The 209,987-nt window shown below is 40.4% G+C and overlaps 5 protein-coding genes across 16 annotated transcripts; 4 read left to right on the forward strand and 1 right to left on the reverse strand.

Annotated features, from left to right (window-relative positions):
* Positions 1–3,016: 3,016 nt before the first annotated feature.
* On the reverse strand, positions 3,017–7,898 carry LOC101157992 (toll-like receptor 5). The gene is made up of 2 exons (XM_023953238.1): positions 7,703–7,898; positions 3,017–5,699 (listed from the first exon to the last, which is right to left on the reverse strand). The coding sequence occupies exons 1-2, from the start codon at positions 7,742–7,744 to the stop codon at positions 3,828–3,830; spliced, it is 1,914 nt and encodes a 637-aa protein (XP_023809006.1). The 5' UTR covers positions 7,745–7,898; the 3' UTR covers positions 3,017–3,827.
* Positions 7,899–15,373: 7,475 nt separating this feature from the next.
* On the forward strand, positions 15,374–62,970 carry LOC101158250 (dystrobrevin beta). 7 transcript variants are annotated; one of them, XM_011491982.3, is made up of 22 exons: positions 15,374–15,597; positions 25,494–25,544; positions 35,390–35,481; positions 37,178–37,258; positions 37,358–37,571; positions 37,646–37,731; positions 39,543–39,697; positions 39,899–39,998; positions 40,624–40,790; positions 43,562–43,686; positions 47,067–47,138; positions 50,199–50,276; positions 50,615–50,702; positions 50,808–50,887; positions 51,602–51,715; positions 53,859–53,955; positions 54,144–54,164; positions 54,276–54,429; positions 59,013–59,102; positions 59,252–59,299; positions 59,398–59,469; positions 62,224–62,970. In XM_011491982.3, the coding sequence occupies exons 3-21, from the start codon at positions 35,391–35,393 to the stop codon at positions 59,445–59,447; spliced, it is 1,911 nt and encodes a 636-aa protein (XP_011490284.1). In that variant the 5' UTR covers positions 15,374–15,597; positions 25,494–25,544; position 35,390; the 3' UTR covers positions 59,448–59,469; positions 62,224–62,970. The 7 variants fall into 7 exon arrangements, with proteins under 7 accessions (XP_011490284.1, XP_023808712.1, XP_011490286.1 ...); XM_011491983.3 differs by lacking the exon at positions 15,374–15,597 and adding an exon at positions 20,210–20,356; XM_020714425.2 differs by lacking the exon at positions 15,374–15,597 and adding an exon at positions 20,220–20,290.
* An 11,884-nt stretch (positions 62,971–74,854) lies between these two features.
* dnmt3a (DNA methyltransferase 3 alpha) lies at positions 74,855–151,274 on the forward strand. Of its 5 annotated transcripts, none has more exons than XM_011491990.3 (23): positions 74,855–74,983; positions 79,763–79,962; positions 95,411–95,518; positions 111,123–111,246; positions 111,430–111,467; positions 111,547–111,663; positions 131,096–131,299; positions 131,900–132,058; positions 133,168–133,275; positions 133,627–133,774; positions 135,181–135,324; positions 135,408–135,452; positions 137,209–137,288; positions 138,293–138,405; positions 138,864–139,047; positions 140,182–140,266; positions 140,343–140,488; positions 140,572–140,662; positions 140,736–140,884; positions 141,228–141,313; positions 141,410–141,479; positions 141,774–141,892; positions 145,161–151,274. In XM_011491990.3, the coding sequence occupies exons 2-23, from the start codon at positions 79,894–79,896 to the stop codon at positions 145,300–145,302; spliced, it is 2,529 nt and encodes an 842-aa protein (XP_011490292.1). In that variant the 5' UTR covers positions 74,855–74,983; positions 79,763–79,893; the 3' UTR covers positions 145,303–151,274. The 5 variants fall into 5 exon arrangements, with proteins under 5 accessions (XP_011490292.1, XP_023808488.1, XP_020570187.1 ...); XM_023952720.1 differs by having other exon boundaries at positions 141,822–141,892; XM_020714527.2 differs by lacking the exons at positions 74,855–74,983; positions 79,763–79,962; positions 95,411–95,518 and adding an exon at positions 109,358–110,101.
* A 2,716-nt stretch (positions 151,275–153,990) lies between these two features.
* On the forward strand, positions 153,991–191,897 carry dpysl5 (dihydropyrimidinase like 5). Its single transcript, XM_004083787.3, has 14 exons — positions 153,991–154,094; positions 170,842–170,956; positions 174,341–174,490; positions 177,696–177,854; positions 180,655–180,834; positions 182,787–182,855; positions 182,946–182,990; positions 183,078–183,153; positions 183,232–183,388; positions 183,459–183,600; positions 187,851–187,993; positions 188,071–188,278; positions 188,824–189,001; positions 189,091–191,897. Exons 2-14 carry the CDS (start codon positions 170,846–170,848, stop codon positions 189,174–189,176), a joined length of 1,704 nt encoding a protein of 567 aa, XP_004083835.1. The 5' UTR covers positions 153,991–154,094; positions 170,842–170,845; the 3' UTR covers positions 189,177–191,897.
* A 3,407-nt stretch (positions 191,898–195,304) lies between these two features.
* LOC101174390 (microtubule-associated protein RP/EB family member 3) lies at positions 195,305–209,387 on the forward strand. Of its 2 annotated transcripts, none has more exons than XM_023952764.1 (8): positions 195,305–195,416; positions 198,188–198,256; positions 198,833–198,993; positions 199,158–199,303; positions 202,594–202,756; positions 204,634–204,767; positions 204,894–205,040; positions 208,339–209,387. In XM_023952764.1, the coding sequence occupies exons 3-8, from the start codon at positions 198,873–198,875 to the stop codon at positions 208,405–208,407; spliced, it is 780 nt and encodes a 259-aa protein (XP_023808532.1). In that variant the 5' UTR covers positions 195,305–195,416; positions 198,188–198,256; positions 198,833–198,872; the 3' UTR covers positions 208,408–209,387. The 2 variants fall into 2 exon arrangements, with proteins under 2 accessions (XP_023808532.1, XP_023808531.1); XM_023952763.1 differs by having other exon boundaries at positions 198,869–198,993.
* The last annotated feature ends 600 nt before the right edge of the window (positions 209,388–209,987 follow it).

A 209,987-nucleotide genomic window follows, 5' to 3' on the forward strand; every position in this document is an offset into this window, starting at 1 on the left:
GTCTTTAATAATTTCTTTGTCGTTTTTTAACATAAATCAAAGACACCTGTGTGGTTTTCTAGGATATAGTTTCTGCAGAGCAGCAGGAGTTCAATAAAAATTCACCTCTGAGCAGTGGGCTGGACTGTTGGCGTTGAGCAACCCTGCCCCCATTTTCTTCCAAAACTGAGAGCTCTCTGTTTACACTCTCTCCTGCTAGCTTACAGTCCCAGAAAACCCTCAACCCAACATTATCAGTGCAACAAAAAAGGTGAGCAATATCAGAGCTATCTGTCTGAACAGTTTGGATCCAGATTCCAGCTCAGACCAGCAGAAGGCTTTTGTAAGCTTACCGCAATTGTAATTTTCTTTATATATTTAACCCTTGTGCTATCTAATGGGGTCCAGATGACCCCACCCTTACATTGAGGTGTTCTCCCTACCATGACAAAGGTGGATAAAGGTGGAAAGATTTCATGTAATCCATGGACACCAGTGAAGATCACAAATCATTGAAGAAAAAAGGTTCAGCGCACTGTCTAGTGGGTCTAGATGACCCAACTCCCAATGTTAAAATGCCTAGGATAGCACAAGGGATACATATATGTGTCCTCCATCATGAGAAAAACACCACAAGAACATGTTAAAAGCACCAAAAACACCATTTTCATTGGAGTGGGTCTTTAAAAAATGTAACATTTTTGTTCCTGGAACAGACAAAGACGAGTAAAAACCTTTTCCAACCTTAGAGGTCAGTCAACTGATGATATTCACGTGTTGTGAACAAAAACTTTTCCAAGTAGAATGTACTTTGTGGTAGACATTCAAAAGTCCCCGGACACATTTCTCAGCACCGGACGTTAAAAAAATTGTATGGTTGCCATTATTTTTGTTGTTGTTGTTGGGGGGGTGGAGGTGGTGGAGGTGGTGGTGGTGTGTGTGTGTGGGGGGGGGGTTGTAAAAGCAGGGGTGACTAAGGGCAACATTGAAGGGTGGGTCATTCTATCTGTGTCAGTCCATGTGAGTCAATATCTGCACTTCAGGAGATGGAAAAGGTCACATCCTGCTGAAGAAATATGGACATCTCTGAGAAACGGTTTGCTCGGGTTTCTTCTCTTCACGTCATTCAATTTTGCTCTACGGACAAGCAATTGCAGTTTTCAGCAACAGGAACCGCTTCGTTTGTAAAATGTTCATTTGTGTGGAGGTCCTGCATACGTGAATGGGTGAGGATGGTGGGGGCAGGGATGCTGATGGGAGAAGAAGGGAGGGGGTTTTGACAGATGCTGGGAATCCAGAGGCATTCGGGGAAGAACTGCAGACAAGGCAGAAATGGAGGCTGTTTCCATGGTAACCTTTCAGTGAGGCAGAACACAGACAGGGTTAATAGAGGTTTGTGTGTCAGTATGTTAATTTGTGTCTGACTGAGCAGTTGCCTGATTAAAAGAAAAAAAATCAAATCATCAAATGAAGACGTTGTAATGGCCGCCTGATGATGGATCTCACTTTATTCTCTTTGTCCAATAAATGAGGTGATGGTATAACATTGTGTGTATTTGTGGTCTTTGTCGAGAGTTTTAAGGTTGTGATAGCGTTGATGGCAGCGGAGGACATTTGCCTCATTGACCTGCTGACGCAGAGGATGATGAAGCTCCGATGAGTTCAGAATCACACGGATGATTACGGACCGAGAAACATCCCATATTCATAAATGTTATGTCTGATCGCTGGAAAAGAAAATAGTTTTTTTGTTGGACCTTTTTCTTTGACAGATTTCATTTTCACTCAGGACAATAGGAACTTCCTGTTGGACATCCTTTTTCATTTATTTTGACATCCCACATAGACTGTACCCACTCCGTTGAAAATCACGATTTTGGTGATTTTACTTTGTTTTATTAGCATTTTTTTCATGATAGAGGACATATAGAAAGAAAATTCAGTGCAGTATTTATTTATTCAGATGTAAATCAGGAACAGACGAAAACAAACAGTTTGGAAACGATTGTATTTGTGACATGGAAAATATGTTGGGTGGGTCACAAGCTCCATGCTCCACTCCATTCTGATGCATCCACTTGCAAACGTATATAAACGTATATATATATATATATATATATATATATATATATATATATATATATATATATATATATATATATATATATATCCATTCCATACCATTTTATTACAACTATTTTGTGAAAGAAAAAAAAAGGTAATTGAAGCGGGACTTTAAATGTGACAAGTGTGAGGATTTAAATCCAAAAAAGTTAAAGGAATGTGGGTTTAGCACCATACTTTTGGTCATGTTCCAATATTTCACTTTGTTCAACAAATGAGGACTTTTGTAAATTAAAATTTCTTTCCTTAATTTGTCATTAAGTAAAATTGTTTTATAGAATTTTTTGCTTTAATATTGAAAATGTTGGACTGGTCATGCAGAAATATCCATTAGAGTATGTTTACATTCACATTGGAAAAACAGAAACAGGTTTTTCATTGTTTTTCCAGGAGATTCAGATATTTATAGTAAATTATAACATTTTGAATAAATTTAACTTTTTAACCCTTGTGCTTTCTTAGATGACCCCCCCCCCCCCTTGCATTGACGTGTTCTCCCTACCATGACAAAGGTGGATAAAGGTGGAAAGATTTCATGTAATCCATGGACACCAGTGAAGATCACAAATCATTGAAGAAAAGAGGTTCAGTGCACTGTTTAGTGGGTCTAGATGACCCAACTCCCAATGTTAAAGTGCCTAGGATAGCACAAGGGTTACGGAAAATGCATAGGCGCACTCTCAGATTTATTTGTCTTTTTTAAACATAGCCATTTCAAAATAGCACATTTTCCTAATAATGCCATTAATAGCTAAGAAAATTGTTCATATTTTCACCAAGAGAAAAAAAACAACAGTGGAAGAAATCAGTGACCTACCAATATTAATAAATAAATAAAAACATTCATGCAACCTTTTTTTTTATCCATATCTTTTTAATAGTTCTTTTTATTTGAGTCAGTTGTTTGGTCAAACTGAAAAACACAAAGAAATGAAATATGTACAAACAACAAATTATGCATACACAAAAAAACTAAATAAAAAAACAGAAGGATGAATAAACAACACATGGCATTGCATGTAATAATTTAAAGCAAAATAAATAAATCCAGACTAAATTAAGTTACAGTTGTATTGAAGAAAATAAACCAAAATTAAATTATGTAAAATACATGCTTTAAAAAAAAAACAATAAAAAGCCATAATGAATAAATTCAAACCCTCATGATTTACGCTTCATTAGGATCCTTCACTCAGGATGAGTCAGAGGATCGCTGCTCGGGTCTGCAGGATTTAATATTTGATGAAACAGGAGTTGCTGTTATGAAAGCAGGAGCTTTTTTCTTTGTTTTCATCACAACTGATGTCAAAATGAAGAAACCCGGACATGAACCTCCCTCTGCCATGCTTAAAGGTGCTGTTCAACAGTAGCGGTGATGTTGTTGCATATGTAACCTCCTTATTTAGGCTTAACATTGACAATAACTGTCATTTAATCATTTTTGTGATCAGACCTGCAGCTTTAAGGGTGAGCTCAGAGCGCCCCCTGCTGTAAAATAAGAGCAAAACAGCTGTCTGTCAAGTTATTGACTGTTTCTGAATTTTTCTTAAAGTTTGGTTCTGTGTATCATCTTTCCCTCCTGAAATCTTTCTAATTAAAGTCCTGCATCCAATGGTTGCCAAGCAACAAACGAGCCTAATGGATAAGCTTGGAGTGTCCCTGCTGGTTGCATGACAATTAAAAGGCCTTTAAGAAACAAAAACACACTCGAGGTAACAATGAGCTCACTGCTGCATCAGATGAGCAGAATAATCCAAGAGCGGCACACTGTGGAGGTCAGAAGGAAATTCACACCTGAGCTCCTGAACGGGACCCAAGAACGTCACGTTGGTCTGGTTTAACCAGGTCAGGAAGCTCCTCAGCTCTGGACTGCAGAGGAATCTGTTCATGGAGAGACCGACGACGCTGAGGGAGCGGAAAACTGCAGGATCCGGAGAGGCCAGGAAGTTACCCGAGAGATCCAGAGACCGCAGGGTTTTGGGAAGCGCTCCAGGCTCCAGGTACGTCAGAGCGTTGGAGGACAGGTCCACACTCTCCACAGAGGTGAGGCCGAAGAAGGCGTTTTGAGGTAGAGCCCTCAGCTGGTTGGTGCTCAGATCCAAACTGACCACATTTCCAAAGTGGTCAAACAGATTCCAGCATTTCCCCTGATCCCAAACAAACTGAAGGGAGCTGTCGTGAAGGTCCAGATGTTTGACAGTGTTTGGGGCAGCTTGTGGACCCAGCGTGCACCACTTGACGGCATTCCCCCCAAAGAGAAGCGAGCTGAGGCGCTCCAGCTGGTTAGCGAGGGCATAGATGTCTCCAACGTTGGCGATCCTGTTGTCCTGGATGCTTAGATGTGAGACGTTTCTTGCAAAGCGAGTGAGACCGTTCACTGAAGTAATCTTATTATCATCCAGGATTAGATAATCCAGATGTGGCAAAGAGGCAGGAGAACCCAGGTCTCGAAGAGAGTTTCCCTGAAGATCCAGAACCTTCAGGTTGGGAAGGCCGCTGAAGGAGCGGTAACCCACAGCACCGATGTGATTGTGGGACAAATCCAGGACCTGGAGGACTTCCAGGGAAGCAAAAGTGTGGCGGTAGACTTCTCCGAGCAGGTTGTGGGACAGATTGAGCACCTTCAGGTTGGTCTGAAGGCCCTGGAAGGCGTTCCTGCGGATCTGGTTGAGGCGGTTGTGGGAAAGGTCAATGGCTCTGACCTCTCGGAGGGCGTGGAAAACCCCCGGCTGCAAAGCAAATATTCTGTTTTTGGAGAGACTCAGCGAGAGGACAGAACTGTTGCACAGACCTTCAAAGGTGCTGCGGTCAGGGTCAGGGAGGTTCTCGAAGGAGAACCCTCGCCCCATGTGTCCTGACAGCTTCAGGTGGGAGATCTTGGTTCCCTCCATGGCCCGAAACAGCAGCTTTAGGTTTTGTACGCCCAGCATGCTGTGGGATAGGTCCAGATCCTGGATGGACATTCCTCTGAAAGGATTCCCACATTTCCTCCAGTCAAAGTGGAGACTCGACATCTGAGTGAGCGACACCGAGTTCAGGCTGAAGAACCTGAAGTGTTTTCCCCTGAAAGCAGCCAGGTCCGGCTCACAGATCTGACCGACGCTGTTCATCTTGAGGTTCACGGCGGTCAGGTTGGTCATGTTTGTGAAGAACAGAGACGGCTGAAGCTTCTTGATGCGGTTCCCAAACAGATCCAGAGTCTCCAGAGATCTGAGGGGCTGCAGGTAAGCGTCAGATAGAACCGACCCGTTCAGCCCACAGCTGCTCAGGTCCAGCTTGTGCAGCGCCGACAAGCCGGAGAAGGCCAGCGGCTCCAGCCGGATGCCGGGGTTGAAGCCGAGCACCAGCCTCCGCAGGCGTCTCTGCCTGCTGAAGGCGTTGTCCCTGATCAGCAGAGGGACCCTCTGTGAGCCCAGATCCAGCTCCTGCAGCTCCTCCAGGCCGGACAGGGAGGTGGCGTTGATCTCCCCGATGCGGTTCATCTCCAGGTACAGGTGGGTGGTGTTGGGGGGCAAAAGAGGGACCCACCTGAGGTTCTGGAAGGCGCAGTAGACCACTGAACCCCTTGTGAGGCATGATGTGATGCATTCTGGTTTCTGCAGCGGGAAATACATCACATTTAAATAAAGTTTATAACATTGTAACATGTTTTTATTTTATTTTTAAAAGCCCATGTCTTTGTTTCATCACGTTTTTGGTGTTTTTAACATGTTCTTGTGGTATTTTTCTGAGGATGGAGGAGAAAAAATAAAAAGGAATCTGGATCTAAACTTGATATATCGCTTGATAGCTGTAATACTGCTCGCAATTTTTGTTGCACAGGTATTGTTAAATTGGGGTGGGAGGGGCTGTAAGGTAGTGGGAGAGAGTGTAAACAGAGAGCTCTTTGTAACCGGAAGGGGAATAGGGGTGGGGTCGCTCCACGCCAACAGTCCCGCCCAAAACTCAGGGGTGAATTTCTGATGAACGCCTGCCGCTCTGCAGAAACTATGCAGGTCTTTTGATTTTGGCTTAAAATGGCATATAATTAAAAGACCATTGGGAACACTGAAAAAACTCCAAAATTGACAAACGAACTAAAACATGAACCGTTTTTTTATTTTGATCTTGTCGAGTTTGACCTCCACTGCCCTAATTAAGTAGACATGACATGGAGATAGTTTTTATTTTTTTAAATGGGTAGAAAATGACAGGTTTCCTCTTTAATAATAATTACATCTCAGAGTTAATGCAGCTTTGACCCAAATGATGGTGACGCTTTGAAAATGTTTGTTATTTATCTAAAGACTGAGTGATAGAAGAATAAAGAAGGCATTTTTCTTTTGGCCTTTCATGTTCACATTTGTGCTTTTATTTTAAAGCAAACATTCATTTTTATCAAAAGTCATAACTCAAACATTTTAGAGCAGTTAATGACCTTTTTCCCAAAAGTAAATCAAAATGGTTGTATTCAAGAAAACAATCAAAACGGATTAAAAATCTGCTAAAATGTTGTAGTTAAAAGAAAAATCCTTATTTATCGGAAATTATTTTATCATAGTGACATATTTTCTCTGATTTGCTGAAAAAAAGTTTGATAATCATTGTCCAGATTAATAGCAATAGCTTGTTTCTTGAACAGACTAGTGCCTCAGAGGTCTGTGGAGGATTATCGGCATCTATCCAACAACCCACACAGATCTGTGACAGATTACAGATGACTAGACATTGTTATTCTAAAGTAATCCCTTATCTTATAATTTTAACCCCTTCACATTGTAATGTGTTCAATGACCTTCGAGTTGCTAAAGCAGTAGAACATTAAGCGTAACCCTCGTGCTATCCTAGGCACTTTAACATTGGGAGTTGGGTCATCTAGACCCACTAGACAGTGCGTCTAGTGGGTCTAGATGACGACAGTAAGATAGCACAAGGGTTAAGGTGACAAATGAACCACAAAGTATTTTCATGTCTACAAGGGCTGTTCGGTCCAATCATGACTATTATCAGTTTTGTTTGGTTTTGGTAAACTGGAGGCACTTTTGGAGAAACAATCACTGACTTTATGAGAATAGCCATACAACAGCTTGAAATACACCCTATTGCAGACAGAGTATTCAGAATGTACAGTCATTCAAATATTACTCTGACTAAATTAGTAATGCCTAATTGTTACAACTTAAAATTAACATGAGATACTCCCATCTCACAGTGAACAGTTCTGTATGGATTTGTTGTATCGTTACTTTGAGGCTTTTTTTTTTACCAAACTAAACCTAAATATGATCTAATTACTTTTTTTTTACATAATTTTACTCATTAAAAAAAAGAGAAACCATCTGTTGAGAAATTTAACCTGCTTACTATTTAAAAAATCCCTTTTTCATTATTATTATGATAGGTGGAATCTGTCCATCTACCCGAAAGAATCTATAAAAATCAACGACCCACCATAGAAAACTAGTAAGTTCTTTTGTTAAATGTAACTTATTTAAAAACTCAAAAATAATTGTTTTTGAAGTGCTGATATAAAAAAGACAAATAATTTAAAAAATGTCAAATAAGTTCAATGTAATCATCCCTAAACTGAAAGTAGAAATGCCCATGAAAGCCTGCATACCTGAAGGAAAAGGTAGATGGATATCAGATGAAGTCTCCACATCTTCTCCTTTCATTCAGTCCATTCAGTCTCGCCACGGCGGCAGTGATTTCAGAGTCCTCTTCAGAGCCCTTTTATCTGTCGACATCCAGTCCTGCCTCTTGTTTGCTTGAGTTTGTAACTCTGAGGTCAGACCAGCCCAGCTTTGCTTCACCGTCTGTTTTCCTGCAACATCCTGTTTCCAGGTTTGTGTTGCAACAGGGAAATTTCCCCAGAGTGTCCTGCAACTGATTTTTTGATTGATTATTTAAAATGTAACAAATCTCCAGAGTTGAGAAAACTTGAGATTTTGATTCACTTAAAATAAAATAAAAATCTATTTGAAAGCTTTCTAAAGACCTTTACGTTTCTTTCAAACTCGTAGCCTGTTAGATTTTGATGAATAAATCTGAAGATTTCAGTTCATGAGGTCTCAGGTGTTCACATCACAATAGAAAAGTATGGAGGATTTTTATGATTTCAGAGAAAGTTTTACAAATTTCAGTTAAATCCTTTAGAAATCACAAATGTACAAAATTAAGGCAAAATGTAAGTGCAAGAAACAAAACCATTTACTCTTTTTATTTTGTGCTGCTTTATTTAGAAAGGATCCTAACATTACACACTACAAAAACTTCAGTAGATTTACTTGAAAGCCTTGTGTCAAGTGGTTGCACGCAATCACATTGTGTAATTGTTGTAAAGCATGCTTATATAGGATGAGCTACGGAATCCCACAAGGATAAATATTCTAACACCCTACTCAAATATGTGGCGTAAACCCTTAATAAAATCGTTGAGTAATGCAAAATATTAAATGTATTGAGTAATTGCACAAGAAAATATGCCATAGTTCATTTTTTGAGTGTGGAAATAGTTAATGTGTTACATTTTCAAATTACAAAAAAGTGAGGCTGATGTCTTTTACTTTACAATCCCTCAGAATGCATGAAAACTAGATTCTGATGGGTTCTCGTGTAAATGTGAGCATGTACAGTTTGAGTAATTTAGTGACAGAGGAATGGTGAATTTCACAACCTCTGAAGAGTAAAGGTTTGTCAAACAAAGCAAAGAGGAAGTGGAGTGCGTAGCCTCTGCTGGGAAAAAAACTGAGCCAAGAAAAAAAGCAGGGGAAACAGTTTTTACAAATAAAAAGGCAGAAATGTACACAGGTAGTATTTCAGTCACTCTAAGAGCAGGTTTGCTGTTTCGAACACTTGCTGTGTTTCTGAAGTGCAAAACTAAGCTTTTAATTTTTTTTTAATTGGCTCAAGCATCAGAACAAAAGCCAAAGTTAAGAATTATTTGCATTTTAGAATCATAAATGATGTAAAAGCCCAATAAGGTGTTCAAACCATTCACTGTACAAGAAGAGGTCTGAGTGGCCCCGCCCCCGGGTGCTCCAAACGGGAAGTACCCTCTGGCTCCAAGAATGCATGTCATTGTATTGGTCAGAAAAACCTTTATTGCTCTGATAGCTTTTTTTTTCATGATATTTCTTCTGTATTTGTAGACTAATCAGTCAGACGCTTCAAAAAAATGTCAAAACATTCAAGTGGTAGGGGTGTGGACTTCTAACAAACTCACTCCTGATTCGCAAGAGTGATTGCCATAGGAACGATGGCTGACTTCGACTGCTTACAGGCGATCTCTGGCTCCAACATGGCGGCACGCATACTGAGAAAAATGGCGAATGAACCAGAAATAAATTATTTTCTGCGGTCATTGGATCAAACTCGAATGTTTTTTTTTAAAGCTAAAGGACAAAGAGGATGTGGAATATTTTGCTCTCCCCAACATTTTTTTAACTGATTGTAATGTATTTTCATAATAATTCGTGTTGTGCATTTGACTTTGTGCCTTTTTTCTGCCTTTGACTTCATTTTGCTTTCTAAAGAAATGATTATCAAATGTATGCAATTTGTTTAATAATTCTACATCTTTGTAAATTAGTTAATTAACAGGACTGTGTCCTATCAATTGTATCATTATTGTCATTGTATCACGAGTTCTTTTATTATATACATCACATTTTTTGTTGAGTAGTTTACTACATTTTGAATTTCTTTTTGTCTTGTTATATATGTTATTCCTAATTTTTGCCCAAGGATTGTTATAGTATTCAAATAATCAATATTTGGTTTGTTCTGACAAACTTTTTTATTATTAACTTCCAAATGTTGATAAAATCTTTTTAATTTGTGTGTGTGTGTGTTTGTGTGTGTTTACAAGCACATATATAAGAAAGGATATTTTTTATCACAGAAAAATTGATTAATAGTGTAACCGAGCGATGGGGGAGGTTCAATAATCATTCACTCTGTGGTCATAAACGACACGGGACAACAGGTCCGCCATTTAGTGGATCCGCTCACCACTTCTTTATTCTTCTTCTTCTTCTCCCCAAATTTACAAAACTCTCTGAACTTGCCACGCCCCCTGGTCTCTAGGGTAACCCGGGAGGGACACACCTCTCCCAAAATAAAAGATCCAGGAAGTTGGTTACATACGTCCAACCCTTTCAAAAGAAATGTCCTCATTTCTACAATTTCTACAGGAAATGCAACAGGCCGGGGAGTGCAAAAAAATAAATAAAATAAATGAATTAAGAAATAAACATTCGAGACCCAATATGGTGTCAACAAAAGTCATCCAAACAGGAACAACATGAGTTTACAGAACCCACCGGCAAATTTCCCACCACAGGAGGGAGAGGGAAAAAAAAAAGTCTGAATAATAATACAACATTGCCTGCCAACCAACAGCATATTATTCAACAGAATCTTTCAAGGAAGGAAAACACAACAACATATGACAGTCTTCTCACAACACCAACAAAAATTTCACTGTGACATAACCCTGTATTGTTACATCCTAATAAAGTCCTGAAAACGTGTTGGAGCACGCACCATTCTGCCACTGCGGGAGTGTGCAGGGGCTGTCCCAAACGCATCCCTCTGACCCTGTTGGGGTGGATCACCATTATCTGGGGGTCCAATGAAGTACCCGCCGAAGGAGAGGATGATGGCGGGGTGGACATACTGTCGTTTGGGGAACTAGCAGGCAGGGGAAGAGTGTAACGTTTTAACCTGTCATGATGAACAACCTGGGCCCGCTCAGACATATCCAGGGGGTTGACAATGCGATATGTCAAAGTGGCCTCTGCACCTGAAGCCAGAACCCGATCCACACGATAGGGACCTTTCCAGTGAGGTGCTAGTTTTGTGCGGCCCTCTGTTGGGTTATTAAGCCAGACTAGAGCACCCTCTGTAAAGCCCTTGTGGTGAGAGTTCTCATCATGGTACAGTTTCTGTTTCTCCTGCGCCTCTGCTGCATTAACCCTCGCTGCACTGAAAGCAATCTCCAGCTGCTCCACAAGAGACGACGCGTATAAAGGCAGCGTGGCTGCACTCCCAATGCCACCAACCCCACTAGGAATGAGAACCTCTGCCGGGATCCGGGCTTCGCGCCCGTGCATAAGATAAAAGGGAGTAAACCGTGTGCTGGTGTGCTTGGAGGTGTTGTAAGCAAAAGCAACAGATTTCAAATGGTCATCCCATTCCCCCCCATGGGACAACAACATCTTGGCCAGCTGGTCAATTAGGGTCCGGTTATGTCGCTCTACCATGCCATCTGATTTCGGGTTGTAGGCCGCAGTACGCGTCTTAGCAATGCCCAGCAACCGGCAGAGGTTCTGAATCACCTCTGCTTCAAACTGCCGACCCTGGTCGCTGTGCAGCACCTCAGGGACCCCGTGCACCAGCACATAGTCCTCAAAAAGACAGCGGGCAACTGTCTCTGCAGTCTGGTTGGGCAGAGCATACACATTCACAAATTTTGTGAAGTAATCCTCTACAACCAAAACATACCGGTGGCCCCGAGACGTTAGAGGCAGCTCCAGGATATGTGCTGCCACCCGCTGTAATGGACGACAGACTGGAGACCCTCCCATGGGCGCCTTGGCTTTTGGAACCGGGGATCTGCGTGTCTGGCAGGCCCTACACTGCTCACACCACTGTCTGATGTCTTTAAGCATGCCAGGCCAGTAATAACTCTGTCTGGCCGGTTCCCAGACCCTCTCAGCAGAGAAGTGAGCTGCAACCGGGCCCCCATGGAGTTGACCCAAAATGTCAGGCACCAGCGCTGAAGGAACCACCACCTGCACCTGCTTGGAACCCGAGGGAAAAGATGTTACAGTCCGACACAGCAATCCGTCCACCACTGATAGGCGGTTAAACTCAGCCCACAATTTTCGTAGGCTGAGAGAGGAGCCCCTCATAACTCGGCGAGGTGGTCTGGATTTTCCCCGCTCCAGCCAGGCTAGAACAGCGCAAATGTCTGCATCCTCTTTTTGATGTGACTGCATCTCAGCGTTACTATGACATAGTGAATAAGTGGACTGCTGCAAACAGGCAGCGAACACTCCTGTAGGAGCCGGTGCATGGATGACAGGATCCACAGTCACTGGTCGACGGGACAATGCGTCTGCATTCCTGTGACTGAGACCATCTTTGTGAACCGTGGTCCAGTTGAAGGGATCTAGTTCCAAAACCCATCTGCCTCTTTTACCTGAAGGGTCATGATCCAGTGCCATTTTCCTGAGGCCCAGTAGGGGGCGGTGGTCCGTGACGATAGTAAATTCTGAGAGACCAACATAATGTTTGAACTCTCGGACTGCCCACACCAGAGCCCAGAGCTCCCTATCAAAGGTGGACCACCTTTTCTGGGCAGCTGTGAGGGCCTGGCTGGCATAGGCTACCACTCGTTCAAGTCCATCCACTACCTGTGCCAGCACCGAACCCACGGAGTTCTTAGATGCATCCGTGTAGATTTTGAATGGCAATGTAAAGTTGGGTAATGTAACTACAGGTGCAGATGTAAGCACCTGTTTCAAATACGTGAAAGCAGCCTCACACTCAGGCGTCCAGTCAAATGCAACATTCTTGCCAGCCAATCTATTCAGTGGAGCCGCATACTCAGAAAAGTTTCGGACAAACCGCCTGTAATAAGAACACAAACCGACAAAAGCTCTCACCTCTGAGGGAGTGCGAGGCGTCGGCCAGTTCTTTACCTTGTCTGTGTTGCGAGGATCCGGCTGGAGGCCATTTTGAGAGACAAGATGACCCAGGAAAACCACGTGGTTTCTGGCAGAGTGACATTTCTTGGGGTTCAGTCTCAGACCTGCCCCCTGTTTTCTAGATAGAACCTCGTTCAGGTGTTGCAGGTGGTCTTCAAACGTACGGCTGTAAATCAATATGTCATCTAGATATACCATGCAGATGTGCCAGGGCAGACCCCACAGCACCAGTTCCATCATGCGCTGAAAGGTGGCCGGTGAATTGGTCAGGCCCATGGGCATGGCTCTCCACTGATAGAGGCCCCTGCCTGTCGTGAAGGCCGTCTTTTCCCTGTCCTCCTCGGCCACCTCAACCTGCCAGTAGCCGTTTGAAAAGTCCAGTGTAGTAAACCAGGACGAACCAGCCAGAGCGTCAAGGCTATCCTCAACTCGAGGTAGAGGGTGCGAGTCTTTGATTGTCACCGAATTGAGGCGGCGATAATCAACACAAAATCTCCACTGCCCTCCTTTTTTTCTAACGAGTACCACTGGAGATGCCCATGGACTGCAACTCTCCTCCACCAGCCCATCTGCCAGCAACCCAGCCACCTGACGTTCTATCTCCAGCTGTTTACCTGGAGAAGCCCTGTATGCTCGTTGTTTAACAGGGGGGTGGTTGCCTGTCTGGATGCGATGTTTAACCAGTGTGCACCTGCCTGCAGGTTTATCAGGTGCGCTGAAAACAGTACAAAACCTCTCTAGTAGCGCAGATAATTCTCTTTTCTGCTGCTCACTAATAGGGGACTCCTCTAGGGTGACAGGCAGGGCTGGGGGTCGGACCTGGATAGTGTTCACATCAGGGGAGGAGAGAGATGGTGTAACGTCAACTACATCTAGTGGGTATAGCTCACCCAAATGTAGTCCCTGTTTCAGTTCCATTGCTGTCCCCTTAGGATTAAGGACCCGGGCCACAGTGACTCTGTCTCTAACTGTTGTTACCGCATGAGCCACCACCAGTCCGGTTGTGTCAGGCACATTAGGCTCAAGATAGCCCTCAAAATCCCGATTCAACAGGTCTGCACCTGCCACCAAAGACACAGTCACAGGAACCAAAGCCTCACTCAGAGGTGGAATTGACCTGCTTTCTGCCACTGACACATTGCAACATATAGCAGCTAATTCTCCCCCTCGCAGCAGGGGAACGCTGACATCCCATAATTGGAGCACCCCACGGCCCAGATCTAGCAATGGATGGTTTTTAGTCAAGAAATTCAGACCCAGCAACACGGCCTGTGTGGACTCGCGCAGTACAAAGAAGGTGTGCTGCCAACAGGTGGGGCCTAAGCGAAAACTCACTGTGATGGTGCCTAAGGTGTCCAGCATCTGTCCATTTACTGCGCGTGATTCAACATAGTTCTTCCTAAGGGGTCGGCTCCGTAGGGCAGGAACAGACATTCGAAAGTCGGCGCTAATCAATGACACAGAGGCACCTGAGTCAACTAAAATAGAGACCTCTGTATTCTCAACCACCCCTCTAATGTAAGAGGTGGGGTGATCCTCATTTGACTCAGAGTCAAGCCCATGTGTGTTAAAGTCCTGATCGGAGGGGCCCCTGACAGATGGAGCTGGCGTCTGGGCCTCAACACCAGCTACTGGTAGTTTCCCTGCTGGGTGCTGTCAGCTCCTCCGCCTGGTGGTAGAAAACGCACACTGCGGTTCCTGTGCTCCCCTTCCCGTGGAGCACGCCATCCGGGGCTGGGGCTTCGATCTCCAGACTGCCTGCGGCTGAACGCCGCCCTTGAATCGGTGCATGCTGGGCTTGAAGGGATCCTCGTCTCCACGCCACATGTTACTGGCGGGAACTTTTCGAGCTGCACTAGCTAGGTTAGCAGGAGATGGGAGCTGAATGAATGAATGACGCCACCAGCGGAGTTCAGAAAACTTTAAGTAACTTGCCAACACCACTGCCACCAGTGTAACCGAGCGATGGGGGAGGTTCAATAATCATTCACTCTGTGGTCATAAACGACACGGGACAACAGGTCCGCCATTTAGTGGATCCGGTCACCACTTCTTTATTCTTCTTCTTCTTCTCCCCAAATTTACAAAACTCTCTGAACTTGCCACGCCCCCTGGTCTCTAGGGTAACCCGGGAGGGACACACCTCTCCCAAAATAAAAGATCCAGGAAGTTGGTTACAATAGTTTCTTTAAAAAAAAATTCTATTCAATATTGACAGTTCTAGGACTCCGTACCTTTGACCCCACGCACTAAAATTCGTCTAAGTTGTATTCAGCATTTTAATTAATAGAGTTAGCATGTTGTTTTCTTTTCTTTTTAATAGTTTTTAATGCAGAAAAACGCATTTTATGTTTCTCCATATTGACGTTTGTGTTTTTAATGAATATTTTACTCCTGTTTCTGATTTTTTTTCCTTATGTTATGCTTGTAATTGATGGAATTGTGTAAGAACTGTGTCCGTTTTGACTTCATAAAAGTTTACTGTAATAAAATAGGGTTGATTTTTTTTTAAAGGGGAAAGGGGGCAGGACGGACCCTAGAGGAGTGACTTTTCAAAAAAAGAGAAGAAAAAAAAAGAACTTCATCTTCGCAGAAAGAACCGGCGCTGAGCCGCGGTGGGCGGATGTGAAACATGTCTCCTCACGGAAATAAATAACGGGACCGGAGGACGATAAATACATGAGTGGAAGAGAAGAGAACAAAACCCGGGGAGGAAAGAGAGGAGGTTCGGCTGAAGTCAAAACCACACGTCTCAGTTTGATGTCTTTCTGGTAACAGATACCTGCTGAAAATAGTCCCGGTAAGTAAAAGTCGTCTCACGTTTATGCTTGATAGAAGAAAATACGAGACAAAACGACCAGTTTATGGCTTTGTTTCCTCAGAAATGAAATATTAAGACTAAAAAGTTCCAGAAGTGTTAGAGTTTGAGGTCTGTGGACGGCATTCATTCGGGGGAACAAGGTAAAGAGGGAGTTAAACTTTCAGCAACATGGCTGCTCAGATGTCACCGACCGAGTCTCCCTGAAGTTGGCAAAACTGCAACCGTTTTGGAGGGAAATACTTTTATTTTTAACTTCTGCAGGGAAAAAGTGGAATCTGAAAAAAGTAAACAAACAAACAAAAACAAACTTTGTTTAAACAAAGGTTTTGAAAACGCCGTCTTTCCGTGTCTTGATTGTGGTAAGGTATGGAACTACTGAAATGCCATTATTACTGCATCCTCAAATAAAAATAAAGCGGGAGGAAAATAACCAATGCAAGTTTAGCATATGTGGTAAATAAATGACCACATTTGTAATTATAAAAATACTATTTTAATTTATTATTTTAAATTTCTGCAACAGCTTGAAATTCTTTTAGCAATTAGTTAAACATTTTTTTCAATAAAAGGAAGTTTTTTTTAAAATGTGGAAACATTTTTTTTTTTTAAATCTTCCATTATAATCCTCATAACTAGTAGGTCAAAGGTATTTCATACTGGACAGACTCATTGAACAAATTATGGAGTGCAATGAGATTTACAAACAATAAATATTGATAGAAATATCAACAAATGTTTATTTAATCTAGGTAGGATTTTTAACCCTTTCAGAGTTGTGTCCTAAATGTGTTTTGATTTTTACATGTTTGTTAAAACTAAATGCTAATCAAAATCAATCCAAGAACGTTTATTAAAACTACTATAATACATTTAGGAAAATGTTGTTAATTACACAAGAGTCCATGTACAGTACATGATGTTAGCTTTTTTACTTTTTTCTTAAATTACTTTTTTTCTTTTTAACCTTTTTCTGTTCTTAAATTGTATTGTTTTTAAATACTTTGAGCTTGACTGTTCTTCCATAGACCTGGACCACATCATGGCTAGTATTTGAATCAAAACTGCAATTAGCGTTAGTGTGGTCATTGTTGGAGGAGCTGTAGTCCATATAAGGAAACGTCAGTTCCGCAGTAGCACATTTTTATATTATGGACAGTTTTATAAAGTGGAAAAAAACTACAGCTAGTGCTTCTGCAACTATAGATATTTTCAATAATTATATCTGGTAATGTGGACAAAAGCAAATGGTGCACTATAGCTCCCTTAGATATTATTTAAATGAATGCACTTTAATAATTTTTATGTAGTCATTATTTTAACTATTTTTTTAAAATTCCTAAATACAACATTCGTTTGATTATTCGACTTTCTAAAGGTTTATTTAAAACTTAAATATCCAGATAATAATTACGGTACATAAATATTGAGAACATTATGGACTGCAAGCAAATGAAGGAAGGCCACTCGACATCCCAACTTGACTTTAAAATGTTGATTATTTTTCTCTTCCTTAAATTGAAAGCAAAATATCAGAAAATGTAAAATACTTGAAATAAAAATGAAAACAGTTCTTTACTGCACAGCAGTAAACTTTTGGACAGAAGTGTTTGTGGGGATTTCTGCCCAAACAATCATAGAATCTTCATTCCTAAACATTGTTCAACAAAAATGTGTTGTTTGTCGTGACTTTATCAGGATGAGATGCCGCCTTTGCAGTGAGGCACAGATGACTGCTTTGGAGCACAGGTGATAACACAGCTCCTTTGGTTGCAGAACCCGAATTTACTGTTGGAGCAAAAACTGCGGTGGGAGTTTCATGGAAGGTAGCCTCACCATAATGAACGAAAGTGACAGATTGGGCTGAATTCTGTGGTGTAGAGTCACAGTTGGTATTTCCTTCAGACACTGGATTATCAGCACTAACAACTGGGTTTGTTGGAACGTAAACACATTAAAATAAAATAAAAAACACAAATGTGCACCATTGAATTAACTTAAAGAAAAATAAACTGATTATTAAAACTTTGAGTCTAGATGCAGAAGATAAACAAGCTCAAATTTCACAGAAAGATTTTGAAGAACTGAAGATGTCATTTTTCAAACTAAAACCAGAATCCTCTGACAGAACTTACAAATTTCAACAATTGTCTGTTAAAAAGAAATACAGAGTGTAAAAGGATAAGTTGGGTCAACTGCTTTTCGTCTGGATCCAGATTATGTATTTAGTCTTTGGGCGACGTATTTACACTTCAAACAGGGCGCAATGAAAGGGGAAACACGACTTAGTCGACCGGCTTTTCCCAGAAGGTAATAAGCAGGTTTACCTGCAGGGACTCCTTTGTAGCGCCTGGTCCTCTGCTTGTGTCAAATGTCTCGTTCCAGTGTGTGCATATGGAAGGACTTAAGATGATTTACGGCGGGGCTGAACAGTGTTGCTATCTTCACTGTGGGTGGGGAGATAATAGCTAAACGCATGAAGCCTGTGATTAGCCTGGTTTATATCATTTCCCAGCCATTCAATTATGGTCTCTTCATGTAAGAACAGTTTGATTGCTTCGACTTAGTCCTCTTGAATCAGTGGAATAGGCATTTTGTTCCATAAATATGTACAGCTGCTTGTTTGGAATTGCTGTAAAGGTACGTCTGAGGTCAGTGTGTCTGTATACTGATCAGCTTCTTGATCGTCTGTCCACCTTGTTGACTGAATGTACTGAAATTCTTCTCCTAAAACAAGAGATGATGCACCAAATCCTGAACTTTTAGGTTTGTCTCCAGCTCTTTAAGACAAACTCTGTGTAAAATTGTTGAGCTTTCTTAACTAAACATGAACATTCATGCAACCTTCACTTGTTTTTTTTTTCTATTGCGCACTCATCCTGTTGGTTTCACCGTCTTGGTTTCTCACACTTCCTTCCGGCAGCTTTAAAGCAACACTCAACACAAACACAAAAATTCTGCTTTTCCAAATGTTCTTCAGCTTTGTGGCGCTGCAGGAATGAAACATAAAAAGCGTCTTCAGTCCTGGAGGTCTGTAGCTACGTTGTATGGGCATGTTGCTTGAAATGCAGGGTAGACGATAACGTTTAATCTTTTGTTAATTTGAAAACATCTAACGCAGCCCAACAGATAAAAGCAGCTTCAGACCATTAGTGAACCCAGGACAATCGCAGAAACGTCTCTTAAACTTTGGCTCCAAAGATATAGACATTTTAAAAATGATTCATAATTTTTATACGTGAGGTTTTTCAGAGTTTTAAAAAGACAATGGCTGTTCTTTTTTCTTTTTCTTTAACTCATTTTCATTACAGAAGATGCTTGTTGGATTTCTTTTGTTGTTTTGCATTGACTCAAAAATGGGTAATCTCTTCAATCAGTTGCGCTTTTGTAGTTGTAATCCTTCATAAGATAGTGCTGAAGCTGGTGAAGACCAAACACAGCAAACGTGCCTGTGAATAGGTTTAGTCAAACTGTTTTTTTCTTTTAAAGTCCCCCTCAAATTTTCTTTTAGTCTACTCTAAAAGTGTTACCATTGGTCTTTGAATTATGATTATGCTGTTTTTAGTTAAAAACCCCCAAAAAGACCTGTCGTATTCTAGGACATAGTTTCCGCAGAACGGCAGGAGTTCAACAGAAAATTAACCTCTGAGTTGTAGGATCAACCGTTGCCGCAGAGTAAGCCTGCACCTATTTCCCATCATCACTTTGTTTACACTATCTCCCACTAGCTTACAGCCCCTCACGTCCCCAACCTAACAGTGACTTTCGGTTGGAAAGTCTCTCTTACTGTCACCGTGCATATAAAAGGAAAGAGTTTTAGCCGATCTCTGCTAGCTCTGTGGTGAAAGTGTGTGTTAGCCTGGGGGTGGTGCTGACAGCGCAGACTCTTCTTGGAAGGGGCTGTTCTTCACTTTTTTACGTATGAACATGAGAACCCACTCGTTTTTCATGGATTGGGAGGGGGTGGGGTTATTAGAGGAAACTCAGAAATGCGTGAACGGATCAAAATACCGCTTTGGGGTTATTTATAGTGAGGAATGAACATTATAGTACACTTAAAATCTGAAAAAGTTGATTTTGCATGATATAAAAAATAAGGATCAGTGAAACAAAAGCATTGCATGATTCAGTTGTGGTCAGAAAATATCCATTACTCTTTTTGGTCACATCTGAATTGGTCTTGTAGAAACCTCCGTTATAGTAAATGTTTGCAAAAAAATTGTCTTTTATGATTTTCACTGTGAATAAAGAGGTTCAGGACACCCAAACTCTTGTTAATCCCCACACTGCAAGTCTGCAAATATCCCATAATCTCAACTTCCTATAAATGAACGAAGAAAACTGATTTAGAGAAATTTGTGAGTCCGGACAAAGGGCATTGGGAGGCATGTGCGTTACAGTACAGGGGTTGTTTAAAGGCATTTCAGAAATGTCTAATGTTGCAGTACTTTGAAGTAGCACTGGTCCCGTCAGTGCTGGCTGTGACAACAAGGGACAGCTGCAAGGGGTAATTCGGTCATGCGGCATGCATGTTATGTGTGTGCCATGGGGGGGGGGTAAACAACCTCTATTTAGGGGCCTCCCTCATGTCTGCTCAACACCAGTTCCTTTACTTGTAGCGTCTTTCGTCGACCTCTGCAGTTGTTGGATTATCCCTCAGAAACGGCAGTGCCAGGTGTGGTGTGGACGGGGTTTTTGGTATTTAGACCTTCACGCCCTCTGGTTAGCGATAAGGCAGCAGGTACTGCAGAAGAGGTGCATGTGTGGTTCTTTTGGACCACTCTTTTACGCTCATTTGGGAAAGGTTGTAGTCGATGATGTTTTCAAATGCCTTCACAGAGTGTGTTTGTGTGTGAATGTTCCTGTTTCTTGTTGTTCGAGTCATTTGTTGTTTCTGAAGCTCTGGCAGGGCTCGACATAGCCATTTGTCCGCTGGCCCGGTCCTGTTTTTCGAGCAGTACGGACCACAAGACTTTATTTTTTACTTGTCCGCTCGGGCCACTAAAATATCTAACAATTAATACATTTTTCACCTTTTTCAATAAAGTATATTTTGCGAAAACGTGTAGATTTACCTCGTCTTTATAATTCACTTTTTCTGCTAGTCCTGTGTTCAGACTTCAAGGGTTTCTATGGGAAACCTTTTATCACTCTTCTCCTCCTCTCCCGCCTGCGCGCGCGGCTGTCACTGCCGAGCACCACGCGGCACGCGCTCACTCAATTTTTTTTTCAAACTTTATTGAATGTAACAATTCAATACTAAACAATGTTAAACAGCAACAACGAAGGAACAAGCCAGTGGGTTATTATTACATCTTATGTAGATATATTTAAGCTGACACACATATCAGCGCGCCCCCTGGTGGTTTTTCACCGCGATGATCATAAATCCAATACCGTCACTGAAGAGAGACTGAAACATGTCAGAGATGTGGAAGACATGGCAGGAATAGATAGGAATATGTTAGATGGAGTGACGGGTGGAATTAGTACTATGGACAGCAAGATATTTAATGAATGCATTGAAGATGAAACTGTATGCACTAAGCTTTAAGCTGAATGTCAAAGAATCAAAGGCAACTCAAAATACCTGAATCTCAGACTCAAATGCAGTAGAATGTCTAAGTACTTCATTTTGATTTTCTTTACAACACTGTAAGCAGTAAGTATTTCTAGTTAGCTGAATGATCTTAGTAATTTAATTGTATTTAATTTTTCAATTATTTAATTTAATTAGGTAACTAAAGTAACTAAAAAGTAAATGTAACTTTGCGACAGTAACAAAAAGCAGAACCTTAAGGCAGTCAGGGCAAAAAAGTCAATAAAACTTCTTAACTATTGATTAGGAACAAATGTGAAATAGCAGTGATTAGAAGCAGCATGAAAACTTCTTAACTAGTGTTAACTACTACACTGCAGCGCTCTCTTCAAAACATCTGAAACAGACTAGAGCAGATTTAAGTTTGATATGCTCTATTACTTTTAGTCATTGAAAAGTGTATAAATAAGTGCTAGATGTCACCAGAATGGACCAAATTGCACCATATTAAAATTTTCCGGGGGGGCATGCCCCCGGACCCCCCTAAAGTTGCAAGCACCTGCGGAGCGGCGGGTCTCGCTGTGCGCGGAGTCGGGCCAGTGACTTTCGAAAACTACTGGCCCTGTGGGCCAGTGCAAATTTCTGGGCTATGTCAACCCCTGTCTGGTCAAGTCAAATCCAAACCGTGTGTTACATCATCATGCTAAAAACATGTGTTTTTTAAGCTATCCCCAAAGAAGGAACAGAAAAAACTAATTTACTGGACTGAATATGTTCTGTTAAGAGTAGTGGCTGCACAGCTTGGATTTGTGATAGATTATTTTCTTATAAGTTTCTTATGTCGGAGAGTCAATTTGTTTTAGATTGGCATGTACTCTCTGGCCTGGTCACTGATGGTTAACTTGACTAACACAGCTGAAACTAAGCCACTAAAGTGTGTCTTGGGTTCCTTTCTTAAGGCTTCGACACATGACCCCATACAGGGGTTGATTTGTACGGGTACTGGGGGTTTTTGGGTCTTCCTGGCCAATGGAGGGTGATAGAGAGGAGCGGCCGGTTTAAGACGCATTTTAAGGGGAGCGGGGGGTTGTCTTGCATTTCCCTTAAGGCTAGTTGAAAATAGACGAGTGTGGAATGTGTGGTTAGTTTGTGGTGAAGTATTGATAGGGCTAATGTAAGTTGCACGTCCTTATGATGTAGGGGTGATTGTGTTGAACAGAATCTGTTGTGCCTTACGCCACATTCTATTTGCTAGTAAAGCATTAGTCTCAACTGCTCTTACGGCTAGTTATAGGCTGTCTCCTGGTTTACGTGTGGCTACACAAATTTTAAGATAATTTTCAGGCTCTACGTACAAAACGCACGGCAATTGAACGCACATTGAAAGCTCAACCAGGTCGAACTTTGACCTATCAAGAATTTACGTATGGATAGCGTTTTCTTCAATTCTCAGAAGAGCCGACCATTTGAAAATGGACATGCTCTAGTAAACAGAGAAAGAAGAATAAGAAGCCCCTCCCTGCTTGCCCAGTGTAAACACCACGGGCTAAACACGGTCAACTCTGTCATAGGCTAAAGGGCCTTTCTTGAATGCGCGTCACATGTCTGTGACGGCCGTGGGTCGACCTCTGATCGGAAGAGTGCAGGTTTGATTCCTGCCTTGCCGGCCCTCATGTTGAAGTGTCATTGGGCAATAAACCCCACCTTGTCTCTGGTGGAAGGTTGGGGTGTGTTCGGTACCGAAACTGTTCGGCCTGCAATAAGTGCTCGGGGGCCTAACACTAATGATGACGTCACACTACGGTAACTCCATTTGGACAAACTATGTAGCCTCGAGATCTGCTCGGGCTCTACATATTTTCATTTCACGTTTCCTCTTGTAACCAAAAGTTCTTTTCCTTAATAATTTGTGCCTGAAATAGTTTGTAATGTTTATAGAGAGATTTTGCCACAACCCACTTTGTAAAAAGATTACAATGAACCTGCTGCTCCACGCAAGCGAACCGTGCCTCTGAGCAGAAAAGCCGGACTCGTAGCTTCGTGTTTTCAGGCATGGGAGTGTGCTTTGTTACGGTGTGTACAGTCCGTCCGGCTGCTCCACGTGAGCAAGCTGCTGGACTCTGGTAAGCGGCTTTGGGACGGTGTGTGCGCTAGGTTAGGCGGCTTTTGAATGAACAGTCCTGAGAAACCGTGCAAACAATCATGTGAATTTATGTTTCCAGTCGGGTCCAGACAAAAGCAGGGCTGGTGTTTTTCCAGTTTAAGTTCATCCACAGATAAATGTTGTTGGCACGTATTCACCTAATCCTAACCCTTCTTCCAGGTCCTTTCCGACAAGAATAAAGCACTGGCTGCACAGATTTTAAAAACTATTAGTGAACATGCAGTTAACAATGTCATGATTTGGGTGTCTTTGCCTTCCTTTTGTTTCTGTCATATTTGAGTTCTGTTTCCTGTCTTATTTTGGAAGGTTTCCTGTTTTGTCATGTTTTTGGTTTTACTTCCCTGGTTCCAATCGCTCCTGATCGTTGTCACCTGTGTCTTGTCAGTCCTGTTTGTATTTAGGTCTTGTCTCTGCCTTCCTCTTGTGCCGGTCCATACCGTCTCTTCCCTGACTGTCTTCTGCCATGTTTTCATGTTAACCCACAGTAAGTTTAGTTTTGTTTCCCTGATCTGCAGCGCTTTAGTTTAAAAATAAACCCCATGCCCTGGAACCGTGTGCCTCCCGTCGCTGCATTTTGGGTCCTTCATATTCCCCAGCCCTCCCTACCCAACAAATAATAATCATAAAAAAAATAAAAGCTCATTTAGAAGATCGTCTTGCTCTATGCCGCTGCTTAGTTTGTTTACACGGGAGCTCACAATTTCTTCTTCTATGGTCGTACCGTAATTTGTCCGGACCAATCACTATCTGACACGTCATCGGACCAACGTATAGCCAATCAAATGGTGCGACGTCATCATCAGTCGCAGGCTGCCGAACACTTATTACAGGCCGAACAGTTTTGGTACCTACACCACCACCAATGTGTGAATGGGACTGTGACTGTAAAGCATTGTGGGCTTTAGAGGAAGGTAGAAAAGGGCTATACAAGTATACAGTATTTTACCATTTATACATCTGGTGTATCCGTAGCCTAAGACCTAAGTTAGCTTACTGTGTCAGCAGTGGGAGTTAGAGGGGTGCCACTGTCTTCTTAATGAACAGAAACACAGGGGGAGGTTTGTAAATAGAGTAAGGAAAATTGTTCCGTGTCTTCAGGTAAAACCATTCAGACTTCAAGAACCATGAAAAGAAATTAAAAATAACAACACAATTTTAAACTCCTAAACATTTGTGACTGTAAGTTTTTTTTTTCTTTTTGTTGAGAGTTGGAGGTGAATAACTTGCTGGCATTTGTGGTAATATATCAAATTAAGCCCTTCTGTCCATAAACGTGTGCCTTTTTTAAATCCAGCATTTTTACCAGAGATTTTAAGCTTTTAAACATATTTGATGTAAATATAAATGAAAAAGCAAAACATTAGCCAAAGAGAAAGCTATAGGTTTTGCTAAACATTTAAGCAATTAAAATCAGGGATTTTGCTGGAAGGTTTCAGAGTCCCATGTGATAAACTGAAAAAACACACACATCTAAACGTCTCTTTAATTTATGTTAAACAAATGAATCCAATAAAATGATAATAAAATAAAATTATAAAGTTAAAAATAACTCCATTTTGCATACATTGTACATCCTTAAAGATGAGCTTTATGCTTTCAATTTATTAAATTAAATTTAAATCCCTTTTATTTTCTAGAACAAATATTTTTAGACATCAACAAACAACGGATGCAGCAGTGACTCTGCCCCTCCCACAGCTTGCTAAAACAGGCTCTATAAAGATTTTTCATATTTTCATCCGTGGAAAAAAAAAAGTTAAACTAATTAATGTCATTTTTTAATCAAAAATAAAAGGTTCTCCAAGTCTGTGCAGATGTTACAACAGTTTGTGTTTTTCAAGTTTTTACTACTTAACTTTTTTTTTTTTAAACAAGTACCTACATTTTAAAACCATTTTCTGCCTCCTCTGGTTTTTGTCAGCAGAATACTTTGCTATCCATAAAGACTTTTAGGTTTGTTATCACTCCTGATTGAATCATTACAGTTGCATGCATGTAAATTCTGAATTATTTTTCTTCACATGTTCCACAGAAGGTTCTTCGTCCAACTTGACTAGATAAGGTCTCGCTAGCAATTGAATTGCTCTACTTTTGTTGGGCTGATGTTTGATGTAGTTTAGATGCTTAAAATAGCTTTTTTTTTTAAAACATGTTTTTGCTTTGTGTCTTCATCAGAAATCCTGCATTGAGTCTCCTCTGGTCTGTGTGACCCCCTGACACAGAGAGGTATGACCACACCTGTTTCTTACCTTCAGGCGTGCTTTTCTGTTATACTTTAGTTCCCCCAGTAAGAGTCATTCACCATAAAACACTGCATAAAACACTACAGGCATGCATGAGTGTGCACAACAATCCACACAGACTGAGTGCAAAGGCTGTTGGTTGAACTGCACACGCTGTCCTTGCTCAATTCTTATTCTGAATTAAAGCATCTGCTGTCAGTTGAAAGCTTTTATCAACCATTTCTATCCATGCTTTATTTCCAGTGACTTGGGTATGATTATTTGTGGCTTTGGAGTAGAGGTACAGCAGTCAAGATCTGATCAGAAGGTTGCATGTTTAGTTCCTGCCTTGCCTGCAGATAAGTCCTTAGGGAAAACCCTGAAGCCCATATTGCTCGTGGTGTTCTGGTTAAAACCTCGATCGCAGCTCTGCCTCCATCAGTGTGTGAACGGGACTTCTGACTGTAATAACTTTAGATGTATTTTAGAGTATTTACCATTTAATTTGGTAATTTTTACTTTGATTAGTTTGTAATTCAGTTTATGAATCTGTGAGATTAAATTGGTTTCCCCTCCAACCGTTGTTATGGTAACAGCTTGCTAAGCTATAACATCCTGTTTTCGGGTGGTTCCTGTTTTAGTTGTTTCCTCTGTTTGGGTGAAGACATATTTTCCTAACCCTGTAGCTGCTCCAGTGATCCAAAAAGGACTTTTGTTTAAGTGCATTGGTCTATTTTTGTACAAACAGTTGAAATAGTTATTGACATCTAAATGATTAGCATCTAATCTGGTGCGTTAGGAAACCCTCCTGTGTCCTAGCCTAAGCTCACACTATAGAACCAGCCTTTCTAAAAGGTTTTGGCATCATAAATACTTTTTAATTTTCAATGGTATTTCTTGAATATTCTCTGTTGATGATTTTTTTTGCAGTTCTCTTTCTGACTGATGGCTATATTATTATTTCATTTTTGTTTTAAAGAATCCAACACATTTTAAGGATTTGCTTAAAATGGCAAAGTATATATACAACAACTTTTTTTGATGCTTTATAGAGGGGAAGGAACTTTGTTCAGATCAAGTCTTTATGCTCCCCTGTGATGATGTCAGAGAGTGGGCGGAGTCAGGGATATTCTGTAAACTTATTTTTGCACTTTGAATTTGTGCAAAATGTGTATGACTCTTTGATCATTTGAATTTTGTTCTTTTACCAATTTAATTAATAACATTATATTTCTTAACCCTATGTGGTAAGATTCTGGCCATAACTACTTGTACTATATGTTTACATGTTTACCATAGTTCTCTACTGCAGCCTTTTCACAGTAACACAAAGGGTATTTCTGTTACCATGGCAACGATAGAAAGTAAGGAAATTAGTTTGATAGACTTCTCTGTTGTAGCAACGTTCTTTGACTGTATTTCTTCTTCCTGTTCAAAAGTCTGATATTTTTAATGACAAAAAGTTTTTGGTTGACGTAACTGATATACTCATCTTTGCATGTTTTTGCATTACAACATTTCAAAAATCAATAAGGTTTAAAAAAAATTATATTTTTTTTGTCAAGAACCATTTTTACAACAATAAGATAATCTATCAAACACAAATGTCCTTACATTACCAGGATGGCTGTGATGCAGAGGTAGACCGGTCAATCTCTGATCGGAGGATCAGAGGTTTTGGGTCCTGCCTTGCCCACCCATGTGTTGAAGTGTCCTTGGACAAGACACTGAACCCCAAATTACTCCTGGTGTTTATAGGTTGGTGCCAGTGTTTGGCAGCGGCGTGTGTGTGGGGGGGAGATGGGACTCTGCAATTTAGAAAAATGCTCTATAATTATATGCCATTTGAATATTTCTTTGTTGTGCTAAGTCTTATTTATTTATCTATTTATTTGCAAAAAGCACAGCCTCTCAGCTTGGTGACACTGTGGAGGTTTTCTGATCAGACAAAATGTTGGGAAGTTACATTGTTGAGAAGTAGGGTAGTACTCTCACGGTACTTCCTGCTTTGGTCAATGGGGCTACATCATTTATCAACAACTACTGTTGGTTATCTTTACCCATCAGTACAAAAAAAGACATATTCAGATTTTCAAAGCCATTAAAAAAATTAATGGCTTTGAAAAATTAAAAATTAAAAAAGGGAAAAAAGTGTTCCGTGGGCGGAACACGTCATCCTCTGAGATTAAGAAGAAAATACTTTCACTTCTTTGGCAACACAACACTAAACCACATCCATTACATACCAGTCTGGCTTTATCTAACAGTCAGTATGTTTCATTACAAACAAAACCAAAAACGGCAAAGAATAGTTGTTGCTATACCCAACTGATATCAAGGAAAGATTTATGACTTGATGACTTAATATTCAAAATAATATAATATTTTAGCACATTGCGGTTCAATTTAGGCAGTTGTTTTCAACTTTTAGTGTGACAGCTAAGTTGTTTCCAGCTCCCTGACATAGTTGGAGGTAACTGTGGCTAGTGTAATTATATCTGTAGTGATTTAAGGCTTTCTGGGTTAAAATAGGAAGCACAACTCGTAGACCAAATGCTCAGCCATGTCAGCTTTACTCACGCAGGCGACACACACACACAGACAGACAGACAGACAGACAGACGTAATTGCCACCAGGCCAGGCTGGAAATAACTCACTCTCCAGTGTAGTAATTCAGAAGACCTGATGAAACTGTTCGAGCTCCTGTTTTGTCTTTGGAAATAAATTCAAAAACAAACTACCTAAACTTAAATTCCCTTTCCGATCATCTTTTGATCTTTTGTAAAATCGTTCCCAGTTGTCTTTAATTATGGTTGTGCTGTTTTTAGCCAAAATTAAGAAAAAACTGTTGTTTTTTAGGACTCTAGGAATTTCTAGGACTCTAGAAATTCACCTGAGTCGTGGAAGGACCTTTGGCGTGGAGTAAAGGCCTGTACACACCGGGACGAATTTCACGCACGATATTCGCCGACGTTTAACGCCTCGTGACTAAACAAAGGGCACCAATGTGAGTGTGCACACCGACGTGAAATACGCCACACGCAAAAGCGTAATTTTTTAAAAAAACGCCTCGGGTTCGTTTTTTTGGTTTGACGTGCTGCGACCAATGAGAATGGCAGTTTTGCACACGTGTCTGGAGCTTCTGAAGTTACAGTAAAACACAACTTGGGGGCGCTCAAACACAAAACTGTCTTGCTGAGCACACATACGTCACGGCAAAGAAGATATACGCCAAGTACCGCGAAGAAATAAGACGAAGAAGATGCACTCACTGACGGACATTCTAAAATATCCCAGAAAACGCTCGTGATACATTTTCAGCTCTTGTACCAATCGATAAAACTCCCCATGTTCTTTTCTTCTCGTAACTATGGTATGTACCCAAAATCTACGTCTTTCCCGGCGTCTTTCATCATTCAACAGAACGATAATCTCTTAATCGCTGGAACTGGAGCTGGAGCAACTGGTGCTTGAAATATTCATGTTTTCTTTGTTTGATTCTGACAAGCGCGTAAATACTTGCTCTCTTCTTCTGAGTGAAAAGCGACTTTAAGAAGCGTGAAGTTGCACAGCCCCACCTTGTGTACAGCCGGTATTTCTGTTTTACATTAAGCGCCATCTAATGTCAGGGAATTAATTTGCATGTTCGCTCGGCTCATCGTCAGCGAAAATCGCCTGGGTGTGAACACAAAAAACGTGGCGAAAAACGCTGGCGAATATTCGTCCTGGTGTGTACGGGCCTTAAGGCTGCGCTCATTTCCTGTCGTTCCTTTTTTTACACTCTCTCCCACTAGCTTACAGCCCCTCACACCACTAACGTAACAAAACCTGGACAACCAAAATGGTGAGCAATATTGGAGCATCCATACATACAGTTTTGATCCAGATTCCAACTCAGACGAGGAAAAAAAAAAGATGTTATCGAATTTATCTGTGTTTTCTCTGCTCCTGATTCACCACGACTGAATAAAGAAATACTCAAAAACGCTGTTTTAATCTTAATTTTCTTTATACAGGTCTTTCATCATTAGAGAAATGGTACACGAGCATTTTCAAAACAGCATTTTTGTCTGAGTGGGTCTTTAATTAATGCAACCAATATCTGTGTGTGGGACAAAAACAATTTATTCACTACACCAAAAACCTTTATGTCGCCTTTAATTAGTGGTACCTTTCAAAATTAACAGAATTTGTTCCAGCAGTGCATTTATGACTGCTGGAACAAATTCTTGTGTAATTATATGGGAAATTATATTTTCTGTTTCACAATGGCACAAAAATTAAGGAATTAGGCAAAAAAATGAAGACGGAGCACAAATGTATTCATAAGGATAAGATAATGTTGCAGATGTACAGGTGATTCATTTTTGTATGATGCCCTAATGCGCCACACTTTAGTCATTGGTTAAGCATGCCTTTATGGGTTTATACAGGCTGTCTGTGGGCAAAAAAAGGGCCCATTTTTTTATCTGCAGACAACCCAAATCTAGCTAAGTTAACATTTTTGGCTGCAATAACCCTGTACAACAAATCACAATGCAAAAGATAACCTTTGCACATTTTTTATTAGCTATTTATTTATTTATTTATTTTTCTATTTTGCACATTTCTTTTGCACATCTTTTTAATGGGGTTAGAGTTTCATCTGTTCCTCATGACACAAGATAGAACTGGCTTGATTTATCCCTTTTCTTTTTACAGAATATATTTATCATGCATGTGTACAGTTTGTCATATGATGCTAATATGTTTTGCAAGACTTGCTGGTCATTGTGTAGATCGTTTGCCCTGTGAGATGCCACTGTATTGACTAAAGTTACTTTAATCTTGCTTAACAACAAAAAAGGGCTTTTTGGATATTTTTGTTGTGTCTACACACGTGCTAATCAAAAACCACTCCAATAATTATAAAACCAAAACGGATAGTTTAAGAAAGTGTAACTTCTCTGTACTGTAAACACCAAGATGTTTTATAAACCAGACTAATATTTGTTTTGTGTCTAGATATGGACTTGTCAATTAGGTATTCAGTAGAAAGTTGGTTTCTTTTTAAACCAACCTCTAGTGGTTATTTGAGGAACTGCAACATGTGATACTTTTAGGTCTGTGTCGAATTCGAAACTGAAAGCAGGGATGGGGGATGGGGGTGGGGGACGAATACAGAATGACGAAAATAGTTCCCAAGGTCAAGACAAAGCCGGGTACCTAAACCTTCTTTTTATGTCCACAAGACTCTTCTGTTACTGACAGACAAAGCATATCTTTGGTAAACTCCTATGTCTGCTTTTGTCATTTCCCCAGTGGGACATGTTTAAAACACATCCGTTTGTAACAGCCTAGATATGCTGACTAGATGCCCAAATCAACTCAACTGGTTTCTTTGAATATAAAGGAGCTCCTAAATGCCTAAGCCGCTGATCTTGAGGGTGAGCCCAGTGGCTCTTTGGAAGGATCTGTGGTCTCTTTGTATTGCTGGTCTCCTGCTTTCAGTCAGTTCTTGTGGCTCATGACATCACCCCGCTAATTGGCAGAAAACAGGCCAGAAGAGAATCAGCATCAGTCTGGATTCATTTCAAGTCTGCCCAAGCATCCCTTCCTCTTTTGTGGTCGTAAGCACGACCCCGAGGCAGATAAGTCCTCCATTCCCAACCTCAGGAGGAGAATCTACCGACTGAAGACTTGGGGTGCTTTCAAGCAAGGGAAATCCCAAAGGCTTGGTTCAAATTGGTGGAAAATTGTGACAATTCTTAAAGTTTGTTTTTGATTTGGTTTGCTTAAACATTTTAGCATTGAGACATCTTAAAGTTTCAATGGAAAAAAAAAGATCAGGAGCTCGAACCAGGAAGAAAGTACACAGATTAACACTCTACTGGTTCAGAAGATTCTTACTTTACTGACTGGTTTTATTAATTGTGTTTCTTCTGGTTTTTTCGTCATACTTGTAGTGTGTGTAGTTCGCATCGCCTTCTGTATATGATTCACTTCATCAACTGAAGGGTTTGTCTTTGTTAAGTAGGGCTGTAACAAGTATCTGAATACATGTTCTTGTAGTATTATTCTGATGATGGATGACATGCATAAAACAATGTATAAGTGTATTCATACACACAATTGGTCCGCTTTAAGTGAACCAGAGTTTTTTTTTGACTGAATACACCCAAGTGGACCAGAACCCGCTCTCTGACCCATCTCTGGATGTGGTCTCTGTATATTTCTAATCGGACTGAGCTAGGGTTTTCTCTGAGATTCTTCAGTCTGAATACAATCCGTCCTCGGAGGGGAACAACTGAACCAAAACGACCGCCGTAGCCGGTAGTCACTTGATGTAAACAGAGTAAAAATGTAGTAACTGAAAAGCCACAGAATGTGAAGCAACGAATGTGGTGTTATCAAAGAGGAAAAACAAGTCCAACTTCTTAGTTGTTAGAATGTTTAACACAGCTGAAAACGCGTTTTTTCTGGCGCTGCTGTGACATCATCCTAAAAGCTACCTTGTAGTTCCTTAACAGATTTCTCCTAAAATAACACCACAACGACACTGCAACTCATTAAAATGGGCTCGGATGAATTCAGGCTTATTAAAACAACTTTTAACATGATCCATCATGGTTTTCACTGTTTCCTCATCAATCTATATGTTATAAACACTAGTCAGCGTACCTTCTAGCCGTCTGTTTGCCAGTAACCGCTCTGCAGCATGACTCCACTGGATCAAAAAGGCGAGTAGAAAGTGTTGAGCCTGATGTTGATACAGACTTTCAAAATTGATCAGCAAAATATAAAGTTTTAATCAATTATCCCGACAAGGACTGTAATTTCTGCCTCTTGTTGTTTTGCCTCGCCTTTGTAATTCCTAACCAATGAGAGAAAAGATCTTTAGTCATGTGGTTTTGTTTACAATCTCTAGTCCGGAACAGGAAAGTCTGCTCGACGGCAGTCTGAATACAGACTCAACGCAAGCTTTAGGACTGGATCTGGACCAAATGAATCAGAATCAGAATCAGAAATACTTTATTGATCCACACGTGGGAAATTTGTTTGTTACCGTAGCAGTAAAAGAAGAATAGTAGACATAAGAAAAAATAGAATATAAAGAACAAAAGAATGTAGCATGAATGTAAACAAATAAGGTCGTATAATTTAAAGAGCGATTTACAGACAGGACCAGCAAAAATGTGCAACAAAAGAAAAACGTGCAAAAGTTATCTGCTACCCTGTGAATTATTGTACCGTTATTGTATTTGGTAGGAAGGATTTCCGGTATTGGACAGTTTTGGAGCGGAGCTGTCTGAGCCTCCTAGAGAAGGAGCTCTGCTGTTTGTCCAGAACAGGGTGGAGAGGATGCTCTGTGTTGTCCATGATGGATAGGATCTTGTTCAGTGACCTCCCCTCCATCACTGCTTCAAATGATTCCAGTTTGCAGCCAATGACAGAACCCGCCTTCCTGATCAGCTTCTTCAGTCTTTTGGTGTCACTGACTGCAATGCTGCTTCCCCAGCTGACCACGGAGGAGAACAAGGTGCTGCCTACCACAGACTGGTAGAAGATCTCCAGCATTTTGTTGCACACATTAAAGGACCTCAGCTTCCTTTGGAAGTAGAGTCTGCTGCAGGCCTTTTTGTACACAGCAGTACTGTGGCTCAGTTTGCTGTCGATAGTCACTCCACAGTGTTTGTACTCCTCCACCACCTCCACATCCTTGCCCAGGATGGGGAGGTGGGTCCTGACTGATCCTGACTAAAGGATTTTTCCAGTCTAAAAACTCCCTGCAACTCATATTACTAATGAGCTGCTGCTGCTTTGTAGACAGTATGTCTTAAAAAATGCTTTTTTTCCATTTTGGCTAGAAACGGCAGAATCATACTTAAAAGATTACTGGGAACACTTTTACAGTAGAAGAAAAGTATAGTTGGAGCGGGACTGTAAATATAGTTGAGTATGCTGATAAAACACATCAGGCAATATAGTTTATCGCTCTAAAATATTAGAATAATGTTGGATTGTAAGTATATAAACTAAACTAACTGTATGCACCGCTGTCACCAGAAGTAAATAAATCTACAAAGTAAAACCAAGGTTTAAAAAAAAAAACTGAAATTAAGTTTACTGAACTATCAGTATTATTTTAATGCTTATACATCCAGTAAAGCAACCATTGTTAGTCTAGATTGAACCATTGTTTGTGAATTGCATCAGATCGTCCACAGTCCACAGCCCTATTTTATAAGTACCAGTCAGACAGACCTGTCGGGTCAAACGGTGTGCTCTTGCGTCCCTCATTTTTTTAGTTGTTTCTTCTTTTATTGAACATTTGAACTTGTTTGCCGTAGATTCAGTATGAGGGTTTGAGAGTCCCATCAATCTCCTGCCCTCTGGCTGTTCTTGGATTTGCTTGGATTACAATGGAAGAGCAGCTCAAATAACATGGTGGTCGTGGTAAATGAGCCAGGAGGTTCACGGTTCTGCGGCACATCCTTCTGGCGGGAGCTTGAGCAGCTCTGTTTTAGAGATGTGTGGGAATGTAGGCATGTTTTTCTGAGGAAGAGTGTGACTGAAGGCAGCAATCCTTCTTTTGTCTGGATGAAGCATGAAGTCTCCTGGGAAGCTTCCAAATCCTCTCTGGAATGTGTGTGTGTGTGTGGGTGTGTGGGTGTGTGTGTGTGTGTGTGTCAGAGGGATCGGCCTGTCACCACATTCATATAAGGAATGCTAATATTTGTGTGCGTTTCAGATATGTAGTGTTGGAAAGCTCTTATGACCCGCTGTCCTCTGCCTACCTGAGACTTGCTCAGGTTTCACTGCCTGCTTTTGTGTTTGTTTATAGAGCACTTAGCTCATCTTCTGTTAGCTCGGGTGTGTCGGGGCGAACGCTGACAGTGAAATACAGTTACAAGAATAATGGTGGGAAATGAGCAGCCCTTTTTATTTACAGACATTCCTAAGAAAATCTACTAAAGTATATACATGTATGCTAATTATGTTAAAGACCCATTCCAATAAAAATTGTATTTTGGGTGGATTTTTTTCTGATGATGGAGGCTTAGAAAGAAAATAAAACTGAATTTCTGAGTTTTTCTTTATTCATATCATGGTGAATCAAGAGCAGAAGAAAAATGCATTTTGAAAAAGATGGTATTTGTTACATAGAGATTTGTCACACCCTCTCTGCTCCGCTCCATTCTGATGCATCCACCTGCAGACAAATAGATCCATGTACGTCTTTGTTTTCCTCGTCTGAGCCGGAATCTAAACTCTACGGCTGGATAGCTCTGATATTGCTTGCTATTTTTGTTGCACCGCTAATGTTAGGTTGGGGTTGTGAGGAGCTGTAAGCGAGACGGCGTAGAAACAGACAGGAGGACCTGGCTGCAGGGTTCCTCTGTGCTAACCGTCCCGCCTACAACTCCTGCTGCTCTGCAGAAACTATGTTCTAAAAACAGCATCATCATAATTAAAAAGACTTTAAAATCACTTTGAAAATAAAACAAAAGATGATAGGAGTGGGACTTAAACAATTTTGCCCACAATATGAGATCATTAAACATTTCTTTTCTGATTTGGTTGAGAAATATTTAGGCACCGGTATATGATTTTGAAACATTTTAAATGCTACATTGATTACAAATGAATAAATCTACATTTTCCAGGCTTTACAGAAGTTTTTTTAAAAAGGTTCGGAAAATGTCAGTTAAAGAGTTTTCTGTTCTTTTAAGTCTCAGCAGCTTCAGTGAACGTAAAATGGTTCAAACTAAATGTTAGATTCTATTTTTTATTAACCCTGCAGGGAATAGAAAAGTTTTAAAGTTTCCTGTTGATAGTTCTGAACTTTTTTTGCTGTGGTGTTGCAGGATGGTGATGAAGGAGGGGGGGCATAGGGACAGAGGGAGGGGGGCTCCAGCGCCAGCAGGAGACGACAAGAGGCAGATCTTCGTGGAGCTCGGTGAGTAACTTTGACCCCGAATGCTGTGAATAGACGTGATTTAAAGGCAAATGTTACTTTTAGTGTAGGTCCCTAACATCTGTTTTATGGGGACACAAAAGTGCCCAAAGTAATAACTTATGCATAAATCAGTGTTTTTTAACCTTTTTTAAGCCACGGCACACTTTAACCTTGTCAAAAATCCCGCGGCACGACAACAGCATCTAAAAAAAAAAAAAAAAAGGTAGAAACTCATAGTCTGTATTGATCTACAGCCCCTCCACAATCTCACATGCATTTTTGTGATAATTGTGGCAGAAAAAGCTGGAAGCTGCAGCTGTTTTTTCTAAAAGATGTAAAAAAAGTTAAGTTAGAAAATTTAAAAACTGTTTGATGTGTGTTCGTTGTGGTTTCAAGACGTCAAAGGAAGACTCATTGTGCGCAGAGACGCTGTCACTTTAACCCAATGCATCATGGGAGATGTAGTGCAAACAGCCGCCAAACGCAGACAGACTAACGTCTCTGAGCTTCATTGTTTTGTTTACTTGTTCCACGGTCTGATACCAGATTCTGTGGAAAGCTACAGCGCTAAAGACGAGCTTTAGCTGGTATTTTTGTTGGAACTAAGAGACTTTATGAGCAGAGTCGGAAAAAGGAAGTGAAGAATTTAACCACTTCTGATTGGTCAGACTGATGACATGTGATTCAGCCTCCAAGAATGATTGGTGGAGACAGTTAAAGGGGCGGGACTTTTCCGCAAACGGCTGACGCTACGGCTAAATCGCAGTACCGTCTTCTTATCAAAATGTCTTTAACAGAATCAAATAAACACAAAGAAAAAAGTATTTTACGATCTTTCATATTCCTAAATACTCAGTGTTTTCTCAGGGCCTGTTTGGATGAACACAGAGCTGATTTCCTGGAGATGGGAAATGTTTTTGGATCAGTTAATGAGGGCAATTTCCCACGGCACACCTGAGCATCTCCCACGGCACACTAGTGTGCTGCGGCGCACTGGTTGAAAAACACTGGTATAAATGATTAAAAATAGTAGGGCTAGCAAATGCAGAAATACAAAGTATGTGTGAAAAAATAGCTTTACATTTATTAAAGTTTCTTTTTTTTTTTTGTTTTTTTTATTAAGTTTTGCAAATATTTTCCTATTTTTTAATTTAAAATTTTCCTTATTTAGGTACTTTGCCACAATAAGGAAAGGTTTGTTGTTTCTCTGTTAGAAATTAACCAAACTTGGGTTTGGTACATTTCAAGGAAAGCGGGCGTGGCTACCTTAAAGTATGTGAAGTTAACTAGCCAAGTAAACTATTGATGTTCTACTAGGGTCACTTTGATGTCAGCATGCTAGACCTGTGAAGTGTCTCTGACCAAACCTACACCCCAAAGTCCTAACATTACAGGTTTTGGAATGACCAATATTCATACCTGGAGAGAAAATATATGAAGAAAATACATAAACAAAACATAAATTACTATTTTCTTAAAAAGATTTTTTTTAATGTTTTCCCTCTTTATCATGACCAAAATGTTTATTTAGGTATGACAATTTCAGTGATCTAAATAGTATTTCTTTATTTATATAAATCTGAAATTATTTTTCTTTTTGTCCGATTTAGTCCTCCATACTGTCTTTAGATAGAAATGTATTTATTTTGCAGCTAAATTGAGATCCTTTAAACGTTTTTTTTTTATTCTCATACAGGTGATCAAAACTTTGACTCCATTTGTCTCTCTACGTATCGAACAGCCTGCAAGCTGAGATTTATACAGAAGAGATGCAACTGTAAGTCACTACTGATGACAGTTTAAGCTCCACTTTATTTAGAGACATCTCTGTAAATATTCTTACCCTTATCCTAACCCTTTTTTTTTTTTGTTCTAGTGCATCTGATAGACATTTATAATGTGATTGAGGCGGTGCGGGATGCTGGTCTGAACGCAGTCGAGCTCAACGCCGGCATCTCCGTGACCAGACTGGAGAACCTGGTGTCCTCCCTGTTCAACCAGCTCAGCAAGCGCCTGCCCACCACCCACACCATCAACCCCCAGGAGAGCACCGTCCTCTTAGTCCAGTTCATACTGGCCGCTGTTGACTGGTAACCGAACAGGACTGAACATGAAGCGCCCCATGTGCACACCCCGTGAATGTGTGTGATCTGGTTTGTTTCAGTGAACCAGAGAGCCGTCTGACAGTCCTGTCTGTGAAGGCCATGCTGGCCACGCTGTGTGGAGGCAAGCTGGTGGATAAACTTCGCTGTGAGTATCCGACCATGAGTTTGGAACCTAAGGTCTTGGGGAAAAACCATCAAAATCATAAAAAATGTTCCCATTATACAGCAACAATGCTTTATTATACAAGTTTCATGCAGTTTTTTTCCTCACTGTAAAGCGGTCCACCTTCTGCGGTTTGATTTTTGTTTTAGTGCAGCTCTTCATGCTTTTTTTAAAAGTGCATTGTGTTCTGCATTCTGCGGAGCCCTAAAGGCCCATTTAAAAAAAAAAAAGAAACAAATAAAGTAAAAAAAAAAAAATCTAACTGGTGCTCACCAGTTAGTAATGATTAGTAACTGGTTACTAACTGGTGTTATTTTTATGTTATTTTAGATTTTTACTTCAATTGTTTTTTTTTCTTTCAATGTCCCTTTAGGGGCTCCGTAGAATCCTGATTGGCAGTCGACCATTTGAATTAGTCTCGTCTGTGCCGTGTCCTGTGTAGCACAGAATCCTTTCATCTTCCAAAGTTGATCTTTGTTTTCATTCTATGAAACTGGACTTTTTTTTCCACAAAGTTTTAGAACTTTGAGAGTTTTAACAAGACAAAAATATGAAAATGTTCATGTCTGATGAAGCCACTTGGAAGAGCGGCGAAACGTTTCAAGGAAAATTTGAAGTCCAGTTGCCGTGTCTCAATCACAAGATTGAATCAATGAGGAGAGATAATACCTCCTAAATTATTTGAGCTGACACACACACACACACACAGCTGCTAGAGAAAACACAGACGTGCAGTGGTGCTTTTCATATTTACCAAAAAAAAAAGGTTTTAAGCTCTTTAACAGTGATGCTTTGATGTGGGGAAAAAACATCACCAAACCTATGTAGGTGGACAAAATACTCAGTAAGCAAAAGGAAAAGTTCCAGTGTAGGAAAAGACTAGTCAATGTTTTAATGAACATAAAGCCTTAGTCACATGAAGCCATACAAAGGTTGACCCGTTAGGGTGCTGTGGGTATTTGGGCCCATGGAGGGTCATAGAGAGGAGGGGCAGATCTTGCAGTTCCCTTGAGGATCGTAAGACCACCTTAAGCGACGTCATGACAATGGAACATACCATTGTCGTGCGCGTGGTAAATGTATTGTGAAGTATTTGTCAGGATAATGGAAGTCACAGACATATATATGAAGTACGAGTGATACTGCCGTACAGTGAGTACTGGCTCCTTACTGACCACGTGAAATTACCGGACGCACAGGGTGTGCAAGTGATATGCAAGTGCCTGTAGGACGCACAGACACACTAGACTTTGATTATTAAACTGCCTCATTTCTGTCGAGCCACATGCAAGGAGTGCAGGGAAGTATTTGTAAAGCTAAATTAAGTTACATGCACTTATGACGTGTGGGTGATGATGCAGCAGGGTGTCCTTACAACGGGCTGTAGTTATTAGTAAGGTGTGAAATCTGGCCCCTTACTGACCGCGCAATGTGATATACAAGCGCCTGTAGAATTACCTCATAAACTACACTCTGACTGTCTAATCTTCTCATTTGGAACGATCAAACTGCACATGGAGTGAACACTTATCATGTTAACAGCACTAACAGGCTCCTTGCGCAGTGAGCAGGTTGAAAAACTGAAAAAAGACGAAAAAGTGTTCTCTACAGCCTGTCGTAGTAGACTACGACATTTCTGTCGGCCACCTATGCGTCCTATTTAGGTTTGCTCATTTTTCCCTCTAGACAATCTGTATCCACCCGTAAGGGCAGTTGTGACTAAGGCTTTAGATGCTGTCCGCTTTATTTTCCCTAACTGGAGGCTTCTCCCTGTCATGTTGTGGTGCGTGTAGATGTGTTTTCTCAGGTGTCTGACTCCCACGGTGCGTTGGTCCTGTCCAAGTTTGACAGTTTTCTGCGGGAGGTTCTCAAGCTGCCCACTGCTGTGCTTGAAGGACCGGCCTTCGGCTACACAAACACAGCGGCGCGCTCCTGTTTCCCACAACAGGTGTGCACACCCAGACACTCGGTTGTTTGTGCGTAATCTGCAAATATATTGAGAGATCCAGCACTAAGCTGGTTCCACTCTGGTGCTTAGAAAGGCAGAACTGAAACCAGCTCAGAAGAAAAGGGTCTACAATGAATTGTAGCTTAGAGGTTGCTTTTTGCTTTTTGTTCAGTTTCTGTTTCAAATGTTTCTGCTGAACAGAAAAGAGTGATGCTGAACTTGTTCTTGGACATCGTAGTCGAACCTCCCCAGTGTCTCATCTGGTGGCCTCTGATGCACCGTCTGGCCAACGTGGAACATGGTACACACACATACACAAATATACACACATAAGTACTGGATTGTGTGTGCCTGTGTGTGTGTGTGTGCATACATACAGACACACAAGAGCAAATGGCACATGTACACACATGCACACGTGTGCACACATGCACATAAAGAATGTAAGTGTTAAGCTTTTTTGTTCATCTAGTCAAAAGGATATTTAAAATAAAAGAATCAAACTCAACTTTAAGAAATGGAAGGCATAAAAGGAAATAAATGTTTCCAGATGGTTAAAAAATTTAATTTGCTAAATAAGAGATGGCAGATCATTTCTTGTAAAGTATAATTTTTGTGCTTACCTCAAACACTAAAGACTTAAATAATTAAGCCTAGTTAGCATAAATAAACCCATGGTGACATCAGAGCAACAGAAATTTATCAGAAATGTGTTCAGTGGTCCACTTAGTTTGTGGTGTATTCTACATTATTTCATTTTTCAGGAAAAATGGGTCTGGTTTTTTTTGGGGTTAAATCTAAATTTCAACATAAACAAGAAGGAAAAAGAACCTAAACTCCTTATTTCTATGACCATGAGCCTTATTAGTATATAAAAAGCTTTGGTAATGTTTACCGTGAGGCTATTTTTGTCTTCCATTTCTCAGTCTACCATCCTGTAAGTTGCTCCTATTGCCATGACAACGGTATGACGGGCTTTCGCTATCGCTGCCTCCGCTGCCGTGGTTACCAGCTCTGCCAGAACTGCTTCTGGCGTGGCAAAGCCAGCGGCTCTCACAGCAGCCAGCACCAGATGAAGGAGCACTCATCCTGGGTGAGTAAGTGTGCGGTTCCACATACGAGACACCAGGGGGAACTCCCTGCACATGTCCAGAGCTTCTGGTGTATTGTTTTTTTGGGTCAAAGCTGACATTTGTAACTGGTCATGCACAACAAAATGGTCAACAACAACAAACAACAAAAAATTGAGCTTTAACAACTTTATGCTAGTAGACGATTTCATTTTTAAATGTATTATTTCAAATCCAAAAATGTAAAAAATTGCCATTTTTAGTCTGTATATGACAATGCAAGACATATGGTCAAGTATTGGACAAATTAATAAAAATAGCTCAGAAAAAAATACAAATAAATTAAATTAACAAAATTTACATTTACGTTTGAACAGCACTCACCAGGGGGGTATTCCAGGAAGCATGTTTAAACTAGCCTGACTTTAAGCCTGAACTCTGGCTGAAATCCGCCTGAACTTGCTTACTCTGGGTATGTCGGTTCCAAAAGACCGGGTATGAGTTGGCGTAATTGCGCTCGACTTGGTAACCCTGGGTTAATGCTCGTGCACGGAAGGTACATAAAGACATTCTCAATAGATCGCCGATTTCCGGAGTCACCATGGAAACGCGTGGAGAACCAAAGAGAGCGCAATACTTTAGTGAGACGGAGTCTGAGATTTTAATGACGGCGTATGAAGATTATACGTCCATCAAAAAAGTAATACGGCTGCATCATCAGAAGAAAGAGTTTCTGCTTGTAGTAGAAGAACAGACAAAGTAAACGCACAAGTTTCTGACCTCATTTCCATTTTCTTTGTGACGCATATATATATAACTTATCCAATTTTGCCACCTTAAATGAATTACTTCTATTGGTAACAAATAATTGAGTTAAATTTAATCAACCTAATTTCTTACGTCTGTAAAACTCAGTAATTGTTTATACAACTCAAATTTATGTATTTATCCAACTAAATGTCATATTACTCCAATTCAATTAATATTTTTTCCATCTTAATGAATTATATTTCTTGATCTCTCATATGTCTAAGTATGAGCCGTCAGATATACTCATTTTTATAACAATAAAAAGGACGGGGGAAAAAATGCACGTTGCGCTCAATTTCATTAAAGAATTGTCTGTCTTTGTCATTCCCCTGTAGAACAGTAGGGGTGATATAAACTCATCATCCTCTCCTTCATTCTTACTCATGGTGCAGAGACATAAGCACAGTAGGACAAGATAACTCAGCAAAACATGGCAAAACACAGTAAAACAGCTAAACAACTAAAAAAATTTGGTCAAAAAGCCACACTTAAACCAAAATCCGTCCAGACAGGCAAAGGAAATGGTATCCCACAAACCCTTGCGGTGCCGATCTAACAGCAGCACCAAAGTTACACCTACTTAATTTAATTAATTTGAATGAAAGTAAAATAACTGTCTGATAAATACGTGTTATTTTAAACTGACGTAACAAACAAATAATTTATCTTAACTGAAGCAAATAACTAAGTTAGATCAAAGTGAAAAAATTGAATTTTCCAACATCCATATGTGGTCTTATCACGCTCTCATGGTGGAAAAAGTATTATCTGAGCTTCTTCATCCACTAAATCATCTTCAAATGGACACACCATGCTGCTTTACCTCTCTGAAAACAAACTAACTTTCAACTAAACCTGCTCCCGACCAGGTTATGTTCAGAGCATGAGTTGCTATGGCAACTTGACCTACCCTGAAACATACCTCAATTTCTGGAACCGAAAACTGAGGTTATCAACTTCCTTAGCCTCAAACTTACCGTCGGAGCTAGCATAACCTGCTTCCTGGAATACCCCCCAGCAAAAACGGCTGCAGTGGACCCAAACATACATGGAGACTCATTTTCAAACAGTCTTGTTCACTGATGAGTGCCGTGTAACCCTGGATGGTCCAGATGGTGGGTGGTTGTTGGATGGCCACCATGTCCCGAACATGGCTGCCATGTCAGCAAAGAGGGGAAGGAATCGTGTCTCGAGCCGGGAGAGAGCTGGTCGGCCCCTTTAGGGTCCCTGAAGTTGTTAAAATGACCTCTGAAAAGTAGGTGGAGTTTCTGACGGACCACTGTCCGGTGCAAAAAGAAGAACCATGCTTTCCGTAACAAAACCAATGCACCATCTCATGCTGGAAGTAATACCTCTACATCATTGGCTGCTATGAGCAGAAAAGGACATAAATTGATGGTGTGGCCCCCACCCTCCCCTGACCTCAACCCTGTTGAAAACCTCTGGACAATCCTCAAGCAAAATATCTCTGAGGGTGGGGGGCAGTTCACATCCAAACAGCAGTTCTGGGAGACTATTCTGACATCCTGCAAAGAAATTCAAGCAGAAGCTCTCCAAAGACCGACAAGTTCAATGGATGCAAGAATTGTGAAGCTGCTACAAAATGAGTGGTTCTATGTTCAGATGGAACTTGACCTATGGAGATGATTTGATTGGAATAGATTTGGATTTCAGTAAATTCAATAATCTTTAGGAGGTTTGATCAATAACATTTCATTTATACTCTAATGATTAGTGACGTGAAAATGCTGCATTTAGGATTTAGAAGAATCGTATGCAACAATCATTTGCATAATAATTTTGAAGGCGCCTTAATATAAAGTTACTGCTAATGCATCTGAAGCCTGGACTTCCCTTGCTGAACCTATTCTTGCTTAAATGATTCAGGATTTCCAGTTTTTTCCTGGAAAGACTGGAATTTCTTTAGTGCAAATCTCCTGCTACATCAAAACTTAAGAACATTCCTTTGTTTGTGTCTTTACAGAAGTCTCCAGCAAAGAAGCTTGGGCGAGCTCTAAGCAGGACTCTGGGCTGTGTCTCCTCAAGGGAACCCCCACACCCCATTTACCCTGAGGAACCAGAGCGGACCCTTAACCTGGCTAATATTGTGTACGCTTTTTCACTGTCTTTGTAGAAAATGTATTAGAGGGAACCAAAATCGAGCAAAGATTTTACAAAGTTAAGAGACAGACTTATGGAGTCGTGGTTGGCTGATTTAACCAAAAGTTCAGTCTGGGTTTAGTTAAGGTTCTATCATTTATGCAGACATGTAGCAGAAGCAGACAATACCTAACACCACGTACACACCGAGCATGTGTGGTGCACTTAGCATATGGTGTTTGCACTGTTCTGTCGCTACCTGATACTGGTGCCTGCAGATGGAGGAGGCTTGCTGTAAGATTTAAAAGCGGTGAAAATTTCGTGAATCTTGCTCCAAAGGTTCCAATCACAGCTATAATCTGATCCATGAAAGACTTGCTGTCGTATAATTCTGGTCGGGCACAAACCGCGATTATTAATTTCTCCTCCATGATCAATTTTCAAATGGTTGGCACCTCTGTATTTAGAAAAGGAGACTACCCATACTTCACTACCAAATCTGAGTACCTGGTTGGTTGGTTAAAGTTCAGCTGGTTTAACTTTTGACGTAAGCTCGATTGCCACACGTTTTGTGCGTGGAGCCCAAAAACTGACCTGAAAACAGTCGCCCGATTCGCAGCATTAGAAGGAAGCATTAAGGCCCGTACACACCGGGACGAATATTCGCCAGGCGTTATTCGCCAGCGTTTTTCGCCACGTTTTTTGTGTTCACACCCAGGCGATTTTCGCTGACGATGAGCCGAGCGAACATGCAATTTCATTCCCTGACATTAGATGCCGCTTAATGTAAACAGAAATACTTCTGTACACAAGGTGGCGCTGCGCAACTTTACGCTTCTTAAAGTCGCTTTTCCCTCAGAAGAAGAGAGCAAATATTTACGCGCTTGTCAGAATAATACAAAGAAAAAATGAATATTTCAAGCACCAGTAGCTCCAACTGGTGCTTGGTTCGGGGATATTTTAGAATGTCCGTCATTATTTCTTCGCGGCAGTGTAAACGCTACTTGGCGTCTATCTTCTTCGCTGGTATGTGTGCTCAGCAAGGCAGTTTTGTGTTTGAGCGCCCCCAAGTTGTGTTTTACTGTAACTTCAGAAGCTCCAGACACGTGTGCAAAAGCGCCATTCTCATCGGTCGAATAGATTTCGACGCAACGCGTCGAAAAAAAACAAACAAACCCGAGGCCTTTTTTTTTGACGCGTGGCGTTTTTTCGCGTCGGTGTGCACACTCTCATTGGTGCCCTTTGGTTAGTTACGCGGCGTTAAACGTCGGCGAAAATCGCCGGCGAAATTCGTCCCGGTGTGAACGGGCCTTTAGAGTTCAGATTTCTTTGGAAGAAATGGCTGGCAGAGCAAACTATCATCAGCAGAATATCTATCCATTCATTTTCTTAACCCGGTATATCCCTTTTTGGGGTCACAAGGTTGCCAGAACCTCTTCTCGGTACTGTTGGGCGAAGGCAGGGTACACCCTGGACAGGTTGCTAGTCTGTTGCAGGACACACAATCACACCTATGCACACTCACACATAGGGACACTTAAATGAACCAATCAATCTATTAAGGAGGATTTTGGCCTGTGGGAAGAAGCTGCAGCATCCAGAGAAATCCCATGGACGCATAGGAAGAAAATGCAGACTCCACACAGAGAGGTCCCAGTCAGGATTCAAACCAGGTCCTTCTCACTGTGAGCAAGAGCGCAACCTATTCTGCCACCATGCATCCCATCAGCAGAACATTCCTGCAGGAATCCAGCGAAACAAAAAAAAACAAAAAAAAGAAGGCCCAACATGGAACCATGTGGTTCTCCTGTTGACGGTACATAAAACTGATAAAGTGGATAAATTATTAGTTTTGTGTTGAAACAATCCAAATCTGCTTTTCCAACTCTGTGGTTGTTGCAGTTGTTTCTGGCTATGAAGTCCAAAACGTGTGACAATTCTTAAAAGACAACTAACGACGTTCTAAAGCTGAGGATTTAACACTCACCTGTCAACCAATTGTGCACAGTTCTAAAGTCAAACATGTCCTTCTCTGCTGTCATAAATGTAATCCTACAGTGGAATTAGTTTTCTCGAAGACTTTGTCTTTGCCAAGTTTGCCTAGTTTAGTTGATAAATGGCTCTGACCTTGGTTACTTTTGGTTATAAATGAGCTTCAATTCGAAATTCTGAAGGTTCAGTCTTTGAGTTTGTGACCTTAAAATTGTTGAGTGTCACCGTGAATGTGTTCATATTTTTAATCAGGTCAATCATCTTGAAATGCTTCAGTTTAACCCTTTAACACAAGAGCTTAACCTCCAGTGTTTACATACTTTGGACTAGAGTGAATCTTTAACCATTTATGCCATTAAAACAATTCCAGTGGATTAAGTGTGCAGAGAAAAACAGCCTTGCTCTGATATAAACACTTTCCTGGAGTGAAATGTTTACACAATCGGTGTAAATCAGCTGATTCTGTCGCAGAAAAAGGCGGCTTTGCGCCGTTATGCAACACTTTATGTTAGTAATGTGCTGCATATCTTTGTGTCAGAGTCAGCTGATTCACTTTGACTGTGTAAACAGTCGAAGACTGACAGTAGGTCAAAGAGCATGTGGTATTCAGGTGTCACCGGCAACATTTCCTATGTCAAAGGGGTTAATACAGTTTTGCTTCACGTAACGATAGAGACGCAGAAATGCTTGCCTTGCTGTTTTTAAACTTAGGTTTTATATTTAAATATCCTTTATTTTACATTCTGTGTGTTTAAAGATATGTATTTCAATATCTGAATGACGATATGTTGCATTTTCTACTTCTAAGTAGAGTAAGTGAATAAAACATAAAATAAAACTTCACAGAACGGCTGCAGTGTTAATTTTTAACAGGAAAGTATTTCCCCTGTGTCATCTGTGAAGCTGCAAACTTGATGTGTTATCAGTGGTTATGTGTTCTTGGTAGTTTGGTTAACATGAGTCCTACCTATTGAGTAAAGCCTGTGGCTCCGCCCCTTGCAGTGGGTGTGTGATGTTTGATCGTTCAGACTGTAGCAGGCTGGGTCATTGCAGAGCTGCAGGCAGTTTTCAGGCCAGCACATGTGAGTGAGCTCTCAGTGGATCTATAGGGGATTTTATTTCTCTTATTATTTAAAAATACGGTTTCATTTTTGTTTCTGTTTAACCCTGTTTTTTTTTGTAAACTCTCCTCCTTTCTTCTTGCCCCTCTGCTGATCTTTGGCCTGTCTGTGTTTGCTCAGACCGTTAAGACTCACCGTTGCGTGAATGTGCTCAGGAGCACGTGACGCTGTGAGCGGAGGAATGTGTTTCTGACGGGCAGATCTTGTTCTTTGAAATGAAAGCTGGAGCGCGGCCTCTGAATGAGTTTCTACCGTTTTGTGTGTTTGTGCGTGCAGCCCCTGCAGACCCATTGGTACTGACGGCGAGGCCATGTTGCTGTCATCGTCGGCACCCGAATCATCCAAGAGGTAAAGCACCTAACACCAGTAGAGTGTATGCTTTCAAACAGCAGGTGGAGTTTTAAGGATTTAACCAGTGAAATGAGTCAAACTGAAAAAGCTGTAAATTGTACAAAGCGTATTTGTCCCATTTCTCCTCACATTCACTCATTACAACGAATATCAAACGCACTGACACATCACTGAGAATGCAGTAAACTAAATTATCTCTTCAAACAAACAAAAAAACAATGGGAAGATTGATTTGGTTACTGCAAGTACTTTTTCAGAATGTCTGTTCATCTATCCATCTTGCTGTTTCCTTTAGCAGAGATCACTGTCACTGTCCCAGCTGTCACAGGAATAGGACAGGGTTTATCCTGGACAAGCCCCCAAACAAATGCAGATATTTAAGAAATGTTTATTTAAAACAAGTTTATCTATCTCAATGACATTTTACCCTGCCTTAGTCACAAATGCGCCTAGGGGTGGATATAGGCAAATCTGTGGCCTGCATGAATTTTAAGATCGTACACAAGCTAGTGAACCCGGCATGCCGCACGTATGAGGTTGTGGTGAACATTTAAGCAACACATGAGGATAAATAAGGGTGAAGTACTGAGACGCAGGTGTGTCATGCAGATTTTTCATTTTTTGACCCCCCTGGATCCTGCACACTGCACAGGAAGCCCGTTAGTGCTACTGAGGTGATAAGTGCACGCTCCTTGCAAAGAGGCTGGCAGTTAGAAATGAGGAAATCAGTCATTTAGAGTATAGTTTTTGTGATCATCCGAAAGGGATATTACGACCACTTACGTATCACTTGCTCACCCCGTATATGCAGCATTTGTGTGTGGTCCGTGAGGAGCCAGTGCGACACCTTACTAGCAACTGGAGTGCTGTGCAACAGCATCACCGTATGTCATAAATGTGTGTAGATTACGTTATTCTTACAAAATACTTCATGATGCACTTACTGCACACACAACAATGGAACGTTCCATTTTCATGAGGTTGACCCACAAGCCTCAAGGGAACTTCCAAGACACGCCTGCACGCCTCTGAAGATGCTCCCCTCTACAACCCTCTGCAGGCCTGGACAACCTAAGCCCTACAGCACCCGTACGGGGGTTGAACCATAAGGGTGCCTGTGACTTGTTTATCAAATTAACAAAAAATGTGGCTAAAAGACATAAAATAGTGTAAAATCTATCAACTTATGCCAAATGTAAACAGGTGGAGGAGCTTAAAGTCCTTTTGAATGATGAATCATATCCTCTTGTAAAGAGGGCAGCATGGCAGCGTGTGACTTGGTTGGAAGAGTTGATCCAGATGGATGGGGGTTTTTATTATAACAATTTTGAAGCTCTGTTGTGGATTCAGTTCTTGACCTTCTGGATTTGCCTTCTGGATTCTGATCTTATACTCTTCTGGGCCGTTGGATCTGCTGTGGAGCTTCTGGAGCTGACTAGAGCAGTGTTTTTCAACCAGTGTGCCGCGGCACACTAATGTGCCGTGGGAGATGGTCAGGTGTGCCGTGGGAAATTACCCTCATTAACCGATCTAAAAAGATTTCCCATCTCCAGGATTTCAGCTCTGTGTTAGTTAGGACTATGAAAGATCATAAAATACTTTTTTCTTTGTGTTTATTTGATTCTACAGACATTTTGATAAGAATGACGGTACCGCGATTTAGCCGCAGCTTCAGACGTTTTTGGAAAAGTTCTGCCCCTTTACCTGTCTCCACCAATCATTCTTGGAGGCTTAATTATACGTCATCAGTCTGACCAATCAGAAGTGGTTAAAGTCTTCACTTCCTTGTTCTGATTCTGCTCATAAAGTGGCTCAGTTCCAACAAAAATAGCAGCTAAAGCTCGTCTTTAGCGGTGTAGCTTTCCACACAATCCGGTATCAGACCGTGGAACAAGTGAACAAAACAATGAAGCTCAGAGACGTTAGTCTGTCTGCATTCGGCGGCTGTTTGCACTACATCTCCCATGATGCATTGGGTTAAAGTGACAGCGTCTCGGCGCACAATGAGTCTTTCTTGTTAAACGTCTTGAAACTACAACGGACACAAATCAAACAGTTTTTAAATCTTCTAACTTAACTTTTATTGCATCTTTTAGAATAAACAGCTGCAGCTTCCAGCTTTTTCTGCCACAATTATCACAAAAATGCATGTGAGATTGTGGAGGGACTGTAGATCAATACAGACTATGAGTTTCTCCTTTTTTCTTTTTTTTGGATGCTGGTGTGCCGCGGGATTTTTGACAAGGTTAAAGTGTGCCGTGGCTCAGAAAAGGTTGAAAAACACTGGACTAGAGGATGCAAAACTATTGTAGACAACCTCGATCATCCACTTCATAAGTCAACAGCAGTTTCTTCAGTCAGAGAGTTCCTTCAGATCCGCTGCAACAGTCTGGAGGTCTTTCTTGCTAGAACTCCCTTCAGTGGCTCCCTGAAAAATCTCCGAAAATTATTGATTACAACTTTTAAGATATGCTTGAGGATTATTAATGAAGGAATGTGAGTACTAGGTGGTTTAACAGACACGAGTTGCTTTGTGGCTTCATCTTTAGATCCACATTTGATTTTAAAAGCAAAAGTATGTCATGACTGGATAATCATTGACAGTTTTATTTTTTTAATGCACTGTAGTTACTAAAGTCACTTCCTGGCTGTTTGAAATAGTGATTATCTGTATCTGTTACCCTAAATACAGCAGAGTAAAGATGTGGTGTTTTAAACTTTCTGAACCTTAAATTCTCAGTAGATGTCATTGTCATTGTATGTCATTTATATCATTGATGCATTTCTTTATATAAGCGGTCAGTAATGACACAAGAAAGATGGAAATGAATGAATGAATGAAAAGTGTAGTACTCTGAAATAAATACTGTCCTTCTTATTGGGACTTTGAAATGTAACAAAAATAATCAAATTTAGCTCCTAGTTTTGCCGTAACAGACGGAAAAAAAATCTTATCTGTAAGTGAAATTGATTTAACATTAAACAAATATATTTTTTGGAAATCACGGCGCGCAGAAGTTGACGAAGAGATTTGTGGATTTTTCTTTTTTTTTTAAGTTTGACTGCAGCTCGGCGAATAAACGAGGAGCACGCTCTGATCGCCGCATACGTGAACCGCCTGCAGAACAGCCCACGGTGAGAGAACATGCATAAGGGTAGTGGGGGTGGGAGGGGGGGTTTGCTGTGATGCAGCTTGTTTTTTCTGATGAAACATTGGGGGGGAAAAAAAAGATCCTTACAGCAGGTTCACTCATAGATTTGTAATGTAATGGATAAAAACAGTGTTTTTTTTCTTCAGGATGTATTGACTAGAAAACTTCTGTAAATTGAAGCAGACATTTACTTTAAAAGTGTGAAGTTTTCATGGAATTGATTTTTAACTAAAACCCAACTTTTATAGAAAACACAGAAATGAAAAATTCAAACCTCCTCTGCTGCCATTGTGGGTCAACAGTAGATCTGCTGTGTTTCAGAGCTGTGGACAGTCCCAGCAGACAAGATGAGGAACACAAACTGATCGCTCGCTACACCTCCAGACTGGCAGAGACAGACAGCACAGGAGTGAGCTCGGGTTCATTTATTCCACAGATGCTGAACTGGCTCGTTTGAAGCGACTCTTTGTTGTTAAATGAACCAGAACTAACAAAGTAATTCTGTTTTTTCCAGATGATTCCATCGAGGAGCATCAACTTTGATGCAAACAAACAGAAGAGGGAGCTCATCGCTCAGCTGGAGTGCAAAAACAGGTACAAATGTTTACACCTGATGATAAATAGGGAGGAATTTGTTGCATTATTAGTCACTTCACCTGTACATTTATTTTTAAGTTTGAACTTTTTATTCTCAAATAAAAGTGACTTTTTTAGATAAAGAAACCTGGTATAGTTTAGGGTTCCTGCTTTTTGATCCATGCCGTAATAGCTGGATGTGATGCAATAAAATGCCTCTGTAAGAAAAAGGAAGTTAAGTCAACTTATTTTGCATGGACCACGTTCAGTGATTTTTGTTCAGTTCTTACAATTAGAAATAAGTGAACAAGCAGAAAAACGTGGACATGTGTTTATTAGAGTTTGAGTTAAAGATGCTCTTTTGTCATCAAGACTGGCAGAAATGTGTAAAAACAACTAGCCAGAGACAGACAGACAGAAAGAGCTGTATGTCATCAGGAAAGAAGTTCACTTCCTTTCACAGATTAAGTTAAAGAAAAAATGAAGGACCCATCAAACCTTCTGTCTTTTACAGATTAAAGATCTGAAACGCTTCTTGTCATGGTTACTTCAATAGAATCTGATCATTTTATGCAGAATCTTAATTGTGGTTATTTCAGGAAGGGATTGGCTCCTAAAACTGTAAACCTCAGGTTTCATCTTCCTGCTGTGCTAAACTAAACACACCCCTGCCCCTTTAATCCCTTCTCCTGTTTGGATCTGTGCTGACCAGCTTGGTTTTTCATTTTCCAGGGAGATCCTGGCAGAGATCAAGCGTCTGCGTGTAGAGCATGACGCCGCGTGCCAACCGAGCCCGGGCAGGAGCAGCACCAACCCAACCCTGCTGGCAGAGCTGCGTCAGCTCAGGTGAGCTGTCCGGAAGGAGGGGACCACCAGAACCGCCGTATATCACTCTGCTTCATGCAGATGCAGTGCTGTTTTCAAACCTCAGAACGTAAGTTCAGTTCAACTGGAGTTGGACGGACGTTTGTTGTGTTGGTTTGAAGCACACAGAGGGAGCTCCTCGTGGCAGATGGCGAGGGCAGATGGTGGAAGATGTAAAAAAAAAAAAAAAAGGAAAACAAGACGTTAATGTTTGATTTTTCTGGTTTCTGTGCTCAACAATGTTTAGACACTGTTGCAACACAAACAGGCAATACAAATATTTTGTTTAATCATTTTTAAAAGTAATAAAGCTTGAACTTTGTGTGCTGTTAAACTATTTCATGAAAGGGAGTGGAAAGAGAAACAATATTTTTTCTTTCAACAAAGGAAAATCATTTAATTTTGTACCATTTCCTACATTTATAGTTCTCCTCTTGCATTTTTCAAAAAATCTGGGATTTTATCTGAGTTTACTTTACTTTTTTCATTCAGTTATTCATTTTCATTCATGAAAATGACCTTTCCAGCCAAGTGTGGACATTTTTTTACAACTCTTATTCTGACAATATTCCTTTAATTCAGGGAAAAAATAGTTAAAAAACTTTCAAATAATTTAAACAAACAAACTGATTCATATAATTTGCTGATTTTGATTTTGTTATTTAATCCACATCCATGATGGCCAACCAGGAGGTCGCGTTTGGACTCCTCTGACCACAAACCTCCACCTACTGTGAAACAGTACCTTTAAAGAGATTCAGTAGTTTATCCTCAGAGGGTCTTGGAAGGGTCTAGTATTGTCATTGACACAAAGAGGATCATGAGTGATGCCATGTCATGAAAGGTAGTGTTTTTCAACCAGTGTGCCGTGGGAGATGGTCAGGTGTGCCGTGGAAATTGCCCTCATTAACTGATCTAAAACCATTTCCCATCTCCAGGATATCAGCTCTGCGTTCATTCAAACAGGCCCTGATAAAACACTGAGTAGTTAGGAATATGAAGGATCGTAAAATACTTTTTTCTTTGTGTTTATTTGATTCTATTAAAGACATTTTGATAAGAATGACAGTACCAGGATTTAGCCGCAGTGTCAGCCATTTGCGGAAAAGTCCCGCCCCTTTAACTGTCTCAGCCAATCATTCTTGGAGGCTTAATCACATGTCATCAGTCTGACCAATCAGAAGTGGTTAAAGTCTTCACTTCCTTGTTCCGATTCTGCTCTAAAACTCTCTCAGTTCCAACAAAAATAACAGCTAAAGCTCGTCTTTAGCGGTGTAGCTTTCCACAGAATCCGGTTTCAGATCGTGGAAAAAGTGAACAAAACAATGAAGCTCAGAGACACTAGTCTGTCTGCGTTCGGCGGCTGTTTGCACTACATCTCCCATGATGCATTGGGTTAAAGTGACAGCGTTTTAAATCTTCTAACTTAACTTTTATTGCATCTTTTAGAAAAAACAGCTGCAGCTTCCAGCTTTTTCTGCCACAATTATCACAAAAATGCATGTGAGATTGCAGAGGGGCTGTAGATCAATACAGACTATGAGTTTCTCCTTTTTTATCTCTGTTTCTGACACAGAGATTCCTTCAGTTTCTCTGAATTTTTGTACGATGTTCTGCTCTGTAAATAATGAGACTAACATCGGAGAACATTTCAGTTTGTCCACATACTTTGTGATTAAAGTGACTAGAATGTTTCATAAACTTGCTTTCTGTAAGGTTTACCTTCAACCCATTAAACTAATTTCTGCTCCTTTCAACTTGTAAATGTTTTCAGCTGCTTGTTTGAGCAGCTCCAGCTTGTAGCACTGACATGCAGTTTATCCAATCTGATGTTTTTCACAGATAAATCCTGTGAAAAATGTTTGGAGACGTGTGGAATGGATTTTATTTTCATGTCGTTGATGTTCTGTGCTAGATAAATATTGTTTTGTATGGTTTTAGCAAAAACAGATTTTCTTCTGTTTGAAAACGGATTTTCTCTGGACTTTAAGTGGAATTATTTCCCAACATGGAATTCATTTTTTAGTTGAAAGATTTTCTTAGTTTTCATCAGAATAAAATATATTCCCCTATGGTCAATGTTTGTTTTGCTTTCCCATAATCCTTCATCTCCCCCTGCTTGCAGGCAGAGAAAGGATGAGCTGGAGCAGAGGATGTCGTCTCTGCAGGAGAGCAGGAGGGAGCTGATGGTGCAGCTGGAGGGCTTGATGAAGCTGCTGAAGGTAGCGCTCCTGTTAACCCTGGTTTTCTTCTAGCTGTACACTAGAGGGCGGAGTTTCTTTCCTTCTTGACGTGTCCTTGCAGAGACACGCCTCTCTGCTTTTTCCTCCTCTGTGACTCTGACTGAGTCTGATCTCTGCTCTTTTCCATCCTTTTTTTCCCCTTTTGTTTTCATCTTGCGGTCCGGTAGGATGAGGAGCAGCGACAGGCAGTAAGTTTGTGTCCTTTCATCTGACAGACAGAGTGGATTCTTAAAAAAAAAAGACCAACAAGAGAAAAATGTCAAAATAAAGGTCTAAACCCTCGTTTTAATGGCTCTTAGGCGCAGGCAGCCAGTTCTTCCCACGCCTCCCCATCCCGACCCAGCCCGTCCAGCGTCCGCTCCTTAGGAGCTGCATCTCCTCATGCCCACATGCACCACCCACAAGATTCCCTTGCGGGCGTGGGGGGTGATGTACAAGAAGCCTTCGCTCAAGGTGAGATGTTCATTTTTGGAATAAATGGAAGAAAAAAATCTCCTGTTGCATCCTGGTACTTTTTTACAAAAACAATGACTGAACAGTTCATGAACCTAACAGAATACACTCACTGGCCACTTTATTAGGTCCATGTTGTTAGTACATGTGAATGCCTGATTAGAAATCAGAGTTAACCAGCAGTTGGGCAGATGTACCTAATAAAGAGGCCAGGGAGTATAAACATTCTTCTACATTAATGCTCCACTTTGGTCAAAATGAACATATTGATGTCAAAAATGGGAAAAAATTAAAGAAAATTCTACCTGTTGTTTTTCAGCACAGAATAAGTGGATGCATGTTTTTACAGGCAGACAGAAGTCTACATTCGTGGAAAAGTAGATTTATTTGTGGTTCTTCATTTACACTTGGAGAGTTTTAGGAACACAAAAAACTTTTTAAAAAGAAACAGAACAATCAAGAGTCAAAGGGTGAAGACAGAACTGGAGCAGGAGGGGAGTGCAGGTGGTGTAGCGTCAAAGACCAGAGTGGAGAAAAGTTTTAGATTCAGATTTATGTTTAAAGAATAGCTTTTTGAAGCTCCCATCCAAAAGCTTAGTTTGATTCTGAAACCACTTTCCCAACAGCTGAAACTCACTTACCCTGCCTTTTTGGACATTTTTGGAAAGTCTGGTGTTTTGGGACATCATAGATGCTTCAAATGTGATTGCTTTATGCTTGTTTGGCAACAATATATGGGTGTAAAAACTGGTTTTAAATGGGTCCAGTACAAATCGTCGGGTCATATGACCTACCAAAAGAAAATACCCTATTTTTCAAACTACAGTATGGCTCACCTAAAGTTTCACTCCATTCATCTTTTGATCTACTGTAAAAGCGTTCTCAGTGGTCATTGAACCATGATTGGGCCGTTTTTAACCAAAACCGATGTGTCGTTGTAAAAAAACGTTTCTACAGAGGAAGCAGTAGTTCATTAGAAATTGCCCTCTGAGTTTTGGGCGGGACTGTTGGTGTGGAGTAAGCCCACCCCTGCTTCCCAACATCCTTCTGTTTACATGCTCTCCTGCTAGCTTACAGACCCTCACACCCTTAACCTAACATTACCTGTCTAACAAAACCACGAGCATTATTGATAGGGCTGGGTTGATAAAATCAAAAAAACAATCCAAGCTTAAGAAATCAATGATTAATCCATAAAAGTAAAGATAGATCTTTTATGCCTCTCATTTTCCGGTGACATAACACATAAAAGCAGCAAAACTCGAAGTCTGCTAGTTTGATGCTAACGTATAGTGAAATTTTCCATAGGACAGTAAACGCTTTTTTTTACCTAAACATGCATTGCTGACTAAATGAACAGCATTATATACTCGTAGGCATGACATGTCCAAACTCTTTCAGGGAAACATTTTTTTTTTAAAGTAACCATTTGTGGTCTAAACATAGACTGTAAAAACAACGGACGAATCAAGGTGTGACGTCACCTGTAGAAAATCTCTTTCCTTCAGCTTTCACGAACGTAGGTGAAATCCCTCACCATTGCTTCCTGATACGGGCACCGACAGGTTGAAACCAGTCGACAGTGATTGGTCTGAGTTGCTCTCGTATCCATGGCAATGGCGAAAGTAAACTCTACGACTTTCTAAATGCTACAACTTTCTAAACTCTATGACTTTCTAAACTCTAAGACTTTCTAAACTCAACAACTTTCTAAACGCTATGACTTTCTAAACCCTTTGACTTTCTAAACTCTACGACTTTATAAACACTACAACTTGCTGAACTCCATGACTCACTGAACTCTACGACTTCCTAAGTTCTACAACTATCCAAGCTCTATGACTATCTGAGCTCTACGGCTATCTGTACTCTACGAGTATCTGTACTCAACGGCTATCTGAACTATACTACTATTTGACCTCTATGACTATCTGTTCTCTACGACTATCTAAACTCTATGACTATCTGAGCTCTACAACTATCTAAACTCTGACTATTTTAGCTATACGACTATTTGACCTCTATGACTATCTGTTCTCTACGACTATCTAAACTCTATGACTATCTGAGCTCTACAACTATCTAAACTCTGACTATTTTAGCTATACGACTATCTATACTCTACGACGATCTATACTCCACCACTATCTGAACTCTACGATTGTCTAAACTGTACAACTATCTGAGCTCTATGACTATCTAAACTCTACGACTATCTGAGCTCCATGACTATCTAAACTCTACGACTATCTGAGCTCCATGACTATCTAAATTCTACAACTATCTGAGCTCTACGACTGTCTAAACTCTATGACTTTCTGAACTCTATGACTACCTGAGCTCTGTGACTATCTAAACTTTGACTATTTGAGCTCTACAACCATCTAAACTCTGACTATTTTAGCTATACGACTATCTATACTCTACAACTATCTGAGCTCTACGATTGTCTAAACTGTACGACTTTCTGAACTCTATGACTGCGTAAACTCTACGACTATCTGAGCTCTACGACTATCCGTACTCTACTGCTATATGTACTCTACTACTATCTGAGCTCTACGACTATCTGAGCTCTATGTCTATCTAAACTCTATGACTATCTGAGCTCTACAATGATCCAACAGCTACGACTATCTGAGCTCTATGACTATCTAAACTCTAGGACTATCTGAGCTCCATGACTATCTGAGCTCAATGACTATCTGAGCTCAATGACTATCTAAATTCTACAACTATCTGAGCTCTACGACTGTCTAAACTCAATGAGTTTCTGAACTCTACGACTACCTGAGCTCTACATCTATCTAAACGCTACAACTACCTGAGCTCTATGACTATCTAAACTCTGACTATTTGAGCTCTACAACCATCTAAACTCTGACTATTTTAGCTATACGACTATCTATACTCTACAACTATCTGAGCTCTACGATTGTTTAAACTGTACGACTTTCTGAACTCTACGACTGTGTAAACTCTACGACTATCTGAGCTCTACGACTATCCGTACTCTACGGCTAAATGTACTCTACCACTATCTGAGCTCTACGACTATCTGAGCTCTATGTCTATCTAAACTCTACGACTATCTGAGCTCTACAATGATCCAACAGCTACGACTATCTGAGCTCTATGACTATCTAAACTCTACAACTATCTGAGCTCTACGGCAATCTAAACTCCACGACTATCTTCACTCTACGACTATTTGTACTCTACGACTTACTGAGCTCTACGGCTATCTCTACTCTACGACTATCTGAGCTCTATGACTATCTAAACTCTACGACAGGGGTCGGGAACCTATGGCTCGCGAGCCATATATGGCTCTTTTAATGGTCACTTGTGGCTCGCAGACAAATCTTTAATTTTACTTTTTTTCATTAGACCAGTCCTTTTCGGGCGCGATGCGATGCCAGAGGCGCGCAGTAGTAGCGGTGCTTGGAGAAAAAACTATCAGTTTACTATTATCTATTATTTCACAGAGTTTGTACCACCCGGAAACCTGTGAATTGCCGTGCCTAAAACTGCGCGCTCTCGTCTCTGAGAAAGAGCGCGCAGATGCGGGGACTGGATGTGTGAAGAAGAAAGCAGAGGGTGGGGGTGAGGGGTTGTGGGGACAGGCAGCAGGTGAATCGCGCAGGGATTGTAAAAACGTAAAACCCGCTGCCCGTCACTCACTGCAGTGTGTGAGTGTGTGTTTGGCTCCAGGTCTGCATGTGATCAGTCTGTCTCACATCTACAGAACATTCAGACCTATGATCACGTTTAAAGTCTCAACGCCTGCATGAAGCAGAAACTCACCACGTATCAACCAGACTAGACCATCAGCAAAACTACCACGAGAAATACTCATCATTTATTAGCAACAGCATAACGATGTTATTAAAAAGAATCCACAGACTTATTGTACTTTAAAAATGTTGAAATTACATCAAATGCACAAATTCACTTGTATATTTAGTTTTAAAAATATTGTCGCGGACTGAGTTTAACTTGGCTGTCGGGCCGCGTTAAAAGTTCTGGGGTTCATTAAAGGCATCAAGCAGAGATCTGATTGGCTCTCAGTTCTGTCGCCCAGCCTGTTGTTAGGTAATTTGGACCAATGGGGTTCAGCTATGGGCCGAATAAGGAAAATGGGAGGGCTGGAGCGGGAGCAGGTGAATATAAAGTTGGGAGAAATGCTCTCTCTCGTCTCGGCAGGAGAGATTCAGGAGTTAATGAATTAGTTGTATGGCGTTTGTTGTGGTCTACAGTAACCAGAATAAAGAACTTTAAAAGAGGTTAAGTCTCCGTGCATCAGTGTGGGAAAGAGACACAACATTATTGTATGGCTCTTTCGAAATTACATTTAAAAATATTTGGCGTTTATGGCTCTCTCGGCCAAAAAGGTTCCCGACCCCTGCTCTACGACTATCTGAGCTCTAAAACTATCTGTACTCTACCACTATCAGTACTCTATGACTATCTGAACTCTACGACTATCTGTACTCTTCGACTATCTGAACTCCACAACTATTACTACACCTTTTAAACTTCACACGTGTTCCTCAGAGGTGCTTAATAGTTGTTCTTTCCAGGACCCAGAAGGAACCTGAGGAATGACCTTTTGGTTGCAGCCGACTCCATTACCAACACAGTTTCCTCACTTGTCAAAGAGCTGCACTCTGGTGAGTCTCTGGAAATATTCAGGCTCAGATAACATCTCTCCTGTAAAATTGGTTTAATAATTAGTTAAAACTAAACATATGGTTCAACTGCTATAGAAAGTCGCGTTTATCAAAAAAAAACTGAAACAATTCTCCTACGTTCCGAGCAGACGATGGTCGGGAGGAGGAGGAGCGACTCCTCAACGGAAAAGACCGAGGTAAAGTTTAAAGATCTATTTTTGTTTTTTCAATAAATCAACACAACCAATATCCCCTAAAAGAGAGTAAAGTTCAGGTTTATTCTCTATTTATTAAGTTTTAGCAAGCAGGTCCTGTGGCGCCCTCCATACCACTCAGTGCCCATGAAATAGCCCTCAATCTCAAAAAGGTCAGTGACCCCTGGCATAATCATACTTAAAAGACCAATTGGAACACTTTGAAAATAGATCAAAAGATGATCAGAGTGGGTCTTTAACTATAACAAGTAGATTTATTCAAACAACACTCACTTTAAAATCCAGTCAATTCTGTGAATATGTGAATATTTCTGGTTAAAACAGTTTGGAAAGACCGTACTTATGTAAAAGTAGAGCAAAAATATTTAAAGGACCTATATCATGCAAAATCAACTTTTGAGCTTTTAAGTTTATTATAATGTTCATTCCTCACTAAAAACAGCCCCAAAGTGGAAGCTTGATCCATTCACACATTTCTGAATATTCCTCTAAAAACCTGCTCTCTGAGCTCCAGCCCCTCCCAACCCACAAAAACGAGCAGGTTCTCACATTGTGACCTAGATAACTGAGAACAGCCCCTTCCAGGAAGAGTCTGTGCTGCCAGCTCCGCCTCCAGGCTAACACACGCCCACTTCCTCCACTGAGCTATATATTCATACATATATATGAAAAACCAGGGGCAGGTGCGTGTTTAGTTTAACACAGCAGGTAGGTGAAACCTGAACAAAAAAAATTAAAACTTTACAGTAAATTTGTCTGTAAGGCCGTAAACACACAAAAGAAATTCAGTGACAACTATGGAGCAATTTTAAAAAACAATAAAAGCAAAATATGATGAAATAAGGCAAATGGTTAAAAATTAATTCTGAGAAAATATAATAAAATATATAAAACATTGAATTATAACAGAATACATAAACGGAGATTATTGATTTGCTTTTTTATACATCATTTTTAGACTGACAAAGGTGAAAGTATTAAAAGATCTTTTGGAGTTTGATAAGCTAAGGACATTTTCTAAACTTTTACAGCTAACAGATCCTTAGATCTGTTTTTCGTCTACTTCAGTTATTCCAAAATTGGAAAAAAAATGTTTGGACCCCGCTGCTCCATCTCTGTATCGTCCTGAAGTTTTCCTGAAAACCAAACTCATGATCCCATAAAATCCAGATTAATCTTATCGTTGAAATCCCATAAAGTGCAGCGGTGCTCTGTAAACCTCTGTTTCCCAAAGCCACATAACGAGGAACACGTGTTTGTGCAGGAAAAGCCTTTTATCTGCACAAACATTTGATTTTACAGGCGTTGGGAGCGGAACATCAAATTAATGAGGTCTGAATGAAGTGCAGGGAAAAGTTCAGCCCCCCCCATAAAGTCGTAAAAGAAAACGTCTGTTAAATAGAACCGATTTGTGGTTTTGACTTCTGCTTTGTTAACATGCCGCCTCATTAGCGGCACTCCGTCCAGCCCCTCCCCTTTACGAGAGGGCCGCCTGCCGCGGAGAAGCGGGACATCACTTCCCGGTCTGCTCATTAGAATACAGGTCTGCAGGTTCAGTCTGTTCCCAGCCTTATTAGTCCCTGATAGAAGCTCCGACTCAGAATGAAACCTCTCCCTTCTGCTAAATCCTGGAAAGGTTTCAAAGCCGGAAGTCATCTCTGTGATCTTCTTCCCTTCACCCCCCAAAAAAAAAAAATCTTTAAAAACCTTCTCCAATCATCTTTTGATCTATTTTCAAAGGGTTCTCAGTGGCCTTGTGGTTAAAATCGTGCCGTTTTTAGCCTAAAAAGAAAAGAAGAAAAAAATGTTTTCTGGTTTTCTGGGACATAGTTTCTGCAGAGCAGCAGTAGTTCATCAGAAAGTCCCCTCTGAGTTGTGGGCGGGACTGTTTGCATGGAGTAAGCCCATCGGTATTACACAGTCTCCCACTAGCTTAGAACCAGAACACACTGAACACAGGTTTTTGGATGCGCTTTTTGCGTATGGTGTTCACACTGGACTGTCGCTGCCTGCTACTGTTGCATGGACTGTTTTCATTAGAAGCGGTCAATCAAAGCTGGGCACACACTGCTTGGCCAGAATTACTGGTGCAACAAAAATGGGAAGCAAAATGCAATATTCCAGCTCGACAAGAACCAAAGGCGTACATGGATGTATTTGTCTGCAAGTGGATGCATCAGAATGGAGCAGAGCAGGGAGCTTGTGGGCAGGGGTTTTTCTGTGCAACAAATATAATCTTTCTCTGACAGCATTTTTTCCATCTGCTCCTAATTCAGGATGATTTGAATAAAGTAATACTCAGAAAATACTCAGAAATTCAGTTTAAATCTTTATTCTCTTTATATCTGTCCTCCATCATCAGACGAAAGCCACACAAACATTTAAAAACACCATTTTCATCAGAGTGGGTCTTAAAATCAGAGTAGTTAAAAGATCTTTTCAAGCTGACAGTTTGACTGTATATGAAAACTGGACTGAGTGACCCCTCCCCCCTGTTTCAACTTCAAATTTTGTTTTCAATTACTCAAAAGACTTTTTAAAAACATTTTACCTGTTTTTTTTTAATCTCTAAGTTTCAATTATTAACTCTTTTTGACTTATTGGTGGCCAACTGCATTATGCTCCCACCCCCGTGCTTCACAGAGGAGGCTTACAAGCTTGGCTTCATTTTGAATGACTTTCCCGAACACCACATTTGATGTTCTGGAAAGTGTGACTCTAAAGGAAACAATGAAGAGTGTTTTCTAAAACCTAGGGGCCCTGATAGAAACAAATAGTTACTGCCTTTATTTTTATTTATTTATTTTACTAATCTTGGAAATCAAAATGATTGTTGCTAGGTAGATCAGACTAGAAAAACTGAAGTTAAAACTAAAAAAGACAAACCTTTTCCTTGTCTTATTCAGACAGAGCGATGTTTCAACGTGACCGTCTGACCCCCCGCCGCTGAAGTCTCCCCAGTGGTTGGTGACCTCCGGGGGATTCAAGCTCCTCCCCCAATCGGGATGCTGGACATGAAAAGGACCGCCGGGTCTCTGCTGATGCATAGCTGTGATTCTGTCTCGTCACTGTGGTTTGATGTCGCTCGGGTTCGATGGCAAACGTCCGAGCGAGGAACCCCGAAGTGTTGTGTGTGTGTGTTTGTGTGTGTGTGTGCGTGCACCGAGGAGGTGTGAGGGAATGAGGAGCGGAAGATGTTTGAAGGGCAGGAGAAAGTTTAAGGATGGGACTGGAGGAGGTTTTCAGGAAAAGCGCTTCGGCACCGTGTGCTCTCTATTTATTTTGTTTTTAAGACGTGCTCAATTATTTGGAGTGTTGTTGTGCGGTCAGATCCTGCTGAGGCGTCAGGTCTGTGCAGTCTGACACGTTTGGTTGTAAATATCGCCAAAAAACTTTCTTTAGCTTTAAACACAAAAGAAAAAAAAAACAGCCAAAAATTGTGTGGAAAGGACCGGAAACTGGTTCTGCTGGACAAAACAGGAGGTCGGCTCACGCCTCTGTGTGTCCCGGTACTGCAGCCGAAGTCCATGTTTGATTCTGTTGTGTGTGCGTGTGTGTGTGTGCGTGTGTGGGGTCGGTTTTCCAAAGAAGTGTGTTCAAAAAAGAAAATCAAAGTTTTTGCTGGACATCAAAAATAAAGATTTTTACCAAAACCTTCGGTTTCATTTTGGATTTTTGGCTTTTTTCAGGATAATTTAAGTATGTAGGGCGGCCGTGGTGCAGTGGTAGGGCGGTCGACCCATGATCGTAAGATTGCAGGTTCGATTTCCGCCTTGCACGCCCATGTGTCGAAGTGTCCTTGGGCAAGACACTGAACCCCACCTTGCCTCTGGTGGGAGGTTGGCGCCAGTGTTCGGCAGCAGAGCCGCCGCCAGTGTGTGTGAATTTGTGTGTGAATGTGTGTGTGACTGGGTGAATGGGACTGTGACTGTAAAGCGCTTTGGGCCTTCGTAAGAAGGTAGAAAGCGCTATATAAGTATACGCCATTTACCATTACCATAAATATGACTTTCTGTTGCTCTAGAGCAGAAGTCTAGGAGGAGAAAAAGGACGACGGCAAACCACCTGATGGAAAATCCCATATTTGACTTGGATTTCTTGCATTTTTAATTCAACAAAATCTGCTACAGAAGGAGGATCTGAGTATGATCTGAGTATGGTTTCACATCCACACCTTCAGAGGCTAACACATTTCATTTTCAGAGTGGAAAAACACACTACAGGCTGATCCAACTTTGATGTAATGCCTTTAAAACAAGTCAAAATGAGGCTCAGAAGTCTGAGAATCTCATCTCGGTCCCTAATGGCAGTCAGGCTGCCTCTGGTGAGGACATGGAGAGCTGTGCAGCCCAACAATGAAATGCCTCTGTCATGCTGGATGGTGTTTCAGGCAGCAGAACCTTCTCCACGGCGTTTCCAGACTCTGTCACGTCTGTCACACATGCTCAGTGTGATCCTGCTTTCATGTGGACCACAGGATAGTCAATTTACCAATCTTGGTGTTCTCTCTGTGTTCTCTAGCAAATGCTGGGCTATGAGCACAACTCCCACCTATGGATGTCTGACCCTCGTACCCCCTCATGCAGTCTGTTTCTAACTGAGCAGACACGTGCACATTTGTGGCCTGTGGGAGGTCATTTTGTAGGACTCTGGCAGTCCTCCTGATTCTCCTTGCACAAAGGAGGAGCTAGTGGTCCTGATGCAGGGTTGTTGCCCTTCTACATCCTCCAGTGTTTTGGCCTGTCTCCTGGTAGCGCCTCCATGCTCTGGACACTACGCTGACAGACGCAGCAAACTTTCCTGCCACAGCTCGCATTGATGTGCCGTCCTGCATGAGTTCCACTATCTGGGTCACTTGTGTGGGTTTTAGACGCCGTCTCATGGTACCACTGTAGTGACAGCTCTGTCAGCATTCAAAAGTCAGCTAGAAAACATAAGGATGGAGAATCTATCTGTCTGTCTGTCTGTCCGTCCGTCACACTTAGACAAATTCCTGTGAAATTGATTTTCAGTCAGTGCTGCTTCCTAATTGGAGAGTTTGATTACACAGAAATGTGATTGACTTGGAGAAACATGGAGTTGTTTCGATGCTCCCAAAAAAGTCTTTGCCAAAGTTTGATTAAAAAGACGTTGGAAGAAGTGAATGATATAAATAATCCCATCTTTTAAACAAATGAAAATTGTTATATAAAGAAAAATAGAACAATTAAAATCCAGAAAGTGTCTATTTGCACATAATTTTCCAAATACGTGCGTCCAGCCCTGAACTGTTTTCTTGGCCGAATGGACCCAGAGGAAGAGTTAAGGTTAGGATTACGCTTGCAGTTTGGGTTAAACCACCAAATAGTTCCTGTCAGCTGTTTCTGCTGCTCACCACTCCTTTAGATCAAATGCAAAGAACATAACTAACAGGAATTTAACTGTAAGTTTAATTTTAATAAGTTGCTGCCAACAACAAAATTCAGCTTTGGACGAATGTAAAATACGTTCAGGCAATGCAGCAATGTGCATCATGACAACATGAATTTCCATCACTTTTTGTGCTGATCGCATGTAAATATGTGCAAATAACAGACAATAATGAAATGATTGTAAATATTTTAGAGCTATTCAAATGCATTATTTTTTCCATGGATTGTTTAATGGCCACAAAAAGACAATACTGTTAAAGGTTGCAGACTGCTGCCCCAGGTAAGCTAATAGAATCAATGTACTCCTAGAAATATCCTTTTTCAGCTAAAGTTCTTTTTTCCATCCTCCTTAAGCATAGATTGCTTCATTTTCAATAAATCAGAGGAAAGTTGCAGCCCAGGAGCCAAATAAAACCATAAAATGAAGCAGAATTTATTAAACTGAAGGGGTTTTATTTTTCAATAAGATGCTGCTCAGAGGTTTTTAATTTGTGCTTTGCACTTTGATCTGTCTTGTCAAAGAACTAGATCTTTTTTTTTGGGTGCAAACCGGTGAAAAATTCTAAGCTGAGCCCAAAAATGAAGGAGCTGCTTCCCTTCCGAAGATTCATGAGTTGATGACCATCGTCCTCCATGATGTTTGTCTCCATGAGTCAACAGGATGACAGACTGACCCCGGGAGGGGGCTCCATAGATGCTGGGGCTCATGTTTCTGGTTGAAGTCGTACCGACACAGAGCTGGAAACACGCCTGAACTCGCTGGAGCTGTCTGTGACTCAAAACCTGAAAATCTGTGTTTCCTAAAATAAAAGAAAAAGTATTTGCAAGTTTGATTTCTCTGGGATTTGATTTCATTCCAGACTGATTTAGTTTTTTCAAATTGCCAGTTTGGAAAAATCAAAATCACCTAATAAAAGCAATCTGTGGGTGGAGATACAAGCCCCTCTGCTCCCTGCGTGTTGATTGATTCTTGTTGATTGGTTTGATTCTTGGATGTCCTTGTGTCGTGCGGCTGTCGTTCAGTTAGAAAAAACAAGACATTTGACCTAAATGAGTTCAAAGCAGTTTAAAATAACACATATAAACAATTTTTACCCATACAGTCTATTACTGGGTGAATTTTAAGCTTTTTTTCTGAAACTAAAGTGTTGTAATAAAAAACAACAACTCCATAGCATAGAAATCTCTTATTATCCTACTGCTGTGTTAAATGCTTTGATTATGATCTTGTATCCTGCTTTTCGATAATTAACTTAAGTATTTTCTACTGCTTTTCTTTTATGTTGTCACTGTATGATATGTGTGATTCTTCTCTCCACTGTTTCCTTGTGTCCCTTCCAAGGACTACAGATTAGCATCATTGCTATAATCTGGTATGTTTACATCTATGGCTCTCTGTATATCTATTAATGTAGATTGTCCCTATCAAAATAAATAAATGAAACAACCACAACGTTTTTTTTTTCATATCTTAGACTGTTTTGAAAAAAAGGGGGCTTTACAGTGTCGCAGTGGTTAGCGCTCTCGCCTCACAGCGGTTCAAGTCCTGGCTGGACCTCTCTGAGTGGAGTTTGCTTGTTCCTCTCATGCATGCGTTGGTTTTTCTCCGGCTTCCTCCCACTGTCCAAAAACATGCCTCATTGGTAAATTCATTCTTCTAGATTGTCCCTAGGTGTGAGTGTGTGTGTGGCCCTGCGACAGGCTGGAAACCTGTCCAGGGTGTACTCTGCCGTCACCCAACAGTGGTTGGGTTAGGCTCCAGCAGCCCCAAAAGAAATCAAAGAGGCATAGAAAATGAGTGAACTAGACTGATAAATATGAACAACAATTTTCATGTGTCTACTTAAAAGTAAATTCTTCCATTTTCACAGCAACCATTGTTTACTGTGAGGCAGTCGTAAAGATACCTCTAAAGGACATCACAGGTGTGATCATCTGAGTGAATATCACACGTTTCCTCTTATCCCTTGTGCTATCTCATGAGGTCAAAATGACCCCACCCTTATATTGACGTGTTCTCCCTACCATGACAAAGGTGGATAAAGGTGGAAAGATTTCATGTAATCCATGGACACCAGTGAAGATCACAAATCATTGAAGAAAAAAGGTTCAGAGCACTGTCTAGTGGGTCTAAATGACCCAACTCCCAATGGTGCCTAGGATAGCACAAGGGCTAACCAGGAAAGTGTGTGTGTCATTTTAAACTGATTGTGCTGACACTAGATGGAGACACGTTTCCACAAGTGAATAAAGAATACTTTCAACTCAAAAAGCTTAGGAGTTAAAAGAACAAAACAATCATTAGTGGAAAATTAAAAACTAGTCCACAGAGCAAAAATGTTCATGCACATTATTTCCTTTGGCATGCTGCAGCGATCAGATCAGGTTGTAGGGAAGACTTCAACAACACATAAGGGGAAGTAAGGGGGAAGTAGGTGAGACGCAGGTGCATCACATGGATTTTTCCATTTTCGATCCCCCCAAATCCGGCGCACTGCAAGGAGCCCGTTAGGGCTGTTCACATCCCCGCCGTGCTTGCAGCCTAACCATTAGAAATTGTGAAACAGAGTGAAGTGTGCGTGAGCGTCCTATGGCTACTTATAAATCTCGTGCATTTGTGCATAGTCAGTAAGGAGCCAGTGCAGACACTTTACCAGAGCGCAGCATAAGGTGACTGTACGGGGGTTGAGCAGCATGGGTGTTGCAGGTTTTTGGGTTGTTCAGGCCCGTGGAGGCTTGTAGAGAGGAGCAGCCACATCTTAAGGTGAATGCAGGTGTGTCTTTCAGTTCCCATGAGACATGTGCAGCCAAAGGGACTTCATGAAAACGGAACATACTGTTGTTGCATGTGGTAAGTGTATTGTGAAGTATTTGGGGGATAATGTACAGTGAGGTGAAGAAGTATTTGAACATGAACAAAGACCTGTTAGTCCACCTAGAGTCCACCTCCACTCCTCTTATCATCCTAAATTAAAAGCACTTGTTTGAGGCAGTTGGCTGCATAAAGACACATGCCCCCCCCATACAATCAGTAAGACTCCAACTACTAACAAGACCAAAGATCTGTCCAGAGACACCAAAGACAAATTCGTAGACCTCCACAAGGTTGGAAAGGGCTACGGGGTAATTGCTAAGCACCTTGGTGAAAAAACATCCACTGTTGGAGCAATTATTAGAAAATGGAGAGGAGCTAAACATGACTGGAGCTCTATGCAAGATCTCACCTCGTGGGGTCTCAGTGATCCTAAGAAAGGTAAGGACTCAGCCCACCTGGTTGAAATCATGCATGGCATGAAAGGTTCCCCCATCTAAGGTTTGCCAGTGACCATATGGATGATCCAGACGAGTCGTGGGAGAAAGTCATGTGGTCAGATGAGACCAAAACAGAACTTTTTGGTCTTTATTCCAGTCCACGTGTTTGGAGGAAGAAGATGGATGAGTATCATCCCAAGAACACCATCCTTACTGTGAGGCATGGGGGTGGTAGCATCATGCTATGGGGGGGGTTTTCTAAGGAGAGGATGACCAGGGCCAAGTATTGGGAGATTTTGGGGAACAATCTCCTTCCCTCAGTTAGAGCATTGAAGCTGGGTTGTGGCTGGGTTGTCCAACATGACAATAACCCAAAGCACAAAGCCAGGAGAACCAAGGAGTGGCTCTGGAAGAAGCATATCAAGGTTCTGGAGTGGCCTAGTCAGTCTCCAGACCTCAACCCAATAGAAAATGTTTGGAGGGAGCTCAAACTCTGTTTCACAGCAACACCATTTAGTGAGGCGGGAGTGCTGGCTCCTGCACGGTGTGTAAAAAATAAAAGATTTAAAAAGAATCCTGCATCTCACCTACTTCACTCTTACTTACTTACTTATGGTATGTTTGCACCAGGCATTTGTTACATGTTGAGCAACGCCCTGTCACGATTTCATGAATGCGGTTTAATCCTACGGTGTTCACACTGAACAAGCAGGGAGGGGCTTCTTCTTATTTTGTTTTACTGTTTAATAGCACACCTGCCACCTACAGTTGGAGGAGACTGGATGTGAAAGGTTAAAGCGGGGCAAATATTGCTCAGGCTCAGGCTCAGACATATGAAAGACTTGGTGTCATAGAATTCCGGCCGAGCAAAAAGGGACGATTTTTGAATGCGAAAGCCTAAAATGCGGGTTTACTGGCATTTACATAGACTTTTCATTGAAAGCGGTTGCTCCAACGCAAAAATAGTAGCTGAAATTTTTTTTACATTGCTTTTTTAAAACAAAAACGTGTTTTTGATAAGGATAAGTTCTAAGACCTGTTCTGTTTGTCCTCAAGTGAGCTTTACACGCACAATTTTCTGAAGTTTTTGCATATTTCCTATTATGTGAATTTATTTTATTAGAGCAGATGAAGCTGAAGCAAAAACCCTTATGCAGATTTAGAAAAATCTCACATTACTTGTGACACGTGGGAATTTTCATTAATTAGATAAATTCAGGTATTTGAATTATAAGCTTTTTACTTTCATGTGACAAAAAGTGTTGCAAAGTGATTATTTATAGGTAAGTCATTTTTTTAGAACCCTTTACAGTGTATAAAAATAAAAGTGTCAAAATGATGTCAAATTGTTCAACTACACAGATACATTTCATGGTACAAAGGCACAAAATGATCACGATAAACATTTGAAAAATACTGAAATGCTGAACTTGTAACTTTTTTACAGCATTTGGGTATAAATATGCACCCCTCCCTCTCTGATCCAGTTTTTTTCTGCTTTCACATTTCAGATAAAACCAGATGTTATAATCCTGCAAAACCTAAAGTTTTGTGGAGTTTATGTGTATCTCTTCTGTTTTAACTAAAGCAATCAATATAAAAATGAAATGTGCAGAAATGAGATTTTATTTGTTTAGAACTCTTTTCTTCTTTTTCTGTTTATACTTTGTCATGTTCTGATCTGGATGAACCGTTCTCACGTTTCCCATGAGGCTCATTCAGAGGTCAGATGTGATTCTGGGATGTGGGGCTGTAATGCTCACTGGGGGGGGGGTTTGTTGTTTGTGACCTTTGCAACCGCCATAAACAGTTGCAGAGGTCAGCTGTCCCCCCTCCTGCTCCCCCTAGATTGGCTGCAGTTTGGACCTTATGTCATAAAAATCTGCTCACCTTTATCTTCTCCAAAGGTCAAACTCAGTTTAAGCTTCTCGTCTGAAGAGAAAAGCATCGAAGCAGTTTAAATGTGGTGGTTTCTAAAGCATTAATGGCCTTTTGTATTAGCTATTAACAAACAATGCAGCCCTGCCTCTCTCTCTCTCTCTATATATATGTGTGTGTGTGTGTGAATATTTAAAAATATAGAAGTGATTTAATATATGCAACCAATTTAACTTTGCTTATATATGTAAAAGAAGACTGTATTCACATCAAACGCGATTTGCATGTCAGGGATGTCCAGTTTCAGTGCTATAAGCCAATGTACAGACGCCATTGGAGGTCCGTAACCCTTGTGCTATCCTAGGCACTTTAACATTGGGAGTTGGGTCATCTAGACCCACTAGACAGTGCTCTGAACCTTTTTTCTTTAATGATTTGTGAACCTCACTGGTGTCCATGGATTACATGAAATCTTTCCACCTTTATCCACCTTTGTCATGGTAGGGAGAACACGTCAATGCAAGGATGGGGTCATCTAAGATAACACAAGGGTTAAGTTCAAGTCAGAAGTTGGGGCAGTGCAGCAGTCTGAAGAAAGACCGTTTCAGCTGGCATGGCTTCATGACTTAAAATATCTGAACTTTGGCGAAGAATTTGCACCGTGTCAACCAATCAGCTATGTAGCTTTGTATGGTGTTGATGATGCAATCTGCGGGTGGAATCCAAGACTAACATGAAGATGAAACTCATCATTCTCCTCCTGATCTCGGAGACATTTTTCTTATTTGTATCAAGACGATAATAGAACGTTTTCATTTTTTTCCCTCCTTGGACTAATGATGGGCAGCAAGTCGACAAACTGGGTCACAGGGAGATGTAGTACCGCTGAAAGCTTCGTCATTCAGATGCAGCTCCTGCAGCAGATGGTAAAGATCACCGTACTGGGAGAATCTCTGAATTATGTTATGAACCCAGCCATGGAGACATGATTACTGAGACTTTTGTAGAACTCTTTAAAATAAATAAACCTGATCTCTTAACATCATTCCTGTTTCAGTGTATTGTACATAGTCAGTGCTTCAATGTAGCGGTGAGGTTGAAAACTTTGCACAGTAGCTCCTCCCACCGCAGGGACGTCTAGTTTATGGACCCATTTTTGGACAAGTGTTGAGCAACAAATTCGTTGTGCATCTAAACAGAGCGGCTGAGCATGAATCTGCCTGGCGAATCACGTTTGGTGTGACTATGGGAAAGTCAGCAGCTTTATTTTTAAATCTTTCATATTGATGTTTTTAAGTAAAAGGAGAAAAATCTATTTCTTCCCCAAATACCAAGCAAAATTACGCAACTATTTAAATTTTTAAAAATCCATCTTTATGCAGATGATGCAGTCATTTATTTTGATTTTAAATAAACCAGAGTATCGCACATTTGGTTCATTTAACGTAGCGTTCACAGAATGTGATGCTAAAAGCCACAAAACCATGTCTACATCTTGGTCTACTTTGGCTATTTTGACTTTAAGCTAGAGGAAAAAGCAATAACAAAAGTCTCTTATGGATTTTATCTTCTTGTCTTAATATAGAATATTGGATCAGATAAAGATTTTTCAGATAATTACTAAAGAACCTGATCCAAAGTTGAAGTAGCAATCTAAGGGACCGGTTTTTCTCTTTGTGTCTGACCATAAAACCCCAAAATTTGGCAATAAAACAAAGGTAGCAAGTGCAGACAGGAGTATCCCGATGGATTAAAGAAAGAAAACCATAACCTGCCAAGCAGGAAACTGATCACCAGGCTTCTTTCAGTGGTTTCAGGCAAGACAGATAACTGAAAGAATAACAATCTTTGTGAAAATGTGCCCAGATTGAAACCTAATCCATAATAACAGCTGTCTGGCGCCTTCTTTGTATTTCAGCCCAAGAATCGTTAAAATGTGAACTGTTAAACCGTTGAATCTTAGAAAAAACTAAAGTCAATCAATTTTTAGACTTAGAAAAAAGCAAGAACCCATAGAATGATCTACTTGAGCAATAATTGATTTTTTTGGTGCAAAGCTGAACTTTGTGCAGTCAAACTCTTCAGACAGAGTGGGATTTGTTAGATGAAGCTTATCTAACCTTTTCTGGTTGATGGCCAAATATTAACCTAGCTTAATGAGCAGGTGGGACCCCAGTGTAGTGTCCACTTGAGCAGCTGTGCTGTTATCATTCAATCACACTCTTATAATGAGCCAATGCTTGCTGCTGTTCCAGCCTCAAAAAGCGTCCAAACTGATGCTGGATCTTTACTAATTCACAACATTACCTGTGTGGTAGCTGAAGCCAAAGCATGAATGTTTTGGTTTTTAGAGTAAAATGGATTTTATGAAGCTTTAGACAGGATTTTTTTTCAAATTTTATTTACTTTTTTTGACAATATAGTAAATATACTCTTAAAGAAAATTGGCACAATGCGTTACAATGAAACGCTACTCTCTGAAAGCAATCTGAAGTCGCCATTAAGCTTCACATTTCTTTATTTGATGGTAAACATTTTCCCTCTCCGACACTTTGTAAGACCATTGCTTATTACAAGTTTGTTCTTTTCTCTAAAAAATTTCTACATGCTCACAACTCACAATGAGTTTATTTCACAAAATACATGAACCAAAGTGGAAACCAAAACATCATTAAACAAAAAATAAGAGGATCTTGGCTGTATAGTTAGGTAGTAGCGCAAAGGGTCTTGCCCAAGGACCTGTACTGGACAAAGCGCATTGCCCCCCCTGGAAATCGAACCCTAATTTCCTGTATGTCAGATCTGCGATTAACCACCGATGAAACCAATAGTCATTTTCTTAAAGATCTCTATCTTTGAACATTCTAAGAAATATTGCTCCATGCAGTGCCCCCATCCAACACTCCCATATTTGTTTTTAAATCTTAAAGCACCTCTTCCTTATTTGGTGTATTCTTGTGTCCTTCCATGAAGTCGCCTTCCATGATCCACAAAGACAAATCTGTACTTGCCTTCTGTCTCCATTTGATGGTATTGCTCCTTCTCATACTTATTGTCCCGTATGTTCTGAGCCTATTAACCCTTGTGCTCTCCTATGACCCCACCCTTACATTGACGTGTTCTCCCTACCATGAAAAAAGGTGGATAAAGGTGGAAAGATTTCATGTAATCCATGGACACCAGTGAAGATCACAAATCATTGAAGAAAAGAGGATCATAGCACTGCCTAGTGGGTCTAGATGACCCAACTCCCAATGTTAAAGTACCTAGGATAGCACAAGGGTTAACTGGATGTCTTACTTGAGAGTAATCTTTTTGTTTCTGCTTGGATTCTCAGTAGCTTTAACGGTGTAACCTAATGCCTTAGTCACAACTGCCGTTATGTGTAGATATGCAATTTGGATCGAATAGTCAGTGGGTGAAAAATAGGCAGATTTGTAAAGGGCACGCAGGTGGCCTGCAAGAAACTTTAACCCATGAGAACCCAGACCCATTTTGGCTTAAAAATAAAATGATGTGGAATATACCACAAACCAAATAAAGCACAGAACACATTTCTGATATGTTTCTATTACACTGATGTCACCGTTGAATCTTATGGGTTAAGTTTGTAGATCACTCAGTGAGCTTGCAGGGCAAAAATGTTCACGCACATTTTTTTTTGCTGGCATGCAATAGGCCTCAGGTCATAGCAAATTTGAATGAATGAATGCATTTTGATGAATCCCCAACTGAGGTCTGCTCCCTCTTGCTATTCAGGGCTGTCACTTGCTCTTTCCCTAGTTGTCACTGCCGTACTTACAGTAGTCATAAGTCCTATGCTAGTATGCTAGCCAGAAACAACCTGAAACCTGCTTTACTATGGTCTTGTGAATTTACATACAGATTTTGGAAAAACATTCACAAATTTATCACCGATTCTATTGTTGCTGACATACAACTTTATTATAAAAACATACTTTTTGGTTTTCATAGCTTTGATGTCAAAGACCATGATGCTTTCTTTTGTGTAAACATGTTATTTTTTATGGCTAAATTTCATATACACAAAAGAAAATTTTCCAATAAAAAACCTGATTTCTTTGTGTTCAAACTGGAACTGCAGCATTATTTAAACTTAATTTCTGCTTCAAAAAATACAAAAGCTCAAAAAACAATTAACATTTGTAATTCTTTTGGACTGCTGACATAGATTTACTCTCGCATTTTCTCTTTTTATTTTTTTGTTTCATTTTATTCTTTATTCCCTTTTGTGTTTGTTATTAATAATTAGAATTTTTTAAAGAATGTAACACGTTTGTTCTGTATTCAGAATTCTATTGTACATTATATGTGCATAATTGTTGTATTTTCTTGTTTTGTATGTTGCAATTGTTCAATTTAAAAAAAAAAAGTCCTATGCTAACGGTGACATCGGAATAATATCACCAATAAATAACATTAAATAACAAAAAAAGGTTATCAGGCCCCTGAAATGGCGTTCTGGGGCATGAATTGTTACCAAAGAAAGACATCAAGCTGCACTGTGATGCATCTGCAGGGTTGTGCACCATTTTACATCCCAACAATAATGCTCCACTTTCAAAAATAATGCACAACTGTCACAGATTTAAGTGCAAGGAGGTCAGTGTGCGGTTCAGTTGGGGCCCCTGTACGTGACACTGCTTTGTAAAACTGCCTCCGATAGCTGGTGGGTTTGGCTTTTTACTAATGTGTAAAATAAAAAACTGAAAAAGTTACATTTTTTGTAGTTATCTTTTTACAAAATGTATTGTGTCATATGACCAGGTTAGAAATTAAATAAACACATCTGTAGTTACTTAATTACAAATGAGGCTTTGTATTACAGACCTAAAATATAATAAAGTAGTATTGGATGGTATAAATGTATGTATATATATTTTTGGCATTCAAGACGTTCCACACCAAAAGAATTTAGGACCGCGCGGAAACGAGCCCCAGCCTCTGCGGCTCGTGAAAGAGAGAGAGGGCGCGAGCGAGCCAACAGCAAGGGAGAGAAGAACCGGCAGAGCGCGAGGAGAGAGAAAGAGGGGGAGGTAGTGAAGGAGAGGAGTGTGCGCGCGGCCGCTGTGAGGGTCCGGGTGTCTGAAGAACTAACGACACGGTAAATATAACCATAAAATAAGGGCTAGCAAACGCTCGGTCAAGTCATTTGCAGACACCTCCTGAAGTCTCGCGCGGCTCCGTTTTCGCAGATGATGATGCGCGCGTGGGGAGGTTCGTTCGCGGCGCGAGGGAACTTGAGTGTTCTGAGACGGAGGAAATGTGAGCCTCACGGTGACCGCAAACGTCGCTTTTGCCCGCTAAACCGTCAAGCTGTCGCGTCCTCGTCACCAGATGTAGACAGAAACATCAGCGCGCGGGACCGTGTCGCCGGGCACGCGCTTCACGGGGTTAACGGGTGCATTGAGTCTGAACGCGCCCCCTCCTGGGTTTTCACCTGTGAAGCTTACGCGCTCAGGCACGTGCCTTTCACCGGCTTCCCGCGCGCCGTGCAACTAGGATTATACCTGTTTACAAGGGTTGTCCGGTAAAGGCCGCGTGAGGTCGCTCCCAATATTATTTCTCACAAACCTGGCATCGGTCAAGACAGCTAAAACCACCAGGACCCCTCTGTAAAGCGCTTTTAAAATAAAAGTCACACACACACAAAAAAAAATTGTTTTTCTCCATATAAAATTTGATATATTTACTGATACGAAACTATATATAATCATTTTCTTATGTGAAAAATGTTAGAAACACATTATAATCTACTTTTAGTTTTTACATTTCTACACAATGTATGGCAATGAATGGGATAAATGTTTAAACTTTTAATAGTTGACTATGGCAATATTTCATATTTGTTTATTTCTAAACTCTGCGGATTGCCTTTTTTATTATACACTTTTCATTTTTTTGGAAAAAGATTTGATAACTTCCTGATGTTTGTTTTTTTAAGATTATAGAAAATGTTAGTAAATAACTGAAGTTATTTTATATTTTCAAAAACTGTGTTTTTCTTTGGCAGAATAGGAAAGTAGGGCTCTGCTGTAATTTGTTTTCTTTTTAAGTTTTTTACTATTCAGTCTTGCATATAAATTTAAATACACTTTAATCAATTTGAAGTAAATATGCACTCTTGCATATTTACTTTAAATGGCTTCTAGTGTATTTCCAAATACATCTCTTTGTTTTCTGCTTAAGGCCAGCTTTGTAATTGTGTCATGCTTTTATTGTGAAGAGAAGGACAGACTTCCCTGTGTTGTTACTGCCCAACTCTCATTACCTTGATGTACCTCTAAGGTTTTTTTTCCCTGCACAAATATTTCTCCTCCCACCAGTGCAGGCTTTTCCCTGGGCCCTCTGACTTCGGTCTAATTTAAACCACTGCTGGCACAAAAATCAAAACAGTTTAAATCTAACGTGCTATAGGAGCATCTGAGTCCATAAATACTCCAAGGAGTCATTATTTGGCCTCCAGTCGGCAACTCGCACAGGGAGTCCCGGGAGTACTGGGGTGGATAGTGCACGCTCATTTCTACAAAGTTTCCATGCCTGTCTTTTTTTCTGGCATTCTTGGCTCTTTGCCGGATGTCTTTACAGTAGATGATGTAAGGCTACATCAAGAGGAGTGACATACTGTACAATGCAATGCGAGCAGAGCCAGACACATTGGCTACAGTCACACTGTGCTCCGATCCAAATCACTGCCGGGATCGGGTTTGTTTTTACGCTCATGCAGGAGTTGTATTTTGTCTCTTTGAGTGCAGCACAGTTGTGCATGCTCACTGTATGTGCTGATGAGCTTCAGCTAATCCTATTAGTGTGCAAGACAACAAACTTTCAAGACCTCTGAGCAACATTTCTCTGCTTTCATGCTCTATATATCTATCTATCATCTTGATACATATTTAAAACTGGTTGCAGGTTATTTTACAAATGTTTTTGTTGACCTGTTGGTGTCAAAGTCTAGTACTGGGAAGCTATCACTATATTTTGGAGGATTTTGTCTCTCTAATGGTTACTAAGACAAGAAACTTGCAACAAAACAGGAAGGAAGTTGCCTAAAATAGCCCCACATTCATGTTACTTCAAAGCCAAACAGTTTATTTGAAGATCTACGGAACAGCAACTTGTTTCTTTCAGACATAGTTTGAAAAATCAGCCAGCTTAAGTATTCTGAGATGTTGTTGTCAGTCTTTAAATACATCATGAAGAGGTGTGTTTAGATATCTGACTCGACTGGAGTTAAATCTTGCTCAGTTTCTAATGAAAATCCAATCGTTTGTTCTTTCTGTTTGGAAAAGACTTAACTGGTACAAAAAAAAAGATACAGAGTTTAGTAACTTCCCGACCATTTGGGGCATATATCACTAAAAACCATTAAAGATTTGATGCAGTTTGACTTAACATAAAACACTTTTCTAAGGTTCTTGTTCATAAAAAGGTTTTCTTGTTTAAACTAAACAAAGGTTGATTTTGCATTGTTTGGTTGTATCATAAACTTATAGCAAGGCAATTTTTTGCTGCAGATACATAAAAAACTGTAAAGTAAAAGCAATTTGTAGATCAGTATTGCATTTTGTAAGTGAAGATTGGTTTAAATGACAGTTTCTTAGTTTTATATCCTACCCTACCAGCAAAAAAATACAATCAACCTGCTCCTGGCGAGTTTAGGACTTTGTGAAGGTGCCTTTTGTTTCAGATTATTACCAGCAATGATTTAAACAAAAGTTTTCAGTCAATCTAAGGAAGATTTAGACAGCAGCTTGGAGTGGGAGTTTGGTTCACGGGTGATGAGGAATGGAACTGAAACCCAACAAGAAGGTTCCCTACAGTTGTGGAATTTAAGCCCTAAGAGAGCTTAGTCAGTAGGCAGCCTCTCAATTTACGGGTCCATCTGACTCTTTACCACCACCAATGTTCTTTATCTGTGAGTAGTGACCAAAGGACTAATACTTTGACACTGGTGGCTAATATGAGATTCCTTCACTTGAGCTTTCCCTTAGAAATGATGATGACGTGTTCATTCACCCTTATGAAGAGCTAGTTGAGTGTTTGGACATAGACAAGATACCACCTTGTGCTTCTAACCCAATCAGGAAGAAATTGAGGTAGAAATTCTGTAGAGATCATGTTTCTCTGAAGTCTTAGGACCCCTCCATGATTCTAACATGAAAGAATCAAGTATCAGAAGGAGGTTTGAGCATGTTTGCTTCCTTTATGACTTGACTAAGAATTGGTAAAAGTTAATAAATAGGTTAGGGGAGGTCTTGAGTCACTCTTCAGACCATCTAGAATTTTTTCTAGGTTTTTATTTCCGGCCTTAATTTAGTCATTTTGGTGCTTCTATGTAGGGAAAATGGTAATGAGGAAATTAGATGAGAGGATAGTGAAACTAGTGCCAAGATGAGCTCGAGTACTTAACAAGGTCACACATAACTGATTCTTCCACTCATCTGTACAAGCTCTAGCACAACAGCAGTTTATTTCATTGCAATAGAAAATGACTCGCTGGACAGAGCTTGTCAAATACATCAAACAAATCTGATATGTTATAGGAATCTGAACGACCTATTTAGGAAAAATGATGACTTAATTTCGTTCTTATTGTTTTATACCTCACCACAAAATTATAGCTATTAAAGGAACTTCATTCTACACCTCCTTGTATTCTTTTGCGACACTCGTTTATTTGACCCATCCTCTAGGGGAGGAGTGAGCTGCGCTCTGTAACCATTTGGTAGTTTAACTTCCCAATACGACCTCTTAAAGCTGAGGGTCAAGGCATTGGTCAAGGCAGGCATTGGGTCCCATTTTTAGAGTCTTTAGTATGACTTGACCAAGGATTTGACGGTCACTGAGCTCAAGTGTTTCTTGTGTCATCCGTCCGTCCGTCTGTCCGTCCATCCATCCATCTCATTGACTCATGTCCAAATTGGTATCAGAATCCTAGGTACATCAGTACCTGGAAATGAACTCCAGTGAAGTTCAGTTTCAAGTGTAAATGGTCTGCTGAATTTTCAAAGGAAACAAGAACTGAAGTTTATCATTGGGAGTAAAAAAAAGCACTATCTCTGTGCAGAATGATTACAAGAAAGAAAAAAACAGCTTGAATCTGATGAAATGTGTCCAACAAAGGAGTTAAATTGTAAAAATGAAGAAATATCATGTGTGGTGAGAAAACCTACAAGCTTTATAGAATATTTACTACCAGAGAACTGATCTTTTAGTGTGTGCGCTCTTTTCCTTTTGGATCACAGCCTTTTTTTGGGGAGTATGGCTCCAAAATGAGCAGTTGTTGGAATTGCATGATTTTTCCAGTCTTTAGTTCGCTGTTGAGGGTGCTGTGTGTGTGAAAGCAGGGCAAAGCGAAGGAAGGTGTGAAAATGTATCATAATTCCCTGCCTATTTGAACTGAGTTTGAAGGACAGGGAACCTTAGTCCTTCAGCTATTAAGGATGTCCCCCTTTAGATGAAATAATGGGGCTAAGGAGAGAAACTATGTTTTTAGTTCTGTTGTGTTTAAATGATGAAATGTACAAAACATGTTAGCAAGTTGAGCCTAACCTGCTGTTATTTTAATGTTGGAAAAATGTTTTGAAAAAGCCAAAATATAGTTTTCTGTTGCATTCAGTGCCTTTTTGTAAAAAAAAAGAGCTTTAAGAAGGTTAAAGCGGGATGACCCTTGCAGTGTGTTGACACCTGTGCTTTTATGTCGACCCATAGAAGAAAAGAAACTATACCCTAACACACACAGGTTGTATAGGTCAACCTTGAGAATGTGGTGTGTGTGTTTTCATTCTGAGTAAAACATCAGAGAGAAGATGTTTTTAAACCTGGAGAAACTGCTGTCACTGTCGGCTCTCATCATTGTTTGTTTAATTTCTTCTCACAGGTGAGGGCGAAGATCAAGAGAGATTGACAGATTGAATGAAGCTGCACCTGGGGCTTCTGAGGGCCCCTCCCATGTTTTGAATTTCACCACCATCTTCCTTCTAAACGTGGTTTAAGACAGCCGCACTTACCATGCCGTCCAACAGTCCTGCTGCCGGTGAGCCACCGCAGACGCTGGAAAACGACGCCTCCAATGATGTGGTGAGAGTTTCCGTGAGTTTGTTAATAGATAACTATCAGTGACACAAGTGGAATGACTATTTCTATTGTGATAATAAAAATTTGTGTAAAAGTATGAGGGGTGAGCAAAAAAATTTTTTCCCAGCAATTTGATTCATATCATAAGTTGTTGTTGACGATACAAATCACAGTCTGGTTCCATTTGAAGGATTCGATTTGATCCAATTCACTGACCTCAAATGGGTCCAGGACATCTTTAGCCTAAACTTCAACCAGTGTGACTCAGGGACACCTGGGTACTGAACAGTGCAGATTAAGTTTCCCTTAGTCCTTGTATTTCTTTCAGGATAATCAAGTGTAAATTAAATATGTGTACAAACAAACAAGTTAACAAGAATTCATGTCAAATCCCCTTACATTTTTCGCCCACTGTTGATGATGTAAAAATGACAATCAATGGTTGCAATGTTGGCTACCCACCTTAGTCATCTGGAAACGTGGACCAAGGAGTCTAACATGAACCTGAATTATCAGCGATGTGTCCGTCGGTTATAGTTCAAAAGTCAATCAATGGTTAGTTGTTTTGCACATATACTAGATGAGTACGGAAGACAAGTGGTGACAGGCTTATCATAAATTGGTGACTATTAAGACGCTTACAAACCATCCAAACTAGCATAGCAAAAACCTCAGCCGTAAAAAATCTGTTTTTATTTCGCTTTAGGGAGCACACTTGTGTAGTGTTGAGCACACTTGCCACACAGTGAAAAAGCCCTGGTTCAAATCCCTTTCTGTGCAGAGTTTGCATGTTCTCCACATGCATGCCTGGGCTTTATTTAGGGACTCCAACTTCCTACCACAGTTCAGAACATGCTTCTTAGGTTTATTGGCGACTAAATTGTCACTTTAGTGTGAATGGGTGCCTAGTTGTATGTCTTTGTCACTCAGTGATGGACGAGCAAACTGTCAAGGGGGTACCCCACCTTCACCTGAACAGTGGCTGGATGGGCAACCACATACCCTGAAACAGAACCAAGATGGTTTAGGAAATGGATGGATGGATTCAGGCAGCTTTTTTACTTATAAAATAAAAATTTGGATAGCAAATTACGAGACATGTTTGATCTAAAAATCAACATTTTCTCTTCTGTTTAAGTCTTGTTTGAAATTGCTAGGTCAGTTCAAAAAGTAACTACTAGTTGAATAGTTAGTCAAACAAGTCATCCCCCATTGATTCCAATGGTAAAGGTCCAACTTTTCAACAAAATAAGTGTGTTTCGAGTTTGAATTTAAGTTGACTTGTTTCATTACTTTTTCAGATTCACTAGTGCAGGGTATCACAGCTTAAATGCTAGATTTCAATTCAAAAGTTGATTCCATTTGATTAAATTGCTTTTTTCTTTTTCAAAATTCTTTGGTTATGAAAGTACTTTTAGCGTAACTAATGATAATAATCGACACGTGGAACTTTTAGTAAAGGGCTTATAAGTGTATTATGATGTTCATTCCTCAAGAATAGAAACTCCAAAGGAGTATTTTGATCTGTTCAAGCATTTTTGAGTATTCCCCTAAAAACAACAGCTCCTCCCAATCCACAAAAATGAGTGAGTTGTCACATTGTACTGGCAGCCCCGCCCCCAAGCTAACAGACACGCCACTTTCTCCATGGAGCTAGTGGTGATTGGCGAAATGCTTCCCTTTTACATGCACAATATGCACATCCATCTTTGCAAATGTGTGGATGTTGTTTGTTTTTGTGGGTGAAACACAGACACGCCGCTGAGGCCGGCTCTAGGTTGAGGTCATGGAATGGGTGGCACCCACACAGAGAGAAAGGCGGAGCCTCAGAGTTAAGTTGACTTACTTCTGGGTTGGAATAGAACTCTGAAAAAGAACTAATATTTATTTAACATTTTTTGCTTTTGTTTGCTAAAGGTAATATATAATCATATATATATTTTTTAGGAGTAATACATTGTTTTTAAATGCAAATAAATATATAAAACAAATCCATAGTGAATTAATTTTGAACTTGTAAATTGAAAAACTATTAACTTAGTATTTTTACACTAAGATCCAGCCTTTGTTTTGTTTATGTTACATTTATGGATTAAATGTTTTAAAAAATATAGACTTGCATTCTGCTTTTTTTTTTTTAAAGATTTCTAGCTTTCAAAATAAATAACTTGTTATTACCAGAGACGTTTAGCAAGAGCTCATATGTTTTAAATAAAAAAAATCTTGCTTATCTAGGTGATTGTTTATAACCAAAAGCAGCTACTGTCCAAACACGTGACTGCATAAGTCCCGATTCATTTTTCCACATAAGCCAGAAGGCTTACACTTACATGATGGCGTGAGTCAGAGAGGTGAAAAATGACTCCTTACTTCAGAGCCTCCAGAGATCAGGGCGGGCCTCGTAAATCTGTGAGAAGTCTGAAGTTCATTCTATAGCTGCGCTATACAGAGACCGCCTCACTTGCACATTTCTCACGCTGGCGTGCGGCCAAAACAAAGTTTCCCTGAAAAAGAGCTGTTTTTTAACTTCCTGACATCCTGCTTTCTCACAAAGAGTAAAAACAAAAAAAGTCCAGAAGGAGATCAGAGGAAGTTTGGAAACTCGAAAGATTGGGAGAGACACTTAAAGGGCAGGAGGACGTTTCAGTGGAATAGGACAAACATCATTTATTTAGCTTGTGGAATTGTTTTTGTTTTTTATCAGCTTGTGTAAATGCTTTTGAGATTTATAACAGAAGAGCCTATTAAAGGTCCAAGATATCTGTATCCAAGAAACAATTTTTAGTCCCAATTTTTCTCTCCCATTTACTCATTTTTTAAGGTTGACATGTACATGTGCACAAAATTGTTGGTACTAGTAATGAAACATGCTAAAAAGCCAAAAGTATTTAAAAAAAACAAACAAAAAATATACAAAAATCTTTCAGGTATTGCTTTTGAATTGTTGTTCAAGAGTTTTATTTTAAACAACAAACTAATGGAGCAGATTTGGACAAAAATGATGGTTCTTTTTGATTGATATTTCAACATTCACTTCAACCAAAGCATTTCTGCATCTGTCAATAAGAAATTTGGTCCACCCCTTATGAACCAAACCTGCTCCAGCTGTCCCAGACTTGAAGGGTGTCTTCTCCAGACAATCGTACATGAGGATTACGTTCAAGGCTCAAAGCAGGACACTTCAGAGTATTCCACGTCTTTCTTCTGGGCCATTTGTGGTTTTTAGCTGTTTATTTTTTTTGTTTGTTGCTTGAAATCATTGCTTAAAACAATTCCACAAGCTAAATAAATGATATTTGTTTTATTCCACTGAAACGTCCTCCTGCCCTTAAAGTGTCTCTCTATTCTTAAGAGTTTCCAAACTTCCTCTGATCTCCTTCTGGACTTTTTTTTGCTTTTACTCTTTGTGAGAAGGCTGGATGTCAGGAAGTGTAAAATTATCCACCTCTCCATCACTTACACCAACCGCATGTTCTTCTTCACTCCATCCATCAGCCTCCTCTTTGGTCTTCCTCTTGACCTCTTTCCTTTTACCAACTTCATCACTGTTCCTCCTCTCAACATCTCCAAACCATCTCACTTTCCTTACCTGCATTTATCTCCAGAACATCTATTATTAGCTGTTCCTCTGACGGACTCGTTCTTCATCCTATCCATCCTCATCACTCCAAAAAAAACCTCAACATCTTCAGCTGCTTTGCTTCCATTCTGTGTTGTGGTGGCCAGCCTGCAGGCAGCTGTTCCCTGGACGCTATATTGTTTCTGTTGTGCTGTGAGCAAGAAACAGGACAGAGAACGTCATGATGTTAATTATTGGTTTTATTGAAGCTATAAATAAATCAGGGAATATAAAACCATTCAGATTGTGACAACTACAAACTAAATGTCACAACAAAAATCTGTCTGGTCAGTAACTGGAGTTAAGTTTCCGCTGGACACTCAGGTCAGCAAGACAATCCCAGAGCTTCTCAAAAAGAATGTAGCAGATAAGTTTTGAAATCCATGTCCTTGGAGATTTAATGTAAAAAAACAAAACATTTAGCAACAAAAATATGTCTTAGAGATGCAAACAAGATGTGACGTAAACAGCAGGTGCTAGGAGTAAGAACAGCCAGCCTTTGTACAAATGCTGCAGGAGTTCAAATGTTGAGAGGAATTTTTGAGGAGAGCTGGAAACTGAGAGAAATCAACCCAACGTTGATCACATTAGCAGCACGGAACAGGACACATGGTGTGCTGCGATCAGGCCCTGAAGCAGCTCACACCGAATGTGATTCAGTGGCGTCCACTTTCAATTTTTAGGTCGAAGTGCAGATGTGATCTGCGGTCCTGCGGCACAGTCTGGGTATTGGGCGTGGCACGGTGTTTTGGCAGCATCACGTTTTGGGCGTCACGGCGCAATTCAGAAGTCTGAACTTTGGTGAGGAAGACGCGTCACATCATCCAATGACAAACAGGCTCAGGAAAGCAGCCCCATACCATAATCCACCCTCCTCCATGTCTCACAACAGAGACATTTGTTTTCCTGGTACGCTTCATTTTTTGTAAACCGATGAGTTTATCAACTTGTTCCATTTTTATCCAAAAGACGGATAAGATAATGTTCCCTTTGGCTGAAACAGTCGGAAATGATGTGTTCTGACTTTGACCTTGAAGTTCACCTTTGTTTCATTGGGAGGTTTGTCTGGGCTCTTTGGTCACTGTATGTCTTTTTAGTTTCTCCACATTCAGGGAGCTCATCCAAAATCCTGTGGATCTTAAGCCTGTAAATAATCTTTACGGCTAGAGTCATAGTAACAACAAGGTGTTATGTTTCTAGGATTTTCCTTGTAATCTCACTTTTTGTGGTCCGAGAACAACGCACACCATGTCACCAAACAGCACAGAGACATGTTATCCTTTCCATGGACATTTCTGCTGGGGTACAAACTATTTTGTCCAGGTCTATAGCTTTCAGTGGACACTTTATCCAGAGATTTCTTACAGAAAAGGAAAATCTGTTCAGATTTCCAGTCAAAGGAACCATTGACTGTTAAGTCTGCTATTTGAACCAATAAGTTAAAAGAAATAACCAATTTAGTAAAATCCGTTTACTAGTAAAACTTCTTGAAAACGTTCAGATTTGACTTTACTTATCAGAATTTAAAGAAATATTCATTAAAACTTCTTCTTCATGACCATACTGTTCTGAGCTATCAAGGTAAAGCACACTGCACAGCGTGCCCAATGATAGTGCACATGTTTTTTTGTTTTGTTTTTTTACCCCTTTGTTGTTTTAGCACCCAAAAAGTACACTATAGCATTTGGTCTGGTACTGTTTAAAAATATCATCTCATTTTTCCATGTGGTGGTTAAATCTGGTCGTTTTGATCTGAGGGATTTGTTTGACGCCTTTAACCCTTGTGTTATCTTAGATGACCCCACCCTTGCATTGACGTGTTCTCCCCACCATGACAAAGGTGGATAAAGGTGGAAAGATTTCATGTAATCCATGGACACCAGTGAAGATCACAAATCATTGAAGAAAAAAGGTTCAGAGCACTGTCTAGTGGGTCTAGATGACCCAACTCCCAATGTTAAAGTGCCTAGGATAGCACAAGGGTTACAGAGAGCAGCACATTCAGCACAGAGAGGATGCAAGCGAATAAAGAAGGTACGAAACCAGCGCACAGGAAAGAAGGCATACTGTGAGCAGGACTGGGAATGGGGAGAAAAGAAAGAGGACAAGCCGTCTGCTACTGATGGGATCCTCCTCTCCCTGCCTGGTTTGCAGTCTGGTTGCTTAGCAACTGCTGCAGCCCAAAATAGCCTGCCAGGAGACAGAAATAGACCAAAGATATATGGACATAATGTTCACTGTAGGTATTTATGTGTTGACATATGTTTGAGGGAAATCACAAGGGTGGTTTTCTTGTTCTTGAGGTTTATTTCTGACTTTATAAAACATTGATCACACTGTACAAGTGTACGCTTTTAGATGGGCAAGGTGAGGCCGACATTTTACAGCACAATATGCAAGCAGACACATAGCTGTCACTGGTTTTATCTGGTTTCTGAGCTGATCGCCAGGCGAATGACACGGAGATGTTTAGTCAGCACTGCCACCCTGCAGGAGACAGTTGCCAAGCAGCTTCTGCGCCTTAGCAACCACTCCATTGTCACTGTAATTCAGGTCCAGCAGTGCAGGGAAAGAGACGATAATGGTGGCACAAGCCTGAAAGCAGGCAGCACACGACCAGCAGCACAAAAAGGTCCCCTGTCATTGTTGTACTGAAGAACATGTGACACGACTCGGTTGACAGTTTCACCACAAAAGCAGCAGTAAAGGAGAGATGAACCCACACATTCATCAAACATACATAGTAATGAAGGTAAGGGATGGCATTAGAAAACTAAGAATAAAAGATGTTCTTCCCTTGTCTTAGTAAGATTTCTTAAAACAAGTTGTGATGTTGTGGTCTTTTAAGATAAAATTAAATCTTGAAATTAGCTATAAACACTCTTGATTATGTGTATTGCTCTGATAATTGGAATTTTGATATTACAAAACAAGCTGTTATTGCTCAAAAAAACAAACAAACATGCTTTTATTTTTGTGCCAAATGTTCTATCATAAGCAAAACGGCGGTCCAGCTATCCTTTTTTCAAGACCATAATGACTTTAAAGCAGGACCAGAATTACAGGTTTTAAAGGGCCTATATGCAAAATCAACTTTTCGAGCTTTTAACCCCAGTTATATTTTGATCCATTCACACCTTTCTGAGTATTCCTTCAAAAACCTGCGCTTTGAGAACCAGCCCACCCAGTCCACAAAAATGAGGGGTTCTTACATTCTAACATAGACCAGTGAGAACAGCCCCTTCCAGGGAGAGTCTGTTCTCCCATCACCACCTCCAGACTATACACTCACCCACCTTTTCCACTGAGCTAGCAGTCGCTAATAGTGGCCGGGCTCCTTTAAGACCCACCATAAACTTGGTGCGGTGGCAAACGCCAAAGAACATTCTGGTGAGGAATCTGCTCCATATTTTAGGGTGGGTCCTAAATGTTTCAGAGAATGGTGCAACAGATGGATGATATTGAGAAGATGCTATTTAAAAAAGGTGGAGGTGGAAAGAAACAAATTAGAAGAACTGGTTTGAACATTGATTTTTGAGCAAAGACAGAAAGCAAAATGATTCACATTAAAGTGAAGATGATTTTTTTATATGGAGGTTGATGCTTCAAAGAGAAAAGAAACGGTTACAGCCAATGCTAATCTACGGAGCCCGTGTCCTGACATTAAGATATAAAAATATATCTTGTTCCCACAGATTAATATCTTGTTCCCACAGGTTATTATGTCGTTCGCACGAAATACTATTCCGTTCCCACAAGATACTATTCCGTTCCCACAAGATACTATTGCGTTCCCTCAAAATACTATTCCGTTCCCTCGAAATGATTAACTCGTGCGAACGCAATAATTATGTCGTTCGAACGCAATAATTAATCCGTTCGAACGCAATAATTATTCACGTCATAAGTCATTCACGCGGATATGCTCTCTGTACGCCGGCAAAACTAAGCCGCTTTCAGCGGTAACTTCCGTGTCTCTGTGACCCATATTCGTTCAAAAAGCAACATGAAAAACAAAAATGATCACTTTATTACCGTCTCAATGAATATAAGAAAAATATCAAAAGATTTATGATAACTAGGCTGCTTTGTCATATGATAGCTCCTGCTAGGCTACTACTAGCTCCGCCGCAGAACTCTTTGATGTATGCCGGCATTTGGGCAACTGGCTGGTCTGTTGTCAGACAGCTGATATTGTAGTTTAGGGTCGAATAGGAATAATAATATTCAGGACTTGTCTTTTATTAACTTTAGCAGTCAGTATCTTTACATTCGAAGCCTATTAGGCTACATGCTAACTGACTAGCCGATCATTTCCTGTTATTAATTTACGTCATAGATTTACAGCAGATACCTTCACATTTCTCTCTGTGTGTGTCTCATTACATTGCATTGAAGACACGGAGGATGTTTAGAGAACAGATTTATTTATTTTAAAAAGCACAGAAGCATCCATCGTATTCACGTTCACATCATCTGGTACGCCTTCAGTCATCTTGCTGCAAAAGCCGCTCCCTGCCGCTACTTCCGTGTCTCTGTGAGCATTCAATAGGGGTAAAAATAAAAGCAAGAATGGTCGATCTGTTATTTTCTCGATGAAAATCTGAAAAATATCATATTAAGCTGGATGCTTCGCCTAAAGCACTTACCTTTAGCTTGTAGCATAACAACAATAGCAGTACGTCCCGTTTCCCAGGGTGCTTTGCTGCCAATCACTGGCCAATCATTGGTCTTGTTGTTAGACCTTGGTCACAGGGACACGGTGATTGGCCAGTGATTGGCAGCAAAGCACCCTGGGAAACGGGACGTACTGCTATTGTTGTTATGCTACAAGCTAAAGGTAAGTGCTTTAGGCGAAGCATCCAGCTTAATATGATATTTTTCAGATTTTCATCGAGAAAATAACAGATCGACCATTCTTGCTTTTATTTTTACCCCTATTGAATGCTCACAGAGACACGGAAGTAGCGGCAGGAAGCGGCTTTTGCAGCAAGATGACTGAGGGCGTACCAGATCATCATGTGAATGAACGTGACTGAATACGATGGATGCTTTTGTGCTTTTTGAAATAAATAAATCTGTTCTCTAAACATCCTCCGTGTCTTCAATGCAATGTAATGAGACACACACAGAGAGAAATGTGAAGGTATCTGCTGTAAATCTATGACGTAAATTAATAACAGGAAATGATCGGCTAGTCAGTTAGCATGTAGCCTAATAGGCTTCAAATGTAAAGATACTGACTGCTAAAGTTAATAAAAGACAAGTCCTGAATATTATTATTGCTATTCGACCCTAAACTACAATATCAGCTGTCTGACAACAGACCAGCCAGTTGCCCATATGCCGGCATACATGATCAGAGAGCTCTGCGGCGGAGCTAGTAGTAGCCTAGCAGGAGCTATCGTAAGACAAAGCAGCCTAGTTATCATAAATCTTTTGATATTTTTCTTATATTCATTGAGACGGTAATAAAGTGATCATTTTTGTTTTTCATGTTCCTTTTTTGAACGAATATGGGTCACAGAGACACGGAAGTTACCGGCTTAGTTTTGCCGGCGTACAGAGAGCATATCCGCGTGAATGACTTATGACGTGAATAATTATTGCGTTCGAACAGGTTAATTATTGCGTTCGAACGACATAATTATTGCGTTCGCACGAGTTAATCATTTCGAGGGAACGGAATAGTATTTTGAGGGAACGCAATAGTATCTTGTGGGAACAGAATAGTATCTTGTGGGAACGGAATAGTATTTCGTGCGAACGACATAATAACCTGTGGGAACAAGATATTAATCTGTGGGAACAAGATATATTTTTATATCTTAATGTCAGGACACGGGCTCCGTACTAATCAGAACAAAATACTAACATTTCAATAAATCCTGAAATGTTCATCAGCTGTTGTCTCCATTTTGTGACTGAATTTCACCTCCGAATGAACTCCTATTAGCCATCACCATTCTATCTGTGGTGGAATAAACAGTGGGGGTACCAAAAACAGATATATGGCATGCATATCCATCTTTGTTAGTTTGTTTATGTGGGCATAGGGGCAGACACACTGCCGAGGCTGGTTCTTGGCTGACATCATGAAATGGGCGGTAACCCCAAAAAGAGAAAGCCAGTTCCCTTAGAGATCATGTCATCTTACTTCTGGGTGGGAAAAGAGCTTGTGAAAATAACTCATATTGCATAAATAATTTGTTCTTAAAGGCCTGTTCACACCGGGACGAATTTCGCCGGCGATTTTCGCCGACGTTTAACGCCTCGTGACTAAACAAAGGGCACCAACGAGAGTGTGCACACCGACGCGAAAAAACGCCACGCGTTAAAGCGTCAAAAAAAAAACGCCTCGGGTTCGTTTTTTTTTTCGACGCGTCGCGTCGAAATCTACTCGACCAATGAGAACGGCGCTTTTGCTCACGTGTCTGGAGCTTCTGAAGTTACAGTAAAACACAACTTGGGGGCGCTCAAACACAAAACTGCCTTTCTGAGCACACATACCAGCGAAGAAGATAGACGCCAAGTAGCGTCTACACAGCCGCGAAGCAATAATGACGGACATTCTAAAACATCCCCGAACCAAGCACCAGTTGGAGCTACTGGTGCTTGAAATATTCATGTTTTCTTTGTTTGATTCTGACAAGCGCGTGAATACTTGCTCTCTTCTTCTGAGTGAAAAGCGACTTTAAGAAGCGTAAAGTTGCGCAGCGCCACCTTGTGTACAGGAGTATTTCTGTTTTACATTAAGCGCCATCTAATGTCAGGGAATGAAATTGCATGTTCGCTCGGCTCATCGTCAGCGAAAATCACCTGGGTGTGAACACAAAAAACGTGGCGAAAAACGCTGGTGAATAACGCCTGGCGAATATTCGTCCCGGTGTGTACGGTCCTTTAGTGTGCCAAAGGTAATATATTATCATATACATGTTTACTCTGAGGGGCATGACATAGTCCCTTTAAGATAAATTGGTCTAAGAAACTATACGTGAATTACAGGTTAATAAAACTGTGTGGCTTTCTTAAATTAAGGAAGTTAGTGTCTTAAAACTTAATCTATAATTGCATGCACCCACGTTGACCCATACAGGTGCGGCAGGTTTTTGGGATACCGGTTCCCTGTAGGCAGCCGGCTCAAGGCGCATCTTGAGGGAAGTACAGGTGTGTCTTGAAGTTCCTTTGAGGCTTTTTAAAAATGGAATGTACATTTGTGTTGCGCATGGTATGTTTACCGTGCATTATTTGTAAGGCTGATGTATGTTACATGCACTAATGATGTACGAGTGGTACTGCTGTACGGTGCCTTTACGCCCTACACTAGTCTTTAGTAAAGTATTAGACACAACTGTTGTTATGGCTAGACATGAACTGTGGGCAAACCTGTATAGAACACGCAGGTAGGCTACACATGTTGCATGAACAGCACAGTTAGTGCTGCTATATGAAAGATACGTACTTCCATTTTCCTTATCCTTGTGTGCTGTATAAGTGTTCGCTGTGACCTGTCGTCTGCAGCATGTCCGTAGAAAAAATGTGCATGAACATTTACTACTTTACTATTTCATACGGGACATCTACATGTACAGATTTGGCCATTTACTACCCCATTAATGATTATCCTAAGGAAACGCATTTGTTGGGGTACTGGCTAAGTTCTTCCCTTACATAATTAGACTTTTTCACTGTTGCAATGTTACACTGTACAAATGTGAGTTTTGTGACCCTTTCCACTTTAATGCACCTAAACTTTAGCTTCTCTGAGATACTGCTGTTGTCTTTGAGCCCACATGAATTCTTTACAGCAGCAAACTGTGACCAAACTTCTGCTTTTAAAGAGGTCTGCTGATGATTAACAGCATGTGGCTGCAATTTGTGCTCTTAAGCTCTATAGAAGCAATGGCTTAAAGTAAAGAGAGACCCCGATGCAAAAAGACTTTTCAACTATGAATCGGAAAACCTGGAATGAAATCAGCAGCTTGTTTACTAAAAAAATCCCTTATTTAGCTTTTAACCCCCTTTTGCTTCCTCTGGCTGTTTGATCTGAGAACCAACAGGTGCTGCTTGCTTCATTTGGCTCTTTCACATGTTCTCCTGGGCCTAATAAAAACAACGCTCATCGCACTCAAAAAACCAGAGCTGATGTTAAAATAGAACAAGTGGTGTTTTTTAAAGGTGGACAGACAGGTAGGATGTTGAAGGAAAGGTTGTCTATGAGTTTTAGAGCAAACAAGCCAAATGTTTCCCTGATTTCGATGTGATTTTCTTAAATCTAACAAAATTAGCTAATGAGTTATTTGGGTTAAGTTCTTTCTAGAAGGGTTGGCTGTCCATACCAATATCTGAGTATTATATGCAATAGGTGTGAAGAGAATTTCCATTTATTTGTCAAACTTTCATCCTGAATTAAAATTCTTTGGTTATGAAAATATTTCATCAGATAAGTGTTTTACAGTGTTCCCCGCAAGTGTTTCACTTGGTGGATTTTTTTCCAGTTGCGTGACTCCTCCGATACATCACAGAAACTCAGCTTAAGACCCTTGTATGAGACTTTTGTGTCTGATGGAAGATGACCTCTCGCACTTGACTGATGAAGGTGGAAGCTCGGGCTCCTGGTTTTAAGGCACAGTCACCTAATATCTGTTATAAAGTACGCTACGGTACAGTCTCTTGCTCTGAATTAAACTAAAAACCCTATGTGAACAATAGTCAAATGTTCTTTAATGAAAGTTATACAAAGCATCAGAAATGTTTCAGAAGGGTTTTTGATGAGTAAAGATCAGTGACGGGGGTGTTTTTCCATATTTGGGTATTTGGCGTTTTCGCGGGTGTCTCTGGTCCCTAGACCCTGCAACTAGGGGGGAATACTATAAACTGAACAAGGCTGACAGTTTTATTCATCAAATTATGAATTCTTAGTAAAGCAAAAACACTCTCATGGGTAAAAACCTGTAAAGTTTTCTTTAAAAGAATAGCCATTTGATAAATAGATATGAAAACCATTTCTTAAATATATATTTTTGAATATAGTTGACCTATTGTCACTTAAAGGTCTGGAGTTTAGTTGTCTTTTAAGAGTTGCGCATTTGTTAATTAAAATAAAGAGTTTTTTAATGTAAAGAAAATGATGAGAACAAATAATGAATCAAATAACTGAAAAGAAGAGGGAAGAATGTTGACTAGATCTGCACAACAAGCGCTTATCCTCAACCATAAAGACAAATGAGTATTTAGAAGAAAAACAAAAAAGAACTAGTTTCCTTTCACAACATTAAAATGAACATTTTCTTCGCATAACTGCTTTTGAGCTTTTTTCTGCGTTATGCTTAAAAATGCGCTTAGCCTAAAGCACTTGAGACCCTGAGCTTCATCTTTAAGTCACCATGTTTCAAACAAAATACAGCAGCATTTATTAAATAAGTATATATGTTTCAAACAAAAAAGCATTTTCAAGAGGGCTTGTGTCTCCATTGATTGGACATGAGAACTGGACCGAGTGACCTCTTCCCCCTCGCGTTTCAAACAGCAAGTACCAGCTTTTTTCAGGAAGCCAGAATCCCATAGATCCCATAGAGAAATAAACAGATTTGCTCAATCATTACTTTTGTCAGGAATAAACATTCTTGCTCTGCCACCTTTTTAAAAAAACGTTTCTTGCTAATCCTTATTTTTTATTCATGATATTTTTTCTGTAGGTCAAGCTGTTCAATTCATAAACTGACCAACCAGACACCTCAGATAAAGTATGTGGTGGCTGTGGTGACCCCCATGTCCAACATTTAAAACATTTCACTGACAGATTCTATCAGATAAGTGATAGGGGTGTGGACCTCCAATAAGCTCTCTCATGATAGTCAGGCATGGTTGCAAAAGCAACGTTGACTCAGACCGACCTGCACCAATGACTGTTTACTGAGGATGTCTGGTTCCCTATCGCAAAAAGTGGCAAGAAAATTGTCTGAATTTGGTTGGAGCTGGAAGTAAACCATTTTCTGTGGGTGACGTCACATTCACTCAGTCCAGTTCTCATATACAGTCTGTGTGTTTAACACACAATTTAAAGGGCCTATGTCATGCTTACAGAGTAAACTATACCCATATATAGAATAAGAAATATATTTTGGCTCACTAAACAACGATTTTTTAAATTAAATATGAATTATCTCTGCAGCAAATTTTCCTACCCAGAAGTAAGATGACTGGATTTTTGAGGGCCTGCTTTTCGCTCCTTATTGGTGCCGCCCATTTCATGACGTCGACCTAAAGTCAATCTTGCAGCGTGTCTGCGTTTCATCCCAGAAAACACAATTCGAACTTTTGCAAATATGGATGTTCACATTGTTCATATAAAAGGAAAGAGTTTAGCAGATCACCACTAGCTTCGTAGAGAAAGTGGGTGTGTGTGTTAGCTTGGTGCTGGCAGCACAGACTCTTCCTGGAAGGGACTGTTCCCCAATTTCATTCATTTGAAACTCGTTTTCGTGGGTTGGGAGGGGCTGGTGCTCAGAGCGCAGGTTTTTAGAGGAATGCTCAGAAATAAATGAACACTCACCTGAGCACTGGTGTTAGCTCACCTTTGCACTAACAGTTTGCATGACTGAATGACTGAAATATTTCACACTAGTTGGTTTTAAGGCATAAGTATGCGTGTGAACACTATCTGTTTTGTGTACATGTCGACAGGTGGACAATTTTGCAGCTAGCAGGTGTGTTTAATACATTTGAGTGTGTGTGTGGACAGGCTCCGCCCCTTTTTTTATTTATTTTTATTTTTTTACTACATTTGAACCTTACCATAATGATTAACAACCAGTAAACTTGTTGCTGTATGCTGCTTCATGGTCTTATCCCCCTTCCCCTCCTATTATCACCCCCTACCCCCCCCTCTCTCTAGCGTCCCTCTCTCTTCTTCCCCTCTTTCCTTTTCCGTCCGGTCCAACACCAAAGATTTTCAGACATGATTGAAATTAATAAAGTTTGGCCTCAATTACAAAAGGGGTTTATTCAGACATACCTTTGGTTTGTCAGAAGATTAATAACCCCTCTTGTTAAAGCAAAATATGTCCAACACAAGAGGCCCTCAGCTTTCATCTGTCTGCCCAGCTGTTGGACAGGACAAGTAAAAAAAAAAAAAAAAAAAAAAAAAAAAAAGAAATAAATGAACAGATCAAAATACCACTTTGGGATTTCCTTTTGTGAGGAATTAGAATTATGATACACCCAAAAGCTCAAAAAGATGATTTTGCATGGTATAGGCTCTTTAACCCTTGTGCTATCCTAGGCACTTTAACATTGGGAGTTGGGTCATCTAGACCCACTAGACAGTGCTCTGAACCTTTTTTCTTCAATGATTTGTGATCTTCACTGGTGTCCATGGATTACATGAAATCTTTCCACCTTTATCCACCTTTGTCATGGTAGGGAGAACACGTCAATGTAAGGGTGGGGTCATCTAAGATAGCACAAGGGTTAAACATTTCTCTACATGTTCATGCTTTTTAGCTGCTTCTTTTCTCAGACATTTACTGGGGTGATGCAGCCTTAAACCCTTTGTTAGCGCTGATAGGCTGATAGACAGCATAGGCTCCAGGATCAGCTCCATCAGTAGCTTCTTAAGTATGTCATACAGTTTATAATAAAAATATGTTTAATCATTGAAACATGTATTGTTGTGGAAGTGGGGTTGCATATTTGTCTTCAAAGGGAGTCAGACAGAAAAAGCTTGAGAATCTCTGGTGTAAACGTCATGTTGTTCCACTGCTGGCAGTAGTTTAGGATCCATGCAACAGCCGCTCAATAGTGTTTGATGTGTTCTTATTGTGTCTGCAGAGTGAAGACGGAGCAGACCAGGACAGTCCTGAGGAAGGGACGCCAGCAAGCCCCCACAACAAGCGCAGAGTTGGCCGTCCAGGCAGGAAACGTAAACAGCTGCTTCCTGTGAGTGCTGTAATTATAGCCTCTGGTCGATGTTTTCTGCTGTAAACTACTGCAAAAAAAGCATTCTTTGATACAGAAAAATCTTTTCTAACACACTTTAAGGCTTCCGGCACTGTTTCACTAAGTGGGATTTTGTTCATTTAACAGGAACAATCTGAAAAACAACACACAGTGTCAAAAATGACTATGTGAAGTAGTTCCCTCTGACGGTTGCTTTTGTCAGTCAAACACTTTAAATCACAATTTATCTAAAAATGGGAAATCCCCCACACACACTTACTAGTTGTAGTCTACCTGTAAACTTTCTCTGCTCTTGGAAAGATAACCTCATCCTCTCATCACCTTATCTCCAACTCCTCCTGTCCCACCTCAGGTCACAATGAGTCAGGGCTTTAAAGGGTATTAAAGATCTGCCACGTGATTAATTTTTTAAGTGAAAATAAGGCTTTTGGGGTTAAGTGGATTGCTGGAATCACTTTGTAATCTTTGATGAGGGTTGACAGGCAGAGCCTGATCATAAAGTTTCAGACACGCAACTCTCACAAAAGTTCTCTTTGAAGATGTTCTGACAAATGAGCATTGAAACAGTAACTCAAAACATCATGTATCTTTACGTTTTGTTTTTTTTTCAACAAAAACTTTTTATATGGTGGGCAGCTTGGCTCACACTCAAAAAATCCCCCCTCCCTAAAGCACAAAGCACCAAAGCCTGGTTTAAAGGTATAGTTATTGGCATCGCTTGGCTCTCTTGTGGACAGGTCCATACACACGCATATTTGCCAGTCACTAGTTGAAGTGGTTCCACTTTAAAAAGGTCCGTCAATTTCATCATAGATACACTTTATCTGTAAAGCTATATTCACACTGCCCTTTGCAATGCATGTTTAAGCAGCCACTTTCAATGAAAAGTCTACGTAAGTGTGTGCTTCAGGCTTCCACGTTCAAAATGCAAAGTTTTCTGACTGGTTTTGGTGGGTTACGTACAAAACCAGTGGTCACTGAATGCGTGTTCCCAGCTAAACCAGGTTGAACTTTTGACCAATCAGGGACTCAGAAACTCACCAAACTCAGAGCGTAGCTGGTTTATCTAATGAACCCCAACACGGCGACAAGCCTGACGACTTCTCTTTGTTTTTAAGATACATATAAATCAAGGCAACTCTCCTGACATTATGGTAATCCATGTTCGCCATTGTAAGGACGCTAGCAATAAACCAAACTATTTCCATTTTGTGCCCTATTCACAAGATTTGCATCGCTTTGACATTTCACAGCAAGCCTCTTCCAACTGTAGGTGGTGGACATTCACTACTAAACAGTAGACAAAGAAGAAGAAGCCCCTCCCTGCTTGTCCAGTGTGAACACCTTGGGTCAAGTGCCTGGTGTATACATAACTTTAGAGACGGAATGTTAAAAAAAATAATTTAGGAAATTACATTTGTTAAAGTTTTAATGAATTTATTTGTATACTTGTGCAGAAAATAAGTATTTGGTTAAAAACAAAAGTTCACCTGAGTATTTTGTAATGTATGCTTGGTTTTCCATGACAGAAGTCATAGGTTTCCTCTTTGTCTTCACCACATTTGCATTGTATCTACTGTTTTAACTCCGTCCTCCCAAAATTTTACCCCCATCCACAAATTTTTTATTGGGTTGAGGTCCAGAGACTGGATAGAACACTGGTGATTCTTATAATGCTTTTTACATAGACACTGCTTTAATACTCGGGCGATGTGTTTGGGATCGTTGTCGTCCTGGAGGATCGTTTCATCCTCAATGTTCTCACAGATGGAATGAGGTTTCTGTCCAGAATCTCTCCATTCGTGGCCCTATCCATCTTTTCCTTAAAACAGATCATTTGTCCTTTGCAGAAAAGCAGTCCTAAAGTATGATGCTTCCACCCCCATGCTTCACAGTGGGTATTATGTTCTTGGGATGCAACTCAGCATTCTTTCTCCTCCAAACATGGCAAGTGGCGTTTATATCAAAGAATTCCCCTTTGGTTTCATCTGACCACATGACCTTCTCTCAATCCTCCTCTGGATCATCCAGATGTTTTTGGAAGAACTACACACAGGTCGGGACATGTGCTGGTTTAAACGGGGTATTCTTTCAGTTTGTAGGACTTCTCGCGTTCCACCTCAAACCTTTTACTGACTGTTATGTTCTCTAACATTTTCTTTGTTGTCCTTTCCTAACCAATAGTAGTAATATAACCAACGTGTATGCACTTAATTTCTGTCATTGTGTAAGGTTGTTGATGGTTGTTGTTTTTTTTTATACCAATTTTAGTCCTCTCTTAGAAAATAAGGACTGTGGTTTAGATTAAAGGCCATGGGGGGATTTACTTAAAGAATGTTTCTATTTGTTGTGATGCGTCTCTGTTTTATATTGGAAGCCAATTTAGGATTCTAGGCTAACTTCTTCCACTTTCGGCTTCTCCCATCAGGGGTCGCCACAGCGAACAAGTCGCATGGTAAATTTGGCAATGTTTTACGCCGGATGCCCTTCCTGACGCAACCTTCTCAAACCGGGCTTGGAACCGGCACAGAGGTAGAGGATTCTAGGCTAACTGCCGTGGTTTATTTTTAAACTTCCCTTAAGGTAGGAGTCACGGGGTTGCCCATTAGACACACACTTTTATTATACCAGCTGTTAGCAGTTGAACCCCTTCTAGTCAATTTAATTAGTCCCAGAAAGTGCAAAGAAAATGTTAGATATTACTAAAAATTATGAGTAGCAATGACTAGTTGTTAAATAAATGCAATTTTAAGAGTTAAAACAAGGATTTCTATGTACGTTTCTAACAGTTGAAGAAAGTTAAGGTCAAGTTAAAAGAAATAAGGGCAAAGGAAACAGCTGAAACAGTGTCTTAATAACTTTTAGTTTTAAACCATGTATTTTTTTACGGTCTGATGGTGTTTATGACAACAATAAAACACAAAAGGTAAAGACAATACAGGCAATCTACAAAAAAGCTACACTAATCTTTTTGAGCTACTGAGTTTGAAATCAATTGTTTTGTAAGCGATTATGAGCAGCTCTGTTATACATTTTCCTTGCTTTATTTCAAACAGCGCTCTTTGCTCATTCCATGTCTGATATTTATTGCCAGCTGCTGTTTCACACATTTGTTTTGATTGTGTTTACCCATAATGACTTGTGTTTGTATGTGCTTGAACGCTCCATTGACTTTCCAAAGGACCAAAGAGTCAAAGCAACCCAAGTGAATAAATTATTGAAGCGCTGTGCATCACATTATTGTTAAAAAATCTCCTGTCAGTATATGTTGTGTAGTGAGGAGGTGCAAACGTTCCTTCACTGCAGGACCTCACGCACTCAACCGATAAAGGAGGAAGCATGGCCACAGAGTGCGTTATAAAGTAAGCTACGGTACATTTGCTCTGATTAAAATAAACAACAACATCTCTCTATGTTGAGCAATATTCCAACGTTCTTTAATAAATGTTTTATAAAACATCAGAAATGTTTCAGAAGGATTTTTGATGAGTAAGGATTGATGACGGACATTCTTTGGCCGTGGGGGTGGGGAATGGGGAATGGGGGGTGGTTCTTCGTATTCGCAGATTCGACGTATCTGCGGGTGTCTTTGGTCCCTAACCTCCGCGAATACAGGGGGAATACTGTATTGCTAAGTTAAAAGATAACACTTGAACAGCTGAAGAAAGTACATACCAACAATACTGTGGATAATTTCCTTGTGAATTCTTATTGATTTTTTTTCTTTTTTTTTGGTTCATTTTCTCTCACATTTAACATATTTATATCTTTATTCAGTACAGTCATGCATGTTTGAAAGCCTGTTGAAAAGTGAACACTGCTCAGGGCAAACATCAGGTCTTGGTCATGGAGCTAAGAATAGAGAAAAAAACTCCTTGTTGATGTTGTGAAAGATCCAAAATGGTGACAATTGTCAAGAAATGCATGTGAGACGTGAGAAAACATTCTGTCTTTGAAATGATTCAGCTGTACACTAGATATTCCTGATATTTAAGACTCGTCTAGGTAAAATCGTGTCAGCTACATGGAATGAAAACAAATAAAGCCAAATAAAATACTGGATAGTCAGGACGGAGGTTGGAGGTATAATAATGTTTATATCATGGTCCGGTTGAATACTCGATTCTGATTGGCTACTGGTTGTGCGTCAAAAAGTGATAACCGCCCGCCCCAAAAAGAAGTTCCGGTCACATATCCTAAATCTTCTGTATCACTGGGCCGGCTTCTTTAGAACAGCCTTTAGCTTCATCATCTGGACAAAAACAACTGGTGAGAGGAGAACTTTCTCTCTGAACTGATGCTTTATTCAACCCATCGGGACGATCAGCATATATATATATATATATATATATATATATATATATATATATATATATATATATATATATATATATATATATCGCTTTATATCGCCGTGTCTTGACTGCAGCGGTGGTGCGGCGCGTTGTCACATTACCATTACAACGTGTCGCACCACGTAACGAATAGTCCGCTTTTCGTGAAAAAAGTGAACCAAATTGAAAAAAAAAAAAGAATTAAGGACTAAAAACTGGTTAATATTTATTTCTTTTGTAAATGACCATGGTATAAGTGGGTTAATGACTGACGAAGTGTGCATAATCACTTTTTAATGCACTTGGCGGACGGACAGGTCAGGCTTCCACGGCGTGCGTTAAAAAAGTGATAATGCACACTTCGTCGGCCATTAACGCTTACTTGTTGGACAGATTCTTGTCAGCATGCATGCCTTTAAATTACTATATTCCATCCATCTATCCATCCATCCATTTTTTTAACCTGCTAAATCCCTTTCTGGGTCTGAGAGCCTGTCCCAGCCACTGTTGGTCGAAAGTGGTGTACACCCTGGACAGGTTGGTAGGCCGTCGCAGGGTTCTTTAAAATTATTTAAAAAAATGAAAGTGTAAAAAGAAGCATGTTGAATATTGTCAGATGTGAGCTACAGCACTGCATTTTACTATTTATCGATACTTATGACAGCAGTTTGCTACACATTACGTTGATAAAGTCTGATACAATCTACATTCTTGCAAAGACTAAGACAGACATACATTTTTGAACATTAACAATTAACAGACATACTTCTTTCTCTTTCGGCTTTTCCCATCAGGGGTCGCCACAGCGAATCATCCTTTTCCACCTCACTCTATCATGGACATCTTCTACCCTAACATTAGCCAACTTCATGTCCTCTGTTAAGACATCCATGTATCTCCTCTTTGGCCGTCCTCTTGCCCTCCTGCCAGGCAGCTCCATCTCCAACATCCTTCTACCAATATATCCACTATCCCTCCTCTGAACATGTCCAAACCATCTCAGTCTGGCTTCTCTGACTTTGTCGCTAACACAGGCAACATGAGCCGTCCCTCTGATGTACTCGTTCCTTATCCTGTCTAACCTGGTCACTCCTAAGGAGAACCTCAACATCTTCATCTCCGCTACCTCCATCTCAGCCTCTTGTCTCTGTCTCACTGCTACCGTCTCTAACCCATAGAGCAGAGCTGGTCTCACCACTGTCTTGTACACCTTTCCTTTGAGTCTTGCTGGCACTCTTCTGTCACACAACACTCCTGACACTTTCCTCCAACCGCTCCAACCTGCCTGCACTCGCCTCTTCACCTCTTTTCCACACTCCCCATCACACTGAACTGTTGACCCCAAGTACTTAAACTCCTGCACCTTCTTCACCTCAGCCCCCTGTAACCTAACGCTTCTACCTTGATCCCTCTCGTTCAGACACATGTATTCTGTCTTACTACGACTGACCTTCATGCCTCTTCTTTCCAGAGCAAACCTCCACCTCTCTAGCTGTTGCTCCACCTGCTCTCTACTCTCACTGCAAATTACAATGTCATCCGCAAACATCATTGTCCAGGGAGATTCCTGTCTTACCTCATCTGTCAGCCTGTCCATCAGCATAGCAAACAAAAAAGGACTCAAAGCTGATCCTTGGTGTAGTCCCACCTCCACCTTGAACTCCTCTGTCTGACCTACAGCACATCTCACCACCGTCATACTTCTCTCATACATGTCCTGAACTACTCTGACATACTTCTCTGCCACTCCAGACGACCTCATACAGTACCACAGCTCCTCCCTCGGCACCCTGTCATACGCCTTCTCTAAATCTACGAACACACAATGCAGCTCCTTCTGACCTTCTCTGTACTTTTCCATCAACATTCTCAAAGCAAAAATGGCATCAGTGGTGCTCTTACGGGGCATGAAACCATACTGCTGCTCACAGATCTCCACCTTCTTCCTAAGCCTGGCTTCCACTACTCTTTCCCACAGCTTCATTGTGTGGCTCATCAACTTTATTCCTCTATAGTTGCTGCAGTTCTGCGTGTCACCCTTGTTCTTAAAGATCGGAACCAGAACGCTTCTCCTCCATTCCTCAGGCATCTTCTCACTCTCTAAAATCCTATTGAACAACCTTGTTAGAAATTCCACTGCTGTCTCTCCTAAGCACTTCCATACCTCCACAGGAACGTCATCAGGACCAACGGCCTTTCCGCTCTTCATCCTTTTCAGAGCCTTCCTAACCTCATCCTTTCCAATCTCTGCTACTTCCTGCTCCACAACAACCACATCTTCCTCCCTTCTTTCCCTGTCATTTTCCACGTTCATCAGCTCCTCAAAATACTCCTTCCATCTTTTCTGTACACTCTCCTGGGTTGTTAGCACCTTTCCATCTCTGTCCTTAATCACCCTTATCTGTTGCACGTCCTTCCCATCTCTGTCTCTCTGTCTGGCTAGCCTGTACAAGTCCTTCTCTCCTTCCTTTGTGTCTAACCTGTCATATAGCTCATCGTAAGCCTTCTGTTTGGCCTTTGCCACCTCTCTCTTCACTCTACGCTGCGCTTCCTTGTACTCCTGTCTACCTTCCTCAGTCCTTTCTACATCCCACTTCTTTTTAGCCAACCTCTTCCTCTGGACGCATTCCTGTACTTCCTCATTCCACCACCAAGTCTCTTTACCGTCTTTCCTCTTTCCAGATGACACACCTAGCACCTTCCTACCTGTTTCCCTGATAATTTCTGCTGTAGTTTCCCAGTCATCTGGAAGCTCATCCTGACCACCCAGACCCTGTCTCAACTTCTGCCTAAATTCCTCACAAGTTTCTTCATTCTGTAGCTTCCACCACTTGGTCTTCTTTTCTGTTTTCCCTATCTTCTTCTTCCTGACCTCCAGAGTCATCTTACACACCACCATGCGGTGCTGTCTGGCTACACTCTCTCCTACCACCACTTTGCAGTCAATAACCTCTCTCAAATGACCTCGTCTACATAGGATGTAGTCCACCTGGGTACTCCTACCTCCACTTCTGTATGTCACTCTATGTTCCTCTCTCTTCTGGAAGTAAGTGTTGACTACAGCCATTTCCATCCTCTTCGCAAAGTCCACCACCATCTGTCCCTCCAGATTCCTTTCCTTCACACCAAACCTGCCCATCACCTCCTCATCACCTCTATTGCCCTCACCAACATGCCCATTAAAGTCTGCTCCAATAACAACTCTCTCTCCTCTGGGGAAACTCTGTATGACCTCATCCAACTCACTCCAGAATCTCTCCTTCACTTCTAACTCACAGCCAACCTGTGGCGCATACCCACTGACTACATTCATCATCACCCCTTCGATTTCTAACTTTAAGCTCATCATCCTGTCTGAGACTCTTTTCACCTCTAGAACACTGTTTACAAACTCCCCCTTCAGAATCACTCCTACCCCGTTTCTCTTCCTATCAACACCATGATAGAACAGTTTGTATCCTCCTCCAATACTACGTGCCTTGCTGCCCTTCCACCTTGTCTCCTGCACACACAGTACATCTACCTTCCTTCTCTCCATCATGTCTGCCAGCTCTCTGCCTTTCCCTGTCATTGTGCCAACGTTAAGAGTCCCTATTCTCAAACCTATGTTCCTGCCTTTTCCCTTCTCTCTCTGGCCACGGGCCCTTCTGCCTCCCCTCTTTCTTCGACCAACAGTAGTCAAATTTCCACCGACACCCTGTAGGTTAACAGCATCGGTGGCGGTCGTTGTTAACCCGGGCCTCGACCGATCCGGTATGTCTAAAGTGTTGTGGATGATTCGCATGGTTATTTTGGCAATTTTTACGCCGGATGCCCTTCCTGACGCAACCCTCTCTATTTATCCGGGCTTGGGACCGGCACAGAGGCAACTGGCTTGCAACCCCTGTGGCTAGATTAAACATTAACAGACATAAATATCACAAAATGGTATATCGTGGGCTTATTCCAGAAGTTTGGCTTTGGATATTTTGAAGTATTTTAATTGTAACAAACACAAGATTCACGCATTCTGCTTTTAGAAAGTTTTAAACCCCTAATTTAAACAAGACATAGAGTTTTAAACCTATGCAAACAATTGAATTCTGTTTTGTTGATAGCAGCAACTCTCCATGAAATCACAGGTTCGTGTGACCAGTTGTGTCCATTTTTAACTCAATGGTTTTGTCCTAACCCTTCAATAGCCTTCAGTCTTGCAGTGATAATGTGAGTTCTTTCAGAGCTTCATTTTGCAGATGCGGATGCCGGTGGACGGAGCGAACCATGTCTCTGAACAGAGAAGCCAGACTTAAATTTTTGTGTTTGAGGGGAAGGGAGGATGCTTTGTTACGTGTGGGAGGCTTCGGACTGCCATCCGTCCCGCAGCTCTATGTGAACGAGCAGCCGAATTCAGGAGAACCGTGTCTCCCGTCGCCAGCTCACACCGCGGCTTTGGGGCGGTGTGAGCTTTTCAAAGCAGAAATGCCGCTCAGTCCTTAGAAACCGCCAAACAATCACGTGGATTTGTGTTTCCAGTCGTGTCCCGACAAAATAAAGGCTGATGTTATTCCCACATATTTATGTGCAGCCAAGATGCAGATTGCAGCATTTCCCGAATGGATTTTATGTTCATCCAAAGCTAAATGTTGTTAGCGCATGTTAGCCTTCTCCTAACGGTTCTTCCGGCTTCGTTCTGCCACAAAAAAGCACTGACCACACGGATTAAAAATAAAATGATGAGCGAACAGGCGCTTCATAATAACCATATCCAAAATAAAAGCACTTTTAGAAGATCTTGTATATTACGGAGCTGCTAAAAAGATGTATGTAGCCGCTCGGCTTGTTTACATCGGGAATCATTTCCGCTTCCGGTATTTTCAACACTACTGTGCATGCCCAAATGATTAATTCCGACTGAAAGTGAGACCATGTGAACGTTCCCTCTAATCGGAAAAAGTTTTTCTGATCCCATGTACGCTGTTGATTTCTAATCGGATCTTTGATCCGATCAAGAAATATTGCCCATGTAACTGGGGCTAGTGTAAGCGATCGAACACAGCAAGAGCGTATGTTTTCCTTGTGTTCATATGTGCATGTGAGCAGGTCTGAACTCGCTTTGATGTCTGAGTGCTGACAGGATGAATGCAGGTCCTGTCACACATGCGGCACACACGGGCTGCAGATAAAAAAAACAAAAAAAGTCCTCTGCTGTAGCATTAGAAAGCCAGTAGTTCTCACACATAAATGTCAGATCATTGAAGTGAAATTCACTACAGCTGGCCGCACATTAGCAAAACTATTGTATCCCATGAATCCCACAGAAACTGAGAAGAGTTTTCAACTTCTTAGCTCTCTTCTCTTTCACAAACCGACTCCACATTCATGCTGTATAGTCTGGTGTATTATCTCATTACTATCTGTTTTCATAAGGTTGCAGTTTAAAGATGGTCCTCTTGTTTCTTCTCAGTTTCTGCTGCAGCCATGTGGGCAGCAGCTGCTGTGGGTAGTGCAGGTTTTTGTTGAGCTGGTTGTTTTCACTGCATAGAGTTTCAAATGCCTTAAAAGTCAAATACAAATAGAATGTGGAGATACGTCGTGTTGAATAGTTCCATTGGTGTCTTAAGTTTGGTTAGAAAAATAGTTTATTATATTAGGGAGAGATAAACGTTTCCTCACAGAATCCAATTCTACTATTTTTTACTTTTTCAAGCTTTAAAAGCCATGTGCCATTGCTTTTTTGATAGACCTCTTAAAGACCCACTCCAATGAAAATTGTGTTTTTCGTGTCTTCATGGGCCTCAAAGGTCGCCAGCACCCAGTGAAAATTCACCGTCTGTGAGTGATGCAGTCGCCACCTACTCTTTGGTGACAAACAAGTTTCATTTACTGGCAAATTAGTCATGTTTGTTAGCTTCCGATTGGTGAATTTCTTTTTCTTAAATGCTTCTCCTCTACTGTTCGCATGTGTGGTAGACAATATTCATGACCCCCCCTTTGTTTTTGTTAATTCACCTCCGTGTTTAGTTTAGTTTAGGCTGATGAAGCAGTGGAACAGGTGACAATTTTTAACAGGATGCAGACAACTTGTAACCCTTGTGCTATCCTAGGCACTTTAACGTTGGGAATTGGGTCATCTAGACCCACTAGACAGTGCGCTAAACCATTTTTCTTCAATGATTTGTGATCTTCACTGGTGTCCATGGATTACATGAAATCTTTCCACCTTTATCCCCCTTTGTCATGGTAGGGAGAACACGTCAATGTAAGGGTGGGGTCAACTAAGACAGCACAAGGGTTAAGAATAAACCTGCTGGACTCACAGCAGACAGCAAGTTCAATAAGAAGTGTTGATTCAGAGCTAGCGATGTTGTTAGACACTGATGCTATAATGCTACGATGTGCTAATGAGATGTTCTGTGCGTTGTGCGTATTTGCAACCATTCACCAATGTCACACAAAATGCACTTTAAGACGTGGCAGATCAATGTACCAAAATAATTCTGAGGCCATTTATAATAAACTTGTATTTTCTAAATATAACACCGGATATGAATCCACTGCACAGACTGAAGAGAGATGGACAATGCCTGGTGTGACATCACCCTTATAAATTCCTCCTAGCGAAATGAAGCCAATTCAGTCGCCACTTTTCCGCAATACAGACGCCGCCATTTGGAACTAGTCAACGGTGAATGGTCCACCTTACTAATGAATAGTGACATAATGGCAAGAATATAAAACATTCTTAGAGGCTGCTTCTGCCATGATTTCCTATAAATTATATTATATATTATTAAATATATAAATTAATAATTACCTGGAATGTTGTGACTTCCACTCTGTTTGCATTTAACAAACCATTTTATAAAGTTGTACACCTCATTTCTGACTCACCGCTGTGAGTCTGAAATGAGGTGTAGAAAAAACAGCTGATAGGTTAAAAGGCCAGGTCACTTGCGGATTTTTTATTGCCATTTTGATGAGCAGTCACAGAAAAACAGGTTTGGGGAAAATCGTGGTTGTCTGCAGTGATATAGTAGAAGACAGCTGAAACAATGCCCCAAATGCCTTGAAAAGAAAGGGCAAAAATTGTAAAACTTTCCTGGAGGGGAGATGCCAACACCCCCTGTTCAACACCTCACATCTTCTGCACTTGGCTACTAGCCTGCACCCGGTAGTGGTATCCTCCTACTCGGAAGACTTTTGAGGCCCCTGTGTTTTTAACGTGTTCTTGAGGCATTTTTCTGATGATGTAGGGCACAAATAAAGGAAATTAAGCTTAAACTTGAATTTCTTAGTAAACAGACACAGAGGGGGGAGATGCACAACAGAAAAACTGATATATGTCTTCAGCTTTAAGTAGAATTACAACTTACCCTCCATGCTTGAGAGCATTTGACATTGTCTGTGCGTTTTCTCAGCATCAACTTCCATATGGGTTCTGTGAGTTTTTGGGCTGCCCTGGCCTGTGGAGGGTCGGAGAGAGAAGTGTCCACATCTTCAGGTGTATATTTCGGTTTCCTTGAGGCTCGAGGCACAGCCCCCTCATCCCCACTTATCACCTGAACACTTACAGGTCTCTTTCGCAAAGAAAAAGAAAAAGAAAAATTCCTGTGACATACCTGCTTCTCACCTACCTCCCCTTTACTCACCCATACGTGTTGTTTAAGTGTTCACTACGACCTGCCACTTGCAGCATGCGAGTACAAAATAAAAATGCATGAACAGTTTTTTCACCCGCAGTATCCTGCCATAAGGACAGTTGTGCTTAAGGCTTTACTCGTGTTATTTTGTCTGACCTCTTAAGGTTTCTGTCGACGAAAAGAAAATAGGGTTACAAAAACTTACCTTTTACTCTAAAACATACAAAACTCACAGGACAACATGGATGTAAAAAGAATATCAAGCTTTGCATGAATAGATTTTTACCATTGATTTCCCTTAGTGTCACTTTGGATAGAGATTGAACCTTTTCTTGGCAGTTCTGCCATGAACTACGCAATTCTGTTGCTGCCTTTTAACAGCGTATGCTTGACTGCTGCTTTTTAGGACAGCTGCAAGTGGAAAACCTGTAAGCTATTAAAGCCTTAAACTGCGGGCTCTTGGGCATTCGTGGTTTTGAGAACCTCACTAGTCTTTGCTGTTCTCCAGAGAAAGTAGTTTACAACAAGTGATCAATTTTAATTGTAGAATAAGGAAATTGTGGATTGGTGGAAGATGGAAATTTGTTTTGATCCTGCGTTTGTGAGTGGTGGTGTATTAAAGTGCTTAGTGCGAAAAAACTGTGGAGGAAAAATGTTTTGTAACACAGGAAAAACTGGAGGAGGGTTTGTTCAATGGGACTTTTGGTTCCATGTAGTTCGGAAGGAAGGTAAACTTTTTCTTTCTTACTGTCTGCACTCCTGCTTCATTTATTCTCTACGAGCAGCTGTCAGACAGATCACAGGACACAGATATTCCTGTTTTATCTCTTGTTACCTATCCTCCTTAATCAACTGGGTGTAAAAATGCAAACAGTCATGTCTACATTTCGCAATCAATCCAGTCAAACGTTCAGAAAATTCAGCTTTCTGCTCCGAGGTAAATGAAAGTTAAATTTCTAAGAATATTTTACAGCCATGGTTTCATGGGATAAGATTGACGCATTTTCTGCACCATAGGCTGTCAATGAATGGTCTGTGTTTGAACTTATATCAAATAAGGCAGACCGAACTATAAGGTGCGTTAATCAAGACAAAAAAATCAGAGATAAATCTGTCAGATTTTATTAGCTGAGTTTAAAGTAGCTGTAGAACTTATCTGTAATGTGTTACACATTAGCCACATAAGTAATCTCAGTCACATTATTTACAATACCTGTAATTCCCAAACTTGTCTGCAGCACATAAAAAAACAGACTGACACTACTAAAATTATACTGTAACTATGCTAACTCCCAAATTGTTAGTAACACATCAACAAAAACAGTCTGACACCTCTACACTTTGACCGCATTAGAAGCTTTAGCCGTATTAGCATATTAATATGACCTGGAACTCCCAGTTTTGTTTGCAACCTGCAAAAAAACAGACCAATAACAAATATTACAGAGACCCAATGTTGTAGGTAACATAAAAATAAAAGAACACAGTCCGACACCACTACAGGTTAGCAGCATTAGCGTATTTACAAAAGCACCCTAATTATTAAAAAAATAAGGTGTTCTGAGTTATTAAGGCTTTCAAGTAGGCCTTTTGGTGCAGAAAATACAGTAGTGGTTTAAACTCAGAAAGTAAAAAGTCTTGAAATTAATGACTGAAGTCTGAATGATGAAAAAGAGTCCGATTAGATAACTGATGACAGGATCTGTACTGGGAAAATGTTGCTTGGAAGTGTCTGAAAACCAGGAGAAGAAACATAACGTTTCCATTTAGTTCAGTGCAGAGTACATGAAGGTTACGTATTGTAAAACAAATTGTAGGACATGTTTACAGTTGTTTCACCAAAAGCCAAAACATTTAGATTAAAAAAAGTGTCTATATTTTATTTATCTGTGTATAAATCTGCTGATGACAGCAACAAGGTCAATATTGGTGCAAATTAGCAAAAACAAATCTTTTACTTTGTACTGTACCACATTTGGCATGAAAAATGCAGGGAGACCAGGTGCTCCATTGTTTTATTGTTTGTAACATCCTGTTTGCTGCCCAGCCGCCTCTTGGGTATCATTACAGCTGCTTCCAGTTGGGTTAGTGTTGTGTACCCACAGCTCAGGTTGGGGCCTCTGGGGTAAAACCAGGTACTGTTCTCTTCAAGGTAGCTGTGGCCTCTCAGAGACTAGGAAGAGCAAACCACTAAGGAGTGAAACGGTAGAGTCTGTTCCTCACTCAGTTTCTGATTTTAAATGATGAATACTTGTTCCACACGTGGCTCCACAAAAAGCTGCATTAAGCAATATCCTGTGGCAGTTTTGCTCCGTGCAATGACTCCCCTGCAGACGCAACATTTGGGGTTTAAACCTTCGGCACAGTTTTGCGTGAAGTTTTGGCTGAAACAAAACCAGAGCACCTGCTTTCACACAGGAAGTGTTCAGTCGGCTCGCCAGAGCTGGTCTGAACACTTCCTGGTTGGTGGCGGAGAGGCGAAGTGACGAACGGCGAGTTCATAAGACGTCCAGATATTTCTCTGAGGAGTATGTGGACCAAACCAATCATTTCAACATGTGGCCAAAAAGATGACTGCAAGTCCAGATTCCTCTGTTTCTGCTGAATGTGTAAGTAGTCAGTTGTTTGCTTCCAGGTTAGCTGTAGGAGTGCTGTCTAAAATTGCTTAATGCAGCTTTGAAACCAGACATGTTAAAGCCATGTGCACCCATTTGCTATTTAGATCTGGATTATTGGTCCTAAAATCGCTTTTTCTGAGCGCTTTTTAAACATTGATTAAAGCTTATTTATTGTAAAATGTGTTTTTTTTAGAAATCTTATATGTGATTTTTACATAGCGAGCTTCTACCACCTAACACGAGTGCTTAAACGTTCTCAGTTTTTTAAAGTATGTTTTTATTTCAAACGCTAACTTTGAAAATGTGTTTTTTATGTATTTGTGTCATATTTTTACATTTGTGTTTGTTTCATTCCAAAAAAAAAAAGAAATGTGAAGATTTGACCACAGCAATGAAAAGACTTGGGCCTTTTTTATGTTAATCATGCTATCAAGCTAATCTGTCATAGAATGGAAACAGAAAAAGCTTTAATGTTGGAGGATTTTGGAACAAAAAGCATTAAAAAATGCACCTAGGCATCTGATTTTTCCGGTTAGAGTCCAACATGAGCTGCCGACTGCATTCTGTCCCCAGGCCCTTTTAGTCACCTTCTCTCTGCCTTTTACAGGCAGCTCATTATAGCTTTGTAGACTTGTTAGTGCAAGCTAGCCTTAGTGTAGCCTTTGTTCACCTATTAAAGCCTGGAGCTTAAAGTAAGTTTATTTTCTTACGTTTTAATCAGATAACTCCATTTCTTTGTTATAAGCAGGGGGCATCAATAAACATGTGTTCCTCCACATGCTTTTCTAAATCATTGCTGCTCCTAAGAATCTCGTGGGCCCCTCCCCCACTCTCCTTTAACTGTGTGTTTTCCGTGTGACGAGAGCTGGGGGTGATTTGCACACAAATGGACATACCTACACTGTAGAACAGGAACATGTGCAGGCCAGCGCGGATCTGCAGGTTCTGCAAACGTTTTTATGTGTGGGGAGTTGTAGTTTCCTCAGGCTTAGACTTTCTGTCTGTTTCCCAGGAGATGGCCACCTCTGACCCCTGTGCAAACGCCCCCCCAACTCCCCCAGAGGAGCCTGAGCCCTCGCCATCCCCTCGAAAGAGGCGTGGGCGCCGGAGACTAGAGCAAACTGAAAAGAATAGAGGTACAGAGTACAAGGACAGTTTTAATACAGAAAAAAAAAACGGAACAAAGTTTGTTTCCTTCTTAAGTATTTTGAAACTAGATTGTTCCTGTTTTATTGTGTTAGAGTGCATTTCGACTTCAAATATGAGCGTAGTGATGACTTTCCCTCCTCTTTGACCCATTTCCTTTTCCTCCCCTGCAGAGGAGCCCGACGACAGAAACTGCGACTCTCCCAGGGAGGTGAGACGAAACCGCCGTGTGACAGTCATGAACACGAACACAGAGCTGGCTGCTGTACTGAGCTCACCCGTCTGTGCAGGGGGAGACCGGGAGGCTGCGGAGAAGGCCGGTCCCCAGAGTGACCTTCCAGGCGGGAGATCCATACTACATTAGCAGGAGGCAGAAGGAAGAATGGCTGAGCCGCTGGAAGATGGAGGTGGGAGACAAACAACTGCAAAGCAGTCGTTTGGGAGTTTTATCAGAGTAGAACTACTCTTTAAAGAATGACGTTACTAGTGAGTAATAGCTTGTAGCTTGTAGTAGCTTCAGAACATCTTTTACTGTAACATGGTAAAGTGAGGATTTCTTGGTGTTTTATCTGTTTTATTGGTTGGGAAAGTTATCATTTAAAGCAACCAAATATTAGCATGAATACGCTGTGGTTCGTTTCACGCTGAGTAATCACAGGGAAAGTCCCTGACTACCATGAGACCATACCTCGTGTTATTCATTAATGGTTTACTAATACGTGTTTTACTTTGAATCATCATAGGATATGTGCCTATTTGTTGAATGTATTTTTGTTTAAATAAAATAGGAAAAACCTTTGACATTTGATTATTGTTTACACTTCTTTGTAGCTTTCCTGCTGTTTCCTGCCCTTCCAACAGCCACCACTTAGTGCAGTATGGCCATTCTCCATTTTGTCAGGCTGTACAAATGTACAATTACAAAAGCCAGTACCCTGGAAATTTCCCAGAATTTTCTGGAAGTGTACATTGATGCTCTCTAGATTGGTGAATACACTTTAGACCACAACATGTAGAACAATTTATTTATAAAAAAAAATGTATTTAAATGTATTTTTAATGGATCATCCACATTTTCATGATCAGAACACAGTGGATTCATATATAGTTTTTGTAAAATATTATTATTACTTTGGGAAATGGGTCTTGTCAAATTTGCTGTTTAGAAAAAAAAAAGTTGTAAGCATGGTGTCTGGACTAATATTAGAATAGAAAGGAATGGATCTTTTTAATGATCCAACAACGGTGAAATTGATCAATTCAGCCGTCTTACATTTGTTTTTTCCTTTAACGATATGTCTTTACATTGAACAATGAAGTTTTGATGTAGAATTAAAAAGAAATGCTAAAAAGCAAGTGTCACATCAATTTAGTGGTTTACAGGTTGAGATCTGGCCTACACAATAAATAGTAAATGTATCGTTATTACAGTATCAGCCTGTGCAAAATGCTAATTGCAAAGTATGGCATAAACTCCAATAAATTGTTATTTTAAATGGCCTATTGATCAAGCTTTTAATGAAATATTAGTTATTTTAGCAAGCTATTTTCCTACCCGGAAGTAAGACGACTTGATTTCTGAGGCTCCGCCTTTCGATCCATGTGGGCACCGCCCATTTCATGACGCTAGCCTAGAGTCTGACTCGGCAGAGTATCTGTGTTTCACCCACGAAAACAAACAATATGTGAACTTTTGCAAAGATGGATGAGCATAGAAAATGAAAGCGTTAAGTCGATCCCCACTAGCTCCATGGAGAAAGTGGGTGTGTCTGTTTGCCTGGGGGCGGTGCTGGCAGAACAGGAGCCACCGGAGCTGACCCCTCTTGATGAGAGACTAGCGGCAAGAATTGGGGAATCCCTTATTGGAGTGGTGACTGAGGCGCAGTGGGACGCCGACGCGCCAGATGCACCGGGTGACACCCCCCCAAAAGCCCGCATAGGTCCAACAGGACGGCTCGAGGAAGTCGGATACGGCTCATAAGCCACTCGTCCTCGTTTTCCAGCAAGTTTTCTTGCTGTCTAAAGATGCGTTCACTCCGAATTCTTCCATTTGCCACATCTAAGTGCGCAAGATCAGCCATTGTGCGTCATTACGCATTGTGATGGAGCATTTTATTTCCCTCCATTTAATTACATCTGACAAGCTACAGATGTCGGGAATAATCCACGTGGAAATGGGAAATTGATCAGCGCAAATGTAATTCCTTGTTGCTTTCTGAATGGTTGAGACATATGCCATACATGGTTTTATCAAAAATAAAACAAACTAAAGGCATATGCATGAATACCATAATTCTGTAGCTTATGAAGAAATGTTTTACTATGTAAACAACTTTCCCCAGTGGACAATTAGTACATCTCTCTCCATCTATCCATCTGTCCGTCAGCACGCCCGCACCCATATCTGCTCCGCCAGACGGACACATTGACGAGAATATCAGTTTTGTACATTATTTCGTTCTGTTAACTATATTATTTATGAGGATGAATTGCACAACATGCCAATATTGCAGAACATGTTTCACTTTTCTTTTTGCAAGTAAGTGTTCATTTGAATTTCTGTTGTAATTTTCGTTTGATTTTTTTGTTTGTTTCACTGCTGATCGATCAAATGGGTGTTCGTGTAGGCTGTTAATTGTAAGACTTGCTTTGTGAAGTCTTCATGTTATTTATGAGAGGCAGTATTGTCATTTTCACTTTGACGTGTTTCTTCCATCTGCCAACGGTGTCGCCGTTTCTCATTTCACCCGTTTTTGTGCGTACGCCTGGGTCAGAGCTTCCGTGAAGGACCGCACATTTTCCCGTCAAGTTTGCTTTTTATAAATCTCAACTATTGCATAGAGAGTGGCGTACGCCTTCTTTTGTGCGTACGCAACCTTTATAAATGAGGCCCCTGGTCATGAAGGACAGACTGTATATAAAAACAATTAAGCCTAAAATTTTATTTATTTTAAATTTTATGTATTTCTTTATTGATATCTTTGTGAATCAGAAGCAGATGAAAAAGTTTGTATTAAAAAGGCCTTTAGCAGTGACATAGGTGCTACAGTGGGGGGGCCACATGCTCCCTGCTTTGCTCCATTCTGACGCATCCACTTGTAGATAAAAGATCCACAAACTTCTTCACTGATATCTGGATCAAAACTGTGCAGCTAGATAGCTCCAATATTCCTCACCATTCTTGTAGCACCGCTAATGTTAGGTTGGGGTTGTAAGAAGGAATGTAAACAAAGGGATGATGAGAAATGAGGGCAGGCTTACTCATCGCCAACAGTCCCACCTACAGCTCAGGGCCAAATTTCTGATGAACTCTTGCTCCTCTGCAGTAGCTATGTACTAGAACAGTGTTTTTCAACCGGCGTCCATGAGAGAAACTCAGGTGTACCTTGGGAAAATAATTTTCACTGATCTATAAAGATTTACCATCTCCAGGATATCAGCTCTGTGTTCATCCAAACAGGCCCTAATAAAACACTAAGTAGTTAGGAATATGAAAAACCATAAAATACTTTTTTCTTTGTGTTTATCTTTTGAAAAAAGTTTTTGAAAAAGTCCCGCTCCTTTAACTGTCTCCACATATCATTTTTGGAGGCGTAAACATACATCATCAGTCTGACCAATCAGAAGTGGTTAAAGTCTTCACTTCCTTGTTCCATCTCAGCTCATCAGGTCTTTCATTTCCAACAAGAATAACAGCTTAAGCTCGTCTTTAGCGGTGTAGCTCCCTGCAGAATCCAGTGTCAGACCGTGGAAAAAGTGAACAAATTAATGAAGCTCAGAGAAGCGAGTCTGTCTGGCAACTGCGTCAGTTTTTGCACTACATCTCCCATGATGCATCGGGTTAAAGTGACAGCGTCTCTGCAATGACGCTGCTCTGTTAACTGTCATGAAGCACAATGAATGCACACATTAGTTTGTTTTAACAGTTTTCAAATCTTCTTGATGAGATCAGAGGTAAAACGTTTGGTTCTCCTACATGATTTGTGTTTATCATTAAAAGCCAGACATCCTTGTGTTTGGCTCGAGTCATGTTTCTAACTGAAACAGTTTTCTAGTAATATGTGTAATCAAGTACAAATTCAGTTTCACTTTTGAAAAGTTGAGTTGAGCTTAAATATAAGTAATAACAAGATAAAAGAAACAGGATTAAGGCTAAGACACAAACAGATTGAAACAATTTATTCACCCAAAAAGAAATAAAACATTTTTGGTAAAGTTTCATTTGTGATTAAGACAAAAGAAAAACTAATAAAACTTTACCGTGTTCACTTTTTGTGTAGTTACAATTAAACTCAAACATGCATAAAATTTGGGTCTTTTTTTGTGTGAAATTTATCAAGTGTGTTGTGATCATATAAAATAAGTTTAAAATATTACTGTTTAGAAACAACACATTCTAGTTCTCATTTAGTTTTTGTGAGATTACAAAAAAAAATTGCTTGTTAATAAACTGAAAGGAAAAACTACTACCTGGACAAATTTTCAACTAATTTATTCAAAAATGAGGATTGAAAACTTTTATTACAACATATAGGAAAAACAGCTGCAACATCCTGCTTTTTTATGCCTCCATTATTACAAAAAATGCACGTGAGATCTTGGAGGGACTGTACATCAATATAGATATGGAGTCACCTTTTTTTTTTTTTTTTTTGGATGCTGGTGTGCCGCAGGATTTTTGTCAAGGAAAAAATGTACCTTGGCTCAAAAAAGGTTGAAAAGCACCGTTCTAGAAACCAACACAGGTTTTTTTATTTTGTCTAAAGATGGCATGATCACAATTAAAACACCACATGGAACAGGGAACAAACATATCAAAAGATGATCGGAATTGGACTTTTTTGAATCAAGTATATCCTTTATGCCTTTGACGAATTGGACGGACCCCTTTCACATTGTTGACCGTTGATCTAATGGAGCTTGTTGTGTTGAATGACCTCCTCCTATGTAGACATGGGTCACGTGAAGTATAATTTAAGTTGACTTTTACTTACAACTGTTGCAGTGAAATGGAAAAAATGTGTTAGCTGTTTTGCTATTTGTTCATATATTACATGGTCTATCATCATCACAATATGGATCACTTTTCACTGTCTTCCTCATATTTTGCAGCCCTAGTTGAGGTGCATCCAAATAGTTACCTTATAGTGTAAACTTGTAATGGTCGTGCCATATGATGTTGTCTTTCTTAGGGCACAGAATTTTAAGTAAAACCTACAAAGGATAAGTTGGTAAATACACAATGATGTGTGTCTTTAAGACAACTTCAGAGTTAAATAATTAACAGACAGGATGGTCAGGACTAAAGGGAGATAAGTTCGTCAGAGAAGAGTGAAGTGGTGAGAAAAGTGTGGGAGAGGCGGAAGAGACGAAGAGTTCAGGCTGCTGTACTCTCATGTTTGATGGAGATCAGAGCTTCAAACAAGTTTGAGAAGTTCAAGTCAAAGCAGATCTACTCAAAGACCAAGTTCCCCTCCAAACAAAAACTCTTTTAAGTTTAGCTGGTCAAACTGAAACCAGCGGTCTCGACTCTGAGAAGTTGTCGAAACATGTGGCAGATGGCGGGAGAAGCGGAAAGGTAGAGCAGGTAGAGGTTTCCTGTCAGATTATGTTCTCACTCTCTGGCTCTCTTCTCGCCTCTTCTGAAGTGTGAGGTAATGACCGCCTTTCATGTGATGAGAAAGAAACGGTCTGAAGGTTTTAAACACAGAATGAAAACGGAAAGGCTTTCAGTATTTAATGTATTTAAGAAACCATGGAGAACTTAACTGAGAACAATTAAACTTGAACTCATTTTTAATGTGACGTCTACTTCAGGGGTCTGAATAGTAAGGACAGGGTCATGTTTAATCTTTTTACTTTTCAAGATGTTTTGGAATCAATTTTATAAGTTTCTGTAGTTTTGTGTTCTGATTTGATTCGGTTCTGGCCTATGATTTGTATTCTTTTGTCAAAGATGCGACAGGTCCTTTTTTGAAAGTCAGAACTGGTCAACCTAAGTAAAGTCACAAGTCCTAGACTGGAAATTCAGCAAGAGGGGGTGAGAATGCAAAGAATTAAGATGTTACAGATTAAAACAAAATAAATGCACTCTGAAAAAGAAAGCAGAGAAAAATAAAATGTACATTTAAAGAGCAAAAGAAAGGGTTGAGGCGTCTAATAAAGGTTTAGCAGTTGCAGGTCTCTACTTGCCTGAAATCACATGGTCAGTCATTTAGGTGTTAAAACCCTCATCAATTCCTTTTCTCCTGACCTGCGTAATGAAGTTGGAAAAAAACTCTGCAAAGTTGCTTTTGTTTCATATTAAAAGAAATTATAATTACATACATTTCACGTGTGTATTTTGGTCTAAAAAGTGAGAGTGGGAGCAGATTCTCTCCAAAGTAAAGTGGAAATGTATTAAATTCCTGTTCAAACTTTGGCTTTGTTATGTCTTCAGCTGATGATAAAACAGTTTTAATTCATCATTTGCATTACAGAGCCCCTAGAAAATGATTACACCAGGTCCAGGTGGATCCTAGTGGTAATTTAGTTTACATGTGGTTGAGGACAGCATGCCTCTTCTCTTCGTTTTCCAAATGCATTCAAAGTAGTTTACAAAGTTTGAACATAAAAAAAAAGTTCCAGTTTGTTTTAACTAAGTTATATTGTGGTAGTTTAAGTTTATTGGATTAACAGTTTATATAAATGTTCATAATTTTTAAAATAATTGGTTGAATTTTTTTTTTTTTCAAAGCAGAAAGTTGAATACATTTTTGCTTTAGTTGTGAAGTAATAGCATTCTGGGATGTTCCGGTCGGGTTTTTCTGTCCCCAATTCTATTCAGAGTCATTTGATTTTGAGTATCTGCTAATAATGAGTCCCGAACTGATACTTTTGTAACACATTTAAAAAGTGAACAAACTCAAAAAAACAGATCCAGGTTGTCCCTTTAATAACCGTCTTTTATCATTTAACACAGGGGTTGGGAATCCATGGCTCGGTCTTTTGATGGCCAAATCTGGCTCTCACACAAATCTTTAATTATATACATATTTTTTTCATTAGACCAGTCCTTCTCGAGCGCAATGCCTGGGGGGCGCGCAGTAGTAGCCGTGCTTGGAGAAAAAAATCTGCGCCACTATCGGTTTACTATTATCCGTTGTATCACAGAGTTTATACCAGCCGGAAACCTGCTGTTTCCCAAAGACGGGAGCGCGCAGCTGCAGGGAGGGGATGTAGGAGAAGGGGAGGGGATCAGAATAAAGAACCTTAAAAGAGGTTAAGTCTCCGTGCCTCAGTGTGGGAAAGGGACGCTACAATATTGAATGGCTCTCATGGAATTACATTTAATAATTTGTGGTGTTTATGGCTCTCTCGGCCAAAAAGGTTCCCGACCCATGATTTAACACCTTAACAGAGCACTTCCTATGAAGTAGCTCGAACAATCAAACTAAAACAGTGCAACTATCAACCAGAAAAACATGTTAACTATTAACTAGTGAAAACCGGTGATAATTAAACATGTTTGGTGATTGTAGCTTTAGCATCTTCATAACTATGGAACTATTTGATCAAATTTCATTCATACCTTCATTAAAAACTCTTAAAAAATAATAACGACTTTCTTTAAAAATTCATTGTTGTGGCATGACTGCGATGAAGTTTTCAGGACCAGATCATATGAGTGTAACCATTTATTAGCTTTCATTTATTAGCTTTGGTTGTTTTTGAGATAATTTCTTATTTTGTAATCCCTTTTTATCCGAAGCTTGCATTTTATTGACAGTCCCTTAGAAGCTCCTCACTGCCGTCTGTCTGCAAAACAGGGAGAGGCATTTTCATTAAAAAGAAACACAACCCCAATCTTTTTTTTTTTTTTAAATACCTTTGTTGGTTGTTGTTTGCATTGAGACAAACCAATTGAGACACTTGCTGTTAGTTTAAAAGGATTATTAAAAGAGTTACTGAGCTCAGAAGTCTGAATATGTAAATATCTTGCTAGCTTCACCAAACTGTATTTGTGTTATATTCTGCTACGGCAACAAGCCTGTTCATAATATGCAGACGTCTAGAAGAGTTCATCTGTAATGCTAAGCTTGAAATATAGTTTATTATTATACCGCTGATTACAATAAGAAACAAATAAATAAAAATAATAAATAGTATCATACCTGCTTAAGATGTGGTGGAGCTTTAACAACAGGTTTCAAATCAACTCTATACGAAGCAATAAAGCCTTAGTTACGATAAAGCTATAATAGTTACAACTGCCCTTACAGGTGGATACGGGATGTCTGTGGGTGAAAAATGATTAAACTTGTACGGGGCGCATACAGGTGATAGAAGAAATATCAAGGTCTTAGACCACTTGGTGAGCCTGTAGAGCGAAAATGTTCTTGTCCGTTTTTTTCTATGGACATACTGTGAGTGACAGGGTTATCGCTGAATAGTGTCTTTTCTCCATGACAGAATCAGCTGATACAGGTGTTGTTCATTTATTTTGCACACTGTTGTTACTCTCATGTCTTCTATTATCCTGCTACTGTCATGTCCTTTGTCTTGTTCTTTGCTGGAGAACTGCATAAACTGATTTGCCCTTTGGGGTATTGATAAAGTATTTTTTTCTTTCCATCTATTCGTACAATTGATCGATTGCTGGCGACTTCACCAATGTTCAAGGTTTAGGATGTAGCCGCTCCTCTCTATGACCCAAAACCCCTGTATGTGTGTGCATGTGATTATTCTTCTCAAATTAATTTCCATCCATAAACACAATCACTGGTTTAAAATAACTATAGGTTCCTAAAATGGGTGGACCCAAAAATGGCAACCACTAACAACAAAATAACTTGTAAATCACCCCCCCTAGTTTTCTGATTCGTCAGATTTTTAGATATTTTTCCTTAATAATGAAAAGATTTAAGTTTTTTTTGCGCCATATTTTAAGAGTTTTTATTGCAATTTTATTTACAGGTTGAAAAGGTGCATATTAGTCTAGATTAATCAGCAACATTTGTGTTTGTGTATAAAGCATGACAGCTTTATCCCTTGCGCTATCCTAGGCACTTTAATATTGGGAGTTGGGTCATATTTTCCCCCAAGCGTGGCCAGTCTGCAGCTCACTGCTCCCCCCAGGGGATGGGTCAAAATGCGAAGAAGAATTTCCCCATTGTGGGATAAATAAAGTATCAATTATTATTATTATTATTATTATCTAGACCCACACTAGACAGTGCTCTGAACCTTCTTTCTTCAATGATTTGTGATCTTCACTGGTGTCCATGGATTACATGAAATCTTTCCACCTTTGTCATGGTAGGGAGAACACGTCAATGTAAGGATAGGGTCATAGCACAAGGGTTATCGGGACATTCTTCTAGAAAAATGGTGGTTTTTCCTTAATACTGCCATCTAGTGGCTGCAAAGATGAGCTATTGCAGCGTGAAATGAGACTGTTTACTAAAGACAATAAAACGCTGTCCCTTTGACTCCAAACATGAAGTCAGCTCAACTTTCTCGTAACTCTAATCTGTTGCTGTGTTACTGCATGTCACATTGATCACTTGCATGTGTGCGTGCACTTCAAGTCTCACCCCCTACACATTCAACTGCCTCATCAATTTTGCGGCTTACCTAACCTTTGACTTCTGAGTGTGCGCGCACACACACACACACACACACACACAAACACTAAGTTCGGTTTGTGTGTGGAGCCTTGGGGCTTCCAAACACAGCTCCACGCCCAGCCCTTTCTAATGCATGTGTGTGTGTTGTTCACGTAAACATCTGCTAGGTGAGGGAGTCAGCAAATCACACACTTCAGTGCTGGCCAATCAGCAGAGAGAGCAGGAAAGCCTTAGGTTTGAGCACAGCTGAGGAGACACAGACACACAAGTAGGAGGAAGAAGAGGAGGTTAGACAGAGAAAATGACAGAGAGGAAGAGACCCAGGGAGGAAGAGTTGCATTTGCAAAGCTGCTATGTGAGCCGACCTGTAAGTCATTCAAAATGTTTTCTTCCTTTGTATGTCTAAAGTGGGAAAAGCTCAGTTTCTGTGTTTATCTGATGGGGCATAAAATAAGTTTGTCAAAAACGTATCCTCCGTCAGCTTTCTCTAGTTTCTTTTAACATTTCACAAACATTCTTTTATTTTTCTTTATGGAATTTAGAAAACATTAAAAAAAAACTCTGCTTGCTGTGTTGCCACAGGCTGTAAAGGAAGAACGTGTCACATCAGGTGAAGTTTTCATGATTAATCGTCTCAGCCAAACTAAAGTCTACTTCTTTTCAGAGTTTTTTGCTGCTTCATTTTGGCCAAAACTCTGTAGTTTTTTTTTTTTTCATGGCAGTTTATGAGAGTTTCATAGAGTCAGAGATCAATTGAAGGAGTTCACCAGAATGACTGCAAAGTTGATGCTAGATTTTCATGACTTAAACAGACGTTTATGACCCAATTCCAAATGTCTAGTTGTGACATCATTTAATATTTAGAAACATTTGCAAGTTGTACACAATTGGCTTGACATACTTTGATTTGAACAGATTCAGGGTTGTAACAGATTATAAAGAAACTATTTTGAACACATCTCTTCACTTATGTGTTTGGAAAAACTTTAGGCTGAGATCGGGTTTCCAGGTTAGCAAACTGTTTACTATCACTGTTTTTGTGCCTGTACAAACATGACTAAAAGAAAAAATCAGTGAGTTTTCTCTTTACTCAACTTCTCAGTTGTTTCTTTGCCTTGTGAGACCTCATGAGAGCTCCCTGGGAAGCTCTTGGTGCTTTATCAGAGGTGCCATGGCTGCAATAGCCTTTTGATGTGGCAGTGCGCGTTTTGCTAAACAATGCTGGGTTCATCTCCAGGTCAGGGTCAGTCATGCTCCTGCAGGAGTGGGGTTTAGGAGATGGCTAACTGGTTGGGTCACAGGTTGAGGTTTCAGAGGTCAAGGGGCGGCTCTCAGAGAGAAAACACTGACCGGGACACAGGGTTTGGCAAAGTTCAAAGTTGTAACTCACAGCCTCACGACTGCTTTCCCTCTTTCTGCCCATTCTTCTTTGTATTTGATCCAATTTCAACACTTAGCATCTACTTACATCCTCGGGTTTTTGACAAAACGTTAAAAGATGCTTTGAATCGTTAACAGAATTAAAACATTTTTCTAAAAAAGCAACAAAAAAAATTGAACTTCTAAAAAGTTAGAAAACACAAACAATTTAAACACAAAATTATAAAATGCACACAATTAAAACACCCAAAATTATGAAACACACACAATTAGTTTAGTTCATTTATTTCAAACGTAGACAAATGTATAAAAACGAAATGTATACACTCTCTGATAACTATAGTCAGTCAAAAGAGTATTTTTGACAGAACGCTAAACATTTTTTAAAATGGAGATTGGTAGAGGGTGTACTTCCTTATAAAGATTCAACAAGGACAACAAAAATACAAAACAGCAACAAAAAATCAACACAATGTACTTAGTTTATTTTATTTTTTAAATTTAGAAATGTCTTTAATAATAGAAGAAAAATCTAATTCTAGCTGACAGCTTTATTACCCTCTACTCCATTGGAAGATTTTTGATTTGTATATAATAGGAAAAAAATAGATTTAAAACCAACAAATACATTCACATTTTTTAAATACTCCTGTTTCATTTAATGTTGCGGCCTCACACAAAAGCAAGCACACAAGAACAGACTCTCCTGTCACCTGTGACTCAACTCCATCCCCGAAAGCAGGAAATAACTCCCTGATGGAGTCTTCAGCCAGCTAATGTTGCCAAGCAACAGCTTCATCCATCACAGGGGGACTTGGAGCAATTCTTCTTAGCAACACAAATCTGTGTTGTCCAATGAAACGACTCAAATCTGGACTCCAGCTTGCCATCTCAGGCGCCAGCTTTTGTGCAAATGCAGCATCAGGTGTTTATTTACAAAAAATTAGACCTTAATCTATAGAATACCGGACTTTTTCTTTTTTAGTATTTCTACCTAGGGAGTAAAAATGAAACCCTTGAGTGTGTAAGAACTAGGGGTGTGTATTGACAAGAGTCTGGCAATACGATACATACCCCCACCATATGATACAAATCCTGATATTGTACCGGAAGACATTTTTTTCTTTTTTTTTTCAAAGCATGACATGAAAAACTCTACCTGAATTTCAATAGTCTTTCAATGTAATAAAATTGTCAAATTCAGTTTATTTAATGATCACAATGTGAAGCACGGCAACTGTATCTCAAATATAGGTTGCTTTTACCCAGGCAAATTCATAGTGCTTTTATTTTGGTAACTTAAAATATATAAAGGGAACAGTCACATTGTCTGATTTCCACAACAAAATATTTTTAGTGTAAGAAAAAAAAAATGGAATGAAAATGCCTTAACCAATAAGTTCCTAAAAGTATGATTGAGGAAATAAATAAGCTAAATGTAGCTTTTCTGGTACTTTTAAACGGTTCAGGAGCCTAAACGGTGCTTCAAAAATAAAGGGGGAAAAAAGACAGAAATTCTTTCAAGAAACAATAAAGTGTGATAATGAGGCAGCGGCATGACAGGATGAAGGAGAGTGATTTAATGTAGCAAAGATGCTTTGTTTACATCACAGTCTGCACTGTAGCTGCAGCTCCGTTTTCTCACACGCGGAAGTAAACACGGATTTCAACAGTCATGAAGTTGGCCTTTTTTCAGAGCGTTGTACACATCACTCTGATCCATCAGGTCTCTAGAATCTATTGCTAAGAGGTTCTTTGGCCCGCATTGCCGACAGCATTTGCCTGGTGCTCCGTGCATTAGCCGCTGTGCAGCTGCAGTGCTTCATCTGTTATTATCTGTGCCCACTACAAAGCACAGCAATCCGCGTTTTTCTATGATACTGGCAGCAACATGGCTTAGAGTTTCGGTTCGGTACCCATTCTAACTAAAAATTAAGTAGTGCATGTCTCATAACAACGAAAAAAGCTGCTTCACTGAGATCTTCTAGTTGTTTTGTGCGGTGTAGAGCTGCTCAAAGAGGCGCCGTGTGCTCTGCTGCCAACTAGTGATCAGAGGTTTAAGTGGAAAAAAACAGTCAGACGCTGAAGGACGCTCAGAAATAATTAAATAAATATCATTCTGACAGTATTTTGAATCGATACAAACATCGCCAAATAAACTATCGCGATGTATTGCCGAAACAATCTTTTCCAACACTCCTAGTAAGAACTTATCAGAGCTGGAACACACTTTGACTTACAAGGAACTTTTTTCAAAGGAGGTCAGTGTCTTCACTCCTCACATAGACCTGAAGTTCTTTGAACTAAAATGGGTTAAGTAAAGGATAATTGTTGATGAAATCTGCATTTTTAGAAAGTGATGTTCGCCGTAGAAGCCTGAATCGTCCGACGCGAAGTGCATCAATTTTTGATAATGCACACCTCGAAGGCTATTATTTCGCTTATACCATGGTCACTTCCAAAAGAAGTAAATATTCATTCAGTCATTAGTACTTTAGTCATATTTTTTCTGTTTGGATCGCTTTTTTTAGAAAAAGCAGACAATTTGTCATGACGTTGGCCTTTTTTCAGAGCGTGGTGCGGCGCCTTGTCTCTGTAACATGACAACATGCCGCTTGGCCGATACCGGCCTTAAGTAGAGCAGCAAGGGAAAGCGATATCTATGCTGATCGTAACGGTGGGTTAAACAAAGCATCAGTTCAGAGAGAAAGTTAACCTCTGACCGCTTTTTTTTGTCCAGATGATGAAGCTAAAGATTGTTTTAAAGAAGCAGTGATATAGAACATTTAAGCTATGTGACCGGAACTTCTTTTTAGGTGTTCATTATTACTGTGCATTATCACTTTTTTAATGCACACCCATTAGCCAATCAGAATCGAGTATTCACCCATTCATGGTGTAAAAGTCATTTAAAAATCACTTGACTTGTTCCACCTTGAGCTTTATGTTAAGTTGGAGTCAGACAGTTCTCTATTAGGTTTGCTTATTGACACAAGTCCTTAAAATAATTGAAACTCTGATCAAACTTTCAGAATATCTGACATTTCATGACTCACAATTGATACAAAATAAATTTGAAATTCACAAATAAACTAGAAACTTCATTGTAAACTTTCAGATCACTGTCAGGAGATGGCTCAGTTCAATGGCTCTAAAATACCCCACAGTGCATAAACTCGGGCTTTATTTAATGGCTGTGGGTGGAGTAGTGGTTGCTAAAGGAAGTTTATGAGAAATGATAAAAATCATTGAAAGTGTTAATTAGCCTCTTGGTCAATATTATAAAAATCTCAAGATGATATGAACTCATTGGCTTTGCAGAGGTTGACGTTTATAAAGCATTTGAATACACTTCTTGGCCTTTTTGAACTTACTTAAAATATCATAATTAAGTAAAAGCGTATTTTAGTTTGCTCTTTTTTTTTTGTTTCTATCATTTGTTTTATCCCTGCTAACTATTAAACACCAAGCTACAAAAACGAATTTCTTTTTGTTCACATGAACTTCAAAACACATCTACATCCACTGTTTGATGTTCTCTACATTTGCAGATTGGCATAAATATGTACTCAGAATGTCAGAAATGATCACAGAGATCAGTGTTAATTCATTTTTCAGAAGTACAGTGCTCCCTTGCTATATCTGTCACAAAATGGGCAGATGCCTGGATCCAATTGCAGCAGGTTTATTAGCACAGCTAAAACTCCACACAGCTGAATCAGGCTCTGGCAGGTAGAGGTCAACAATGAGCATGGGAGCATCAGAGAAGAAACTAGAGCAGTCAGGATACAGACCAGAGTCGGGGCAGGCGGCAGGCAAACGGAGTCAGAGACAAAACAGGGTCAGGAAATCCGAAGATCCGGTCCAGATGAAGTGCTCAGTAATGTGGCACAAACAATACTTCGCATTGAGCGAGGCTAAGTGCAGTGCTCAAGTCTCATGTGGTTGAGTGGCAAATGAGAGTCAGGTGAGCAGCATCCAGAAACTGCATGCAAGGGTTGCTGGGAGATGTAGTGGGAGACAGAGGTCCGGCTCCTGAAAGATTGCAGTCCATCCTTCGCGGTCTCGCTGTTTTGCTGATTTTTTTCAGTGCAATTTTGCGTGCAATACACGTGACTCAAAACACACGTGTGCAATGAACAGTGGCTACAGATCTGTATGCATCACGGTTCAGCCGTGATCTGTTGCACCCCTTGTCTAAGACCAAAAACAGAACCAAAGACACCAAGGAAAAGATTTTTCCCATGAATAAAACTGGAATTAACCAATCTACACTTAGCACGCCGCTTGGTGAGAAGAGACCAACTGTTGGAGTAATCATAAGATGACTGACAATCTCCCTCCATCTAGAGCTCCATGCAAGATCTAACCTAGTGGGGGGTTAACAATCTTGAGAGTAGAGAGGAAGAAGGCCAGAACTACAGTTTACGGTTTCGTGTGCCTGTGCCATGTCTCTTGTACAGAGTGCGTTCAGTTTGCTAAATTTACATAAATCTTCTATTGCAAGCAAAGATTTGTATTCATTCTATAATACCGGGCTTATTTTTCTATGAAGGTTTGAATTTTAAACAAGAGCGAAAAGAGTAAAAATGTTTACGTCTGTTGTTTACGAAATGTTTACGAAAGTGTTTAGTACAACCTCTGTAATCCTACTTTGCGGATTTTACCTATTGCAGATTAAATAACCTGCGATAAGAGATGGAATGTTATTCTAGTAATAAACTAAGGAACACTGTACTTAGTTTGGATTCATCTGCTCATGTGTGAAGATGGCTGCCACTGGGATCTGAACCTAAAGTTTACTTAATGCAGAATAACGTTTTTCACTCACAAGTCACGGAAAATACATACAAAATTCACCAAATGTAAACATTTTTGGTCACTCTTTGATTATATAAATGTCTTGGTTACTTTATATTTAATAGATTCAAACTCACACCAAAAAATGGGAGAGGAGGTTTCAAAATTTCATGACCTCATTGGGTTCTAGGCTAAATCTGTGCTGGCCCAGATCCCATGACTTAATCGGAGCATTTCCAAACCGGAAGAGTGGTTTTGTAAATGGAAAGAACTTGACTCCATCTGGGCATGATGAAGTGGTAAAATAAGTGAGAATTTGTGAAAGCAGGCGTTGCGAGAACACCCCCACCCCCTCTGCTGCACGCCTCTCCTAAGAAAGCAAAGTTGGGGGCAGGGAGGGCCTGCAGCATAAATTCACTGGAAGGAAGCGTAAAAGGGAGAGTTTGGGGTTAGACAGGGCTTTCCTCAGTTCCACCCGAGGTGAGGAGGTCACCCTTTCTCGCTCCTGTTGACCTACGGCCTCATAAAATCCTAATCATCCTGTTAAACGGATCATAGACAATGCATTCTCCCCACGTGCACACGCACATGCACTGTAAGGGAATCTCCATATGTCAGGATTGCTTAAAGAAGTTAAAAAGGAAATTTTAAGTGAAACCAAGCTTTGGTTTGAAGCGTAGAACCGGGGTTTAGTATGATCCTGTTCCTCGTTTCATCTGGAAAACATGTTTTTTGCATGAAAATCTTGATTTATGAGTTTGCTGGAAGGTTTGACAGATCAGATGCCTTCCTTATGGGACACAACTCCTGCAAGGTCTGTTTGGCATTTCTATAATGTTCTGTATGCACTAATATTTGCATTTTTCCCTCTCTTGTTTAACCAAATCTGTCTTTTTAAGGAGTAACTGGACTTTGAAATCTCAACCGTAGATTGTATTTTTTGTTTGTTTTTTTAGTTGTCTCAAAACACCAAAACAGAACATGTCCTAAATCTTTTTGTGCTGTATATATAAATGCCCCTCTCCTCCAAGCTCAGGTCCTCTACCAGAGGCCTGGGAGCTTGAGGGTCCTGCAGTATCTTAGCTGTTCCTAGCACTGCGCTTTTCTGGACTGAGAGGTCTGAGGTCTTTCCAGGTATCTGTTGTAGCCACTCCTCCAGCTTGGGGGTTACTGCCCCGAGTGCTCCAATTACCACAGGCACCACTGTCACCTTCACTTTCCAGGCTTTCTCCAGTTCTTCTCTGAGTCCCTGGTATTTCTCCAGTTTCTCATCTTCCTTCTTCCTGATGTTCCCATCGCTTGGTACTGCCACATCCACCACAACGGCTTTCCTCTGTTCTTTATCCACCACTACAATGTCTGGTTGGTTCTCCATTACTATCATATCAGTCTGGATCTGGAAGTCCCACAGGATCTTTGCCCTCTCATTCTTATTCCAGCCACTTGATTGTGGCGCTCCATGTATGCTTTCCCTGCCAGCATCTTACATCCTGCAGTTATGTGCTGGATGTTTCAGGCGCCTCTTTGCACAGCCTACACCTTGGGTCTTGTCTGGTGTGGTAGATCTGAGCCTCTATTGCTCTGGTGCTCAGGGCTTGTTCCTGGGCTGCCAGGATGAGCGCTTCAGTGCTGTCCTGTAGGCCAGCCCTTTCTAGCCATTGGTAGGACTTCTTGATATCAGCCACTTCAGTTATGGTCCGGTGGTACATCCCATGCAGGGGTTTGTCCTCCCATGTGGATCTGTCCTCCAGCACTGCATCCTCTGTTCTCCATTGTCTGAGACATTCATTAAGCACACTGTCAGTTGGGGCCTTGAGCTTGATGTATTCATGCATCTTGGATGTTTCATCCTGGATAGTGGCTTCAATTTCCAAAAATGTCCAAATGAAGTTTTTGATGTTCTCAACCATACAGCTAATGAAGTATAAGTTTATGAGTATGTAAAGCATCGCTGTGTCTGACAGTTTGGATAGATTTTTAGATTTTTGTGGGGAACAAGAACCAATCCTTTAGATTTGATTGTGGGATATCTTCATACAAACACATCATACCTTCATTCCTATTCTGCATGCAGCACAGGAACCCACAGATGTTTAAAGTGCGTGCAGGTACATGCATAAAAAAGGAAGAACTGGTTTTGGCAGGCCATTGTCAATCAGAAAAGTAAGGGTGTATCTTAAGGGAAAGTGACTTCCCATCTTTTTTTTTCTCTCAGAAAGCTGCTCTTCTCCTCTGTAGTGCTCTCTGCAGATTTATATTGTAATTCTATTTACTTCCTGGCTCTTTGTCTCATTCCTTCTCCTCGATATGAACCCGTTAAACTCCCTCCCTGCAGCCGCAGTTCTTTTCTTACTTCCTGTTTGGAGGAACAATTAAAGGATTGTTCGTCCTGAGGTCCTGATCTAAAGCGTTTACAATGAGCTTGAGAAACCCATTTAAAGCGTCGTTTATGAGCGTTCCACTAAACGTGCAATAAACTTAAGGACAAAACTATCCCAGATAGAGAGCAGCCCTCTTTGCTGCACGTTTCCAGTGCCATCTTCCAATCAGAGCCAGCCTCCTTCATCAATGTGTTTAGCTTTTTGAGTCGAGCCAGATGCCTGTAGATAAACGTGGAACAGGCAGCTGCTAACCCAACATTCAGTCTTAAGTTTCAGCTCCGCAATTAGTCATCTTGAAAAACCCGGGGGAAAACATCACAAAGCATAAGTAGTGAAATGTAATATGTACATGAAATTTAAAATCTTTTTTTAATGAAAAATAACATGTTTATCTAAAAAAAGGTTATTGATTTTTTTAGTTTTAGCCTCTCTTTGCCTGTAGTTTGTATTGTTAGTGTAAATTTGGTGCTTTTGAGTAACTCCTCTAACAAGTAATTTATGTTGTGTTGCATGAATATATTTTTCTGATGGAGTAAGGAGCAGAGGTGCAACTGTAGATAGCAAAGCTTATCCAGCATTGTATACAACAAAAACTAAACCATGAGGAGGCTCCGAATGTGCCAGAACCCGGTCTAGTCAGACAAGCTGAAACATTTTCACACTTGCAATGGAATTAATAAGTACAATACATTAATACAATGTGTTTTTGGTTTTTACAGAACATTTGTTCAAACATTTAGTTGAACTTCTTTTCGTTTGTGATTTTTGTTGCCATAATAAGGCAATTTAACCCTTTTACATCAGAGCTTTAGCTTAGTTTACATTCTTTTGACAACCGTAACTTTTCAACAATTTACACAATTGTAGTCCAACTTCAATCATCCTTTGATCCATCTTCATAGCTTTTCCACTGTTCTTTTAATTGTTTATGCAGTTTAAGCCAAAATCAAAGAACCTGTGTCTTTTTTTAGAACATAGTTTCTGCAGAGCGACAGGAGTTCTGCTGGTATGGATTGACCCTGACTTATTTTCTAATCATCCCTTTGTTTTTCACACGCTGTTTTACAGCCCCTCATAAACCCAAGCTAACATTAGCGGTGCAAAAAAATGGCGGGCAATATTGGAGCTATCCAGTTGTACAGTTTTAAGCCAGATGCCAACTTAGACGAGGAAAACAAAGACGATCTATTCGTCTGCAAGCGGAGCAGAGAGCTTGTGGTTTGTCGATTGTAGATTTACGTTAAAACCACAAGCTTTTTCCCACGGCATCTTCTCCTCTGCTCCTGCTTCACAACATTTAGAATAAAGAATAATCAGAAATGCATTCTTAATCTTATTCTCCTTCTAAATGTCCTTCATCAAAGGGAAAATGCTACAAGAACATGTTTTATTGAAGTGGGTCTGTAACGTAATGTCAGCGGATTCTGAAGTGGAGAAAAGCAGCTTTGTGCCGTTATGCAACATTTTTAAGTCAATATTGTGTTGCCGATATGCAAGGCCGTTTTTCTTTGCTTGGGAATCAGTTGGTTGCGTCAAAAATCAGAGTTACTGTAATTTTAGGAGCGTTGTCACTGAAGCTTCAGCTCTGGTGTTAAAAGTGTTACCAATAATTGTGTAACATGAACATTTCCGTCATGAATTCCTGATGAGTGGATGTCCTTTCTCTGCAGGCTGAGCGGCGCGCCTACAGAGAGGCGGAGATAAGCATGATGGACGACCTATCAGAGGCTGACTTCCAGAAAGAGGAGGAGCCCAGCAGCCCGGCCCCTCCCCCTTCCCAACAGCACACCGACCCCGCCTCTCCCACAGTAGCTGTGACGCCAGAGCCGGTTGCCAGGGGAGACCAGGCCACGCCCAGTGAAATAGAGTACCAGGTGAGGAGTTATTCTACACAAAATGCTGCGTCAGAAGCGGAATAAGTAACGGGAGGAGCCAGGACGTGGCAGGAGGGGGAGGGTGGGAGTGTTGCCAGTGTGGGTGGAAACCCCGGCAACAGTTTTGGTCCTGCTGCAGCCTCTTCTCTGAGAACGTAACAGCAGGCCGGGATGAATGTGTCGGTGATTTTCGTGGTTGTTTGTGTCTCTTTGAGCGGGAGAGAATCACAAGGCTCTGATTTCAGTTAGAAAGTCTGAACTTTAGCACTAGTTTGTGTTCTTTATTGTTTACCTCTTTAATCTGATTCAGTTTTATTTATAGGACATCTTTAAAGGCAGCCTTGAATGACCAAAGTGCTTTACAACTGTTCCAATAGAAATAAATACCAGAGAAGGGTAAACAGTTGAAACAATAACACAGTTTTTCTTCATTTCTAACAAACATGGCCTGCAACGAACTGGCGAACTTTACCACCTTCTCCTGACAGTGGCTGGGATAGGCTCCAGCACGCTAGTGACCCTAAAAGAGATTAAGTGTGTCTAGAATTTGAAAGGGTGGATGACTAAATGCGGTGCTCTTTTTTTCCCGTGTGCTAATAGGATGGCCGGGGCTTCGGCATCGGCACTCTGGTGTTCGGGAAGCTGCGGGGTTTTTCCTGGTGGCCCGGTCGCATCGTTTCCTGGTGGATGAGCGGCAGGAGTAGAGCTGCAGACGGCACCCGCTGGGTCATGTGGTTTGGTGACGGCAAATTCTCTGTGGTGAGCAAACAAAAAACAAAAGTATTTGAACCCTTAAACAGCAGAGCTTTAGCTCCAGTGTTAATATTCTTTAAACTATGCTAACTCTGTAACCTAATTCCAGCAGATTCTGAAGCGGAGGACAGCAGCTTTACAGTTGTAGAATGCTTACGCACTTGATGTAAACCAAAAATGTTGCATATCGGCGCAATTCTGCCTTTCTCAGCTTCAAAAATTGTTGGAAGTATGTTAGAGATCCATCCCCATGAAAATGGTGTTTTGCTTTTTAACATGTTCTTGTAGGATTTTCGCTCCTCAAAAAATAAAATTAAAAAAGAAAAATGGAGCTTAAATTGCATTTCTGAGTACAGTGTTTTCTCATTTATCTTGGGGTTACGTGCCATAAATAACCTGCAAAAAGTGAAATCTAGGAAGTAGAATTATCGATGGCGGTAAAACACTTCACTACACACTTGATGCACTTTGACCAGAACTTTTTTACACTATTTTTAATTCTCATTGTTTAAATCTTCATGGAAAAATAAGTTCTAAATCATAGAATGAATGCAAAGATCTGATCACGAGGAAGATTCATGGAACTCTGGCAAGCGGAAGAGTTTGATTGACAAAATCAACAGCCAATCAGGTTGCAGAAGACGATGCACTGTTTAATAATAAAAAAACTATGCAAGACCACAAAAGGCAAACCGTACTACAACAAAGGAACACTGACCTTCCTTTAAGTTGTCCTGAATTAGAAGCAGACGCCAAAGTGCTGTTTAAAAAAGATTGTATTTGTTACGTAGAAAATACGCTGCAAGCTTCCTGCTCCGCTCCATTCAGATGCATCAACTTGGAGACAAATGGAGCCATGAACGTCTTTGTTTTCCTCGTCTGAACTGGAATCTGGATTCACACTGTACGGCTGGATAGCTTCATGATTGCTCTCCACTTTTTGTACCGCTTAGGTTAGGTTGGGAGTGTGAGGTACTGTAAGATAGCGAGAAAGAATGTAAACCGAGAGCTCTCAGCAACGGGGAGGGGAAGAGGGGCAGTGGGGTTGCTTCACACCAACAGTCCCACTCATAATAGGGGTTTTGATGCAGTTTTCCATTTCCTTCTTGGTGCAGGTTTGCGTGGAGAAACTGATGCCTCTGAGCTCCTTCTCATCTGCTTTCCACCAGCCAACCTACAACAAACAGTCTATGTACCGAAAAGCCATTTTTGAGGCTTTACAGGTAACAAACTATTGAAAAAGAAACTTTAACCCCTTAATGCCTGTTGTAGCAAACATGAGACAAACCACTTTGTTACTTAAATGTAGCATCTACTTTAAAGCAAAAACATTTTTTTTCGTAGCTTGAAATAAATTCTGGCATCAAGGGGTTAATTATTTTTAGATTTATTATTTATTTATTGTAATAGAGATGTTTCTATTTATCAACATGTAATTCTTTCATGTTTGGTGCTTCATTTTCTAAGAGCTCAACTCATCCTGACTGATACATTTACACTGTTAGTTTTCTGATGTTTTATCTGGTGATATGAGCTGTGAGGAAATTTACAGAAAGGCCTCCTGCTGTGTTTAGGTGGCCAGCGTGCGAGCGGGGAGGCCTGTTCCTTCCTGTGACGCCAGCGATGATGCAGAGGGGGTGGAGCTTCAGACCAGACAGATGATAGAGTGGGCCATGGCGGGCTTCCTGCCCACTGGTCCGCAGGCCCTGGACCCTCCAGAGGGTAAACAGCTTTGATCGCACATGCTCACACTTCCTGCAGCGTGAAGCGGCACGCCAGCCTGGGAACCGGATGATTCTGAGACCGCCATGTGTTTTCAGAGTCCTGATAGGCGTATGAACAGCTTTGTTCTACAGTATGGAGCATCAAAAGTACCAAAGCTAAAGATAAAAAATAAAAAATATGAATGTGTAGCAAATAGAAGAAAAAAAAGACGGTTAAAGATTCCCTTAAAGTCAAAGTGGTCACGTGTTTTGTTTCTTGAAATTACACATCTTTTTATGCTTTTGTTTTTAATCTAATTGTCAAAATAAGGTGGTTATTTGGACAGCTGTAACGAAACTTTACCAGAATGTTGGTTACAGTTTTGGAAACACGTTAGTGCTTCTGCTTCCGCCTCAGATTGTAGTAATCAGTCGGGCCTACAAACTACAAACAGGTTGCTGGGTTGAGTTTTTGTTGTTGTCGTTGTTTTACGTAAAATTTATTTTTTGTTTACCTGTTTGTTTGTTTTTGTTTTCATTTGTAATCATATTATAGAATCACAAAAGTTTATCCCGAACTGGGTAGATATGATTAATTCTGACTTTGTAGATGCTTCAAAAACAGTTTAAAAACATTTTTAAACCAAAGAAATTATAAACACTAAGTGAACCTTTGATGACTATTATAATTACCAGTTCATTTTCAATTAGTGCAATCTGCAGCTACATTAAGGAAATAAAACATTTGCTTTCTCAGACCTCAGATTGATGTTGATACTTACCAGAAGTATTGATTATTAATGTCAAAGGGAACATTTTGACATTTATAGAGATACATTTCCTTTATTCTTATGAGTCTGGCTGCAGCTCCACTCTGTCTAATGGAGGCACTAAAGGTAAAGACATATGTCTAAAAGGACATAAAGTTATTTCTCCAAAACGAAGAAACACCACGACAACATTTAAGTTCAAACTCTGGACACATCCAGGCTTCTGTAGAACTTCTAGCAGATCACGGTTCAGTTCAGTTGTTACAGAGCTGGATCTTGAAGTTGTTTATATTGGAAGTCAAATATTGTTTTCAATGGAGTGTCATAACAGAAGTAAAGGTTTTCATGTTTTCCTTATAATTAAAAAACACAAAATGTGTTTGGAACAGGATGATATTATCATGGTCACGCTGTCATGTCATCTTCATATATGACATACCTTCAAAGTAAAAGTTTTTTCTCTCAGTCAGGCAGAACTTTAAAACCTTAATAATGATGCGAAAATACATTTAAAGTTGATCATCTTATTTTAGGACAGATTCTCTTTCAGAGAAAGTGACATTTACCAGACATTTGGCACAGGCCATGTTCAAAGAGAAGCTTTAGTGGTTACAGAATATTAACAATGATATGTTTGTCTTTTCTGTCTGAACAGAGGAACGAAATCCATATAAGGAAGTGTACCCAGAAATGTGGGCGGAGCCTGAAGCAGCCTACACACCTCCACCTGCCAAGAAACCGCGCAAGAACTCAGCAGAGAAAGCAAAGATCAGGGAAGTGATTGATGAAGGGACCAGAGGTAAAAACAATCTTCTCCAAGCCTTTTTAGATATTTAGATATTTTTCTCCTCATTGTGAACATTTGTTGTGTTTCTTTTTCAGAGAGACTTATACAAGAAATTAAAAAGAAGACCAGGAATATAGAAGGTAAAGATGTTTGTTTTTTATTGAGTTATCTTTTAAAACGGTTTTTATTGTTGTGCTGGGTCACTAATGTAGATCTAACATTATTAAATATTGAACCTATTTTATGATGGTCACATAGTAGTGCTTCCAGGATTTCACAATTTAGCGATTCTACCACTTTCCTCACATGGACACGCAGAAAAACTGTTTTTTTCCATTCACGGCAACTTTGCCCGTTTGCCACCAATCAAGTTTAGCGGTTCAAACATAAAGGCCATCTGTCAATCAACCAATCAAACGAGCTTTATGTATTAAAATGATTTAATGAAGAGGTAGAGGAAAAAGTGTTTAGTCTGAGTGATCTTTCTAACTGAAACGGCTGTAAAAGCTGTCTTTGATTGACAAATGCATTTCTTGATTTTAGCAATTTAAAGAGAAATTAAGATTTAATATTAGTTATGACAAAAAAATAATAAAGGCTAAGTGACCAAAAATCCCCCTTAACTAAAAACTAAACTGAAATAAAAAAAAAAAAATTCTAAAATTATTAAAAAAAATTTTTTTGTCATTTTTGTTAAACCTACTGCTGTCATATAAATGTCCAAGTTTTACGGTTTCTTTTGAAGAAACATAAAAAACTGATTTACCTCATTTCAAATGAAATCACCTTTTTAACAAAGGAATGTAATCACTTATTTACACCTTTTGTGGGGTTCCACACTTGAATAAACTGAAGAAAAAGGACAATTTTCTACCTCTCCTACTGTTATTAGTTGAAACATTTTTAGTCGCCACCTGTTAGAAAAACAGTTGCACTTTTGGATTTTCTTTGTTGCAACAATCAATAGAAATGACCACAAGATCCTGAAGGGACTGACATTTACTTTATTCAGGCTAAACACATTTATTTATTTGTATTATACCTGTTTTATTAAATAAAAGCAGAAACAAAGATCCAATATTTTCCACCTTAAACCTTTTTGTGCAGAACTTGTTTAAATAAACATAAAGAAAGAAAAAGACAAAAAAATTGTTATCTTTATATTACAAACAGAAACAGAGTAAAAATAGTTTTTTTTCCTTAAATTATATCTCCGTTTATCCACCAGTATTGTGTTTAGTGCCTCAGGTAAACGTTGGTTTAGTTGTCAACCAATTTATTGATTATTTTTTGATTACTGTGTTTTTCAGAATGAGTCGCTTTTTTTTTTGTTTGAAAAGTTTGGCCGTTGGTGAGAAAAAAAGTTAACAAATAGCAACAACCACCAGTGAACACTGTGGGTGTGTGCATGAAAAAGAAGTGCTGCTAAGTCTTTATGGTGGAATTGTTCCAAAGCGACACAGAAGATGAAGAATCTTCCTAGCATCTTCTCAATGGTTATCTGAATAATTGTTCATAAGCTACGCTAATCCTCTAGATTTATCTTGTGTTTCCTGAAGCTAAATAAGCTTCAATGTGTTACAGTAAGGAAGCCAGCAGATTTTCAGTCTATCATTGTTTTCTATTCCGTTACCATTTGTCTTCAAGATGTGAAATGTCTGTTCTTGCTCCTGTATTCTCATAAATACATTTCTCCCAACAGTGCGACTCATACATGATTGTTTTCTTGTATTTTTCGTGCAGTAGAAATATTTTGAATTCTTCCATACTTTAAAGTTTTCCTCTGTTGAGTCATGGCTGATGAATGTACTTTCTATGAACAATGGCAGGTTAGCTCTGGACAGCAGAATAATGTGTGTTTGAGGTTGAACATGCTTTGGTTTTCTGTTTTCTCAGATATTTGCATCTCCTGCGGAAGCCTCAACGTCTCTCTGGAGCATCCTCTCTTCATGGGAGCCATGTGTCAGGGCTGCAAAGTAAGACACCTTTGCAGCTGGGGGTCGTCTTTCCTCTGCAGCCTGGAGTTACTCCCCATCAGAGGAGTCTCTAGTTCTGTATCCCTTGTGCTATCCTAGGCACTTTAACATTGGGAGTTGGGTCATCTAGACCCACTAGACAGTGCTCTGAACCTTTTTTCTTCAATGATTTGTGATCTTCACTGGTGTCCATGGATTACATGAAATCTTTCCACCTTTATCCACCTTTGTCATGGTAGGGAGAACACGTCAATGGAAGGGGGGGGGGGGTCATCTAAGATAGCACAAGGGTTAAAGGCGTCAAACAAATCCCTCAGATCAAAACGACCAGATTTAACCATCACATGGAAAGATGCGATATGAGCATATGAGTGAACTGAACCATAAAACTAGAAATATTGAAGATTCGATGCAAGAGCTCCAACAAACTAAACACGGTTTTTTTATATATATCTATAGTTATAACAGAAAAAAACGCAAAAGAAAAAAAAAGAACATGATGAAATGAATGTATGAAAAAGACGAAGAATAGTTCATGGGAAAAAATAGTGATGGGACAATGAAATTTTACCAGACTAGGCGTTTTTTTTGCTTTGTTTTTTCATTTTAATGGTAAAAAATGTTTATGAGACATCTAGTAGACAAGTGAAAAATATGCTGCATGTTTAAGTTCTATTTAACACTTTTAGGTTAAAATTCAATTTAGAGACGTTGTGTCTGTGGACTGATCCCCCACCCGCCGTTCTGAGGAAACGTTCTTGGATCATTTGTAAAAAAAATAACTTGCATGCATTTTTTCAAAGGAAAAATCATTTAAACGCAATGCATTGTGGTTTATATTTGCGAATCCAGTGAGCGTCGATACACACTGGTTTTCAAGGGCACTGGATTTGGGAACTGTAGATTCAGACACCCTGGCAAAATGGCAAACGCCTTATATGGCAAACTAAGTTGTGAGTGAATTTGTGTTAAAATGCTCCTGACATCCCCTTGTTCTTGGGCAGAACTCGTTCCTGGAGTGCGCTTACCAGTATGATGACGACGGCTACCAGTCCTACTGCACCATCTGCTGCGGAGGCAGGGAAGTGCTCATGTGCGGCAACAACAACTGTTGCAGGTGAGACCAGGAGCTGGCCTTCCTCTTGTGGGCGGAGCCAAGTTTAGTGTTGTACCACTGTAGTCTCTGCTCAGCATAAAAGGGAAATATGTGACCGAAACCAAGTGGATTCAGCGTTTGAGCTCAGGATCTGGTCAAGCAGACACTGCAGATATCCCAGGCAGCTGCATAAAAGATGATTCTGATGTTGTGAAATCAGGAGATGCTGTCAAGGAAACTATTACCAACTGGAGTTTGATGTATTAGACAAATGTAAATTCTTTGTCGTAAAATCCTTTAGACTGAATTCTATTGCTCAGCTTATGTTAACCAAACGTCCGATTGGGGCTTTTAAACTTCAAATTCTGCCTTACAGTGTAGTAGGGGCTCATTAGCTGGAGTTGGAGACCTCTGCTTTGAACCATCTTTGATCTTTGCCGAACTCCGCGCATTGATCTGTGACTCCCCGTTTCTCCCAGGTGTTTCTGCGTGGAGTGTGTGGACCTGTTGGTTGGAGCCGGCTCGGCGGCGGCAGCCATCAAAGAAGACCCCTGGAACTGCTACATGTGCGGGCCGCGGAGCACCTACGGGCTGCTGCGGCGGCGTGACGACTGGCCCTGCAGGCTGCAGCATTTCTTCGCCAACAACCACGAGCAAGAATTTGTAAGTAAACAATAAAAATGAAACCTCTCTGTAAATCCGCCAAGTAGTCACATTTTATTTTTTGCTAAAATTCCTCACCACACATTTATACGCTTTTCTCTTTTGTTTTAACTCTCAAAGTTAAAACCCTTAAAAGAAAAATAAGTTTAGTTTTATAGAATGAAAGCAAAGATCTGACACGGCGATTGATTGACAAAGTCTACAGCCAATCAGGACGCAGAACACAATTAAGCGCAAGACTGCAAAAAGTGTTAAAGTGAGCGGCCACGACATTCTCACAGACACAAACATTTCATCCTTAGAGTCTCCTAATAGGGTTGCACAATGGCACTGTGGTTAGAGTTCTTGCCTTGCAGCCAGAAGGTCCATGTTCGAATCCCGGCTTGGTCCTTTCTGTGTGGAGTTTGTGTGTTCTCCTCGTACAAGTCTCCCACAGACCAAAAACATGCTTTGTAGGTTGATTGATGAATCTAAATTGTCCCTAAATCAGGTTTCTTGATTTTGAAAAGCTCTACTAAGGCATTAGTGATCTCGTCTCCATGTCTGGCTTCATGACATCATCTAGAGCTTCACCGTCTACTGCAGAGGCTGCAGCTGAACGACGGCGCTTTCAGCGCTTCTTCCATCTCTCTGTGTTCCAGTTTAATGACTTGCTGTCCTGCATTAGTCCAAGGAGAGAAAAAAATAAGAATATACTTAGAATAATTGTATATTATTGTCTCGATAGAAATAAAAATAATATCATAAGATTCAAGAGGAAAATGATCAGATTGTCCTCCATGTCGGTTTTGGATTCCCCCTGCTGATCATCTCATTAACACGTTGTTCCTGATTGGTTGACACTTCTTCGTCAAAGTGAAACATTGAAACATCGACCATCCGATCGGGCATTTGGGCATCGGCAGACCGCTACGCACTGCGCCTGATGCTCAGAGTGCACCACAGGACCTCTGATCGCATCTGTACTTTGACTTAGAACCTGGTCGCCCCTCACACGCCAACCACATTAATTGCCAACGTAGCTTGAAGGTTAACGTTTTGTGTAGTGGGTGACTTGTGTTGTTGATTTGTTTGAGCTAACCAGTGGCCATGCAGGATCAAGACATTTAAAGGTTTCTTCTGGTTGTCTGGCAGGAGCCGGCGAAGCTGTATCCTCCGGTCTCAGCAGAAAAGAGGAAACCCATCCGGGTCCTCTCCTTGTTTGATGGAATCGCCACAGGTATTCACCAACACAAACTTGTGGTGGTTGGCGCTGTCTGGATTCAAAGACACACTAAAAAGTTCCCTGTTCCCAGGCCTGCTGGTGCTGAAAGACCTGGGCATCCAGGTGGACAAGTACGTGGCATCAGAAGTGTGCGAGGACTCCATCACTGTCGGCATTGTGCGACACCAGGGCCGCATCATGTATGTGGGAGACGTACGGAACGTGACCCGCAGGCATGTAGGTGGAGTCTCCTCGTGTTTGCACCCGTACAGCTGCAGCAGGGTGACTCCTGATATTTGATGAAAAGTGTTTCCTGCCAGATTGAAGAGTGGGGACCCTTTGACCTGGTGATTGGAGGAAGCCCCTGCAATGACCTCTCCATCGTGAACCCCGCTAGGAAAGGTCTTTACGGTGAGACGTGGAAACATGGAAGAGTGCGCTTTTGTCCTGGAAAAGACTCTGACGTTTACCCTTGTTCCTGCAGAGGGAACCGGTCGCCTGTTTTTTGAGTTTTACCGCCTGTTGCACGAGGCTCGGCCAAAACCCGGCGATGAGCGGCCCTTCTTCTGGCTCTTTGAGAATGTAGTCGCTATGGGAGTCAGCGACAAGCGGGACATCTCCCGCTTTTTAGAGGTAAACAAACTCACAAAGATGAGGACACACATGCTCAGTGATACAGTTATTGATCAGATGGAGGTTTTTGGAGGGATAATGTACGACAAAATAATCACATATGATTGAAAATCAAAAAACCTGTTGTTTTATAGAACATAGTTTCTGCAGAGCGGCAGGAGTTGGTTATGTAATGAAGGAATTTAATGTACCATGTGATTCAACATCAGGATTGAAAATCTTTCAAAAATGGTGAAGGTCTTGAATCAAATTTCCGATTTAAAATGATTTACTTTTGATAAAAGTCCTAAAAAGTGGAAAAACAATCCTTACATGTTAAATGAACTTCTCTGTTTGTCTTCAGTGTAATCCAGTGATGATTGATGCCAAGGAAGTCTCTGCTGCCCACCGCGCCCGCTACTTCTGGGGCAACCTGCCTGGCATGTCCAGGTAAAGAAACACCAGCCGCTTCATGCAGACCTCAGCTCAAATTCCTGGGTTTTGTTTTAGAAATGTGAAATGTTTTTTCCGTTTGCCGTTCTGCAGACCTCTGACGCCTATGGCCAACGACAGGTTGGACCTCCAAGGATGCCTGGAGCACGGTCGCACAGCCAAGGTATGTGTGCGTGTTTGTGCACGAGTGTGTTGAAGTACATGAGTGTTTTTTATTTTGTGTGTGTGGGTGTGGTCTGACTAGCTTTCATCCTTTTTTTACACAAATGTTCTCATCATTTACACTTTTGTTTTCATCTTTTTTTGGGTTTCAAAAAAAAAGCTCAACCTTTCATAGTGAAGCTGTTTGTTCTTTCTTTTCTTTTCGAAAAAAGAGAGTAGCTGTAGAATTAAAAAAAGTTGTATGTGTTTGTTTTGTTTGTGTGTGTGTGTGTTTGGTTCTGGATGCTTATTCCAGTTTGAGAAGTTGCGTACGATAACAACACGCTCCAACTCTGTGAAGCAGGGGAAAGACGAGCATTTCCCCGTCTACATGGACAACAAGGAGGACATCCTATGGTGTACTGAGATGGAAAGGTACGAGGTCAAAGTTCAACCTTTACAACTTCTCTTTAGGGATTTTCCTTTCTTGAAAGTTTCTGACTTAAAGTTCCAAGTTTAATATGAACTGTTTAATGACGTTATTTAGTCATTTCTTTTCAATGTATTGAAACTTTTGGAATAAGAACCAAAAAATGGTTTTGTTTCTATCAACAATCTAAAATTTAACTCTTAATGTGGAAAGTAATTGAAACATTTTAGTGGGAATAAGAGTTTTCCTTTTTAATTACTTATGTTTATACTTGGCATTATGCTGTGTTTCATCATCGCACAAAATGTTGGTCAGCAGTGCTGCTAAACGCAAAAAGGTACGCAGATTTACGTAAATCTTTAAGTCACGGAACAACACAAAAATTAAAAATGGGATCCCGATCAGCCTGTTTACACGCACACCACTAAGAATCTGATCTGATCTCTTCAGTTGGATCAACTATGTAATCATGCAAACAATAATTTCATGCAGTTTGTCAGATGAGGACAGATGTCAGATTAACAAATACAGTAATTTGACTCAAAACCTGTTTATTAGATTTTTAAATTCATTGAAAATCGTGTCGAACGTTTAGACTTTGGCGAAGTGCGTTAATTCTGATAATGCGCTCTTTAAAGGCCTTTACCACGCTTATACCATGGTTACTTCCAAAAGAAATAAGTATTCAATCAGTGTTTAGTACTTTATTTTATTTATTTATTTTTTGTCGGCCTATTTTTTGGGTGGAGCAGCTAAGCAGCATCGGCCTCGACTGCAGCGGCAAAGGAAAATGATGCATCTATGCCGATGGTCAAGATGGGTTAAATAAAGCATCAGTTCAGAGAGAAAGTTCACCTCTTACCGCTTGTTTTTGTCCAGATGATGAAGCTAAAGGTTGTTTTAAAAAAGCCGGCGCAGTAATCGAATCATATCAAACTTTATTTATGTAGCACTTTTCCTATTAAAGCATAACACAAAGTGCTTCACATTAAAACAAAACAAAATTAATGATATAAAAACAAGCACGAAAACTAAAATAGAGCCCACCTCCCCATACCTACACACACACACACCCCTTTCACACCTCCCACCCCCTATATATAGAACATTTATGCTATGTGGCTGAAACGTCTTTTTTAGGTGTGCATTATCACTTTTTAAAAGCTCAACCCAGCACCCAATCAGAATCGAGTATTCACCCGGACCATGGAATACTACTGGAGTTTAACATACAGATAAAAAGTCCAGTTGGCTACTTTTTTACGTTCTTCTTTAGGAATCGATCGGAATGAATGAGAATCTATACGTATGATAACAAAAAAACTTGTAATGTGGATGTATGGATTGTATTTAGTTTGATTTTTGAGAGAAAGAGGGTTAGAAGTTATTCTTTTCTTTTGTGGCCTGTCCTGCATCTGGACAAACGCTGTGAGAAAACAGTTTAAGTGAATTCCTACCAAGACACTATAGAAATGTTTTTGTCAACCAGCTAGATTCATTTCAATTTCTTTTCATTTTTTTTTTTATTTGCTCTTAAAACACTCCTTTTATAAGACATGTAAAAACAAATGCAAAGTTGACTAATCGTGGTATGACTTCAGACTGGAGTTTAAAGTTTCATTTTGCAACAAAAAGAAAGGATTACACTGACTGTTAAAGGTTTAATTTGTTAATAAATGTTCATATTGTAACTTTCATGTTATTAATAAATTAAAAAAAAAATAATCCAAATATATTTTCGTTAAATCGGAAAAAAAAAATCTCTGAAGGCTGGAGGTCCAAGTGTTGAGCTTTATTTCATTTGAAGGTGATCAAATCTGGTCGTCTGGTTTTGTTTTCCTACAGTTTTCACCTTTTCATGGTGGCTTCATGACAAAAGGATGCACTTCTTTATAATTCAGTAACTTCCATTAGATGTCACCAACTTGCATTGAGATGTTATCTATAGATTTCCAAATCCCTTCCTCTAAAGCTGGGTTTGCACTTGGCTCGGAAACGTGCGTTCCAGTGACAAGTCTATGTAAATGAACATATATGCATGTTTTCTGCTTTTACATTCAAAACTCTCACGTTCACACATAAATTCAAGCTGTAGGTACAAACTGTGCAGCAACTGTGCGCAAGTCAAAAGTTAACCAGGTTGAGCTTTGACCAATCAGGGACTCGGATTTGGTAGTGACGTATGATTTTCAAAACGTGGAAGTGCCAAGTGGTTGAAGAGTGATTACAGGGGAGAAATGAATAAATGTGGTTTGTGGCCGGCTGGAATTCTATGACATCAAGTCTTTCGTGTATCGGAATAGAGCTGGGAGAGAGAATTCCTAGAGCAAGATTCACCAGATTTGCACCGCTCACACATTTTGCTAGGGGTGGGCGATGCTGGAAACTTGGGTATCGATTCAATACCAAGTAGTTACAGGGCTAGTATTGCCGAAATCAATGCCAAAACAAATAATGTTTCTTTGAAATGTTGTGATCATAGAATCATTTTGGAAAAACACAGTTTTTGGTTAATTAAGTGTATAATAAAACACAGGTCAGAGACTTTTGGCAAATAAAAATGTTTGTAAAGTAATTACAACAATCTGAACTGAGCATGCATCAAATATAGAACATGTGTATTAGTAATAGCATACTACTATTATAAGAAGAAGAAAACAGTAACTAGTGCAACTAGTTTGCAACTAGTGCAAACACTTAAAAACCAGCACCACAAACATGTATTTTTAAAATAAGGTCAGTGATGAAACAACAGGGTCACTAGTAAAAAGTTAACAAAAGCAACATTTTAGTACCGTTAGTTAAAGTCCTATTAGTTGTCACACCCCTAGGTGTGTGAAATGTGTCTTTTGACACAGATTGGGCAGTTTTCCATTTAAATCAGGCGGGTTTTTGCTCACATTGGGTGGATTTTTGCCCACTCTGACTAAAACTGCAGATAAATAGACACTGCACTTGCATGAACTCAGTAAGTAAATTCAAGCTTGTTACTGTACATATTAAAGAAAAACTGTGACGAAAGTATCGATCTCATCCCGTTAGTATCAATACTTCACCTTGGTATCAATACTATCAATATTCAGACCGATTTGCCCACCCCTACATCTACCAACTGTTAGTACATGCGCTCGTATCAGGTAGCGACAGACCAAATGCTCAAAGCGCATCCAACAACCCCTGGTCAGTGCGTTCTTGAACGTGCAACAGCTGCCAGGTGTGTTCGTGAGTTTTCTGTTGTCCTTTCTAATGAAGATGTTGGATGTTGTGTTTCAGGGTGTTTGGTTTCCCCGTTCATTACACCGACGTGTCCAACATGAGTCGTCTGGCCAGGCAAAGGCTGCTGGGACGTTCCTGGAGCGTCCCTGTTATCAGGCACCTCTTCGCCCCTCTCAAGGAGTACTTCGCCTGCAACTAGTCATACAACAACTCTTTCAATATTTTTTTTTTTTCCACACACCGACAACTACAAACAGTATGCAGCTAGAACATGAAGGTTGGCTGGTGCGGTATGACACTGAACAGGCAAAAACACACTCAATGTAAAGAACTTCTTCCCCAGATCCCACGTAGACCACTGGCTGACCTTAGTGCCCGGGTGCTACTTTTCTAATTTATACACACTCTCGCCAGTGCAGGGTTTCTGTAATGTAGTTCCTCATACACACACTCTCCTGTCCAACCTTGAAAATGATGTCTTCTGGCTTTACTGTGTTGACCAGCGGAACTTCAAACCTCCAGAAGGGGGCAGCAGAGAGGCCCCAGTCTTTCTGTTTTAAACGTGTTTTTCTGAACGACACACCAATGACTCATTCTGAACTGTAACACTGTATTCCTGTTTAGATACAATGCTACTGGTGTACTACAGTGCAATGAACACAGATATAACTATACACACACAAACAAACACACCGGTTAGTGCTTGTGGTGCTGCTCAGGCAAATGGTGCCACTTCAACACAACACTTTTACAGTTTTTGGTGCTTTTGAGACTGAACGTTCTTTGGTTGATTCAGTCATTGTCAGTTTGGTTTGACTTTTTTATTTTATTCCAAAACAAGCCGACAATTGCAAACAGTGGAGTGGCTGGCTGTCAACATCCGATCAGCCTTTTTCTGCTGGATTGAAGACAAAAAAAAAAAAAAAAAGACAAGCTGAGGTGGTGTACAAAGCTTTTCTTCTGTCGGACCAAAAGCAAAAATAGAGTTTGAGGTTCCTTGCTTCTTTGAGGACGAGCTGCTCCAGTTTCTGCTTGTGAGTTTGGGTCAAAGACTCCAAAAGTCTATAAACACACATACATTTTAACTAAATTTTTAATGAAAAATGAGAAAAACTCAGATCTAATTTAAAAAATATGCACTTGATTGTTTCTCTGCAATTTTTAATGTTTTCTTAAAGACGAATTTAACTTATTTAGCATAAATGAAGCAAAAACAATTGTGGGCAATACTCAGTACGTACACGTCCTTCCATCTTGTCGTTAGCAGCAGTACCTTAAAACCGAGTGTTTTCCTGCGTGATGTCATCTGTTACCATCACGCTTAGCTTGTTTTAAACAACCAGGTTACTCAAAGAACTAGTCTAGTTTCAAATACATAAAGCAATCTGATTTGAAGCTAGTTTTTTTTTAAACCCACTTGCTTACTGCCCCTCACACCCCCAACCTCACATTACTTGTGCAACAGAAATGGTGAGCAGTACCTGCGCTATCCATCCGTACAGTTCAGATCCAGATTCCAGCTCAGATCAGGAAAACAAAGACGTTCATGGATCTGTTTGTCTGACAGTGGATGATCAGAATGGAGCAGAGCAGACTGTGAGGCCTGCCCCACGTATTTGCCACATCATAAATATGATCTTTTTCCGAAAGCATTCTGGCGTCTGCTTCCGATTCACAATGATTTTAGGAAAGAAATACTACATTTTAAGCTTAATTTTCTTTATCCGTGTTCTCCATCACCAGAATGATGCTACAAGAACATGGTAAAAACACCAAAAACACAATTTTCATTGCAGTGGGTATTTAACTGAGCATGCGTTGAGTACATTAAGACAACGGTAAAAGAAATCTTTACGCTTTCGTCCATCAGTCTGTGTTAGTTTGTAGGGTTAGGGTCTCATCCCACCAGGCAGCCTGGATGGATCTGCTGTAAAGATGGACTGTTTACCTTCTTCCTGCCCAACAAACGTGTGCTCTTTTTACACTGGTTTACCTCACACAAGCGCATCAAAAAGTAGACGGCTTCGTGAGGAGGAAGCAAACAAGTCCATATATTTATTCTTTGCGATTTGTTTGACACTGTAGATTTATGCCGAACTGAAACGTTGGTGTTTTGTGATTGGTGTCGTAGCTTTAGAGATTTGTGTCACAATTACGGGCAAATCAGCTAAAAAAGGAGTCTTTGATCCCGTGCACACTAGGAGTTAGCCTGCCAATGCCTTATGCAACAAAATGTCACTCTACTTTTTCGTATTAGATCAGTTCTCTCACTTTAGCCTCGAGAATGGAGAAGCTCCTGGTTGAATCAGTGACTGGTACCGGTTGTTGCAAGAGCCCAGACCATGTGCCTCCTGCCACCGTGCTTAACAATAGATGTGAGCGATTTGCTTGTATTTTTTGCAAACATAGGGTATAAAAACAGCAAATGGCTGCCAGTTTAATGCAGCCTTCAATAAAAATTTGTTTGCAAACATTGAAGCAGCTAAGAAGAAGAAACTGTCAGAAACAAGTGAACGGTTGTGGTCTGTAACCTTCCTCTTTAAAACTCTTTGATCCACTCCGCGGGGGTACTTAGTATTGCTCACATATGTTTATTTTATTTAGATGATATAAACAATAGCATTGTAAAAAAAGATGAAAGAAACTATAGCCTCCTAGGTTTTTGATCAAGTCATGTGAAAATGTTCAGATAGATATGACAATATCCAGTTTGAATGCTTACAAAGAATCCGCTAACAGACATGAACGACTTTACCTTTACGGGAAACTCACCTGCAGAGCGGCGCTCCCTTTGAGAAGCATGGAACTAAATCTTTGAAGGACTTAGCAGGAGCTGCCTCCTCTTCCTCTCAGCAGCTTTTAGAGCATCTGTCTTGTGCCTCAGCTCCGCTCTCGTCCAGTTTTCAGGACCCTAACCCTGCTTTAGCTTACGCGCCACATTAACAGAGCCTTTGCTGTGGACTCCAACCCTGTTTCAATAAGAGCTGCCTCCTCATGCGACACAGGTACCGGTCTACATCCTGTCTGGAGGTTTCCCTCTGCCTCCTGCGTGGCGTTGGCTCAGAGAGGAGAGCGCGGCTGGATGAACGCCGACTCTCTGAGGGGCTTCCTTCTCCTGACGTGTGGTTCATTGACACAGGGCTGTTTCAGTCTGGTGCTTGTGGTCCTCAAGACGACCACACCTTTTCCAGGAAAGCCTTCCGATCCTTTGACCTTTCTCAGATACCAGCTAACAACTGGACACATGCAATCCCACTCTCCTCTGCCACACGCATGCACAAAAACAGTCTCACAAGCCAACAACAAACCAGCAGGTTCAGAGTCCCCCCCCCCCCCCCCCCCCCATCAGGTGGACTCTCCTGTCACACAACCAACCTTCAGGTGCTTTTGAAACTCTGCTCTTTTTTATGGTGCACACACAAACACACACACTCACACACTCAGCTGTGTGCTGTAACTCCTGCAACACAGCATCAGCACACAACTGCATACACACTGTGTTCTTCGCCGGCTGCCTGTCGCCGCCAGGCTTCCTGTGGCGCTGCTGGGTGTGACATCATCACCCTGCGTTGCTTGGTGCTCCTGACCCCCCCCCCCCCCCCCCCCATTCCCTTACTCCCATCTGACCCCCCCCCCTCCTTCCAGGTGCTGCATGTCAGTCAGTGTAATCTCAGATTCCATGTTAGATTAGGGAGTAATGATGATAATAATAATAATAATATGGTAATAAGAATTACAATAATAATCTGTTATTGTGTGTGTGTACTGTTCCAGGTTGGTGCTCAGTTCAGTTCAGTCTCAGCCTGCAGATGGGGAAGAGAGGGGCTCGAGAAAGCATATATTACAGTTAGTATAGTGACTTGTTCTTATGTACACAAGAAAGCCAGAAGAAATTGGTGGGAAAACGGTGAGCTGCAGGAAACCCTCAGAGCAGAGGTGAGCTGAAATCCAAACACTTTATGAGGCCAACTTCAAAGGTTTTTCTCACAATCCCCCCCCAGAAAAATAGGATTTTCTTTTCCTCGCATAAATCTTCTCAATTTGTTCCAACCAAGAGGAAGTAAAACCAAGAATTTTCCTCCATTCTGCAGATCTGGACCTAGAACAGATCATTGACAGAGAAAAAAACACATAAACCTCCTCACATGTGCATCAAACCAGTAGAAATGTTTGTTTCTGGATCTTTTAGTTATTTTCTATGAAGGGAAAAAAAATAAAACATTTAAAATGGAGAAGAAAAAGAGAAAAGTTGACAGCAAAAGGGCTAGTAATATCTTAGAAATGTAGAAAAAGATTTATTTTACACCCAAAATCCCTAACATCATCAACAACAAATCTGTTACTCTGAGAGAGAAACATAGAATTTAAAGTGCACCCACATTCTTTTTATTCGTTTTTCTTTTTTACAGAAAAAACAAATTATGTCTTTATACTTTTTTTTCCAAAAATTGATTAAATGTATTTTTTAAAGCCTAAATCCCATCAAATATAGTTAAATAACCGTTTTTAGTGCACAGCATTTAAATATATCAAAATGCTTCATTTTTATTGTTTTTTTAACTGCAGTATTCATAGCGCGCTGTTTGGACTTTGCTTCGTCAGGTTTGACCTCTTTAATTTTTTTTTTTTTTAAAGCTGAAGCCTTTAAAAAAAACTAAACATCCTGATATTTATAATTTGTTCAATTAGTGTTGAAAAAAGTAATTAAAACCATTAAACTGGATAAATATTATTGGTCTGGCTGTACTGCTAGATGACTTTACCATCATGTTTATCATTATTCACAAATATACTTCTGTTACATTTGTTTTTTTCACATTTTATTTACTCTTATTTTGCTAAATGTTTAAGATGGAATGTAAACACAAATTTTTGTGTTGGTAGTACGAAGATACCAGTTGTCGTTTCTTTGTCTTGAGAAACTCTTACAGTAGAATTTGCTTAAATTTTGTTTAAAAAAACAAAAAAAATTGTTTTGTTGATTAGATTTTTTATTTTTGTTCATATATTGTTATGCCTTTATGCCTCAATAGGTTTGCATGCACTCAAACTCATTAGTTGCGGCAAAAGCCTTACTGTAGCCTGTATCATTATAATGTTTCCATGGCAACTACAGAAACCCTTCATCAACAGGGCCAGACTCACTCTATTTTCACTTAGTCATAAAACGTGGTAGACGTGTTGGTGACATCAAGGAAAAAAGTTCAGCCGTCAATGCGACCTCTGACCTTTGCAGAGAGCGCCACCTTAAGGCAGAGCACTAAATCTCAGCAATAATACATTTTACCACATAAAATGACAGATGACACCTACAGATGTGTGTTTTGGTTAGTGTACTGTAGACATATAGCACAATTAAAAGTTGGAAGATACCTCTGCGTTAAGTGCCGCACACATTTGTGTCATTGAATGTCACACGGGCAACACAACTTTAAATACTTGTTGCTATGAAATCCCCTTAAACGTATTTTGTCATTGAGACACAAACATTGCCGTATCGACATTACCCAACACTTTCATGGGGGCCACCGTGTTGAATTCAGACTCCATCCGTTCCTGTAGCATGTCCTCGTGTGGTAATGCCACCGGCAGACTGAAGGAGGCCTCGCCTCACGGCACGGCGTCCCCGGGGCGCCGTATTTCAGCTCACGTCTGTTTGAGGGTTGTGCAGGGCAAAAGCACGAGGAAACGCCTCAACGTTTGCGAATGAGGGTTACGCGGTGATGACGTTTCTGTTGGCCTAACGTGACAGCTCTTAGGCTGAGTGATGCGCTGTTGTAAACACTGACACACTTTCAGACATACACGCACACACGCGCAGCCCACCACGCTCACACGCAGACACACAACACCCACAAAGACAACGCTGCGGCGCACGCAGACTCTCATCTCATGGACTTTCTGAAAGATGAGCTTTTAGGTAAAGGAGGACCTGGTGATGTTTCAAAAGGTGCTAAAATTTTATCTGAAATAAGAAAAATATATTGTTAGGAGTATAAATCAAGTTTGTCTTTACAATGACTGTATTTAAGTTTGTCGTAGTAATGAAAAGGCACTATTATTATTTTACTCTTGTATGAATATGAACTAATTAAAAAAGGCATTTTAACTTTGTACTTGAACAATGTAAGAAATGAGACGTGAATAAAAAAAACAGACTGTTTCTTGTGATTCTGTGAGACGCTCGTTTGATTTTAGTGTTTGCTTTCTATTTGTCATTTTATTTGTGTATTTTCTAGTTTCAGCAGCTGATTACTTGTAAAGTATTCGGCCTGTGTGGAGTAAAAATGACCTTTTTTTTTTGCAGTTGGGTGGTTTTTTTGAGAGCCATGTCAAAATGAAAACGGATTAAAAAGTTGAAATATTCCACTCTCCAGTTGAATGTTTGTGCTTTGAAACATCCATCAAGCATTTATGTCCAGACTTACAATTAGTTTTGTTTTATTAAACATCAAAATATAAAGACCTGGATGCAGTTTTCACCTAAATCTGGTAATAATAATCAAACCCAATGTTTTTGTATAATGCTATATCAAACTTCATGCTCTTAATTTAGAGAAGAATGCATTTACTGGTAACTGAATGAGTTTTTTTTTTAGTTTTTTAAACACAAATTGCATTGTTGCATTACGACAGAAAATCGACAGATTTTCGACCGATTCAGTAAAATAAAGAAAGTGATTACTTAAAGAAAAAGACATTTACATTTGCAGTATTTTTAAAAATGACTGCTGTCAGTGGAGCTGTGGACACAAACACCATGCGGCCGTCTTCAAGGCTAATAAAACCTGAGGATTTTAGTGAAAAAACGACAGAACGAAGGTTGAAGCTCTCCTAAAGAGATCAAATGAAACACTTTTGGCCAGTCAGCTATTAAATCTGATCATATTGTCTTTTCCTGTCTATACATAGTTTCTGGTCGTTTGTATTTGTCATAATAATCTGTTAAATCCAGCAGGGTGTCGTGTCAGGAACCGTGTTTTTCTGAATGTTAGCCTAATAGAAACAGAACTGCTTTTATTGTGAAAAGCTACTTGTGGCCACTATGCTTTAAAGTCCCACTCCACTGATATTTTGATCTAAAGTGTTCCCAGTGGTCTTTTAATTATGATTATGTCCGTTTTTTGCCTAAATCAAACAACCCGTGTCAATTTCTAGGACATAGTTTCTGCAGAGCAGCAGTTAGAGATTAGTCACTACAGATCCACCTCTGAGTTTTGGGTAGGATCACAAAGCCGCCCCCCTTTCCCCTGCTGAGATCAGAGCGAGGAGCTTCTGATCAGTGTATTTTTTACATCAGAATTAAGATCATTTTTTCTTTTTTCATCTGCCCCTGATTTACAACAATTTGATGGAAGAAATACTCAGAAATGCAATTTTCAGGTAAGTTTTTCATGTTAAAAAACATAATTTTCCTCAGAGTTTGTCTTTTTTAAGCCTTTTAAGTTTTTTTGTAGAATCATTTACCTAAAGGGGAAACTAAAATAAAAAAATGACTGCGTATGTCATAAGAATTTCTTCCCACTCACGCATGAGTAAAAGTTTTGTGTTTTTGTTGTTCAGAACTCTAAGCCAATGTGATCCAATGTTTGGGCAAAAACTTAAATTGTTACGGTAAATTTGAATGACTTTGTAAACATGATTTTGGTAAAATCCGCTTTGTTTTAACTAAAATCTTGGACTGGAAAATGGCAAAAACTGATGTTAGAAAGGAGAACTGAATAAAATGGGTCTGTAGTTTAACAGCAGTTTAACCTCAGACTAAATTGTAATTTATTTGAGGTTTACAAAATACATATAGTATATAAAAAGTCCATTTTATATAGTATACTGCTTCACTTTTAGTATAGACTAAGTATACATGTAGTACACTTAAATAGACTCTGTTCTGCTTAGGGTAGAGAACCCCAAAAGTTCTGCTTTCCCAGGATCCCAAGCCCCCTTGAACTGCTCCTGCTTTTGGTCTTTTTTTCTTGAAGTCTTGATAAAAAGACTGACTTGTGTTTAACATTAAGTCTTTCGTATGTTTGAGTCATTATAAACATTTTTAAAGAAAATATGCTTTGGGTCATTACAATGTGAGCAGCTTTCGTCACTTTTCCTGTGGTAAAAAAACAGCTTCTATTTTCAGGATTAAAATGTACACTGACGCAATTGGACGCCATATTGTTGCATTCAGGTACCCCATTAACAGAGGAAATGAGGGTGCAACATACAAACACCGTGTGGTAAAGTGAAAGCCTTTTCAGCAATAAACTTGACATTTATGGATATATTTGATAAAATGCAAATAAGAGCGTAATAATATGTTTAAACATTTCATGTAAATACATTTAAAAATGTATCATTACAAAGGATTATGTTCATTACAGGGTGTTTTGTCTATTTTTGTGTGTGTGGTGTTTCAGCTTTGTAAAAAAAACCTTTCAGGGGAAAAAAGTTAAATAAGGAAAACATGTTTAAAATAAAAATAATACTAAAAAAGATAATTATTTTACATTTATGATAATAATAATTTCTATAGTTTTAGTAATTGAGTATGTTTTATGTACACCTTTTGTGGACAAAACCTAAAAACTATTAAAACATGTTTTTTTCTAGTTTACTTAATTCGAAAGAAAAAATTATAAATTTAAAATGAAATCATCATTTTGGCATCGTGTTGAACAATATAATTTAGCAACTAAAATTCCAGGTAAAGATTTTAAACCACTGTAATCAAATGTTTACGTTTTCCGATACTCATTGAATGTGACACTTCTGTAGCGGCGATGGCGACACGCCCTTTTCTTTGTAGCAAAAAAAAAGTGGCTTTCGTCACACGCGTCTGCTCTCTGATTGGTCTGTTTCGCTATTGCTCCGGTTTGGACGCCGCTGATTGGCTGCAGCAGGGCCGTCGCTGAAGAGCATCTGCGGCTCTCGGTGAGCAGCTGTCCCAGCTCAGTGTTAAGGAGCTCCGGGAGAGAAGCTGAAGGAATCCGCGCAGAGAGGGTAAATAAAAACATTTAAAATAATTATGATTACATCTTTCAAAGGTTTATTCTTGACTTTAATCTTCATTGCAAATATATTAATATTTATTGTTAATTGATTTTTTTTTTTAAATCATTATTAATGAATAATGATACATTAATTGAATTATATTAAAATGTTCTTTCTTCTATTGTGTCATAATGAAAATTACTGATCGTGAATGTTTGCCTTCAGATGCGTTTGGAGAAATGAATGGCCTCGGAAATGGAAGATGTGTGTGAAAATATGGAGAGGCGAGGTGTGGAGGTGTGCGTGGATTGGTGGTCGCGCTCATGCGGTACTGTCTGCAGCAGCACGAGCGCGCTTGATTTGTTACATAAGACCCTTCCTTACATGCAGAGATTCTTTTTCTGTCAGATTCTGAATCAGTGAGGATGGATGGGAAGAAGAAAGCTGTGACATTGTTGGATGTGTGCAGTTCAGGTTCCCCACGTAGATCCTGATGGTTTGCTCTCTGGATCTGCGCACCTGACGTTGATCTGGAAATGATCATGTCTATAATGAAGCATCTGCTGGTTGCGCATGGTTTAGTCCAGATGCATATTTGAAATATGTGAATATTTTATTTGATTTTTTTTTAATTCCTTCATTGTTATTTTATTGATGCCAAACGTTGGTCAGAAACCCACAGTAAAAGCATGCATGAATTATTTTTTTTAATAAATGATCTTTTTCTTGTTTTACATTTCTGCAAACTGTTTCACTTTCTAAACTGAAGAGTCACACAGAGGCCGTGTGAAAGAAACAGAAGTTTCCCTCTGAAAACTGTTGCTTCATTTTACTAAAACGTTTCCTTCATTCATTTTTTTTAAAACTTGGACCTTTTGGTGATTTTGGGATGTGAAATCTTAAGTTTCTTGGTTATCGGACCATCTGCCATGATGGTTGGTTTCTATGTATGTGGACATGGAAGAAACAGACAGACATAAAAACACTGGAACATCAGTTATAAGATAAAAGAGATGTAGGGTGGAGACCGGAACATTGGCATTTCCAGTCATGGATGAGAGGGGGGGCAAAGGAAATGTATAGAAAAAAATCCCCCAGTTTGCTGTAACCCTTGTGCTATCCTAGGCACTTTACTATTGGGCGTTGGGTCATCTAGACCCACTAGACAGTGCTCTGAACCTTTTTTCTTCAATGATTTGTGATCTTCACTGGTGTCCATGGATTACATGAAATCTTTCCACATTTATCCACCTTTGTCATGGTAGGGAGAACATGTCAATGTAAGGGTGGGGTCATCTAAGATAGCACAAGGGTTAAAGCTGATGTTGACCCAAACCAATGCCTACACCTATGCTGCTAAATGGTAAATGCTGTATACTTATATAACGCTTTACTACCTTCATTGAAGACCCAAAATGCTTTGCAGTCACAGTCCCATTCACCCAGTCACACTCTGCTGTCGCCAACCCACAACCACCAGGAGCAATGTGGCGTTATGTGTCTTGCCTAAGGACACTATGGCATGTTTGGACAAGCAGGGCGAGAACCAAACCAGTGATATTTCAAGCAGAGGTTTATCACTGTACCTCTGCACCAAAGGCCTAGACTGCTGGGAGTTGTTTTTTTAACCCTTGTGCTATCTTTGATGACCCCAACCTTGCATTGACGTGTTCTCCCTACCATGACAAAGGTGGATAAAGGTGGAAAGATTTCATGTAATCCATGGATACCAGTGAAGATCACAAATCATTGAAGAAAAAAGGTTCAGAGCACTGTCTAGTGGGTCTAGATGACCCAACTCCCAACGTTAAAGTGCCCAGGATAGCACAAGGGTTACACTTCGTCGGACTGGGTCTGGTACCAAAGACCGAAATGGTGTTTGCCTCCTACAAGCTGAAGTTGTTGGTTCCTCAGAAGAGGAGCCTTATAGCAGAAGGCTCTGCATTCATTTAAGATTTTAAAATGACAATACCAACCAATAGAATAACAGTGTTTTTGCTGCAAGCTCTTAGTGTCTTTGAGCAAAAGTATGACAGTTTATTTTAAAGTATTACAGAGCTCAGACAGATTGTAGCGTTTTCAACCGTTCATTGTTGTCACGAACTGGTGGTGGAGGACCCAAATGCAGGAGACTAAGCTTGATGACAGGAACTAAAACATTTAATTAGCAAACTGAAACATGACAAAACTATGAGGGGAAAAAAACCTGTGACAAAACAGAGCAGATGACCTGACAAGGATGAACAGAAACCAAGACACTTAAATAGGCGTAGGGTAATTAACTGAACTGAAGACAGCTGTGGATCATGAACCAGAAACTGGTGTGACTGACAAGGAAACCAAAAACATGACAAAGAAAACCAAACCATTGAATCCTTACAGTACCCCTCCCGAAAAGGGCAGATCCCAGATGCCCAAACACCCCTAGGAAGAGGGGACGTGGATAAACAGAAAATAAAAAGTCCAGAACAGTTTGGGTTCCTGCAGCCTAGCAGAAATGAGGGGTGACATGGCAAACCCCTCCTCAGGAACAGGCATGAAGAGGAGCGGTCCCAATTACTCTCCCCAGGGACAGGAACCATGAAGGGGAGCAGCACTGGTGACCCTCCTCTGGACCAGGAGACACAGCCAAGGGGGAATGAATGGTGACCATCCTAGGGACAGGGGACATGAAGTGTGGGCCCGGCGACCCTCCTCAGGAACACACATGAAGAGAAGCGGCCCCGGTGACCCTCCACAGGAAACTTGAGATTTGAAGGATGGTCCCGGCAATCCCCCTCAGGAACAGATTGGCTGGATGTGGTAGGGCATAGCATGAACAATGCTGCAGGAACTCATCTGACGTGGCATGGGATGGCAAGATGAAAAACTCCCCTGCTGGGTCCAAGGTGGTCAGGTCATTCTGTCACGAACTGGTGGTGGAGGACCCAAATGCAGGAGACCAAGCTTGGTGACAGGAACTAAAACATTTAATTAGCAAACTGAAACATGACAAAACTATGAGGGGAAACAAAACTGTGACAAAACAGAGCAGATGACCTGACAAGGATGAACAGAAACCAAGACACTTAAAAAGGCTGAGGGTAATTAACTGAACTGAAGACAGCTGTGGATCATGAACCAGAAACTGGTGTGACTGACAAGGAAACCAAAAACATGAAAAAGAAAACCAAACCACTGAATCCTTACAGTACCCCTCCCGAAAAGGGCAGATCCTAGATGCCCAAACACCCCTAGGAGGAGGGGACGTGGATAAACAGAAAACAAAAAGTCCAGAACAGTTTGGGTTCCTGCAGCCAGACGGAAGTGAGGGGCATCAGAACCCCTTCTGTGAAAGGCATGAAGAGGAGCGGTCCCAATTACTCTCCCCAGGGACAGGAACCATGAAGGGGAGCAGCACTGGTGACCCTCCTCTGGACCAGGAGACACAGCCAAGGGGGAATGAATGCTGACCATCCTCAGGGACAGGGGACATGAAGTGTGGGCCCGGCGACCCTCCTCAGGAACAAACATGAAGAGGAGCGGCCCCGGTGACCCTCCACAGGAAACTTGAGATTTGAAGGATGGTCCCGGCAATCCCCCTCAGGAACAGATTGGCTGGATGTGGTAGGGCATAGCATGAACAATGCTGCAGGAACTCATCTGACGTGGCATGGGATGGCAAGATGAAAAACTCCCCTGCTGGGTCCAAGGTGGTCAGGTCATTCTGTCACGAACTGGTGGTGGAGGACCCAAATGCAGGAGACCAAGCTTGATGACAGGAACTAAAACATTTAATTAGCAAACTGAAACATGACAAAACTATGAGGGGAAAAAAACCTGTGACAAAACAGAGCAGATGACCTGACAAGGATGAACAGAAACCAAGACACTTAAATAGGCGTAGGGTAATTAACTGAACTGAAGACAGCTGTGGATCATGAACCAGAAACTGGTGTGACTGACAAGGAAACCAAAAACATGACAAAGAAAACCAAACCATTGAATCCTTACAATTGTGGCTTCAAACAAAGACGAAAAACATCTTTTAGGACAGAAATATTTTATGTTAATCACTGTTCCTGTCCTTGCTCTTTGAAAAGTAAAAGAGGATCTTGTATCTCTGAGGACTATTGTTTAACTTTGACAGCCACGGATCACTAGTAAGAAGGATTTTGAAAAAATAAATAAAACTGAAACTTGAATTGAATTTCTTTGTTTTACCATTAGTTTGAATTCTTGCTACTCCTTTATTACCATAACCAATCGTAAAAGTAAGATGGAATTACTTACGGGTATTCGTGTGCCATTGATGAACTAAAGGCATTTGTCAATTTTAACTTCTGCAAATTCCTTTTAAAAAGTTGAATTGGAATAATTTCATATATTTGTAAAGTACAACCAAGGTTTTCTCAAAGCACTCTATGAAAACCTAGAACATTCAAATCAAGAGATAACAATTAAAAAAAAAGCCTATTGACAATCAGGGTTTTTGTCAGTAATTTATGAAATGGAGTATATATCCATTACAGTATGATCCAGTATAATATGCTTTGATACAATATGGGATGATATGAACCGTAGAATATGTTATGATACAGTAGGATATGTTATCATAAGGTACAACACGTTATCATATAGTAGGGTAGGGGTTGATACAGTATGATTTAATATATTATGGTACAATACATTATTATACAGTAGTAAAGGGGATAATACAGTATTAAACGACAGTATGATATGGTTCAATACATTACGATATACATGCCATGATACGGTACAATACGCTATGGTACAAAATTATATGGATTGATATTTGATGTGGTATGATACAATAGAACATGATATGATAAAACAGGGGAGAATACAGCAAGATACGACACAATATGGTACGACACAGCATGATATTGTACAATACGAAAAATACAGTACAATATAATATGGTAGTATATTGTACAATATGGTATTAAACAGTATATAACACTATGATATGGTGCAATACAGCACCACACAATATGATATTTTACACTATGCCATTGGGCAATATGTTATGGTATGCTAAGGTATTCTGCGGTATGATGCAGTACAACACATTAACAATTTGGTACCACACAATAAACTTTATTCTTTCATAAGCACATTTACGTAAACGATATCTGCTTGATGACATCATAAAAGTGATGCCACAAAACAGATCTGAGATGCACGGTAAAATACTAGTTCATTAAAATTAAAAATAGCAAGAAGAGAAATATATGGGTAATCAGAATAAAGGGTAAAAAGTTCACCAAAAATTGTATTCTTAGAAAAATTAAATGTATATGCTGTGGTATAATGATCAGTTTTTTCTTTAGTGCAGATCAATGGCTGGAACGCTATTTGGAGTATTATTGTTGGCTTTTTTCTGTGCTCCTTTTTTGAGAGGACAGTAATAAATTTACATACTTGATGATGTTGAGTTCGTCCACACCCTGTTATCTTATCCCTGAAACCAATGCTAACATTGCATAAAGAACGCTGTGTTTATCGCTAATGCAGGTCTTAGTTTGAGCAAATCAAAAAACCCAGGAAGAGCGGCAAAACAAATAAAGGCAGAAGTCACAGAAATGGATGTTTATGTCTGTCGCTGCAGAAGAGTGTAGGTCCTCTTCAGAGTGGGGCACTTGCTCATTTGAATGTGTGTTACTCATCTAACAGCTTAGTCATCCATGAGTTGCACCCTATTTTGGTCTCTGGTCTCTGGTCCCACTTTTTCAAAAGCGTTTTTTCAGGTGTGCCAGGTAAAACAGGGGGACTTTTCCACGACCGCTGCTCCACAGATCAGACAGGAGACAGCAGCTGTCCACTCTTTTCTCCTCACTTTCATCAGCACACAAACTCCTCGCACACGCCGACAAACACACATCAGAGGATGCAAACAGCCATTGTGACACACTGTTTCCTTTTAACTTAACTTAAAAATAGACTTTTTCTCTTTTTCCTTAAAATGATTTTTACGGCTTTTCTAATTTTCTATGCAGAATCTGACCTCAGTTTGTTATTGTTAACAAATTCACATTATATCTTGCCAGGATGGAGGCAACCACCGAGCTGTAAACCCGTCTTGGGTCATGTTTGTGGGTGTTGGAGACTGTTTTTCCTACTCACTCACTCTACACCACCCTATTTCTAGTCTGCTGTCCGCTGGTTGTTCTATCTGCACCGTTACTGTGGTGAACTGCACCAGGGTTCACTTGAGCTTTACCTGAAAAACAAAGTCGTTTGCTGAACGAGCCAGTGTGAGGAAGAAAACCATGAACCTGAAGAAGCTGATAAATGTCCCCTCAGAAATTGCAGTACAGTGAGGAGGTGCCGTTGACTGTATAAGAGAACTGGACTGAGTGGGTATGACGCCACCCATAGAAAATGACTTCCTGCTCCAACCAAATGAAGTCAATTCAGTTGATTTTTGTTTTATTTATTTTTTTGCAATACAGGCGCTGCCATGTTGTAACCAGAAATAATCGGTCAGCAGTGATTGGTGTAAGTCATCGTTTCTATGGCAACCACTCTCATCAATCATGAGTGAGCGCTACAGAAAAAAAAAGGATTATCAAGAATGTGTAAAAAAAAAAAGGTATTGGATCAGGAATGTTTATTCTGACCATGGTCATATACCGAGGATGGTCGTATCTGCAGTGGCATCTACCAAAGACTGCATGAGTTCATCCAATGATCAAATAGTCAACTGGAGGAGCAGACTCTGGTCTGGTTTTCTGGTTGTGATTCTCCCGGGTGAGCAGTTGTGGTTTGGTCAGCTTCAGTCTTTGGTTAACTCCTGAGAGGGCTGTGATTGAAAGCAAACAAACCAAATCAGAGTGTGACAGTTATCAGCTTCCCTTGCACATCTAAATAATCAGACTTTCCCAGTGTGACCGCATCCAGAGTCTAGAGTCTGAACCCGATTGAGCTCTTTGTTCCTCAAATAGGATATCTGAGTAATGGTCCCATTTCTGCGTCCTGTCTTAAATGCGATCTGCTTCCAAAGGTATTAGTATTGGATTTGTCAAAGTAATCAGAGCAAATAAAGTCTAGTTTTTGTTCATTCTGCTGAATCTTTGGGTTTGCTGTTGGGAGACAAAGCAACACTGAGTCATTTCTGCATCTGTTCTCTCTGCATTATTAATTATGACCTCGTCAAAAGTCTGCATGAGGAGATGAGGACAGTCGGGTGTGTCTCGCTCTTTGTGTGTGTGTGTTAAATTGTGTGTGTAATGTTAGTGTGTTGAAGCAGCTGGTTCCAGGGTGTGTGACACAAATGTTGCCTGCTGAGTGACAATTGTGTGTTTTTATCTGTTACATTTGCCACAACTGCAGAAAGATCACAAACACACACACACACACACACTGGCAAGCATTTCACTCAGCACCAATTACAGAATTTCCTGTTTTTCTATCAGATTTCAGTCAGTTTTATACAACCTATATTTCCTGTTTCTGTCATTTGAACCTCTGCTGTAGTAAATAACTATGTCTAAAAGCTCATGTCGAAGCCAAATTCCACTACGTTGTTTGTATGGAGTCATGTTGATTGTGTGTTAATGAAGTGTTGGAGGTGACATCTAAAGGGTTCAATAGAATTTCCAAATATGAAATGACGACTTGTCGTATTTCGGGCAGATACTCGCTGCAGTGTTTTACAGGTAAATACCCTAAGGCGGTCCAGTCAATTAACTCACCTGCTCAGCGTCCTATTTAAGCCCAGGTGCGCAGCTGTTCATTCTCTTTCTTACCTTCAGCGCTCATTCTTCGGCCCACCCTCCTCCCCGGCTTCCACCTGTGGGCTCCGTAAAGGGGGGTTTTGTTACCCGAAAGTTTTATGGAAATTTCTCATGGAATTGAACGGAGCCTTATGCCAAACGAAAAGATGTGAATGGAAACTTAAAGAATGTGGAAAATTAAGTGTCAAATAAATATTTCTTACTGCAAGAGTTGTCTGACTGAAATGTCTTTTTGTCATATTCCCAATTTGCATGTCAGATATTTAGCAGAAGAAGGGAATCAAACATCTTGGATTATGAGATTAAATAAATACACGTCACATGTGTTGGTTGTAGAGTTAAAATGAATAAAAGACAGAAAAGGAATTTGCAGCCCTGTTAGAAATGCTAATTGGACAAAGGTGTGTAGCACAGGTCCCCTGTCCTCCAGAAGGACTTCTGGAGTTCTGTCGGGCATTTAAGCCATGAATGCAGAATGATCAGCCATTCGTGGTTTATGTTTTCACGACTTTGGGCAGACAAGGACAATACTTCCACTGATGCTGCTGTGATGGAATATTAGGTGGCAGTTATATAATCGGACTTTCATTTCCTCTGGTTTACAGTCTCATAAAGACTGCAGTGTCTGTTTATAGTTGTTCACACATCCAGTCAGAGATCTGTGCGTCTTCAGACTGAGCTGACAGCAAAAGGGGCTCAACAGCCGCCGTCACTTTAAGGATGGTCTGTATCTATCCGACCTGCTAACTGTACCACATGTTTCTGAACTGAAACAGGTTTTTGGGGCGCTTACTTAAAGTAGTACAGGTATGTGCAACAAACCAACACAAACAATGAGCTACACAAACAATTACCATGTTGATATTTTCAGCTAAATAATAAAAAGGTCCTATTTGACTATTTTGTATGTTTATTTTTTTATTTATTGGACCAATGCAGGACAGGAAGTCGTCAAACTGGGTCGCAGACACATAGAAGTGGCGCTGATGGCGTCCGTCAGTCACCTGCAGCTCCTGCAGTAGATGGTGAAGCTGGGAGAGTCTCTGAATGATGTCATCTCGTGTGATCTCTCTGACACAAACATTTCAAACGTTCATCGATCAGTGAGAATGTTTACATCGCCTCCATAATGTCTGCTTCTGACGTCCGGACTGCAACACAAGGTTTACACACTATTTCCAGTCTGTTGATGCATCGATGTCATGGCAAAAAGCCAGAGAACCAGAAACATGTCCGGTTTTCAAAATAAAAAACCTTCTTTGTACTTCCAAAATATAACATTATAAAAACATACTTTATTTTTACAGTGATGTGCCCATGCAATAACGGATCTTAACTCAGCGGTTGTCACTGTCAAGCTTAATTTTGGACGTAGAAAAACATTTAATAAATTATGACTCAAAAGATGTATTTTGAAAGGACTTAGTGAGCAATGATAGGGCATGGGGGCTGATGGCTTAAGTTTTGGATGAGCGAAGAGAGCTGGACTAACTTCTCAACAAGAAGGTGGCAGGACAAACTACCCCTATGGCAACTAGTCGGGTGGGGGGACGGACCAGAGACGCAACGGAGACATAGCAAAGTAACTGATGGTTGTGAGACAGAATCCCCACGCTCCGCAGACGGAGCAGTGTAAATGTGGAGTATTCACACTTTTGGTCCAAATACCTACTGGAAAGCAGATCAGGGGCGACAGTGGCTCAGGAGGTTGAGCGGGTCGTCCAATGACCGAAGGGTTGGCGGTTCGATCCCTGCTCCCACCAGCCAAAAAAAATGTCGTTGTGTCCTTGGGCAAGACACTTCACCCTCCTTGCCTCCAGTGTGGCTCCACTGGTGTGTGAATGTGTATGAATTGTCCCTGTGATGGTCAGAGGGGCCGTAGGCGCGAAATGGCAGCCATGCCTCTGTCAGTCTGCCCCAGGGCAGCTGTGGCTACAACCTTAGCTTACCATCACAAAGTATGAATGAGGAGTGAATGAATAATGGACACAATGTAAGCGCTTTGAGTGTCTTGAAAAGCACAGATAAATCCAATCCATTATTATTATCACATTGGTTTAGTCCTCAAACCTCAACCCTGGCTTCCTGTCAGACTCCAGAATAGTTTTGTTGGGCTCTTCTGTTTAGACCATTGACTACACATGGGAGTTGGAATGAGTGAGTGTGACATCAATCATAGAAAATGACTTACTCTCTCCCCCAACCAAATGAAGTCAATTCAGTTGGCGTAATTTCGCGATATGGCTGTCACCATGTTGGAACCAGAGATCGGCAGTACGCCGTGATTGTTTCAAGTCTGTCTAAGGCAACCACTTTCAACCAATCTGGAATGAGGTTGTTGAAAGTCCACACCCCTGCCCCCTTGCAAGGCTCGGGAGAATCTGTCAATCAAAGGTTTCGAATGTTGGGTGTGGGGGCCAGCAGGTCCCACCTAGTTTAACTGAGGCATCTGATTGGTCAATTTGTAACTTGAATAACTTGCTATAAAGAAAACACAAAATCCAAATACATATTAGGATTATGAAAACATATTTAACCCTTGTGCTATCTTAGATGACCCCACCCTTACATTGACGTGTTCTCCCTACCATAACAAAGGTGGATAAAGGTGGAAAGATTTCATGGAATCCATGGACACCAGTGAAGATCACAAATCATTGAAGAAAAAAGGTTCAGAGCAATGTCTAGTGGGTCTAGATGACCCAACTCCCAATGTTAAAGTGCCTAGGATAGCACAAGGGTTAAAGAAGGTTGTAGAGCAAGAATAATTATTCTGACAAAGTGAATGAGTAATAGTTCTTTATTTTTCTATGGAAGTATTTGGGATTTTTGTCCTGTTTAGTGGGGGAGGGGTTGATCAAACCAGTTCTTTTATACAGTCAAGGGTTAAGAACTAAAAATGACAAGAGTCGCTAAAAATGAAGGAACAAGTCTGCTCCTTGTTGAAGCGGAAATCAGTGAACTCCATTCAAAGTCTGGATGGTCCCAAACTCTTGATGGCTTATGAAGTCCGTGTGACGGTTAACCTGTTTTTCACAAATACTGCTCAGCCATTGGTTGAAACCTGCTTTAGAGAAATACGTTTACACAGTGTTACAGTCAGAATAGCCAGTCAACCGTTGTGTATTATTGTTGTGCGTTATCCTAAGTTGTTTTTGTGAGCTTGTGTGTGCCGTTCCTTCCCCACTCTGAAAGCCCTCCAATTCACGTCTCCAGGGAAACCAGCCTTTCATTTGGGCTGCCAGGCCTTCAGGGCTGCTTTCCATATTGAACGCCCCTCCACCACAGTGTTTATCCCGGCCACTTTATCCTTCATCCCCACACAATCTCCCAGACTCTTCTTCCATCAGTGAACTCATTCTGTTTCAATTCTCCCAACTATAGGCTTCTCCTGCTTTTAACTCTTTCTACTCTGCTGGAGTTGAAAATAATTTCCCATTAATAATTCATCAATTGGCTTGAAGAAAAGGCTTGTTTGAAGAAAAACATGCAACGTTTTAATTATTTTTCCTAAACCCTTAAAGCATAACAATTTGCTGCTATTGAAAGACCTTTTTTATTATATTTCGTATGATTTTATCTCATCATGTTTGGGAACAAATTAGATTATATTAGGGGAAGATGCAATTTCACAAATTGCATGAAAAATACAAAATATGAATACACTAAAAACACAGGTCCCTTACCAGATTGGCAGATTTTTGTTAAATAAGCAAAAAATCTGCCAATAAAGTAAGAATAATAGTCTTTCCAAGAATTATTATTTTAGAAAAACATTTCTCGTCACTAAAACGTCTTTATTTTGCTTCAAAAAACCTCTTTGACAAGATTTTTTTCTTGAAAGACAGAAAATAGGACAATTTTTTTTAGCAACAACTCTTACTTTCTTAAAATTCAGTTTATGCTTTATTAAAAAGCCAAAATGGGCCAAGAGTCTGTTTTTCATCTGTAGTCTCATGGCTCTGATAGTAAAAAAGCAGTAATATACAAAAATAGGACGAGACAAACAGTTAATGTAGACATAAAAAAAAGAATGAACCCCTTCTGACACAATCCAAACAAAACTTTACATATTCTCTCCTCCCATGAAAATTTCTCTCTCTCCTTACTTCTCTATCTTCCTCCATCCCTTTGGGCGGATGCTGTGTGACTGGGAAACCATTGTGTCCCACATCAAGCACATTGCAAACAGCCATCCATGCAGAATAGACACACACACACACACACACACATGTGCACAGAGGGTTCTTCAGGTTGGTTAACCCCATTAGCTCTTATGCTCCATGGGCTTCACTTCCATCTTTTTTTAGATTGCAACCATAGAAACAAAACTATGTTGTGTCATTGTAGCCATTTTGGAGTAATATTCTGTAATATCTTGCAAACCCCCCAAAAGGAAATTAACACCAAAAATGAATCCTTTATGACTGAAACCTCTTTGGAACATGGGATTACCATTCCCAGAGGTGATCGTCATGTTTCTGCTCATGAAGCAGAAAACGCCTGAACTAACACTAAAGGCTTTTCCGTCTGTTTTCCTAAAATTCTCCTGAAAGAGTTACAATTCATTATTTCCAAAAATATCTTCTTTTTTGTTTTCACAAAACTTGGAAAATGTTTTTCAGAAACGGATTAAATGGCATTTATCAGACACTTTCATCCAAAGCGATTTACACATTACAATACAAATGACTAAAAAGTAATTTTAGGGACGCATAATTGACCTTTTTGAAAAAATACGACACGCCCCAGAAAAAAGTCAGCAGACGTACACTCACCAGCCACTTGTGATTGCTTTTAATCCATTGTGTTTTATAATTTTTATTGTTTTATCTATGTTTATATACTATCACCGGCAACTTTATTGGGTCCCCCTTGCTAGTTTCGGTTGGACCCCTCTTGTCCTCAGAACCGCCTTAATCCCTGATGGCATAGATTTATCAAGGTACTGGAAACATTCCTCAGATATAGTTTGATCCATGTTGACATGACAGCATCACTCCGGTTGCTGCAGATTTGTCAGCTGAACATCCATGATGCTGATCTCCTGTTCCACCACATCCCAAAGGTTCTCAATTGGGTTGAGATCTGGTGACTGTGGAGAATATCTGAGTACAGAACTCATTGTCATGTTCAAGAAACCAGTCTGCACTCTAAAAAGAAAAAAGTTGATCCAACTTAATTGAATCACTTCAGTTGGTAACACAGAATTGAATTAATTTTATTCAACTTAATTTTTTACGTCTATCCATCTCATGTAAATAAGTTGATCTAACTTGTACATATATATATATATATATATATATATATATATTTTGTTTATATAATTTAAATTGTCACATTTTTCTAAAGTTTCAATCAATGGGCCTTGTAATTTCCATATCAAAGACATGAATGCCCCAGCAATGTCTCGCATTAGTCAGCAGGAGCTCACTTATCGTGAACTAAATAATGGTACATACGGTGTTTTTCCGCACAATGGGATTTGTCATCATGCTTTCCCAAACTCTAACTCATGGTGCAGAAAGAAATAAACATAACAGTTACTAGTTCAAACAGAGTAAAACAGCTAGACAACAAAACACATGGACAAAAACTCTCACTTAAACCCCAATCTGCCCTGATAGGCAAAGAAAATGGTATCCCACAATTCCTTGCGCTGCCGTGATGTCATGACGCATTGACAGCTTCACACCAAAGTTACACCTACTTAATTAAATTAAGTTGATTGAAAGTAAAATAACTATGTCAGACAACTACGTGTTATTTTTAAGTTGAATGAACTCAAAAAAGTGATTCATTTTCACCAAAATAAATAATTAAGTTAGATCAATGTAAAAAAGATTCTCTTTCCAACTACAGCCCAAATACTTTTTTTAGAGTGTGAGTTGATTCCAGCTTTATGACATGGCGCCTGTTCCTTCTAAAAGTCCCATCAGAAGATGCTACACTGTGGTCAGAAAGGGATGGAGATGGTCAGCATCTATTCTTAGGTAGACTTTGGTGTTGGAATCATGCTCCAGTGGTACTAAGGGGTCCAAAGTGTGCTAAGAGAATATCCCTGTGGCAGTTTCCCCCCGACTGAAATCCCACACAAGGACCCCGAAATCTGGGTTTGGTAGGCTTTCGTAGCGCCTGACCAAAATTCAAACAATTAAGCTGAAATGGAACCACCTGGGCCAAGGGAGGGGTCAGGTCATATATGAATGTTGGTTCATGACAGAGAGAGGAGTCTGTGTTTCAGAGCATGTGCTGTCAAATAAAACAACAGGCATTTTTTTCATCCTCACAAACCTCTGGAGTGGTTTTTATTGTTTTGCATTGAACCTGTCGGTCTCACTCCAGAGCGGGGCGTGACAATCCCCCACACCATGACACCACCACCACCAGCCTAAACTATTGATACAAGACAGGATGGATCCATGCTTTGCTGATGTTGATGCCAAATTCTGACCCTACCATCAGAAATGGAGACTCCTCAGACCAGACACGGTTTTTCAATCTTCTGTTGCCCAATTTTGGTCTCTGTAAACCCTAGAGATGGTTGTGGGTAAAAATCCCAGTAGATCAGCAGTTTCTGAAATGCTCAGACCAGTCAGTCTGACACCAGCAACCATGCCACGTTCAATGTCACTTCAATCACCTTTCTTCCTCATTCTGATGCTCGATTTTGAGCTGCAGCAGATCATCTTGACCATGTCTACATGCCTAGATGCTTTGAGTTGCTGTCATGATTGGCTTATTATTAATTTGTAATAACGAGCATTTGGACAGCTGTGCCTAACTGTCCAGTGGCCAGCGGGTGTACATCTGATGTTAGTAATAAACAGATTTTGACCATCTCCAAATTACCACTTTGTGTTGAAAAGTCTCTGAACTTCAAGCCTGTGAAGAACAGATAGATCCGCTGGTGCAGCCAGTCTCCATTTTAAGCAACAGTTTTTCTGTGCAGTTTACAACACTGTTTGTCATCTCTGCAGTGAAAACTACATATATGTTTCATTCTAGATCACAGGATTGATATCTAGATGACAAATTTGCATTTTCACTGTGTACTCTGCTTACTTCTTTAAACATTTTTTTTAACCAGCTGGGTTTAAAAATAAATCTTTTAAATAATATAAAACAATACACATCAAGATACTTTGGAACTGAAATATAGATAAAATTAGACTTTTTGACCTAGAGTTCAACAGAAAAACTGTTTGAAACCAGCCTCAAGTGGTCATTTGGAAATCTGTAACATTTAAATATCTCCTGATAGTTATAAGGTATGGATCTGTTTGCCACTTAATTTTATATCCCACTTTATTTATGCAAAAAACTCAACTTCTTCTGTTGTTGATATCAAGTCTGTGTACAGTTTGTTGCAGCCCTGCTTTGATTACGGAACAAAATCTGAGCAAATCCTGTAAAGTTGCTGCCAGTGAGAACTGGTAACATTGGGAGAAAAGAAATATTTTCTTTAAGCCAGTTGTGAACAAAAAATGTTTAATGAACTAAAGAGTTTTGCACCGGCAAGAGCTCAGGATAAAAGCTCCTACGTAAAAATCATGGAGGGGTCTGACATTTTCATTTTAGCTGCATGTTCACTGTGAGAGACATCATCTAAAAAACACATTGCATTATTTTTTTAAAAAACAATTTATCTGTATGCTACAGTTGCAAATAAGTATTTGAACACCTGAGAAAATCAATATTACTATGTGGTGCAACAGCCTTTGTTTGTGAATCTACAGGTCAAATGTTTCCTGTAGTTTTTACCAGGTTTGCACACACCAGGAGGGTTTTTGGCCCACTCCTCCACACGGATCTTCTCTAGATCAGTCAAGTTTGTGGCCTGAAAACTATGAGCAAACAGGCACTTAATAATAATCACAACAACAATAAAAACACATTCAGAAGATCATCTACGCTGCAGCTTTGTTTGTTTACAACAGAACTCACTATTTCTTCTACTAGCGTCATTATTTCATAGAGCTCTGCGCATGTCCAAGTGATTTATTCTGATGGAAAGTGTGGCGTATGTCAACGTTTGTTATAATCCAATGACGTTTATCTGCACCCATGTACACAGTTCAATTCTAATCAATAACTAATTCAATTCTAATCTGATCTTTGCTCCGATCAAAGACTTTTGAACATGTAACCACAGGTACTGTTAGCCATTTTCAAGAGCTGCTGGCTGATAAACGCAAAAAAAACAAAAACGTTTAGCCTTACAATTCGATGAAACAGCAACAAACACTGCTTCCATTTATTGTTTATGGACGTTTTGACATGACAAAGGCATTTGTGAGGACCTAAATATTTATTTTAGATTCTAAAAACATCCTAATACAATTATTCATTATTAATATGTTGACCCATTTACTTTTATTTTTAGGATTTTTAGGAATAAAAACAGGCAAATGTTTCTCTTTTGTTTTCTTCAATTTTCTAAAAAACTATGTTAATAAAATGATTGATTATCTGATCTGTGTTTTCTTTCTTGTTTGTTTTCTTTTATGATATTAAGAATCCATTGTTTTGCAGAGATATACTTTTAACTTGAGGAGCTTGACGAATGATATTAATAATAGTTGCAGCAGAAAGTCATTGGGGGGTCATGGCAGTTCTTCATAGGTGGGGCATAAGACAAAATAATCAAGAAACACAGCTTTAAAGTAACTCTAAATTATATCAAGCGTTAAAATACATCTAATTTAGTTCATGCATGAATCTAAACACAAACACTTCTTTAATTCATTCATTTATCTTTTTAGTTCTGGCTTTTTATCATTTAATTATTTTTTTTAAAGTATTTATGCCTTTATATCATAAATCTTTAGGAACACGGGTATTTTATATACATGAACACCTAAAAAGATGTTTCCTTCTGTAAACAAATCCTGACATAATTCTGCAGAGGTTTTTTTTCTGTTTTCTGTTCATAAGTGAACTGTGGGTCTGATCAGAAAGAGTTTTTCCTGCTGTCGGTGAACACGGTGAAGGTCAAATGCGTGCTTGTGCTGCAGGATCATGGCTGCTAACATGGGGTCCATGCGCATCCTCATCAAGGGAGGAAAGGTGGTCAACGATGACTTCACCCAGGAAGCAGACGTTTACATCGAGAACGGCATCATTCAGCAGGTGAGCTACATCCACACCACAACCTTTTTCAGCCCAAATGTTGTAGAGAAAAGACACGGGATCCAAAGCAACTCCAGCTATAGGTGTGTTGTCATGGAAAATAGGAACCATCTTATATTGACTGTATGAGAGAACTGGACTGAGTTATTGTGATGTCACTCACACCAAATGACATCAGTTCCAATGCAATTAAGCCAAGTTTGTTGGCTTTTTTTGGGCATCCCTGTCATGTTGGAACCAGGAATTAAGTCAATTTTTTTATGGCAACCACTCTCTCCAATCAGGAGTAAGCTTGATGGAAGGCCACACCCCATCTATTGAAAGCAGGGTTGGAAGAATCTGTCAATCAAAAGTTTCAAATGTTGACCACCTACTTTTATCGAGGGATCTGACTGGTCAGTTTATAACTAAAATTACTTTCACTACAGAAACAAATGTCAAGAAAAAAATGGGGATTATCAAGAAAATGTTAATAAAGATATCAGACCAATAATATTTATTCTGACCAACAGAATGACTGAGTAACAGCAGTTTATTTCTCTATAGAAGTCTATGGGATTTTGGCTTCTTGGAACCAGCAGGTACTTCCTGTCTGGAACGTGAGGGGGGAGGGGTCACTTAGTCCAGTTCTCATATACAGTCAATGGGTGCAATAAATCTTGACCTCAGGATCAAAGGTTCGGGACAAGAAACTATTTCTTTTCAGAGGTTGAGATGGAGCTGAGCAGGAACTTGATGGTGCTGTGGATTCCTCAGATGAGGATCTCACTGACTTTAGAAATGGATGTGCCATTGGGTCATTAGACTCTAACCAGTCTTTTATTAGGAATCTTGGGGTCATTTTAGATTGTCATTTTAAATTTGACAAACAAGTTAGTGCAGTGGTCCAGTCCAGCTTTTATCATCTGAGATTAATCAGTAAAGTGAAGCCATATCTCCCCCATGACACCCTGGAAAGGGTTGTTCATGCATTCATCTTTTCCAGACTGGACTATTGTAACTCCCTTTATTCCGGGATCGACCAGTCTCTCCTCCACCGTCTTCAGCTGGTCCAGAACTCCGCTGCCCGACTTCTAACGGGGACCAGACGGCGTGATCATATCACACCAATACTGCGCTCTCTGCACTGGCTGCCTGTTTCTTATAGAATTGATTTTAAAATCTTACTCTTGGTTTTTAAATGTTTAAATGGTCTGGCACCTCCTTATCTTTCTGAGCTCCTGCAGAGCCATTGTCCTCGTAGAGCTCTGCGATCTGTAGACCAGATGCTCTTAGAGGTTCCAAGGACTCGACTGGTGACCAAGGGGGACAGAGCGTTTTCAGTGGTTGCTCCCAAACTCTGGAATCGTCTCCCCCTGTCTATGAGATCTGCCAGATCCTTAAACGATTTTAAATCTCTGCTAAAAACTCATCTTTTTACATTGGCTTTTAACACCAGAGAGAATGATAATTAGACAGTTTTTTTTTTTTTTTTTTTTTTTTTTTTTTTTGTGTGTTTTCTTTTATTGATGATTTTATTATCATTTTACTGTGTTTCTTTGAATTTTACCTATGGTTTTAGTGTAGTTATACGTGTGCAGCACTTTGGATGTCTGGAAGATGTGAAAGTGCTATACAAATAAAGATTTGATTGATTGATTGATTGATGAGGTGATATGGATGAGGAACTTCAGCAAAGGTTGGAAAGGTCCAAGGGAAGATCCGGTTTGGAGCTAGAAGCAAATGAGAGGATAGTCCAAAATAAAAATGGAGTTCCAAGAGAGACAGGGGAGGAGATCCAAGAGGAGGAATCTGTTGGTCCAAGGCCTCATAGTTGATGCAGAGATAATGATAGGGGTTAATCGGAAACTGATTCCAAAAAGCATTAGAGCAAAAGCTTCACAGAAGCTTCAGCCAGAAAAATCTAACAACTTCCTTTTGGAGTCAGAGAGAAGCAGCCGATGAGAGGATGAGGATGGATTGCAGGAAGAGATGAAGGCAGAGGAAGGAAAGGAGTAAGAACAATTGAAGTGTGAGTGTCGCTCCATCAGCAGGTCTTTTAACATCACCAGTTAACCTGAAGGTGTCTTTGTTTCCAAATCCAGCACCATTATTCTGTCTTCAGATTTCACAGAATCAGTAATGAATATGTCAAAACAAATGAAAACACATCTTAATTAAAGAAAATTAATTGTGAATTGATTTACACTGAACTGATGTGATCAGAGGTCCTGCGGCCCGCTTTCAGTGTCAGGTGCAGCCGTCCAGTGGCAGCTTGTTTTGGGCAGCTTAAACCTTGTGTTATCCTAGGCACTTTAACATTGGGAGTTGGGTCATCTGGACCCCACTAGACAGTGCGCTGAACCTTTTTCCTTCAATGATTTGTGATCTTCACTGGTGTCCATGGATTACATGAAATCTTTCCACCTTTATCCACCTTTGTCATGGTAGGGAGAACACGTCAATGTAAGGGTGGGGTCATCTAAGATAGCACAAGGGTTAACAATGCTGCACATGTTTCCAGAGTTCAAAGATCTGAACTTTGGGGAAAAATTCTCTTCTTGTCAACCAATCAGGAACTCAGCTTTTGCTCGTTACGTGTAGATGATGTAATCAGAGACACAGAAGTAGCGCTGAAAGCCGTCATTCAGCTGCAGCTCCTGCAGTAAGACGGTGAAGCTCACCGTCCTGGGAGAGTCTCAGATGATGTCATGAACCCAGACATGGAGACGTGGTCACTGATGCTTTGTAGAGCTCTTCCAAATAAATAAACCTGATCTCTCAGCATCATTCATATCTCCCATGTATTGTAAATGGGACTTACAGTCAATCCTTCAATGTACCGATAAAACTTTAGACGGTAGCTCCTCCCACACACCCAGAGCAACAGGTTTCAGGTCAAGCGTGGAGCAGAGAATTTGCCGCACGTCAAAAAGGAGGCGGCAGACGCACATTTGGTGTGAATGCAGCATAACTGAATTAAGGTGAATCCATTTGACTAAAGTGCAGTGAACTAATCTGAACTGGACTGGAATGATGAAGACAATGGTACATTCAATCAAGAAGCATGTTTTTGGACTGTGGGAGGAAACCCACACATGCACAAGGAGAACATGCAGACCCCACGCAGAGAGAACCCAGCTGGGATTTGAACCAGGACCTGCTTGCTGTGAGGCAAGAACGCTAATCAATAAAGTATTTCTGATTCTGATAATCGCTGTTTTACTGTACAGCCAAATATTTGCTTTTTTTTACCCTTTTTTTTGCCTTTAGTGACTTATTGATAGGTGGTTCAAAAGCAAAAAGCTGCACATTTGTCAGAGCATGTTTGAAGCAATGAAGGATTAGAAGCATTAAAGAAGAGGCGGTGCCATCATCAAAGGGTGTTTGTGTCACCCGCTGCAGGTCGGAAAGGAGCTCATGATACCCGGCGGGGCTAAGGTGATCGACGCGTCCGGGAAACTGGTGCTGCCGGGCGGGATTGACACCAGCGTGCACCTGCAGCAGACCTTCATGAACGCCAGCATCCAGGACGACTTCTACAACGGGACCAAGGTACTTAGCACCCACACATTTTCCTGCACATGCTTGGATGGATGGCGTGCGTGTGATTGAAGGCATCTGAAGCACAAGGACAGCCGTCACGCTCAGACTCACCGTCGTCTTGGCATTTAGGACAAAAACAAAGACATTTTTGTGCACTTTCTGTTTTCACATCCAAACCCTGTTGCAGGGACCTTCCTCATCTAGATTAGTGAATGAAACCAACGTGGAATTGCTGTCAAACTCCGCCCACCTCCCCTCACTGCCCCGACGACCACCTCTAGCTCTCAGCGTGGAAACGCCTCTCTGTATGAGAGCGCAGGCCCACATGTGATCCCTCAGCCATTGTGTCGTCCCCACGCTGAGCACGCTACCATGGAAACGACTCAATGAAACCCAAAACTGTCGGTCTCTACAATCCCCTCCTGCTTTCTTGAACCACTCCTCCTTTTTTTGGGTACATCTCAGCTTTCTCCTCAGTCTGCAGGCTTGAGGATTCAGGCTGTGGCAGTGTGATATAGCAAACACTGAGTAAAGCAAAATGAGACAATTATATGTAGACAATCATGAGTTTAAAGACGACTTTATTTAGAAAAAAAATGGGTTTTAGTTAGGTAACAACTAGAGAGAACTTTCTCTCTGAACTGATGCTTTTTTAACCCATCGGGACGATCAGCATGTATGTCGCTTGTGCTTCGTTGTGACAAGGCATCGCACCAGTTACAAATAGTCCACATTTTGTTTTAAAAAAAACAATTGAAACAGAAAAAATCAAAAGAATAAAGTACTTAAAGCTTCGAAGTGTGCAAAAACCAACGCACGCCGTGTTAGCCTTCGGCGAAGTGCGTTAATTTCTGAAAATACACACTTTGTCTTCTTGTTTGAAATGCGAGGGGGGAGGTATCCCTCAATCCAAGTCTTATATGCAGCCAGTGGTGGCATCTATCATAGACTACATGAGTTCAATAAACAGACACTAGAGGAGGGGAAGGGGTGATGGAGGAAGGGGTGATGGAGGAAGGGGTGATGGAGGAAAGGGTGATGGAGGAAAGGGTGATGGAGGAAAGGTGTTCCTCCGTAATGTGAGGTGTTGTGAGTGCAGCTGATAGAAGCTGATCAGAGAGCTGTAGCGCTAATCTGTCTGACACTGACAGCCCCCGGCGGAGTCCAGCATACAGAGGCCCTCTCATCCCCTCACATCATTCATGCCTCTCAGCCCCCCCCCCCCCCCCTGCATTCAGTGAATATGTGACACAGTTTTCCTCGACCTTTTCCTTGTCTGTTTTTTTTCATACTGAAATGCCGACACAGATAAACACGCTGGTTCCATCTCTCCTCTGGCCGCCTCCCCCTTTTCCATTGTGTACGGATTATTTCCACAGCAGATCGCATGGGGGGTTTGTTAAAACTCTTGATTTTTTTTATTTTGTTACTATTTATTATTCATTATAAAAATAAATGAGGAATAGGGTTGAGTCAGCTTTGAGTCATCACTCAGGATGATTTTAGTAGCCTGCTTTTATTGACTGAAATTGCCCACTTTGTAAGGCACTAAATGACATGTTTACTGCATAAAAATGACCCTCAAAGAGGTTTTCACTGAAAACTAACTGGGCTGAAAGGACAATTTAATGTTGGTTAAAAGTTACAAAATTATACAGTACGTCAAATTCATTAGGGTAAAAGTAGCTGAAAAAATTGAAAATCATTTATCAATGGAAATCTGATTATACTGGACAAAAGTGTTAATTAATAAAACAGGAGCTATGTTTGATCATCTAAAGCTTTTTGTGTCTCTGTAATCACCAGTTGGAGAAAAAACGAACTTTTTAAAATGTCAATAAATAACAGCTTTTAAATCAGTCCAACTAGTAAAGGATAGGAAAACATTTGCAAAGCATACATTTTATTTTAAAAATATTCTCAAAGTAAATATGAAAGGGAATTAAAAGCTTTGGGACTGATTGAAAAGGTGAACTGAATTGTTAAACCAGTTTACATGCCTTAAAAAATATGATAGCTGGCACTGATTAGAAATAAACAACATAAAATCCCACTCAATCAGAATGGTGTTTTTGGTGTTTTTAACATGTTTTCTCATAATGGAGGTCATTTATAAAGAAAATTAAGCTTAAAACTGCATTTCTGTAAACAGCAGGTTTGCATCAAATTCATAATATTTATTTTCTGCATTTATTTTTTTATTATTTCCTTAATATTAAATCTATTGTTGCTGTGTTGAAATTTTAATTTGTAAAAATAAAAAGTTGAAATGTGCCTTATAGCTTTGAGCTGATCCTGCATTAAGGGAAATCCCATTCTGAGTAAATTTCCTTCAGTAAATCATTTTTGTTTTCTATTCAAGTTGCAGCAGTAAAAAAAGGTCATTTAAATGTAAGCAGAAGGTTTAGTTTTTCTAGATTTCATAATTCCATATTTTTAAAGAAGTTAAATTATTGATGAATCTTTGGTGACAGGATGCAAGAAAATAAAATGTTTGTGTACAGATGGAAAAGAAATAACTTTAACTTTGTATTTTTCATTATTTATTAACTTATCAGCTTTTTTTTCCATGTTTTCCTTTCATTCCCTCCTTTTTTCCAAAGCAAAGACATGCAGTAAAATGTTATTCAAGGGATGGGGCAGAAAGTCCGACCCCCCCCCCCCCCCCCCCCCCCCCATGGAAACTCATATATTTACATTAAGTGACAGTGATCAATGAGGCTTCTGTTTTCACATAGGGCACTTTCGGAGACGCGTTTTCCTGCTGATGCTGCAGATCATCCTGTCTCGTTGCCATGGTTACAGGAAACCTGAGACACCAGCATCCCCACCCCCATCAGTGACACAATCGGAGCAGATCTTTAAAACCAGACACATTGTATTTAGATTGAGGACTTCGTTTAACAGCAGCAACACTTCTTTATAGATTGTATTTCTAAGTACAATGCTTTTATTTAAGCATTTAGTATACAGCCACGCCTTAAGTTGGTCTTGTGGTTGACACAGTTAAATGAAAAATAAACAATGACTTCATGGTTTCAGTGTGAATAAACAAGATTATTGTTGTTCAGTTCAATAATGGCAGCAGCTCTTATAGAAAATTCATTGTCACCGAACAATCGCTGGCTGTGTTTTCCTACAGCGTTGTTCTTCTTTTCTAATCAGCCCTTTCTTTCTCCTGCCCTTCCTCCTTTCTTCCATCCTCGTCCCTTAGGCGGCTCTGATGGGTGGTACCACCATGGTGATGGCTCTGGTGCTTCCCGAACAACACTGCTCCCTGCTGGACGCCTACGAAAAGTGCCGCGCTCTGGCCGACGCCAAGACGTGCTGCGACTACTCTCTGCACGTCGGGGTGACCTGGTGGGGGCCGAAGGTAGAAGCCTGATTGGGAGTTTTTTTTTTTTCTATGTGTGGAGTGAGTTGTGTGTTGACCTGGATTAAACCCATCAGGAAGTGGGTTAATGCACATGCTCAGTGGGCGCATTATGCAGATCCTATGAGTCTCATTCCGCCCTTCGGCTTGATCATCTGAACTCTGTCGTGGCCGTGTGCACGTGCCTCATCTAACATCATATGAGCTGACAGCCTGACATGATATGATTCAGCTAACAGGGAATTTTTATGGAGGCCATTAAAAAGTATCTTTACATTCTGAACCATAAATATATTTTTTTTTAAATGTTCTGTTTCGAGAAGTGTTTTTGTGAGATCATATTTTTATTATTTTTCCAATAAATTTGACACGCCGGTTTATAGTTTTTGCTTTAGTTTGGTTAAAAGCTTTCCCTTAAAACTAGAGCAAATTATTGGTGAAGCAGTGGTCCCCAACCCCCGGGCCGCGGACCGGTACCAGTCCGTGGGTCATTTGGTACCGGGCCGCACAGAAAGAATAAACAACTTACATGACTTCCGTTTAATTTATTTCGGAATCTGAAAGATGTTTTATTTGGAAAAATTGCCCGATTCTCTGTTCCATCCGTCTATGTCACTCGTGCTTTTTTCGCTCATGTGATAAGTTACCTCTAAAATAAAGCCCAGGAGCTCGCAAAATGAGTAAATAACAAACGTCTTTGGAAAGTTTATTTGCTAAGGGGAAAAGGCCTAGCCAGGAGACAAAGAGGAGCCTTCCACTTCCAAAAAATTAAGCTACATTTGATTGACAGATCTTCTTTTTTTCACCATGAGTGTGGGAGGGGGATAGGATGATCAGACCCTTTGTGATGTACTATGACCTGCCTGCCAAAATAAAAGCTTAAAGTTCGCATTGCTATGTCTCTGTTCCTCCCTCATCGTAGCTTTCTTACAAAAATTGTCCGCCACATCTTTAAAGACCGGTCCGTCTAAACTTAGGATGACGTCATACCGGTCCACGGCGTTAAAATGTTGGGGACCACCGTTCTAAAGAACATCATTTGTGACCGTTTGAAGAGCAGATGAATCGTGAAAATATATGAGAGCACAGAATAAGAGGTGGATGTTGTGGAGCAGCAAGGATCAGTGAGGAGGACGTGAGGAAAAAGAGGATGAAGAGTGGAGAGGCAGTTGGTTCTGACAACCGAACTGTGGATGTTTGGAAGAAGGGAGCAGATTCTGACTGTTTACCAAGTTCTCTGAGAGTGAGAAAACGTCTGAGGAGAATAGAAGCGCTCTGGTGTCCGTTTTTAGGTAGAAGGTAGCAAAAGTGTAAAAACCACAGAGGAAGAAATCTGATGGGTCACTCAATGAAGTTAGGGAAAGGGAAGTAAAAGCTAGACTGAGGTCAGAAATGACTATTTATGAGCAGCAGTTTGGATTCATGCAGAGAAAGAGAACGACAGATGCAAATTTTGCTTTGAGGAAGTTTCTGAAGGAGAACAGAGAAGGGAATTTGTAGATCTAGAGAAAGTCAATGAAAGGAGAGGAGAGGAGAGGAGATGAGGTGACAGAAAAGAATGTTGGAGTTGTTCAGGACATGAATGAGAGCTGGAAGTCAGAGGTGAGATGTTCTGTAGGTGTAACAGAGGAGGTGGGACTACCCCCGAGGATCAGTTCCTCCTGTGGTGATGGGCTGACAGATGAGGTTCGTTTATACTTTATTTTTCCCACAATGTGGAAATTCTTCTCCGCATTTGACCCATCCGGGGAGCGGGAATAACGCTACTGGGTTAAGGGTCCTTAGGTAAGACCCTCACTGAGTGATGTTAATTGCTCGCCATTGATGTGGTAATTGCCCCCAGTGCCATTGCTCATTCCCCTCCGGGAATCGAACCCTGGATTCCTGCATGGTAGCCTCTCACCTTACCAACCGAGCTACCCAGCTGTTAGACAGGAATGTCTGTGATGACGCTGTGACCTGTAGTGAGAGCAGGCAGCAGTTGGAGGAACAAACAGGAGAGGTGGAGGTTTGCTCTGCTAAGGAGAAGAATGAAGGTCAGCTGCAGGAAGACGAGACTGTAGACGACATGGCGTCTGACATCAGTGGCTGGAAGAAATTGATCCTTAACCTAACCACAACCCAAAAGTGTTCAGAACTGTAGTAAAATTGTTATTGCAGCTTAAAACGGGAAAACCCGTAACTGTTAGGGTCGCAAGTATTTTCTGAGCGATACAGTGGTACTTCCAGTTCGGTTTGAGATCTTCAGGTTCTGGACATTGATGTCTGCAGCCAGGTCTTCCTGAAGTCAGAGTATCTGTGTGTAAATGAGAAGAAGTCAAGTGAGATTTGGGAGCAGAGGTGGAGAGGAGGGAGGACTTAAGAACAGCCCAGGTCAGCAGTGTTGGAACGAGATGAAGAGGCGTGTACAAGCACAGTAGGACAGGGCGCGGATCCTTGTTAAAATCCATTATTTACTTATTGATTTTGGTCTTACCTAGAAAGGAATATAAAAAAAAAGAATTGTATTTTCACCAATAGTTTTAGAGCAATTGTTTTGTAATAACTTTTTATATTAAAACTTGAAATGTGTTTCATTAAAAATATACCGTACAACTTGTGACAATGCATGGACGTTGTGTTAAAAATGTATCACTGTGCAGATCTCCTATGTACTTGTTTTGACTGTAAAAAAGGAATTTTGTGACTGTAAATTTTAGAAAGTAAATACCTGACGCTGCTTACGAAGCTGATGTTTTGGTATCACCTGTGTGTCAGTCTACATCTGTAAACTATCCATAAAATAATGATGTTTGAACAGGTTCATAATGAGATGGAGACCCTGGTCCGGGAGCATGGAGTGAACTCCTTTCAGATGTATATGGCCTACAAAGACATGATGATGCTGCGTGATTCCGAGCTCTATCAGACGCTGCAGACATGCAAGGACATCGGCGCCATCGCTCGAGTCCACGCGGAGAACGGAGAGCTGGTGGCAGAGGTGTGCAGCAGAGACGCACTTTTATTCAGCAGGACGGACGTTTAGCGCCAATGGTTGGCAAAATCAAAATCTTGCTGTCTAATATTTATTAGAACCAAGCCAAATTTCAAAGAGAAGCTTGCTTTAGCCGACAATAGCTCATAGAAATTGCTGGGTTAACTGTCCAAGATTTGCCCCCCACCTTTGCTGTTCAGTAGCTAGATAGGCTCCAGCATCCCTGAATGGTAATAAAGCAATATCTGGAAATGTGGCATAAAATAATTCAGAGGAAGCAAAGTGCAGAAGCTGGCTAATGCTAAACATTTTTGATTTGATTTGATTTTTTGATTTGATTTGATTTGAAATGGTTTATTTTAAGCAATCAAATAAGAATAATACTCAAAAACAATACAATCATCAGTTATACATTCATGCAATGACAAATCAAACTTAGGATAATTAGACATATTAATAAATATTGCTTGAAAGGGAGTGGAAGGAAGCGAACTTATATAATCCCACCCCGTTATACCGTAAACCATTATACTACATGATTTATCATAACTTTTATCAGACAGTATTAAGAATCTTGAAGTATCAGTAAAGCACATGACAAAGATTAAGTACTTAAATTATTATGTAAAAAATAACAATATCAGAAATCAACATGGCAAATGCAGATCAGTTAGCTAAAATATATGCAGATTATGTTACTTATAAAAGTCATGTATGTGATTAATAAAAATAATGCTATATCAGCAAAATAGACATAAAACTGTTTCAAAAATCTTCATAGCAAAAATTGATCAAGTATCAAAAGTTAAAATATGTGCAAAATTATGTTACACTAGGAAAAATCATGAATTAATTTTTCCATTTTTGGAGCAAGTGAAGTAATATCATTAGAAATCAATCAATTTAGCCATTTTAAATAATTGATTAAGCATTTTTTAATAATAAGGTAATGCTGTGAAATAAATAAAAAAGGGTCTATATTCTGTCAAATGAACAAGTTTGGTATTCCTTCTTCTGCTGATTAACAGCCGTTCTTCTGGAAACAGAGTTTATAGTTCTTGTTATGTCTGCAGACATTAGATTAAGGTCCAATATCCTTCTTCAGCTTGAACACTACTGACATTACTGAACTTGTAAATATTTCAGAGTTGTTCAAACCAGTGTTGTATTAGAAATATGACTTTGCCACTCACATAACGTCACCTTTTACAAATTAAGGTTGACGTAAATTCCCAAACCAAAAATTTACATATTTTCACGAATTCTTCAACATCTGGTCTTTACATCAGTTCATAAAAATAGGTCTTTTGGAGAAATCAACGTCCATCTATCCCTGCAGGGAGGGTTTTTTTGTGTTGTGGGTGTATCACCTGCCTCTTTTAATGGGCCTTACTAAATATCATGGGTAGCCTAAATGGGCTATAAAATATGGACTAAAATATTGGCATTTTTTGATATTTTCATATTTTATTACCTTTTTACATAAAATTTGGAAGAATTTGAGATTTTAATTTGGTACACAAATATGATATTCTCACAGGTAAAGATTCCCCCCAACTGCTTATAACAAAGCATTAAACCGTGCTGATAATACAGGTGTAGAAAACCTAAAGGTTTTATAAATTGATATTTATAGATTGAGTTTTCAACATTTACAATTCTGTAGATTCAGTTGTTGCCATTGTGTACTACTACAGTATTGCTAAGACAACTCCACAAACTGAGACAAATCTGGGTTTAGTCTGAAGAAAAAGTTCTCCAAAAAATATGTTCTAGAATGAACATGACAGTTTTTTTTATTTTGGCTATAAACATTAGAATCACAATTAAAACACCACTGGGAACGATTTGAGAATAGATCAGAAGATGAGCAGAAAGCAACTTTAAGTTTTGTTCTTTCATGTTTATCTCCTTTCAGTATTTTATTAAGAATCAACATTATCTTCTTTTCTTTTTAGGGGGCCAAAGAAGCTCTGGATTTAGGCATAAGCGGACCAGAGGGAATAGAGATCAGTCGACCAGAAGAGGTATCTTTACTGCTCAGTTCATGACCTATGAATATTGATTTAAAATACTACAGGAAGTACATTAACATTTTTTTTCTTACTTTACCTCAGCTTGAATCTGAAGCCACACACAGAGCCATCACCATCGCCAACCGGGTAAACAACGACCAAATGCTAACACTCTGTCTGAAGCTATGTACAAGCAGAGAAACTAACTGGTTACTGGTTTATGTCTGACTCCAGGCCCGCTGTCCCATCTACCTTGTGAATGTCTCCAGTGTGTCTGCTGGAGACATGGTTGCTGCTGCTAAGATGCAAGGTGGACAGCTTTTATGTGCAGAAAAAAAAAGTATCAAGGTTTGCAAAAACGTTATAAACTGTCTTCTGTTGTGTCCAGATAAGGTAGTCTATGCTGAGACCACAGTGGCTCATGCAGTGCTCAGTGGGATGCAGTATTACCACCAGGACTGGGCTCATTCTGCCGCCCATGTCATCGTCCCTCCTCTCCGCCTCGACCCAAACACCCCCGGCTACCTCATGGGCCTGCTGGCAAAGTATGTCTGCTGCATCCGTGTCAGAATCCTGAACTCAAATGTTTTACAAACACATCTCATTTGTTTCCAGTGACACGCTTAGCGTTGTGGCATCAGAGCACCGTCCCTTTAACACCAAGCAGAGGGCTCTGGGCAAAGAGGATTTTACAAAGATCCCTCATGGAGTGGCTGGAGTCCAGGACAGGATGAGTGTCATTTGGGAGAGGGGAGTGGTACGTGCACACACACACTCACAACCCTCAAAATTGTTTGATTTTAGTGTCATTTGAAAAGATTTCAGGGTTTTCTTCATGTTTTTGCACAGAAGCATAGAGTTAATAAAAATGGGTCATTAAATTGGGCCATTATTAGTCCCTGTGGACATTTTGTAACAATTTTAGCACAAACGGATTAGAAATATGAAATTAAAAAAGCACACAATTTAAAATATCTCAAACAGCTTTTGCATCTTTTACAATTAGAGACCCTTGGAAATGTGTTTGCTGTGTGACTTTCTTCATTTTAACAAAAACAAATAATATTAAAACAAGCACATAACCTAAAAATAGAGCCCCCCCCCCCCCCCCATCCTTTCGACCCCACCCCTTCACTGGTGGTGAAACACTGGGAAACAGGCTGAGCTCAAAAGAATTTGGTTGGTGGAAACGTTAATAGTTGGGACATCTTCCTCTGTGAAAAGCTGCATAGACAGCGGATGAGGCATCACAGGCGGGGCAGGCGGGGGCCCAGCAACACCACAGCAAGGCAGCGATGCTGGTCCTCTTCTAGAGCTACAGCGGCTGAACAACTCATGCTCACGAACTCATGCTCTGAACATAACCTGGTCTGGACCAGGTTTAGTTGAAGGTTGTTTTCAGAGAGGTGAAGCAGCATGGCGTGTCCATTTGAAGATGATTTAGTGGATGAAGAAGCTCAGATAATACTTCTTCCACCATGAGAGGGTGATAAGACCACATATGGATGTTTGAAGGATAAACTTTTTTACTTTAATCTAACTTAATTATTTTTTTTCAGTTAAGATAAATCATTTTTTTTGTTGTCATTTTAAAAATAACATGTAGTTTTCAGACAGTTATTTTACTTTCATTCAAATTAATTCATTTAAGTAGGTATAACAATCCCTTGCACCACAAGGGATTGTGGGATACCATTCCCTTTGCCTGTCTAGACGGATTTGGGTTTAAGTGTGGGTTTTTGACCAAATGTGTCTAGTTGTTTAGCTGTTTTACTGTATTTTGCCGAGTTATTTTATCCTACTTTGCTTAAGTTTCTGCACCATGAGTGAGAGGGAGGGAGAGGATGATGAGTTTATGTAGCAAGCCTACAGTCAAATGCTGTAAAGGCAATGTTAGAAAATTCCTAAATGAACGTATGCATGTAGTGCATATTGTTTTGTTCTTTTTATTGTTATAAAAATGAGTATATCTGCCGGCTCAAATTTAGACATATGAGAGTTCAAGAATTATAATTCATTAAGATGGAAAACATATTAATTCAATTGGAGTAATATGACATTTAGTTAGACAAATACATCAATTTGAGTTGTATAAACAATTATTGAGTTTTATAGACGTAAGAAATTAGGTTGAATACATTTAACTCAATTATTTGTTACCAATAGAAGTAATTCATTTATGTTGGCAAAATTGGATAAGTTATATATATATATATGCGTCACAAGGAAAATGGAAATAATATCAGAAACTCGTGCGTTTACTTTGTCTGTTCTTCTACTACAAGCAGAAATCTTTCTTTTGATGATGCAGCCGTATTACTTTTTTGATGGTCTTATAATCTTCATACGCCGTCATTAAAATCTCCAACTCAGTCTCACTGAAGTATAGCGCTCTCTTGTTTTGTTTCCATGGTGACTCCGGAAATCGGCGATCCATTGAGAATGTCCTTATGTACACGCCGTGCACGTGCATTAACCCAGGGTTACCAAGTCGTATCCGGTCTTTTGGAACCGACATACCCAGAGTAAGCAAGTTCAGCCGGATTTCAGCCAGAGTTCAGGTTTAAAGTCAGGGAAGTTTAAACATGCTTCCTGGAATACCCCCCTGGGGTTTCAAACTCTAATTACCCAGGGGCCTCTGGATGCAGAGTTTGGGTAAGGCTGGGCCACATCGTGGATTAAAAAATATTAAAACAATCCTCAAACGTCTTTATTAACATTTTAGATTTTTCTTTTGAACATGAAGCGTCCTAAACATGAAGGAAACACTGAACAAAGACTGAACGTGGATTTTCTTGCCTACTTTCTTCTACCAGAGACTTGGCAGTGCCTCTCCTCACATTTCTAAGCCACTTATGACTTGAGAAAAAAAGGAATTGAGATCCCAAATACTGCTTGAAGATCATAGTCAGTAAATCTGGGGAAAAGCTGGGAGATAATTCTCTCAAAGATTGTCCAAGCTTGCTTACTTTTCCACCCACCTTCCTCAGGTTTGCATTGAGGTCAGTGTTGCAGGTCAATGAGCTTCATCTAAAGCACAGGAGGAACATCTTGCACATCAAGGTGAAGGGTTCTGGGACTTGGAGCGCTAAAGAGCCGACAGCTGTTGGGCTGTTAATTACATGCCGTGCTGTTGTTGCAAATGTGAATTGCATGAAGCCGGTGTTGCTTCAAATTCACAGAACTCTTTAATTTTGAAAGGGTAAGGGAAGTTTGTTTTCACACTTCCCGCACAGTTATGCTCGGGACGGAGGTACAGGAGTGTGAAGTGCAGGACCACCAGACTCACAAGCTCTTTCTCCCCCTCTGCCATCAGTCTCCTTAACAGCTGACGGGAGTCTGGAACAACAAACTGCACCTCTGCACATCTTCATTGTTTATAATTGTTGTTCTTGCACATTTCCCTCATGTAAGTCTCCTTCCCCAATTAAATGGCTGCTTGACTTGGGCCGTGTGAATTTTTACAAGACAGCAAACATTCATTCTGGAATGATAGCATGTTGCTGCTTTGGTGTGAATTGGGGCTTAGCCTAGCATCAATCCATCAGCCCCATTGAGGGATGGTTGTGAAGCTGGCTGAGTGGGTCCACTCCCCTTGTGGACCACAATAATATTATTATGTCATATCAAAGGTTAGATAGATAGATAGATGACTTTGTTAATCCCACTATGGAGAAATTTCATTTTTCTGTGGCAGCAAAAACGACATTCAGAAATAATCTATATAATTTCCCATCAAAAAAAGGACATCAAAAATGACATTCATATTAAAGTATTAAAAATTATTATGACAATTATCATGAAAAATATTATTAAAAATACTATTAAAATTATTATCAAAAATGACATTCGTATTAAATAAATAAATAATAAATAAATACAGCTGCGAAAGTTTAGAAAACATGTGATCACCTGCAAAACATGTGATCAACTGTAAATAACATTTTTTTTTATACAAAAATAAGTAAGTGATAAAGTACACACCAAAATAAACAACCGTTCAGGAACAAAAAAACAATTGAAAAACAGCAACAACTGCTACAAAAGTAAATGAGCACCAAAAGGAACGTTCTGCAGGTCATTCTTAGCCCACGGGCCATGCATTGGTACCCAAACCTCTTCATTGTGAGCTACTGTCCTGCTTGTTTTGCAGCTAACCCTGCTCTAATATTTACTGCTCACCTGGATCAAGTGTGTTCAGACAATCAGAAACTGGGATCACTCAGTCCAGCTATTCAGTAATTACTGAAGCAGGGTTAGCTGGAAAACAAGTACGGCAGTGTTTTACGTGGATCAGGGTTGGTGATGCCTAGATCAACAATCTACTCCCTTAACATAACAATTTGTATCATATCTGATACATGCATTTCTGAGACCTTTATCTCAGCATGATCCAAACTTTCCATACCAATCCATTGGATATAAGTTGGTCCATGTTTTCTGTACTGTAGTTCATCATCATTCCACTAGGGGCAGTAGAGGAGCTTTTCCTGCTCATTTCAAAATGGCTGCCTTCGTGAAATTTCAAAAACCCTTTTTGGCGGGAAAGTTGTGCTAATTATCTCAACGTTATGATGAGAATAACTCATCTATTGTTATTCATTTTCGTAAATGACTTCTTGTTGCATAAAGATAATTCAAATTTGTTGATGTCAATTCTTCACAGTTACACCATGTTACAAATGTGTGGATCAAATTTGAGACAGTGGCTAAGTAAGGGAATTTTTTTCCATCTTAAATTAACATTGTTGTGAGCAAAAACTTACCAACTCACCCAATGCATCATAATTTACACTATCTGTAACTCATAAGAATAGGATAATGCAAAATTGCAAAAACGGGTTTAAAAAACATCTTAGTTCCAAATAAAATGTCATCTTCTGTTAATTTTTTGATACAGTGGTCTTAACAGGGTAAATCCCACAGAACCAGCTCAGGGTCTAACTGTTGTTCTAAATTCAAAATGGCACTGATGTTTGTGTTTCTATGTTTGTATTTTGTCTGTAGGTTACAGGAAAGATGGATGAGAACCGTTTTGTGGCCGTAACAAGCTCCAACGCAGCAAAGATCTACAACATGTACCCGCGCAAAGGCCGCATCATCCCCGGGGCGGATGCTGATGTAGTGGTCTGGGACCCCGATGCAACAAAGTGTGCAGTTACACCTAAACTCAAACCCTGGATTATAAATGCACAACCTTCTCATGCGATCCATTGTCTACATGCAGGACAATCTCTGTGACCACTCAAGTTCAAGGTGGTGACTTCAACCTGTACGAGGGGATGCGCTGCCACGGAGTTCCCCTGGTCACCATCAGCCGGGGGCGTTTGGTGTGTGAGAACAGCATGTTCATGTGCGCAGAGGGATCCGGAAAGTTTTACCCGTTGCACACTTTTCCTGACTACCTCTACAAGAAGATGGTCCAGAGAGAGAAGGTGAGGCCGCTGTCCTTACCTGTTTCTGGTCAGTCTTTGAAGAGCGAACGCTGAAATTGTTCTGGCAGGACTGCAGCACAGTCCCCTGCTGTGTCAGCTGAACTCCTCCAAACACACCCACCATGCTGTATCGAGCTGCTGTGAGCTGACAGTCTGCATAAAGAATTCAACTCTTGACTCTTTTGTTGGGGTTAAGACCCTAAACCCTGTTTATCAGGACGTGGAGCTGCAGTTCTATTTTTATGAGGCAAGAATATTTTCTTAACTCTATTATCCGTACAACATGTAACTTGTCTTTGCCTCAAAGTTTGACAGGTGACTCTTTATTCACAATCATCTGTTTTTCCATGCATTACTAGTTTTACGTCCAAAACTTGTCAAAATTGGAGCTAATTTGGACTAAATCTGGATTAAATTTAAAAAAAATTGTGACTCCTCTTCTAAGATTTGTTGACATTTCAAACTACATGGTTAACAAATCCTTGTAACTTTCTGATAAATTTTCTACTATTTTCAATCTTTGTTCTTTTCTTCGTGCGTCTCAGACTCAGTCTTACAAAGGGGTTGCCAGGGATCCCTATTCTGGTGATGTAGCCAAGGTTGCAAACACAATTAAAAGGGAGCTTGGCTTGGGACCCATTGATGGAGAGTCGTCCAACAAAGCTTCTGCTCGCATACACCAGGGAGTCAGAGATCTACACGAGTCGTCCTTCAGCCTCTCGGGTATTGTAGTAAAAAGCCATCAGGACTAATCCATTCTTTGTGTATTAATCTGTTGCAGTTCGAAAACATTTTCCTGTCTTCTCCTCTAGGCTCTCAGGTTGACGACCACATCCCGAAAAGGTCCTCAGCTCGGATCCTGGCCCCTCCCGGTGGCCGATCCAGTGGTATCTGGTAATCTTTGGTGCCGGAGCTTCAACCATCTAGTGTTTCTTAGGTTCTGAACAACCAAGAAAAACTGCACTGCTTTTTTAACCACAGGAGTAGAATCAAACTGGAATTAAGATCGAATTTGTGTGTTATTTGGGTGAACTCAAGGGCTACAGGAAATTTTAATCTCTTGATAAATTCAAGAGCTCGTCATCATCACGCTCTTGGGAAGAAGAGCAACCCAACCTGTGAGAGACAGAAACCAGTACAGTTTTTGATGGTTCAAACTGAAGTGATGTCGACTGGATTATTTAAAAAAAAAATGGTGAAACTGTAATTTCTTGCAAACTTTTCACACACCGACATGCGGTACACCGTAGCTTTAGCCTCATAGGAAGATGTGTGCGGGCTCTGTGATCAAACTTCCTGCTGCTCCATTTACCGTGTTTTTGTCCTTGGTGGACCAACTCAGCCTTGTGGTGATGAAATCCAAATGCTTCAAACACCGTCGGATCTTGTAGAACACACCGCTAATCCTCACACTTTCACTGGAATCCAAAATAAACAAGTGCACTGCAGATTTTTTGGGCTGGTTATTGTTTCAGAATAGATAAATGCTAATACCCGTCAACAAATTTCAGCGTTTACTTCTGGAAGGTAAAGTGGGGATGAAAAAAGGATCTATGTACTGAGAGGTAGCATAGCACCCCCAACACATCTGACATATTTTGGAAATTCTAAAAAAAATGTTTAAAAGATGTGGGAAACTGATTACCATCAAGTTGTACGTGAAAGATGTTTATAGACTGTACTCTAAGGACTTTATCAGACCAGGATAAGACTGGGAAATTCCTCCAGTTCAATTCCCAATAAACGTTACAGCTTCATTTGCTTTGATTATCTTTTTGTTATTAGTTTAATCAGCTACTTCATTGGGCTAGCATAACCTGGAATGAGCATTAAAGACTTGCAACTTCCTGATTCTCCTCATTACCTTTGGACATTTTCCAACTTTTGCTATAAATCTTTTTATTTTCTCACTATGCACATTTTGTCAGCAAAATACTGAACAAAAACAGATGGCTTATACTAACAGTATTCTTTCTGCTTTCCTTCTGTTTCGTTTGTTGGACCCACCAACCAAGCCAGGCGCAGTTCCCCCTAGAACCACTAGGGGCTGGTGTAGTTCTGTACCACTGAAATGGGCACAGTTTCAGTTGAATTTAAATTGTTCTTTTTTTCTGTTGTTAGACTTTACTGACTGAATTTTTATAAACTACTTTTTATGTTTTTCACACAACCTTTGATTGACAGGTGGTCATAAAGCGCTCAGCTTTCGAATTGCCTCTGTGGGCTTGTTCAAAAAGTTCTTCCACTTGCTTGTCATGCCCATTTGCTCAGTTTCTAACATTGACAGTAAAATAAGAACTGGATCGAACAGCCCCACCCCCTCGTGTTACAAACAGGAAGTACCCGCTCATCCCAAAAATCTAAAATCCCATAGACTTCTATAGACAAATAAACAGCTATTACTCAGTCATTCTATTGGTCAGAATAAACAGTCTTGCTCTGCGACCTGTTATTAACATGTTCTTGTTAATCCTCATTTTTTTCGTTATATTTTTGTTGTAGCACAAGTTAAACAAGTAATAAACTGACCAGTCAAGACAAGACGCCTCAATAAAAGTAGGTAGCTCCTAAGGCCGCTATCAGTGGTGGGGGTGTGGCCTTCTAACATGCTCACTACTGATTCGAGATAGAAAATGTAGACTGACCAATCACGACTTACTGAGGACGTCTGGTTCCAACATTCTGAAGGACATATGGCAGGAAAACGGCAATTGAGTTGACTTTATTTGATTGGAACCAGAAGCAAGGCATCTTCTATGGGTGACGTCCAGTTACATATCATACTGTCAATGGTTCTGAAACAGCATGGGGTTTGGTGACATCACAAGACAAGTGGTCACGTGATCACGCATTCTGTCCTCTTCTTTTGACCTTATGGCTCACTTTCTGATTCAGGCTGTAGACGAACCACTCTAGGAATGACCTGCAAAGGAAATGAGATTAACATTTGACCAGGGCCCCCCCCTCGTTCGGTCTGCATCGGAGTTTTACACTTGCTGTAATAAACAAGCCTTCCTCAGCGATCAAATCTCCATCTGGACCGAACGCTGCCTTCTAAAATGACACAGGAACTAGATAATCTGTTAAAAGATGAGCATTAACTGCCTTCATTGATAAATACGTGAGGCCTCACTGTGAACAAAAGATGGCTGTGTTTCTGTGTGGTCTGAAAAGTGAAACCGACTGTTGTTAAAGCACCAAGATTGAGCTGCACAGGTAGACAAGAAAACACAGATCCTTTCATTCCTGCCTACCAGTATTATATTTATTCATGACCTTTGTGTCCTGGTACTCTATATCCTTTGGGTGTTTTCTTGAAAGAATATACAGTATGTGCCAATGGGAATCCTCTGTGCCACACTTTCACCAATGCATGAAGGGCACCAAGCAGAGGAGAAGGCCACAGGTTCATAAAAACTGGTGCTGTTTTTCTAGAATTACATTGATGTTATTTCATTGTGGGACGGTTTTGTTGTTGCATTGAAGGCACTGTAACTCCTCAGTGGCTGTGTGTGTTTGTGGATTCTTGTTGTGTTGGACAGTGAACCTGTTGAATCTGTAAGTGGCTGCTTGTTTCTTACCACAATAACCGCAAATAAAAAAAATTGCAAAAGCAGAATATTTGTTGAGTCCATTTTTCTGCACTATATAATTACTTAACACCAGTAGAAAGGTTTTTGGGTAAAATACCTTTTGTAAATGATGACATCTGGCTGCCTGGGTCTCCCTGTGCCTTGAAAATACCGAGTTGTGTCAGGAAGTTGAACAACATCTAATTACATTAGAAAAGGCTTTTTTTCTCATTTGAATTAAGCATTTTAAAGAAAAATCTCTAAAAGGGGAAATGTTGCTTTTCCTTTGCCTTATTCATGACTTGTGCTCATTGACTCAAAGCCATTGATAGTCTACGAGAACTGGAGTGAGTGAGTGTGACATCACCCATTGAAAATGGTTTACCTCTGGCTCCAACCATCCAACTCCTTTTCATTTATTTTTTTGCCAAAAGGTCTCGCCGTTTGCCAGGCCACAGTTGAAAATAATCTTAATCTGTATTGCCTGGATAAATAAAGATTAAAATATCCATTTATCCATTTTCGTAACCCTTGTGCCATCCAAGGCACTTTAACGTTGGGTCATCTAGACCCACTAGCCCTTGTGCTATCCTAGGCACTTTACCATTGGGAGTTGGGTCATCTAGACCCACTAGACAGTGCTCTGAACCTTTTTTCTTCAATGATTTGTGATCTTCACTGGTGTCCATGGATTACATGAAATCTTTCCACCTTTATCCACCTTTTTCATGGTAGGGAGAACACGTCAGTGTGAGGGTGGGGTCATCTAAGATAGCACAAGGGTTAACCCGCTATACCCCTTTCAGGGTCATGGGGGTGTCAGAGCCTGTCCTGGCTACTGTTGGGCAAAGGCAGGATACACCCTAGAGAGGTCGCAATCACTTGCATAAACTCTCACATATACACAGCTAGAGACAATTTAGAAGAACCAATTAACGATGAAGCATGTTTTTGGACTGTGTCAGGAAGCCTGGGTAGCCAGAAAGAGCCCACTGAAGCATTGACAACAAGCAAATTCCATGCAGAAAGGTCCCAGCCAGGATATGAACCAGAGCATTGTCATTGTGAGGTGAGAGTGGTAACCTCTGCACCACCGTGCAACCCCAGGCTCCAGCTAAATAAAATCAATTCAGTCGCAATATTTTTCGCAATATGGATGTTGCCATGTTGGAACCAGACGACATGAGTAAGCAGTCTTTATTCACGTGTTTTAGTTTTGTTTATTTTACAGGGGCAGTGCATGTCGAAGCATTGCTGCAACGCGCCAGAATTACACCCATGGCTATTTTCCATCAGTAGTCCCCGGACATTTGTTAAAAATTGTCAACTTAAGAGCCCCAAAACATCAATTACATACATTAATGAAAAATGCAACGAAAATACAAATCAATGCTAATTTATAAATCCTATTTTTAAACATGATTATCATTTCTTTTTCTTCAGCCAGAGAGCCATAATGGAGGGATAAAAGAGTCACAGATGGCTGTGGAGCCCTATTGCAGAACCCTAAGTGCTTAACTTGTAACTTGTAATCCTTTTTTGTTTTATTTGCTTAAATTTTGATTAATTTATACATTTTTCCCTTGTGCTATCTTAGGCACTTTAACATTGGGAGTTGGGTCATCTAGACCCACTAGACAGTGCTCTGAACCTTTTTTCTTCAATGATTTGTGATCTTCACTGGTGTCCATGGATTACATGAAATCTTTCCACCTTTATCCACCTTTGTCATGGTAGGGAGAACATGTCAAAGTAAGGATGGGGTCATATGGACCCCATAGGATAGCACAAGGGTTAAACTAACAAAAGACAAATAATTGATACAGTCAGCATCATAAAAAATATAGAGAATATGGAGTAAAAACAGCTGCAACTATAACGTACGATATAACTCACCCTGTTTTCATTTTTTCGGTTTCTAAACAAACAAAGATAGGATTAGAATATTTAGAAATGATACATGAAGCGTAATCTTATTTTTCTCTTTGAATCAATCAATCGATCGATCATTCAATCAATCAATCAATTAATCAATGCACCTCTCATCAACATGCTGTATTACACAAGGTGCTTGATATAAAAGACATGTACTTAGTGGCCAATTTATCAGGCACACCTGTCAAAATGCTCGTTAATGCAACTGTCTAACCAGCCAATCACATGACAGCAACAATGCATTTAGGCGTGTAGACATGGTCCAGACAATCTGCTGCAGTTCAAACCGAGCATCAGAATGGAGAAGAAAGGTAACTGAAGTGACTTTGAATGTAGCATGGTTGTTGGTGCCAGACGGGCTGGTCTGAGGAAGTTTGAAATGTCTTGTTGATGTCAGAGGTCAGAGGAGAATAGCCAGACTGGTTCCAGCTGATAGAAAGACAACAGGAACTCAAAGAACCACTGGTTCCAACTGAGGTCTGCAGAAGAACATCTCTGGACACACAACACGTCCAACCTTGATGCAGATGAACTACAGCAGCAGAAGATCACACCAGGTGTCACCTCTGTCAGCTAAGAAAAGGAAACTGAGGCTATAATTCACACAGGATCACCAAAACTGGACAATAGAAGATTGGAAAAACATTGTCTCGTCTGATGAGTCTCCATTTCTGCTGCAACATTCAGACAGTAGGGTCAGAATTTGGCATCAACAACATGAAAGTATGGATCCATCCTGCCTTGTAGCAACCTTTTAGGCTGCTGTGGTGGGGGTGTAATGGTGTGGGGATATTTTCTTGGCACACTTAGGACCCTTTAGTACCAAGAGAGCATGGTTCCAACACCACAGCATACCTGAGTGTTGTCGTTGACCTTGTCCATTCCTTCATGACCACAGTGTACCATCTTCTGATGGCTACTTTCAGCACAAAAAGGCTCCATGTCATAAAGCTAGAATAATCTCAAACTGGTTTCTTGTACGTGAGAATGAGTTCTGGACTTAAATGACCTCCATTTCATTCACATGCAGCTCAGATAGACTTACAGAAAAAGAAGGGGGAGTCAGGGATGGGTAGTGGCAGTGAGGTCAGTTTAAAGGTGGGTGGTGAGTGGCAGTGGCATGTAGAGGCGGGCGGTGAACACCTGCGTTTCATACAATGCAGCTCGCGGCTTCAATTTATTATATTTGTTAGTTTGATTCAGTTGTCTACTGCATGCATAAATTAATTTAAACTGATTTGTAGAATACCGACATTGCAGAGAGAGCTTTTGGGTTTATAACGTGCTGTTTGTTATGATTAATTATTTTTTAGATGCATACATACATGCAAAAATTTGGGCTTTCATTCTTTCTGTTTATTTTTAATTCTGTTTTGTCTTTTTCCCCCCACTTCATTTGTTCTATTAAATTTCATTTAAAATCAAAATATAATGAAAATGTTGAATTTAGAAATAGAGAAGTTATAATAAAAAGGTTTTATAAGTAAAGACAAATCTCTGCTTTTTCCTCCGGTGTGTGACGCATGCGCATTGGCAGCAGCTTAAGTGGGAGTTACACTCGGGCTTATAGCAACGGAGAGCCCAGCAACGGAAACAACGGGACGTCGGTGAAAGGAACCGCGTTCACCTGAGTGAGTAAAACAAAAATTCAGCCATGGGAAGAAAAGTATCCAATATTTGGGGGGCATAAATAAGTTGTTTAGGCCGAGATTTGATTCATGAATCGGTTAAATAGTGGAGCCGTCCCATTACTAGAAGCAGGCGTTCCTCCTTTATTGAAATGTATCATCCAGGCCTCCAGAGGGGGGTAAGGTGGTGCGCACAAAGTCCCGTTTCCAGTTTCGCTCGGATATTCCTCTGACTTTTCACACATTACTATTTGAAACTCAAATAAACCGGATATCTCCAAAGTTCCGAGGCGGCGGTGAAACGCCGCCGGAGCTCCGTTAGCGGCGGCGCTGTTATTAGCCGGGAGCTAGCTAAGCTACCGAGCCGTGGCGTCTGTCGCACCGTTCCACGTCTGTACCGTAAACCCTCCGTAGTGCCCGTTTGCGCCGGGAAAGCGACCCACGCAGGCCCCGGTGTTCCTTCAGGCACCGTGGGAGCCCTACACGGTGCAAACGTGAAGCAACGGAACGCTTCAAAGGCTCGACGTGAACAAATATTAACAATAGTTTTCAGATATTGTGTTTATATTTATGAGGCGGATGTGTTATTACCAAAATAAAGACCACATCCTTCATTTATAAAATATCTCAGTGCTTTTATTTTGTAGTAATTATTCATCCAAAAAAATGCATCCAACAAAAACCCTTAACTATTCACTTAAATATAGATTTAATGTATAATTTTCAATTATAATAACTGGTTTTATTACTGTTTGATTAATATGTTTTTCTTAATAGCAGACTAATCTTTGTAAAAGATCAATACTATTGTTAATAGTATTGCATTAATTAAGGAATTTATCTATTTTTAGACAGATATAGTTTTGAATGTATGGGACAAATCTATAAATAATAAATCCTTATAGATATTGATTATACAAAAAAAAGTCTGTATACTAAAATAAGAAGAATAATTAAAAGATAACGTAGTAAAATTGTCTGCCCATTCTTGGTGTACTATAGTAGTTCTATATATCTATAGGTTTGTCAAATTAAGTTTTTTATTTCTTAAATTAAAAATGACTGAAAGCCTATTCTTGTCAGTGTATTTGATTTATTTACTTTTTTTATATGTTTGAAATAAATAAAATAAACAATAATACTAATCATTTCAATGTTGCAAACTAATCATTCTGATGCTACCGTTTGTCGTTTATAGATGATTTAAAAATATGTAAATGTTATGCATTTTAAAGGCAAAAAAAAGGCCCGCATGTGCAGCATTTTCCAGCCGTCACCTCTGTGAAGTCCTGCAGTCCGGAAGCCTTTGTTGAGCCCAGCATCCCGGGCCGTGTTTATTCTGGAGACCCGCAGCAGACAGGAAGTTGCTCCCGGTCTCTGGAGTCGTTGCTGTTGCTCTGGCTTTTCTGTTTACACCAGTGTGTCACACATGCCGGTGGTGTTTGCTCAACAGTGTGGGGGCCCGTCAAACAGTTAGGCTAAAGAGATTAAACGTCAGATTAACCAACGTAGCAGAGGTCTCTGGTTCATTTGTGAAGTTTTCAAAGGAAAATAGGGAAGACTGATCAATCTGAGACACTAAAGAAGGATGAAACAGAAACGTTGTAATTAGGGGGGGACTTTGAAGGTAAAGGGATTGATGGATATAAACTTTATTAATCCCCCAAGGGAAAAATTCAGGGAATTTAAAAATGTACAAAGGAGTTTATTGTTCTTGTGGCATTTTTCTGATGATGCATACAGAAAGTTGAGATTAAATTGCATTTCTTTGTATTCTTTTTTTAAATCGTTCAAAAGATCCTGTTTGAGAAAGCTCGTATTTGTTAGGAAGAAAATATGCTGTGCAGGCCAAAAGCTCCCTGCCCTGCCTGCAGACAAATAGATCCATGAACGTCTCTGTTTTCCGCGTCCGAGCTGGAAACTGGATCTAAACTGAATACAGTTGGATAGATCTGATACTGCTGGCTATTTTTGTTGCACCGGTAATGTTAGGTTGGGGGGGTGAGGGGCTATAAATTAGTGGGAAAGAGTGTAAACAAAGGGATGATGGGAAATGAGCGCAGGCTTACTCCATATTCATCTGCTGCTGCTCTGCAGAAACTATGTCCTAGAAAGCGGCCTAATCAATTAAAGGACCACTGGGAACGCTTTGAAAATAGAAGAGTAGGTTTTTAACAGAACTAATCACATTTCAAGTGTTTTAAGATAATTCTAAAGGGAAAAAAGACTACAAAACACATATTTTCACATTTTTTGTGTCAGTGTTGCAAGGTGAGGGTGATTATAGCTAGATGGCTATACATACTCAAAGAAGAAAAGCCTGATTCTTTCAAATAACTGATAAAATGTTGATCAACAAAGCCTGGAAATCAAAACCAAACTACTAAATATGTTAAATATGGATTTGTATGTTAAATTTCCTTAATAAACTTATTTTATTTTGCTTTTAAAAAAGCGGCTTTTACAAGATCAGTGAATTATGCGAGAAAATAGTAACATTTCATCAAGAAATTCAAAATGTAACGTAACAGAAAAGCAGCTTTTTGCATGACATACAAAAATAGCTTATGAAGGAAATTCATTTAACTTTTCCAATTTTATTTATTTGATAAATTATTGATTGTTATTTTTGTTTTAAATGAACATCTAAAAATCCTTGACTTCATTCTTTTGTCTTTCTTGTTAACATTTGCTTTTAACTTCCTCTCTAATGTTTTTTTCTTGCTGTTTTTTTTCCCGCCCACATAATTGATAGTTTGTGTTTGTGTCTGCAGGTCTTTCTCCTTAGTGGTTACTCACACTCCCTTTTTCTAAAGTACAAACACAACACAAACTCAACAAAGGTGAGTTTTTTTCTTCTGAGATGTTGCTTTAAAAACGAGGATGTGATAAATTCTCACCCTGATTCATGACCTACTTTTTCATTTTCATAAGAAGATTTGAGTTTCTATCTAAAAATAACTCATGATTTTTCTTTTTTTCTTTTGACAACTTTGCGGTCAGTAAATGTTTATGCAGCAAATGCAACGACTGCAGGTTTTTCCTGGTTCCAGTGCGTTCTGGTATCTTTCCATAAGACAGATTTTTTTTTTCTAATTCTATTTCGCTGCTTATCCCAGTTCCTCCGGTTATTCCAGTGGTTTTGTCTACATTTTTCTTCTTAAGAACAGTGAAGAAGCTAAGATAATTTGAGTTTTTCGGGTTTTGTTTATTGTTTTTAGTAGGAAAGGAAAACTTTGTCACAAGACAAAAAAAGAAAGATTACATAACTGTTATCAGATTGAACACACGAGGAGGTTTTGATGGGGAAAAAAAAAGCTGAATTCTGTTGTTTTTCTAAAGATTTGACATTGTTTCGAACACTTGAGTTTTTCCAAGTCTTGTTTTTGTTGTTTTCTGTGTTGAACCAAAATGATCAGTTACTCAGCGGTGATACACTCTGCATGTCAACGCAGGAGGATGGCGGTGAATGTCTACTCCACATCGATGAATGCCGATAACCTGAGCCGCCACGACATGCTGGCATGGGTTAACGACTCGCTACAGCTCAACTACACAAAGATCGAGCAGCTCTGTTCAGGTAAACCCCTCCTCCAATCATGCTGCATTCACACCAAATGCCTTTTCCACGACAAAACTTGTGTGCGCCACCTTCCTTTTGATGCGCGGCGAATTCGCTGCTGAGGACATAGCCTAAAAGTTCAACAGGGAAAATAATCAAAATGTTTCAAAATGTGCTTTCAGGCGGAGCGTACTGCCAGTTCATGGACATGCTGTTTCCAGGCTGCATACTGTTGAAGAAAGTCAAGTTTAACGCTAAACTGGAGCACGAATACATCCACAACTTCAAAGTCCTACAGGCTGCGTTCAAGAGGATGAACGTGGACAAGGTGAGGGTTTCCACTGCAAGCTGAAACCTGTCATGTCTTAGTCATAACTGTCCTTACAGGTGAATATGGGCTGTCTGAGGGCACAAAACACAAAATCTAAATCGTAGGCCGCTCAATGAAAACGTTCATGGAGATCTATTCTACCACCTTGCTGCAAGTGACAGGTCATAGTGAACACTCAACATGTGAGGGGGAAGTGCAGGTGTGTCGTACGGACTTTTCCTTTTTTTAACCTTTAACTGGAGGAGCCCGTTAGTACTGTTCACGTGATGACTGCACGCTCTGTGCTTGCTGCCTGACTGTTAGAATTTAGGCGTGGTCAGGAAGGAACCGATTTGCACACCTTACTAATGACTTGCGGCGTCAACTAATGTCCTGTGCAGTAATTAATAAGCAGCGTTCGAAATAAGCGGTTATCTTGTTTTCCGAGACAACCAGATTTCACGGAGGACAACCAAAATGAACCTGATGGTTGTCCGTGTGACAACCTGGTCTTTTATTCAACATTTTGGTATTTTTCGACTATTTTTCAAAGTTTTTGGTAAACCGACGTCCGACTTTTTAAGATAAAACCGAGTGTACACGAACGATGTCACATGACGTCCGAACGAACCAAGTACGCCCGAAGACATCGCAAAATGACAACATTGCACATGCATGTCTGGTTTAAAAGATCAGGGATATTAGTCTTTACTGCTACTGCAGCGCACAATGTAAACATGGTATGATATACACATGTGTTCATTTGAAACAGATGTTATATCATATTACAGGGCTCCAGACTGCGACCAAATGGTCGCAAAATCCGACCAAAATTTGAGAGTGTGCGACTGAATTTTACATCCAGTCGCCAAAGTGCTACCAGTAAATTTGCCTCCCCCGTATTTTTTACACATTAAACGTGGAAGGGGCACGTCAATGAGCAATGAAATAATTAATCAGACCCGAGCGCTCATGCACGCAAACACACACACATACTCATGAGACGCGAGCGCACGTGAACGCAAACAAATAAACACATACTCATGAGACGCGAGCGCACAGGCACGTAAACACACACACATACTCATGAGACGCGAGCGCACAGGCACGTAAACACACACACATACTCATGAGACGCGAGCGCACGTGAACGCAAACAAATAAACACATACTCATGAGACGCGAGCGCACAGGCACGTAAACACACACACATACTCATGAGACGCGAGCGCACAGGCACGTAAACACACACACATACTCATGAGACGCGAGCCCACACGCACGCAAACACACATACTCATGAAACGCGAGCGCACAGGCACGTAAACACACACACATACTCATGAGACGCGAGCCCACACGCACGCAAACACACACACGCTCGCACACATACTCGCATTTCATTGAGTGACGCCTGTCTGTGAGGCGGCCAATGCGTGTGAGAAGAATAGGGAATGGTCACTGTAAGTGGCTAAATGCATGGAGGGGGAGGGGCCTAGAGATAATGGAGCGCATCTGTAGGAATGACACGAAGACAAATATCACCAAAACCTGATATGTGCGTCCTAGCTATGAGCAAGCGAACTATTGATTTGTTCTTCTGACCTGCGACTAGTGTACCAGTGCCAGAGTGTACAGCAGGGGTCTTAAACTCACGGCCCGTGGGCTATTTGCGGCCCCCACCTTAATATGAAAGTTTAATGTTACTGCAGCCCGCCTGTTTGTATGAATGAGACACCTTTTCATTGTCGTGTGCGGAGCTGACAAAGCAACCAATCACAGTGGGGTAAACGATTCTTGGGGGCGTGACAATGACCAGAGTTGAAAACAGGAAAACATTTAAGGCATGACACCTGACAGCCCCCTCCCCGGACCACATTAAGGAGTTCCTTACATTCCTTTTTAGAGCGTATTTAGTCGCTCGTAATTTTCTAAATACATGCAGTCCGTGCTGAACTTTTCTCTGGGCCGCACAGACCCGGAGGAGGTTTAACGTTATGGTTATGGTTAAGCGCGCGGCGGCGTATCGACCCCGACCAAACGGTTCTCATGCACTGCTGTCACGGCAGCACACCGCTCCCGCGGGAGATGGTCAGCTGAGGAGAATAAATGTCCCACACCTACATGCGTGACAGCTAACGGGGCTTGAACTTTAAAAACATGTGCGAGCAACAGAAAGATTTAGTCTTAGACACACTGTCAGTTTACCTTGTTGTTTCATCTTCAAAATTGCAGCATAAAATGTGACACTGAATTAGAAACAGCACATTGTAATTTCTGCATTTATTATTAAAGTATTTATTAGTAATACAGTGGAAATTAGTAGATTTGGTTAGATTTATGGTATGCGCCCCTAAATTTTCTGGTTGTGCCCCTAAAATTTTCAGTTGGGGGCCACAGTGCTCCTAGTGAAAAAAGTTAGTCTGGAGCCCTGAATTATAACTTTTCATCGCATATAAATATTACTTTATACTTAGAATGTTGTACTAGTCCCAGTCCATACAAATGTTCTAAATTTTAGAAATACTCATTAGGTTACAGTGTTGGTTAATGTAATCAATTTTCTGATATATTATAGGGTAAGATAAAGTATTTTCATTTGACCGTAACAGTATTTGATTTACATCACAATACTTTGTGTAACCAGATGCTTCAATATTTAGTAAAATGTTTGTTTTTAGTATTTAAAGAGTGTTTTAAATGTCCATCATAAGAGGCAGTTGATATTAGATGTATAGAAGAAACAAAGATGTAAGTACTGACATCTGAGTAGGTTTCGTTGTTGTTGAATATTGGTATCGAAGGACAACCAAAGATTGGGGAGGACAACCAAATATTACTTGCTAGGTTGTCTGGAAGACAACCATTTTTTCTCCTTATTTCTAACGCTGATGAGTGTAATAAGTGCTTACAAATATTTCAAGATTCGCTTGCTATACGTGCAACAATGGTACGTTCCATTTCACGACGACCCTTAAGGTGTCCGCAGAGCACCTTGTCAGATTCCAGGCCTCGAGGGCCATGAAGCTCCTTAGTGGCTAAACACCGGATCCAGGTAAGCAGCAGCAGATAAGGCAGGATTTCTAGAAAACCAGCAGGAGGCCGGCCCTCGAGGCCTGGAGTTTGACACTCCTGCCGTAGAGTTTCAAGAGAACTGCGAGAAACGCCTGCGCTCCCATTAAGAGGCAGACGCTCCTTTTTACGACCCTTACGAGGTCGCGTGCTTACACCACCCGTACGAGGTCCGTGTGACTTTAGCCTGACCAAAGGCAGTGAAGTAAAGGTCCGAGTCTCTCTGCTCGTCTCAGATCATCCCTGTGGAGAGACTGGTGAAGGGGAAGTTTCAGGACAACTTCGAGTTCCTTCAGTGGTTCAAGAGGTTTTTCGATGCCAACTATGACGGGAAAGAGTACGACCCTATACTGATGAGGCAGGGCCAGGAGGGAACGCCGCCGCCGCCGCCAATCGCAGGTACAAAGTACAGCCAATGTGTGTTTGTGTGCTATGTTTCGCTCTCACATCTTCATCCAATAACATCCACCCTTAACTCAGGTCAACCCATTCATCCTAAGCATAGAAAGGCCTCCTGCTCAGGTAACACTCCTCCATCCTGCATGGTTTTTTCTGAGTTTGACCTGATTCTGGGTTTGTGTGTTCTGGTTGGTTCTGAGTGTTTTCTATAAGCACTTTCAGTCGTATACACAAGAGTTTAATTCACATCCCGCGAAACCACATATCCACAGAAACAGTGGTTCTCCTGGAGGCTACGTTGTTTTCATTTCCTCTTTTAGATTGAAGAGGTTAAAGTCAGCTGAGCGGACTCGGTTCAGTTTAACCACTAGGTGGATCTGACGCAGTTTAGCTGCAATGCCAAAAAAAAGCAAAGCTGCACTTTGGCTCTAAAATGTTTGACTCATGTGGAAGAATTTTGAACTCAATATTTTTTTACCTCTTCATTCCACCTTTATTTCCATTGTAAAAGAGCCTCAGTGGGTATGTTCCAACACTTGGATGGCTTTGTCCTGCAGACTTCCCCACTGTTTTTGAATCGGTTTGACTCAGATTTACATGGTTGTAATTCAGTCCAGTTTATGGCTCGATCCAATTCCACCGACTATTGATTTTGTTAGAAAAACTATCAGTTTTCTGACCCAAACACAAGAAACGCCGGTAAAGAGGAGCGAATCCACGGCCTGATGATTGATTCTGGATTGTTTTTTGTGGGTAAAGATCAATTCTATTGTATAAAATTAATTCATTTTTAATGTCGGTTCAAATAAATCACTGAGTATTAATGGCAGAATACACACTGATGATGTTGAAACCAAAGCTTTGGGTCAGTCATGTAGGTTTTACTGCTCACTGCAAGACGATGTTCAGGTCAGCTCAGCTGTTGATATTTCTTTACTCCACATCTTGACAGTCAGATCACAGTCACCTGAGCTGTCAGTGTGTGGAGTGTCAGCTGCAGACATGTTCACAGTAGTGATGCTTTACGCGTCTGGTTTTCAGCCACCAGCAGATCTGAGGCATTTATGCTCATTCTAATCTCTCAATCCACATTCAGAACCAGTTCTGTGTGGACCTACAGACCAGTTCAGGCATGCGTGTCTGCACATGTGGATGCGTGGGCGTGCGTTCTCAAATGCAGTCGATGCTTTGAGTGAAGGTGAAGAGAACTGCAGGGGTTTAAGAAACACATAACGAACATGCTCTCTGATCAGTTTCTAGATCAAACATGGAGTTGTTGTCTGCCAAAGCTTGGAGATTTTCTGGAATCTTTATCTTCTACTTGTTTGGTGGGATCTTCTTTGTAGTGCTGGTCCTCCTCCAGGAGCTTTTGGGGTGTTTTTTTTCTTTAAGGACTTCTTTATGCAGTGTGTTTGCAGTCTTTGTGCACATCCTCTGCGAATGGCTGCACATGTTCTGCTTTTTGTAGGTAAAGTTAATGTGTGTTCTCTGGAGTTGACCCATCCCCTGGTGGAGCAATGAGCTACACACACAAAAACCCTGGGGGGCTTTCATCACGCATTATTGCTAAGTGTCACACAGGAAGGCATTGGGGCCCATTTTTAGAGTCTTTGGTATGACTGGGTTCAGGATCTGATCTCACGACCTTCCAGTCTCAGTGTGGACTGAGATCCTAGAAAAGGATTCTGGGTTGGTTTCTCAGACTGCTGCTGCCGCTGCTTTGTGAGTTTGGTGGATTTTGTTGGAAAGGTTTGGCTTCATGCAGACGCTACCACTGATGAAATGAAGCAAGAACCCGGGTCCTTCAGTTTGTCCTCAGGTTTCATGGACACTGTCTTTACGGTTCATCCTGAGTTCTTGATGTTTGTGTCTTTTAGGTCCCATGAGGACGTCTCCCACGGCGCCGAAGACAGTTCCTCCTCCTCAGAGGCAGATCCACACGGCACCCCGCAGGAGCACTCCGGTTAGCCGGAATGGAGGAGACGGTGAGCTGATGGAGCTGAACCAGCAGGTACAGAACCTCAAGCATTCTGAACATCCTGCAGGCTCTGCTGGAGTCTCCCAGCAGCCTCCCTGGAGGCCAATAGGAGCTGTGACGTGCTTCTCTGAAGAGATTGTGGTTTTTTTCCTGGTGCAGATCATGGACCTGAAGCTAACTGTGGACGGTCTGGAGAAGGAGCGGGACTTCTACTTCGGAAAGCTCCGAGACATCGAACTGATCTGCCAGGAGAACGAGAACAACCCCGTCCTCAGCAAAATCATAGACATACTCTACGCTACAGAGGTGCAGCTCCAGATTTTACCCTCAATCGAGGCTGAATAACCCTGAGATATGGGGTTTTAATAATAATAAAGTCAAAAAATTGGCTGAATTAGAAAAAACGTAACATGATCTACATTGTAAAGAAACGTTATTAAAAGCAGAGTTCAGTGAAAAAACTCTGCGTTTCCTGCTGTGTTTCCCTTTTACTGAGCACAGCACCACTCAACTTCACAAAAAACATCAAAATAAACAAACATGGGAATAGGAATCTGCTCTAGAAGCCAAACATGTTAATTGTCCAAGGGTTGGAGTAGCAGAGAGAACTCTGAGCATTTCATGTGCAAAAGAACCAGCAGGGCATCTCTGTGTAGTTTAGCGCTAACATGCTGCATCTTTAAAAACGCGTTCTAATGGTTTTTCTTGAGTTTGCTGAAGCAAAGCAACTAGGAAGCCAAGCTGGTAGAACATGGTTTCCAATTGAAACCACTGTTATCAGTTAAAGTGCTCCCCCTAGTGGGAAGACAGAGCCTCCAATCAGCTCCACCTCTGTTTTCAGAGCTGCAGATGAAGGGTTAGTTATGTCAGGACAGAACTCATATGCAGAGTTTAGAGCTTTTATTCTCACAGGTGGAAGCAATCAGGAAGGATCAGACAGTCAGACCTGTGGGGAAACACACCAGGGCAGGAAGTAAACGAGAGGAGAGTTAGTGTTTCAAAACAAAAGAGGAATTGCAACATGAGACAACAAAAGTGACGGACATTGACCAAGAGTGCACAATTTAGGACTAAACAAGACTGACGACACATGATAGTACCAGACGGTCCAGGACCACGGGACCTGTAGAAGCCAGTCAGGAGTGACTTGTCCAAAATGAACCGCTCAGGAACCCACTGCCGCTCCTCGGAACCATACCCCTCTCAGACCACCAGGAACTGCCGACCCCAACCCCTGTTCTGGACAGACAGGGTCTTCCGCACGCTGGACCAACCCCACCATTCTGGATGAGGGAGGAACCAGGGGACTGTCCACCACCGGCTTTATATTGCTGACATGGAAGGAGAGATTAACCCGGAGGAATCGAGGCAGACAAAGGCGGACTGCAGCTGGATTGATAACCTTGGAAAGCAGAAAGGGACCCAGAAACCGTGGAGCCAGTTTCCTACACGGGACTTCCAGGTTGAGTTCCCCGCCTGAAGGCCAGACCTGCCCAGGTCAGTAGCTGGGAGCAGGACGCCCACTGCGATCTGCAGCCTTCTTGACTCTGTCCTGTTAGTGGACCAGGCCCAGACGCGGCGACATCAGTGAACCAGGGCGTGGGCGGACGGAACAGAGATCTCTGGCTCTAAATTTGGGGAGGGTCATACCCGAAAACACACCTGCATGATGAGAAGCCTGTGACCGAGGTAGCCAAGGTGTTGCGGGCGTACTCCACCCAGACCAGGTTCTTTCTCCATGTTGAGGGGTTCTGGGAAACCAAACACCAGAGGCCGGTTTCCAGTTGTTGGTTGAGGGGTTCAGTCTGGCCATTGGATTCCGGATGATACCAGAGGTCAAGCTGACCGTAGCGCCAATGAGCTGGCAGAACTCCCTCCAGCACCAGGACACAAATTGAGGCCCCCGGTTAGGAACGATGTCCTTAGGGAAGCAATAATACCCGAATACTTTGTCCATAATTATTTCAGCGGTCGTCTTGGCCGATGGCAGTCTGGTCAGGGCAATGAACCTGACCATCTTTGAGAACCTGTCGACGACAGTTAAACAGTGATGTGACGCCGTGAGACCGGGAGCCCCATGACAGAGTCCATGGAGATGTCCGCCATGTACCCAGTATCCGCATGGGACTGGCTTCAACTGCAGGCTGACTGCCTGGCACAGACTGCTCATGCTGAAATGTACTCCCGGTCCTTCAGCTCCATTCGTGGCCACCAGAACCTCTGGGAGATGGCCTACAAAGGACTCCCAGATGACAGGAAAGCAGTGAGGTGTGGGTCCAGTGAATCACCCTCGTGTGTAACGCCTGAGGAACAAACAGGCGATTTTCCAGGCACCCACTGTTAGCCACTGTTAACCTCAGTTTCTATCTTCCAAGTGGCCGCTCCAACCACACAGGTCAGTGGAAGGATGGGCTCTGGTTCTTTGTCAACAGGCTGTGGGTCTGACAGACGAGACAGGGCATCCAGCTTGATGATCTTGGACCCTGGCCTGTAAGAGAGTAAAAGAGAATCGATTAAAAAAAAAAAGCCTCCACCTGGCCTGGCGAGAATGAAGTCTCTTTGCATTTTGGACATACCCAAGACTTTTATGGTCATGTTTTTAGACTCAAACTAAGATCATCTTTTGATCTATTGTAAAGTTGTAAAGCTGATTGGTCCTTTAATTATGATCATGCTGTTTTTACTTAACTTTTTCTAGGATATACTGTAGTTTCTGCAGAGCAGCAGGAATTCATGCACAAAGTGTTCAAAGACGAACATAAATCTAGTTGTCGACTATAAGGTGCATCATAATGGAGCAGAGCAGGGAGCTTGTGGCCCGCCCGGCGCATTTTCTGTCCTTTTTAAACGACATTGTTTTGTCTTCTCCTGATTCACGGCGATTTGAATGCAGAAATAGTCTGGATTTTGTTTATATATGTCCTCCAACATCAGAAAAATGTCACAAAGACATGTTTAAAGCTGGTCATTAAACATAAAATAAAGAAATATGTGTTATCATGTATGAATAGGACTATAACTTTTTTGCTTCACATCTGCTCAGACGTTTTAGTTAAAACGTCACCAAAATTAGTCAAAGCTTCAAGGCTTTAATGAGCATTTCCATCCATTTATTCATTTATTTATTCCTTTATTTAACAGGAACAGTGCGCATTAAAAGCATGGCTGCAATGCGCCAGAATTAGCCCAAAGGCTATTTTTTATCTGTAGTCCCCAGTTCAGGTATAAATGTTCAGAAAAGACAATATGCTAATAACTGCTTCAAGTGTTTTAGTTTTACCCATTTATGTATTCAGAAGATAAATTAAAACACTGAACCAGAAGAACCTCACTGGGACATTTTTCAGTTGACTGATTGTATATGAGAACTGGACTGAGTGACCCCTCCCCCCTCGTGTTCCATACAGGAAGTAGATGCTGGCTCCAAGAAGCCAAAAAATCCCATAGACGTGTATAGAGAAACAAACAGCTGTTCTTCAGTCATTCTATTGGTCAGAATAAACATTTCTGATCTACCTCTTTTTGACTTAATCCTCATTTTTTTCCTGAATCTTTTTTTTCTTCAATTGCTCAAAGCGTTCTAATAAAACCTGTATTTGTGCAGGAGGGGTTTGCTCCGCCAGAAGATGAAGACCTCGACGAAGGACCACGAGGAGACCAGGAGGAGTTTTAAAGCTCCTCTCTTCGTCATCACTCACACTTCTGTCACTCATCCTTTTATCTCTCATTTTTGACCTTTTGTCCCCGCCCCCTTCAGTTACTTTCCCCCCTTTTTTTTTTTCCACCGGCAAAGACACTAATCGCGGTCTGGACTAACGCTCAGCCGCGCAGCTCGGCCCATCAGTCTAATCCTACCCAGAAAGCAGTGGGACAGCCGCCTCCCGCTGGACGATCAGAAGGTGCAGCTCCGAGGCCAGCAGAGAGACCCTCTCTGGATCCACGCACTGGGATGCCTGTTCACGTGTCTGTTAGGAACCCAAACGACCAGACATATCAGACTGAAGCGGTCCAAACACTCCCAGGAAGTCATTGTGAGGCCCCGACATGTTCTCATCACTTTTTCACAGCCTGTTTAGAAGAAAGCATGGTGTATTTATCTTTTTATTTATTAATCTTTTTAATCTGCTTCTGATGAACAAACAGAAAAAGCCTCGTTTGGATTTGGGGGGATTGATGGTTTGCACTAAATGTAGCGAAAAGCGACTGAACAGATTCTAAAATGCCAACATGCAGTGAGTGGCTCCTGCCAGAGGAGACACAGGAAGATGTAATTTTATATTTTGTAGATTTTGTTTGAAGACGTTTTATTTTCTCTTTTGTTTTTACTGAATTTTCTTAACGGCCAAGTCAGAGATGTTTGTGTAGAAAGGATTTTACAATGTTTGGCTCCTAATTTTAGAAAGGAATTAAAAACAAATAACAATACTACTAATGTTTGACTGTAAACCGGGTGAAACATTTTAGCTGCTATCATTACTTCTGTTAGTTTTTCATGTGTTTTCATTGAAGCCGAGGATGTTGGAGCGATTGGTTTAAGAGTGTGCTTCATATCAGACCGCTCACCGCTTGTTACCATGGCAGCCATCTGACAAACATGCATCCTTTGAAGTTAAGCTGGAATGAAATAAAGCTCTGAGGTTTCAGGAAAATACAGTTTTCGGCCTTCTTTTTTTTTTTTTTTTTTTTTTTTGCTGTTTCCCATGATCCTCTTGTGTTTGACAATGATAGTAGAATCAGCTAGAGCAACAGATGACCAAAAATAATGAAGTTTTAAAAAGATCTGGTTAGAAAAACTTCCTGGAACTAAAATAGTGAACTGATATAAGTTGTGTAACTGTTAACTGAAGAGATAAGGAGCAATGTATATTGTATGTATCTTCACTAACCCCACCCTTACATTGACGTGTTCTCCCTACCATGACAAAGGCGGATAAAGGTGGAAAGATTTAATGTAATCCATGGACACCAGTGAAGATCACAAATCATTGAAGAAAAAAGGTTCAGTGCACTGTCTAGTGGGTCTAGATGACCCCACTCCAAATGGTAACGTGCCTAGGATAGCACAAGGGTTACACTGAAGGCCAGAGGATGCTACTGTTGAAGTAAATCATCCAAAAATGAGACTGGAATTATCCACTAAACACATTAAAATTGTTTTTGGTGGTTTTAAGATGTTCTTGTTTGATGATGAAGGACATACAGTGGTGGACAAAATAGTTGGTACCCCTCAGTTAAAGAAAGACAGTCCTCAAC

Source organism: Oryzias latipes, chromosome 24, assembly GCF_002234675.1.
Source record: "Oryzias latipes chromosome 24, ASM223467v1".
NCBI lineage: Eukaryota > Metazoa > Chordata > Actinopteri > Beloniformes > Adrianichthyidae > Oryzias > Oryzias latipes.

Coding starts and splice junctions, on each gene's coding strand:
- LOC101157992 (XM_023953238.1), bottom strand. CDS start 7,744: ATGTGGAGACTTCATCTGATATCCATCTACCTTTTCCTTCAG. Junction 5,700..7,702: donor CCATCTACCTTTTCCTTCAG/GTATGCAGGCTT, acceptor TTCCCGCTGCAG/AAACCAGAATGCATCACATC.
- LOC101158250 (XM_011491982.3), top strand. CDS start 35,391: ATGGTGATGAAGGAGGGGGGGCATAGGGACAGAGGGAGGGGGGCTCCA. Junction 39,999..40,623: donor TCTGGCCAACGTGGAACATG/GTACACACACAT, acceptor TCCATTTCTCAG/TCTACCATCCTGTAAGTTGC. Junction 54,165..54,275: donor ATGAGGAGCAGCGACAGGCA/GTAAGTTTGTGT, acceptor AATGGCTCTTAG/GCGCAGGCAGCCAGTTCTTC.
- dnmt3a (XM_011491990.3), top strand. CDS start 79,894: ATGCCGTCCAACAGTCCTGCTGCCGGTGAGCCACCGCAGACGCTGGAA. Junction 133,775..135,180: donor GGCCCTGGACCCTCCAGAGG/GTAAACAGCTTT, acceptor CTGTCTGAACAG/AGGAACGAAATCCATATAAG. Junction 141,893..145,160: donor TGGTGTACTGAGATGGAAAG/GTACGAGGTCAA, acceptor GTTGTGTTTCAG/GGTGTTTGGTTTCCCCGTTC.
- dpysl5 (XM_004083787.3), top strand. CDS start 170,846: ATGGCTGCTAACATGGGGTCCATGCGCATCCTCATCAAGGGAGGAAAG. Junction 182,991..183,077: donor CCATCACCATCGCCAACCGG/GTAAACAACGAC, acceptor GTCTGACTCCAG/GCCCGCTGTCCCATCTACCT. Junction 183,601..187,850: donor TCATTTGGGAGAGGGGAGTG/GTACGTGCACAC, acceptor TTTTGTCTGTAG/GTTACAGGAAAGATGGATGA.
- LOC101174390 (XM_023952764.1), top strand. CDS start 198,873: ATGGCGGTGAATGTCTACTCCACATCGATGAATGCCGATAACCTGAGC. Junction 204,768..204,893: donor TGATGGAGCTGAACCAGCAG/GTACAGAACCTC, acceptor TTCCTGGTGCAG/ATCATGGACCTGAAGCTAAC. Junction 205,041..208,338: donor ACATACTCTACGCTACAGAG/GTGCAGCTCCAG, acceptor GTATTTGTGCAG/GAGGGGTTTGCTCCGCCAGA.